The 264,833-nt window shown below is 42.5% G+C and overlaps 2 protein-coding genes and 1 long non-coding RNA gene across 8 annotated transcripts; all 3 read right to left on the reverse strand.

Moving 5' to 3' along the window:
- Window positions 1–86,334: 86,334 nt before the first annotated feature.
- tmem104 (transmembrane protein 104) lies at window positions 86,335–204,972 on the reverse strand. 4 transcript variants are annotated; one of them, XR_013791614.1, is made up of 12 exons: window positions 204,731–204,972; window positions 204,420–204,490; window positions 201,917–202,038; window positions 201,176–201,257; window positions 196,737–196,830; window positions 193,581–193,694; window positions 179,790–179,889; window positions 177,080–177,176; window positions 131,597–131,690; window positions 91,633–91,892; window positions 87,632–90,948; window positions 86,335–87,580 (listed from the first exon to the last, which is right to left on the reverse strand). XR_013791614.1 is itself a non-coding variant. In XM_079521289.1 (11 exons), exons 2-11 carry the CDS (start codon window positions 204,462–204,464, stop codon window positions 90,445–90,447), a joined length of 1,485 nt encoding a protein of 494 aa, XP_079377415.1. In that variant the 5' UTR covers window positions 204,465–204,490; window positions 204,731–204,972; the 3' UTR covers window positions 86,335–90,444. The 4 variants fall into 4 exon arrangements, 3 of the variants coding, with proteins under 3 accessions (XP_079377415.1, XP_079377414.1, XP_079377416.1); XM_079521289.1 differs by having other exon boundaries at window positions 86,335–90,948; window positions 193,581–193,667; XM_079521288.1 differs by having other exon boundaries at window positions 86,335–90,948.
- Window positions 204,973–218,704: 13,732 nt separating this feature from the next.
- On the reverse strand, window positions 218,705–232,192 carry LOC306936954. Its single transcript, XR_013791572.1, has 3 exons — window positions 231,825–232,192; window positions 226,190–226,345; window positions 218,705–220,728 (listed from the first exon to the last, which is right to left on the reverse strand). It is a non-coding gene; the product is annotated as an uncharacterized lncRNA (long non-coding RNA).
- Window positions 232,193–246,404: 14,212 nt separating this feature from the next.
- Window positions 246,405–262,536, reverse strand: LOC306936598 (5-hydroxytryptamine receptor 3C-like). 3 transcript variants are annotated; one of them, XM_079520163.1, is made up of 6 exons: window positions 262,410–262,536; window positions 250,628–250,800; window positions 249,899–250,059; window positions 248,815–249,025; window positions 248,149–248,307; window positions 246,405–246,798 (listed from the first exon to the last, which is right to left on the reverse strand). In XM_079520163.1, the coding sequence occupies exons 1-6, from the start codon at window positions 262,433–262,435 to the stop codon at window positions 246,560–246,562; spliced, it is 969 nt and encodes a 322-aa protein (XP_079376289.1). In that variant the 5' UTR covers window positions 262,436–262,536; the 3' UTR covers window positions 246,405–246,559. The 3 variants fall into 3 exon arrangements, with proteins under 3 accessions (XP_079376289.1, XP_079376288.1, XP_079376290.1); XM_079520162.1 differs by lacking the exon at window positions 262,410–262,536 and adding an exon at window positions 261,497–261,623; XM_079520164.1 differs by lacking the exon at window positions 262,410–262,536 and adding an exon at window positions 260,531–260,669.
- Between the last annotated feature and the right edge of the window lie 2,297 nt (window positions 262,537–264,833).

Here is a 264,833-nt window from a genome sequence, read left to right on the forward strand (position 1 = left end):
CCTACCCTGAAAGAAATAAGCCGGGAGAAATTTGACATTCTGCATGATGAGTACTTTTACTTTTGGTGAAAGTATGGTGAATGTATTACTGGCAGGGAAGTGTGCTGGTTATGAAGGCAGAATCGATGGTTTCCTTAATGCACCCTGCCCCACCCCCAAGTACAATTCCAATGTCAACATGCTTGTCCACCCTGTCACTGGTGCTTTGCCTATCTGTTGATCTGTCAGACACTATATCTAAGCAATCAATCAAAACCTTATCAAAACAAAAATATCTTTTGTTTAATTCAAAACATTTCACAGTAGGCTATGGCTTTAAGAGAATGATGAGCATAACCACGTGAAACCTATCATGCCTATTCTGGGGAGAACGCTTAGAATAGCTCAGAATCTGCTTTATTTATGACATCACAGGTTTACAGGCATAAAGCATTGGGCTTTTTTCATGCGTGCTCCATGTAGTATTCTGTGATAACAGAGGGGATAGAGGTAGAGTTATAGAGCAGACATAAAAAGAGGTTAAACAAAACAAAGATATACAGCCTACTATACAGATCTATACATGATGGGGCGGCGGTGGCTCAGGGGTAGAGCTGGCTGGATGGTAAACGCAAGGTTGCCAGTTTGAACCCGGGCTCCCCCATAGTTAGTGTCGATTTGTCCTTGAGCTATACACTGAACCCCTAATTGCTCCTGATGTGCTGGTTGGTGCCTTGCATGGTTTCCGCCGCCATCGATGTATGAATGTGTGTGTGAATGGGTGAATGTAATGCACAATCTATGTAAAGCGCCTTGGATATACATATAAATATAAATATAAACTATATAAATATATATAAATATAAATATAAACTATGTAAATGCACCATTTACCATTTATGAATTATGATGTAGGTGTGTAGTCTACATGTTCTTTTAGAAACATTAGCTTCATATGCAGGTATAGGTACGTCTTCTTGTAGTATCATAAGCAGTTGTGTACATGTTATTTTAGAAACATTAGCGTCATATGTGTGTGGCATAACCTGTTGCCATGAGGCTGGGTAGCAGCGGTGTTCTTAATAGTCCGGCAGCCGCGGGGTTGTGGGGTGGGAAATGTGGTATATATATTTTTGTATTGGCTTAAAAATGTATAAACAGGGGTTTATACAGTATGTGACCATACCATTGACATCATATATACGGCACAAATGTCAAAAATGCTTTAAGTAGCATGTGGAATGTCAAACTAGGGGGTTTCATGATTCTGACTCCATTCCAAGCATTAGTTTTGCACAAAAAACACTCCTTGGGCTAAAAACGGCCATTGCAATCATCACAAATGTGATGAGGTCAGCACATTTTGGGGAATTTGGGCACATTTGGGCAAGTGTGTGACACTGCTACATAAAATGTGTGAAATAATGTATTTCCTGTCCTGGTATGAGTATTGAAAGAAAATGAAACATACTGGGGAATAACAAGGGAATATGTTGGTTAAACTATGGTTGAATATTTAACACTAAAATGTAGTGTAGGCCTACGGAGAATATAATATAATGTGTTTTGTGTAGTTGAACCATGGTCAAAATGACAAGGTTTGATCACAGGGTGAGCTGTGGGGAAATGTATGTGAGCAATAGTTCCAGGAATAGTTCCTATTCCAGGAAGTGAACTGCCAGGAAGCTATAAAAGAGCAGGAAGTGAGGCGCCGAGCCGGGGGTTCCATTTTGGGCAGTTAGAATAGTGTTTGGTGGGGTTGTTACTCATTTGCCAAACACACTCTTTTCAAGCCAATACTAAGCCGAATCAGAACTGAACTCAAACAAATGCACAGTTTGACCGAAGAACTTTGTTTAGGGAAGGAGAGAAAGTTTGGTCGGACATTTTATGAGGCTTTGAGCTCTGAACAAACAATCAGAGCTTGTGAACAAAGGAACCAGCGGAGGACTCCTGACTTAAAGGTTGGGTGAGCAGGACATACTTATTTTTTTTCCAGTGAGCAATGCATTGCCTTTTTGTTTTATAACTTTTTGGACTGCTTTATTTAATAAATAAAGGATCAACAGCATTCGGAACACTCAAATTACTTGGATTACCTTTTTCGGGATTACTTTGGGGATACTTTACTTTAAACGGACATTGTGGGGGCAAACTGGAGTGAAGTGAACATTTAATTTACATTTTGAAGGGATTGATTGCTCAATTGTATTATTGTTTTGTTTGATCTACCTTAATTGAGATAAAGAACAGTGACATTAAAGTGTTGTGTTTTCTTTTGCTCTACAATACAGTTCGTTTCCAGTGTTTAGACTTACTGTCAAAACCGCTCTCAAAGGGCTGCAATTCGAAACTGGCCCCCGTAAAATCTGAATCCCCCCCACACCCCTTTTTCCCCTCACTGTATATGTCTCTTTTCCCTTTTTACCTCCTTTATGATAAATTCCTGTTCTGTTCTTTGACTATATAGAAGTGTCTATTTGTACGTCTCTAAATGTTTTGATGAATTGAACAAGGTGGACCCTCTTGTAAACAAGTGTAATGCTTAATTGGGTCGTCCACTCACAGTTAACAGTCTTTGTATTGAGTTTGTTCTTGAAATGTACTGTAATTCTGCAAACTGTTAATAAATATTTCAATCAATCAATCAATGTCGCAGGTACAGGACCATTATTTATTTATTTTATTTAATGTAACTCAGACATATAACTTCATGGTTCTGATTGTTATCAGTGGTTATGGCCGTTTTTAGCCCAAGGAGTGTTTCTTGTGCAAAACTAATGCTTGAAATGGATTCAGAATCATGAAAACCCCTAGCCCCTTTCGGAACCCTCGGTTAGCTTTTCTGAATTTTGGACGTCGCTACCCTAGGGTCCCTCGTAGCTAATTCCACCCTCTCTATAGGACGCATATTTTCATACTCTCTGTTCACGGAGACCTGGTCAGTCGCTTGAGTGTTGGTGAGATGTTTCAAAGATGCATACAACAGCTTTAGGAGACTGCCGCAACGTGTGCGAAGCGGCGTTAACCGCCGTTGCCGTTAAGTTAAGTGTATATATATTTTTTAAAGTTTTGCTTCGCTGAAATTCTCTCTTCCTCACTTCCCATGTCCCGCCTCCCACGACACAACAGCATTATAAACATCCTGCATGTACCTGATCGGCCAATCGGAGGCAGTAACTATGGACGTGCAGCTAGCCAGTCGCCGGCAACCACAGCAGTCCACAGCAACCACAGCAGTCGCATAATGTCTGCCGTTGTTAGTGATCAAATGGGTGTGTCACGGACGCTTACAAGATTTTTAAGTGGGCCCTGTCTGATCCAGAAAAGGTCAAGAACCCCATTGCCATATTAGTCTAGTAGCCAGAATGTGAACCGGGACATGTTGAGTACACCGTTTTATGTTATAAATGTTTAGTATGGGTCCACAATAGTTTGAATTTTGAATATTTTGCCTAGGTTGTTAATGGTATGGTCACAGATTATGCCAATTATGAAAATTGATCAACATATGCAAGTTAGCATCCAGCAGTTTCCACATGCTGGGGACCCATACTCAACATTTCTAACATAAAACGTTGGTGTACTCAACATGTCCGGGTTCACAAAGGGGCTCTATGGGCTGGCTACTAGACATTTCAAACCCAAGCATCTAGCATTGTCTGTGTTGTATATCAACATCAAGTACTTTTAATACCCCGGAACGTGTCCAAGGCCAGGGGAATGTAGTTACAGCGTTGCTGTCATAAAGCATTAGCCCCGCTTTCTTGTTTCCAGCCTGCCCCTCTTTCTCTCATTCCAAACAGTTCAGTTAGGACAACTCATGAATGGAATATATATATATATATATATATATATATATATATATATATATATATATATATATATAAAATGAGCAATATTTATTATGGTTTGGCGATGAATTGGATCTGCTTTTTAGGGTACTCTGATCAAGCGCATCAGTACCAATCATAGGGACTCCGAATCCCCCATACTCCCCCACACAGTACAGTTGCACCGCTCACTTCACAGAGGTGTGATTTGTTTATTATGTTTTAACTTAAGTAAAAGTAGCGATGCTACAAGCAAAAGCCCTGTATTCAGAATGTGACTGATGAGAGGAGATCGATACTCAGCAAAAAAAATTATATTAACCAACTGGAAAGCAACACAACCGCCCACACTCAAACAATGGTGGAGAGAATTGTTATCATACAGCACATCAGAAAAAATTATGTACAACGTTAAAGGAAACCAATGGAATTTGATAGAATATGGGGGAACATTATTAATAATATAAGAAATATTGAGGGGAGACTACCATAACAAACTGACTGATGAACTTGTAGATTGATGAACTGATAAACTCATTAATCAAATAATTAAATATGATCCTCTAGGTAGAGGGTGTCGATCTCCTCTGATGATCCTCTTGTGACCCAGGACTAAAACTGGTGTACAGGTGGGAAGGAAAAAGATGTATAAGAGTATACTCGAAGTCTATCCTGAAGCTGTCTTTCTCTTTATTCTTAATCTCCTTTTGCTGTTGTGTATATTTATATATGTACTCGTAATTTGTTGTTGTTGCAGTAATTATTGTTGTTAATATCCAATACCTTTCATGTGAGGAAACAGAGTATGCAGTGCACAGACGTGACAGAGAAAGAGGACAATGATGTACTTGTATTTATGCTGGGGGGGGAAGGTGTGGGGAAATGAAATGTTTTGTTCTTTAAAATGTTAAAAACCAAATAAAAATATATATAAAAAAAAGAAAAAAAAGAATGTGACTTGAGTAACAGTGCAAACGTATTGGCATGAAAATATTATTACAGTACCATAAAAGTACAAAAAAGGGGGGGATCTACAAGCTTACATGTTGCATCATGATGTGTTCATTGTGTTGTGAGCTGGCTGTATTATAAAATAGGGCTTAAATGTATATTTTGAAAAAATGATCTCAATATGAAAAGTACCTAAAGTAATTAAAGCTATCAAATATGTGTTTTATATTATATATATATCTTTTGAGTAAAAAGTACAATATTTGAGGTGTAGTGGAGTAGAAGATGTATTAAAGTGAAAACAATTGTAAAGTAAAGTAAAAGTACATCAACATTGCACTTAAGTACAGTACAATAGAGTACATTCCACTTTCCACCACAGTTCTTTCCAGACAAAACTATCCATCAGCTCCAGCTTTGGTACGTGAGCCTGTAGTCTGGCGTACGAGGCATCGACTGGTCCTCATACATGCTGCTATGGATTCCTCACCATCACAGACATTACAGATGGTTGACTCCTGATCATTTTTGTTATTGATTTTCCACACAAGGCCAAAACGCCAGCCCCTGGTGACAACGCCTGAGGAATGGCCACATAAATCGGCGGTGACATGTTACGGCACACGGGAGGTTCCACTCGACAAAACTTGAGTCGCTTCTGAGGGATTTTCGGACGTTATGGTCTGTCTCGACAGTTTGTTTCAAAGGGTGGAGTGGGTCGGGGTAAGTGTATTTATAAAGACCCAATATGGGAACCTATTGGCAAAAAAAGGAAAAACAGCGGCCTCTGTTTGTTAAATAGTGCGTGCGTGAGTGCGTGCGTGCGTGCGTGCGTGCGTGCGTGCGTGCGTGCGTGCGTGCGTGCGTGCGTGCATTAGACAGGCGGTGCATCACAGCATATTCACTTATTTTCTTTGACCCCTGCGGTGTCAGAAGCGGGACCGGTGTGGTATGCTGGGGAGCTTTCGTCACGCGTAGGCTAATGTAATTGTCGCTGCGGTGGAAGAGAGAGAGAGGTATAAAGCTGGTTGAAGGACGTGGACGGACGCCAGTGTGGCCTAACCTTTGTCAAAGACTCTGCAGTGCCTCTGCACAGTGCCCTGCCTCCAAGATGGACGCAGGAGTGCTGATAAGGCAAGATTCTTAAACCCTGCTGTGTGCCGACGCACAGAAAGTGGTTCGTTACAACAGTGGTTCCCAAAGTGGGGTCCGGGGACCCCTAGGGGTCCTTGAGGGAGTTCCAGGGGGTCCCCAGCTAAATGATAGTTTGAAACCAAATGGTTATGTAACTCAGAGTGTACACTCTCAGAGTTAAATTAATATTGATTTTACAAGATAAATTGGGGTCTCAGAGATATGCCATTAAATGGGGGTCCGTAGCCTAATGCATGTCAAACTGGCGGTCCTTGAAATTAAAATGGTCGAGAATCACTGCTAGAGCCGTATAGTAAAGAATCTTCTCTTATGGAGGTCCCTTACATATATTTTCTAATGGGGGTCCGCGGGCTAATTAGTGTCAATTTGGGGGTCCTTGACATGAAAACGTTTGGGAACACTGTGTTAAAAGGCTATATGGTTCCACAAAGAACCATGCATCACCAGAACCTTCAGTTGTCCAGAAAGTTCTCCAGGGCAATTTGAGGTACAAAGAACCATTTTTTGGATCCGATATTTTTGAAACATTGTGGGGATAATCTTGAAAGATAAAAGGGGAATAAAAAAAGTTCTCTTTTGGAGTTTTCTTTTCTTTTCTTTTCTTGAGAGGCCACTGTATTAAGAAGATTCCATTATTTGACTGTCGCTTTGTATCTGTTGGTGTTCAGTGTGATGACAGCATACAGGTGGCTCATTGTGGCATGTCCTCCCTTTTATGAAGCATAAAAAGGAGCCCAGGCAGAAAGCGGGACCAGACTCCTTTTTACAACGCGGCTAAATTGCGGTCACGGTCGAGGCAGCAGTGGCACCCGTCTCCCTGCAAGACGCGAGGAGGAGGGCCAGATCATTTCCTAGGAGGACTGATCCACTTCCTCGCTGATTTCCTCTGGGGAAACTTCCACGCGATTCTATAGGAGCGTCCAGGGCACTGTAAGTCTACAGCAACCCTGTAACCCCCCCATCTCTTGGCCATGACATAATGCTGCGAGGCTGGCTGTGAGAGACTCACAGACAGCCCAGTAGCCTACTCTCTCTCTCTTTCACACCCATGCCCAGGGGAGCAGGTGACTATCTTTGTGTGCAACATTGTGAAAATAGCCAATCAACATGCTAACTCCATGTAGATCGACTATTTTCACAGTAATCGAGTCAAAAAAATGTAATGCCTCAACTCCTACAATTCCACGTGCTTCAGGGTGGCGGTGCGGGGGGTCCCCAGTTCCAATATGATTATGTTGGGGGTCGTAGCCTGAAACGTTTGAGAACCACTGGTGTAAAGTAAACGTAGCTTCTTGAATATTTAATTTATTTTGATTCTTCTGCACTACACCTCGGAGACAAACATTGTAATTGTTACGCCGCTACAATTATTATTTCTTTTGAATTATTATTCATACTAAACAACCAATTAAACCCAATGGATGCAGCTATACTTTGGCTCTTTGAGAATAGCAGATATACACACTCACTCACAATGTTTTAAGCTTGTAGATCGGCTATTTTCGAAAAGGTTTGATACATTTTCCACTTTTACTTTGGGTACATTAAGTAACGGGCGTATCTAACTACAGTTAAGCACGCAAATAAAAATTCCACTGCTGTGCGGGGGGTCCAACTTTACCAAAAATAAACTAAACCACTTTGCAAATCACCGAAACAAACCCAGTTTTGTGTTGGGCATAAAATAAAACAAAAATATTGTATTTAGAGCGCCCTCTACAGATCTGGTCAATGGGTCATTTATGTTGACCAGATCTGTAGAGGGCACTCTAAATAAAATATTTTGTATTTTATGCCCAAAAAGTATATCATTCAGAGAAGCTGGGGTCCTGATTCCCAGCCTGGATAATAGACTTTCACCAACACAAAACAGGCTATATGTTTATAATGTTTCAGTGATTAGCGAAGTGGTTTCGTTTATTTTTGGTAAAGTTGGACCCCTCGCACAGCAGTGGAATTTTTACCCGTATGCAGGAGAGGTTTTCCTGGCAAGGCGTTAGCGAGAACTCGCTAACACACTGGACCAGGGCTACCCACTTTCGACCCATCGATTTTTCAGCCGGACTAGTTTGAGGCGTAGTAACCAATGCTAGTAACGTCTTTATTTATTAATTCAGCCTTCACATTTTCCCCCTCATTGTCCCTTCTTGCAATAGAAAAGGACCGTGGATGACATTAAACTGAGTTAGGTTTGTAAATCTTCACAAAAACGCATTTAGAAACATTGTGGGTGGTCTGATCGAGTCCTACGATAGGTGCGGAGAGCTCCGCTTCCCTTCCTTCATGTCAACACAGTTTTGTTTACAACTTGATGAGAAGAAATGTGGACATATTCTAATGGAACCAGAGAAAGAGGTAGAAACATCACTAGAGTGAATAGACAATGAACAGTCAAACGCAGAGGTGGTCAGAAACTGTAAATTTACTTGAGTACTGTACTTAAGTATATTCTGAGGATCTGTATACTTTACTTGAGTATTAGATGTCTTTGATACTCAAGTACATTTCCAAGACAAATATTTTACTTTTACTCGGGTAAATTTCTAGGAAGGCTGTATAGTACTAGTTACTTTTAGGTTGGCTGTTTTTCTTTCCCCCCCTAAAATGCAATTGGCCACACGCTGTTAGGAAACCTATAAGTACGCGTTCTCCATGGGACATATACGTACATTAAAAGCAGAAATACGTCATCCAGGCGTGCAAAGCTATATCCATAAGGATAACACAGATAACCACGCTCGCTTGTTTATCAACTCAAAACAAGACTAGCAATGGCAGCAGTAGAAGAACTCACTGACTACTGAGTCTGATTCTGATGATGATCAGCAGCTGAATGAGGCTGAGAAACACCCATGCCCTCATGGTTCGGCCTTCAAGTTTCAAGTTTCTGCAGGCTTTGTGTAGTTGTTCTACGAGCAAGCACATCAGTGCAGGTGGTTTCAGAGTTACTTTTCTGAAACAAGAGTTACAAGTAAAGGTCCTATGAATTAATTGTGGAACAATTACAGCAATTTGTTGATGTGGAAAAAATAAGAAATGTACTTGTACTATTTATTAAGTATTTTAAAGCATGTAGGCTACGCTACTCTTGAACACTTCTGTACATTTAAAAGAAATAGCCTACTTTTTTAGTCTTACTTGAGTAACATTTTGACTGAGCTATTTTTTACTTGTAGTGGAGTAGGCAACAAAGTCTTATGCACACCTGATATAGCCTGATTATCAGACTGTAGCTTAGACTCAGTCCACTCAGAGAGTGGGCGGGATCTTTGGGCTGGATCCAGGCTACACCTGATAGGCTCTGAGACGGGTGCGTAGGCAGGGCTCAATGTATTCAGAAAAAATGTAGTAAATTTGACCAGGAGTATCTTTAATCTTACTCAAGTACTGGGGTCGAGTAGTCCACCTCTGGGCAAACGTACGTGAGTTCCCGCCTCAGTAAATAAATTACAGTTATGTCGGAGTCGGAGATATCAAATATACGTTGTATGGCTTGGGGGTCAGCTGACAAAATAACATAACCTTCAACAACATTCACAAACATCAGTGGGCTCTCTACTTAAACAAGCTTGACACAGCACACAATCCAAATTATAGCCTCAGTCACAGAGCAGAGCCACAGCTAAGTGGCTAGTAGTGGTACTGGCTACTGACTAGCACTTTGCATGGGAAATTTGCGGTAGCCTGAGAAAAGTTGACACGGTGGCTGAGGGGACTCTTGTCTGTCTGTCTGACGGACCAGAGCGTTCTAGACTGACTCCAGGATTGATATTTTGAGAGATACATAAATGTCCCGCAATATGAATACGTTTTTATGTTTTATTTTGACGGTATAGTCGAGGGATGGTAGCATCATCGTATTGTTGAGGGGTGCTAGCACCTCCTATATACAAGTTTAATGTTTGTTTTTAGTTCAATGTTTGTTTTAAAAACGCCATTGACAATGAAGAGAAATTAATGTTTGTTTTTAGTTCAATGTTTGTTTAAAAAATGCCATTGAAAATGAAGGGAAAATTTATGTCATCTTGTCCCTATAAACACAAACATTAAATCCCATTAACAATAAAGAGAATTTAATGTTTGTTTTGACACCGTTTGTTTTACATCATCATTACATCAACTAATCATAGCAACATGAGTTAGACTTTTATATATTAGCGCCCCTCACTTCACACGGGTGTGATTTTTATATTATCGACACAGTGCTTCCTTATTGTCGTCACACATTGATGCTGGGAAATGGTGATGGCTGGGAACTACGTTGTCCTGTTCACTGGATGCCTGTTCTCGTCATCTCTCTCTCTCTCTCTCTCTCCTCCGCATCCCCTCTCATCCTCTCTCCTTCATAACGCATTTTACTGTCTCATTCTTGGCTTCTGATTGAACGGATTGGGGGGAGGGGGGAGTGGGTGCTGATCCTCCAACACAAATAATGAGATTTGCACTTCCGCCTACGTTCCGACCGGGGGAGAGGAGATTAATGTTTGTCCTTTAAAGGGACGTGTAGGGCTCCCTATGTGCCACTTTAAACCAGGGGTTAAAGCCAGGGACCCCCATAAGAGTAACACAACTACGAAGAAGAAGAAGACACAATTACAAAACATAAGCTGATGTACAAGCTCACAATGCGACAAACTGGCTCCATTTACATGCATTACATTCGGAATGAATAGATTCATTCCAGTCATCAGAATAAAAATGCTCATGTAAACACCTCAATTGGAATAGAATATCCCATTCCGAATGAATTTTCATTCCGGTCTGGAGGGGTGGTATATACCGTTTGAATCGGTATAGATCACCATATAAACACTTTATTAGTGTGGTAACGGTTGCAGACTATTGTAATTGTAACACTTTATTGTGGGCTCGCCCCAGCGAGCACACAATAGTTATTGCCAGTTTATATTTATTTATTATTCCAATTTCCGCCCTTTTTTTGGCACCCTACTACTTCTACATACTTTATGCTCCTAGACATTTTGTTCAAAGTTCAACATTTTCAGCTTTTAGCAGTGATGTGCGCTTGTATTTATGTATTTAAGTTTTATACTTTTTAACTTTTTTTTATTTACTTTACTTTAGCAAGCTCACACTACTTTGGACTTGTTCAAACCGGATTCGGATACGTTACACGTTTTTTCCGAAATCGCAGTTCAATCGCAGGCCGTTTGGCCTAATCAGTGCCCCCTTAGAGTACGGGGCCTTGTAGACTAGAGGGTGGAAACTGAAATTCTTTCTATGGAAATTTACCAAACAAATTGTCCTCCCGGCCAAAATATTCACTTTACACGCATGTTCTTTGGTCATTTTGTAGCCACACTTGTCCAAAAGCACAGAGACATACAGAATGTGAACTACGGCCCTTTAAGTGACATCAATACCGTCAATCATGCCTATTAACCTCCATTTAAAATGTCTTACAAGACAATATCACAGCTCTAACGTTTGGTACATGGACGTAGACCATCAAGATGCCCCGCACCTCTGTCTTCCTATTGGCTGGCCTTTACACAGCTATAACTTTTGTTTGCAGCATGCTACAGTCTTGAACTTTGCTCCATGGACTTAGACCACCAATATGAGCACGCTGTAATTGCTTAATTGCTTAAGCCACCTCTGTCTTCCTATTGGCTGGCCTTTACACAGTTATAACTCTTGTTTGCAGCATGCTACAAGTCCCGGAATCTCGATTATGGATTTAGACAACCTATAGGAACAAGCTGTACTTGCTTAATTGCTTAAGTCCCGCCCCTCTGTCTTCCTATTGGCTGGCCTTTACACAGCTATAACTTTTGTTTGCAGCATGATACAGTCCCGAAATTTTGTTTATGGACTTAGACCAGGTTTCAAACTTGGTGGGTGGTCCCACAGACACAGCTATAACTTTATACATTGCGTTTTTTGGCGAGCCCACGCAGTTTCTACAGGAACTGTAGAAACTGTTATTCTTCTTCTAGAGTAACCTTTTTTTTTATTCGCTACTCCTCCCACAGTTTTGACTGTACGCACTTGAGCCATACGTCAAATCGACCGAAAAATCGGGAATGTTGTGCTTGTATTTTGTTAAGAGAAATGTTGTATAATTTAATTGATATTAATTTATTTGTGCATTAAATTTCCACATTGACATGAATGGGAAAATGCGAAAACTCACATTCAAGTATTTTTTCCTCGAGACGGTAAGAGATATAGTTACAAAACTCATGGTGGCGCTATAACAGCCCACTTTAGTTTTGGCTTATAACTCTTGAACCGTAGGTCGTAAAATCAAAATAGTTTTTTCCCTGGATTCCTTGGGTCATATAGGCAACGCCCGTTTCCGCCATGATAGATATTCCGCCATTTAGAATTTTCTCCAAAACACACTTTTTGCTCCTCCTCCTACTGATTTTGTCCTAATCTCACAAAAATCGGTACACATGATCTCTGGACCTTTCCAATGAAATCACCACAGGCGGAATTTTGATAGTGCGTATCGTTCGGCCGTAATCGGCTTTCGAAGTTAGTGAGATGGGCCTATTTGACACAAAACGCCACAAATCACGAACCAAACGTCCAATCCACTCCAAATTTGAATCAAATGTAGCGGGTGGTTTAATCAACCAAAAGCCAAAAGCAATTCCATCTTCATCCATAGGGGGCGCCGCAAATGCAAAAAATATTTTACCCATTAAAAAAAGACAAATACACCAGTTTTTTTTCACCCATAATAAAATTATAATAATATACATAATATTTACAAACCCATCGGCGAATTACAGTGCCATTGCCAATTGCAGTGTGGGTGAAACATGGAACCGTGTCCCAGTGGTCACTGGTGACTGACGAGTGCCGTCCAACAGTAGGTCGGACTCGTAAGAGCCACACGCAAACTCAACTAGCCAGTTGCGCTTTTAGTGTTATGTTTTATGTTACAGGTCCTTTGATACATTTTTTTACATTCACCCCTCTAGCTAATGGAAAGTGAGTACTTTTACTATATTCTATCTATCTATTCTGATGAGGAGTTCAGGAGGTGTTAATCGTACACACAAATACAGAAATGTCCCCTCCCGCCTATACTGTACGTCTGGGAGAAGATAAATTAGCAAGCTCGAAACGCTGTGCGAACCGCATTTCGAGCTTGCGGATCTGCTACTTGCGATGCTGTAGTATGATCAAAACACAAAAAGTCTACATATGGAGATAAGAGGTTTCTGCCCGACAGCAACGTCATAATAATTAGACAGCCATTCAATCATTACCCAGTGGATTAACTGCTTGGGCTCCTCACCGGGAGGGACCCCACTGAGAGCGTCCCGCAGGTACAGTAATTCAACGCTCATACACTGAGCCAAAGCCTACCCACCGCATGGAACCCTGCAAACCTCAAGCTGCAGGAACACAGGACAGATATATAGGCTGCAGGGGTTTAGCAGTGGTGGAAAGCTGCCAAGTTGAGTGCCAACACCATTTACTGTGTGAGCTTGTAGATCCGCTATTTGCTAACAAATCTGACAAACTTATTGTTGGTACTTTCAGTATATTTTTGGTTCCAGTACTTTTGTACTTTTATTCAATCAATGTGTCAACATTGACAACATGCATGTTTCCTTGTGGTTCTCTTCTCTTGTGATTGAGAGAGAGTCAACATACAAGATCGCAGTCACAGTTTAATTTTGTCCATAGTGATTGCCTCATAGATATACAGAACATTGCAGGAAGCTCAATGAGCAATTTGCTCTGAGTTCAACACCCATTTCCCTCTACAGAAGAGAGAGAGAGAGAGAGATGTGATACGGTCGTTTTGTTAGGGAGCAGAGTAAGGGCATTTAATCTCCATCTTGTGAGTCGGACACCTTTGATAGATCTCTCATTTCAAATAGCGGGACAGAGAGGAGTGGGCAGAACAACTCTCGAAGGGGGTCCGCTCTGTGATAACAACATGAGGCGAGCGTGTTCCTTTCCCCTCTGACACGGTGACATCCCGTGCCACCCACCTTCCACTGCTCACAACTAAAGTCCATACAGTCCACACCCAGTGATTCACCATGCAACAAAACCATTGCGATATGTTGTGTTGCGGCCTTGTGGGGAGAAATTGCATCTGTCTGGATTTCCCCTTTGGGCAAGTCGGTGTAGTTTGGGGGATTCTGTTGCAATTTGCAACTCATTGTTGTGGACTGGCCTTAATAATATGGATGCACCATGGTGGTTTGCACTGAGGAATCACAGTGGAGAGAGAATGGGCCCTGAATGCACACAGAATAACTCTTCAGTTAGTGTTACCGATATTTTTTTAAGGCTCTGTTCCATTTAGTGTACAATGGTTGTTACTGCTGTCATGTTGTAATTATTATGCAATTTGTTAGTTTTATAAGTTAGATAGATAGATGGGTTAGAATAGAATAGATGGGTAAAAGTTAGATTTTGGAGTTTAGTTCCGTCATTTCCGGTGCTATGCCCATATATGGTAAGAGTTGACAATGGTTCACACGTAGTGTTTGCTTCAGTTGGTGCAGACGCCGGTCGGGAGACTTGTTTGTAGCGTGTGGGTGACAACAGGTTCGTGACTTAAGTAAACCTTTACATCAAGACTTATTGACATGTGTGTTTCGAATTGTCTTATTGATGGAATGAATTGTATTTCAGTGTCGCTGTGATTATGGGCACTTCAGAGGGCAAAGAACTTGTTCATTCCCTTCGGTTTATGCAGCAGCGCCAGTGAGGTGTTTGTTTTCCTTTCTGCATTTGTTATTGTTTCTTGTTATGATTCTGTATTTGTTTGGTTCTAATCTGAATGTTCGTTTTTTATGCTTTATTTTACAACAGTTTGACGTTGTGGACTAATTGTGTGAGACAATAAATCTACCAGTGAGAAGAACTACCTTGCCTCGTTCTGAGTCTGTTGGGAGTGACAATGGTTCTCAAACTTTTTAATGTCACGGACCCCCATAACTCTCAGAGTCATACAGGGCCATTTAGAACCCACTCAGGCCCCCTTTACACAAGAACGGTGTCCATAGGAAACGGCAAAATAAAGTATTGTTTGCTGGGGTCCCTTTAGATGACAACAGCGTTTCCGGGGGTTGAAAATGCAACAAAGTGAAAACACCTTCCAGAGTGGAAATCTTTGAGAATGCTGTCTCCTCCCGTCTCCATGTAAACGGGCAAAACGTCATCATGGCTCACATTGGCTCACAACGCTTATGTTTATTACATTGATGCAGAGCCGTAGGCGATATTTGGAGTTCCTAGGATGAGCAAGCACTCCCTCGCCCTGTTCATCCTACAAGTACAAATGTAGCGACTAGCGATGGTGAATGTAAACCATGATGACAAACAGCCTTGTGATAGGAAGCAGAACGGAAGTGGTTCTTGTACATGCCAGGCGGCATGGTGCCAGGTCTATCTGGCAGTCTGTCACCACCACCTAGCCACCTGACACGCACATTACAGCGTTTTCAGTCATTACAGTGTCTCTGTGTAAAGGCTGAATAAAAAACGAGAACGCAGCGGGTCTTTGCCGTTTTCTCTGGAGCCCGTTTCCGTCTAAAAGTGGCCTCAATTTGAGACCCACTGGTGTAGCAGAGTGTTTTCAGTGAGCCAACATGCACACCAGCAGCATCCTGACTCTGTTTGACCAGAATGGAACAGAGCCTTCATTGGTATCATCAGTAACACCTGTGAATGAAGTAGGGAAGGGGCCCAAGTTCTTTCCAAAATGGCATGTGTGCATAGAGCCCATTGCAGTGGTCTGTGTGGGCTGAATTGGCCAGCGTTGGAAAGTAACTAAGTACATGTACTCAAGTAGTCTACTGTACTTACTGTAAGTACAACATTGAGGTGTTTTTTACTTTACTGAGTATTTCCAATTTCCAATACTTTAACTTATACTCCACTACTACATCTCAGAGGAAAATATTGTACTTTTACTCCACTACAGTTATTCAAAAACGTTAGTTACTAGTTTGTAGATTTCAAATAACATTCATTAACAACTTCAGCTATTTGAAAATATCAGATATAGGCCTACGGTATAAGCTCACAACGTGTCGCAATGTGACACGTGAGCTTGTATAGAGCCTGCTATTTTCAAAACCTTTTTATACCTTTAAAAACTTGTGAAATGTCACATTTTGCATAATGAGTACTTTGAAATGTGCACTTCTGAATACTTGAGTATTTTCTAAATGTAGCTACTTTCACTTGTAGCGGAGCGGAGTAATATTTGACCAGGAGTATCGATCCTGAAGTACTGGGGCAAGTACTGGGGCATGAGTACTCTTCCCTACCCCGTCCCTCTTCTCGACTCTCTTCGTTCTACTCCCCCGTACAATGACTCAGCTTTTTCTTTTTTCCTGTACAGTGTATGGAATATTTTCATAAGTCATTGATTCGTCGGTTATGGCCTCCGCCTGACAGCATCACACCAATAACTGTCAGAAAGAATAGTGGGTTGTGTTTCAGTGACGCAGTAGCCGTAGTCCTGTTTTACTCTTACACATAATAATCTTGTTTGGATTTTCCTAATAAAGTTATTTTTCATTCCCCCATGTAAAACGACTTTGACTACTTTGAAAAGTGCTATATAAATCTGAGATGCATAAATGAAAATGCTAGACTAAAACTAAAAAATCACACCCGTGCACGTGTGAACTGAGTGGTGCAAGGTCTTATATAGCCTGATCAGCTGTGGTCTGACGTAATGTCAGTGACCATGGTAACCATGCTCACCTGTGCACGGACACGTATACAGGTACACAAACATAGATACAGACAAAGCTGGTTGTTGGAGTGGTTTGCACCACTCAAAAAATATCTGGCGATATTGGTCCACTAGTACTTTTTCTTTTCCAGAAGTAGCTGATCTACAAGCTCACAACTAAAGGACCACTTCACCCATTCAGCTACAAGATGGCACCAGTAGTGTACTAGCTCTGTGTCTCAGAAGAGGGCTTAGGACAGCTCACAAAAAAAAAAAAAAAAGTATAGAAAAGCAGATACATCTACAATCCAGAGTGGATACAGCTCGCCTGCAGGTTGCTATGCGGGAATGCAACGTACACGGAACAACGCCAACTTCCGTATATGACAACAGCAGGACTACCAGCTGGGCCACCAATCTGCCACCTCCAGCTTGCAGCCCCCCCGCCCCCCCCCCCACACACACAGTACACACCTCCCAAGTCCCTGACCCCGCCCCCTCGCTAAAACTCCGCCACCACCACCACCACACAACACAGACACTTAATTAGAATAGATGGACACGACTGGCGAGTGGCGTTCTGTCATCTGTCAAGCCTCCCCAGGTGTGTGACACACACACTGGAAATAATTGCTTTGTCTGTCAATGACGACACACCTAGGCCAGTGCTTCTCAAACGTTTTCATGTCAAGGACATCCTCCCCCGCGCAGATTGATATTCGGCCACGGACTCCCATCTGGAAAAAAATAAGTTTAATAACCTCGTCTAAACCAAATATCTTTACCTAAAGTAGCCGATGTGAGCTTGTAGATCCGCTATCTTTAGCTAATTTCCCCCCCCAGAATATGGACGCTGGGGTTCAAGTTATTAAGGGTCCCGGTTTGGGTTTGAAATAAATATGGTCACCCTGGATGTACAGACGGGCGTCCATCTGGGCTTTGATCGACTTCAAAGGTCTCGACTGCTGAACAAACCCCCAGACTTTTTGCTCGCTTGAAGTTTCTTCGCATTTGTTTCTGGGTGTGAAGTCACAGGTCTTGCCCAATTACTTGCTAATGGTTTAATCTCCATTCATCTGTGTCCATGTTTTGGGGAACTTTGCAGAGCGGCTGCCAACGGTGTGCCATCTGTCTCCACCTGTCCTCTGCTGGCTGTGGTGCGTGAGGTATCGATCTCACCATGTCCCACTGCCAAGGAGAGAGAGAGAGAGAGAGAGAGAGAGACGTCAGAACACCGAACAGTGGTGGAAGAAGTACTCATATGGTATTTTACTTAAAGGGACGACTTCACGCATTTTCAACCTATCTTTGTATAATCGGTCATCACTAATATTCATTATGGTACAATTTTTGTCTATTCACTCTGTGACGGTGCCTCAGAGGAGAATTCAGAAACCCGCCATCATAGTTTGGTTATCTGCAGGCGTTCTATTCCTGGAAAGTTGGCATGTTATGAACTCCTGTTTTAAATGACAACGCCTGCCTGTCGATCATGTCACTGGTAGGTGGGTTTCCACAACCCTCACTGAGAGAGTGAGAGAGTGAATATCAGCATTGGTGAGGACCATTTATATGAAGATAGGTTGAAAGTGGGTGAAGTTGTCCTTTAAGTAAAAGTAGCAATACAACAATGAAGAAATACATTAAAGTCCAGTATTCAAAATGTAACTCCTTTGAGCTTGTATATATACATATATGTCTAAAATAGTGGGCTCTAGTATTACATTTTTGTTGTTTTGTGTTATATTCTCTTATTTGGCGCTGCTCTGCAGCGACATGGGCATAAGGTCTACGCTTGCATGCGGGCCCTTTGTCTAAGACAAATTTCTTCCTTCTCTCTTTCTTTTGTTTTCAAATATTGTAATCTAATAAAAATGTACACCGAGATTTAGTTGAGAAGAAATATAATGTTATTGAAAAATGGACGTATAGTAAAGTAAAAGTACCTCAACATTGTACTTCAGTACAGCCATCCATTGTGGAACATAGTTCACCAGCTACAGAAGTGGCTTTTAAGGTAAGTAAGTTATCAGTCCAAGAGTGGAAAATAAGACAGAAAATGCCTTTATGTATTTGGGAACAGCTGTTCCAAGCCATGGAAGTTAGTACTCCTGTGAGCATCTGCCATTGCAAATTGATTACCCAGGGGTCGGCCAGACTGCGCCACCCCATCGCAGACTAATCACATCTGTTGCTTTGATTAAAAGCCGAATGCGGGCTGCCATCTTGCCCCTGAGTAAGGCCTTTCCAACACCTCTCGCAGTCTGTGGGTTTGACAGAACCAATTAAGGGCCAAATGTGCCCAAACAAGAGACAGTCCTCATGTGTTTATGAGGAAGGCTGACCAGGGAGATGTTCTTTCAAAGCAAATAAAAGCAGACTTCCTTTGTGATTTTCAGCTTCACAAAACATGTCCTCCGTGGATACTGTATGTTATAGCAAATTACCAACACCCGCCTGCAGGGATAGTACTGTTAACCCATTGTCTGCCAAATTTATTTTGCCCCCTGCCCCTAGCCACTCTCCATTTGCACTGTAGTTACGTAGCTGGTGAAACTGATATGGAACCTTTAATAATAACTTATTTTGTAATACCGGTATGTCATGCTTGTTGCGACGGTAGGTCACAGTTTACTATGAAAACTTGCATCAGCTGTCGGTCGGTCGGTCACACCTCCATATATGGTCACGCCACGTGACATCACGCCTTGTGACACATCATGCCACCATATATGGCCGTCTCCATATATGAAGATCATGATACTGACCTCATCAAACCCTGGATATGAGGAGACTGGCCAGCAAGCCGGCCAGCAACTCTACATCTGACCTCAAACCCTTAGATCTCCATATATGGAGCTGGCCTGTTCTGACATTCCATATGTTGATCTGACCTCATCAAACCCTGTACACTCAAGACACGCTCCATATATGGCCAGACCTCATCAAACCCTGTACACTCAAGACACTGCCCCCGCTGCCACCCTTAGATCTCCATATATGGAGCTGACCTGTTCTGACATTCCATATGTTGATCTGACCCCCCGCCCGACAGTCTGCCGTCACTCAGGCGGATGCATGCACGCCCTTTAGAGTGAGGTCGCTGGTCGTCTTACTGGTATATGTGTTACTCATAATGCCTTATAAATTCTAACTAAATGTTGCTGACTTCCTAAAACGACTGACTGACAAAAATCAAACATTTTACAATCATTTGGAAATTGCCCACTCGGCACCTATTGCAAATCTGTTTGCCTTGGCAGGAGGTGGGGGTCCACTATTTTCATATAACATGCATTGTGTCTTTAGAGCCTACATACTATAGATACTGTATATCCTTCAAGATAGCACCACAAACATACACATTCATATGTTGTCTGTACAAATGGATGCAAATGGCCCAGTATGCGAGTACGGGTCCATTTGCACAACACTCTCCAGTGTTAAATTAACACATGTGTATTTGACTGTGTGTGCAGTGTGCACATCCCATACATTACATTACACACTATGGGCCAGTGTTCACATGGCTTGGGATTTGTGATGTACGGCTCCAGTCACCAGGGCGTTACGAACAGACACAATATTGCCTCTGTATTAAATCTCTATCTCTGGTACAAGAAATTACCGGGAGGAAAAAGCCTGGGGATTTATTTCTCTCTCTCTCTCTAAAAAGCCATTCCCCTGCAAAGTGCACTTCTCACAATCCGTGCCCCTAAATCCAAGGGATTCTCTAGGAACATATATGCCGTTTCCCCAGGTGTATACTGAGGAAGCCGGCTCACACAGGGTATATGTATACAATATAACAGACTGTGCATGTCGCATGACCTCAGGGATGCTCTTCTGATACTGACCTAATTTATATATGAGAACAAATTGAAGGATGGTTCTGATTGACCAGGTCACATAATGTCACATTCACTATCACACTATCATCCTGATAGCTTTCACTATCACACATTCTCTCATAACTTTTTTGTTTGGTTTATTTTTTGGTTTATTCCCTGTTTGCTTGTTTGCACTATGGATTTGACACCCTGCAAAATCAGATATGTCACACAACCGGTTCGATCCCCGGGCCTACAGAAAACATCCTGTGTGGCCAAGTGAATGACCAACGCCCGACACTGCTGAAGTTCCCTGGAGTAAGGCACCCAAACGCCCATCTGCTCCTGCGTAGGCGTGCACACATGTGCGTGTGGATGGCGATGTCATTTTCCAGAGAGCTCATTAGTGTGTGAAGCCGTCCTCTTATGTTTGGATCTGTAAACCTGCAACAACACCTGCTCAGGAGCAGGTTAAGTCTGTGGCAACGTAGCCTAGTTTAAAGTGAGCCGCAGTTGTCGACTCGTCGGACTGAAGCCAGGGTTAAGCCCAAAGTTGGCTCGCTTACCCAATAATCCTGCTTCACAACGTGGTACTGATTAGACAGCTAGCGCCCCAGTACGAACAAGGACAGTCCTGTTCCCACGGTATATTGTGCAGAAGGAGATAGTGGTACAGCCTATCCTGCGGGAGGAGTTAGTGGCATGATATTCAGGAATTAGTACTAGCAATGCATATTACGCAGGAGTTAGTGGCATGGTGTTCAGAAGAAGTTAGTGGCATTATATAGGAGTCAGTGGAGACATGTTGTTTGGATGCCGTAAGGAATTGGTGACATATATTTTGCAAAAGGCGTTATTAGGCTTGTACTGTGCTGCATTGCCATTCACCAGAGCCTGCATAGCTATTTAGCTGACTGGATAATGTACTTGCAACTGTGCAACCCGGGTTCGCCCCCCGGGCAAATCAACGATGTAGTTATTTGCATGCAGTAGGGGGTTGTTGAACAGTATGAGCACAGTGTCGTGCAGTGGTTCCCAAACATGTTAGCCTGTGACCCAAAAGAGAAATTTGATGTCTCCCCAGGACCCAAACTAGTGAAAATATCAGATCTACAAGCTCACAAAGCGACGCTTTGCGCCTTTGTGAGGTTGTAGATCAGCTATTGTAACGACTTCTTAAACATTAGTTTTCTAATTCATGGAATTTCTTAGGATTTTTATTTTATTTCTTTTTAATTCAAGAAATGTTCAGCGTTTTTTGTTTAATGTTTTGATACAATAACAACTAAAAACAAAATGTAGGAAGCCAAAGAAATCAGGATATATGTGTGTGAGATCAAGATGGCCCCTACAAACACACAGACCAGACCGTCCTCCATTCAGATGAGTGCTAATCGACAGGAAATTGGTCTGTTGCTCATTCTACCGCCGCAAATTTTAATTTGTGCCCCAATGAGAATCTCAATGTTGTGTTTGATTTTTCCTCGTCACCTATTAGCAGTTAACAGGAATCGACGTGGTCCTTTCCTGTACACCAGGACGTTACATCAGTTCCAGTGATCAAAGCCACTCTCACTTGCTGTAGCGGGTCAACTAATCCATTTCGGGAAATCACTATAATTATAGAGGAAGGACTCTTCTTCTGTAAGTATAGTATATGGCTATATAAGAACTCTGGGTACTTCTTCCATCTACTGCTAATGGACGATGTGAGCAAGACACTCATGACAAACTTCCTAGAGGTACATTTGATCCCCACGCAATTTGCACAATTTGTCCCATTCCTGCATTTACTCAGTTTGGAATGTAATTGTAATTTCAGTAGATTACAAACTGAGAATGCGTGTGTTAAACAATTACTTTTGTTTTCTTCAAGCAATGTAAGCTCCTCATAGTATAATTGTGGTGATGAATACATATTGATGTATTCCTGCATGAATTGCATTGTCAATGCACCACACTAGTGATTCATTACAGACTGCTATTTAAATGGAACTTTAATAGTTCTTCAAATTGGGGAAGGTAAAGCATGACGTGATTGAGGAGGCTCTGGGTTCTTTGTTGTTGGTGTGCACTGGTGTGCAAAACTGTCTGGGTGAAACCAGAGGTACTGTACAAGTAAATAAGCATAGTTACTCAAGTACAGTACGCACTTGAACCCTTTTAGACTTCTAAATCCTAATCCGTTTTCTTTGGAAAAAATAGATCAGTGGTGCTCAAACCTTTTTACAGTATGTCAAGGACCCCACAAATGATATGTACTGTATTTGGCCGCCGACCCCCGACCTCAACATTTTGTTCAAGCTAGGGACCCCAAGAAGCAAAGATTTGAGTAAATAATATGTTAGCTTTAAAAGGATAATATTCAAAGATTTGCACACGTAATCTATATATACAAGTGAGAAGTTGTACCCAACCCAGGAAAAGTGACCCAAAGTCACACACTGCATACATCACTGACACGTCACTGACACACTGCAACACACTACACTCACACGGCAGTCACGTCACACACTTACCCTCCGCGTCGCTCGGCCGCTATCTCCTCATATCGCGCCGAACGCCGACCCTCAACATCACCCGCGGAACATCACTCATTGCACTGACACCAACGTTGCCTCCCTTCCACACCCACGCCGGCATTGTATCTCTTCACAACAAACAATATCTCCCCAAGCACCCACACCCCCGCACGCACACACTCACATGTTGCCAGGTCTATGAAAACAAGCCCAGAAAAAATGCCATTCAACACGCTACTTACAACTCGCTTACAATTCGCGGACCTGGCAACACTGCATCCCGTGATTCCCCTCTTTCCATTGGCTGCACCGCCAACATTGTTGCCACGTCTATGTAACTCACATGTTGCCACGTCTATGAAAACAAGCCCAGAAACAATGCCATTCAACACGCTACTTACAAGTCGCTTACAATTCGCGGACCTGGCAACACTGCATCCCGTCATTCCCCTCTTTTCATTGGCTGCACCGCCAACATTGTTGCCACGTCTATGTAAACAAGACCGCAAACCCTGATTTCCTACAGCCTACAGCCTATACTTACACACACTACCACTCGCTTACAATACGTGGACCTGGCAACACTACATCACCCCTTCCCAATGGCTCACAACCCCACCACGTGACCCAGTGGCGGCCGGTCCATAGGGGGCGCTGGTGCGCCGCACCACCATGCACAACCCCTGAATAAAACATGAATAAGAATGACGGAGAAACGACATCTGCAGCCTGTAATTTATTTACAATTAGCAATCCAGAAACGTAAATATTATATAATATAAGGAACCACTAACCAAAGGCAGTGATTAAAAGTTGTATTATGCTGCCACGTTGTATTATGCTGCCATGAAATGTCACATGTTGTTTACGTTGTGTGACGTTTCTGATTGGTTACTGAGTGTCGCATGTTGCTGCGCGTTCATGTAGCCCTTGACTCTCAGCACTGAAGAGTAATGCATTGCGGTCCACATGTCTTCAATACAAACGATAGGAAGCCACTGGGTCGCAAAATGTCTGCGATCAATGTTATTCACACCACAAACCACTTGGGGGCAGCATAAACATCACAACACAGTTTGACATATAGTTTAACACACAGTCAACACAGACGCTAGAAATACATGAATGATGAGCCACATGGAGCCAGGTAAAGATAATAATTCATTTTCATAATGGAACAACAAGACAATGACAAAAAAAAAACTGTAGCCTCAATCTACATGGAAAATGCAGTGACATTAGCCATGTTTGGCAATGCCATGTTTATTTTGTATTTTTAAAAGCCTTCCATTGAATGTGATGATACCTATAGTGCATGTTTTCTTGATATTTTCATAGCGCCCTCTCTAGGACAAAAGTCACCAGCCGTGATACCTTTCACACTTCCGGAAACACTACCGGAACTTACACAGTACACACACACACACACACACACACGCGTGCACACACACACAGTGTACAGCCTGCCGGAAACCAAACGTAGAAGAAGAAGAACAACAACACAGGTTCTACACTGATTCTAACTTGGACGGAGAGCACCGCGATTACATACACAGTTACAATAATGCAAACACGACCGCGTCGACACCTGGCGTCGTACAATCAGGACGAACCGAGGCGCATATATGGATAAGAACAACAACACTACACGCACGCGCGCGCGCGCACGCGCTGCAGCACAAAATAGCTACATACAACGCGTGTCACTGTGGACTTCTGTATCTGTGGACTTCTGTATCGCAACGCGGGGCAACGCAACTCTGGGATGAGCGGGCCGAAGGCCCGCGAAATTCTAGTAGATCTACAAGCTCGTAGCGCTATGACAGTTTAGGACATGTTTGCTAGAGGTTTGGGTAGTGTGCTTACCTTCTCATATAGGCAATTATAGTGACATATATCGCTCCGTTGCACAGTTGATAAGAAATAATCCAAAAATAGTGTCTCATTGACTTCCATTTTAATGATGAAAATGTTTTAAATTCCTTTTGATCTTATGAAGATCTGTATCCGGTTTGAGACTTCTTCCTTCCTTCTTAGCAGAGTTAACTGCCTAAACCAGGCCTTCTCAACATGGGGTCGCGAGGGGGTTTTGCCAAATATTTTGGGGGGTCCCCAGCCAAAAACGTTGAGAACCCCTGGCCTAAACCAACAGGGGGTTTACATCTTGTCTTAACTCTACGCACTAGGTTTTGCTTATGTAACATTGCACGGAAAGCGGGGATTGAACCCGGGCCAACGCACAACCTGTCGTGCCAATAGGGCTGAGCCCGATTGGCAGGGCTGTTGCGGGCTGGGTCTTGGCTGGGGGCTACAATCACATCAGCTATGTCTCTTGTACACTTGGGTAGCTCAGTCAGTAGGGCCCTCGCCTTTGGACCACAAGGTCTTGTCATAATGGGTCTGATCCTGGGCACCATCAACTTGGCATCTGAGTACCACGGCTTGGGTGCGGCATGGTGTGCGGGAAGTAACCTAATGAGTGCTGACTTACTTACTAATATGCAAACTTCTTGGCAAAGGAGCTCATAATTCACATAGATTTTGAGACTTGATGGTCAAGTAGAGCTCAATGGCAGTAGAATCAGCTTGTGCATGCCTCAGTCTGGGTAAAAGCTTGTAAGAGGTTGTGAAGATATAGCGTGTTGCAGACATGTCCCGCTGGATGGATGGTATGAGTTCAGCTTTCATTCCATCTAATTTAGGCCTCATTCACACATGCAAGACACACTTGTGTCCTGTGTCTTCTGTGTGTCATGGATTTCAATGCATTTCCAATGGGAGTCACATGGTTTGAAGACACAACCTTGTTGCATGGGGGAGGGCAGAAGACAGATGCAACAAGGTTGTGTCATGAAACCATGTGACTCCCATTGGAAATGCATTGAGGCGGCCATGACACACAGAAGACACAGGACACAAGTGTGTCTTACCTGCAGTGTTGTGGGATGAAGTCCAGAAATGGGGGAACTATTTTTACCCAGAACAGACACAAGTGTTAACGTATTTTGCACATCAAGGTTGACGTTATGATACAACACCAACTGAAAGCGGAATGTAGACTACCTGCCCAGTCTGACACAAATCTTACAAGCAGATAAAATATATGGCATATTAGCAGCAGCTACAATTACTGTACCTTCTGCTGTATCATTCACTTCAACCTACAGTCTTACTCACTGATGAAGGGCTTCAATTTACAGGGGGGGGGGGGGGAATTGAGATACAAGGATTTTGGCAAGTGACACCTTCAAGCATAAATTAAGCCTTTTTTTCTGCTGTATGCCATCAAATGAGACAATGGACACCTGGTTTTGAATACAACAGGTGATTACTATTTCAAGCAGTAAGCCTGCTTATTAGATTCATTAGAAGAGCTTAATTACGGAAACAACAATTTGCTTGGGGTTTAGTGTAATAGTCGTTTTAATTTAATTTTGTTTTCAAGTATTCATGAGCATGTTGGTATTCATGGAGCTTGTGGGAATCGTGACACCACTGCAGAAGAAAGTAACTCATATGGTTCTCACTGGATCCATTTTATTTGGCGAAAGGGGGGAAATGATGTATTTTATTTCACACCTTTTGGCCTGCATCACAGTGCATTATAATTGTCATAGTTGTATTACATAATGCACTGTTGTAATCCATAGCTGTAGATCAGTGGCTCCTGTTGAGAAGCACTGCTGTAGATCAGTGGTTCCTGTTGAGAACCGATCAGTGGCTCCTGTTGAGAACCACTGCTGTAGATCAGTGCTTCCTGTTGAGAACCACTGCTGTAGATCAGTGGATCCTGTTGAGAACCACTGCTGTAGATCAGTGGCTCCATGTTGAGAACCACTGCTGTAGATCAGTGGTTCCTGTTGAGAACCGATCAGTGGCTCCTGTTGAGAACCACTGCTGTAGATCAGTGGTTCCTGTTGAGAACCACTGCTGTAGATCAGTGCTTCCTGTTGAGAACCACTGCTGTAGATCAGTGGCTCCATGTTGAGAACCACTGCTGTAGATCAGTGGCTCCATGTTGAGAACCACTGCTGTAGATCAGTGGCTCCATGTTGAGAACCACTGCTGTAGATCAGTGGTTCCTGTTGAGAACCACTGCTGTAGATCAGTGGCTCCATGTTGAGAACCACTGCTGTAGATCAGTGCTTCCTGTTGAGAACCACTGCTGTAGATCAGTGCTTCCTGTTGAGAACCACTGCTGTAGATCAGTGGCTCCATGTTGAGAACCACTGCTGTAGATCAGTGGCTCCTGTTGAGAACCACTGCTGTAGATCAGTGGCTCCATGTTGAGAACCACTGCTGTAGATCAGTGGCTCCTGTTGAGAACCACTGCTGTAGATCAGTGGCTCCATGTTGAGAACCACTGCTGTAGATCAGTGCTTCCTGTTGAGAACCACTGCTGTAGATCAGTGGCTCCATGTTGAGAACCACTGCTGTAGATCAGTGGCTCCTGTTGAGAACCACTGCTGTAGATCAGTGGCTCCTGTTGAGAACCACTGCTGTAGATCAGTGGCTCCATGTTGAGAACCACTGCTGTAGATCAGTGGCTCCTGTTGAGAACCACTGCTGTAGATCAGTGGCTCCTGTTGAGAACCACTGCTGTAGATCAGTGGCTCCTGTTGAGAACCACTGCTGTAGATCAGTGCTTCCTGTTGAGAACCACTGCTGTAGATCAGTGCTTCCTGTTGAGAACCACTGCTGTAGATCAGTGGCTCCATGTTGAGAACCACTGCTGTAGATCAGTGGCTCCTTTTGAGAACCACTGCTGTAGATCAGTGGCTCCATGTTGAGAACCACTGCTGTAGATCAGTGCTTCCTGTTGAGAACCACTGCTGTAGATCAGTGGCTCCTGTTGAGAACCACTTCTGTAGATCAGTGGCTCCTGTTGAGAACCACTGCTGTAGATCAGTGGCTCCATGTTGAGAACCACTGCTGTAGATCAGTGGCTCCTGTTGAGAACCACTGCTGTAGATCAGTGGCTCCATGTTGAGAACCACTGCTGTAGATCAGTGCTTCCTGTTGAGAACCACTGCTGTAGATCAGTGGCTCCATGTTGAGAACCACTGCTGTAGATCAGTGGCTCCTGTTGAGAACCACTGCTGTAGATCAGTGGCTCCTGTTGAGAACCACTGCTGTAGATCAGTGGCTCCATGTTGAGAACCACTGCTGTAGATCAGTGGCTCCTGTTGAGAACCACTGCTGTAGATCAGTGGCTCCATGTTGAGAACCACTGCTGTAGATCAGTGGCTCCATGTTGAGAACCACTGCTGTAGATCAGTGGCTCCATGTTGAGAACCACTGCTGTAGATCAGTGGCTCCTGTTGAGAACCACTGCTGTAGATCAGTGGCTCCTGTTGAGAACCACTGCTGTAGATCAGTGGCTCCTGTTGAGAACCACTGCTGTAGATCAGTGCTTCCTGTTGAGAACCACTGCTGTAGATCAGTGCTTCCTGTTGAGAACCACTGCTGTAGATCAGTGCTTCCTGTTGAGAACCACTGCTGTAGATCAGTGGCTCCATGTTGAGAACCACTGCTGTAGATCAGTGGTTCCCAACATTTTTAGCTAGAGACCAAAGAGAATGAAATGTGATGTTCCCCCCCTGAAAACAGCTGATCTACAAGCTCACAACATGTTGTGCCATGATTTTTGTACTTTTTTCTGTTTTGTATGTGTACTCTAATAGACCCCCAGTTAAGTGGTTCTAATATTCAAATATGTCTCCCCTGTGTATTTTTGGTTTCTTCCTGAAAGCTTTTTTTTTTTAGTTTTTTGTTTGTTTGTTTGTTTGTTTGTTTGTTTGTTTGTTTTTTTTGGGGGGGGGGGGGGTCATTGACGTTTTTATGGAATTATTTTGAGAAAATGTTTGAATTTGTTTTTTAACTGATGGAAAGGTGTGAGCTTTTGGGGAATTTGGGGGGGAATCTTTTGAAATAATAATTCAAAACAAAATGTAGGAAAAAAAACAAATAAAGGGGTATTTACTCGTGACACAGGAAAATTGGTCTGTGACCCACTGTTTGGGAAACAGTGCTTTAGATAATAAGGATTGGATACCTACTCCCTATGCTGCCAGTGTTCAGTGTCACCTTCTCCCCTGGAGGCGTTCAGTTATTCTCATTAAGAGTGATTAATTAGATGGTCCTCCCCACAGACCGAACACAAGTGGGTGGAGGCACGTTTAAATAATGTACGATAATCAACGTGGCCTAATTGAAAAATGGAATAGAGTAACGGTTGTCTTTGTATAAACACAAAGAGTTTAAAGCCCAAACCACACCAATAATTCGAGTGGCAACAGAACCGTTTTAGCATTTGCCGCAGCGTTATGATGATATGTCCCGTTGCATGCCGGCGCATGTCGTTGCATTACGTCGCAAGTGATTCAATTCAAAGGAGCTTTATTGGCATGGGAAAACATTAACATTGCCAAAGTCGTTGTACAAAATATAATAAATAATATAATAAAAACAGCAATGTCACATTGGGTTGTTATATATAGCTTATTATACAGTGTACCAGTAAAGGCGAGAAGCGGTCTGCCTCGCTGATGGCAGACTGCTGGGCGAGTGCTGGCGCTTTGGCATGGGGGGCATCAGCTATAGCTATAGGTTGTCTCCATATATGGAGCTCGAGGTGAAAGCCTTCGTTATTTCACCTAGAGCTCCATATATGGAGACAACCTATAGCTCCATGTATGGAGACAACAGCGATATCCAATGCCGACATCAGACTAGTGTAGAAATCTCATATATGGATATACACGCCTGGCATCGTCATGGTGATACGTACTCAGTGGCTGGCATCGTCAAAGTCTAATGAGTCTAACAGAGTGCGATTCAAAGTCGTGATAATGTAACTGTAAGTCTGTAACCCCAATTGCTGTGTATAGTCTCATGCTCAGTGAAGCCACACAATGAGACAGACAATTAGGATGGCTTTATACGAGGCAAGGCTCCACTTCCCACCTTAAAAAAGCACGGACAGACTGATAACAAAATATCGACCGAGTGTGATTTCTTTGACGGGTCAGAGGAGGAGAGGCTATGAATCCATGGTAAGAGCAGGGCGAGGGTAAGTGTGAAAAAGGTGGGCAGAGGAATTACCTCTTCACCTGACTAGGGGAAAGGGAAATATATAACTGCAGGCTACTGTATAAATATTATAACCAGCAATACAAATGTCTTTCTCCCCCTTTCCAGAGCCCCGTTTTTAATTTCTTTGAGAGACAGTAAACAGGACAGTGACAGTCAAATGGAAGTAGGACGTTTTTTCCCCCGCTGGGAATCTCGCTCTCAGCCCCAAAGACTCATATTGGTCTTTTATTTCTGATATTGTTCACTTACGTACTGCAGACTTGTGGCACATACACTCTCCAATGTACACTTGTGTACACTTCTGCTCACAGAAAAGCCTGAAATGAGCAAGCCTGTAGATGTAGGCCAAACTTTTACTCAAGGTAAAACATTAGAGTAAGTGCTTTTTAAATATACTTGACTACTATTCAAAAGTACATGCAAAAGTACACAGCTGGGTGAGTTTGACGTACGTTATTTAATACAATCATAAGACTTTTATGTTTGGATGTATGGGCTGTCAATGGGAAATGGCACCTAGTTACCCTGCCATTTTACTTAATGGCAAGATGGGTGCATGTGCATATGGTCAATATTCACTACATTTTAAATAAGCGCTTAACTTTGAACTTAAAATTGAACTTAATTCAATGCACCTCTTCCCCTTCCTAGAAATGTAGCAAAGGTACAATAGTTGTATTTGAAATGTAGAGGAGTCACAAGTATCCAAACGTACAAATAAGAAAAGTAGCCTACAGATTAAAAAATAATATATATATACAAATACAAATACAAATACTCAAATAAAGTAGGCCTACATATACTAAAAACAATAATTTTAAGTACTGTAATCAGGTACTTTATTACTGTCCACCAGTCTGGTAGTGTCTGGTCCAACTGAGTGGGACGTTCGCATCCTCACGGTTAACTCTACTGTCTTAGCAGTGACATTTTTAGGTGCTCAAGTGGAACCGCCGGCTGCATTAATAGTGTGTGAGATTTATAGATTTTGGCACATAAATAATATATTAGACGCTTTTAATCCAGAATCAATCGTGTCTCTCTGTGCACGCCCATGTGTCTTAGATAGGTTGAAGGTTTCATGTGTGCAAGCAGTTTAAAAGCCTCATGTGTGCTCCCAATTCGCGCGACAGTGCCGCGCGTCGAAAAATAGCAGACGTGCAAGCTCACAACTCGTTTTGTCCGACGACACATTGTGAGCTTGCGCCTCTGCGATTTTTCGCTAGTTTAAAAGCTTTGTGGAGGGAGGTTTCCAAGCAGACGGTCCTCCGGGAGCCTCGCCACTAATTGCCTGGGAGGAGAGGATTGTTTTGGCTTTGATGAAGAGGGCCTGTTTGTTGACCCCCTTGACCGCGCCGGAGACTGCATGGGAAGCCATTGTGCAAGCCTGCAACCGATTGTTGTCTGAGCTACATGTAGACGGTATAGAAGTCATTTGAGGCTGGTGCAGATGTTTGCAGAGTGTTTGATATGAAGCAGAAAGAGTTGGAAGTGGAACACAGTTCTGGTAGCTTATTTGTGTCATTCAGGAAGTCATGACTTCTAGAAAGAACTAATGATGTTTATGGGCAATCAGCAGTGATGGATTATTATGTATTTATTTATTTTAATTAAAGGAGTGCTTCACCCTAGCTAGGCCCTTCTATAAACAGCTTTTGTCCCCACACTCAAGATTTGCCATTGGCCACGGTAAGAGAATTCCGTTCAAATGTCCGCTAAACTTTGTCCCCGTGCACCCGTCTCAAGTTTTGCCATTGACCGTGAATGGAGAAATTACGTCAGAATTCCGCTAAATATGACGTAAATTACAAACAATGAAACATTAAACGCCATTGACATTGAAGGGATAATTTACGTCATATGTAAACGAGCAAATCAGCTAACCAATCACAGGCAACAGGCATTCTGATTGGCCAGTATGAGATGATGCATCATGTATGATGATAAGAGCTCATAATTCCGCTAAATGTGACGTAAATTAAACATCAAAACATTAAACGCCATTGACATTGATTGGAAAACTTATGTCATATGTAAGCGAGCAAATCGGCTAACCAATCACATGTTGGTGGGAGCGCTTGGCCAATAAGGGACCACCGTACCTTATAGCAATGTCAAATGTCCGCTAACATAAATTGATGTACGATGACAAGAGCGCCCCTCATTTCACACGGGTGTGATATTTCTTTCCTATAAATTACTCACCCCAGGAAGCCTTGAATTTATTTGTTTGTTTGTGTGTGGAGTTCCTTGTCAGGCATGCCCAAATATCTGGATTACAGATGTACACGCGTACGTAAACACACAGAGACTTGGCACATTTATAGATAGATATTGTATTATTGGCTCAGGAGGAAGTCACTAATGTTGCTCTGGAGAGGAACACTCTGGTGGAGCTGTTGCCCCCACGAACCGACTACGGATAAGCGGTTGAAGAAGGATGGATGGATGGATGGATGGATGGATGGATGGATGGATTCAAGGATTCAAGGGGTGAGTAATTGATGTCCTAAATAAAGTATGCATCCAAGTATAGGAACCATTTTAATTGAAAACAACCCCCCATCCCCCCCCCCCCCCCCCCCCCCCCACACACAAACACACTCAGACACGCATGCTCGCTCGCTAACTCACTCACTTGCTCTCTCACAGCTCCAAAACTCTCATATGGTACAGCGCATGACATATGACAGGATGTTACGTTGCAATTTTCCACCTTTTAAGGTGGCAGTGCATTCTTGACAAGCTTTACCCCGCTAGCTGAAAACTGAGCAAAGCTGAGGAAAGATGTATATTTATTCCTGTCCCTTAGAAACTTTCAAATAGAGTAAACTCCCACTGAACTCTCGCCCCCACAACCCCACTCTCACATCCAATTCAATTGAAAGCGGCTTTAGCTGTTATATAGATTTTCAAGCCACTACTCCTTGGCCTTCAATTGTGCTGATCATGAGAGCAATGGTCCCCGAGTTATGGCCATTTGACCAGTGTTAAACACTGCTGTAGTGCCCCCTATGTGTGCATTTTAGGTTTGCCTGTGGCCCCTTTTGGGCCTGGTGTGGCGATTCTCATCATGGTAGACGACTAAACCGTGTCTGCGCCAAGTATGGTGTGGATCACAAGTCTGCACATGCAGACTTGTGATCCACGGGTGCGTAGCGTTAGTCAGACGTCCCAATAATCAGACATTACTAATCCTAACCACACGCGGAAGCCACGGGTGACTGGGTGAGGTTTACCGTCCACGTATCGGCATTCGGCATTGCATGTCCAGATGTTACATTTATTTTAATTGTGACGTCCACTATCCGTCCAGCCATGCACCCTGCCTACCCTCTAGGCAGTATATACGATGGGAGACATACATGTACATTGCCATAGCAAGTAACCATAAAAAAATAAGATAAAAGATAAGATATGCTGAAGAAATGAAAGACATTAGCCTTACAAGAATTTCTATATTTGGACTCAGACACGCATTCTCGCTCAGATTGAGTTCCAATGAGTTGCATTGGTGTGATCTACCTTAAAAAACGTTTTGTCCCTACCCGACCGTTTGGTGTGGTTTGGGCTTAAGGCTGAGGTTACGTTAATTCCTCTCGCTTGTCGTCACAGCTGGACTTCACAGAGGGGGGTGGGGGGTGGAGCCAGGTTTGAATGGCTGATGTCCAATGAAATAACGGGAGGGGAGTTTGACCTTCACCCAGCTGGCCGTGTAGATGAAGGAACAGGACGCCTGTAGTGAGAAGTACCTACACTAATCATTACTAATGTCTCTGCCGTTCCTTCTGGATGCAACCCCGCTAGTTCATGCACTTTGTATACCAGCCTGGTCATTTTCTAACTTTGACAGCGCTACCCAGAGTCAAGGAGCTCTGTTTCTCTGTTTGTAATCAGCACTAGTATCACTTCTACAAGCAACATTGAGGAAATCAATGACTGGATGCGGCAACATTTTCTTCAATTAAATAAAGATAAAACTGAAATCATTGTTTTTGGACCACAGAAGAGACAGAGTGAAATTTCTCACCTTGAATCGTGGTCTCTCTTTAGTTAAGTCAGGTGAGAGATCTTGGTGTTGTCCTAGACTCAGATAAAAATTTGAACAGTCATATCAAAACTGTAATTTCATCTGCCTATTATCACCTTAAAAATAGTATTTTAAGAGTCAGGGGAAATATGTCCAAGCAAGACCTAGAAACACTTATACATGCTTTTGTTTCCAGTAGACTGGATTACTGTAATGGTCTGCTCACAGGACTTTTTGTCAACTCCAACTGATTCAGAATGCTAGAAAAGTAGTAAATATGACCATATTACACCAGTCCTAAAAATCCTTACATTGGCCAGAGAATTTATTTAAAATTGTTGCTACAGTCTATACATTTGTTTGTGGCTCTGAGTCTGGGCCCAGCTACATCTCAGACATGCTGAAGCCATATGAACCCTCTAGAACCCTTAGGTCAGGGGTGCCCAAAAGGTATATCGCGATCTACCAGTAGATCACAAAGGCTGTGCAGGTAGATCACATGACATGCCCCTAAATAATAATTTAAATATAAAAAAACTATTTTTGACATCTGCCACTTGAATTAAGTTGACTTGATTGATTGACATAAAAAAGGGCCTGTCAGCTCAAACCCATAATGCAATACTTTGTTTTCAAGAGTGTTGCTGCTCACACATGTCAGTAGAATTACAAATTAAATCCAAAACCCTTACCTATTCCATTTTCTCCCTCTATTTACCATTCCATGTGCATTTGTCTTATAGCGCCGCTATTCCAAAGCCGCTCCAGGTACATTTTTAAACTACAGTATTTCAGCAATGGAATTGCTTGTTGTAGATCTTGTTGAACTGGTCATTTTCAAAGTAGCTCTCAAGTCAAAACTGTGTGGGCACCCCTGCCTTAGGTCATCTGGGGCTGGCCTACTAATAGTTGGAACAAAACTTGTGGAAGCAGAATTTCACTATTGTGCACCACAAACCTGGAATAATATTCCAGGTTACATTAGGAAATACCCAACAGTTTTTAAGTCCAATTTATAAACATATTTATTTAACATTGCCTATCCTAATGATGTGTAATAACAGCTAGGTCTTGCCTTGGGCTTTAAATGTGCTGTTTTTAGTTTTTTTAAGCAAAGGTGGGAGTATTTGTTCTAATTTATATGCTCCTTTATCGTACAGTTTTTAATTATATCTATTATAATCTTTATTAATTTTAAAGTGCACTGTTGCACTCTGTATTTGTTTTAATTCTGTAAAGCACTTTGAATTGCCTTGTGTATGAAAGGTGCTATATAAATTGCATTGCATTGCCTTGCCTTGCCAATAGCAGCTGTATCAGATTGAACACAAAGCTGCAGATACAGTAATTACAAATATTGCACTTTTACTCCTCGCTACATTTAACTAGTAACACAACTTGTGTTACGCTCTTAATCCAGAGCAATTTACAGTAAGCAAGAACAACACATTTTGTACATTTTGAATACCGGACTTTTACTTGTAACAGAGTATAGTTCTACATTGCAGTATTGATACTTTTACTTAAGTTAAACATGTGAGTACTTTTTTCACCACTGCCTGTATCTCTGTGCTCCAACCCAGCAGAAGGACTGTGGAAACAATAACATGCATGTCCCACCTCTCTGTGGTCATCACCAGCAATAAGTTACAAGCCAAGCTGTGGACACCGTGGTCTGTCCTCTGGAGTCGTACTGTGTAACCTTTTCAATGAAACTAAAGTATTTTTGGTTATAATCGTGAACTGGTCTGTCTGTCTGTCTGTCTGTCTGTCTGTCTGTCTGTCTGTCTGTCTGTCTGTCTGTTTTTCTTTCTTGCTGTTCTCTATCGTATCGAGACTATCTATCCACCCAACATATTTCATGAGGTGGGGACATTCCTCACTTGTGAGGTGGGGACATTCCCCATATGAAATATGTTGGGTGGAGAGATAGTCTCTTCACTCAGAGAACAAAGGTTACAAAGTAACCGAACATTCAGAGTGCCAAGAAAATGTAAATTAAAGAATGGTTGATTTTTTTATTTTATTTTCCCAATGAACTTTGGTCACTTGGCACGTAGGCTACTACATTACACTTTGCCCTAACAGCTCCCCCCTAAAGCCATTAGATGAACAAGCCACCAGATTTATGGCAGACGTTAATGTGTGAGCGTCCGAGGCTGTGTAAGAAAGATATGTCATGAATTAGCATTCTCCCCGGACAGCTGTAGCAAGGACAGGGTCAAACTCAGAAGGATTCTGACAAAGTGTGAAACGATCACGTTGAAACTGCTATCACTCGCAGCTCGGTGACGAATGTTTGGGTGTTTAATGACATCGGCCTCCGTCTCTCATCAGCTAAGCTCATCCATCTTCGGCTAAATTAGCCCAGCGACCCCTGGGAGGCAAAGGTTCGGAGTAGAACAGAATTGACATTATTCCTCTGCTACAAACACATTTTGTCTAACAGAGCAAAACTCTTCTGGCGGTACCACTGGGACTCTAAATGGCAGAACTCTGTGGACAAAGTGAGGTTCACCTAGGGTCCTAGGGTCTGAAAACGGTTGAAAAGAGTTTATAATTGTCAGTTTGTCTGTCTGTCCATTAGCAAAATGGGTAGGAATGATCCCTGTACTCCTACTGAAGACTCACTCCTCCATGTTCTGCCGTAGTCTGAAAAGCACAGCTACTAGGAGGGACCCCCCCCCCCAAAAAAAAGGTAAAGATTGTTAAAAAAAAAGTGTACAGAAAGTGCAAATTATGCTTTTATGTGGCCACATCCGCCACCAGTTCATTATACTGTTTATTCACCATATGCCCTCAGTACCCACACACCTAAACCCAGACGCATAGCCTACCTGACAACTAGGCCTACCTAAAAAAAATCACACCCGTGTGAACTGAGTGGTGTAAGGTATTATATAGCCTGATCAGCTGTGGTCTGACGTAATGAAATCAGCATCAACCAATCAGCATCAACCATGCTCATTTTTTGAGCACAGACAGACAGACTAACAAAGCCAGTTGTAGGAGTGGTTTACACCACTCAAAAAGTGAGTGACACGGCCTACAGCCACAATACTAAAAGGAGCTAAAACATGGCCAAAGTATCCCCAGGCAAAACATTGAGAACCCCTGCCCTAGACAATTGACTACCCCCACTTCTTTTTAACTCCCTTCCTGTTTTTCCCAACTTGTATGTCTTTTTTTTCATGTCATGATCATGAATTGAATACCCATGCAGGAGGCCAGGACCTGAATGGAAACAATTAACACTTTTTGCCTGGGAATTTTTCATAGTAAATGCGCTAGAGTGCCAGCAGATGAGACAGGTTTTACTCTGAAAAGCCCCGCCTTCCATTACCCCCCATAATCTTCCGTTCTTACCTCGTCACATCTAAAGTCTCTCTAGAAGCATTTATATTCCAAATGAAATGCTTGCTGAAGTCAGAAATGAAGTTCATGGTCAAAACCATGGAGAGCGCATATATATATATATATATATATATGGTTTGGTATCAATAGAAAGGCCTTAAAGACGCCTATACACATCCAAGGGACTTTTTTATTTTGGTTTTGATTCTAAAGACATGTACAGTAATACACGTCATTAGTACAATTAGTGTTAAGACCACAAGGACTAGGACTGTGCTAGGTTTGATGTTTACCTGGTATCCTTACTTTATTGCACTAAATTGTTTTCTTTACGATGGTTCATGCCATTTACCCTGATCTGACACTTTGAACATGAGTGGTTCTGGATGAGAGCATCTAATGCCTAAGGTGAAAAATGGAAATGATTAACTTTTGGCTTTAAAAGGTAAAGGTAACAAAGAAGGAAAGGTCAAAGTCAAGAACACATGGATGGATTTTCATAAAATGAGGTAAGGGTGATCAGTAGGCTGTCCCGAAGAGATGAGGAGGAGCTTTTGGATCAAAAAAGGTGTAAGGATAATGATTGCAATCGAGGGACAAGGTCAAAATGGTTCCCTCATGGTGCAAATGGCATATCTAATAATTTGCACTGCGATGACTTCAATCTTTCCAGTTTTGTATACAAAACTATTGGAGCTTAGTTAGCTTGAAATTAGGATGATTTGGCTTAAACAAAACATTCCTAGATACATTTGTGATGTTGGACTTGCAGTCTTTAATTCTGTTAATTTATAGAAATGGGTTTTCTGAACAGCCCTTGTTTTGTGATTAAAAGTATTGGCATCAAAATATACTTTGGTAAAGTACCTAAAGTAAATGGGTTCATTATGTCAATCTTTTTTTAATGTCCAAATCCAATAGTTTTCAAATCATCATTGTGGAGTAAAAAAAATAACATTTGCCTCTGAGATGTACTAGTGGAGTAGAATTGTGACAAAAAAAGTAAATACTCAAGTAAAGTAAAAGTACCTCAATATTGTAATTGTACTACTTGAGTAGATCTGGCGTCTCTACACATTCCTCCTTTCCCTTTTTAATTGGCCCACAATTAGGGCAGAGGTTGGCAGAATCACACAGTATTTAGGTGCTGCTGACGACCCAGAGTGGATTAAGGTAGCTCAGGTTGAGCGAGCAAGACAGCCAACCCTGTAGCCCTGCGTGAGCCGTTCCCGCGCCCACAGCTGGACACCTAACAGTACAAGCTAGGACACACACACACTCACACACACACACGCACCACGCAGAGAGAGAGCGAGAGAGAGCGAGAGAGAGTTGGGGAGCGTAAATCTCAGAATTATATGGGGAAAGTTGGAGCAACGTTTTCAGAGGGACAAACATTGTGTCGGGTTGCTATAAATACTGGATATAAAAACAGACATGTCAGGTTTCGGTCCTCCCAGAGCGCTTCAAAAAGCAGCTGAGATTACTGCGTCTGAACTGTGGTGGCTGCTGTTTGTCACTGGGACCTGTGGATCATATGGCTGTCCACAGCGGATAATAAAGTGCTATTTCACTTTGGTGGCACATTTGTACTTTTTTATTTTTATGAACGCGCATACTGTACTGTAGCACATGCAGCAGTTCTCAAACGTTTTAATTTGAAGGATCCCATTATGTCCAGAATTACAGACCTGTAAGCGTCCATTTGAAGCCCATGGAACCCTGGAGGATCTCTTATTGTACACCACTTTGAGAACCACTACTGGATGTAGCACATATTATACACTTCCGTGCAAGTCTAAGAGTAGTGAGCCCCACTGGCCTTCGAGCTGACAGGCTAACTTAGTTGAGAAATGTTAAGGCCTATTCATAGTCCAGTTTTTGGTGATGAGGTGACCACCGCTATCACCGAAAACTTCTCTCTGTTTTACTACTTTTTACTAGGCCACCTCTTCGCCTAAATCTGGACTAAGAATAGGGCTTCATCAATCGTTGGTAGGTACATTATGAAAAAGAAACCTTGTATTTCCTTTTTTTTTGTGTGAATTACCGCATACGTCGTGGGTTGGTATCCACCACGGTGCATCCGGCTTTGTCGAGCGTCTACTCAATACGGACACAATATTATTCTGGGGAAGAAGCTGGGCGGGAAGGGTGATATCACTGTATGTACTCCTACAGACGTCGGGCAAGAGGCGGCGCCTGTCAGCAGGGAGCATTGGATGGGAGGAGTAGGACGGAGGCTCTACGTCCTCCCAAGACTAAGATTTAGACTCTCGTAGATGTATTTTAGCGATTTTGACATTTTCAATCTACAAGAGTAAGGGCTCCATTTTCGTTTGATCTTTCTGAATACACTGTTTTGGGATTTAGCAGTGGGGAAGGGGTGTTCCCCCACTAAAGTTGGTATTTTGGTTACCTGTCTGAATCCCTAAAACACCTCTGTTACCCGTTATATTATGCATAGGTGTGGTTTGGGCGTTACAATAATTAAACCAATCACCGTGCCACATATGCCATTGCCTTTAAGAGATCCCATATATGTTGCCCGTTATGCCCAGTGCTATATTGGTTCATGGCCTTACGGTCTATAGCCCATGGAAGAGTGTTGCGTTGCTGCCTTGAAGTCTCATTTGTACTGCATCCACCCCACACAGAGCCAAGAACACTCTTTTCATTGAATCACAACTCTTGACCACACCTCTAGGCGCAAATGCCGGTGTCGGCAAAAAGTCCCCTTCCCCCCTGTGGATGCAACTCCGGACATGTACAAATGTAAAATATGAGGTGCTTACCCTGTTGCCCCAAATGTTAGAGAGGCTGCTGGGGTGCTAGTGCAATGTATTAATCCATAGTTTTCAATAAAGAAGTGATTTAATTAGGTAAGTGGTCGATTGTGTCGGAAGTCTTGAAATTCTGTCAAGAGGGCTGAGTTACAACACTGCGTGCATAATCGATACCATCGACGAGTAAAACTTCGGTGCTCATTAAATCCTACAAGATGACGCATGTATATTCTCACAGATGCGTTCGCTACTCCGCTCACCTTGGAGTCTACCGCTCACAAGCCGGCTGACTCGAGAACGAGGAAGGGTTGACGGTTTAGCCGATTCCTGGCTGAACGTGTCGTGACTAAAGCACCACTATTGACGAGTCATTTGGGTGGGAATAAATTGTACACCGGAGTTGACATTGATAAAGCAAAGTCACATAGCGACAGGATGGGTATGGGGTGGGCGAGCGAGAAGGACAGACAAGCCACCTGAAGACTAATTAGATATGACATGCAACGCCTGCTATCAATTTGTACCACACGCACGCACGCACGCACGCACACAAGCATGCGCGCGCACACACACACACACACACACACACACACACACACACACACACACACACACACACACACACTGGCAAGAGTGACCTACACAAGGCCAAAGTCCGCCACCAGTTCATTATACTGTTTATTCACCATATCTTTCAAAGTCTTCATTCACTACATTCTGCCGGACAGAAACGTATGTAACCATCAACTCAACTGGTTGGCGCAGATCTACATCGACGATGCAGTATTTACTTTTGAAAGCAAACATTTTGCCCTAAGAGAGCCTCACTGCTTCTGACGTAGATTTACGTCATCTCAAATGACTTTGAGAGAAGAATACAACTGAGAAGAAAACAAGCTTTATTCAACCACCCATAACAGAACAGAAGGTCGCGGTTTCAACTTTATTTTATCAGTATCTCAGTAGATAGAAGAGACCCTCGAGACTATATAGGGACGTGCTGCCCACTGGGAAAAGTGGGCCAATTCCCAAACGGCCGGTCAAATCCAGGCCTCAACAGAATGTGTGTGTGTGTGTGTGTGCGTGTGTGCGTGTGTGCGCGTGTGCGCGCGTGCGTGCGTTGCGTGCAATAACAAACACAAACAAAAATCTGTGAAATGTCGTCGCTACGCAGGGTGTTTTCAAGAAAACTCCCTCCAAGGTGCACTGAGCATTAGCAATTACAATTAGCCTTAACGGCACAGCTGCACAGCTGCAACACTGACCCCGCCCACAGCGGGGGGTGGGGGGGGGGAGTCAGCAAGGACAGATGGCTTCACAGGAGAGGAGGGCAGGGTGTGTACACTGTACAGTATGCCGCCAATTCATTTTCACCGCACACACCGCATCATCGCTGTCAAGTGGAAACCTATAACTTGTATGTACAAAATAACTATACTTCTCAGGAAACAAGGAGGGCCCAAAAGTCCCGATTATAGGGATGTCCCAATCACGTTATTTTGCTCCCAATCCGATTCCGATTGATTTTGAGCAACTGCCGATACCGAGTTTTCCAGATCCGATATTTATATTTTATAGAACACGTTTATGCCATATCACAATAGTACAATATCCCATCCCAAATCACAGACAATTTCCAGTCAAATATCATGATATGGATATAATGTTGATACTAGGGATGTCCCGATCAGGTTTTTTGGGTCCCGATCTGATTCTGATCATTTGAAAATGACGTGATCGGCCACGATTTCCGATCACCCGATCAGATCGGGACAACCCTAGTCCCGATAGTTCCAATGCAGTTATTATTTAGTCACAAGGTCTTGTTAATACTTTTCATTGGTTCAACATTTATAATAATACCCACAGATACACTTTAAATTCTATCCTGTGAACTGGTAAGTATAGTGCAATAATTAATGCACAGGGGGTGGAGATACAAGGTTTCCACCAGACGGTGCTACTGCCTCAATAAAACATGTTCAAAGACGTCGGAACAGAACAGATTGCAACACTGGAGTCTGCAGTGAACGAGAGTTTAATTGGGATCGAAGGAGTGCAGATCCGTTGCGTCATCAAAGTCCGCTACAAATGATTACAAACCGTGTCTGTTGAGAGTGCCCGTGGCACACTGCTAGATAGGTTGCTCCACTCTGAGTAGAGCAAGATATGAAAGGGAAACTAGCTATTGCAAATTTACAGTCAATTTAACATAAGTGCCAGTGGTTCACAAAGTGGGGTACAGGCCTTTCGTCTATAACGTGACACATGTACTGTAGATGGATTGGCATGGCTTAATGATTCTAAGATATAAATTCAGATTAATCTACTGTAATTATCTAAAGTGACCCATTAAAATGGTGTTCACAATAACTTACAATAATTACTCATAGTACAACCCGGATGTTCAAATTCATGGTTACATTATTTTCACCAAAAAGACAAAATGGCTTTTTGGTGAAATGTCTACAATATTAAAGCAATAAAGAAAATCATGCAAACAGCAACCGGAGCAATGTTAAAAGCAGATTTCCGGCTAAACCGTTCCATATTTGATATAAAGCTTTAGGTACGAAGTGAACATATACTGTACGTAGCAAAGCTGGCAGATGAAGTTCCTGGGGGGGTACGAATATATACGTAGTTGGCAATAAAATAGTTAATTTCACCAATAAATTCCTCAAATTAGAAGGGCATTTGTATACCACCTTTGAAGGATATTTGACTGTGGATCTGTATTTACTATATGGCAAAATGACTTTTTTATTATGTTCTCGAATTCTGTGCTGATGAATCATTGAGACACCGGTAGGTTGATCACACTCACACACGGTGTTTGTACCTTTTATTGTGTGCACGCTCTAAGCTTTGTAAACGTTTGTAAACATGATACTACTAACCATGATACTGACATTATACTAACCATGATACTGACTTGATACTGACCATACTTACCATGATACCCAACATGATACTGACATGATAGTGACCATGACACTGTATACTATTACTGACATGCTGTATGCTACTGACATGATAGTGACTTGATACTGACCATGATACTTATCATGATACTTACCATGATACATAACATGATACTGACCATGATACTTACCATGATACATAACATGATACTTACCATGATACATAACATGAAACATAACATGATACTTACCATGATACTGACCATGATACTGACCATGATACTTACCATGATACTGACCATGATACTGACCATGATACTTACCATGATACTGACCATGATACTTACCATGATACTTATCATGATACTTATCATGATACTTACCATGATACTTACCATGATACTTATCATGATACTGACCATGATACTTACCATGATACTGACCATGATACTTATCATGATACTGACCATGATACTTATCATGATACTTATCATGATACTGACCATGATACTTACCATGATACTTACCATGATACTTATCATGATACTGACCATGATACTATCATGATACTTACCATGATACTTATCATGATACTGACATTATATGGTACTGACGTGATACTGACCATGACTAACCATGTATTTTTAACCATGTGTTTTTAACATTAACCACTTGAACAACACCATTTTGGCAGGGACTCTTTTTATGTCCCCCCCCCCCACCAGAATAAGGTTGATGTGGTTTCAGTTGGTTAAAACTCTACTCAGGCCTCCTCTATACCTGCTATGGAAGTCCCATCAGACACCGGCTTACTTTAAGCGGATTGATCCGTGCGTGGCGTAAACAGCCAGGTAATTAAGCAGACATGCAGTATAAGGCCCCGGCCGTGTTCTGATGTCCTTGAGCTGTGCGCTGTGATTGAGATTGTCAATCGATAGCGGTAGGTATGCCCAGTCAGCACACGCAGACAGACAGGCATGACCCCCGGGGGCCGCTGCGTTCTGCATGCGCCCGCCGGCCGGGGGGAAGACACGTACATATCGGGCAGAGGACTCGCAGGAAAGTCAAACACTTGTTTGCAGTGGTGTGTAAACGTCTTTATCTGCCCTGGCAGGCAGGGCGGCAAAACAATCAGTGGTGCAGACAAAGTACTCATCTCTGGTGCCTGAGTTAAAGTATATAAGAATGATACTCCTGGTAAACTACAAGGTAAAGTCGCTCTGTCAAATTTTCTTAAATACTACTGGACTACTGCCGTACTGGATCTGCAGGCCCGGATTAGGATATTCAAAGGGAAAAAACAACAGGAGGTTTGTGTGTGTGTGCGTGTGTGCGTGTGTGCGTGCGTGCGTGCGTGCACTTGCTGCTGCACTACATCCAAAATAACTAATTGATACGCCTTTGTAAAAAAATTGTAAATAAATAAATGCGTGCACGCTGGCTTCCCGCATGCCTGGAGCACGGCTTCTTGTACTCGAAGGAGAACTTTGTTGACAAAGACCAGGCTCTCCAGAAGGTGCATGAGAGTTCTCTGCTTAGCTCCCAGGTGTGGGCAAGGTGAAGACGAGCAGACATCATTGGCGATCAGGCTGGTGAGGTAAACAGCGGAGCTGCTCCGGCAACGGATTCTGAACAGTATATATGATCCACAGCGCCGCCAGGTTGAGTGGCAGCCTGACCGCAGTATGATCCACAGCGCCGCCAGGTTGAGTGGCAGCCTGACCGCAGTATGATCCACAGCGCCGCCAGGTTGAGTGGCAGCCTGACCGCAGTATGATCCACAACGCTGCCAGGTTGAGTGGCAGCCTGACCGCAGTATGATCCACAGCGCCGCCAGGTTGAGTGGCAGCCTGACCACAAACGTTGGCACGGTGACAGTCCACTGGATGATATCACCACGGCAGCTTCACACATCTCACTGCTGCATGGGTGACATGCATAAAGAGAGTGAACATGCATAAGGATAAAGAACACCGAGAACATGCTTCCTGGAACGTTCAAAAACATACAATACAAATAAGAATCCCCCCAACAATTCACTTCTTCCATGGGGCGACCATAGCTGAATGGGAAAATTGTTTAATTCCTGGCCCCGGCAATGTGTCGAGGTGTCCCTGAGCAAAACTAAACAAAAAAAAATCCCTCACCTCAGATCTTTTATTTTGTTTATATTATTCCATTCCAACTCTGCCTTCCAAAGTTTGCGGGCCCTGGGTAGACAACCTGGCCTGGTGGATCTGATCTGCGCTCAGAGGAGTAGTGAGGCAGCTTAAGGCCATATTTTAGCAAAATGTGGACGCGGCGGACAAAAGCGCCAATTGTTTTCCACATGCTCTCCATAACCATACGTTTCATTTTGGAAGGGGGGCCACGTCATCAAGATGTCAGAAGGCGGCCATCTTGGCGTTCAAAGATGGCCACCATGTAATATCTATAAGTGCCACTATCTCGGCTTCTAAGCCACTTAGAAGGTCAATCTTGGTGTCAAAATATACATTATCTAGGTCAAGGAATGCAATAAGGTCATTGAGAATATCAGTAGACGTTTATTTGTGCCAATATTGAATAAATACGGTCATTCTAGCAACATATTTACATCATCTTCAACTCTGTTAGCAGTCAGACACATTGAAAAAAGTGTGTGTGTGCGTGCAGTGAAAAGGGGAGGGGTCGGTGAATGTGGAAATTGTAATTGTAAATTGTAATTTGCGTCACAGCGAAATGTTGCGCAATAACAGTATGTCATACAAAAGCAATATTTGTACAGTAAATATGGAGGTTGCATGGATGCAATGTAGTGCAGATGGATTTCTGTGGCATGCATCCTTTTTTGTGCATAGAGAGATGTGTGCTAACGGAGTGATTTGGTAGGAGAAGTCGGACGGATAAACGGGCATATTGCTTTCAAAACTATATTTTAAATACTTTTCATTAGCACATGCATGCCTTTTACATTCCATAGGGCTGGACCACACATGGACCCCATTTGGTTGTTTTCTGCATCTTCCTCTGTGACCTGCCACCTTCATGTCATCTCTCACAGCATCCTTAAACCTCGTCTTTGGCCATCCTCTTACCTGGCAGCTACATCTTCAGCATCCTTCTCCCAATGTACCCTCATCCCTCCTTTTCACATGTCTAAACCATCTCAACCTCGATCACCTCTCTTGCTTTATCCCCAAACCTTCTAACCTGGGCTGATCCTCTAATTTAGTCATATCTAATAATGTCCTTCCTTTTCACTCCTAATGAGAACCATAGCACCCTTAATTTTGCCACATCCAGCGGTGCCTCCTTTTCATCAGTGCCACCAGCATGGCTGGTCTCACTACCATGTTATACATCTTCCCTCTCACTGGTAGCCTTTTGTCACAAATAACTTCTGAAAACATATGTCCCATTTTCTCAATACACTGGCTTCGCTTGCTAGAACATTTCCATCTCTATACTCACCTTAACCTGTCTAGCCAATTGGTACAAATCAATTTCTCCCTCCCTCACCATCTCTCTTTGCCTTACCTCTATACTTACTGTACCCTCTGAAACTCATGGCATTGCCCATTGACATATATATTAATTAATAATCTCTTTTAGAAGGGAGACCTGGGCTACAACAAGATGGCAACATCCTACTATAATGCACACAGTCTGTGTGTGTGTCTGTACATCTGTAATCCACGTAACTCGAGAACCGTTTGCCCCACCGACTTCAAATTCGACACACACGTTCCACACACCCACAGGGAGTGCAGTGCCCGGTGTCGAGTCGGTCGGACCCACGGTTGTCCAGAACCGCCCTTTTTCATTTGGCGGCCATCTTTGAACGCCAAGATGGCCGCCTTCTGACATCTTGATGACGTGGCCCCCCTTCCAAAATGAAACATATGGTTATGGAGAGCATGTGGAAAATTTTTGGCGCTTTTGTCCGCCGCGTCCACATCATTTCGCTAAGCTACCGGACTAGAGCACACTTTTTTAGTTTCTTATTCACTCACTGTTCTGTAAAAGGCCTTCACTGTCTTATTATCATATGTAATGGCCTGTCTTGTGACAAACATTGGCCAGAGGATGTTGTTCACACTTGGCCTCATGCCAGGGTTCGATTTCTACTTCTTTCTTAGAAACCAAAGTGTCTCCAACTTAGGTTGCCTTAATATCCTGATTGACCTCAGAAGTCCATCGAAACCATCGAAAATGAGACTCTATACAACACACAAAAATGACACTGTAACGTTTATTTATTTATACCAAAACATTTGGCTTTTTGTCTCATCAGCTCAGTGTTAATGAAAATATTAAATACTATTGTGAAATGGGCAATTATAAACTATAATTCATTTGTGTGCGCTTCCATTGACAGAAAGCAATTATCATGTGGTGATAGAGCAACATAGTTTATAGCGACCGAAGGTCACAGTTAACTATGGAATCGTGCGTTTGTCTTCCCGTTTTGAAGCCTCCTCCCAGCAGAAAGGCAATTGTTGTAATTACATATCCATGGAGCTGGGCCTGGGCCACATGGATATGTGCGTGCGTGCGTGCGTGCGTGCGTGCGTGCGTGTAGTTTACCCAGTGTGCATGCAATCTGCTCCTGAAACTGCTCCATGCTAACATACTGAGTGTTAATTCAACTCTGAGAGTGTACACAATGTACACAATGGACCAGTAATTGTCCATGTTGGTTACAAAGGGTTTAACTAAAACGGAATGGACTGTTATCAGTTCCTCTTTTATGGAGTGAGGTCGGAAATTATTCTTTCCACAAACATAAGGTTTCAATGTACGCCATAATAAGAAACAAGGCTCACAAATGCATTTCTGATGCACACAACTATTTGTTGTTTTAAATATGTCTAATATAAATCAGCCAACAGTAGATAGCTAGACACACAGATCAATAGATATAGGTGGACGGACGGACGGACGGAATCATAGTCAGTATCATGACAGTATCATATCAGTATCATGTCAGTATCATGGTCAGTATCATATCAGTATCATGGTCAGTATCAACAAAATGTCCACGGGCCAAATACATATTAATTTGGGGTATCCTTAATTGAAGTGGAAAAAGTTTGAGAAACACACTGCCCTGCAGCATGCAGCACTGGCCAGTTCCGAAGTTCCAATCGATGTGCTGTGACAGCAGGGGAGGTCATAGCGTTCGCTCATTACGAGTGGCCGTCGGAATGCAAAGCGACGCGCCTGACAAGTGCAATGTGATGGTGATGTCACTCCGACGCAGCTGCCAACAGTTGTACACGAGGACCTCTGAGTTCACGTCTTCCTGTTAGTACCTGCACTACCTGACAGTGAATTCACACGCTGTCTTCACAGCGGCTGCCATTTGTCTTGACTGTTACACAGTGCACTAGCTGCTATGCACAATTACCAGTGGTGTAAAGTAACTAAAGTACTTTCACTTAAGTACTGTACTTAAGTATAATTTTGAGGTGTTTGTACTTTACTTGAGTATTTTCAATTTCCAATAGCCTACTTTTACTTCTACTCCACTGCATCTCAGAGGCAAATATTGTACTTTTACTTACTAAAAAAACATACATTAACCACTTCAGCCCTATATACATTTCAGCCATTTGAAAATAGCCAATCTATAAGCTCACAATGTGTCGCAATGAGAAAAAAAGTAGTATGTGAGTACTTTTCCCACCACTGACAATTACACAGGAAACCTCTGAGTGTAACTTACTCTGAGAGTAGCCTATATGTACCGAATGCACCATTTGCATCAAAAGTGTCACCCACAGCCACAACACCAGAGGGAGTAGTGCCTACGATCTGGTACACTGAGCTTATGTTTACGTTTTCTTGTATAAATTCATGGAAATTAATAGATTTTAAGACATATATGACACTTTAGATGAGTATCGTCGTCCAATTAAATAAATATGTGAGGTGCTCTTGACGAGTATACAGTAACGAGAACGAGAAGACGAGAACAGTCAACGGCAGCATCCTCACTTCCCACATTCACACACACCAATTTGGGTTTTATTGACCTTGAAAGGTCATGGTCAAGGTCATTTTGCCATTCCGATGCCCTTGGCCATAACCTGGCCATTGTTAGGCGTAAAGACAGGTGCAATAAGTCTAATGCAACTAATTGTGACATTTACAATTATTTTCTGATATTATTTTGACCATTAAAGATCATCTTATCATTGAGATATACTATGTTTTTATTCAATAACTCAATTCCAATTTTTGTCTTTACTGTCACTTTTATTGTATTTTTTCCACTATTATTTGTTTTATTTATAACAAGACATGAACCTAAAAATATAACAATTATAAATGTCCCCCATAAAATCATAACAATATCAAATAACAATTTCACACACAGTTCACCATTGTGTGCATGCAAGTTAGTGGCAAAATATGATGCACGGAATTCCAGCAGCACGGCAGCCACATCGCCGACTGTCACACTTGCCTGCACACTTGAATACTATGAGCAAACTGGGTGGAAAGGGCTTCAGACATTTTGATGGCAGGAGTGTACCAAAATGCTCCTCCCATCCATTGTAGGCTGGCCATCCATTGTAGGCTGGCTACAATGGATGGGGGATGGCTCTAGTCTTACCTTGGGTTCCTTTGCTGTCTCAAGCAGGTGGCAAGCCCTATGCACCAGAAAGCACCTCATTGGATGTGACCTCTGATCACACTACTTGTGGGAGGGAGAGCATCAATTCCAGCTCTGGCACTGGTATAGCTTTCCACCTTGGAGGTCATCAAATGTCTCAGCAGCTGTACTTGACCTGGCCCCTGCCCAGACACGCACCAAGTACTTCTCTGCCAACACTGCGTCTTGTACTGTGAAGGTGTTTCTCCAAAGTTTGTTAAATATTTTACAGAAGCCATAGCTGCATGTTTGGTCCCCACCTTGCTCTTGCAGTCTTCTCCAGTCAGGATATGTGCCATGATCACTGTCTTGGCTAGTGGTGCTCCAAGACGAGAAACTGCTTGATGCAGTGGAAGCATGCACCGCTTCTCGCCAGTGCCATACTGCTGTCAGATCTCCTTTAACCCCAGTGATTGGAAGTATGGGGTGTAGTGTAGCAGTAATGCGAAGGTGTCTGTATCATTGGAGACTATGATAACTCTCTTGCTCTGCTTCACACGAACAGCCCACTCCACATGCATCACCAATGTGGTGTCAGCCTCCTCTTGAAGTTCAAGAGGTCTGGGATCTCTTCACCACCAGCTGCCTTTGCTAGGAGCACCTCATCATCACAGACAACAGAGCTGACAATGATGATAGCATTGCCACAGACTTGATGGCAGATGAAGATAGCAGATGAAGATTCCGCTTGTTTTCCTCAGACGCCCAGCATTTGTCAAGTTGCTGAGGAATAGGTGTTTCTCTGTTCATGCCAACAATGTCGATTCCTGTTCTTGAATCTGTGCATCGCATGTGCTCCCTTTCCTTTAGAGACATCTCAATGTAAGAATCGAGTATGATATGGATGAACTCTGGCTCTTGGCAAAGGGATGATGTTGACCTGATGATGGTATTGAAGACAGCACCTAAAGTAGGGAATTGTGCTAGTGGCATCTGCTGCATTTTCGACATGATGTCTACCACAACATGGCAGTGGCAAGAATAGACTTTGGACTCCATTGGGTGAGGTCAAGTTCAGGCTCAATCTCACTGACAGGTTTTGACTTGTTGACATGAGCTGGAAGTTCACCATCAAACAGGGGAGGTGAGAGCACCGCTCTCCGCTCCTCAGCAATGTCCATACTCCTATGTTCCTCGGCCATGTCTTTGGACGAAACTAACTTCTACCCCTTTTGAATGGAGGAATGGTTGTTGATGTCTTCTGTGGTTGCTCGTTGAAATGAGGTAGCTTCTGCTTTGGTATGGTTGTGCTCATTGTCTTGGTCTTCTCAACTAACCATTCCTGTCTGTATGAGCAGTAGACACACTCCCCATTTTGTAGACAGTTGAGCAAGCGTGCAGCGACCCCTCGTCAACAGCCTGCTTTTGTGAGCAGATTGCAGATGCAGTGGCACAGGCACATTGACCAGCATCGAGTATGGATTCTGACGCTCTAGCACAAAGTCCAGCAGCTTCGCCAGATGTAAGGCGTAAGGCGGTGGTACTCAGTGCATGCTGGAGATGGCATTCTGTTTGTTTCATGGTGTGGTTGTTGGTGAGAAGGTTGAGGGCATTGGTGATTGACCCAATCTCGTGGAACAAGAGCTCAAATCCTACTGGTGGTCCAACTACATAGTGACCACCTGGACCCTTTCGACACTCGCTGAATGGTCTGCTCGACCTTCATGTCACCTCTTACAGCGCAGAACCATCCTGGGCGATCCTGAACAACCCACTGGCCTATAGAAAAGTGCCGGTAGAGCTCAGGATTGATGTGTGAACTCTAGAACCTTGATTTGTTCAAGATCCCATGAGCCATGACGCAGGTAGTTTATGCAGTCCCATTCTGCAAAGATTGACATAGTAATTGACAGTAGCCACATGTAGACTGATGTGGCTGCCATGCTGCTGGAGTTCCATACATCACACTAACTGGCATGCACACAATGGTGCACTTTGAGTAAAAGTGTTATTTGATTTTGTGTTGTGATTTTGTTTGTATATTACTTTTATTTCTACAAAGCACCCAATTAAAATAAAGGTTAAAGGGGGGCATTTTGAATTGTTATATTTGTATGTTCATGTCTTTTGTTATAATAAATAAAACAAAGTTATTAGGAGTTATTGAATAAAAAGATGTATATTGATATCTCAATGACAATATGATCCTTAATGGTCAAAGTAATATCAGAAATGAATTAGAAATGTCAGAATTAGTTGAAATAGACGTATTGCACTTATTTTTACTCCTAACAATGGCCAAGTTATGGCCAATGTCTTCGGAATAGTAAAATTACCTTGACCAAGGTCAAAATCACCTAAAATGATTAAAATAGTATCAGAAATGAATTCCACACACCTCAATTAGTCAGAATTGGAGGTATTACATCAAATACATGCAGAAACAAAAAAGTTGTATTTTCATCATAGCCGATGGCGGCCATATTTGATGTGGCCATTGCGCCATTCGTGCCACTATGGCGGACGAGCACCTCGTTGATTTTTCATGTCTAGGGACCCATTGACTCAGTTCAAGTGAGAAATTCCCCTAACACCAAATTGCGAGCAGGTCTACAGGTAAGGTACTGGATTAAATGGTGACAACCACTGGAGGCAATGTTGGGTTCAGTGTCTTGCCCAAGGACACTTCGACATGTAGACAGGAGGAGCCGGGATTTGAACCACTGACCCATGGATCATTGGACGATCTGCTCTACCTCCTGAGCCACAGCCGCCAATATACTGTATAATATATATGCCTCGATTGCTATTTTCCATTTCTAGAATCGCTCCGGTTGCTAGGCACGGTTGCTAGGGTCTCGCTTGCACTGTGTCTGCGTGACCAACTCCATTAGCTCCTGTATTACCCAGGCCTTTCCACGCTCTTTTTTCTGAAAATACTGTCCGTGGTGTTGATCAGATCGGCGATGTTCGGAGGTCATTTCTGATTTTCCGGTGATTGCGATTGGAATATTCGCATTTTCTGGAGCAAGGATGGACCTCGCCTCGCTAGCATTGGCGCTATTGCTAATAGCATCCAAGCCGGACGTGCGTCATACTAATGAGAATTGCTTCTCATCACGTGGCACCCAAGCACCACCACTTTTGTCCACCAGTTGGCACTCATTGTTTAATGTAGGAAACGACGAAAAGAGGATATTTACTCGCAACCCATACAAATTGTAACCTGACTCCGCCAGATGGGGCAGCAGAGAGTACACTGGGTTCCCCCCTCCTGCTCCCATCTGGGAACTCTCAGGCAGACTCGAGAACGGCCTGGCCAATCAGCAGCAGCTAGAGGCGGGATAGCTGCTGCTGATTGGCCATGACCCAAACATGGGTCATGACCCACTGCTTGGGAAACATCTTCGAGAAACCCTTTGACTGAGAGGCCTTCCACACGAGCGGCTCGGGCTGTTACCCGTTCAAGTTTGAAAACGGCATTAAAGTTTCGATCGTCCACATTGCGGTTATGTTACTTATGCATGTAGTCCACAGGAGAGCGGCGGGGCGCTCTAGACACCCAGAGAAAGCTGTGTGTAGTGTAGGCTATATTATGCACGCCATGTAAAATGCATGTGTGGCATTGTGGCATAATCATTCAGTATAGGCTACTGGGCATAATCAACTGTAGCTGATGTTTTTCTTTCTTTTCATTACAAATCATTACAATTTTTGTGATTTTACAGATAGGCCTACTAGTTGGGGGCCCCGGGGGAAAAAAAGGACCGTTTGGTTCAGATTCTCGCAAATTCGCCACATTTGGCACAGATGTTGTCCATACCGTACTTAATCATTTTAAGATGGGTGCCAAGATTGGCGCCCCATGGTACTGCCATATTGCGCAATCCAATATGGCTGCCACCCGAAAAAAACAAAAAGGCCTAGAATCATTAAAGATACCACTTTTTAGGGGTTTTCTGGGCCGTAAAATCTGATTCTGGTGTTATTTAAATGATTTGAGGTCAAGATTACCCCTCAAGGTCAAGTTTACTCATCAAAGTTAGTATATAAAGGTAATATCGGGGTAAAATTCAGTATTTCTGGTGCAACATGCCAGATTCTACCCCCATTTTCTTTTCTCATCTCATCTCCTCTGACACGTCGACTCCAAAGCTACCAGACTCTTACGTGATCCAGCACCCAGTCCAACTTACTCAAACAGATGTCTTTGCACCAAAATATGGCAACAGCAAAGTCAGACCACCGCTTGATGTGCAAGGTGCCACGGTCAAGGATGAGGTATGGATGGCACACGTTAACAGTGTGCTGAAGCAAGGCACGTCAGCAGAGGGTGACATCATCACTTGGTCGGGATACAACTCTATGCTAGCAAGCGAGCAATCAGTGAAGCCCCCAGCTGAGATCGGCATCTACCCCCTATTCCCAGACAAGGCCGCATCCGCATCTTCAATGAAGCACGCGATGGAGCTGACGATGCAAGGCACAGAGTTCCTCAACCCAGGCCAGACTAGCGTACTCGGTGCAGATCAGCCACTGTTTGCTATCATCAAACTGCTCCAATGGCAATACCCCAACACTTTGGGAGAAGACAAGTTGGTTGCCATGATGGGTGCGCTGCATATTGAAGACAAGATGCACCTAATGATTGGGAAGCTGCTGCTCGACTCCGGGTGGGCCACCATCCTCGCTAAGGCTGAGGTCCTGACATCCGGTCGCGCACAATCTGCGCTCAATGAGCATCACATCAAACGCACAAGGTATGCCCATCAAGTTTCTCTCATGTCACTTTATGAGCTCAAACAGACCGCCTACGCAGAGTATTGTGAGAGTATAATGGGCCCACCTGAGTCATTTGATATGTGGGATCAACGTTCACAAACTGTTCCCCAGTTCAAGTTCTGGTCAACCATAATGAAGCTGGAGCTTCTGATGTGTCGCTTTGTGCGGTCCCTGCGGGAAGGGGACTTTCCACTATATGTGCAAGCATGTGACGAACTCTGCGGCTGGTTTCACGCCCTGGACCACACAAACTACGCACGTTGGCTGCCAGTCCATGTCCGTGACATGGTTCAGATAGCTGATAAACACCCTCAAGTACATGCTGAATTCATGAAGGGCAACTTTGTTGTGCAGAAATCAGCTAGAAAGTTCAGCCTCATGGCCAAGGACCAAGCACATGAGCAGTCCAACAAAAGCCTCCAGGCGCATGGCGGAGCCGTTGGACTCTATGAGAATCCTGAAGCCCTTACATTGTTTATGCTGGCTGGACCTGATTGCACACGGATAGTTGAGGAGTTTGAGGCCATCAATGACCCACCAACGTCATCCACTGCTCATCATGAGGAAGGACATAACTTGCAAGTAAAGTTTCGCAAGGATGTACTCTCGTTCATCGATGTGGTACAGCAGCTAGGCAACCCCTTCCTTGCTACAAGCCAGGAGCTTATTGCACTCGATACACAGAATGTCATGGAGCCGGCAGTTGTTGCTTCTTTATCTCAAATCCATGAAGCCGGCCAGACCCTTCACGCAGCATATGTCAAGGAAAGATTGGAAATGGCTTCAGTACCAGTATCTGATACCGTCAAGCGGAAAAACATGCTAACATTCGCCAACCGAACTGGCCACAAGAAAAAAGGTACAAAGGACAGTGGCATACAGAAGCAAAACATGGTTTTAATCACACAACTGTTCCTTTCACTCCAGTCACGTCCCAATGCTGACATGACAGACTTCTTTCAATTCGAAAATCAGAGAGAGCCACCGAGCCTGGCGGACAGAGGGTCTCTGCGATCTGGGACAAAGTCTGACATTCTTCAATGCCTCAATGCTAGCACAGGTCATGCAGCTTCTGCCAAACAAGCTACCGTTGTGGTGTTGGATATGGCAGCAGTCATCCACATGGTGCGCCCCACAACAGCAAAGACATTCAGCGAGTATGTCTTGCTCAACATTACACCATTTCTGGAGGCCCAAATGACAACTAGTACCCAACGCATTGATGCTGTATGGGACAACTACCCAGAGGAAAATAACCTAAAATATCTTACACAGAAACGGCGTGGGAATGGTTCACGGACAAAAGTCGGTGATGGTAGCACTCCAATCCCTAAGCATGAATGGAGTGGCTTCCTAAAAAACGAGGACAACAAAAAGGAGCTCTTCTCATTCATCAGCACACAGATCTCAAAGAATGACATGCGTGGAAAGCTCCTTCTGACTACCCGCTTTGAGACTGTGCTCTCCAACATGCCTTGTGATGTCACAAAACTACAGAAGTGCAACCATTCTGAGGCAGACACCAGGATCCTCCTGCATCTGGCACATGCAGCAGAGCAGGGTCATACAACAGCCTTTGTTCGCACCGTAGACAGCGATGTTGTCATTTTGGCAATCCGGTTTTTCGAGACCCTTGGCCTAACCGAGCTCTGGGTGGGTTTCGGTACTGGTCGAAAATATCGTGACATACCAGTCCATACCATCTACTCTGATCTCGGTCCATCAAAGTCATTGGCACTACCCCTCTTCCACAGCTTAACAGGGTGTGACACAACTTCCCAGTTTCTTGGATGTGGCAAGAAGACAGCTTGGGCAGCCTGGAGAAGCATACCAGACCTCACCAACACACTAGTTGCTCTCACAAACACCCCTGACCTCTTCAGTCTTGAGTCTGTGCATATGCAGAACATTGAACGATTTGTCGTGCTCATGTACAGCAAGGGGTGTGGTGCAGCTGGTGTCAATGAGGCCAGACATTGCCTCTTCACCACTGGAAGTAGATCACTGGAAAACCTCCCACCTACCCAAGCTGCACTGTTCCAGCATGTCAAGCGAGCGCTACTGCAGGCAAGTTTCTACTGGAATCAGGCAACCTCGGTCCAGCAGGAAATTCCTGACTTCAGTGAGTGGGGCTGGCACAAAGATGGCACTGGCACATGGCAACCACTGTGGACCACTCTTAGTGATGCATCAGCAGCATGTGACCTTCTTGTGCTGTGGCTGTGGCTGCCTCAAGGGATGCATGGGAAGGTGCAAATGCCACCGTATCGGTGTCCGATGCACAATCCTCTGCAAATGCGAAGGTGGGTGCCTTAATAATGAAGATGACAGCCAGTAACTCCACACCTTGCAAGGGATGGAGACACAAAGAATGTGAAAGACAACATTGTGATCTAACTTTTTGATTTTAGCAAGTTTTACGGAGTAACTATTTTGATTACATTGTCCCCTACTGTTGTTTACTGTTGTTGAAGTTGGACTTGTATTAGTTTGTTGTTTATAATAAACAATCTACTGTTTTGAGTTGTGAAACATTGATACATATACAACTACAACTTATAATGGAAAAAAAATAACTTTTTGGGGGTAGCATCTGGCATGGCGCACCAGAAATATTGGATTTTACCCCAATATTACCTTTATATACTAACTTTGATGAGTAAACTTGACCTTGAGGGGTAATCTTGACCTCAAATCATTAAAACAACACCAGAATCAGATTCTACGACCCAGAAACCCCCTAAAAAGTGGTATCATTTATGATTCTATGACTTTCCGTTTTTTTCGGGTGGCAGCCATATTGGATTGCGCAATATGGCAGTACCATGGGGCGCCAATCTTGGCACCCATCTTAAAATGATTAAGTACGGTGTGGACAACATCTGTGCCAAATTTGGCGAATTTGCGAGAATCTGAACCAAAAAATCCCCGGGGCCCCTGACTATACAGTATATTCTCATAACTACCCTCTTCTGCCAGAAATAGGCTACAAAGTAATGTAGGCCTATACATAAGCATGAGATTCATAGTTTGCAGATCTTAAAGCTCACAACGAGGGGCGGCATGTGCATTGTGAATTTATGAGTTTGACTTTGGAGATTGAATATATTCGCCGGTGCGCAACACCGCTGAATGTCAGATAATTGCTCGTTAATAGATTGATTCCACCTGCTGCCTGCACAGCGCTAAACATTTTTCCTAATCAAATTGCACATAGGCTATACAAAAGTATAAAAAAAGAGGAATTAGAAACAGTGAAAACAGGCAGGTATAGAGCACCGAAGTCTGACACTTTCAGTAGAGGGCGTCAATACACAGGTTCATGTATTGTTTTATTTGCATTGTAATCTCCATAGGGGGATTTTAGGTCGCTTCATATAAGAACTGTGTTTGAAAAATAAACCGACCACCCCGGCCTTTCTGTCAGGGGAGTGGCTGTGCGTCGTTAATGATGTCCATTCATATTTGATACAGCCAGTTTCTGGAGAAAATGGAATTAATGTGGCCGCAAAAGCCTTGAAACTACATATGAAGGCAATGTCGCTGCTAATATACGTCACGTCCAGCTGTCAACACATTGCATTCCTGAGATTCCTCGTTGACGTAAGCTCAGCTGGTGGTGACTCGACTCGTACTAACCACGAAACATTAAGTATCAATAAAATAAAAATAAAAATAAACGTAATTAACATTCAGTTTCTGTTGTGCGACGGGCAGATGCAGCCACCCACCTACCCGGAAATGTAGTGGGTTGTTTGGCTCGTTTCTAACACTTATTTTGTTACTCTTTGGGTATATTTGTACCACCTTCAGTCGATGCTTCATATCCATATGAGTGAAAAGGCCAGGGTGATCGGTTTATTTTTCAAACACAGTTCTTATATGAGGCGATCTAAAATCCCCCTATGGAGATTACAATGCAAATAAAAAGTACACGAACCTGGGGACTGACGCCCTCTATACTGACAGTGACGTCAGGACTTCACTGACTTCAGGTGCTCTATAGAGGAATATTGCCTGAGAGGCACGGGCAGACGGTGGCTGTATGCTTCCTATCTTCATAGCCTACCGTATATACTAATCTACACTACACCATTAGTAGGCTAACAATAATGTATCATCCGTTTTTTTCTTGTCTTTCCAGATTGGTAATCACCATAATTTATATCTGTTCTCGGAAAATAGCTCATCTACAAGCTCGGCTGATCGGCTGATCGGCTATTTTCGCATAAGAGATTTATAGACATTATGTGCATAAAAGAAATAGCTGTGATAAGTCTGGTGACATGAGGTTAGTTTGGAGGGGACGAGGGGACTATTGCGTCACCGTTTCAGCAAATAGGTGGCATTCACTGTACACACGGAGACGTGTTTGCCACTCTGGGAGGTGGTCCCCAAAAACGCTGTCTCCATGTGGCAGAAAGGGCAGATCGGCTAAATACTTGCCCGGGTAACGCAGAATACGTCCTCATGTTATGTGCTTACAAATATAGACACACATGGCAAAGCATGGTGATATCTGTTTTCACATTCTACGTATACATTATTACTTTGTCTATAATCCGGTATGTGCTTGCATATAAACACACATGGCACACAAAGCATGGTGTCATATGCTTGCACACTGTACACACGTTATCATTTGTCAATAATGTGTTATCCGTCTAACATTTATCTGTTCACTAATGTATGTCTTTGTTCTGTCGTAGTACCTGTGACATCGCTGACCTCTGCTGGTGTAAGAGACACCTGTCAATCACCTGAGGGCTCTGGGTGCCACACCCTGTGGCAGCTGTGTCTTGTTGCATGATTAGGAGTAGGCTATAAAGAGGAGCATGTGGCCAGCAGCTCAGTCTTTCCCCAAACAGAACAGTCGTGCGTGGTCCCTCCCTGTTAATTTTTGTTATTTACTTTGGTTACAGATGGGCTGGTCGTAAGTATTCATTTGGCGTTTGGTTAGTTTAGTTTGATAGTTTATGAGGAGTCTGGGCACTCCGACACGCACATAGTGCCCAGGCTCCCCAACGTATTAGTTGTGACCAGCCCATACTTTTGTTTGTTAGTATATTTAATTAGGTCTTTAGTTTACATTTATTATTGATTTTGGCATTAATTAATTCACTGATTTAGTAGTTCATTCACTTCATTAATTTGGTTATTCAGTGTTCCTTTTTTAATTGTAAGTTCATTAATCGTTCCTTAACTCATTCATTGCTCGTTTGATGTTTAGTACATGATTTTTATGCCCGATTTCAATTTTAAATAAACCTTTTTGTAAACTTTTGATCTGCCTTGTTTTGAGTTATTTTGGCATGGCCCTGGTGTTCGAGCCAAGTAACAACACCACCTCAGAAATGTTTGCAATTTTCTATACTTTAACTTCTACTCCACTACATCTCAGACAACTATGGTACTTTTACCCCACTTCACTGATATATATAGGCTACTTTGTCAATTTGAAAATATATTTCAGAAATATTTGTTTTGTAATGTGATAACTTTAAATTGTCACTTTTAGTTGTAACAGTGTTTCTGCATGGCAGTATTGATATTTTTACTTAAGATTATACTCACGTTTTCCAACACTGATGTGTTCACATGCATGCTTCCGCCACTCTCTCCATTCCCTCTCAACAGAAGGCTGTTACTGTAATTACCTCTGTAAGGTCACCCTTGTAGCCCAAGCAGGAGGAAAAAAGCATATGTAAAATTGGCTCTCTGGCTCAGTGACCGTGAGGCCCTGTACTGTGAAGAAAGGTGGAAACTAAATGGAAAAGCTTTTAAACTAAATGTGTTTTTATTCTTGTGTGAAAGACCTTATGATGTAGTTAAGGATGCACAAGCAAGCAGTGTTTCACATAAAACTAATTTCTGCCCAAAACCCCAGCTGTTTAACACCATTGAAGATGTTGGCAACATTCATTCTAGCAGTTATATGGATCACAATGAAAATGTTATTCTTTAGGAAATCTTACATTTATTGTATTCTTTATTGAGGAAATCTTACTGTACATTGAACTATGCCCTTAGCTTAGGCCAATTCTATTCAGCCAGCCACTCAACTATCGAAACGGCATTGGGCACGCCTCAAGGTCTTAAGTTAAGTCGTAAGACCTGGATTCAGACTGGGTCTGATTGATCCGTTCTCAAAAACAATTTCCTGGTCCCTGCTGGCCAGCATTCACATTAGACAAGGTTCTTCCGTACAGAGTACAGTTCATTCAACTGTAATGGTACTTAATTGTGCCTCAGAGGGGTGCTGTGGACTTTGGGAGAGAGTCATGTCACAGTCTAAGAAGAGTCACTTGTCAAGAGTTTGGAGCGAATAATAAAGTTTGTCTGTGTTCCTGACATTGTCTTGAGTTATAATAACATGACGATACACAACCAACCATGCAGTGGCTCGCACTACTCCAACATTAGCAGGAGTATCATTTCTTGTCAACATTCAAGTGGAACTATCAGAAGGTATAACCCAGGTAAAATGTAAAAATATATGAATTATATACCGTAATTAGCAGTCCACTTCCTCCTTTTGGTATGGATGGCTTTCACATTGCAGCGCTCCGTATCCGAGTAAGCCCACACATCAATCAGACCCCAGACGGCCCTGGGTGCGGTATGGTGATCGGCTCCGGGGAACAGTACACAGCAGCATTCACACACTAATAACATCGTCTAAATCCACCCTGACATGCAAAAGAGGGCCCATAGTGTCTGTTGATGTATAAACACATGTGTGCACAGGCAATTTGATAGGTGACATAATAAAACCGGGACTATGCCTCCAAACCCCGGCTTGTTAGGAGAAAATTATTAACTGGATCCACCTGGTTAGGCTGGAAAACACAAGAATGAACAGCTTATCACAGTGCATTGTTTGCCTTGTTATAACTTGAACAAAACCTAGCTACCCTGATGTGCTGTGTGTGTGTGTACCTGTGTGCGTGCGTACAGTATGTGTGTGTATGCATATTTATGTGCATGGCCTCACGCCGGGCACTTGAGGAGGTTTTATTTTTTTTTCTTCATGAGCCCATCTGCCATGCAGCTCACATCACGATGTCTGCTCCGGAGCCCGGTGATGGATGACACAGAAAGAGCGAGAGAGAGCTATCAGCCAGATCAAAGGCTGCTTCTGCCTCCTGTTACAGTAGCTTTCATCACATCTATTATCATCTTCTTATTTCTGGGAGAATATGGGGGGACCACACCCTTCCCTGCTTTACCTCCAGTTGGTCACAGAGATTCTAACATACAACGAATACTGTAACCAATCTGGCTGGTGGAGCAGTGGTTCTCAAAGTGGGGTCCGGTTGGGGACCACCAGAGAAATGTTTGAATCATTTTGAACCTAAATGGCCTTAATTGGCACAATTAAAACCCTTTCAGATGGGGGCCCGCACAGCCAAACATATATCAATTGGCACAGCAAAATCTGTGAAAAATGTGGGTATTATTTTAAAAGTATTGTTGCTGGGAACTTCCTTTAGGTCCACCCATTCCTGGGACATGTGAGAATGGTCAAAACATTGTGGGAGTATGGTATAGTATTGCTTGTTCCAAGAGAAAGTGATATGGCCTGATTTCAGCTGAGTAAAAATGTGTTAATTTAAGTCTTGAGTGTGTTCAAATATAACCAAATGGACCCGTAAGGGTGAACACCCTGGTGTTAGGGTGTCATTTTAAACCAATTTTATATCATTATTTTTTTAGAAAAGATTGTGCCTAATCAATTGATTCTTGAATTTTTAATAGTGTTTCCAAAGAGTTTCAATCTGGTTTCCGCACTCTCCAGTCTCCACATTAACGAGACAACACTTTTAAAGGTCACTAATGATTTACTGCTTGGCTCGGACTCTGGTGACCGCCCAGTTCAATTTCTCCCGGATCTCTTTGGATACTGCCGAGTCGACCACTCCATTTTCATTGTTAGACACGGAAACTGGGTTGGCACTGCACTATAGTCTCACTCCCACCTCATGAACATATACTGTAAGTTTATCAGTGGTAATTGGACAGGCTTTGTCCTCCTTTCGGACCCCCTCTGCATGTTCTGCAGGGATCAGTTTTTGGCCCTTTATTTAACAATTATTGGTAACATAATTTGCACTTAGGGCATTCATTTCCATTGTTACACTGATTGCACTTAGCTCTAACCACTAAAAACGGTTTGCAGGCAATATTATGTGTCCCATTTATTGACATTGGATATCCCAGATTTCCTCTGATGATTATACAGACATGATATTTACAAAATCAATTACATGGTGTTTTTTTGTTATTGTACAGTATGTAGCCTACATATTGAAAGGCACAGACAATGCTCTATGGATTTAATGTCTAAAAAAAAAAGAAAAGAAAAGATACAAATATAGGCCTATTCAAATATTCATAGCAACTTAATAAATTCCGCCCACCTCCAAGTGTCCCACATTTCACACAGAACTGTCCCACATTACGAAAAGCAGCTTATTGGCAGTAAGAGCAGGCTACTGATATTTCTGTATGAGTGTGATGTCTGCATTTTCCTGCCCTGGCGATTCCCGAGTGGTACTGGATTTCATGTACTGGCTTCAATATCACAACATATTCATTCCAAAGTCTGAACCGCAGAAGAAGAAAAAAAAAATGGGCCCACGTAGGCCAGTTCAAGCATGGTAGCGTAGTACTAGCATCCGTCCCCACGTGTCAGCGTCAAGGAGGGACAGCAATGGAGTGTGACGGAGTGTGTCGTTTCATACTGTAACTCACCGCGGGACACCGGTGGACACACCGCGTTATCGGAGCGAGTCTGTCTAAACAGACAGATGTCACACTCACAGTGAAGCATCAAGCTGCCTCCACGGAGTCTGCTGCTCAGGAAGTTGTTGACTGAAACATAATGTAATGCATGGGCCGGTGCATGCCCCCACTGTCCCCGTCTAGGGTCCAACTTCATTATGGTATATAATGTGAGCTTGCAAATCGGAAATTGTTTAGCTAATATTGCCTGACACTCTTCAATGAAGTATGGTAGGGGTGTAACGATGCATTTTAACAGCGATACGATATGCAACCCGATACATGGTATGATACATGGACGATATTGGTTCATTCAGAGGGATACGATACAATTCAATGATTCAATAAAAAAGAGCTACAGTATGATTATGTGTATGTGCAACAGTGATCTACAGGGCCTTTCAATCCTCCCAAAATTGAGAATCTGTTAACGTTTCAGCCATTAGGTGTTTCAGAGAAATACTGTACAAAAACCCTCCAGTGTCCCGTTAAGCTGTCTCCTGACATCCCATTTACAGTGTTGTAGGCTTGCAGCCACACACTCTTGTCAAGATGAAACCATTACATTGCACTGATGCACTGCGTTGCATTTGAAAGTGGGGCTGGACTGCAGTGTTGATTATGACATTTTGATTTAGTTTTAGTCATATTCATTTGACTAAAATGTAATTTAGTTTTAGTCACATTTTAGTCACCTGAAATGGTTTAGTTTTAGTCGACTATCATGTGACTTTAGTGACAAAAATGTATTTTTTAAATTGTCAATATGATTAGTCTTAGTTTTAGTCATTGTAGATTCGTTTTTATTTAGTTTTCATCAGTGAAAAGGCAGTTGAGTCAGTCGATGGACATTTATTGTTCATACTGTAGTTTTAGTTGACAAAATCAACACTGCTGGACTGGTGCTCCAGAACAGTTCAGTGCCAGAATTAATCTGAGATCATGGACCGTGGTAGCCTGTGTGGTACATTGAATGGCATTGAATGACACTACACAACAAACACAATTAACTGTTTTTCTTTCATTCCAACAAGAGTAACTGAATTCACATTATGTTGTACTCAAAACAAATTAATGATTTACAAATGCATAAACAAGTCATGGATTAGAAGTGATGCCTAGTTGGAGTGAGTTACAACTCATGGATTTCAATTAGCGATTAACAAATCGTTAAATTGTTTCAAGGGTAAATAAATTAAAGGTGCTGTAAGTGATGCAACATCGTCTGTGAGTTAACATGATTTAATTACGTACAAATGCTCTAACAATGCATGAGCTAAACTGATCATTAGTTTGGCGCCAGTGTAAATGATCGTAAATTAACCAATGTTTAATTTACTCGGAAATTAACTGACAATAATCTGTTGCTCGCTAGCTACCATCTGCTCTGGGACCAAAACGGTCTCACTTCCCCCTGCTGGAAAACAAACAAAATGAACATAACTGATTTCGTTCTGTACAGTGTACACCACTGGAGTTATCACTGGTAATTTAACCATTTGTAACTCTGAGAGTGTGCAAAATGTAACCAAATGAAACCGTAGGCCTACGAGTTCATTTGGTTACATTTTGCAGGCTCTCAGAGTTACATTAACACTATATGACAGCATTAAGGACGGTGTGTGTGCACCTGAAACATATGCAAAGCAACAGCGGGCCTGAATACTATGCGACATGGCGGCTGAATAATAAGTGTTTTGGTGATGAATGTCTACGGAGCTGATCGGAGGAGCAAAGGCATTCTTTAAAAAAAAAAAACATGGATGTAAGCGCCCTTATAGCGGCTGCCCGCTTTGGGCCGAGACTCATGGGTAATAACGGTCATCAATCATCCATCGACACTCCGAGGGCGATGACACGCAACTCTGACAGAATATTCAACAACCTTCTGCTGTTTGTCAGCGGTGCCGCAGGACCAGGCTATGACACGAGAGATGAAGAGAGGATGTGAGGACATGAGCGGTTGGCATGTCCGGACTTTAGTTGCTGACATTGCGATACTGTCCTGTGTTCAACGTTTAATTTAAAAGATGAATGAACCTACCAATGGAAGCACGACAGACTGGAGCTACACAAATGTAATATTTGGGTGCATTCGTAAATATGCTGAGAATCTTCTCCGATTTCAGTCAATTTACGGACGTCATTGCCCATTTTCGTTATCTGAAATCCATCCATCCATCCATCTTCAACCACTTATCCGTAGTCGGGTCGCGGGGGCAACAGCTCCACCAGAGTGCTCCAGACTTGAAATGCATTCAAATTAACATTAATTCATGTGTAAACGCAATTAGATATGTGTTGAATGTTCTAGTCCTCAGAGAGAAGCCACAACCGTCACGTTTTTCAATGACTTCATCTGACCGTCACTGTAGGCACAAATGTTCAGTTGCCCAGAAAGCCACGGCTTGCCACCCGATTGTGCCCAATCGGGTGGCACCCCGCCACACCCGAGTCACCCTCTAGACACGTCACTGAAAAGGTAACCTCGGAGAAGAAAAAGAAACGCCTGGGCAAACAAGCCACATTTCCTGGTCTAGGAGTGAACTACAGTGCAGAGGGGCGTCGCTCCAAATTTGGTGACGTCAGTGTTCTCTGCAGTTTTCTACCAGGGAGGGGATGAGGGGGGCGGGGGTGGGCGCTCAGATCTGTGAACCAATAGGATCCACCACTGTGATCCCAGCGGCACCCGCCCTAGACCAGAAATCACGCTGGCTGGGCCAGGCTACTGAAAATTAGATGTTTTTTTTGAGCCAGTGTTGATTTGATTGAGCAAATTTTGATTTAGTTTTAGTCATTGTCTTTTTTATTTTTTAAAGATTTGGTATTTTTTTTGGCTTTTGTGCCTTTTTTATTGATAGTTACAGTGAAGACAGAGAGGAAAGAGGGAGCAAAGGAAGATGAACGGGACTCAAACACATGATGCGCTGTCAGGCCAGAGTCTATATGTGGCATGCGCCAGGACCATTAGGCCAGCGGGCGCCCCTAGTCAGTGGGCCTCATGCGCCAACCGTTCTTAAGAAGTTCTTAAGAGGAAATTTGTTCTTAGACCCACTTAGGAAGTTTTTAAGAAGGTTTTGGGATCCCTCAATCTTTTCTTAGCTGTGATTTGTTCGTAGGTAAGAACAGAATCTACGCACACTGTGGAGCACTCTTAGGGTGCCTTTTTCGTTCTTAAGTGCAATCTGAAAACATAAAGGAAAAACAGCGCCATCTGCATGATGCTCAAAGTTTGGTCTGAGGACCTCAAGGGGTCCTTGAGGAAGTTCCAGGCAGTCCACAGCAAAATATGGAACATTTACCACTTTAATCCCATTTTATACTTTGAAAATAGCCAATCTACAAGCTCACAAACGCGTCCCATTACTGCCCATTTTGAGCTTGTAGATCGGCTATTTTCGAAACATTTTGATAAATCTTCAAAACATTTCCCTAGCAGAAAATATTTTCATATGGGGGTCTGCAGAATGCATGTCAATTTGGGGGTCCTTGACATGAAGATTTTTGAGAACCACTGGTTTAGAGTTCACAACCCAACCCAAACAAACGCACCATACCCACCACATAACCCCCACCCCATGCACCCAACATCACCCCCCCCCCCCAAGTTGACTATTGTGAGATAAATAATGAAATACATTCATGATTATTGAAAATATTGAAATATTGACATTTTCTGTTAACTTCAGTATTATTGATTTTTAATGTTTGGAGTCTGGTGTTCCACCATATTTAGACTTTAGTTTAGGTATTCTTGACTTCACTCAACTTTATTTCTATGTGTGAGTTCCTGTGATTTCTGTGTGCTGCAATCACACACAGGTGTGACTGCAGGCAAGGCCATGGAGTCATGCAAAACTACACCCACCTGGGTGAACACAGGTAGGAAAGTGAATTCCCAATGCCTTATATAGGATTGGTGGGGCGGTTCCCTATGGTAATTAGGATGCTAATTAGGATATGTGGGGCGTCTACCTATGATAATTTGAATGAACTGGCACACCCCTTCAAGTTACGAGGATTTGGATTCATCATCATAAGAACATGCTTACGAACAATTCTGCCTACTTAAGAACGTTTCATGAATCTGACTGGACTTCTCTTAGGAATTCACTTAGGAAGAAATGTAAGAGGAAAAGTTAGGAACTTATTGGCGCATGAGGCCCAATTGTCTTTTGAATAAAATTTTGTTTTGGTCATATTTTAGTCATCTGAAAAGTTTTAGGTTTAGCTTTACTCGACTAAATATCATACGATTTTAGTCGACTAAATCTACAGTTGATTTTATCCACAATAATGTATTTTGGTGTCGTAATGGCTTATTTCACACACTTGCATGCTGGAAATAGCCGATCTAAAAACTCACAACGCAAGTGAGCTTGCAGATCTGCTGTTTCGTCTTACGGTGGACATGTTTGCCTGAAAAGGAATCTTTGAAATGTTTCATAGTTTTAGAAATATAGTGCTTTCAAATTTGAGACATTTACAATGGCATATATTGGCACGTCAAAAAAGCACTTTCACCTAGAAACTCCATTCACACTTTTTATTATTCAGCTTACTGTGGGCACACATGCTGGAACTTTTTACTTTGAAATGTTTTGTAGTTTCGGAGTTATTTAACTTAAACGCCCAATGCATTCTCAATGGCAATAACACAAACTTTGGCATGCTACTAGTCCTACATACTTACACCTAGAAACCCCATTCAAACCTATTTAGGTTAATCTTACGGTGGACATGTTTACCTGAAAAGGAATCTTTGTAATGTTTCATAGTTTTAGAAATATAGTTCTTTCAAATTTGAGAAATTTACAATGGGGCTCAATGGCAGATATTGGCACGTCAAAAAAGCACTTTCACCTAGAGACTCCATTCACACTTTTTATTTTTCAGCTTACTGTGGAGACACATGCTGGAACTTTTGACTTTGAAATGTTTTGTAGTTTCTGAGTTATTTAACTTAAAAGCCCAATGCATTCTCAATGGCAATAGCACAAACTTTGGCATGCTACTAGTCCTACATAATTACACCTAGAAACCCCATTAAAACCTATTTAGGTTCATCTTACGGTGGACATGTTTGCCTGAAAAGGAATCTTTGAAATGTTTCATAGTTTTAGAAATATAGTGCTTTCAAATTTGAGAAATTTACAATGGGGCTCAATGGCAGACATTGGCACGTCAAAAAAGCACTTTCACCTAGAAACTCCATTTACACATTTTATTATTCAGCTTACTCTGGGCACACATGCTGGAACTTTTTACTTTGAAATGTTTTGTAGTTTCTGAGTTATTTAACTTAAACCCCCAATGCATTCTCAATGGCAATAGCACAAACTTTGGCATGCTACTAGTCCTACATACTTTCACCTATAAACCCCATTCAAACCTAGTTAGGTTCATCTTACGGTGGACATGTTTGCCTGAAAAGGAATCTTCGTAATGTTCCATAGTTTTAGAAATATAGTGCTTTCAAATTTGAGAAATGTACAATTGGGCTCAATGGCAGATATTGGCACGTCAAAAAAGCACTTTCACCTAGAAACTCCATTCACACTTTTTATAATTCAGCTTACTGTGGAGACACATGCTGGAACTATTTACTTTGAAATGTTTTGTAGTTTCTGAGTTATTTAACTTAAACGCCCAAAGCATTCTCAATGACAATAGCACAAACTTTGGCATGCTACTAGTCCTACATACTTACACCTAGAAACCCCATTCAAACATATTTAGGTTCATCTTACGGTGGACATGTTTGCCTGAAAAGGAATCTTTGAAATGTTTCATAGTTTTAGAAATATAGTGCTTTTAAATTTGAGAAATTCAGAATGGGGGTCAATGGCATATTTTGGCAAGTAAAGATTTGAGTGGGGTTTGAACCCACAACCTCCAGATCATGCAGCCACTGTGCTAAGTCACTGATCTACTTGCTACCTGCCACAATGCAGTCTGCTGTTCCCTTTGAGTACAACATTGATACAAAAATAAAATAACAGGAGATTTGTCTATTGTTTCTTTTGCTGTTGTTTATCTCTAGACGTTTGAATGTTTATGAATCACAATGGAAACAAGTCTCTGGCTCTTCTGTCATTATCTATTCGGCCTTTTAAGAACAGCATGCACAGTAGCTCACTGGGTACAGATCCTGCCTGGGAATCAGGAGGCTGCAGGTTCAAGTCCTGGCTCTGACATAGTGTCCCAAAATCATGAAAATATTACATACTATAGTATGCCGTCCCAAACCATGGACTATAGTATGTTGATTTTTCATGATTTTCATCTTTATTTCAAATCCTCCAAAATCACGAAAAACGACATGCTATAGTATGCCGTCCGAAACCATGAACTATAGTATGTCGTTTTTCATGATTTTCATCTCTTTTTCAAATAGTCCAAAATCACGAAAAACGACGTGCTATAGTATGCCGTCCGAAAAAAATTATAACGTTGGCATGCTACTAGTCCTACATACTTACACCTAGAATCCCCATTCAAACCTATTTAGGTTCATCTTATGGTGGACATGTTTGCCTGAAAAGGAATCTTTGAAATGTTTCATAGTTTTAGAAATATAGTGCTTTTAATTTGAGAAATGTATAATGGCAGATAGTGGCACGTCACTTTCACTTTCACCTAGAAACTCCATTCACACTTTTTATAATTCAGCTTACTGTGGAGACACATGCTGGAACTATTTACTTTGAAATGTTTTGTAGTTTCTGAGTTATTTAACTTAAACGCCCAATGCATTCTCAATGGCAATAGCACAAACTTTGGCATGCTACTAGTCCTACTGTACATAATTACACCTAGAAACCCCATTCAAACCTATTTAGGTTCATCTTACGGTGGACATGTTTGCCTGAAAAGGAATCTTTGAAAGGTTTCATAGTTTTAGAAATATAGTACTTTCAAATTTGAGAAATTTACAATGGAGCTCAATGACAGATATTGGCACGTCAAAAAAGCACTTTCACCTAGAAACTCCATTTACACTTTTTATTATTCAGTTTACTCTGGGCACACATGCTGGAACTTTTTACTTTGAAAAGTTTTGTAGTTTCTGAGTTATTTAACTTAAAACCCCAATGCATTCTCAATGGCAATAGCACAAACTTTGGCATGCTACTAGTCCTACATACTTTCACCTAGAAACCCCATTCAAACCTATTTAGGTTCATCTTATGGTGGACATGTTTGCCTGAAAAGGAATCTTTAAAATGTTTCATAGTTTTAGAAATATAGTGCTTTTAATTTGAGAAATTTACAATGGGGCTCAATCGCAGATATTGGCACGTCAAAAAAGCACGTTCACCTAGAAACTCCATTCACACTTTTTATAATTCAGCTTACTGTGGAGACACATGCTGGAACTTTTTACTTTGAAATGTTTTGTAGTTTCTGAGTTATTTAACCTAATCCCCCAATGCATTCTCAATGGCAATAGCACAAACTTTGGCATGCTACTAGTCCTACATACTTACACCTAGAAACCTCATTCAAACCTATTTAGGTTCATCCTATGGTGGACATGTTTGCCTGAAAAGGAATCTTTGAAATGTTTCATAGTTTTAGAAATGTAGTGCTTTCAAATTTGAGAAATTTACAATGGGGCTCAATGGCAGAAATTGGCACGTCAAAAAAGCACTTTCACCTAGAGACTCCATTCACACTTTTTATTTTTCAGCTTACTGTGGAGATACATGCTGGAACTTTTGACTTTGAAATGTTTTGCAGTTTCTGAGTTATTTAACTTAAAAGCCCAATGCATTCTCAATGGCAATAGCACAAACTTTGGCATGCTACTAGTCCTACATAATTACACCTAGAAACCCCATTCAAACCTATTTAGGTTCATCTTACAGTGGACATGTTTGCCTGAGAAGGAATCTTTGAAATGTTTCATAGTTGTAGAAATATAGTGATTTCAAATTTAAGAAATTTACAATGGGGCTCAATGGCAGATATTGGCACGTCAAAAAAGCACTTTCACCTAGAAACTCCATTCACACTTTTTATAATTCAGCTTACTGTGGAGACACATGCTGGAACGTTTTACTTTGAAATGTTTTGTTGTTTCTGAGTTATTTAACTTAAACGCCCAATGCATTCTCAATGGCAATAGCACAAATGTTGGCATGCTACTAATCCTACATTCTTAAACCTATAAACCCTATTCAAACCTATTTAGGTTCATCTTACGGTGGACATGTTTGCCTGAAAGGAATCTTTGAAATGTTTCATAGTTTTAGAAATATAGTGCTTTTAAATTTGAGAAATTCAGAATGGGGGTCAATGGCAGATTTTGGCAAGTCAAGATTTGAGTGGGGTTTGAACCCACAACCTCCAGATCATGCAGCCACTGTGCTAAGTCACTGATCTTCTTGCTACCTGCCACAATGCAGTCTGCTGTTCCCTTTGAGTACAACATTGATACAAAAATAAAATAACAGGAGATTTGTCTATTGTTTCTTTTGCTGTTGTTTATCTCTAGACGTTCGAATGTTTATGAATCACAATGGAAACAAGTCTCTGGCTCTTCTGTCATTATCTATTCGGCCTTGTAGGAACAGCATGCACAGTAGCTCACTGGGTACAGATCCTGCCTGGGAATCAGGAGGCTGCAGGTTCAAGTCCTGCCTCTGACATAGTGTCCCAAAATCATGAAAATGTTACATACTATATGCCGTCCCAAACCATGGACTATAGTATGTCGTTTTTCCATGATTTTCATCTTTATTTCAAAGCCTCCAAAATCAAGAAAAACGACATGCTATAGTATGCCGTCCGAAACCATGAACTATTGTATGTCGTTTTTCATGATTTTCATCTCTTTTTCAAATAGTCCAAAATCACGAAAAACGACATGCTATAGTATGCCGTCCGAAAAAAAATATAACTTTGGCATGCTACTAGTCCTACATACTTACACCTAGAATCCCCATTCAAACCTATTTAGGTTCATCTTATGGTGGACATGTTTGCCTGAAAAGGAATCTTTGAAATGTTTCATAGTTTTAGAAATATAGTGCCTTTAATTTGAGAAATGTATAATGGCAGATAGTGGCACGTCACTTTCACTTTCACCTAGAAACTCCATTCACACTTTTTATAATTCAGCTTACTGTGGAGACACATGCTGGAACTATTTACTTTGAAATGTTTTGTAGTTTCTGAGTTATTTAACTTAAACGCCCAATGCATTCTCAATGGCAATAGCACAAACTTTGGCATGCTACTAGTCCTACATACTTACACCTAGAAACCCCATTCAAACCTATTTAGGTTCATCTTATGGTGGACATGTTTGCCTGAAAAGGAATCTTTGAAATGTTTCATAGTTTTAGAAATATAGTGCTTTTAATTTGAGACATTTTTAATGGCAGATAGTGGCACGTCACTTTCACTTTCACCTAGAAACTCCATTCACACTGTTTATAATTCAGCTTACTGTGGAGACACATGCTGGAACCTATTTAGGTTCATCTTACGGTGGACATGTTTGCCTGTAAAGGAATCTTTGAAAGGTATCATAGTTTTTAGAAATATAGTACTTTCAAATTTGAGAAATTTAAAATGGAGCTCAATGACAGATATTGGCACGTCAAAAAAGCACTTTCACCTAGAAACTCCATTTACACTTTTTATTATTCAGTTTACTCTGGGCACACATGCTGGAACTTTTTACTTTGAAAAGTTTTGTAGTTTCTGAGTTATTTAACTTAAACCCCCAATGCATTCTCAATGGCAATAGCACAAACTTTGGCATGCTACTAGTCCTACATACTTTCACCTAGAAACCCCATTCAAACCTATTTAGGTTAATCTTACGGTGGACATGTTTGCCTGAAAAGGAATCTTTGTAATGTTTCATAGTTTTAGAAATATAGTGCTTTCAAATTTGAGAAATTTACAATGGGGATCAATCGCAGATATTGGCACGTCAAAAAAGCACGTTCACCTAGAAACTCCATTCACACTTTTTATAATTCAGCTTACTGTGGAGACACATGCTGGAACTTTTTACTTTGAAATGTTTTGTAGTTTCTGAGTTATTTAACCTAATCCCCCAATGCATTCTCAATGGCAATAGCACAAACTTTGGCATGCTACTAGTCCTACATACTTACACCTAGAAACCTCATTCAAACCTATTTAGGTTCATCTTATGGTGGACATGTTTGCCTGAAAAGGAATCTTTGAAATGTTTCATAGTTTTAGAAATGTAGTGCTTTCAAATTTGAGAAATTTACAATGGGGCTCAATGGCAGAAATTGGCACGTCAAAAAAGCACTTTCACCTAGAGACTCCATTCACACTTTTTATTTTTCAGCTTACTGTGGAGATACATGCTGGAACTTTTGACTTTGAAATGTTTTGCAGTTTCTGAGTTATTTAACTTAAAAGCCCAATGCATTCGCAATGGCAATAGCACAAACTTTGGCATGCTACTAGTCCTACATAATTACACCTAGAAACCCCATTCAAACCTATTTAGGTTCATCTTACAGTGGACATGTTTGCCTGAGAAGGAATCTTTGAAATGTTTCATAGTTGTAGAAATATAGTGCTTTCAAATTTAAGAAATTTACAATGGGGCTCAATGGCAGATATTGGCACGTCAAAAAAGCACTTTCACCTAGAAACTCCATTCACACTTTTTATAATTCAGCTTACTGTGGAGACACATGCTGGAACGTTTTACTTTGAAATGTTTTGTTGTTTCTGAGTTATTTAACTTAAACGCCCAATGCATTCTCAATGGCAATAGCACAAATGTTGGCATGCTACTAATCCTACATACTTAAACCTATAAACCCGATTCAAACCAATTTAGGTTCATCTTACGGTGGACATGTTTGCCTGAAAGGAATCTTTGAAATGTTTCATAGTTTTAGAAATATAGTGCTTTTAAATTTGAGAAATTCAGAATGGGGGTCAATGGCAGATTTTGGCAAGTCAAGATTTGAGTGGGGTTTGAACCCACAACCTCCAGATCATGCAGCCACTGTGCTAAGTCACTGATCTACTTGCTACCTGCCACAATGCAGTCTGCTGTTCCCTTTGAGTACAACATTGATACAAAAATAAAATAACAGGAGATTTGTCTATTGTTTCTTTTGCTGTTGTTTATCTCTAGACGTTCGAATGTTTATGAATCACAATGGAAACAAGTCTCTGGCTCTTCTGTCATTATCTATTCGGCCTTGTAGGAACAGCATGCACAGTAGCTCACTGGGTACAGATCCTGCCTGGGAATCAGGAGGCTGCAGGTTCAAGTCCTGCCTCTGACATAGTGTCCCAAAATCATGAAAATGTTACATACTATATGCCGTCCCAAACCATGGACTATAGTATGTCGTTTTTCCATGATTTTCATCTTTTTTTCAAAGCCTCCAAAATCAAGAAAAACGACATGCTATAGTATGCCGTCCGAAACCATGAACTATTGTATGTCGTTTTTCATGATTTTCATCTCTTTTTCAAATAGTCCAAAATCACGAAAAACGACATGCTATAGTATGCCGTCCGGGAAAAAAATATAACTTTGGCATGCTACTAGTCCTACATACTTACACCTAGAATCCCCATTCAAACCTATTTAGGTTCATCTTATGGTGGACATGTTTGCCTGAAAAGGAATCTTTGAAATGTTTCATAGTTTTAGAAATATAGTGCTTTTAATTTGAGAAATGTATAATGGCAGATAGTGGCACGTCACTTTCACTTTCACCTAGAAACTCCATTCACACTTTTTATAATTCAGCTTACTGTGGAGACACATGCTGGAACTATTTACTTTGAAATGTTTTGTAGTTTCTGAGTTATTTAACTTAAACGCCCAATGCATTCTCAATGGCAATAGCACAAACTTTGGCATGCTACTAGTCCTACATACTTACACCTAGAAACCCCATTCAAACGTATTTAGGTTCATCTTACGGTGGACATGTTTGCCTGAAAAGGAATCTTTGAAATGTTTCATAGTTTTAGAAATATAGTGCTTTTCAATTTGAGAAATTCAGAATTGGGGTCAATGGCAGATTTTGGCAAGTCAAGATTTGAGTGGGGTTTGAACCCACAACCTCCAGATCATGCAGCCAGTGTGCTAAGTCAGTGATCTACTTGCTACCTGCCACAATGCAGTCTGCTGTTCCCTTTGAGTACAACATTGATACAAAAATAAAATAACAGGAGATTTGTCTATTGTTTCTTTTGCTGTTGTTTATCTCTAGACGTTCGAATGTTTATGAATCACAATGGAAACAAGTCTCTGGCTCTTCTGTCATTATCTATTCGGCCTTTTAAGAACAGCATGCACAGTAGCTCACTGGGTACAGATCCTGCCTGGGAATCAGGAGGCTGCAGGTTCAAGTCCTGGCTCTGACATAGTGTCCCAAAATCATGAAAATATTACATACTATAGTATGCCGTCCCAAACCATGGACTATAGTATGTCGGTTTTTCATGATTTTCATCTTTATTTCAAATCCTCCAAAATCCTCCGAAAAAATTTATAACTTTGGCATGCTACTAGTCCTACATACTTACACCTAGAATCCCCATTCAAACCTATTTAGGTTCATCTTATGGTGGACATGTTTGCCTGAAAAGGAATCTTTGAAATGTTTCATAGTTTTAGAAATATAGTGCTTTTAATTTGAGACATTTATAATGGCAGATAGTGGCACGTCACTTTCACTTTCACCTAGAAACTCCATTCACACTGTTTATAATTCAGCTTACTGTGGAGACACATGCTGGAACTTTTTACTTTGAAATGTTTTGTAGTTTCTGAGTTATTTAACTTAAACGCCCAATGCATTCTCAATGGCAATAGCACAAACTTTGGCATGCTACTAGTCCTACTGTACATAATTACACCTAGAAACCCCATTCAAACCTATTTAGGTTCATCTTACGGTGGACATGTTTGCCTGAAAAGGAATCTTTGAAAGGTTTCATAGTTTTTAGAAATATAGTACTTTCAAATTTGAGAAATTTACAATGGAGCTCAATGACAGATATTGGCACGTCAAAAAATAACTTTCACCTAGAAACTCAATTTACACTTTTTATTATTCAGTTTACTCTGGGCACACATGCTGGAACTTTTTACTTTGAAAAGTTTTGTAGTTTCTGAGTTATTTAACTTAAACCCCCAATGCATTCTCAATGGCAATAGCACAAACTTTGGCATGCTACTAGTCCTACATAATTACACCTAGAAACCCCATTCAAACGTATTTAGGTTCATCTTACGGTGGACATGTTTGCCTGAAAAGGAATCTTTGAAATGTTTCATAGTTTTAGAAATATAGTGCTTTTAAATTTGAGAAATTCAGAATGGGGGTCAATGGCAGATTTTGGAAAGTCAAGATTTGAGTGGGGTTTGAACCCACAACCTCCAGATCATGCAGCCAGTGTGCTAAGTCACTGATCTACTTGCTACCTGCCACAATGCAGTCTGCTGTTCCCTTTGAGTACAACATTGATACAAAAATAAAATAACAGGAGATTTGTCTATTGTTTCTTTTGCTGTTATTTATCTCTAGACGTTCGAATGTTTATGAATCACAATGGAAACAAGTCTCTGGCTCTTTTGTCATTATCTATTCGGCCTTGTAAGAACAGCATGCACAGTAGCTCAACGGGTTCAGATCCTGCCTTGGAATCAGGAGGCTGCAGGTTCAAGTCCTGGCTCTGACATAGTGTCCCAAAATCATGAAAATATTACATACTATAGTATGCCGTCCCAAGCCATGGACTATAGTATGTTGATTTTTCATGATTTTCATCTTTATTTCAAATCCTCCAAAATCACGAAAAACGACATGCTATAGTATGCCGTCCGAAACCATGAACTATAGTATGTCGTTTTTCATGATTTTCATCTCTTTTTCAAATAGTCCAAAATCACGAAAAACGACATGCTATAGTATGCCGTCCGAAAAAAAGTTATAAATTTGGCATGCTACTAGTCCTACATACTTACACCTAGAATCCCCATTCAAACCTATTTAGGTTCATCTTATGGTGGACATGTTTGCCTGAAAAGGAATCTTTGAAATGTTTCATAGTTTTAGAAATATAGTGCTTTTAATTTGAGACATTTTTAATGGCAGATAGTGGCACGTCACTTTCACTTTCACCTAGAAACTCCATTCACACTGTTTATAATTCAGCTTACTGTGGAGACACATGCTGGAACCTATTTAGGTTCATCTTACGGTGGACATGTTTGCCTGAAAAGGAATCTTTGAAAGGTATCATAGTTTTTAGAAATATAGTACTTTCAAATTTGAGAAATTTAAAATGGAGCTCAATGACAGATATTGGCACGTCAAAAAAGCACTTTCACCTAGAAACTCCATTTACACTTTTTATTATTCAGTTTACTCTGGGCACACATGCTGGAACTTTTTACTTTGAAAAGTTTTGTAGTTTCTGAGTTATTTAACTTAAACCCCCAATGCATTCTCAATGGCAATAGCACAAACTTTGGCATGCTACTAGTCCTACTTTTCACCTAGAAACCCCATTCAAACCTATTTAGGTTAATCTTACGGTGGACATGTTTGCCTGAAAAGGAATCTTTGTAATGTTTCATAGTTTTAGAAATATAGTGCTTTCAAATTTGAGAAATTTACAATGGGGATCAATCGCAGATATTGGCACGTCAAAAAAGCACGTTCACCTAGAAACTCCATTCACACTTTTTATAATTCAGCTTACTGTGGAGACACATGCTGGAACTTTTTACTTTGAAATGTTTTGTAGTTTCTGAGTTATTTAACCTAATCCCCCAATGCATTCTCAATGGCAATAGCACAAACTTTGGCATGCTACTAGTCCTACATACTTACACCTAGAAACCTCATTCAAACCTATTTAGGTTCATCTTATGGTGGACATGTTTGCCTGAAAAGGAATCTTTGAAATGTTTCATAGTTTTAGAAATGTAGTGCTTTCAAATTTGAGAAATTTACAATGGGGCTCAATGGCAGAAATTGGCACGTCAAAAAAGCACTTTCACCTAGAGACTCCATTCACACTTTTTATTTTTCAGCTTACTGTGGAGATACATGCTGGAACTTTTGATTTTGAAATGTTTTGCAGTTTCTGAGTTATTTAACTTAAAAGCCCAATGCATTCTCAATGGCAATAGCACAAACTTTGGCATGCTACTAGTCCTACATAATTACACCTAGAAACCCCATTCAAACCTATTTAGGTTCATCTTACAGTGGACATGTTTGCCTGAGAAGGAATCTTTGAAATGTTTCATAGTTGTAGAAATATAGTGCTTTCAAATTTAAGAAATTTACAATGGGGCTCAATGGCAGATATTGGCACGTCAAAAAAGCACTTTCACCTAGAAACTCCATTCACACTTTTTATAATTCAGCTTACTGTGGAGACACATGCTGGAACGTTTTACTTTGAAATGTTTTGTTGTTTCTGAGTTATTTAACTTAAACGCCCAATGCATTCTCAATGGCAATAGCACAAATGTTGGCATGCTACTAATCCTACATACTTAAACCTATAAACCCGATTCAAACCAATTTAGGTTCATCTTACGGTGGACATGTTTGCCTGAAAGGAATCTTTGAAATGTTTCATAGTTTTAGAAATATAGTGCTTTTAAATTTGAGAAATTCAGAATGGGGGTCAATGGCAGATTTTGGCAGGTCAAGATTTGAGTGGGGTTTGAACCCACAACCTCCAGATCATGCAGCCACTGTGCTAAGTCACTGATCTACTTGCTACCTGCCACAATGCAGTCTGCTGTTCCCTTTGAGTACAACATTGATACAAAAATAAAATAACAGGAGATTTGTCTATTGTTTCTTTTGCTGTTGTTTATCTCTAGACGTTCGAATGTTTATGAATCACAATGGAAACAAGTCTCTGGCTCTTCTGTCATTATCTATTCGGCCTTGTAGGAACAGCATGCACAGTAGCTCACTGGGTACAGATCCTGCCTGGGAATCAGGAGGCTGCAGGTTCAAGTCCTGCCTCTGACATAGTGTCCCAAAATCATGAAAATGTTACATACTATATGCCGTCCCAAACCATGGACTATAGTATGTCGTTTTTCCATGATTTTCATCTTTATTTCAAAGCCTCCAAAATCAAGAAAAACGACATGCTATAGTATGCCGTCCGAAACCATGAACTATTGTATGTCGTTTTTCATGATTTTCATCTCTTTTTCAAATAGTCCAAAATCACGAAAAACGACATGCTATAGTATGCCGTCCGGAAAAAAAATATAACTTTGGCATGCTACTAGTCCTACATACTTACACCTAGAATCCCCATTCAAACCTATTTAGGTTCATCTTATGGTGGACATGTTTGCCTGAAAAGGAATCTTTGAAATGTTTCATAGTTTTAGAAATATAGTGCTTTTAATTTGAGAAATGTATAATGGCAGATAGTGGCACGTCACTTTCACTTTCACCTAGAAACTCCATTCACACTTTTTATAATTCAGCTTACTGTGGAGACACATGCTGGAACTATTTACTTTGAAATGTTTTGTAGTTTCTGAGTTATTTAACTTAAACGCCCAATGCATTCTCAATGGCAATAGCACAAACTTTGGCATGCTACTAGTCCTACATACTTACACCTAGAAACCCCATTCAAACGTATTTAGGTTCATCTTACGGCGGACATGTTTGCCTGAAAAGGAATCTTTGAAATGTTTCATAGTTTTAGAAATATAGTGCTTTTCAATTTGAGAAATTCAGAATTGGGGTCAATGGCAGATTTTGGCAAGTCAAGATTTGAGTGGGGTTTGAACCCACAACCTCCAGATCATGCAGCCAGTGTGCTAAGTCAGTGATCTACTTGCTACCTGCCACAATGCAGTCTGCTGTTCCCTTTGAGTACAACATTGATACAAAAATAAAATAACAGGAGATTTGTCTATTGTTTCTTTTGCTGTTGTTTATCTCTAGACGTTCGAATGTTTATGAATCACAATGGAAACAAGTCTCTGGCTCTTCTGTCATTATCTATTCGGCCTTTTAAGAACAGCATGCACAGTAGCTCACTGGGTACAGATCCTGCCTGGGAATCAGGAGGCTGCAGGTTCAAGTCCTGGCTCTGACATAGTGTCCCAAAATCATGAAAATATTACATACTATAGTATGCCGTCCCAAACCATGGACTATAGTATGTCGGTTTTTCATGATTTTCATCTTTATTTCAAATCCTCCAAAATCCTCCGAAAAAAATTATAACTTTGGCATGCTACTAGTCCTACATACTTACACCTAGAATCCCCATTCAAACCTATTTAGGTTCATCTTATGGTGGACATGTTTGCCTGAAAAGGAATCTTTGAAATGTTTCATAGTTTTAAAAAATATTGTGCTTTTAATTTGAGACATTTATAATGGCAGATAGTGGCACGTCACTTTCACTTTCACCTAGAAACTCCATTCACACTGTTTATAATTCAGCTTACTGTGGAGACACATGCTGGAACTTTTTACTTTGAAATGTTTTGTAGTTTCTGAGTTATTTAACTTAAACGCCCAATGCATTCTCAATGGCAATAGCACAAACTTTGGCATGCTACTAGTCCTACTGTACATAATTACACCTAGAAACCCCATTCAAACCTATTTAGGTTCATCTTACGGTGGACATGTTTGCCTGAAAAGGAATCTTTGAAAGGTTTCATAGTTTTAGAAATATAGTACTTTCAAATTTGAGAAATTTACAATGGGGCTCAATGACAGATATTGGCACGTCAAAAAAGCACTTTCACCTAGAAACTCCATTTACACTTTTTATTATTCAGTTTACTCTGGGCACACATGCTGGAACTTTTTACTTTGAAAAGTTTTGTAGTTTCTGAGTTATTTAACTTAAACCCCCAATGCATTCTCAATGGCAATAGCACAAACTTTGGCATGCTACTAGTCCTACATACCTTCACCTAGAAACCCCATTCAAACCTATTTAGGTTCATCTTACGGTGGACATGTTTGCCTGAAAAGGAATCTTTGTAATGTTTCATAGTTTTAGAAATATAGTGCTTTCAAATTTGAGAAATTTACAATGGGGCTCAATCGCAGATATTGGCACGTCAAAAAAGCACGTTCACCTAGAAACTCCATTCACACTTTTTATAATTCAGCTTACTGTGGAGAACCATGCTGCAACGTTTTACTTTTAAATGTTTTGTAGTTTCTGAGTTATTTAACTTAAACCCCCAATGCAATCTCAATGGCAATAGCACAAACTTTGGCATGCTACTAGTCCTACATACTTTCACCATTCACACTTTTTATAATTCAGCTTACTGTGGAGCCACATGCTGGAACGTTTTACTTTGAAATGTTTTGTTGTTTCTGAGTTATTTAACTTAAACGCCCAATGCATTCTCAATGGCAATAGCATAAATGTTGGCATGCTACTAGTCCTACATACTTAAACCTATAAACCCGATTCAAACCTATTTAGGTTCATCTTACGGTGGACATGTTTGCCTGAAAATGAATCTTTGAAATGTTTCATAGTTTTAGAAATATAGTGCTTTCAAATTTGAGAAATTTACAATGGGGCTCAATGGCAGATATTGGCACGTCAAAAAAGCACTTTCACCTAGAAACTCCATTTACACTTTTTATTATTCAGCTTACTCTGGGCACACATGCTGGAACGTTTTACTTTGAAATGTTTTGTAGTTTCTGAGTTAATTAACTAAAACCCCCAATGCATTCTCAATGGCAATAGCACAAACTTTGGCATGCTACTAACTAGTCCTACATACTTACACCTAGAAACCACATTCAAACCTATTTAGGTTCATCTTACAGTGGTCATTTTTGCCTGAAAAGGAATCTTTGAAATGTTTCATAGTCTTAGAAATATAGTGCTTTCAAATTTGAGAAATTTACAATGGGGCTCAATGGCAGATATTGGCACGTCAAAAAAGCACTTTCACCTACAGTAGAAACTCCATTCACACTTTTTATTATTCAGCTTACTGTGGAGACACATGCTGGAACTTTATGCTTTGAAATATTTGAGTTATTTAACTTAAACGCCAGACATGAAAATGAATCTTTGAAATGTGTCATAGTTTTAGAAATATAGTAGGCCTACTTTCAAATGTATAATGGGGGTCAATGGCAGATCAAAAAATCACCCTATACTAATGATCACACATCGATGGTTTATTTACAAACCCAACATGTTGTTTGAACCATCAAGGTATCCTGTGGTGTCCTGTTTGACTGGTCCATTGCGCCACAGGTACCAGGCAATTGATGCTGCTTTTTGTTTTAGTTTTGAAGTTGTTCTTCTAGAAATCGGTCTTGAAAGTAAAGACTTGAGTGGGGTTTGAACCCACAACCTCCAGATCATGTAGCCAATATGTCCTAACTCATTGAGCTATGTGCTACCTGCAACAGCACAGTCTTCCTTTACCTTTGAGTAACAACTTTTACTTGTAACAACCATTGCAGAATTGATACTTTTACTTAAAGGACCACTTCACCACTTTTCAACCTGCCTTCATATAATTGGTCCTCACTAATGTTCATGATAAAACACCACGATCTTGTTTAAAAAAAGATCTGCCTAACGATGATGTCACTGGTGGACAGGTTTCTGAACTGCCCACAGCCCTCCTATGAGACACAGACTGAGTAGAAAAAAATTGTGGTATTTTATCATGAACATTAGTGAGGACCAATTATATGAAGATAAGTTGAAAAGTGGTGAAGTGGTCCTTTAACTGTAGTGTAAAATGTAGAATGTAGTGCTTTTTCCACCATGTGAATCAGGCATCACCAAGCAGGCTACAGTACAACAGTACAGTGCTCAAGCAAATGCACTTATAGTTACTTTCCACCACAGCAAGCTTTAGCTCGAAACTTTAGTGGATAGATTAGATCTAAAAGAGCTAAGAATGGCTATCAATTTTAAATATTACAATCAATTAGTATTATAGTGCTGACCAGGCAAACAGGATTATGGGGGAGAAAAAAAGGCTTTTTTTCATGCATCGACAGCAGGGAAAAAAAAATAAAAAGTGCTGTATAAACCACAGATAAATTAAACTCACTGTGAATAAATTAAGCCGCGCCACGTTTTAATTTCCTGTTGTAATTGTACCCCCAAACACACAGACACGCCCCCACATACATAAGAGGGCAAGAGGGGGAATTAGATTACATCGTAGCAGCCTCCTTGCCAAAATTGAAAGGCGAGGGGTTTATTATGATAATAAATAAAAAATATTACACCGAGCTGCTGTAACAGGGACAGGGAAGTCAGGTGGAGGGGGGATGGAAATTGGAAAGTAGGCCTACCTCACAAGTGTACACACGCAAGCACGCACACGCACGCGCACACACACACACACACACACACACACACACACACACACACACACACACACCCCCACACCATGACTGGAGAGGCCCTGTGAAAGTGTTAGATACAGTACTTCACCATAGGTGCGCGCATAAAATAGCTGTCAACACGTCGCGATGCGACATGTTGACAGCTTGTAGATCGGCTATTTTTAATAAAGGGATAGGCAGAACTTGCACGTGATTCGTGTCAGCTTCTCCGTCCACTTATATGGGAAACATGAGGCGGATTTCTGACACTGTGGAGTCTTGACGCGTGTGAAGCGGCAAGTTCAGAACACATGCTGTGCGTTGACCCTTGGCAGCCATTTCTTTTTTATTGTTCTTTCATGAACCATAGCAGCGTGATTATGAATCCCACCAACGCTATGGGATAGACCCGCCTTACCATGTGTCTGATTGGCTCCCGGGCAGGCATAGTTTTACTGAGGTTTAGGGTTAAGGTTAGGTTTAGGTATAGTTTTACTGAGGTTAGGTTTGCGGTTAGGTTTAGGAATAGGTGCAAAAACAAGAACTGTCAATCACAGCGACTACTGGCCAATCACAGCGGGGCTTTCCTAGAACTGCGGTGGGATCCATAATAACGCGATTACATTAACTTAATGGCAAGATGGCCACCGTGTGAATATGGTGAATTAAGGAAACTACCCACAAACATACGTCAAACAAACGGCCTACAACCGGACAACCAGGCAATACAAATAGGAAGTCATTATCAGCATGCATTAATGGCCCAGCAGATGCCGCTATTTCCCCTCCTGTTGGCTGCATAAGCCTTTTACTCCATTCAAGTGAATTAGTTTTTGACCAGACTTTATACGTTATTATATTACGCTAGTGTAATATACACTTTAAGCAACTGAAGTTGAAAAGTTTCAGGTGAACAACAAAAAACTTTATTTCTTTGTGAAACAAAATAAAAACACAAACAGATATTAAATATTGATGCAAATTGTGGAATCACCGGTAGACCAAATCAATGTAAACCAGACATACTGTAGACTGTAGATTCAAACATTTCAAAAAGAACAAAAATATAAAATAAATCAGTTTTTAGCATACACCGATTGTCAGTTAAATGAAAGGCTTGCATGCAGACATTTTTACAAAAGAAACAAAACTAATTAAACAAAACAACAAGGGCTGACAAGGTCAAGGGGAAACATACTCCAATAAAAAAGGCACATTTCGGAAAGTCCATAAGGGCAAATTTATGCTCGTATACAATATGGTGTCACATACCAAAAATAGCAGATCCACAGATAGATCTGCTATTTCCAGCACACGTCACCATTGCATGACTAAGATCAAATCAGGCTTATGAGTCATTGAAGCACACAACACGTTTCAAAGTTAGACAAACACACACTCGTATTTTCAGTCATAAGATGCATCCATTTCCACTTACATATACATCAATCTTGCTTTCATATATTTGTACATTTAATTCAAGATGGAAAACCGGCTCGTCCATCACATTCTGGGGAGAATAATAAAAAAAGAAAAACTATCGCACAAGAAGACAGGGGAAATAAACGTGAAGGATAATGCCATTAAAATGTTTTTTTTTTAACTAGAGCTTGTATGCAAGTACCTTGAATCCCCATGGCCACACAGCCAGCTCCAGAGTGAATCCCCATGGCCACACAGCCAGCTCCAGAGTGAATCCCCATGGCCACACAGCCAGCTCCAGAGTGAATCCCCATGGCCACACAGCCAGCTCCAGAGTGAATCCCCATGGCCACACAGCCAGCTCCAGAGTGAATCCCCATGGCCACACAGCCAGCTCCAGAGTGAATCCCCATCGCCACACAGCCAGCTCCAGAGTGAATCCCCATCGCCACACAGCCAGCTCCAGAGTGAATCCCCATGGCCACACAGCCAGCTCCAGAGTGAATCCCCATGGCCACACAGCCAGCTCCAGAGTGAATCCCCATGGCCACACAGCCAGCTCCAGAGTGAATCCCCATGGCCACACAGCCAGCTCCAGAGTGAATCCCCATCGCCACACAGCCAGCTCCAGAGTGAATCGCCATGGTCACACAGCCAGCTCCAGAGTGAATCCCCATGGCCACACAGCCAGCTCCAGAGTGAATCCCCATGGCCACACAGCCAGCTCCAGAGTGAATCCCCATCGCCACACAGCCAGCTCCAGAGTGCTTATTCAAAAATTGTGAAAAAATAAACGTTTTACTCTTTGCAGACGAGGCTTGCAGTCCACTTGGTTGGAGGTGGTCTCTCTACTTGTCCATTGAGCACTGTTGCCAGGTCTGCTTGTTAAAACGACCTTTGGGCTTGTTTTCCAGTGAAGTTGATTGTGAATATTGGTAGTTGTGTTTGTTTCTAAAGTGTAGACTGTAGTAGCTTAATTTGAGCTTGCTTCAGTTTAACCACATTAACCCTATATAGCTTACAGTACATTGACTATGTGAAAATAGCAGACCTACGTACAAGCTCACATGTTGCAAAGCGTTTTAAGCTTGTATTTTCAAATAATCTAAGTACAAAATCTGAAACATTACAACACAAATCTTTTATGGGAGTCACTGGCACAGATGAGGTGGTCAAAAACGTATATCAAGTTGATATGTCTACAAGCTTACTACAAAACACTTACAGGCGACATTTTATTCATTAACTTATTTTGAAGTAATTTATGAAAATGTTTGTAGTTTGTCTTTTGAATTTAGGTAGAAAAAAGAAAAATATATTGTCTCACATTTATTAAGTAAATATAGTTTCAACTATTTTCACTTCACATATGACCGCATCTTAGATCGATTGAATAGTTAATCATACATTTTATAATTTTTGAAGCGAAGCAACAGCACGCTACATTTGTTTAACCGTTTTCCATTGCATGTTCGACTACATTGTGTGCATTTTTACTTGCTACATCTGTAAATGCCATTTGAATCATACGACTAAGGCTAAGACTGTAGCCTAGGAATTCATGGCATCCCAAGCATCACTAAACAGGCAATTAACATTTGACCGATTTTCCAAGTAAGCCATCATTCCTGTTTCTCCCAAAAATAAATGCTGCAAAAACATATTGAGACACGGTTTCAGAGGCAGATGTGGCATTGCAAATTATGTGCAATGTTGAGTGGTTTGTGCAAAAAAAGACTGGTTTCCTCTATTTCTTCCCATAACAAGGCTACAGCATTCATCACCGTGCTAGCCGAATAGCTAGCACCATCAAAACAAAACGCAACCGTGACAACAAAATACCGCAGATAACACAAAGGTTTGACCAGTCAACATTAACAACTATTGTGGAGAGACGGAAGAAGACTTAGTGCTCCCCAATGTATAGACTTAGACTACAGAGGAATATAAACCAGAAGCTATATAACTGTGAGACGTGTGATGTGATGAGGGGGGGAAGAAGGCTGGACAGGGATAAGTGAGGGCATCGATTCATTAGCAATAGGAGACTCCACGCTTAAGCAGAGAATGAAGCCGCCATGTTTAATCTACAGTATCTCTGTTACTCTCAACCCGTTTAATTTCAAGGAGTTTCATATGCCTTCAGCCACGGATCATTCAATACCCTCAATCTACACTATAAAATCCACTTCGACCCTATGGTGGTCCCCGGAACACCATGTTGATCTAGTATAAAATCTCATTTTAACAGGCCTAAAACAAAACAGCTAAACTCCAATGTAAAGACCTGACATCGATGTGGGATGTGTGAGTCAATCCGGCCAACCCGGGTGACGGCGACTAACGAGATTGTTGGCGGCATTAATACATAGTATCAGTGCTGTGCTGTTTTGGCTGGCTGGTGACCTCCTGACTGCCCTTCACCTGCGTCCTCCTTGACTGCCCTTCACCTGCGTCCTCCTTGACTGCCCTTCACCTGCGTCCTCCTTGACTGCCCTTCACCTGCGTCCTCCTGACTGCCCTTCACCTGCGTCCTCCTTGACTGCCCTTCACCTGCGTCCTCCTTGACTGCCCTTCACCTGCGTCCTCCTTGACTGCCCTTCACCTGCGTCCTCCTTGACTGCCCTTCACCTGCGTCCTCCTTGACTGCCCTTCACCTGCGTCCTCCTTGACTGCCCTTCACCCTGCGTCGGCCTCAGAACTTCTCAGACAAAGCTCCATGTTTGTTCACCTCAGAGCCTCGTTCACCTGCTCTTAGGTGAACACACATTCGTTCACCTCGCCTGGCGAGTTTTAATGGCTTCGATCAGACGGCGGGAGAATCCGAAAAATGATATCTATCTTTAGGACTGACTGTTATTTGCAAGCAATCGGAATTGTGTATTTTGACGTCATCAACCTGTCCAACAGTTAGCGACAGTTAACGCTTTAACAAACACATTATTCTGTCACTCGAACGGAAATAGCCGATCGACAAGACCACAACGAGTCGCGTCGGGTCCTGGCTTGGATCAATGGAACCAACATAGTATACTTTTCAGTTCCTACGCATTTGGTATCACAAAGAAAACTATATATGTATATAATTGAAGCTATCAAATTACCCACTTGCGGTAGTATCCACACAGCCTGGCCCATAGGTTGAGAACCTTATTGAAAGGAAGGGGAAAAAAAGCAACGGCAGCAGAGCGAGACAGACAGGGTGAGAGCTGAACGTTGGGTGTTAAATGGCTTGTTGAGCATTAAAAAGGATGGCAGACATGCCCTGTGGCTGAACTACTGCGGAGTGTGTGTGTGTGTGTCCGCTGATAAACCGAGATGGAGTCTCTCCTCCTCGAGGCTAATCTGTCAGTGCAGATCTGTCAGGGGAGAGAAGTTCATTGTTCACCGGGATGGGGTGGGGTGGGGTGGGGTGGGGTCGGGTGCAACAGGAGTCTGGAGGCAGCCACCGGTGAACTACTGGTATTATCATTGTTGTCGGGCAGAAACCTCTTATCGCCATATGAACTTTTTGTGTTATTTTTGTGTGTGTGTATAAATGAACGCCCTACTTTATCATACTACAGTGTCACACAAAAGCTCTTGTTAATACTTTTCATAGGGTCAATATTTTATTACACGCACAAAACTCAATTAACCACTTTTACTTTCAATAACTTTTTCAAATACTTATTTTTGTTGCTTTTGTGTGGCGCTGTTGAATGACAAAGTAGGGCATGGTTTACAAAATAAGGGGGAATATGGAGATACAAGGTTTCTGCCCGACAGTGACAATATAGAGCCATGAAGAGTCTGATTATCCCCGATTCATCTGCACATTCGATCAATCTTTTCTTTCTCCCATCCAGAGTCTCCTCTATGCTACATTGTAGGACACAGAGGATGCCGTTGGAAAATGCGGTAAGACTGTACAGTGTAAGGTTGGGTCTATAATGCATTATATTGCGCTTACAAGGTTTTAAAACACTTGTTATAAATGTTTATAATCATGTAGAGTGGGAGAACTTCTAACGAGGTTCATGAAGTATTATAGTGCAGGTCATAATGCATTATAATCTGAAAGGAAGAGCACATTATGACTAGTCAGTTATAAGTCGTTACGAGTGTTATGAAGCCTTGTAAGTGCATTATAATGCATTATGAATGCGATTGTAGTGCATTATAGATCCAACATTTATACAGTCTCACCAAAAACAAAACGCGTTATTTTCTAGTATTGCTGCTTGCCCATCTTGTCAGTTTGCTTGAGAACATTTTGAGGAAACCTTTTGCTGGGACATTTTGTAGGAAAAGGACGATCGACTGTTTGTTTAGAAATTAAATGAGACGTTACAGACATGACGGCGTAGTGCAAAAAACCTTGCATAAAAAAAGAAAAGATAATAATAATTGATTGTCCAGTGAAAACAAAACACTGCCAAAAGGACTCTCTCGTCCCAAAACAAGCCAGGATTCCGTTCCCATTCACCCCCTGTTCTTCTTCTTGTTGTTGTTGTCGTCAGATACGGTACCAGAGGTTTTCACCACTGGAATAATAGTCACTAAGATTACTTGGTCCCTTTTTCAACAAATACGATAAATTACTCTTAATTACATTTTAATTTACAGTCCCGTAAAAAAGGCACACTATCCCGACCTGTAACGTGTTCTGTCAGACCTGAGGTACAGGAATAAGGATAGAGAAAGATAACCCTCCCAAAAAAAAAGTAACAGAAAAGGAAAACCAAAAAAAGCTAATCCATAAATCAGATCTTATATGAACACTAAAGGCTGACTCAGGTCAGCCTTTAGGTCAGATATTTTTGTCACAAAAAAAGAAAAAGAAAGGTGCATTAAGTGATACTTGTTTTTGTTAAAAAATGATTAGCTCTATATTCTGATAGTACTCATTGCGATAGAGTGTTTGTTCAGCAACAGGGGTCTCCCCGTCTCCCAAGCTCTTTAGTAAACAAAAAAATACATTTTACGGTTTGGGATACCAATCAGTTATCCAATTAGGACAGAGAACTGAGAAGTGTTAACCCAAAGAACTGGAACTCTTCACACACATTTGTTTAAGAGTTGGAGAGATGAGGAGACCCCTGTTACTGAACCAAACACTCAATAGCAATGATTATTATCACAATATTGAGCTTTAACCCTATTAACAAAAAGCAAAAGGATTCATGTGGTTAAAAACAAATATCACTTACAAAAGCCTTGCGTATACTTGAGTATTCTTTTTTCTCTTTGGATTTGGAAAACAGCTGATCTACTGTACAAGCTCATAACGTGTCCCGGCTGAGCTCGCAGATCCGCGTTTTTCGGTACGCAAACCCAAGTTCTGAAACCTGAAGCCCTTCACTTCTTGGTGTCCGTGAGGATGATGTTGGCCGTGACGAACATGAGGCAGAAGGTGGCCCACAGCACCACAAAGCCCACCCAGAAGTTGTGGCGGAAGGGCGAGCAGTGTTTGTTGACGGCGTCACGGCCCAACACGGGCCCCAGGTGCCGGCGGCCGTAGTACACCAGCAGCGCCGGGACGATGTACTGGATGCCCGTGCCGGCGTAGGCGCCCGTGATGCCCACCAGCGACTCCAGGTTGTGCGTGCAGAAGGCCACGGTGATGGGCGGCGCCAGGGTGATGAGCGGGAAGACCACGCGGTCCACCACCCACGGGTAGGTGCCGCCGTCGCGGTGGAACAGCGTCTTCCAGTTGTTGCGCAGCGTCACGGCGATGATGGGGAAGTTGGTGCTGATGGTGAACACGGGGAACAGGCCCAGGAAGTAGCGCAGCACGGGCACGTCCAGCACGTCGCAGTCGTCCGTGAAGTTGAGCGTGTACATGTCGTGCAGCAGCGAGCCCTGCAGACAATTGGAGGGGTCAGTTTTTAACCCGTTAAGAAGACCTGAGGACTTAAAGGGGAATACCACAAATTTTCTACATTTTACTATGTCATTAATATACATTAGAGTTGTTGTGTGGAAATAATAAAAAGGTTCCCCCATTCTGTGTTGCCTAGAACTGGAGGTCTGAAACGTGATCAGTAACATTACGAAGTACATCTTTGTGATGTCACTGAGATGTACTACATAATGTTACTGATCATGTAAAAATCAGAGTAAAAATCTAATCGTATAGCCAACACTAAAATCTGAAATGAAGATGCTTTCCCGGTTTTAATGTGTTAAATTGTTACGATCATTAATCCAAAGTTGTTAACAATTAATTCATTGCCAATTGATTGGAAAATGTACTATTTCTCTGTTGTTGGGCAGAAACCAGCCTACTCCAAAATGTAACATTTTCAGGAAATCACACCAGGGAATTATGTTGTGTTTCTGCACATTCCCAAAAGTAATTTCTTATAATGAAGATTTATTTGTTTCCCTGGCACAAAAAGGGGAAATAATAACTAAAAACTAAAATAAATAAACAAATATCGGTATCAGTATCGGCTAAATTCTTATTTTAAACATCAGTATGGGCCAAGCATTTCCATATCGGTGCATCCCTACGGAATAGGTTTGTTAGCGTTCAATCCCTACCTGGAAACAGAAGATGGCAGTGAAGCCGAGAAGCACGTAGAAGACCAGGATGAGCGTGTAGTCCACCAGCACCAGGGTGCCCACGCGCTTCTTGTCTGAGATGGGCGTCACCAGGCTGGGAAGAGAGTGCTGGCACATGAAGGAGTACACGCACACCCCAAACAGGTTGGGCACTCCGGACAGGTTGGCCACGGGCGGGTGGCCCTGGCCCGTCCCTTTGCTGATGCGGATCAGAGCCAGGATGATCATCATGGTGAAGGCTGAAAACACACAGCAGAGAAAGGAGAGTTGTTCAACATGTGTCAAATTCAATTTGGGGCCTGAGAGGACAGGTGGGCCTGCTTCAGGAGTCCACAGTGAGTGAGGGTCCTGAGAGGACAGGTGGGCCTGCTTCAGGAGTCCACAGTGAGTGAGGGTCCTGAGAGGACAGGTGGGCCTGTTTCAGGAGTCCACAGGCCTGAGAGGACAGGTGGGCCTGCTTCAGGAGTCCACAGTGAGTGAGGGTCCTGAGAGGACAGGTGGGCCTGTTTCAGGAGTCCACAGGCCTGAGAGGACAGGTGGGCCTGCTTCAGGAGTCCACAGTGAGTGGACAGGTGAGAGGACAGGTGGGCCTGCTTCAGGAGTCCACAGTGAGTGGACAGGTGAGAGGACAGGTGGGCCTCCTTCAGGAGTCCACAGTGAGGGAGGGTTTATTTTCGCTCAGCACCTGCCCAACATTGAAGTAATAGCTGATATAAGCAGTGAAAAGAAGTAAGGACATGCACAAATGCGAGGCCTTGTGCGAACATTTTTGTTTTAATGAATGAATGAATGAATGAATGAATCAATTAATATCCAAAACGATACAAAAATGACCACATTTCTATCTATAAGGCCAAACCTTATTAGAAAAAATATGAATAGTATATGAAAGCCTTTTCAAATGTTTATAGGTTACTATTGAAATTGCAGGTGCTGCAAAATTACTAATTACCTCATGCCAGTCAGTTATATCAATTAGCAGAGCGGATCAGCTTCTCACTCTCACTTTAAAAACCCAACGTCAGGTTACGTTTTATATATATATATATATATATATATATATATATATATATATAGAAACGCTGGCACCTGTATTGTAATGTATTGGCATGGATTGTGTTAACAATTAACCTGCCAATTCATCTTGCACAGGGAGAGGACACTTTGCCAAATGAGACCAGTGGTTACGGCCAAGCGTTTTGATAGGTCAAAATGAGCTCTCCAGCCGTGCTCAAACAACAATAAATCACGTCTAACTGTGCTCAAAAAGATATGACTCTGGCATTGATTAGAAATACAGCCAATGTTCTCAATCGGTGAAACGCCACTGGTGCTATCATTTAACATTCACAGACATATCTAAATCTGTCAATTACTTGTTTTTTGAAGTTATTACTTTTAAGATATCCTAGTTATAACACGATGGAGCTAACAGAGGCAACGTGTGTCAGGCCCGGCGTCAGGATGAAATGACAGAGGGAGCCAAAGCCATTTTATATTATAACAATGTCATAATTTTGTTATTCCAATTTGTGGATTTACTGTAACAATGCAATAGCACCTGAAAGGCTAATGTTTAATAGAGGGTATGCGCATGCATAAAGTGAATGGCAAAGTGAGTGGCAGGCAAAGTGAGTGGCAAAGGGAATTTAATGTTGTTTAACGCAATCAGATAGGACTTTTCTTGTCAAGGCCAGAAAGTCGTTTTTTGCCACGTTTCATCATAACTTCCGGCTATGATGATGACGACCACCACTTAATATAGCCTACCTGTCTCAGACATGTCAAATAAAACCAGCTAAAGTTGTGGCTAAATTCCACACTGTACATAAATTGGGGAGAAAATGGGGTAAAACAAAAAAGGGATGTATCCGCTTGGGGTACCTAGGCTACTCCTTTTATTGAGCTCTCAGTTTAATGACGTTTCATATCCTTTATTTTATAAAAAAATATATCTACCAAAGACTTTGTGTAAGAATTAACACAAACTCTTTGGTAGATGTTTGTTATTTGTTTGCTTAATTTAGCACAACAAATATTGGTCAAAACATCAGTAATCGGCGGGGTCTAGGACTCTCCCGAAATCAGGATCGGCATCAGACCACAGAAACCTGACGTCCCTGAGATACACGATGACCCATTTGGTTTGAAATGTTTGCCTCCATCCTACAGACCACAAAGTATTAGCCCTCCATGAGGACGATGTTGAAGCCCTTTAACCCATAAAAACCTCCTGACGACCATTCTACAAATGTCTCCTAAATCCTAACAGTTTTCTGAGAAACGCATGTTGCTTAACCAGTTATTCTCAAACTTTTTCATGAAATGCATTTGGCCGTCGACCCTGCATCTCAAAAATATTTTTCCAAGCTCACAACACATTGCGATGGGACACGTTATGAACTGGTAGATTTGCTGATTTCCCTACTTTTGTGTGACGCTTGTATGATTAAGTAGGGGCATGCATTTACGGAAGTATATAGAAACAAGGTTTCGGCCCACCAGAAGCAAATATTTTAGTTAAAAATGTTTGCTTTGAAAAAAAGACATGATATATAAGATAATAAGATTTGCAAACATTTTAACGATTTTTCTAAAATGGCAGCAAGCGGCATGAAGTGATGCACTATGACTATGGGCTCGTATATCTGCTATTTTTGAATAGCCAAAGCATAAAATAAAATATGGTTAAAGTGGTTAAAATTATTGTGACACGGATGCTTTCCCGGTTTTAACGGGTTAATGTGATAGAGGCTTGGAGCTGGCTGACCCAGAAACCTGCCCGCCCCGCATGCAGCGGAAAGACACACCGCGTGGGCAATGTTCTGCTCCATGGCATCGCTGTGGAGTGGAAACCACACACACACACACACACATATACATATATATATATATATATATATATATATATACATACACACACACACACACATATATATATTATGTATAATGAAAATAGCCAAGCTTACAACACGTTGCAATGCGACACGTTGAATGAACTGGTAGATTTGCTCATTTCCGTACATTTGTGTGACACTTGTATGATGAAGTAGGGGAATGCATTTATGGAAATATATAGAAACATGTTGGAACATGGAGATACAAGGATTGGGCCCGACAGACAGCAGCGATGTGGGCATCGCCTGCTCTACGGAGGAGTTATGTATCTCCACCTCCTGCTCCTGGCAGCGTGTCTGCCTCCAATCGATTGCTGTGCGTATGTACGTGCGTTTGTGTGTACTATACTTGCGAGGGCCCCATAAGTATTGTACAATATTAGAAATAGTCATTGGGAGGGCAATCTTCCTGGTTTTCAAAAGAGAAATGGTTGTTTTTTTTATGATTAAAAAAAAAGAAAAAGTCAAGGCGCTTGAATACGGAGTCTGTATATCTTTCGTCTGAGATTCTTGCACATGAAAAAAGAAAGGAAACATCACGTCGCGTCAAATCACTGCCTCTGAAAAGTGGTTAAAATGTATTATGAAAAGGAAATAGAAAATAAATATATATAAAATATATATATATAAATAGAAAAAATGCGTCATCGTGTTAAAGTCCTGATGAAGATCTAAACTGATCGAAATGTTTGACAGCTAAAAATAAATTAAACTGAGCATTACTTCTATTTTCCTTTTGCGATCGCAGTTTGTCCTGCTACATCCGGGCATCACGTGGATCCTTTGTGTGCGTTAAAGAAGTGTATATGTCGTCACAAGTATAGTAATACAAACGTGTGTGCGCATGCGTGTGGCTGTCGCCCAGTATCTGCGCTACTGAAGCGGATGCTGGGGCCAGTGTTGTTTTAGTGCTAGTCTTTTGAATAACATTCAATTTAGTTTTAGCCATAAAGTCATCTGAAATGTTTTTATTTAGTATTAGTCTAGTTTTAGTTGAGCGCAAAGTACCAACGAACTGGCCAGATGTATGGAGAACCGGGATGACTGGAAACGACGATGGAGGGCTCGTCTGAGGACGACCTAGAGAGAGATATGAAGATTTTAGTCGACTTAATCTACAGTTGATTTTGCCTACAATATATATGTATGTATGTATGTATGTATGTATATATATGTGTATATATATATATATATATATATATATATATATATATATATATATAGAGGCGGGCCTTGAGGGTGTCGTTTTTTTGTGGCTTTCGCCTTTATTTTATATTTTATATGGAGGGACAGACAGCAGGCCGACAGGAAATGGGGAGAGAGATGGGGGGGTGACATGCAGCAAAGGCCGCCGGGATCGGGAGTTGAACCCGCGGCACACCGCCAGACTGGACCACCAGCCAAGGCGCCTGGACCGCTGAGCCACGGCCCAGGCCCCTCCCTGACATTTTAGTCCAGTTTTGTATTTGCTGCTGAAATTGTCAATATACTGTAGCTTACGTTTCATTTAGTCTTTGTCAGTGAAAAAAGGTAATCAACGAACATTTTTTATCGTAGTTTTAGTGGACAAAATTAACCCTGGCTGGGGGGCGTGACATGCAGTGTTGCTACGGTCGTGGGGTATGAGATGGTGATGTGTGCACCATGTCACCTTGCTGCCTGCGGTGGTCGTGGGGTATGAGATGGTGATGTGTGCACCATGTCACCTTGCTGCCTGGTCGTGGGGTATGAGATGGTGATGTGTGCACCATGTCACCTTGCTGCCTGGTCGTGGGGTATGAGATGGTGATGTGTGCACCATGTCACCTTGCTGCCTGGTCGTGGGGTATGAGATGGTGATGTGTGCACCATGTCACCTTGCTGCCTGGTCGTGGGGTATGAGATGGTGATGTGTGCACCATGTCACCTTGCTGCCTGGTCGTGGGGTATGAGATGGTGATGTGTGCACCATGTCACCTTGCTGCCTGGTCGTGGGGTATGAGATGGTGATGTGTGCACCATGTCACCTTGCTGCCTGGTCGTGGGGTATGAGATGGTGATGTGTGCACCATGTCACCTTGCTGCCTGGTCGTGGGGTATGAGATGGTGATGTGTGCACCATGTCACCTTGCTGCCTGGTCGTGGGGTATGAGATGGTGATGTGTGCACCATGTCACCTTGCTGCCTGGTCGTGGGGTATGAGATGGTGATGTGTGCACCATGTCACCTTGCTGCCTGGTCGTGGGGTATGAGATGGTGATGTGTGCACCATGTCACCTTGCTGCCTGGTCGTGGGGTATGAGATGGTGATGTGTGCACCATGTCACCTTGCTGCCTGGTCGTGGGGTATGAGATGGTGATGTGTGCACCATGTCACCTTGCTGCCTGGTCGTGGGGTATGAGATGGTGATGTGTGCACCATGTCACCTTGCTGCCTGGTCGTGGGGTATGAGATGGTGATGTGTGCACCATGTCACCTTGCTGCCTGGTCGTGGGGTATGAGATGGTGATGTGTGCACCATGTCACCTTGCTGCCTGGTCGTGGGGTATGAGATGGTGATGTGTGCACCATGTCACCTTGCTGCCTGGTCGTGGGGTATGAGATGGTGATGTGTGCACCATGTCACTTTGCTGCCTGGTCGTGGGGTATGAGATGGTGATGTGTGCACCATGTCACCTTGCTGCCTGGTCGTGGGGTATGAGATGGTGATGTGTGCACCATGTCACTTTGCTGCCTGCGGTGCCACTCAGCTCTGTGACACTACAGTTAGTCACAGCTGCATAGCCTCTGCTTTCATCATCCAGCTGGCCTCTCAACACGGACAGACATTTGGGAAAGGAGATGGAGAGAGAGAGAGATGGAGAGAAAGAGCGACTCCTGCATGCACGCATGTTCTCACAGTGCCGTGGTACATATGTGTTCTGTACATGTGACTGAAAGTCTCCATGTGTGCCTGTGCCTAAAGATAATATATATCCTAGAGCACTGCACCCAATTGTTACGGCTTGCAAGTAAATATCCTCCCCCTTGTTAATGTTTCCTACAGTGTAAAAATAAATACAAATAAAAGTCTGTAGAATTTCAAAAGGCAACAAAAAAGGAAAAGAAGAAAAAAAAAACTGCATTAAATAGTGAAAATAGCCAATTTACAAGCTCACAACTCAAGTGTGTGCGCCTGTAAATACTAAGCTATTTTCAATACTAACAAGGGCTTAAGTGGTGATTTCATGTTTTTTGTAAATTTGGGTCAAAAACTAGGTAAACGTCCGTTTATATAAAAATGTACTTGAGTAAAAGTACTGGCATCAACATATACCAGTACTAAAAAGTAAAAATACTCATTATGCAGAATGTCCCGTTTCACAAGGTATTATGTGGATAACTATTTATGTATTCAAATATTTTGAAAATAGAAGATCTATAAGCTCAACGTGTTCACACAGTACAAATAAGGTCCGGATTGCAGCTATTAAGGTGGCATGTCTCGGGCAGGTCTCTCTTGGACTTTATCAGAGTACATATGTACTCACTAGATGCGAGGGGTGGGAGTGGGGATGTTGGATAATATAAAGTTTTAATCAGCGTCTATTAATCAGCTACTGGGTGCTTTTTGTGGAGGCACTTTAATGTATGTCACGGGGATGCAATAGATTTCATTCCGATTAGCAGGAACAGAATGTACTGGAAGGGAGGAGAGATGCCGCGACAGAGGAGGAAGGCATTCGGCTAGGAGAGAAGCCGCCATATAGCTGCTGTATAGGCCAGAAACCTACACACTTAAACATGTTATGCATTTGCTAATAAATGAATGCCCTACTTCGTCATACAAGAGTGTCACAAAAGTAGCGACAATAGCCGATCTGTAAGCTCACAACGTGTCGCGATGTCACATGAGGTTGTAGATCGGCCATTTTAGCTTTCTTTTTAGAGAGAATTTTGGAGAGTCGAAGTGAAAGTGGTCCAAAGTGTATCTTGGGGTTTATAAATGTTAAACCAATGAGAATTATTAACACGAGTTTAACAACCCCCCACCCAGTTTCCTGAAAAGTAAAGGTTTGAGACATACGAGGTTTCCGTTTCCATTCAACAGCGGTCAGTGCGGTGGGTTTAATGGTCCAGTGCGAGCTTATGCATTCAATCATCATTAATCAGGGTGTCCGCGGGTATCACAGTATTCAATTTAATATATATATATATATATATATATATATATATATATATATATATATATATATATTAGATCAAATATAAAGACATTTAAGACAAGAGGTTTTGGAGACAAATCATGCGAGACGGTTTCAGTCGACTTGGGTGGAAAATGTAGAGGGGGTTTCTAGGTCATCTCATCTACTCAGGCTTATGTGAACATCCCAAAATGTTTTTGTTTTTTTTGTTATAATTTTTATCCCACGATTTTGTAACCCATTTTTCACCCCTGTGTCAATTATGTAATGTGATCCTGGGCTCTACACACCCTCCGCCAACCTAGTCCCCATATATGGGGGACATGGGGAGAGCAGCGGACTTGAACTCATGCTTCCTTCATGGCTGAGTGTCCAAGTTGCTCCTTTACACCTGACAGGGGGGAGTTTCCCTGGTTGGACGTAGCGCGTGGAAGGAACACCAACCAGTTCCTTTCCCCTCCATCAGGCGCCCCGGCTGGCCAGGGAGAGGCAGTTTAGAGACCAGCACTGCATGTGTTGTGTGAGGGTACCTACCCTAGGTACCCTCCACACAGAAAGGCCCTTTCGCCAACCCCGCCTCGGGTATGGGCACTGATGACGCGGAGGAGGAAACACGCCGCCAGCACCCACAGCGTCCCAAGCGGGAATCGAACCCAGGACCTTCTAGCTGTGAGGCGACAGCACTACCAACTGTGCCACCGTGCCCCCAGTTTTTAAGTTTTGATCCAGTATTTAGATATTTGATATTCATCTTAGCTGCTCTGTCCCCTTCTCCTATCCTATACAAAGCCATTGAACTTCAACCTCCATTTTAACCATGTTAGATTCATCAACCCCCCCCCCCTTTTTTCTTTTTCCTGGTGACTCATACTGCCCTCCATGTTTTTTAATTACATTTTTAATTTATTTTTAATATTTATTGTATTATTATTATCATTATTATGATTATTCTATCCCTGATGCTTTTCATTTAAAAAAAAATCACACCCGTGTGAAGTGACGCTCTTACATCACCATGACGTAAATTCTCCATTCAGTGTCAGGACAAAAATACAGATTTGCTCGTCTACGGTTATGTTTGTGTACATACGTTTGTGTAAGACAAAAAAATCTACACAAATAGCTGAATATAGGAGGGGCTAGCACCCCGAAAAAACTAAACAAAACATAGTCACCTCATGTATTAGGAGGGCAGTGTCAGTCACTAGAAAATAAGGACGGCTGTTTTCGGAGTCTGTGAACCTATGTGGACAATGCCTCTTAAAGATGTACGTAGTGTCCTAGTGCAAATACACACAAATGTTAAATTACTGACACCATTTGTTTTGCGCACCTGATGCGCCAAAAAATGGACATCGTTATGTCAGAATCTTAATTTCAACAGATTAAACCAATATATAATAAAACGTCGACCTGAGGAAGGTCATTTCTCTTTCATGTCTAGGCTGGAATTACAGACCATTACATCACACTCATGAGAGAGAGAGAGAGAGAGAGAGAGAGAGAGAGAGAGAGAGAGAGAGAGAGAGAGAGAGAGAGAGAGAGAGAGAGAGAGAGAGAGAGAGAGAGATCCAACACCAGTAGCCAGCGAGGACAGCTCACAGAATGCCATAGGTCACCAAATACAGTGTAACACTGCATTGTTCAGACCATGAAACTACTGCTAATGTCAAAGTGCATTTCATTGCAATGTCAACAGATTCTGTGCATGACTGTAGTTCCCTTTTCCACAAAGACGGTTAGCTGGGGTCGCACTTGTAAAGATGTGGCTTTTGTTGACTAGTTTTTGAATTTTGGCGTGGTGTTATGTATGGGTATAATGATTTCAAAAAGCTGTGCAAACGTATTGGGAGCGCCCCCTAGGGGTCTGTTTACACAGACTCAAATATTAGACACTTATAGGTATGGTTGAAAACCAAAATAATTGATACAAGAGATTTTACAATGGATTCTCTTACTATTGGATGCTAAATAACATACTAAAATCTTAGGAAAAACGAACAACCAGAAAGGCATTGTTTTCAAGATGGCGTCCACGGTGGCTAAAATGCCTATAAACTGGGGTTAAATATGTACAAAAATCATAACAATTATGCACTTGGTAACTACTTTTTGAATGTTGGCATGGTGTTAGGTATGGGCATAAGGTTTTCAAAAACCACTATTAGATATGTCAGTATATGGTTGAAACCCCAAATAATTAATAATTTTTCAATGGATTATGTTACTAGTGGGTGTGCTAAATAACATACTAAATTCTTACAAAAAACAAACATCTAGAAAGGCATCGTTTTCAAGATGGCGTCCACGATGGAGCTGCCGGGAGCTTAAAATGCCTATGGTTTCATTGCAAACCGACCACTAGGGGGCGAGCAAAATTAGTTTACAATGGTTTTTGAAAACCTTATGACCATACCTAACAGCATGCCAACATTCAAAAAGCAGTTACCAAGTGCATAATTGTTGCCTATAAACTATATAAACTGTGATTCATGTAAACAATTTTAACAATTATTTTGGTTTACAACCATAGCTATACGTATCTAATAATTGAGTCTGTGCAAACAGCCCACTAGCGGGTGCTCCCAACGCGTTTGCACAGCTTTTTGAAAACATTATACCCATACCTAATAGAGCGTCGCAGTCCCGCCTCCTACCATGGACCAGGAAATGAAACCCAATGCATTTTTCCCATAGACATTTCTTAAAGTATTTATTTAAAGACGGTTACGCCGCGGACAAAGCCAACTGGAGTCGTGACAACTCATGACAACACAAACAATATTTTGGACCAAACAAATAATTACAAAGAAAAAAAACAACAAAAAAAGTGTTGTAACCTGCCGTTTTTTTCTTCTTTCTAATTATTTGTTTGGTCCAAAATATTGTTTGTGTTGTCATGAGTTGTCACGACTCGAGTTGGCTTTGTCCGCGGCGTAACCGTCTTTAAATAAATACTTTAAGAAATGTCTATGAGGAAAAATGCATTGGGTTTCATTTCCTGGTCCATGGTGCTTGCAGCACGTGCGTTGCACGTTTGCAACAACAAGCGGTGCTTCTGCTTGCAGACAGTGCGTTGTCACGCTGCGCCACCTTAATATTTAGGCTACTCTAAAGTGCACCATGCGTCCTGGTTAACCGGGAAACACACAGAGACTCGGATCGTTTTTATTCATATTTACACTTTATTTTCTATATATCAACAGCATGGCCGGCCCGAACCGAAGCCCGACCAGCAATTATGGTAATGAGCCCGACCCTAGCCCGACCCGTCTTCAACGTTTTTCAGGGCAAGGCTGAAAGAGATAGATGAAGCAGGGACCTCTACTACAGGGGTTCTCAACGTTTTTGGCTGGGGACCCCGGAAATGCTTTGGCAATGTCTCGGGACCCCCGCCCCGCCCCCTCCCAATATAAATTGACTGCTACAATAACCTTAATAAAAGAGACAATACACCATAAATAAATACTGAAACTAGATATAATCATTAGGGAAGGTGTATGCATGTACTATGTGTACTATATGTAAACTCTTAATTTCAATTTTCCAGCCATTCAGTTGCAAAAAAAAAGAAAAAATATATTTTTTAAATAATTTGGGGACCCCCCAAAATAATTTGGCGACCCCCCGAGGGGTCGCGACCCACGGGTTGAGAACCCCTGCTCTACTACATGATATTGTATAATACAATTCAGTCAGGACAACTCATGAATGGAAGGAATATATTTGAATATAAAATTAGCAATATATTTATTATGGTTTGGCGATGAATTGGATCTGCTTTTTAAGTACTTTGATCAAGCACATCAGTCCCAACCATAGGGACTCCGAACAGCAGATAGCCGGTAGGAAGATGGAATGCGTGTGTAATTGGATGAGTGAATGATGTGAATGAGAACGCTATGCTGAGGCGGCCCAATGAACGGCCGCCTGCAACTGCAGTGAGTTTCCTGACTGAACTTGCTCTGCGCATGTCTGTGGCACTCATTTGTTTTACAGAACCAACTTTTTCATAGAGGTCACATACTTGTTTGACAGCACTATCATCATCATTGTTTACACAACAACAAAAATATACAGATTATCTTTTCTTTTCTTTCTTTTTCTTGTCCTTTAACCAACCCATACTACTTAGTCAGCAAAGCTCTTCGCCATAAATAGCCCAATTGTTGAAATAAGACCATGTATACAGTACATCCAACTTACAGACAATGTAATGCCTTTTTTTAAGGCCCAACACATTTTATGGCCAACGGCCCCTCAACCTTTCGAAGTCTTGGGAGACAGGCGAGCCATAATAAAATGGAGCTCTGGTGTGATCTGTGGCTTGTGGATGATGGGGAAAGTATGGCAGTGGAACGGCCACTTCAATGGAGAGAGCAGGGAGGCATGCCTTCAAGGACAACACAACACTGTTGTTATGAGACCTGGGGGAAAATACTGACACACCAGATTGATGCGATAGGGCAGTGGTTTTCAACCCTTTTCATATCAAGCTTTTTATTATTTATTCCGCATTTGAGATGCAGAACACCATTTGATGAGATTTAGCCTCTCAGATCCAAAACAATTCTATGCTGTATTGATGTGGTACCATTAGGACAGATAACAGGCAAACAAATCAAAATAACAATTATTCTACATTCTCAAATTGTGTGTAGACTTCTTGTAAATTAAGTAATGCAGATGTTTAACGATAATTTTACTCTTGACATTTTAAAATGAAACCCGTAAGGGTCCACATGGTTTCATTTTACACTCCAAGAGTTAAAGATCTAATGAGCGTCCATTTGGTTACCAACTCTCCATAATTTAACTAGGGACCACCTGGAACACCCTCAAGGACCACTGGTTGAGAATCACTGCAATAGGGTCTTCAACAGGGGGTCTGGGACCCCTAGTGGGTCCTCAGAGTTACAGAGTACCAACTATTAGCAGGATAGGATTAAGACCTTATTATTCCTTGGTTCTATATCGTTGGTAATGCAAAAATAGTAGTGCGATTAGCACAAATAATTGCTGCCATAGATTTATGCAATACTTTTGACAAACCTAAGTCTGGGTGCATATTTCTTATTTTATTAATAAGGGGCCAAGCTCCAAGCGACTCTTTGTCCCTTTTGTTTGTCTGTTTTTGTTTTGATCGAACCCTACAAACCCTCCCGCACACTCAGATCAGCCAATGCGGGGAAGCTGGAAGTACCTTCACTAAAAACGCCGGGACAACGCTCCACACGTCCCAAACTCTTCTCCCTTCTGGCTCCAAAACTATGGAATGCACTTCCCATTACAATCAGAACTGCAGCCTCACTCCCAATCTCTCATCACTCCCCATCATGGCCCGTAGCACTTACCCTAGCCCCTTAGATAGAACTTTATGTAGACTTAGATAGCATTTTATACAGACTTATAGCATGTTATGTAGACAGCACTAGAATTGCATGTTATGTAGTCATAGCACTTTATAGTATATATGTATAGTATAGTATGTATAGTTTATTCATACTCCTATTTTAGAGCCGAATAAAAGTCGGTTCGGCTCTGTAGAGCCTACAATGTGACGTCATTTGAGGTTCGGGGGGGCGGGTACCGTCCTAAAGTCGGCTCTTCAGTGCTACTGAAAATTTCTGACGAGCCGAAATCATTTCGGCACTACAGCGCCGAAACAGCGGTAAAATAGGAGTATGAATCGGCCCCAACGCATGCTCGTCTGTCTGTCTGTCTGTCTGTCTGTCTGTCTGTCTTTATGTATGTATGTACAGTATGTTTGGGTTACGGACATCTGCAATACCGCTGGGTGACCTAAAGTGGCACAGTTGAGCAGCCTAAAAGGGCTTATTGCTTAGTCCCGCCTTTCGCTGCTTGTAGCTATATTTATATATCATTTTACATTCTGTTTTAATGGACTACAATTTACTGTCTATACAGGTAGAGCTGTCACGATCGTGACATTTGTAGTACTGTAACTGCGATTAACACATTAATTGCGATTTTGGCAATGAACATACACATATAAATTCTGTTTGGCCTTTAGGCTTCGTAAATCAAAGTGGCATAGGGCAGATATGAGAAACAACTGAACTATACAAATAATCAACAGTACATATTTAATCATTTTACACTTTCACAATAGTGTAAAACTGGTGGAAATATCTTATCTACAAGCTGCAACACGTAACTATCCATTTTAAATATGTGAAAATGTACGAACATGGTTTCAACACGAAAAAAGCTAAACATAATTGTGATTCACACAAATAAAGGCAATTATGTAATGATTGTGACAGGCCTATAATAGAGGTTGGCCTACTGTGCTCCCCCGTCCCCCAAGATATACAGTACACACAAGAGGCAAATAATCACAATCTGTTGGTGTCAGATATAAAGACAGGCACCGTAAACAGACTATGGAGCCGGTGCTAAAGACATCCATTGTCACCAGCAGATGTGTACGTTGGACGTGTGAACGAGCCGTCAGGTCGGCCATCTGTCCGCCAACAGGTGCTACGTATGGCTGTCCTTGCTGTCCTTCCAAGACTTCTGACCTCTCACCCACTTTCGCGAGAACAGGAGGCACAGGACGGAACACGGGCGGGGAGCTTTTAATTAAGACCGCCTCAGGGTGGCTGGTCATTCACTACTGCTGCAGTCCTGGATGCTGTTTTTAAAGCCATGTTTTTTCAGCCTTACAGTCGGATGTTGAAAATATGTGGCCATTTCGACGGCTTGTGAAAGAAAGGGCCATATGGTATTATTATATTACGTTATATTACGGGGCTGGGGGGGGGGGTAGGTGGGGAAGGACAGAGAGGTTGCGCTGATGATTGGACACGTGCCGTGTCCTCACTAAGGACAATATGGCAGCTGAACAACCATTTGATTGATTGAAATGATGTTTTTTGCAAGTTTGGGAAACAGTACAGCAGTAGAGTTATGAAAGCTATGCTAAAAATGTGTCAGTACTCAATTCATCAAGCAGAAGCTGAAAACTGCATTTTCCCTAGGGATAATCCAACACCTGACCAACCAGCAACCAAAGTGCCACACTACCGTGCAATTTAACTTGATTAATTGAGTCAGTCATGTTCTAATCTTAAAGGACAACTTTGTTTTTCAACTAAGATTCATATTTTAGGTTGTTATTAGAGAAAGCTTTTTATTTTATTTTATTTGCTGCTTTCTTGTGGCTAAAAATTTATTAAAATTTTACCCCCAGGAAATTACATCAGGTCACAAAAGATCACGGATGATGAAAGATGACAGAATGTGAAAAATAAAACAAAACCAAGTTGTCCTTTAATGTTGTAGTCATCTACACATCCTAAAGTTCAGCTGTTAGGTACACCAATGATTCGCCATGCAACTCCTTGCGAGCGGTTGCGAGTAGTTGCATGCAACCACTATCCCCAATGGCAGTTCAAAGGAGTTGCATTGGTGTGACATGTCTCTCCAATTGATCCAGAGAGCCACAACTTGCTTGGTCTTCAACCAGCCTAAATTCTCACGTCTCCCCCTTCTCCGCTCCCTCCATTGGCTCCCATGCAGTCGCTGCACGCACAGAGTACAAATCTATGATGCTGGCCTTCAAAGCAACCAAAGGTATGGCAACCCCATATCTTGCAAGTCTGATTGGACCCTACAGACCCTCCCGCATGCTCAGATCAGCCAACGCCGGGAAGCTGGAAGTACATTAACTAAAAACGCCTGGACCATGCTCCACGCGTCCCAAACTCTTCTCCCTTCTGGCTCCAAAACTATGGAATGCACTTCCCATTGCAATCAGAACTGCAGATTCACTCCCAATCTTCCACCGTAGTCTGAAAACCCACCTCTTCAGACTCCATCTTAGCCCTTGCTGTAGCACTTGCCCTAGCCTCGACAACCTTACAGGCATATGCAAAGGCTCAACTTATGTAACTTAGATAGCATTTTATGTAGACATAGCACTCTAGTGTATACACATACAGTAGTTTCATTATATAGACTAGAATTTTACGGGCCTTCGGCCCGATCATTCTGTACTGTACTGTACTGTAGTCCTCTGTACTGTACTGTAGTCCTCTGTACTGTAATGTACTGTAGTCTGATGTAGTGCATATGGATTCGGGTGGCGTGCAGGATTGTTTGTGCATGCATGGAGAGATGTGTGCTAACGGAGTGGTTTGGTCGGAGAAGGAGAACGGATAAACTGCCATGTGCTTGTGTACCCCCTTTCCATTAGGGTAGAAGGATAAACTGCCATGTGCTTGTGTACCACCTTTCCATTAGGGTAGAAGGATAAACTGCCATGTGCTTGTGTACCACCTTTCCATTAGGGTAGAAGGATAAACTGCCATGTGCTTGTGTACCACCTTTCCATTAGGGTAGAAGGATAAACGGCCATGTGCTTGTGTACCACCTTTCCATTAGGGTAGAAGGATAAACTGCCATGTGCTTGTGTACCACCTTTCCATTAGGGTAGAAGGATAAACTGCCATGTGCTTGTGTACCACCTTTCTATTAGGGTAGAAGGATAAACTGCCATGTGCTTGTGTACCACCTTTCCATTAGGGTAGAAGGATAAACTGCCATGTGCTTGTGTACCACCTTTCCATTAGGGTAGAAGGATAAACTGCCATGTGCTTGTGTACCCCCTTTCCATTAGGGTAGAAGGATAAACTGCCATGTGCTTGTGTACCACCTTTCCATTAGGGTAGAAGGATAAACTGCCATGTGCTTGTGTACCACCTTTCCATTAGGGTAGAAGGATAAACTGCCATGTGCTTGTGTACCACCTTTCCATTAGGGTAGAAGGATAAACTGCCATGTGCTTGTGTACCACCTTTCCATTAGGGTAGAAGGATAAACTGCCATGTGCTTGTGTACCACCTTTCTATTAGGGTAGAAGGATAAACTGCCATGTGCTTGTGTACCACCTTTCCATTAGGGTAGAAGGATAAACTGCCATGTGCTTGTGTACCACCTTTCCATTAGGGTAGAAGGATAAACTGCCATGTGCTTGTGTACCCCCTTTCTATTAGGGTAGAAGGATAAACTGCCATGTGCTTGTGTACCCCCTTTCTATTAGGGTAGAAGGATAAACTGCCATGTGCTTGTGTACCTCCTTTCCATTAGGGTAGAAGGATATTCCACTGTTAGGTTCTTAGCTTACGTATGATTCTTGATGACATTTTTTTAATGTATTTCCATTTCCGGTTTTGTTCTTACTTACTGTAAATCACTCTGGATTAAGAGCGTCTGCTAAATGCCTAAATTGGAAATGATAATGTCCTTAAAATGTTATATCTTTCAAATATGCTTTAAAGGAACACTTGTTACAGCTGACCACATGACCAGAATGTTATTCTTATGTTGCATTTAATTTTATAGAATAAATTGTAATTATGTATTTTCATGTATTTAATCTTGTTGAATGTATTTGTAATTATGTATTTATGTACTTTTTGTATGTATTTTATATGGACCCCAGGAAGATTAGCTGTCGCCCCGGTGTCAGCTAATGGGGATCCATTCAATAAATAATAAACAATTTAATCCCCAACCAAGCATACCATAAGACCGAGCAGCTATAGTCAGATGGCACATTGGCAGGTCATCCATGGCCGCAGCGACAAGCTGGTGCCAGTTTTGGAACTCGCTGTCACCATGACAATGTTTGAGAACTGAAATGGGGCATTCATTTATGAAAAAGATGACACATAGCGATACAAGGTTTCTGCCTGACAGCAATGCTATATTACACCATGGTTATGGGTGTTGAAGGCACTCTGCTTCGTGGCTATAGGCTGAGTCAGTCTGGCAGCCACCAACACGTTCTTAACAGTGTGCTTACACCCAGGGAGATGACCCTGGTGGAATTTCTCTGCGGATGAAGAAAGAAATATGTCATTGGTATTTACAGGATTACTCATCTGGCTGTCGGGCTACTAGACTGGGGCTTTGGGTGAATGTTAAATGGTGAAAACCTCCGGTGACACAGACGTATAGCTCCTATCGCTAGGAAGGCCAAACAAGTGAAGCTGGGCTCCGTGGCACAAGGTTTTTGGAGGCCTTGCACAGATTTACTGTAATGGTAAAGTTATGCTCGCTCCGTGAGCATAAACAGAACCGTATTATACACTATAGTGGTGGTTTTCAAACTTGGGTCAGGGACCCCAAAATGGAGGAATTAATTGGCATAACGACAAAATTGGACAACAAAACGTCACATCACGACACGTTGTAGATTGGCTATTGTCATCCAATGCATTATTTTTGTATACTGTATTAACCCATTGATGAGCTCATTCACTGCCAGATTCAATACCAAAATTATGATCCAGGGCCAGCTTTTTTTACAGAATTTGCTTAACTTACTTAACTTTAAGTAGTCGCAGAATAATCATCTCCACTACAATCACAACCCCGACCTTTGATAATCAGAGAGCCGTTTGCTGTGTGATTTACTGGGACTCGAACGGTGAATCATAGGTTAGCAAAGCGCGCCATCTATTGCAAAAACTAAAAACACACAATTTACATAAATCTACATCCTTGGCGCTGTGGGATTTCAAAAACCTTGCGTCAAATTACGTCCTTTGCACTGAATAAGTTAAGACCTGAGGCTCATTCAAACAATGTCTTCTTAAATCCTTCTTAAATCAAACAATTTTCGCCTGGGCCATGGCTCAGTGGTCCAGGCACCTTGGCTGGTAATCCAGCCTGGCAGTGTGCCGATCCGATCAGTGTGCCGATTCTGACGGCCTTTACTGCATGTCTTCCCCCCATCTCTCTCCCCATTTCCTGTCAGCCTACTGTCTGTCCCTCCATATAAAATAAAGGCGAAAGCCACAAAAAAAATAAAAAAATGTTCTGTGGTGCTCAAAATGTTTCATGTCAAGGAGACCCAAAATTATATTGTGGACATGCATCTCAGAATATTTTGTTCCTGGTAACCCCAGAAGCAAAGATTTGAGTTAAAATGTTCACTTCACAAAAAATATATAGATTTACAAGCTCATAGCGCAGCACAAAGTGAGTGAAACCACCACTGTAACCAGCGACTACATACTATACATACTACTCCCAATAATAAACAGTATGTGACTAGAGACATTAAAAATGAGATTAACGATAGGAAAGCTGCGTTTAAGAACAAGGACTTGGCCAAACTTAAGAGTTTGGACAAGAACCTAAAGAAGAAAATTAGGGAGGCAAAACAGGCAGCGTCTAGATGAGTCATTCCAAGCAAATAACCCTAAAAGACACTATGGGGACACTATGAAAAGTATGACCGGTATGTCTCCTTCCAATAAGCCAATTGTGAAGGGCAACAAACTGGTGTTTGCAAATGATTTAAACAGCTTTTTCTCTCGCTTTGAGTCTGTAAACGATGGTCTAGTTAAGGTGTAGATTTAATTGATGCGTTGGTGCCCTCTAGTGGGGATATAATCACATCAGTGAGGAGGAAACCAGGCGCATATTTCAGCGATTAAACGCGAAAAAAGACCCTGGTCCCGACCTAATAAGCCCCCTTATTCTGAAGGATTCTTATTCTGAAGGATTTTACCACAGAATGAACCCACCTCACCCCTGCCCACTTTAACAGGCTGGAATGGCTTAGGGTCGACGACACAGCATCTTGCAATGGGTCTGGTCCACAGGATTCGATACACCACCAAGATACCCATGTACCTGTCTAGATACTTCCTTAATGTTAACGAAGTCCACACCCACAACACCAGAGGGAGTGCAACAAACCATGTACAACCAAGATTCGGCACAAACAAGGGACTACATTATTTTCGCTCCTGTGCCATCAAAATGTGGAACGCCCTACCAACAGTCATTAAGACATGCAAATCCCTTGACTTCTTCAAAACCGCTCTCAAAGGGCACCTACGGACGGCTGCAATTCGAAACTGGCCCCCGTAAAATCTGAATCCCCCCCCACCGATCACCCCTTTTCCCCCTCGCTGTATATTTCTTTTCCCTTTTTGCCTCCTTTATGATTAATTCCTGTTCTGTTCTTTGACTATATAGAAGTGTCTATTTGTACGTCTCTAAATGTTTTGATGAATTGAACAAGGTGGACCCTCTTGTAAACAACTGTAATGCTTAATTGGGTCTTCCACTCACAGTTAAGTCTTTGTATTGAGTTTGTGCTTGAAATGTACTGCAATTCTGCAAAATATTTCAATCAATCAATCATCTCAACAATGCCATATTTAATTTACAGGATCCATTTCAATTTGCTTACAAGCAGGGTCGAAGTACAGAGGATGCAGTTGTCACACCGGTTCACCTCATCTCCAAACATCTCAACAAACCAAAATCCTATGCTAGAGGACTTTTCCTAGATTTTTCTTCTGCATTAAATACAATACAGCCGGACTTGCTCCTCACTAAAATGGTTCAATTACACATTAATCCTTTTGTTATTCAGTTTTATCTTAAGTTCCTCACTGACAGAATTCAGTATGTAAAGGAAAATAAGACACTCTCCTCTCCCATCAGGACCAGAGTTGGTGCACCCCAAGGATGCATTAGCTCACCTGTACTGTTTTTACTCTTTACACGGCAGACTGTAACACCTGCACCTGCGAGTCAAATCAGTTTCTTCTGAAATATTCAGATGATTCTACGCTAATAGCTCTGATGACTGACAGTGATGACCCGAAACAGTACCAGTGTTGACCGGCTTGTAGAATGGTGTGACAAAAATAATCTGATTATCAACACTAAGAAAACTGAAAAAATTATATTTGGTCCTGCTCCCGGTGATAAGACACCACCGGTGACAATCCATGGTTCAGCTATTGAACAAGTTCCATCTTACAGATATCTGGGGGTGATGATAGACGCCACCTTATCATGGTCATCTCATATTGACTATATTTGTAAGAGGATACAGCAGCGTATGTACTCCCTACGCAGACTTAGATCGTTTGGTGCTAGCAGTCAGATCTTGTCTCTTTTCTATACGTCTGTTGTTCAAACTGTGATGTTGTACTGTAGCACGGCCTGGTTTAACAGCCTATCAATGGTATATAAGAACAAACTGTATAGCCAAATTAAGATCTGCGCTAAACTTGTTGGTAGACCAGTTGAGGTCGTGTTACGTTCCTTTAAAGAGGCCCAGACCAAGAGCATGCTTAGACTTGCGAAGAGTATCTCTTCTGACCCCTTACATGTTTTAAATGATGAATATCAACTGTTGCCCTCCATGAGGCTGTTTAGAGTCCCTACAAAACAGACTAAAGAACTCGTTTGTACATCAGTCTGTCTTGCTTCTAAACCAAAATCGTTAAACCAGTGGATATATTCTCGTTCCTGATTGTTTGTGATTTTTGTCCTGTAATGTCTTCCATTTTGTATTGTATGTCTATGTCTTGTCTGTTTCTTGAACGGTGACGTCATGGACGCAAAACAAATTTCAATGCAAGCTGACAATAATGTTGTATCGTATCGCATCGTATCGTATCGTATCGTATCGAAACAAGTGTAATGCTTAATTGGGTCGTCCACTCACAGTTAACAGCCTTTGTATTGAGTTTGTGCTTGAAATGTACTGTAATTCTGCAAACTGTACATTTTTCAATCAATCAATCAATCAATCAATCAATGCTGCAAGCTTGTAGATCTGCGATTTATGAATAGCCAAGGAATAAAATAATGGTAAAAGTGGTTACACACACTGGGTTAACTTTGCTGGAGCCCCCCTCAAGGACCCCTGGGGGTCCCCAGATCCCCCACCACTGCACTATAGTCCATGTGTGGTAGTAGTTTGTGCTGCTGGGGAGGTAATTCAGGGCCACGTACATTTTTAACGTAAAAAAGCATGAAAGGACACTGGCGACCATGTGTGACCCTGTTCCACTTAGACTGAGTGGACCGCCGTTCCCAGAGGGTCGATGCTCCATGCGGGAAGAGACGGCCTGGTTATGGATAGCATCAGCTCTCCTCCAGCACGGAGATACTGACCTACAAATATGTGGTGACAGAATGTGATGGGATGAAAAGCACCAGTGGTGTAAAGTAACTAAGTAGATTTACTACTCTACTCAACACATAAAGCACCATTCACGTAAATCACATAGATTTGGATGAATCTGGCCGACCGCCATTAACGTAAATCACGTAAATTGATGTTTTATACAGGTTTTGATCCTATCGAGTCGAAAGGCTACTCACATTAGCATTGGGTTGTATCTGTTGTTGTCAATAACACAGGGGCGCGGCATCTTGGATTGCGCTCGCACCCACGCCCGTTCAGTCTGTTGCCTTCAATCGCTTATATCTCCAATTCCTTGTCAAAACAAGGTTTATTCCACGGGCCATAGCGGACGGTGTAATGGTCGCGATGAGGCTTTCTCATTGTCCAGCGGTAGATCAACATCCCATCCGAACAAGCACACCATTATGTCATAATAACATCTGGTCTCGGATATTTGTCCCTTCAAAATAAGGGCTGAACGGGGAAAATCCTAGCAATATAATAACAATTATTTAATTAATCGTGGCGGGTTAAGGGCTAAGTATAATTTTGAGGCACTTGTACTTTAACTTGACACAAACCTTGTAGACAAGAAATTGGGTACCAGCACGTTGTTTGGGAAGCGTTGCTGCAACGTGAGGTCTGATAGGCCTTTTTGGTTAATATCAATGCTGAAGCACTGTGCAGTGATGAAATAACAGTATATTATCTCTGATGGCCTGCTGCTTCAGGGGAGAGCGCATGGGAAGGAGATGCAAAGAGGACGGTAAATCCAGCGCAGAGAGCTAGATTACCTACTACATGATCAGTACTTCGTAACGACGCAGAGGCGATTCAAATGCATTAGTGCATTTGGAGGAAATGGCCACCCTTCCCACGTCCTTTTTATTACATGTTGAGTGCGAGCAAATGAGCCTCTCCTGTTTAGTGCTCCACTGAAAGTCACTGTGACCTTGACTGACTGATTATGACGCAGCCTCCGTCCCCGACACAGAAGTCCACCAGCACACGCATAAGAAATACAATCTTCAGATTTCAGACTGAACCGTCAGGCGCCGACTAACATTATGAAATTAAAGTTAAATATCTCACACACACACACACACACACACACACACACACACACACACACACACACACACACACACACACACACACACACACACACACACACACACACACACACACACACACACACACACACACACACACACACACACACACACAGTAATTCAACTGGCAGTGTGCACAATGAAGTCGGCGGTGATCGGTTCAGCGGTTTGTAAGATTAACCTCAGACAAACACACTCGGGAGTTGTTTAAAGTGGCTAACGGGATAAGACAACATGTCTAGTGGAGTGTGCGTGTGTGAGAACACAAAACAAACACAAATAAAAGATTATTTTCTTGACTATAGAAAATATCGGGGCCAGGGCCGGAGTACCTCTTCAAATGCCGATTTCCCCACATGTATAAAACAAAATGTACCTTTTACGAGAATGCAATTTTACACCAGAGACACCTTTCTTTGACATTATTTGACTTCCGAAGTGTTTTAAATCATCCGTTTATCGCCCCCATCTTTTTAAGACTTTCAGATCAACGTGCTGAGCACGCGTGTGTCGCCGCCGCCGCCACCCCCCCCCCCCCCCCCAATGTCGACAGCCCCACTGAGTGAATTGCGCGGGTGTCAAACAAGCCACATATCAATTCAACGTCCAACATAAATGCTGCCACTCGTGTCCGTCTCAGCGCCTGAGATTTATGTGGCCCCGGGATGTGGACACAAATGACCTTGTGGGGCAGAGGGGGGGGAGGGACACTTCAACTTAACAATGGTCCCATGCGGCTGTTACAGCTGTATTCTTTGTGGTGATGCTGCACAGCGGTGGAAAGTAACTAAGTCCATTTACTCAAGTACTGTGCCCATTGCAACCGAAAGCATCCATACACACGTGTGGGGATAAATATCATGTTCGGGGGTCTACTACTGATTTAAAGGAAGGCCTCTGGTCTTACATTACGGGTGTAAGTCTTGAGCATGTCAAGGACATTGTGATACTTTATACTTAAATATCATTCCTTCTTCCACATCCACTGTTAAGCCATGGCTGGTATAGATGGCCTCAAATCCTCAGAGGAGCCATTGACTATGCCTATGGACAATGCAGCAGTCATCTCTAAGATGACATTCCTGAATATAGTCAATTAATGCACAGAACATGGCTGGAGGTTGAGTTGAGTGACGATGCCACAGCACAAGTGAGCTGGCAAGGGCAGTTAAGTGGGAAGGTCAAGGACGTCTGGGGTGAGCCTTTATCCTCCTCATAGAAGTGTCACTACGGTGACAGCGGGTTTAGACGCTGAGGGAAATACACTGGACTCTAACCCTTGATTTATACTCGGTTATGTGCCGTTGCCACACACCGAAGATAGCAGATTTGACAAGCCCACACAACGTGCTGTGAGCTTGTCGCAACTCCACATATTGGCAACGCGACATGACACGCTGCGAGTTTGCAGATCAGCTATTTTCATTACTTTTGTATGACACTATGAAGTAGTAGTAGTAATTTCACTATGATATAAAACAGCTGTTTTTGTATTATTTTTCACACACACGCGCACACACGGGTCATTCTCACGAAACCAATGAAATAGCATGGCAGTGAACATTTCAATATCAAAGTCACAATTTCATAATAAAATAAAATTATAATTTTAAAGATAATAGTTTTCTCTTTCTTGTACAGAGGTTTATTTAGATCTGAAAATGCATTATTATTGTTTTTTTATGCATTTTTATCAAAATCATTACTGCAATGCGGCGACATTCATTTTAGTGGCGCTTAGACTGTATTTTAGATTGAATAAGATATATGGATTTTACTCAAACTGAATTCACATTATTAATTATGTTTAGTAAAAATATAAAATGTATTCATTAGAAAAAAAACACATTTCATTTAAATATTTATTGGGTAAAAAGGTGTCGGCCATGGTCAAAGTTCTCATCCTCCGCTACATTTTTGAAGGACTGTTTAAATACACACAGATAATTGTAAATAAAGTTAGATTTTGAATGACTCATCACGTCTGACAGTACATTCAAGATGGCTACCAGTTTAGCAGATCTCTTTACATGCATCCAGTGAGAAGTTAAAATCTCTGTTAAAAAAGTCTGTTAGAACTTTGTTGGTTATCATTACCGATACAGGCAGTTTTCCACATTTAGAAAATAGTTAGAAAGATGTTTTTGGGTGACAATATACTTCATTAATGTCTAGTTCTGTACATTGAGTAAAAATTGCCTCAGCCATCATGGCTTCTCTGTTGTTAGCAAAACATGCTAATGTTTCTCATCCTCCGCAACACCCATTCTCATACACCGCTACACTTTTAAGTAGTTGCGGTAGAGAGAACGTCTGTTTCGGTAATGAGATTTTAATAATGTCAGGCTATATTTTTAAATAAATCATGTTTATATTTAAATCAACTATTAATTTAAATATTATTCATTAACTAGACATTTTCTTTATTTCCTGTTTCATGAAAAGAACGCTTTAGAGCAAAGACTAGGCTGTCAAAATTCAGAGAGAAATCTGCTAACGCTTTCTATGAAGCCCATGCCTATAATAGGCCTACATTATAAACATAACTATAATGCACTATAATAATTATAATATGACATAATTTTATGACATGTCAAGTAACATGACTTTTTCAAGGATCATAGTGTATTTGTATCTAACTAGAAATACACCAAGTCTGTGTGTACGTCTGAAATCCATGTAACTCGAGAACCGTTCGCCCCACCGACTTCAAATTTGACACACGCATTCCACACCACCACAGGGGGTGCAGTGCCCGGTGTCGAGTCAGTTGGACCCACAGTTGTCCAGAACCGACCTAAAAAGGCCTCTGCCTGGGCTCCAGTATCCATATATGGAGCTTGCCTGTTTTGACATCATTCTGACGTCTGCATAGACTCCATATATGGGCATAAAAGGGGCACGGACATAATATCTGGGCGGGGCATACATGTCCAACTCGCATCGTTCCAAGTAGGTGTCGAAGTGTCTTTGGGCAAGACACTGAACCCTATGTACATTGCCTCCAATGAGTTGGTCGGTGTAAGCTTGCCACCATTGGTGTGTGAATGAGGGAAGTGAGGACGCTGGCGTCGACTGTTCGCCACTTCACCTCCCAATGTATGAATGAATGAACCAAAGCGCTTTGAGCATTTGGAAAAGCGCTATAAAAATGTAATTCATTATTATAATGCCCAACGGGCACCGCTCTAGTATTTATAAATGCACAAAGTATCTGCGTACGTACGTCTGTAATCCACGTTAATCGAGAACCGTTCGCCCCACTGATAAAAGGGACACAGACAGAATATCTGGGTGGGGCATGCATTTCCAACTTGCATCGTTCCAAGTAGGTATAATTCTCTAGTTCGTATAATACAGTATAATAATATTAGTTATTATAATTACTGTTAAAACTCATTCTCTGCCAATCACAGGTTTTGACATGTTTTTTTTTTCCCAAAAGCCCACACCGCCAATCCGTGTTTTTTGCATTAGGAGCTCTCTCTCTGTCTCTTTTGATGAGTGAGCTCTTGTCTGACATCAGATACAAGATCCCCATTTCCCTGTCTCCCTAAGACCCTGAGATCTTAAACTCCTTCACCTGGGGCAAATTCTCGATCCCTACCCGAAGTGCTCAATACATCAGTTTCCTGCTGAGAACCATGGCCTCAGATTTGGAGATGCTGATCCTCTCCCCAGTGACCGCACACTCGACCGCAAACCGGTCCAGTGAGAGCTGAAGGTCTAGGACCGATGGTGCCATCAGGACCACATCATCTGCAAAAAGCAGTGAAGCAACCCTTAGCTCCCCGAACCGTATAACCTCTCCTCCACAACTGTGTCTCGATCCATGAATATCACAAACAGGATAGGTGAAAAGCTATAGTGGAGGCCAACCCCCACAGGAAACAATTCAATCCAAATCCGACATACTGCCCAACACTCGGACACAGCTCTCGCTTTGGGCATACAGAGATCGGATGCCCTACGCATAATATCTTTGTGGTGTAAACTTTCCCAGGAAGAGTGAGCAGTGTGATGCTTAGAATTGGCACACACCCTCTTTAAGAGTGGCACTACTATTCCAGTCTGCCACTCCTTCGGTACTGTCCCAGACTTCCACGCAATGTTGAAAAGAAGTCTACTCTCAACCAAGACAGCCCTCAACAACGAGAGCCTTCAGCATTTCTGGGACGATCTAATCAACCCCTGGGTCTTTGCCACTGTGGAGTTGCTTAACTACCTCAGTCACGTCCTCCATGGAGCTTGACGCCGGTACCCCATACTTCCCAATACTCAGGCCCTGCTCCTGTCTGGGAAGGTGGGTCTGATCTCACTGGGTTCAGGAATTCCTCAAAGTGTTCCTTCCACCGCTCGACGACTTCCTTATTCGAAAGTCGGCCAATCCTTGCTGTACACAGCTTAGATGTTTCACCGCTTTCCCCTCCTGAGGTGTCAGATGGGGGCGGTATTGATTCACAAGTTCACAACACAGCTTCCATCTGGAATAGCTGACGCAGTAGCGATGAACCTAACTGGCCACGGTTCTGACCAATCAGCAGCAGCTACGGGCGGGATCTGATCAATGACCTTCCAAGTAGCTTGAAAAAAAGAGCCCGCCTTCTTCAGGGAATGGGCTACAGCGATTCCAGGTGGAAGTAGTTTGTGTAACCAGTGTGAAGCAAGCTTTTCTTCAATCTGGCGGAGTCAGGTTAGCCCGAAAGTCCTTCTCCATCGATTCTCCAAACTGCCCCACACCCGCTGCTTTGCCTCTGTCATGGCCGTGGCTGCTGCCCTTTGCAAGCGAGTGCTGCACCTTCTATTTTCAATCCCAATATAATTATAATCTTTCAATAATAATCTAATAATAATAATAACAGAGCGCCACTTAATATTTTTTAATTAATATTCCCAAATACTTAAGACCTTGTTAATAATGCTTAAAAAAGAAATTCCTTAATAAAATCTTGAAAACCAATTTTTCATGCGGTTTCCTAGCATAGCTCACTATAGCGACTTCCACCATTTCAACAAATAAGCACATACTGTACAAACCACTTCACATGAACGATATTGATGTAACCGGGAGATTTGGTGGGGATTCTGTCGGATCCCCCAAGTTCTCCCCTACATATTTTAGGGGAAATGTATATTATACATTGCATCACATTTTCTCGTTACCAACAGTAATATATATTATTTTAAATGGTATCTTTTGTTGAGTTTTTATTACACAGTAGACCAACTTCATACCAGCTCAGTGGCCTTGTGGTTAGATTGTCCGTCCTAAGACTGGGAGGTGGGGTTCGATACCCGGCCGGGTCATACTAAAGACTCCATGCTTGGCACTCAGCATCAAGGGTTGGATTGGGGGTAAGTACAGTACTTGCGTCATGTCCAGGGGGTGTACTTGTACATCAAGCTAGCTCACAATACAGAAACAGATAAGCTCCTGCCCTATGGGCCTCATGGCTCGGCAATGCTTACTTAATTTTCTTACTTAGACCTACTTACTCTGACCTTTTTGAATCCTGTACCTGACAAATGCAGGGTTCATAGCTGCTGTTTTAGCACCCCAAACTGCAACTCAACTGGGGGTTCACAGGAGGCGGTCAAACACTCCGTGACATTATCGATTGAGCTTCATGAAAACACCAATTAGTCCGGTCACTCGACCGTGCCTCTGCAAATTGCCCATTAGCCTCCAATAAGAAATAAAAGGCATCGGCCGCGGTTGTTATGACCCACACGGGGCAGCATCACCAGAGAACTCAGATCTTTGAAAAGAAACATCAGCTTAAGACCGTGCGCCCGTGGTGGGGTGGGAGGGCTGTGTTTTTCTACTAATGGGAACCATACTCGTATATTTAACCAATTTAGGCATTTAGCAGACACTCTATCATCCAAAGCGAGGAAGGAAATCATCAAATGCATAGTATTAGTAATCTAGGATCATATGTAAACCAGGAATCTATCATCAGTCTAAACAGAATTATTGAGGGGCGATAGCTCCTCCTATGTGCAGCTGTTGGTGTGTGTAACCCAAATATTGCGTAACACAAACATTGATGACGAAGGTGAGGACGCAAATTGTGATTGGCCTGAATGAGATAATGATGTACGATGATAAGAGCGTCCCTCACTTCACACGGGTGTGATTATATGTGTATGTGTATATATATATATATATATATATATATATATATATATATATATATATACACAGTATATATTCCGTCCAATCACAATTTCACATCTCCCATCACCTCATTCCGGCTAATCAGAATTGGGCTGAATTAGGCGTAATCACAGGATCAAACATGTAGAACTTGGACAATAGCTTTGCTAGTAATTATAGCCTAAAATCAGCAGTAATGACTGTACTTACTAAGGGAGAAGGCTGGCCTTCATGAATAGTTGGGGGGGGGGGGCGTATGTTAAGAAACAGTGCTGTAGAGAAGCCACGTCTAGATTTGAAGGTCACTGGTTGTATAAATACTGTACATTGGTCTTGCCCACATATCGGCCAATATTGGACTTTTATTACGACATTGGTAAAGCTAACCATGCAGTCATTGTGTCACTTTTTTGTAACACTTTCAAACTGCCGATCCCTAATGTCAGTGTGTCGTCATTAGGTGAAAAGATTTACCATGCCATAAATTGTTTTTATTCCTAATGCATGTATTAAAAAATGAATAAGCACTGGGGACACAAGGGCTATCCATTAATTCAGTCTGCAGTGACTGAATTAATGGATAGCCCTTCCATTGTCATTGTGCCAGGGTACACGTGCTACCAGGGGACACGTGCTACCAGGGGACACGTGCTACCAGCGTACACATGCTACCAGGGGACACGTGCTACCAGGGGACACGTGCTACCAGCGTACACGTGCTACCAGGGGACACGTGCTACCAGGGGACACGTGCTACCAGGGGACACGTGCTACCAGCGTACACGTGCTACCAGGGGACATGTGCTACCAGGGAACATGTGCTACCAGGGGACACGTGCTACCAGGGTACACGTGCTACCAGGGGATACGTGCTACCAGGGTACACGTGCTACCAGGGGACACGTGCTACCAGCGTACACGTGCTACCAGGGGACACGTGCTACCAGGGGACACGTGCTACCAGCGTACACGTGCTACCAGGGGACACGTGCTACCAGGGGACACGTGCTACCAGTGTACACGTGCTACCAGGGGACACGTGCTACCAGCGTACACGTGCTACCAGGGGACACGTGCTACCAGGGGACACGTGCTACCAGGGGGCACGTGCTACCAGTGTACACGTGCTACCAGGGGACACGTGCTACCAGGGGACACGTGCTACCAGGGGACACGTGGTACCAGCGTACACGTGCTACCAGGGTGGGGATACGTGCTACCAGGGTACACGTGCTACCAGGGTGGGGATACGTGCTACCAGGGGACACTACCAGGGGACACGTGCTACCAGGGGACACTACCAGGGGACACGTGCTACCAGGGGACACGTGGTACCAGGGGGCACGTGATGCCAGGGGGCACGTGCTACCAGGGGACACTACCAGGGGACACGTGCTACCAGGGGACACGTGCTACCAGGGGACACGTGCTACCAGGGGACACGTGCTATACCAGGGGACACGTGTGCAACACACAAGGTAAACAGGGACCGCCAGGTCAATGGCTGTGATGAACAGCTTAATTAGCGGGTAAAGAGATCCCATTGATTATGGGGACTGACCCTTTAATCAGCCTGAGATGTATCTCATTAGGATGTTACGCTACTTATTAGACTACGGCATAGCAAGCATCGATACTGACCTCGGTACTGGTGACTTTGAAAGAACCAAATGGGGTCTTAAGCACTTAAACCCCTGTAGTCTTAGACTTAGAGAACTGGACGTGAGTTAAAGATGGGGTGCTGTGATCCACCCCCCCCCCCAACAAAAAAATAATGATGTGGCCACACCCACCAGTTCATTAAGTATTCCTGGTTTTCACCACCCACCTGAACTGAAGCCGCGCCCACAGCTGTTGATGTGTGATAATGGGGGAGGGGTTAGGGTTATGATGTCACGAAAGTGGTGTATTTCGATTGGGCCTTTTGACTCAAAGGCTTTCAGCTTTTAGAAAGAAACAAAAAATGCACAGGAAAGACATATTTAAATATTATAAACAAACCAGGGGGTCTATAAGAATGATCATGGCACTCCATCTTAAAAAATCACACCCGTAATAAAGTCTAACTCATGTTGATTAGATGATGTAATGGTGTTGTAACACAAACATTAAACCCCATTAACAATAAAGAGACAATATGACATAATGAGTTACATTATGACGTAAATTTTCCCTTCATTGTCAATGGCGTTTACAAAACAAACATTGAACTAAAGCTAAACTAAACCTGTGTATAGGAGGGGCACACCCCTCAAAAATGTTCTTTGACCACTCTTCCCCATCTACATCTGGTGCTTCTCAAACTCTTCCTTGTCACTTCCTTGGGCGATGCTTCTGTCAAATTCCAGCACTACAGTTTACACACGACATGCTACAGTGCTCGACTCACCTGTTTACTCCTATTCACATTTTCAAAAATATCACATCTCAGAGAGTGGCACAAAGTGGCTAGCTAATAGTTAAAGTATTTAAAATCTAAAACAACAGATGCTTTCCCGGATTTAAAAGGTTAATATTTCCTCCTGGCCTGGGTAAAATCTTTTTTGAAAAGGACATGAAATGAAGACTGATTCGTTTTTTGCCCACTTCACTTCCAGGGCAGTGCAGGCTGACCTGAATAAGAACGATGATGGATGCATTATTTATTTCCTAAACGTTAAACTCCCCAGGACCTCTGAACTGTGATTCTAGCTGTAAGGTTCATTACGGCTCGGCCATATTTCACAATATGGCCCCCTCCCCCGACACACACACATTCTTATCGCTATACTTGTGAGGACATTGACATTTTAGGACGGTGATTTTACGAATGCTTATTTTTTTGTTGCCATTTTAACCCTAAAGCCAGAAAAAGGATGCACTATTTTCAACGCACGGCACCGCTACGCGACTTAAGTATAAATCAACTACAACCCTAACTCCTACGCCTATAACTTCTAAATGCCTAATCATAACCCCAACCTGAATCTTTTGCTAATTGTACGTGAAATAATTCCTAATTATAAAGTCATGTTTTAACTAAAAACAACCATTTCTCTATGTCTATTTTTCTACCAGGGAAACTTTCTTGACAATGACTATATCTCAAATTTATACTATACGTGTTGGAACATTTGGCCATCACAAGTACAATAATTAGGGCTGTCAAACGATTACAATTTTTAATCAGATTAATCACAGCTTAAAATGTAATTAATCATGATTATTCACCACCCGAACAAAGGCCAAAATATGCCATGTTTTGTTGTGGGACCCAAACGATAAGTGACTCTCTAGCTCTCGCTCTCTCCATGTCTCCGTCTCTCACCCTGTTGTCGTGCTATGTGATTTGAGCCAGTGCCTAGCTAAATTGTGCAACCTTTTATGGCAATAACCATCTTGAGTTTTTCCCCATCCAGATAGGGCTTCTCTTTCTATTTCGCTTGGATCTGTCAGCCATCAGATACCAGAGCGATGACTAGTGCAGTGGGTGGGATTATGGGATGTATGGGGCGGTTCATCTAATCATGCATTAATTGTGTTACATGTTTTAATCTAATTAATTTCATAAATTAACTTTTGACAGCCCTAATAATAATAATGCACAATAAAGTGCACACATGCACGCACGCACGCACGTCCAGCAGATTCCCCTTGACCTTCAAAGACAAAACCCAACTTTTTCATGGCCGTAGTTGAGATGGCACAGTGTTGGTCGTGCACTACTGTACGTAGCTCCAAACCTCCCTGGAGGGCCCTTCCAAGTGATTTTTTTACCTCCACATTGTCTTTTACTTAAGTAAAAGTATCCATACTGCAATAGAGAAATACTACAGTACAAGTAAAGGTCCGGAATTCAAAATATAAAAGTACAAAAGTATTGGTATGTAGCAAAAGTAAAGATACTCAACGTTTCAAGTTTGAATATAAACATATTTTGAAAATAGCAAATCTACAAGCTCACAATGCGTCACATCGCAACACATTGTGAACTTGTAGATCGGCTATTTTAAAATGGACGAAATTAAGTGGTTAATGTACGTCTTGTAATAATAATCAAAATCTACAAAGTAAACTAATAACTAAAGTTTTCAGATAAATGTAGTGGAGTAAGAAGTGGAGTAGAAGTAAAAGTATTGGAAATTGGAAACACAATTGGAAAGTACCTCAAAATGTACAGTACTTGAGTAAATGCACTTAGTTACTTTCCACCACCGCCAGTGAGTTATTGTAGTAAAACCTCCAGACCATGAGATATGGATGCCAGTCGCATGGCTCACTGAACCTGTCGCTCTGCAAACTACAGTTAGCATACGTTAGTAAGTCGATTCTTATTATAGTGTACTGAGCGGAAAATGTCTTGGATTTTTATTTTTGCCTCATCGCACCTCCCATTACCACTCATTGTATGTGTTCAGAAGACTTGGTTAACCCATTGGAAACGAGAAAGCATCAGAAGGAAAAAAAAGAAGAAGAATAAAAATCTTCTTCTGGAGTGCACTCAATGTTGTTAGAGGGGGGTTTGTGGCCAAATGCATATCATTTTGGGGATTGGTTAATGAAGCCTTGTGTTCTTAATCCCGGCTTGTCAAAATAAGCGAACATTCACAGAAAATAGCAGATCTACATACATGTACAAGCTCACAATGTCACAAAGAGATTTGGTGTTGAAGAAAATATTTGTCAAATAATATAGCTGTACAAGCTTGTAGATCGGCTTATTTTTCACAATATTTATCTGTGTGGAACTGAGTCAAACAAGTGCTCGTCACAGTTCAAATATGATTATTTTTGGGGGTTCGCGGCCTGAAAAGGTTGAGAACCATTGAATTAGGAGGACAATATCAGTCGCGAGAACCACAAGATGTGTGTTTTCAATGAGAGTCATGGAGTTTGAGGTTGACCGGGCTAGGCGCCGTTAGCTTGTATCCTTTTTTTTTTGGCAAGCGACACCGCTGTACTACGTCGCATAAATCATCAGGTTTTTGGGGGGCAATTCATAACAATTCTCTTGACAGCATGCGACAGGCAGCAGTACAGCAGCGGATGAACACGCCATCACTCACGCAGGGGAGAGAGGGCTCACTGGAAAACAAGGAAAAGTGAGTGGCTACAGTTGAGTAATGATGGCAGTAGGCCCGGGCCAGGGGGCCAGGGCTCCAGGTTCAGGGGGGTGATGCCCCCCCGACAAGCTAACCCTGACATCTACTCTACTTAGCACTCCTCCATCCAGTGGCCCCTGGCTCTGGCTTGTCCCGCCGGGCGGTATGGGTGAGTGCAGATGTCCCCGGGCCTGGTCCCTTCTGTCTGTCTACTGTGAGTAATGAGTGCAACAGACGCCAGGGTTGCATGTGTCCCAACATGTTTTGGGAAAAGTGATGAGAAGCACCAGCCCTACCACCAGGGGGGCCGAAAAACCATACTGTAAAAATAAAGAAAGGAAAAAAATGGACGGAAGGAGCCCGTGGTTTCTACATACCCGTTTTGAAGCCACTTTTTCAGACGAATTCCAATCCGCCATCTTTGACATTCCGGCACTTGAAAATAAACTAGAAACGAATGCTAATGGCTGCAACCGCAGCGATGGGGGCGAGTCTTCACCCGGTAGAACCAATAGAAACCCGAGAAGCATACCCTTCTTCATGATTATGTTTAAAATGGAAAAAATATGTTTTTCACACTTTCAGAGCATATCCGTGGTCATCTGGGTATACCTAACAATAGAAGCCAACACAATGGGGACATTTCCATTTGTATTTTACATCAAAAGTCCCTAAAAAGCAAAATTAAAGCAGTTCCTTTGAATGAAAATGTGCTGCTGTAGCTTTCATGAATATAAATTAATCTTGATTCTGTTCACCCGTGTGATTCCCATACTGTAGCTGCACGTTCATTCAAACACCTGCTTTTAATTACAGAGCTACTCCGTTTTTATCTCATTCAAGATGACATCCAGACAGTGTATTACTCATTTAAACTTAAATATGGGGTGCAATGGCAATTTGGGCATTTCATTTTGAAATTTCAGTCTAAAACAGAAGGCTGTGTGCTTCTGAACCAATCAGAGCATCACATCCCTTCAGGCTATGGGACGTAGCTCTGCGACACATGGAGTTTGTTTACAAAACCGTACAAGTCAGATACAGACGGGATGCAGTTACGTGGCTTATTTCTAACCTAGAATGTTTTCAGATATACATATTTAAGCATGCTGATTAAAGGCGTAGTGAAATGAAAAATATGTTTTTCACACTTTTAATCATATGTCATATGAGCATACCTAACAATGTATGCCAAAAAAATGGGTACATTTTAATTTTTGTGTATTTTTATATCAAAGTCCATAAAAATTGAATTTTAATTACTTCCTGAAAACGAAAACGTACTGCGTGATGACGTGTCGAGGCCCACATCGATAAAAGCCAATACAAATGAAGCTCAACCATTTAATTCCCCATATCTGCGATCCGTCCAACACAGCTGCTACTGATTACAGAAATCAACCGTTTTTATTCCCATTCAAGATGACATCCAGACAGTGTGTTACTCGGTTTCAACTTAATCATCACGCTAAAAGATGTATCTGAAAACATTATAGGGTAGAAATAAGCCACATAACAGTAAACTGGTGCAGCTGGCCGACTATCTGACTTGTAAACAAACACATTCCATGCGTCCTGCTATAGCATAGCTACCGTCCCATCGCCTGAAGGGATGCGACGCTCTGATTGGTTCAGAAACTTCACAGCGGTGTTTCAACTTGAAACCGTCTGAAACTTCAAAATAAAATGTCCACCATTTCCGTTTCACTACGCCTTTAAGTTTAAAATGAGTAATACACTGTCTGGATGTCATTGTGAATGAAATTAAAAACGGAGTAGTTCTGTAATCAACATCAGCTGTGTTTGGAGGAACTGCAGCTATGGGAATCAAACAGGTGAAAGAAATCAAGATATTTTTAATTCATGCTGGCCTCAACAGGTCATCACACATCACGTTTTCGTTCAAAGGAAGTAATTCAAATTGGATTTTTATGGAGTTTGATATAAAAATACAGACATTTAAATGTTCCCATTGTTTTCGCATCCATTGTTAGGTATGTCCATGTGATGACCACGGATATGGTCTAAAAGTGTGAAAAACTTATTTTGCATTTCACTATGTCTTTAAAATTACTTTACAAAAAAGAAAAATCAGGAACTCCATACCATTTCTATAATAGAGCGCATTAAAAGCCACTTGGTTTAATAATGGCGTGGGGCACTGATCTAGTGTTGCCTCGGGCCTAGCATTATTTATTCATGATGGGAAAGACAATTCCTGGCCAACGGTATCCATCATCTCATCCTGGAACAACACCTCCGACAAATGAGAACATACATAACACAAATTGCCTTCAGACAATGGACAATGTTCTTGGATAGATCTACTCGGTCCCCAGCACTGCATACAGACAACTAATGCTGCAGGGAATAAGGAATAGAGGCTATAGTTTGCTGTTAGATTACCCTATAAAAACCTAATGGAGAAAGAAGGGCAGACCAGGAGCCATGGAAGAGCAATGGGTAGTCGGGGAAGCCTCATACCTTCTTTGCCAAATCTATTTTCATTGCAACATCATTCTGTGGCTAAATGTATGGTGCAAAGACACGATGGAATATGCATAATATTATGAAGTATTGGGATTTACCCCTAAAAAGACCTGCTCGCCCTCAAAATCATGTTAAGATTCTACAAATGCCTTCTAAATCAGTAGTTCTCAAACATTGTTGTGCCAAGGTCCATCACATTGATATGCATTTGGCCGTGGACCACCATCTGAAAATGTTTTGTGCCAGGGACCCCCAGAAGATCTGTGTATAACAAATACACTTTCAAGAATATTTTGTTTAAGCGTAGTAATAGCACTGTGAGCATGTATATCTGCTATTTTTTTAACAGCCAACATATAACATAATTATGGATGAAGCGCTTGAGCCCTTAAGGACCCCGGACCCCACTTTGAGAACCACTGCCTTACGGGTTACATTTGTGGTTACATTTGTATTCTCTCAGAGTTAAATTATAGATATAAATCATGCATGCAAGGCTCAACCCTGGACTCAAACAGCTGGTTGAACCATCTGAATGCAGAGCAGGGAGGTAGACATTTCTGAACCCTCGACTGTGTCGTGCAAACGGAGTATATATCCAGGCTGTGTGTGTGTGTGTGTGTGTGTGTGTGTGTGTGTGTATGGGGGGGGGGGGGGGGGCTTTCGGAGTTTCCACTGCAACACAATATAAAACAGGTCTCCCAAGTGCCAACGTTCTGCTTCTCACATCCCTTCAAAGATTAGCTCAAAGCCTGCGTGAAAAATGACCCGTCAACAACAAACACCCGTATTGACTCTTAAGATGTGCCGTGGCAGACGAGGATTGAAAAGTAGCAAAAAAGAAAAAAAGACACCCAGTACCATAATGTACTATCAATTTCACCCTGGCTGTCCTGCAAAGCATCAACTTGTAATGTTTTTATTTATTTTTCTTAAGGGATTTAAATGACATTCAAAAGTCTTTAACCCATTCAATCCGGGAATGCATCTCTATAATTTGTTTTATTTACTATACCTTATACTGTATATACAGTAGTACATTGGTTCTCAAAGTGGGGTCGGGGGATTTTAAGTGGTAAAAACAATGATTTTATATTGTATACTTTGGATATTCAAAAATAGCAAATATACAAGCAAACATCATGAAAATAAGCGCAAATCTTTGCTCCTGGGGGTCGCTGGAACTAAAACAATTTAGAAGGCATTTTCAGAATCGGCCTCACGTCTTACTGCGTTAAACAGCCGGAGCATACAGTATATATTGTGAAAAGGCTGGCCTCCCTCTTGTTTTTGCATCGGGGCTGGCTGGCACCGGAGCAGTGAGGGAACAGAGGAGCTTCCGACACTGCAGCCATTTTGAATCATTAGATGGCTGTTTCTAAAGAGCCCGGCAGAGGTGACACCGCCAATCAATCACAGATGGAAGGGAAGTGAGGCAGTGGCGGGGATAAACAGGGCAGGGCGAAGGATGCGGACAAAACAACCCTTCTGTGTTTAATGACTCGCCGTACGACACTGTCACAAGACGAAAAAAATGAATAAAAGAGAAAAATACAGCCAATCAGAAGTTTGTAAAAGTGACAAACTTACGTGTCACGGACGGGTCATGAGCTTGTAGATCAGATGAGTTTGGTGCATCGTGACACAGTCCGTTGTATGACGAAGCTTAATTTAGGGATTCATCAGCTGGATAGTGAACTGTGTGTGTGTGTGTGTGTGTGTGTGTGTGTGTGTGTGTGTGTGTGTGTGTGTGTGTGTGTGTGTGTGTGTGTGTGTGTTGCGTGCTCACGTGCATGTGTTTTCTCTATGGGTTGTTTATGTGAACCGGTCTGGCCAATACAGAGGCGGAGGGGGGCGGGCGGACGGCAGGCAGCCCGTGCTTCAGTGGTGGTGTTGATTTTTGCGTGTACACCGGAACGATCCCCCCCACCCCACGCTATATTTCCGTCCCGTCTGCCTGGTGAGTGACGGTCCAATCAAGCCTGAGACGGGCTGTCAGCCCCGTCAGGCTGAGGGATGAGAGGAGACGGGAATCACAGACAACCGGAGAGAGAGAGAGGGATTTCTGTGGTGCCCGTATCGACGGACACGGGCGTTGCCACGGCCGTGGTCGCCACAGTGCGGGGGAGGGAGGGAGCGAGGTTAGAGAACGCATGACTGAAAGATGAAAATAAATTGATACGGCTGAGAGGGAATGGTCTTGGAGGGGGCCAGGGAGACGTATTTGCGATACGGAAGGAGAGTGTTTGTTTAGCGCATTAAGACCTGAGGCCGTTTCTACAAATGTCTTCTAAATCAGTAGTACTTTCAAGATTTGGCACGGCACTAAGTGACGCGCTTGTGAGCTTGTATATCTGCTATTTTTGAATAGCCATGCCTCTAGCTCCAGTGAGCTCAACAGAAAGGCAAGGAGTAGGGCTGGGACTTGAACGGATTCATTTTGATTAATTAATTCCAGGATAAAAACAACAACATTAACATTTTTATCACGCTTAGTTTTTGCAACACAGAGCCTCTCTCACTGGACGAGTTTCAGGCGTGCCGATCATACCGGAGCACCAACCAACAGACAACAAACCCCTCCCCAGTGCATGGGAGAAGAAGCCGATCAGACCGCTATGCTTAGCCCAGTGGATGGGAAATTTAGATTAAAAAAAGAAAACGCACTCATTGATTCATTCGTATACCAAAATCTGTTTTAATTGAAAACATAAAAACATTCTAAATCTCAGGTCAAATAGTGATGTGCGGTTCATTTTGAGTAATTAATTACAAAGCCTCTAATTAATTAGATTTTATTTTTTATTTTTATTTTTTTAATCAAGTCTCAGCCCTAGAAAGAAGTTTAGGAGGCAAGGGAGAGAAGGAAATAGAGAGGGAGTCTGAAGATTCAGAGAGGGTAAATTCTGCTCTTGCCCAAGATGGATTCCCTCTCAGCCAGAAGACAACAAGTGTCTCTTGTCAAGCTAGTGACTGGCAGATCAATCTCAAGCAGAGGTGTGAGCCTTAGCTGGCTGCAGGATAATGGAGTTTGCCATGTCGTACATGCGGGGGTAATGCGCAGCCAACATCATTTGGGGAGAATCTGGGTCAGGATGATCGATAATGTGTACAACATTAAATAACACTTTCAATCTGACGTTTTGGGCGTGTCATTAACCCAATAAAACCTGAGGCGGATTCTGCAAATGCCTTCTAAATCAGTAGTTCTCAATCTTTTTTTGTGCCAAGGACCCCTAAAATGATATGTATTTTGTCATGGACACCCATCTGAAAATGTTTTGTGCCAGGGTTCCCTGGAAGAGAAGCTTTGTGTTAAACAAGATTTTTCAAAAATGTACAAAAATTGTAGATACATATGCTCGCAGTGCTGCATGAAATGATGCACTGTGAGCTTGTAGATCTGATATTTTTGAGAACCACTGTACTAAACCACTGTTTATGTTACAGCACCCAGAAGACTGCCAGAAGTACCATTATAACTCAATGGCTCGAGCGAGCGAAAGTTGAGAGCGAACCTCAAATTTGAGGTCAGGGTTGACGCACGTTAAGCACATGACGTCACTGAACGTCCGTCCACCTCCATGAACGTGCTGCAGTTCCACTTGGCCAGTAGGTAGTGGCAGCTTCAACCTTGGCCAGCCCTTCTGGAGGCTTGATGTGGACAGAATTTTTCATCAGTACTTAGCGGTCATGCTATCGATATTGTTTTTGATTCATGAAGCGTGGTTCATGAAGCGTGGTTCATTGTTTTTGATTTATACAGATCGACAAAATATGATTTTCTTTTACAGTGTGGTACAACAGTTTTCGCACAATAGTGTTGCAACACCCGGGAATCTTACCCGGGTCTCCCACGTGAAAAGACAACATCTTAACCGCTAAGCCAAAGTCATATCCCTGTGACTCTGGGGAGATATTAGCCCATAAGGGTGAGATTGTGAGTCACTCTACTACACAATTGTTAGTATAACAAATCAATGATTTATTTGTATAATCGATCGCGTGTTGCACCCGTCTTATGTGATTAAGCATTGATGACAGAACAGTTATTTTTGGCTTACCAATCCAACGCATCAGCGAGGTGAGGATCTGCAGATACTTGGTCTTCTGGGCGCTGAAGAAGGTGAACGGGCCAAGCATCAGAGTGAAGATGGTCTGCAGGGCAGATGGACACACAAAGACGTCACGCATTCAGTCATGTATGATAGCCTAACGCATCACAATTCCGTCATGAAAACGTGGTTTTATCTGGGTCACATGAGGGAGCAGGGGCCCACAAGGACGACCTTCCCTTTTCTGTCCAACCACAGAAACAAATATTATTTACCGTGGGGTTGAAGAAAAGAAAAAAGCATTTCTACACAACTCTAAGGTATATTAATGACATAGTTCAATGTTGAAAATGAGTGGTATTCCCCTTGTACTCTGGATAAGGTTAGAAGAAAATAAACACCATGGCACCTTCTAGATTGTTAACAGTGGGCCTAGTGGAGGGGAGGGTGTCTTTAACAGTAGTCCTAGTGGAGGGGAGGGTGTCTTTAACAGTGGGCCTAGTGGAGGGGCGGGTGTCTTTAACAGTGGGCCTAGTGGAGGGGAGGGTGTCTTTAACAGTGGGCCTAGTGGAGGGGAGGGTGTCTTTAACAGTGGGCCTAGTGGAGGGGCGGGTGTCTTTAACAGTGGGCCTAGTGGAGGGGAGGGTGTCTTTAACAGTGGGCCTAGTGGAGGGGCGGGTGTCTTTAACAGTGGGCCTAGTGGAGGGGCGGGTGTCTTTAACAGTGGGCCTAGTGGAGGGGAGGGTGTCTTTAACAGTGGGCCTAGTGGAGGGGAGGGTGTCTTTAACAGTGGGCCTAGTGGAGGGGAGGGTGTCTTTAACAGTGGGCCTAGTGGAGGGGAGGGTGTCTTTAACAGTGGGCCTAGTGGAGGGGAGGGTGTCTTTAACAGTGGGCCTAGTGGAGGGGAGGGTGTCTTTAACAGTGGGCCTAGTGGAGGGGCGGGTGTCTTTAACAGTGGGCCTAGTGGAGGGGAGGGTGTCTTTAACAGTGGGCCTAGTGGAGGGGAGGGTGTCTTTAACAGTGGGCCTAGTGGAGGGGAGGGTGTCTTTAACAGTAGTCCTAGTGGAGGGGAGGGTGTCTTTAACAGTGGGCCTAGTGGAGGGGCGGGTGTCTTTAACAGTGGGCCTAGTGGAGGGGAGGGTGTCTTTAACAGTGGGCCTAGTGGAGGGGAGGGTGTCTTTAACAGTAGTCCTAGTGGAGGGGAGGGTGTCTTTAACAGTGGGCCTAGTGGAGGGGGGGTGTCTTTAACAGTGGGCCTAGTGGAGGGGCGGGTGTCTTTAACAGTGGGCCTAGTGGAGGGGGGGGTGTCTTTAACAGTGGGCCTAGTGGAGGGGCGGGTGTCTTTAACAGTGGGCCTAGTGGAGGGGAGGGTGTCTTTAACAGTGGGCCTAGTGGAGGGGAGGGTGTCTTTAACAGTGGGCCTAGTGGAGGGGAGGGTGTCTTTAACAGTGGGCCTAGTGGAGGGGAGGGTGTCTTTAACAGTGGTCCTAGTGGAGGGGAGGGTGTCTTTAACAGTGGGCCTAGTAGAGGGGCGGGTGTCTTTAACAGTGGGCCTAGTGGAGGGGAGGGTGTCTTTAACAGTGGGCCTAGTGGAGGGGAGGGTGTCTTTAACAGTGGTCCTAGTGGAGGGGAGGGTGTCTTTAACAGTGGTCCTAGTGGAGGGGCGGGTGTCTTTAACAGTGGGCCTAGTGGAGGGGAGGGTGTCTATAACAGTGGGCCTAGTGGAGGGCAGGGTGTCTTTAACAGTGGGCCTAGTGGAGGGCAGGGTGTCTTTAACAGTGGGCCTAGTGGAGGGGAGGGTGTCTTTAACAGTGGTCCTAGTGGAGGGGAGGGTGTCTTTAACAGTGGGCCTAGTGGAGGGGCGGGTGTCTTTAACAGTGGGCCTAGTAGAGGGGCGGGTGTCTTTAACAGTGGGCCTAGTGGAGGGGCGGGTGTCTTTAACAGTGGGCCTAGTGGAGGGGCGGGTGTCTTTAACAGTGGGCCTAGTGGAGGGGCGGGTGTCTTTGAAATTGAAAGTTTTCAGAACCACTGTGAGATGTTGCATTTATCGTGAGTTGCAATCAGAGGCACGACACCCCACTTGAATTCCATCAGCTCTGCACCCCCCCCCATTTTTGTGTGTGATACTGCCATGCGATGAAGTATGGAAAAAAATATACACACACACACACACACACACACACACACACACACACACACACACACACACACACACACACACACACACACACACACACACACACACACACACACACACACACACACACACACACACACACACACACACACACACACACACACACACACGTGGAAAAGGAGAGCGATAAATAGGTCTAGTGTGCAGCTCTGCAAATACAATCTACAACAAGATGTGGGCTCTTTTTGCACATGAATGTATAGAATGTACAGAAACCATTAATCTATATATTTAAACAATGGCAATCTGTGGGGCTGTAAATCTCGTGACTCGATTCAATTAGGATTCTTTCGGAAATGATTCAATGCATCACAGAGTCTCTAAATTCAACACACATTGATTCAATTAGATTATTGTGACATGACATGATTCATCAATTTCTATCCATTAATCGACTGCTTGTCCTCAGGGCTCAGTAAAAAAAAAGCAATCTCCTGTCTCCAAGTGGTGCACAATTCAGCTGCTAGACTGTTAATCAATTCAAAGAAACGCATCCATATTAGACCCCGTTCTTGCTTCTCTTCGCCGTCGGGCGGCCTGCACGTTTCAGAATTGATTTTAAGATTCTGCTGATGACTTCTAAAAGCGTCACAAGGCCAGACTCTTAGTTACATTTTAGATTATGCTGGTCCTCCGTGAGCCTGAGCGGCAGCCTTAGATCCTCAGATTTGGAGGGGGGGGGCTTTTGAGGCTAACGCTTTTGGAGGAACTTATTTACTAAGAAATGGAAAATATATTCATGCGTAGATTTGGGATCCTTAATGATTCACTCTTAACGGTCTGATTCCTTTAAGGATTCCTATAGGGGGTTCCAAATGGACTCTGTAACTCTGAGAATGTACAAATGGCAGGTTTATTTGGTTCCATTTGTACAATCTCAGAGTTATGACCAGCGGCGCATATAACTGGTGTGCTAGTGCGCATGCGTTGTCAAAACGTTTGCTGCGCGGCAGAGCAAGGGGCATGCAAGGTGCGTTTGCGTACCAACAGCTGAGACAGGAATTTAGAGAATCCTGACACAACATTATGGTGCGTACAGTCAGGCACTCAAAAGAGACTTAGAAATAAAACTAGTGTTGCCTAATCATTACAAGTGGCTCTTATTTTGATGAAGAAGTCAGAGCACAGGAAGTCCGTTTCAGTTGTAAACAAGCTACGATGTTTTTGAAACTGAATGGGAAAGTTATGGTGAGCTGTCAAAGGGCTAGTCGCCACGTTAGCGACCATATTTACAATATGAAAACCATGCATCTGTCACTTAAACAATGTAGGCTACACACATTGGAATTACTTATGGAACCTGTAGCATTAGGTGAGTAATTCATTGAATACGTGTTGGACGTTTGTAGTGGTTGTGTTAAAAAACGAGCACCTGCTGCTTAATGCTACAAATACACTGCGTAGCTTTGCATCTTTGTATTTGTATCTGCCCGTGTGAACGCAGCATAACGTTGTGGCAGGATAGAAACCAAACGCTTGTAGTTTCACCATACATAGGGCATTCACAGAATAGTTGAATATTCTAATATCAAAACACTATTCCAAGGAGAACGGAAATAAGCACACATCTGAAACAAAGCCATCATGAATTTAATGTAATCAATTTGTCAGGCTGTGTGCTGCTTGGCTGGCGAGTTGACAGTGACTTGCCATTACCACCTGTCCCCTGGCAAAGTTCAGCGCGAGCTCCAGCCAAAGCATACATTTAGCATTTCCATTAATATAGAAGTAATGAGTGACAAATTAAGAGAGGATAGGATTTGTAGGGGAAAGACTGCTCAATCATGGGGTTTGCTGGCTGACCCACCAGACAGAATTAATTTCAACCTGTTCGAAGACGCATCTGGAAGTAGAACGTGCACATAACGTTCATGTCATCATGTTGTCGAGCTTGACCTACTGAGATCATGATAGAATGACTAACGGCATGTGGCTGCTAACCAGGACGTTTATGAGATCGATTTGAAAGCTACAGTATAAATTGTGTAGAGGTTATGCATTTCCAGCCATTTAGCTTGTTTGTCTGTGTGCCCAATGGTTTTCAACAATAACTGGATAACCACCTGCCTGATGAAACTCGGTGGGAATCGATCAGTATAGCCTGTCACAATTATTACATAATTGGGTAATCAATCACAATCATGTGAGAGAAGTTGAACCACAATTATTTGTGCATAATCGTCACAATCGTTTAAACGTTGCACATTTTTCATATATTATAAAACCATTTTCTTATATTAAAGTAGCTGTAAGTAATAATATCATAATTTGAATGACATTGGTCCAAACCTTTTATGCCTAACCAATCAGGAACTGGACAGTCAAATGAATGCATTGTTCCTCATGTTTGAAGGCAGACTGCAGCCCCTAGAGGTGTCACAGACTTTATGGGGGGAGCATTTAACCCAGTGCTGGCTGTCTCAATACTAAAATAAATATGCCATTCAAATGTTGATATATTATTACTTATAGGTACTTTAAGTAGTGGAAATAGCAGATCCAGAAGATCACAACATATTAGCTATTTCCACTATTAATGTTTAATGTTATTAAATATATCAGTAATTCTTTATGTCAGGGTCACGGTGGCACAGTCGGTAGTGCTGTCGCCTCACAGCTAGAAGGTCCTGAGTTCGATTCCCACTGGGGACGCTGTGGGCGTGTTCTCTCCTCCGCGTCATCAGTGCACATACCCGAGGCGGGGTTGGCGAAAGGGCCTTTCTGTGTGGAGTTTGCATGTTCTCCCCGTGTCCCATAGGGTAGGTACCCTCACAAAAAACATGCAGTAATTCTGGTCTCTAAACTACCTCCCCCTGGCCAGCCGGGGCGCCTGATGGTGGGGAAATGGTCGGAATAACGTGTTCCTTCCACGTAATTGGTTATGTCATATCTTCCCTGTGCAACTTAAAAGCCTAACACTGGGATAACAATTAAAGAATCGGTTATCACAATTATTGTGTGACAATTAATTGTCATGTAAAATGTCATAATAATAGACAGCCTACTGCCCCAGAGAGATTATACACTTTTGGGTGGAATGGTCAAAGTCTGCTATTAAGCATAATAGCTTGAGAAGGATTTTCATGAAGTTTGGTGTGAATGATCGGCATGCTGCTCCAAATTTACGTTATACTGTCCTGTTATTTGCCTATTCGGACATCGTCAACCTACAGTATATGCATTGGTTGCTGTGGTAATGGCATGGGTTGCGAGTAATGCTCATGCTATAGACATTTTGTTGTACAACGTGTTCCTTGAGGCAAAATAGCACATCACATAACATTGTTACCATAGTCTAAGCCTGGCCTAGCCAGCATGCTTTCTGGTCTAGAGGGGCGGGCACGCTTGGAGCAAGCGCTGGAGAATATAATACTAAAACTATACGTACTAATACTAATACAAATAATAATTATTATTATTATATTTTTTAAAGTGGAGTAAAAAGTTAAATTATAAAAATAATACCTACAAATTGTACTTTAAGAACAGTACTTGCGTAAATGTACTTTACTTTCTACCACTGTCTGTTTCCAACACTGCAGCTGCCTATTACATCCTTACAGCGCTTGCATTGCTTTCTTGACTTGCATGCTTACATCATTTGAATAAAACCTGATCATAAGGCATCTAGTGTACAGTACATCACACGCTTCTCTCTTAAAATGTAAAATCACACATAATCGCATATTACCATGATCATTGAGTTTAAATTTCCATTTTGAGCCACATTTTGCACACGTAGAAGTGGAAAATGTAAATTTAAACACATGGAAGTCATTTTATATACCGGTACATTTCAAATTGATTAATGCATGCACTACGCCTTGATAGTTTTTATCTGTCTGTTTTATGAAAGTCTGCCACAAATATTATTTTCTTCCCTGCCCTCCCCCTTTTTCTCCAAGCTTCAGATATGCTGGACATTTTCCCAGTGAGTAGTCTAACATTTTAAATTAATTAGCCAATAAAAACTGATCAAGGCTGTTTAGGCTGGCAGCCTACTGCATATTATAGGATACCATATTAAACACTCTGCTGCCAGAAGTAGCTAGAATAAATCTGTACCACAAACACATTTGTTTAGATAAATAAAACAATATAAAATATCGTAAAAACACAATATAATATCATGTGACCTTTTAAATCCTACTGTATGAATGACACTGACCAGAGTCCCCAGGCCACTGTACGTGTGCCAATTCCCGCATCAACACCAAATCTTTGTCAAAAGCAAGCGTTGCAAGCTTGTATGTAAATGCATTTACTCTTATGCAGAATGTTCACCTATGACTATTATAACATGTTCAGAATACGGAGGCTAGTGTTCATGTTGTTGATGACTCCAAGTTGTAACAAAGCGATTTAAATGAATGAATGAATGAATGAATGAATGAATGAATGACATAAGTCCTTCACAAGTCATATATTAAGTCTGGTCCTCAGCCAAATACATACAATTTGGGGGGTCCTTGACAATAAAACAAAAAAAAGTTTTAAGCACCACTGACATAGCAACATACATTAGAAAACGGTTTAGAAGACATTAGTGGAATGGGCCTCAGGTCTAAATAGTTAAAGCAGTTATCCAGTGCTGGCCCTGAGGGCCAGAGTCAGTGATCCGGCATACATGCATGTGGGATGTGACCACGGCTGATGAATGTGTCCTTTTACATGGATTCTGGGTCTCTTGGGCAGAGCACATGAATCAACAGCAGCTCCTCCAACATTGTTACAATCTCACATTAAAAAACACATACCATACTAGCATACTACAATAGCCTGAGGACAGTGAGCGATGGCCAAACAGCACAAAGAAGCCTCCCTTCTTTTGAAATGCATCTACTGTATCACAGTATATACCAACTTAAAAAGAAGCATGTGCTGTTGTGTCTCTCCTCTATATGAAAGTGATCCACCCTTAAGGAATAATTTACCCCAAAATGAGTTCCCGATTGCAGCCTTTTTAAACTGTGAACAAGGAACAATTTTGGGTGATGACAAAATTGCAGAAGAGAATATGTTCCATCCCAGCACGCTGTCAAACTATTTAAAAGGTTTGCTCGTTGACTGGTTCAAATACTACTTGGGCTAAATACTAGTCTGGGAGATGAACTGGCTGGAGGCGGCATAATATAGTAACACCAGGCTACAAAGACAAACTAGTTAGTTATTTATAAGCAGCAAGGGTTTTCATAACGGTAGTAATGAGTCATTGAGCTGGATGGCATCACAGTGGCATCACAGGCCAAGCAACGAAGGGATGGCATGGCACAAAGGCCAACAGGGCCTCCCGCAGGGACAGAGCAAGGTTTTATGGAGAGAAAAAAACAAAAGGATGGATGCCATGTGCTGGAGGGGTGAGTCAAACCCAGAGAGTTGGCACAGGGAGCACCAGCACACATGGGGCTGTGGCCGGAAACAATCCACCATTATAGACCTTAGCTGTGTTCATGTCAAATGAATGGAACTTGATTTGGATCTGATTTGATTTGAAGTGTGCCAGTGATTCCGTCCTCAGCGGAGCAGATTGCAAAATTGTATGTACCGGCAGATAATCGCTTCGTCGACTGCATCAGTGTATTGGCAAATTAAGATGGCATAATTTTGTCATTCCTGTTTCTTATGGCCCTACAGTATGTTTATCTATTATTTCATACACATTTATGGATTTGTGCTCATTAAAATGCAGCCGAAATAATTTCAAACGGTTCTTTTTTATCTCATCATAAACATGTATTTGGTTCCCTGTCACAAAAGGGGAATGAAGAACAACGAAAACAAAATATACATTGGTATCCTTACTTAAAACACCACTTCATCTATGAGGACCAATTATATTATAATTGGTCCTCACTAATGTTCATGATAAAATACCACCATTTGTTTCTACTCTGGGTCTGTGTCTCATAGGAGGGCTGTGGGTAGTTCAGTTCAGAAACCCAATTATATGAAAATAGTTTGAAAAGTGGTGAAGTGGTCCTTTAATTAATAATTTGGCATACAACTTGGCATACAACTTGAAAAACATCTACAAGCTCACAACATTGCAGAGCAACACGTTGTGAGCTTGTATTTTCGGCAAGCAACAAATATCATATGTATTCATTATGTGAAGTTAACATAAGTAGAGAAGGCACAGCCAGTACATGTTTTAATGACTTTCTTGTGCACTCATTACTTGTTTTAACGACTTGCTAATATTTCACTAACGACCGTGCAGCGTGTGCCCATGGAAATGGACCACAATGCACTACTGGCATCACAGACCCATTTCTTTCATCCTGCAGTAATGCAATGTTTCAATTATTTTTTTAATTTATCTTGTAACGTAGATGTTTGAATAAGACTTGCCCACTTTAATTGGACGCTCCATGTTAATCAGAAATAAAGTCAAGTGCTTAAAGTCCTATTTTTCAGACTAATGTTCGATATTTCCGACCTTCGACCGTGATACATTTATATTTTTGGTGGGCTTGTGTCTTTGGGACAGTAAAGACGCATCGGCTTGTTTATGTGACTGCTAGATGCTAGAGAAATAGTGACTCAGACAATTGCAGCAATTAGTGTCTGCAGTATAAAAGCACCAACATTCGGATTAAAATACTCAAACTTCAGTTCAGACGTGGCCGACTACTGGAAAGCAAGACATACATACTGTATAATGTGACTATGCAAACTCTCTAGCTGCATTATCAGCATGAATGTTAAAAACATAAATGCATGAAGTGAAAGTGGTTTAGTCTGGCTCTGGGTTTTATGCTTATTTCTACAATAGTATTAACAAAGCTAAAAGCTTTTCACAAAATAATAACTATACTGGAATCATTGGAATGCATTTTCTTTGCATTTCCTGAAAAGCAACATGTTTGGACAAACAAGGCTTCCACCCGACAGCGACGATGTAAAAACGTTGAGCCAATTCCATTGGAATTCCGGCAAGGCATTTCGTTCCTTACAAGCAAACGTGGCCATATTGACTGACACTCGGCTCCAATGCATTTATTCATTTAATACTTTGTTCAGCCTGCACCAGCAATTTCATTTCACTCGTGGCCACGAGTGAAATGTTGTCGCGGTCGGGTGGAAATCTTGTATGTCCAAAACCGTTACTTTCCAGGAAACGACGTTTCAATGGATCCAATGTAGTTATTCAGTCACAAGCTTTTGCTAATACGTTTCGTTGGTTCAATATGTATTTACCCCAAACACATTTTCCAAATAAGCAAAAATAGCAGATCTACAAGCTCACCATGTGTAGCACAGGTGCTGATCTATTTGCTACTTTCACATGACACTGTTGTATTAGGAAGCAGGGCATCACTTTATGAAACATAACTTTAAAGGATCAGATATGGAGATACAGGATTCCTGCACGACTGTGAAGATAGGCTGTTCATTATTGTCTCCCCCCCCCCCCCCCCCGACACACACACACACACACACACACACACACACACACACACACACACACACACACACACACACACACACACACACACACACACACACACACACACACACACACACACACACACACACACATCGATGAATGTATTAAAGTGAAAAAAAGACACGTGAAAAGAGGCATCAATCACACGCGTATGGCGAGTTAGCTGATGATTTCATTTAGTCATGGAGTTTCAAACTCAGCCTCTGTATATCAGCTGCTTTGCACTGCAGTCTGACAACAATAAGTACGTAAGCCTTGCCGAGCCATGAGGCCCATAGGACAGGAGCCTCTCTCATGTTTCTGTAGCGTGAGGCAGCTTGATGTACAAGTACACCCCCTGGACATGACGCTAGTATGTCGCAGGGACTTTACCCCCAATCCAACCCTTGACGCTGAGTGCCAAGTAGGTCTAGGTCCCAATTGTTTTAGTCTTTGGTATATGACCTGACCGGGGATCGAACCCCAACCCCCCAGTCCCCCATTAGCACGTTGGCAAAACCGTTCACACCTATGTAGGCCGGAGATGCCTAATTTGCTGCTAATTTGCCCAGTCAATCATTTAATCCACGCTACGCGCCTGGTCTCAGGGCGGACAGGCTAACCACAAGGCCACTGAGTTGGTGTGACAACAATGGACGTCCTTAAACATCAGCCATTTCCGCACACCAGATCAATTCAGTACGATTATATAGCCAACCTGGCTGCAATCACACGCTTGAGCAAAAGAGGCAATAAACAATAAGTCAGCGATGAGAAACAGCGAAGGTGACCAATGCACTGATGGACACAAATGCGGGCAGATTTATTCCATTAGCTCCCTGGTACAAAGTACACATTGTGTAATTGTGTATTGTCACATCAGTAAACAGTGAGAGATGTACTCCCATATGCAGTGGTGGCAAGTAACTAATTACATTTACTCAAGTAAACATATTTTAGATATTAGGATTGTTCAATTCTTTATACTTCTACTCCACTCCTTCTCAGGGGAAAATATTGTATTTTTGATTCCACTGCAATTATTTGAAAACCACTTTACTAGTTACTTTGTAGAATATATTTGTATTATCACAAAAAATACATTAACCAGTTAAGCCCCATTTCATACTTCAGCTATTCAAATAAAATGTGTGATCTACAAATGCACAGTGACAACACAGCCATAAAGTCATGTGCAGCTTGCAGATCTGTTATTTCCGAAACAGTTTGACACATGTTGAAACCTTTGAACAACAATATTCTGCATGAGTAATTTTCCTTTTGGTACTTTAAAGTATAATTCGATGCCAGTGCTTTTGCACTTTTACATGAGTATAATTTTGAATACAGTAACTCGTAACAGTGTATTTCTACATTGTGGTATTGCTCCTTCAACCTAACTCATTGCCCACCGATGACAAGATTTTTCGTCAAATTCTGCCATGGCTCACATTGCCAATGACGTGATTCTCGGCATGATGTGTTTTCAGTGGTTTTACACAAGATGGCACTCTTGGCTAACCGATGATTCACTGTTTGAGTCTCATTGAAACCAGGAACCAGGGAATCACGTGGTCGCAAAAACCTTAGAGTATATATATATACAGCACCCGGTGGAAACCCTGCGGCGAAATGGACATAGTGGCCGAATTTGGTATTGCAGCTTGGGGCCAGCGCTGGTCCATTGACTATCATTGCACACGTTCATGATGACACGTGAACGCTGTTTCATACGTGAACGCGTGCAATGATAGTCAACGGCCAGCGCGTTCACGATTTCAATCAATCAATCCATCCCAGAATGCACTCAGTTCCTACCCGGAAGGAGGAGTGAAATCGCCTCATGCGCTTTTGAGCAACTTAATGCAAGTGGATGGGAGGATAAATCCGGTGCAGTCTCTATTAATATATACTCTAAGGCAAAAACACAGCACTCGTCCACTCCCACGTAAGAGAAAACGCCTCTATCTCATTTTCCTGCATCGTTCCACTTCCACATCCACCATGCATTGCATTTTCGATGGACCATAACACAGGAACGCTTGGAGCATTTTTTTTCCCGAACATACAGCAAACGGCTCTTGGATTATCAGCGGTCAGGGGTGCGATCGTAGTGGAGATAAATAGTATGTGACTACTTAAAAGGTAAGGAAAAAAATAAATAATAAATAAAAAGCTGGCAGTGGGTAGTAAGTCCACCCATTTTCAACATTTTTTTCAGTCATTAATATACCTTAGAGCTGTTAACTGTAATTATGAAAAAAATCATTAACATGGACCTCTAGTTCTAGGAAACACAGAATGGGGGAACTTTTTTATTATTTCCACACAACAGCTCTAAGGTATATTAATGACATAGTAAAATGTTGAAAATGAGTGGAATGCCCGGGTAATTCCTCCACGCCTTCCTCCCTTATACAGAGTGTGTACACATTGTGTAGTCCTATCATCAGTCAACAGTGAGAAATGCACTCCCATCAGCTCCCCAGGGACAGTGTAGAGATCACATTAAACAAGCCATCTTTAATGTTACATCCATAGATATTCAATCACTCCACCTGAAGACGGATGACATTATTGTTTACTCCATTCAGGATAAGTGATCCTAGCGGGTGAAGTTCCACAGCATGCCCACAGAGACTTACAAAACACTTCAAGACGTCCTTTACTTTTCACATTAGTTTTTCTTTTTAAAATAGAATATCTACAAGCTTAGCTAATTTGTGCAACAATAAAAATGATAATGCACTCTGGCAGTTAATGACAAGACTAGAGAGGTTTGACCGGGTTGACAACACTGACAACAAAAAGGGTGAAATCCTACACGCGCAGGAGAAACACGGGCAAATAAAAGAGTCTCCTGCAAAATGCAGGAGGGTTGGCATGTATGATAATATATATAATTATATTTAGGCCATATTATAGGAATGGGGCATCCGCATAATATGAAATATCTAAATACTGAATCAAGCAACTTAAAAACTGTCTGGGGTGCTCAGAAAAGCCAGAGTACTGTAACTGTACATTAACTGTATTAACTGTACATTGTTAAAATGACCCCAGACAAGTTTGAAAGTGAAATAAACCTTGCAACTTTATTGCACGTCAAAAGGAAAATAAATAGCTATACTACTAGCTCTACACTGGTGTCCTATTAGTAAGGCATGCACGGAACAGCAGGTTCACACGGTTAAATGTAAACATTGTGCAGTGCACACGCTACCTCCCGCAGATGGTTATGTTCCTAACGAGCTCCCTGGTGGGAGAACCAGCGGTAGGCCATGGACCCCCACTGAGCACAGCCAGGCTGCATCTTCCCTGGACACAGCCAGAGGCTCATCCCCTCCATGCTGCCACTATGTAAACATTGTTTTTCCAAGGGTGGAAAGTAACTAACTACATTTATTCAGTACTGTACTTAAGTTGAGAAGTTCATCCGTGTGTATATATATATATATATATATATATATATATATATATATATATATATATATACACACGTGTATATGTGCGTGCACGCGCGTGTGCGTGTGCGTGTGTGCATTCCAACTCAGTGCGACAAGCGAGACTAAACTAATTGATTCACATTATGTCGGGAACAAAAACAATGCGACGCCAACCGGGATCCATCACCACCGGCAATTCTTTTTTTTTTTTTACCGGATCACACAGCCCAGTTTTAGTGACTAATTAATATCATGCTTTCCTCCTTGGTGGAAAGCCTGGTGACGCAAGGTTAGTTTCCACTGTACAGTAGGTATGTACAGTAGTATCCCAATTCAATGTAAATGGCTGATGAAATCGCTGCTTCCATTTGTACACTCTCAGAGTTACAGAACAGTTAGGATCCATTTAGCACCTAACTATCAATCATTGAGCTGGGGACCCCCAGGGGTCTTTAAGGGGGTTCTAAGGGGACACCACTTTCAGAACTACCATGCTATTTGACCTCTACAGTTCAACAGCAACTGTTGAACGCAGTTGATCAATTTAGATAAATGTCACATTTACAACAGCTGGTTTGTTTCGAGAGTTTCAGTATGGATGAGTCTGTCAGATGCTAGTGACAATACTCTCTGGCCGTGCAGCATTCTGCAGTGTTTTCACAGCATCTTTTAGTATCGCGTCAGCTCGCTTGGAACCTCAACGGAGGTGATAACCAAAAAAGGGCAAAGTAGTAGGTACTACCCCAATGGAAACCCAAAAAGGCAGAGATCAGTGGTTCCCACTATTGTTCAGCTGAGACCCAAAGGCATTATGAATGAACCACTTAAGCACTGCCTAATAGTGAAAATAGCCAATCTACTAGCTCAAAATACATTTGTTTAGTTTGTGTATGCAAATTTCTTAAAAGATTGGTGTAAACAAGTAATTTTTGAAATAATAAATTATGGGAAAAAAAATTAATAGAAAAAAGAAAACTACTTGCGACCCAAAAAAAGTAGAGCCGAGTTGAGCAGGTTACCATGCATTGGGGGGAAATTCAAGGCCTCTATAGTGAACTCAGAACACTCTGCAGGGGCTCCAGGTGAGGCTTAGGTATGGTGTGTGATCCCTCTAATTGTTTTCATGATCAGCCCTCACCGTGGCGGACTGCCACACTGCCCCGTCAGCTGCCAATCACGTTACGCCACTCAAAGCCGCTGTTTTTGGACTTGAACAGGGCAAGAAACCTTGTATCTCCATATCGCAACCACCAAAATCTCATCTTTCTCTTATTTGGCACTCTGAGGCCACTTTTACACGGCCTCTACAGAAAACGGCAAAGTCCTGTTGTGTTCTCACTTTTTATTTATAAGCCGTTGTCGTCTACTAAACGGACTCGTGCGAACGATACTTGTTGCCGTTTTCTATGGAAACCGTTCTCGTTTAAAAGGGGCCTGAGCCTTGGAAGAAAATAGCAGAACATCTCGAATTTGGCACCCAAAGAGTTCATTGTAAAAACATCTACAAGCTCACAACATGTCGTGATGGAATGCATTGCCAGCATGCAGATGTGCCATTTTCTAAAGATTGCATTTGTAATACATTTTAGAAATATAAAAACATGTGATGCATAATGAGTACTTTAGCTTGTGATACTTTAAGTATATTTTGATGCCAAACCTTTGTACTTTTACTCAAGTTCATTTTGAATTCCACCACTCCTCCATGACTACTTTGGATGTACGAGGTTTCCGACAGGAGCGATATACAAGCACAATTAACCCATTCAGGACGGGAACCCCTTTTGGTGTTTTAAGCATTATGTTATACTTTAGCTATTGAAAAATAGCAGATCTACAAGCTCATAGCGCGGCACCGAGTGCCGCACTACGAGCTTGTAGATTATTATGCTTTCACAGCGAACGTTTTGAACTCATATCTTTGCTTCTGGGAGGTCCCTGGAACAACATATTGTCATGTGGGGGTCCGTGGCCAAATACAGATAATTCTGGGGGTCCGTGACATGAAAAAGGTTGATCACCACTGTTGACACCACTGACACAGGAACATAGGGTTTTTCATGATTTATAAGACATTTGTAGAATCGACTTCAGGTCTAAATGGGTTAATATGCGTTAGCTGGCTTCAGGTGCCGATTGGCCCCCGGTGTTTGCAAAGCGTTTGTTTCTTTCCTCCTCCCTCCAGAGCCACGTGTTGCGCGGGACGCTCCATCCATCACGTCTGTGCTACATAAGTCAGCGGCGAGCCTCCATTTTCCCGTTAAGTCATTAATCAACTTTCTAGAGAGGGTCGGCCGGGGACTGTGCATGCGATGTCGCAGATCGTCTGCACCGACTGACTGCGGCCCTCTTGGATTACGAGACAAAAAGCCATTCGACCTGTCCACTGTGTCCAGGACACGGCACGGGCTTAAACGGGTGAAGGACCCCAGAGGGGACGTCACAGGGGCTCTGTGTGGTGGTGGTCCGGTATTGGAACAGCCATAATCCACCATAAATCCCAACCTCCCCGGCCATTTATTTCTCACATTAAGCTCTGTTCAACAGATTTCACACTGAGCACATAGCCAGGGTGGGTTTAACGCAGGCCTGAGGCCGAATCTACAAATGCCTTCTAAATCCTAACAGTTTTCTGAAAAACATGTTGCTATATCGTTGTTGTTAAGCAGAAACCTCTCATATCCATATCAATAGGCCTATCTCACAGCATTTCCCCGCCCCCTTTTTACGCCCCCCTTTTAGAGCTAGTGGTGTTATTTTTTTTTCGGTCCATAGGCTTCTATGTTAAAAGAGGTATTTTCACAAGCCACAAACTACCGTTTTGTAAAGGTAAGGTTTATTCTACTTATTTGAGTTGTTATACCATTGTGTTTTCTTCATTGTGTTTTCTATTATCGGTATTTGACATTTTAACATTAGGAAATGTACTTAGATTCTCCAGAGAAAAAAAGTGTAAATGCCTAATGTTAAATGACACCACTATCTACCGGAAGTGGGCGTGGAAAGCGGGCTGTGAGATAGGCCTATTGCAGCAGGACAATAAGCTTGTTTTGGTTACTTTTGAATTTTAATCCTGAAAAGTAACATTACTGGTACCGAGGCTAGCAGGATGCAAAAATGGTATGTGGAGAGAGAGAGATACTATATATATATATATATATATATAGAGAGAGAGAGAGAGAGAGAGAGAGAGAGAGAGAGAGAGTTCATCACACCTATACTACTCTCTGTCTACTGTCTCTCTGTCCACTGGTGGCATGTAGCAGAGCGCTGCTGTCGCACACGATGACAAGCAGCAGACTGACATTACGGTGCAGCACGGACACACACGCGCGATACAGTACTGTACTGATCACATGGGGGCACTTATCACCCTGGTGACCAGGCCTGCCGCCCATCGACTGTCCATGGCAGTGTTGTCACACTCAGTCACACACAGCAAGTAACACTGATGAGTGTGTGTGCGTGCGTGCGTGCGTGCGTGCGTGCGTGCGTGCGTGCGTGCGTGCGTGCGTGCGTGCGTGCGTGCACCTCGAGTGTTGACATTTTATTTTCTCATAAAGAGTACTAATACAATGGATGGGCTACATTAAGCATACAAATAATGGACAGCCAGACAACACTGACAAGTCTTCGTCGAGTATTGGACATGCCTTAAACAAATCCCCAAAAATGTCCCAGAGTACCGAAACAAGTATTGAAAACACAGTGAGAGGGCAATGTGTTTCTGCACTGAGTGGTGCGTTTCTCTGCATCACACTCACACCCAGAGGAGCACATCATTGTGGGGCCAATTCATTGCCTTGCTTATCAGAAGTATCACCAAAACACTGCAAATGCGTACAGCGGTGAAAATGTGTTTACGGATGAATTCCCAGGGCTTCGTCCAACATCTGCCCGCTCCCACTGGCTCAGATTAACGAAAACAACTAAATAGTGTTACTATAATTAAGCAGTTGACACAGTAATTTATACATCATATCACAGGCAAAGAACAAAAGTGAAGTAATTGTTTTTCGAGCCAAGGAAGAACGATTAAAAGTCAAGCGCTCTGCATCATTGGGTAATGCAAAAAAACACAACCTCAAGGCAGATGTCTCAGTGTATACAGTTGTGGACTGGAATTTCAATACACTTTAAGACAATTACAAAGTCAGTCCTTGAGAATAATACTGTGTGTGTGTGTGTGTGTATATATATATATATATACCTGAGGCCGATCAAGATGTTTTCAAAAATAGCAGATGGCATCCACGATTCTTTCTAAATACTACTACAAAATACTACTGTTGGTTTATAAAGTACTGATTGGTTTGAGCCTCACGTTCAGAACCAGTGTCCTTGACTTGTCACTAGTTCAAAGCAGTTCCAGCCCCCGGCAGAGGAATGCATTCCACTGTTGGCAAATAGAAGTGGAGAACAAGTTGTCTGGACGCATTTCAAACACAATTAGGCTTTCAAAAATATCCATCCAAGAATGACTCTGAAGGATGCAAAGCCAGGATTATATCCATTACTCTCTCTCTCTCCCAGTGTGTGTGTGTGTGTGTGTGTGTGTGTGTGTGTGTGTGTGTGTGTGTGTGTGTGTGTGTGAGAGAGAGAGAGAGAGAGAGAGAGAGAGAGAGAGAGACAGAGAGAGAGAGAGAGAGGGAAGGGACTGACATGAGGACCGACAGTGACAGAGTAGGAATGAGGGTCTTATCTACTGCTAACAGAAGCCGCTCCATCTCTTATGTGACCAACAGCCTTTCCAATCACCGCCGTCAGATCTCCACTCTGTCACATCTGGATGACAAGTCCATGGCCGGCCAAGTCCGGGAGGGTCTGGTCTGCACCGGGAGGGTCTGGTCTGCACCGGGAGGGTCTGGTCTGCACCGGGAGGGTCTGGGCTGCACTGGGAGGGTCTGGCCTGCACTGTGAGGGTCTGGCCTGCACTGGGAGGGTCTGGTCTGCACTGTGAGGGTCTGGTCTGCACCGGGAGACTATAATATCACTGCGTAGACATCAGTCTGGAACTTGGAAGGTTTATTTCCAAGGGGCAGTTACAATCAGATTCCAACGTCACAGCAAACAAGTCTCGCTTTGAATAGTGGGCTCTGATTGGTCACCTACAACTCTGGGGTGAACAAAATGTAATTCAAACTGACGAGTGCCAGACTGATCTCCCCAGGGATTTTTAGGCTAGGCAGGCAAAGCTTTCCGTAAACACAAACTTCCTCAAAAAAGTAAAAATAATAATAATAATAATAAGGGTAATAATAATAATAATAATAATAATCTACGCGCACACATACAGTGAAGTATAAGTAAAAGTATCATGTTCAAAATGCACCTGACTAAAAGTACAAAAGTATTGGCTTCAAAACGTACAGTTCTACAAATGCCTTCTAAATCAGTAGTTCTCAACATTTTTTTGTTCATTGAAAATTATTCAACATTTTAAAGACGAATTTTCTAAAATAGATGCACAAGCTCACAGCGTGGTCACTTTGTGCCACAAATCTGCTATTTTTGAACAGCCGACGCAAAAATTCTAAAATGACACAGATTCTTTCCCGGTTTTAATGGGTTAAAGTAAAAATAAAAGTAAAAGTACTAAGGTTCAATGTTGTGCTTTATTGTTACATCTTGTGTACAGGTACAGGTACATAAGAGTACAACTTATTTTTGTTTGGCTTCCTTCAGACAATGCAGCAGCAAATATATAATATAACATCAAAAACACAGCAAACCGAGGGATAGAATACAGTGCAAAAAAGAGCAAACAGAGTAGAGTCCCATTTCACAAGATTTCAAAATGTATAAAAAGCTTTTGAGAAATAGCAGATCTACAAGCTCACAATTTATAGCATCGCAACACATTGTGAGCTTGTAGATCGGCTATGTTCATGTAGCTGATGGCCTATTTTCATGACAGTATACACTAGTATAGGGATGAAGTGGTGAATGCATGTATTCTAATAACAATCCAAATGCACTAAGTAACTACTAACTCAAGATTTCAAATAATTGTAGTGGAGTAAATAGTATAATATTTGCCTCTGAGATGTAGTGGAATAGAAGTAAAAGTATTGAAAATGGAAACTACTCAAGTAAAAATATCTCAAAGTTGTACTACAATACAGAACTTGAATACATGCACTTAGTTACTTTGGATCTCTCTCTCTCTCTCTCTCTCTCTCTCTCTCTCTCTCTCTCTCTCTCTCTCTCTCTCTCTCTCTCTCTCTCTCTCTCACACACACGGATATGAATAAATAATGCCGTCGCCTCTCTTTCTCCAAGACCGTGACTCGCATGCGGAAAAATAGGCGACAGAGGGGAACGGCTTTTGGGGAAGCCAATGATGCGGCTCTGAGCTATGGACAGGTTGGTGTTCCCGTGAGCTCGTCCCGCTGACAAGGAGGTCCAACGCTGTGTGGGACAACAAAACACCTGACTTTTTCTCTTTTTTCATCCCAGGGTACTTGACCTATACGCAAACGGTTGGTTTATTGTTTTTAGACCTAGAGCCGGGTTCAGGCGTGAGCAGTTTCTCCAGTGCAGTGGTTCCAAGACCGGGGATCGGGACAAAATGTGCAACATTGTTTTGTCACTCAACGGTAAACCAACATACAGTATACAGTATGTGTATACAGGGCATCTGCACAAGTGACAATGTAACGACTATTTAATACCAAATTGGCCAAATAATTACACAAGAAAGAGGCAAACATTGTGAAAATAGCCAATCTGCAAGCTCACAACGACCCACAGTGTGAGCTTACAGTACAGCTATTTTCACAATATTTAGCTATGGAACCCTTGATCTAGTGGGATCTTGAGTCGTAAATATGGACTGTTGTTCAAGGGACTTTGAATGCCGTCTGACCTGATTTGACCATTTGTAACTCTGAAAGTGTTTGAATACAACCACCTTGACCTTTAAGGGTCAGAAAGTGTTTGAATACAACCACCTTGACCTTTAGGGGTCAGAAAGTGTTTGAATACAACCACCTTGACCTTTAGGGATCAGAAAGTGTTTGAATACAACCACATTGACCTGTAGGGGTCAGAAAGTGTTTGAATACAACCACATCGACCTTTAGGGGTCAGAAAGTGTTTGAATACAACCACCTTGACCTTTAGGGATCAGAAAGTGTTTGAATACAACCACATTGACCTTTAGGGGTCAGAAAAGTGTTTGAATACAACCACATTGACCTTTAGGGGTCAGAAAGTGTTTGAATACAACCACATTGACCTTTAGGGGTCAGAAAGTGTTTGAATACAACCACATTGACCTTTAGGGGTCAGAAAGTGTTTGAATACAACCACATTGACCTTTAGGGGTCAGAAAGTGTTTGAATACAACCACATTGACCTTTAGGGGTCAGAAAGTGTTTGAATACAACCACATTGACCTTTAGGGGTCAGAAAGTGTTTGAATACAACCACATTGACCTTTAGGGGTCAGAAAGTGTTTGAATACAACCACATTGACCTTTAGGGGTCAGAAAGTGTTTGAATACAACCACATTGACCTTTAGGGGTCAGAAAGTGTTTGAATACAACCACATTGACCTTTAGGGGTCAGCAAGTGTTTGAATACAACCACATTGACCTTCAGGGGTCAGAAAGTGTTTGAATACAACCACATTGACCTTTAGGGGTCAGAAAGTGTTTGAATACAACCACCTTGACCTTTAGGGGTCAGAAAGTGTTTGAATACAACCACATTGACCTTTAGGGGTCAGAAAGTGTTTGAATACAACCACATTGACCTTCAGGGGTCAGAAAGTGTTTGAATACAACCACATTGACCTTTAGGGGTCAGAAAGTGTTTGAATACAACCACCTTGACCTTTAGGGGTCAGAAAGTGTTTGAATACAACCACATTGACCTTTAAGGGTCAGAAAGTGTTTGAATACAACCACATTGACCTTTAGGGGTCAGAAAGTGTTTGAATACAACCACCTTGACCTTTAGGGGTCAGAAAGTGTTTGAATACAACCACATTGACCTTTAAGGGTCAGAAAGTGTTTGAATACAACCACATTGACCTTCAGGGGTCAGAAAGTGTTTGAATACAACCACATTGACCTTTAGGGGTCAGAAAGTGTTTGAATACAACCACCTTGACCTTTAGGGGTCAGAAAGTGTTTGAATACAACCACATTGACCTTTAAGGGTCAGAAAGTGTTTGAATACAACCACATTGACCTTTAGGGGTCAGAAAGTGACCACACATTAACAGCCATGTATTAATGAATTAAATTATTCCGCCACCGCCAGTGTTTTTATCTCATTTTGAAGACCCACGAGACGTGAACCGGATGTAAACAGATACTGTTTGGAGTGGCGGACGATCATCTTTTCTTTCACCCAGAAAATAAATGTTGTAACCGCGATCGGTTCTTTAGTTATGGGCCGTTGTATACAGTTTGTTTTGACCAAAACTGCAATCTGGGAATATAATTGGATTTTAAAAGCCATAAATAGACATTATTGGCAGTCAATATGTTCTTAGAGTTGAATGAACACTTTTTACTGTGTGCTTTTCGTTTGACAAGTCTTAAAATGTGGAGGAAGTTTCAAGATGTCAATTTCAAAATGCTGTACTGTGTTTAATGAGGTGAATCCCTACGCAAAGGTCAGATATAAGCCTGGGTCATCACTCATCATGGTTGATACATCACATAATTAGCTGCACTTCCCTCACGGCCTCAACAACAACTCTTATCATCCAATTACACCGGGGATAAAATTAATATTCCGCTCACAAGCCAATCACAACTTACAAACCAGATACAGAAGCCGACAGAGCTAACTGTGTAATTAACCCATTAAAACCCAAAAAGCATCCGTTTGTCATTTTAAAATTTAGAATATATTATACAAGCTCACAGTGTGTCACATCTGCTATTTTTAGACATTTTTGAAAAATCTCGAAAGTGTGAGAAATACTGATTTAGAAGGCATGTGTAGAATTGGCATCAGGATTCAATGGGTTATGAGTTCAACATATATATATATTAGGGACGCACAGAACTCTTAATTTCCCATGGCAGATTGATCCACGTGTGTTAAGAACGAATAATAGAGCTCCGAAGTCTGACGTCACTTTCAGTAGAGGGTGTCAATCTCCAGGTTCATGTATTTGTTTATTTGCATTGAGATCCCCAAACGGCGATTTGAGGTCGCTTCATATAAGAACTGTGTTTGAAAAATAAACCGACCACCTCGGCGTTACTGTCAGGGGAGTGGCTGTGCGTCGTTAATGATGTCCATTCATATTTGATACAGCCAGTTTCTAGAGAAAATGGAATTAATGTGACCGCAAAAGCCTTGAAACTACATATGAATGCAATGTCGCTGAGCATATACGTCACGCCCAGCTGTCAACATATTGCGTTCCTGAGATTCCTCGTTGACGTAAGCTCAGCTGGTGGTGACTCGACTCGTACTAACCACGATACATTATATATCAATAAAATAAAAATAAAAATAAATGTAATTAACGTTCAGTTTCTGTTGTGCGACGGGCTGCGGGCAGAAGCAGCCTACCCGGAAATGTAGTCTCTGGGTTGTTTGGCTCGTTTCTAACGCTTATTTTGTTACTCTTTGGGTATATTTGTACATTTCCACCTTCAGTCGATGCTTCATATGCATATGAGTGGAAAGGCCCGGGTGATCGGTTTATTTTTCAAACACAGTTCTTATATGATGCGATCTAAAATCCCCCTATGGAGAGTACAATGCTTATAAAAACATACATGAACCATGGCGCTCACTGCCCTCTACTGGTAGTAGAGGGCAGTGACGTCAGGACTTCGGTGCTCTATTGATTATTTGATAGGTGGCAACATTCAACAAAGGCAGCTATAATGGATCTTTGCTAATAAAACGAGCCAATTCATTCTGGTTTTCATTTGCGTGGATTTCGTCTTGTAAATACTTCAATTAGCAACAATAATGCAGAACAGAAAATAAATACACACATATTATATTAGGCGTACTGCAAACATCGACACACATCGGCCAATTCAAATTAAACGGTGTCTCTCAAAAGAAGGCATGCCGCGTGACCAGGTCGTTGAATGCCACAGACGAATAACAGTCTAAGTCCACACTATTGATCCATAATGTATAAATGATAGATAAGGGGTCAGGACAACGAGGCCTTTTCGTGGAGGGGTCAGTCTGAAATTTGGACTTAGACTGTTTTTCGTCTGTGGTACTTTAATGCAAGAAATGTCGTGTTTGTGTTGTATGCATAATACATGTATGCTTGTTTATTGTATATACCATTGTTCTGTTCTTAATTCAAATCTCACATTGGTTCTATGATACCGTCATGTTAATATTTTCCTATTTGATTCCACCCAATTTTAACTCCTACATTTAATTCAAATGTCATCGTTATTGGTTGGTGGTGATCTCTTTATTGTCTGCAACCCCGACCCATCCCTATACTATCAGGTTACATAACAAGTTCACTTAAATGTGATGCAAGTTTTGGTGATTTATCTTTAGTTTTATAAAATGTTTTAACTTTTCTTTTTACTTTTTTAGAAAGAATAGAATAATGAATAACCAGTCACCAAAAACCAGTATGATGCGACAAAGAATAATACTAGAATAATGTGTGTTAACGAGCAGCTAATCCTGATTGGTTAGTTGCTCCTGGGCACAATTATTTCTGGAACAATGACAGAGCTTCTCACAGATAACGGAATAGTTTGGAGGCAGACTGCGTCCCCCTAGAGGTGTCACAGACACTAGATTGTTTTGGGAGCATATAGCCCATTGTTAGCTGTCTGAATATAATGAAACAAAATGCAAAAAGAAAAAGAAATCGACAAGAAAATTGCCAAAGATTTTACATTTAAGGATTTAGAACAGTGGTCCTCAAAAATAGCATATACGTATACAAGCTCACAGCTGCGTGCTACTTTGTGCCGTGCTGCGACCTCGTACAATCCTCTTGAAGTGTTTGGGGGAAAAAAATCTAAAAAAAATAATTATATATAGATGGGGGAGGTATGCTGGGAGTCCTTGTAGCACGATAAAGTCTGAGAACTATTGATTTTGAAGGCATGTGTAAGGTCTCAAAGGGATAACGAGCATTGAGAGGAAGAGTGGGGCAAACAATGTGGGCACCTTAATGAATGCATTCACTGGTGAGGTTGTAATGACCTAATTAGCCAGCCACACACACACACACACACACACACACACACACACACACACACACACACACACACACACACACACACACACACACACACACACACACACACACACACACACACACACACACACACACACACACACACACACACACACACACACACACACACACACACACACACACACACACACACACACACACACACACACACGGTTCAGTGGTGTTGGGAGAGTAGTTGCCATTCTGCCGGTCCAACCAGAAACCTTTCAGTCTCAAACACGCTCTTCTAATCTCTAACCCCAAAATGACTGTTATGACTATGGGGTCCTTAGCGAGCACAACACTGATCCGCATAGTAGTATTATACAAGATTTGCTGCGGAGAGTCAAATATTGCAACCTGCCGTCCGGTGATGTCGCTGGTAGGCAGGTTTATGAACTGCTCACAGCCCCTCTGTCACATATAGAAATGCTGCCATCGTATAAAGAGTATTAGTGAGGACCAATTATGAAGATAGTTTAACAATGGTTGAAGTGGTCCTTTAAGACATTACAGGTCTGTAAACTCGGACACTGTACACTACAGTCTCCGAGTTAAAATAACAGTTTAGATTTGAGTCTCAAAGACGAAAAAGATAGATAGATAGATAGATAGATAGATAGATAGATAGATAGATAGATAGATAGATAAATAGATAGATAGTCAAATCTTGCAATTATATATATATATATATATATATATATATATATAACTGGTAAAGCTGTGTCATTGTAGATTGTTTTTTTTGCATTGGCTATTCAAAAATAGCAGATATACAGGCTCACGGTGCAAGCTTGTAAATGTGCCATTTTTGAAAAGGCCATTTTTTACCTTCAAAAAGTGCAGAATCACTGCTTTGCATCATGTGCGCAGCATGTGTGGAATGTCAAAGCTACCCACATGGACAGCTCAACGCCATGTAGAGTAATGGACATGACTTGACGTGCCAGTGAGGCTAGGTGAGGTCATCTGAGTCCAGCAGAAGCATTTTACTCACTAGCCCCATTGAACACTGCTACTGCTAGTGTGACCTACTTCTCTCTCACACATGAAAGCCGACTGTCTCTGTCTCACGTCTCAGCTGTCAAACATGTCACACGGCGCAGCTTATAACCACTTGAACCCCATACCGCCGCTGTCGAGTGGAAACCTCATATGTCGCCCCTGAAAATGTTACTTTTCAGGATTCAAGTAATTCAACGTTGCAAAATAGCTGAAAGAAAATAACAGATCCTCCAAGCTCACAACGCGAGCTTGGAGATCTGCTGTTTTGGCTACAATCGTGTGACACTGTAGAAGGGCATTAATCCCCCCAAAAAAATAAAGAAAAAGAAAAGAGAAAAAATAAAAACAAAGGAGAAATAAGGTTTCTACGCAGCAGCAACGATATGCTTTGTCGACCACAGTGCCCCAGGGGATTGTACTTGCCCCTCCTTGATTTCACCCTCCACACCACATACTGTATATGCCAAAAACGGCTGATCACATTGTGTTGTGAGCTTGTTGTAAACGTGCTTTTGGGGCTGAATGTTTGCCTAATTTCCGCCATCGGCTGTTTGACACAGAAACTCGCTCAGATAGCGGCTTGCTCTGACGCACATCACGGGCCTCAAGTCCTTGCTGAGTCGCTGTCAGAATTTTTACTCCTTTTTCTCCCAATTTTTCTTTCGTTATGCCAATTGATTCCTCCCCCAGTGTCCCCATGTACACATTTCTGTGTTGTCACTGCTGTTGAGGAGCCCCTACCGGGAGGACGTAGAGCCTTTGTCCTACTCCTCCCGCCAGAACCTAAAGATGGAGTGCCATGATTTGAGGGGTTAGGGGAGGGGCTGATAGTGTGATGTCACTGTGATGTCACTATATTACTTTTTTTCATTGGCACATTTGACTGTTAAGGTTTCAGCCTCCAGGAAGAAAAAGAAACCCTAAAGGGAAGACATCATTGCACATAACAACCACACCAAGGGGTCTACTGAAGTACTGTCACCTCTTAAACACATGGACAATTGGAAAAAGTACAAAAATCACACCACTCCATCTTTGAATATACAATCAGGGGCTCCACCCAAAAATAGATTAAAGTTTGGCCACCATTTCTATCTTACTTTGAGGCAGTATTTTCTAGGTAGTTATAGTTGATTTGCATGATCAGCTATTATACTGTTTTGGGGTTTTGACATTTCCCTTTATGTATGTTGAGTACTGGTGTGTCTATTGTTTTGTTTTGTTTTGTTTTGTAGCTGTTGTCTGTCTGTTTACAGAGTGTTGGATTTTAACCAACAATCTCTGCATGGAGGGCCTACGTCTGTCATGTTTTGAGTCAACAAAAACAAGAGCTCCTTGAAAATAAATACAAATTATAAAAATATAACCTACCAGCTACCACCAGCCTATGTGTTTTTGGAAAAGTGCTCACCTTGGTTCAACAAATGCAACATCATGTTTACCGTGGACCTTGCTAACACACAGAAAACCCAAGGACACAGAAAGATGTATCCTATGCCCAGATATATACAGTAGCAATGACACAACTCCTGTAAAAGCAAAATATATCTAAACTAGAAAAAGTGCCCTTCTGGGCACAGGTCTCCACCAGGAGGATAGGAGTGTGTGTGATGTTTGGCAAAATGTTTAATGTAATATTTTTTTGTTTGTTTGTTTCTTGCAACAATTTTCTTCATTTTGTTGAGGAAATGCAGAGCCAGATCACTCATAGCATCTCTGAGGATAGAATTCTGGATGAGCAGGACATGTGCAGCATTTTGTACAAAACGGGCTACTCCTGAAAACTTTGGAAGGCAATCTTAGCTAATCAGTGTAGAATCTGATCTCTGACAGGCTCGTCTTGATCACATGACTACAGAGATCATGTGTACCGATTTGCGTGAGATTTGGATGAAATCTGTGCGACTAACATAAACAATGCGTTTTGCAGAAATTGGCCTCATGGTGGCGCTATAACCGGCAGATGTGGAGGGATGCAGGGAAAATGTTTTTCCATGGCCTCTAGGGAGTGCACATATATAAGTTGTCGATGCGAATGGAATTGGCCTGTTATAGCGCCACCGTGAGGCTGATTTGGGGAAGAATAGTGGCATGTCGTCCTCGGCCTAGTGGAAATGTGCGTGTATAATTTCATGGAAATTGGACACTGTGTTTGTGATTTGTGGCACTTTGTTCGAAACGGACCAATCATGTGAGCTTTGGAAGCCAATCTTAGCCAATCAGGATGGAAGATGGGAAATTGTGCAGATCTGTGTTGATCACATGACTATGGAGATAGTGTATACCGAATTGTGTGATGTATGGATAAAATGTGTACGAGTTATCTACAGAAATTTGTTTTGCCTAAATCGGCCTCATGGTGGCGCTATAACAGGCCGCTGAGGAATATTTGGGGCAGAGGTTCGTCGTTGGCATCCAGGGAGTGTGTGTGCAAAGTTTGGCATGGATCGGGCCAACGGTGCCGGAGATTAGCTGGTAACGGACGGACGGAAGGACGGACGGACGGACGGAAGGAAGGACACACACACACACGGACGGAGTGAAAAACATACTCTCTCCCCATGCCTTCGGCCTGGTGGAGACAAAAACGTTAATTAAGAACAGAGCGAGCTGCACGGGGGAGAGATTAATGACTAGTAACTCTGTGTCTTTCACATTTCCAAAGTCGCATAGAAGAGATCTATGCACATTTTAGATCTATGCAATGTTTCCAATTTACTCAGAGCCTTCGTATGATCTGATGGAGGGCTGATAAGACCTAGAGCTCCAAATAAAGTGAAACACTCCATAGTTCTAAGGGTTAGAACTATGGAGTGATATATTATATCCCATATCAGTTTGCGTTCACTGGGCTTCCAGAGCATTAGCAGACAGTGATGGAAGTACTCACATGTTTTACTTGCGTAAAAGCACCAATACTGCTATATAGATTTACTCTGTTACAAGTAAAAGTCCTGTATAAAAAGTATTGGCCTGACATTTTACTTTAAGTACCAAAAGTGGTCAATGTATGTTTTGAAATAATAAAAATCACACCCGTGGGAACCATAGTGGTGCAACTCCGTGTGGGAGTCCCCGGAACTTCCAGACCCAAAGGAAGGCGCCCAGGGTGCCGCCCTGCGTCCGAAATTATCGAGAAATGACAGAGTTAACGTGTGTGGTCCCTCTACTGTACTGTACTGTCACTTTACTGTACCGCCACTGTACTGTACTGTCACACCCAAAATCACGTAATGGCTGCTAAAAACTGAGCTTCCCATCATGCACCTGTGCACTTTTTCACCTGTTGGTATTGAAGTTCCAATGTTTGGAACTTCCTCATTGAGTGGCGAGATCAAATCGTGAAGCAATTCTCTCTGGATACAACGCTGCAGGGAACATTAGCCAAAATGGCAGATCTACAAGCTCACAACACAGCCTCACCGTTTCCGGGGAAAATATTTGGTGAAAACAGTCGAAGACAATTCCAGAGCTAACTCAGTATAGTATATTTGGCCGCGGACCACCGTCTGAAAATGATTTCAGTCAGGGATGACAAGAGAAGATTTGTGTTACAAAATTCAACATTTTTCAAACCTTTTACTAGATTTTACAAATAATGTTCAAAAATAGCAGATGTACTATACAAGCTTGCAGTGCGGCACAAAATGACGCGTGCGTTATGAGCTTAAGCGTATGTAAAATGATTGTGAAATTGTGATATATTAATTCTTTCTCTGCCATCTACGATTATAATCGTACCCCCTAGGCTAGGGTACGGCAGGTGCCAGCTACGTACATGTTCATAGACAACCGTATACACCATATATGAAAGGAGCGACCGTCAATGTACCTTTTAGCATTGCTCTGGTTGCTATGGAGCGCCTCTGTCCCAACCAACTATGGGATTTTTACATCCAGGCTCCATTTAAATCAATTAAAAGCAACATTTTCAAAGCCCTGTATCCCTAAAGCTTTGAGCGCTGTCCATGGTGAGCTGTCGCACATCCCGATGTTCGTAAATCCTTTGCGACTTTGTCTCGCATCGCTCCAGACATGTAACCGTTTCTGATGAAAGCTAAGGGGTATGAGCTAATGCTAACGATCACTGCTCACAACACTGTCCCCCACCTCTCTGATAACCCGGAAATGAAACGGGAGGGTCAATGGCTGGCAAAGCGTAGCTGTGCTTATGCTACCACCTAGCGGGCAGCAAAATAATCTGGGCCACCCGGCATGTACAGCCTTCAATGGGGAACAGGGGGTGGCGTTTTATTATTCATTAAAATCTCTAATATGCACTTATAGTTGCTCCAAAAAGTGAACTGATTCAGAACTGGGTGAAAATAACGAGCAACAACACAAAGCGGAGATTTATGACAGGGACTGCCAGGGGACAAATCTGGGACAAAACATTTGGAAGAACAATTTGCCTTTGGTTTAACACAACCACAGCAATTTCACTCTGCCCATCCTTCCAACCATAGGGGGGGGGGGGGGGGGGGGGGGGCTTGAGAGAGAGAGAGAGAGGGGGGGGGGGGGGGGGGTAGTGGAGGAGGTTAGGAGTGGTTAGAGTGGATCTGTAGGCTGATGATAAAGAAATAAATCAGGTGTATGCCAGTGTTGCACACGGGTGTCGCGCACAGGCTTATTTGCAATCTCACGACTAAGCTTGCAGATAAGCTATTTTTGCTGCTTGATGCCATTGTACGAAGAAGTATCCTATTGCTGTTGCATTCAAGCAAATACCTTGTATCTCCATATTTTCCATGTGTTACTTTAGTTATATACTTTAGTTATTATATTATATATTATTTTCACAAATGCCATAATTTGACACTTTGTCATATGACAGGGTTGTCAAGCAAACAACTAGATTGGAACACAGGCTACAGTATCATGGGCTGTTTGATTTCCTGAAAAGTTCGGACATACAAGGTTTCCACGCGACAGGCAGCGATGATATATCATACAACCATGCAGTATAATATAAATTTAAATCGGGCTACATGGTGGCGAAGACATAACCGACAAAGATACCACCTCTTCATTTTCTAAGAAACACATTGGGCTGATTAGGTGGTTCTAGTAGGGGGGGACACCACTTAAACCCTGAGCCCGCAGGTGGAGGTGGGGGGGTTGGGGAGTTGGAGAGTTAAACAATGAAAATGTTTTGTTTGCAATGACTGACATTCTGTCTAAAACCTGAAAAAGTAATAAAACAAAGTCAAAGCTAAAATGACGTTGATGCTTTCCCGGTTTTACTGGGTTGAAAACAGCAGCCCTGTCCCCCAGGTGGCACAGATCATCAATTCAGGAAGGGAACCCACTCGATGGGGACACTCTGCCCTGCACAACCAGGCTCCTTGCACAAAGACGTCAGCTTCAAGGTCAACGGCCGGTCTGAATGGAGACATCTAGTATTGTCGGCCGAGATGGCTAAAGCCACTATTTGGGGATTTAGCTTTGGGCAAGGAGGGCCCTATTTTCATCACCCTTATCCCCAAACTTCTTTGCTTTGTTTTACTTTTTAGAAAAATAATTTAAAATTGTTCAACTAGATCTATGACGACATATTGTGAGCTTGTAGGTCCGCTATTTGAACTATTCAAAAATGTATTTCAAAATAGTAAAAAAAAAAAAAAAAGCAAACGTTGCTAACTTTAACCAGCCTTTATCCCTAAAACACTACATGTTACATTATGCATAGGTAGGTGTGGTTTGGCCGTTACAATATTAAAACCAATCACTGTGCCAGATGCCAGAAGGTTACATTCACACCAACGAGCCGTTGTGAGCTTGCAGATTGGCAATTTTTGCAACTTTTGTATAACACTGTAGTGTGGCATAGTAGGGCATTAATTTGCGGGGAAAAACTAACAAGCATTATAAAAGCTGGAACATGGAGATACAAGGTTTATGCGTGACAAAAACAATATGGTATATCAATGAGAGATCTGTAGGGCTGCTTCTTTTCATGGGGATCACGTGTGCTTTGCCTTCAGCGGCTCCGCCGTGCCAGAGATACTGCCGCTATATCACCCTGCAATGTCCTTGCAGCAGCAAAATACACCAGCTCTACTCTCAGCATGGAGAATCCTATTTTTTGTCAGGTGGGCACCAAAACCATCTGGGTTAAATATCACTTACAAACAACAAAGTAGCAAGCTATGTGAAGTCGGAGAAAGAAAAAAAAAACACTTGTGGTGGACACAAATCATAACTCAGCTATACCTACTGCCCACATGTCCCTAGTGCCCAGTTGTCCAGGTGCCCACATGTCCCTAGTGCCCAGTTGTCCAGGTGCCCACATGTCCCTAGTGCCCAGTTGTCCAGGTGCCCACATGTCCCTAGTGCCCAGTTGTCCAGGTGCCCACATGTCCCTAGTGCCCAGTTGTCCAGGTGCCCACATGTCCCTAGTGCCCAGTTGTCCAGGTGCCCACATGTCCCTAGTGCCCAGTTGTCCAGGTGCCCACATGTCCCTAGTGGCCAGTTGTCCAGGTGCCCACATGTCCCTAGTGCCCAGTTGTCTAGGTGCCCACATGTCCCTAGTGCCCAGTTGTCCAGGTGCCCACATGTCCCTAGTGCCCAGTTGTCCAGGTGCCCACATGTCCCTAGTGCCCAGTTGTCCAGGTGCCCACATCTAATGGTCTAATGTCATGCTGGGGAGGGAGTAGACACAGTGACACACCCACTCAAAATGCAGTTGTCCCACAATATGTGTGGGTGTGCGTGTGCACGTGCGCGTGCGTGTGTGTCAGACAGGCTAAAATATGGGGAAAATGGGCAAACATTTTGTGATAATGACAAGTGGAGACAAGTGGAAAGTAAATAAATGGTTGGACAAATGCTTTGCGCTGAGTTTGTAGGCCACATACATACAGTACAGGCTGGCGGGGTATGAACTTCTGCACAATGAGTACTTTTACGTTTGGCACTTTTAAGCATATTTTGATGGCATGAACACGTTCGTACTTTACTCAAGTCAGTCTTGAATACCGGACTTTCAATTGTGTTTCTACATTGTGGTATTGCTACTTTCACTTAAGTATAAAATGTAAGTACTTCTTCCCCCGCTGCCAATCTCCACTGGGCTGCCCACAGTGCGAGGGTGTGAAGTCTGCTGCTACGTGCATCATTCTGCAATGTCCTTGCAGCTCACAAACATGCAGCATTAACGCTCAGCATGGACAATCCTCTTTACCCACGTAGACCAAGCAGGGACCTTGTAAGAGCAGCACGCTCCACTGGTCGGCTTAACATCATTCCCCCCAGAGCAAATTAAAAAAAAGACACCTGGAGTTGAGTTAAGGAACAGGAACCAAATAATTTTACAGTCATGTGCATACGAGATGTGAAGACAATTGTTCTTGCTGCACGATTACATACAATGTCGAAAATAATCTTGAATATTCAAAAAGTAGTCAATCAAAATGATGTGTTATGAGAGAAAACTGGTACATAAATTACAATTGAAAGAAAGAGAGATACAGGCATGATAGTAGAATCATCTGCTTTCTCTGTAAATATATCTCATGAATGTACTGTGCTTTATTGCTTTGTTTGTGTGCAATGGACCACAAGCCCCTATAGGGTTGTTTGTGTTATCCTTTTAGCGTAACTTTTGACTGTACTCCCTGCACCGTTAATCAAGTATTCTATTCAATCAATCAAAAACAGACAGACGGACATATAGATGTGCTTATTGCATGTTTTTGTTGTAAGCATCAAAGCATCATCAAACAGTTGCATGAAGTGAATGCAATCCTATTTGTTTACCAGGAAATACGAGCAAAACTTCAAGGGGAGTAAAAAAAAAAGGTTGTGTTCTCATTACCGCACAAGCACGTTGAGGCTGCATGCACAATGTGTTGTAGATATCAAAGACGGCTTCCACTTCACTTGATATGCCTTGAACTACTTTGAACCTGGTGTCACAATGTTGTCACATTATGGGCAAACATCTAATCTAAAATAGTGAAAATAGCCATTTCAGCTGCGGATCAACAATAAAATAGGGCTTAACCCATTAAGACATGGAATGCATCTGTGTCACCTTAGCTTTTATTCACTTTAATCATTATTTTAAACTTGAACTATTGAAAAATAGCAGATTTCAAAATTTCAAAAATATATTTTTGAAAAGGTGTGCAAATCTTTAACACAAAAACTGCTCATGGCGGAACGTTCCGCCAATTAAAATCCAACCGCCAACTGCTTCCCCGCTATTTAAGCTTCATTATTGATATCAAACGGGATGCTATTTCTTCTTCTTTTTCTTTTTTAGCTTTCCTTCTTCAGCGATCATAGACTGGTTTCGCACATGCGCACTGCCGTTCACTTAAGCTGACTGAAAAGCTGAATAACTCTAAATCTACAGAGCTCTCCATGGTTTTGACAAAACGCCCGATGTTCGGAGTTTTTTGGATCTGATTATCCGGTGATCCCGATTGGAACATTTGGCGTTTTCTAGAGCAATGATGGCCTCATTTTAGCTCGCTAGAATTGACGCTAATATTTTAGCATCTAAATGGACGCCCAAAACGGACGTGCATCACAAGGATGAGAATCACTGAATCATGCCCTCAAAGTGCCCTTGACGATGGCTCCCTCCACTGGTAGCCCCTCATCCGTTCAGTGCGCCTGCATGTCCCCTCAGATCTCCCACTCTGACAAAGCGTCCTGCAGTAGTGTGGAAGTGTCACACGTCCCCGCCCCCCCCCAGTGCGGGCACTCAGCTCAAACCCCCCTCCCTGCTGGGATAATCTCTATTAAGCCATCTGCACTGTCATCTCCCTCTGGAGTGTCACTGGGAGTGACACCACTAGACTGCGGCAAGCTTTTTCATCCTCTTTCACCGGCAGAGGCCACAGAGACACAAGACGTTTGAAGAAAAAGACGCAATTGTGCTTTCTCAAAATGTACGTAAAAGCACATTATGCAATTTGTTTGCGTGAATAAAATGTTATTTTGTCCAATCAGTATGGTATTTTATTGACATGATCCTGTTTTGACCTGAAGGTCAACATTATATTTCTCCCAAGAGCAAACACGATATACTGTAGAATGGTAAAAAAGAAAAAAGGCTGCACTTGTGCAGGAGACCGACATTTAAATATGGTGTAGTACAGGATAGTTACAAAGTGGTATTAAATATGGTGTAGTACAGGATAGTTACAAAGTGGTCATTTGTGTGTCTTGTTTTCCTGACTCTTCACTTCAAGCCTAAATGAATAACAAATGCATTAAGATGGGAACAATATGAAAACCATTCAACAAAGTCACTGGAACCTTTCAACTTGGAATGACCTTCCATACTTTGGTTCATATTTCAAATGGCAACTCTTATTCCAGGTCTGACCACTCAAGAAGAAAGCCAGTACCTGTTATGTCTGGCAGTAGACTCTATAGACTGTCCTCCAAGTGTTTCAATATTGATTGAATTCCTTTTCGAAGGAAAGCCGTGCATGTGACTGCTTTTATGTCTGTGTTTAACAGGCAAGCCTGGGGGTAGTGATGGAGAAAGCACAGAGACAAATCTGGGAAATTGTGATGTCAACTGAAGTTCAATGTCACGGTCACATCACAGGTTAACAGGTGTAAAAATAAAAAAAATAAAGTGGGTGAAATCTGTCGTACAAGCAGTTTAAAAAAGGGGGGAAAGAATAGGAATAAGACACAGGAAAACATTGCGATGTGACGCATTGTGAGCTTGCATGTTCATCACTTTTGTGTGACACTCTTGTATGATGAAGTAGCATTAATTTACGAAAACAATATCAAAATTGAAATATGGAGAAACTAGGTTCCTGTCCGACTACACCTAAATACCCCTAGCCTGGCTAATAAGCCAGACCGAATCAGCCGATTTGAGTCTGGCTTATTAGCCAGGCTAAAATACCCCTGGGGTACCTCAAGTCAATTAAGTCTTTGGGTATAAGTAGTTAAAAATGGTGATGGAATGAGGAATGATGTTATTATAATATGGCCTTACTAAATATAAATCTTGAGTTTGACTAGGCGCTGCTATAACGTACGTAACCAAGGTCAATGGCATTCCTTTCTGGACGGGTCATTGATTTATGGCTTAATTACTACATCAGCGATGAACGTAGGAAGCGACGGCTTGCTCTCCGAATTGGTTCTGTTGGTACAGGGTTTGCATGAGGGCGGAGGTTCTGTTGGTACAGGGTTTGCATGAGGGCGGAGGTTCTGTTGGTACAGGGTTTGCATGAGGGTGGGCAGCAAAATTAAAAGAAAGGAAAAGCAAATTAATCAAGCAGGACTTTGCGTCAGATTAGAGAGGTTCCGGTGTATTTCCGTTCACTCACTACTTTGTGTGTAGTCTGATGCAGAGCCTGTGTGTAGTCTGATGCAGAGCCTGTGTGTAGTCTGATGCAGAGCCTGTGTGTAGTCTGATGCAGAGCCTGTGTGTAGTCTGATGCAGAGCCTGTGTGTAGTCTGATGCAGAGCCTGTGTAGTCTGATGCAGAGTCTGTGTAGTCTGATGCAGAGCCTGACTGTGTGTAGTCTGATGCAGAGCCTGTGTAGTCTGATGCAGAGCCTGTGTGTAGTCTGATGCAGAGCCTGACCGTGTGTAGTCTGATGCAGAGCCTGACCGTGTGTCGTCTGATGCAGAGCCTGTGTGTAGTCTGATGCAGAGCCTGTGTGTAGTCTGATGAGGAGCCTGTGTGTTGTCTGATGCAGAGCCTGTGTGTCGTCTGATGAGGAGCCTGTGTGTCGTCTGATGCAGAGCCTGTGTAGTCTGATGCAGAGCCTGTGTGTAGTCTGATGCAGAGCCTGACCGTGTGTAGTCTGATGCAGAGCCTGTGTGTAGTCTGATGCAGAGCCTGACCGTGTGTAGTCTGATGCAGAGCCTGTGTGTAGTCTGATGCAGAGCCTGTGTGTAGTCTGATGCAGAGCCTGTGTGTAGTCTGATGCAGAGTCTGTGTGTAGTCTGATGCAGAGCCTGACCGTGTGTAGTCTGATGCAGAGCCTGTGTGTAGTCTGATGCAGAGCCTGACTGTGTGTAGTCTGATGCAGAGCCTGACCGTGTGTAGTCTGATGCAGAGCCTGACCGTGTGTAGTCTGATGCAGAGCGTGATATGTGTGTAGTCTGATGCAGAGCCTGTGTGTAGTCTGATGCAGAGCCTGTGTGTAGTCTGATGACCGTGTGTAGTCTGATGCAGAGCCTGTGTGTAGTCTGATGCAGAGCCTGTGTGTAGTCTGATGCAGAGCCTGTGTAGTCTGATGCAGAGCCTGACCGTGTGTAGTCTGATGCAGAGCCTGTGTGTAGTCTGATGCAGAGTTTGTGTGTAGTCTGATGCAGAGCCTGACCGTGTGTAGTCTGATGCAGAGCCTGATATGTGTGTAGTCTGATGCAGAGCCTGTGTGTAGTCTGATGCAGAGCCTGTGTGTAGTCTGATGCAGAGCCTGACCGTGTGTAGTCTGATGCAGAGCCTGTGTGTAGTCTGATGCAGAGCCTGTGTGTAGTCTGATGCAGAGCCTGTGTGTAGTCTGATGCAGAGCCTGTGTGTAGTCTGATGCAGAGCCTGTGTGTAGTCTGATGCAGAGCCTGTGTGTAGTCTGATGCAGAGCCTGACCGTGTGTAGTCTGATGCAGAGCCTGACCCAAATATCACTTAGGCCATTATCGGTACTAATGATCGGTAATGATCGGTATTGGCAGTAATGCAGTCGATGTGATGCCATTTTTATCTTCTAATATTTATATATATATATATATATATATATATATATATATATATATATATATATATATATATATATAATATAACTGTTTTATTATTATTATGTTTTAATTATTTTATTAATTAGAAGATGTTGGTCTTTTTGATGAAACTAGAGGTTCGGGAAAATATTGGTCAAAACAGTGGTAATCGGTGGTCTAAACCCGGTACCAGTAGGGGCTACTGGGGCACCGCACATCTGCACATGGATAAACGGTAAACAATGCAAACGTAAGCAAAAAATAAATAAAAGAAAGCTGCTTCAGAGTCGATATAGTGCATCGATTTTCCATCAACCCCCCACCCCCACCCCCCCCCCCCCCCCCGTTGGGCCACCGGCTGCTTGACAATGCATTGCAATTAAGTCCCTGTGGTGTTTAACAAGTGGCATTCTATGTAATAACTCACCGGGGGACCATCAAGGACACGAGCTGTTTAATTGAGGTCTGAGGGACACTGGGGAGTGTTCCTGCAGGGGACCAGAATGGAGTGTCCACACAGAATGTCCCCACTGTTGAACCTAAACCGGGATGCTTTAAAAAGGCCCTTGGTTGTGATATTAAAACATCACTTTAAGCCAGGGACTCGCAAACTTTATTTAAACTAAAGGACACCTAGTCTGGTAAGAATACGGCCACAAAGCTGTACACTCTCGGAGTTACAGCCCTTATTTGGTTCCTAACTAATTAATCAACTATTGATAATAGTTGAGCTGGATGCAATCCTATCTTGAGGGGAGAGAACAGATGGTGGAGGTGAACAGAATACAACGGAAAAAGTGGTCCAGTTGATTATTTTGTGAAAAAACGTATTATTGGCCATTTCTATCGCAAGACTTCGCGAGCTCCATCCACTTGCATGGAGCTTGCGAAGTCTCGCGATAGACGAGACTTCATGCTTTACGTCTGAAACACAAAAACGGTGTGTGTCATGCTACACATACTGTTGACATTGAGGATCTATAAAAAAAACGTCAGGGCTTATGGTGGGGTATAGGGGAAATAGCCAATAATGCGTTTTTGCACAAACTGACACCTGGACCACTTTGGTGCGGACCTAACGACGACAACCAAGAAGAAAGTCTTCTAGCACTGATTGATAATTAGAATAGCATGCCATCAGATGGGTGGGCCCTGATACAGTAAAGATTGATAATTAGAATAGCATGCCATCAGATGGGTGGGACCTGATACAGTAAAGATTGATAATTAGAATAGCATGCCATCAGATGGGTGGGCCCTGATACAGTAAAGATTGATAATTAGAATAGCATGCCATCAGATGGGTGGGCCCTGATACAGTAAAGATTGATAATTAGAATAGCATGCCATCAGATGGGTGGGCCCTGATACAGTAAAGATTGATAATTAGAATAGCATGCCATCAGATGGGTGGGCCCTGATACAGTAAAGATTGATAATTAGAATAGCATGCCATCAGATGGGTGGGCCATGATACAATAAAGATTGATAATTAGAATAGCATGCCATCAGATGGGTGGGCCCTGATACAGTAAAGATTGATAATTAGAATAGCATGCCATCAGATGGGTGGGCCCTGATACAGTAAAGATTGATCATTAGAATAGCATGCCATCAGATGGGTGGGCCCTGATACAGTAAAGATTGAGAACCACTGTTGCAAAAACACATTAAGACTGCATATCACCTCTATCACCTCATTTCTTGTGCACACTGGCAGCAGGCCAAGGACCTAAAATAATTTTTCAAATACATCAATGACAACTATGTGACATTTTGCATAATCACAAGGCAATCGTCCCTTCTTCGTCGGTTCCAAGCGTTGGAACCGGAACTAGACAGTCACAGCAGGTTATAGGAGAAGCGTCCCACCAGCTATGGGACCAGAGCCAGTCGAATGCATGCATGCACGCACAGCGGGCAGTGCCGCTGTGCGAATACGAGCAAAGTCCTGGCATGTGTTGTCGTCGACCGTTTCACAAGTTGGCCCATGTGAAACGGATGTAACAGAAGGCACAGAGTGCCTAGTGACGCACATACTGTACATACAGAGAGAGAGAGAGAGAGATGCAGTTTGCCATCACGGTCAGACAGTATTAGGTCAGACCTTTAAAGGATTTCTACATGAGGAAGAAGCTGTGAGGAGACGTTATTCGGACGTTGCTCTGTCCGTGGGGAGGTAAACTACGTGAAAAGGACATTTACTGTGTGCTGGCTGTTTTTCTCAGTTCAATGATATCGTTGGGCCGTGCACCTTGAGACTTCTGTTTAATCTGGAGTGTTGTGTGCGTTCTGCTTTACAGTGCTTTCTCTCAGGAGCCACCAAGCCACAACTTCTACTGCCTCATTTACCACTTTTAAAACCCATTTTTCTTTCATCAGACTCCAAAAGTGCCTCTTGGGATATGCCCTCATGCCGTGTGACACGTTGCAGCGACTGCGTAAGTCTTTGTGACAGCGAGCCGGTAAATGAAGAACAATATGTAAGGCCTCCCGTAGACAGTGGTGCTCAATCCACAAAATCAACCATGACAGCGGCGCGATATGCGCATATGCAAATAATGGCCCATTAAGTTATTGATGGAAGATCTTACAAGTGTCTTCTGTAAGAATAAACTAGGCTAAGATTTGGGGCTCTTGGTTTTGTCACCTCTCCCTGCTCGTTGCCTGAGTGGACTGCTGCCGGGGCAGGTCTAGTCATCTGCAAAAGGGACAGCTGTTGTGGGACCTAAAAATAACCCACAATCTGTCGGCCGCTCTGAACAAAAGCACTGTGATCGCTGCGCAGCGCCCCGTATTGGGATATGCCGACGCTGAAGAGATTCACACTAAATCTAACGCACGTCCAGTCGTGACAATGGGAGCGAGACGCTTGGGGCGTTTAGGCACAGAGTCCGGTCAATGACTAGGAGCGCTGTATCAAGGCTGGAGGCCACCAGTGGTGTGGAGTATTTCCACCAGTTTTCACTGCTTTTACTTCTACTCCAAGAGACAAATATTATACTTTTACTCCACTATAATAATTTGATAACTTTAGTTACTAGTTAGTTACTTTGTAGATGTTGATTATTATTACGAAACGTACGTACATTACCAACTTCAGACCTACAGTATATAGATGTCAGCCATTTGAAAAATAGCAGATCTACAAGCTCACCATATGACATATTGTAAGCTTGTAGATCTGCTATTTTCAAAAGATTTGTACACATTTGAAAACTTGAAATGGGACCTTCTGCATAATGAGTACTTTTACGTTTGATATAACTGCCAGACTTTCTCTAGAACAGTCTGCAGCTACTGCCATCGTTTTTGAGCATTATTTCTAATCATTCAAGACTCAAAGAATATTCTGAGAATATCTCAAAAGAAAGATGACTCTACTTTCATCAGGTGTGTTTCTGCAATGTTCCGTTCATTAGTTAAAACATCACACTCGTGTGAAGTGAGGGGCGCAGCGAGAGCACAATATCTGTAAGCCAGATGACGTCTAATGTTCTCATTTACTGCACTAAACAAAGAAAGTACATAGACGTGGCTGACACGTGACATAATTTCGCAAAGCCATGCATTGGAGGGGCTAGCGGCCCTAAAAGAAAATGTAGTACATTTTTCCACCCCTGGAATGCCCACTATGCCCATGGGCGACCGCGACACGAGCAGGCCTACTCGCAATCCGTGGCCCAGACTGCTGTGACGTGCAGGTCGAGTTAAGGTCACGGATAAGGAGGAGGAGGAGGGAAAAGGAGGATGGAGGAGGAGGAGGAGTAAAGCTTTTAAGCTGGTGTGGACGTTGTTTCATCCTGCAGGCCACGCGACAGTGTCCCCCCAGGAGGGAGTCATCCATCAACGCAACATCACAGACATGAGCCCCTAGGTGCTTTGCTTCTTACTAGGACAGTGATTTTTACTTTTAGCATTCAACTTTGAATACCTAAACATAGTCGAATAGTCGACTAATCGCAAGAAAGTTCTTATTTTTTCATCCAATGAAAACTAGCAATTTTCAGCCTCTAGTCTTTACTGGAAGCGGGACAAACCTGAGGTTTTGTGAAATAAAATTGGCTCTGCCCCTCGATGGTGAAAAACATCGAGTTGTGGCTTTGATATTTGAGTATTCGACTATTCTGTGAATCCCCTACGTCTTACCAGTGTTCACTATGACAGCAAATCTTTATTTAGTTTTAGTCAGTCTTTTGAAGAAAAGTTAGTTTTAGTCATATTTTAGTCACAGAAAAGTTTTACTCTAGTTTTAGCTGAATAAATATCACAAGATTTTAGCCAACTAAATCTACAATTGATTTTGTCGACAAAAATATATTTTGGGAGGCCTTGATGGTGTTGTAATGGCAGATTTTACACTTGGTTGCATGCTGAAAATAGCTGATCTACATAAGCTCACAACATGTCGCACTGTGATGCGTTGTGAGCTTGTAGATCTGCTATATTGAGAGTGCAGCACCCAAGTGCAACCAAACATAAAATGACTTGTCTTTTAGTTGAGTTCTACTGGCTCTCCACTAACATTAACATTTTAGTCCGAGTTACTCCAGGGAGGCTGCTATCAGAGCTATCATCTTTGTGTGATAGCTTTTTTGTTTACATAACCTCTTGAACCCAAGCATCCCTATTCTGAGTGGAACATTTGCCGAAAATAGCAGATCTACAAGCTCACAGCAGGGCGTTGGTTCCGCATGACACACACCACACCTATTAGTGCATAAGCATAAACATTTGAGTGCAGAGATGTGGTGTATTTGATTTGATTGCTTGGCCATCCACATACACTGAAAACAACAGCATCTGCTGCAATGGGTAGACACCATACCAACGGTTGACTGTGAACACACACACACACACACACACACACACACACACACACACACACACACACACACACACACACACACACACACACACACACACACACACACACACACACACACACACACACACACACACACACACACACACACACACACACACACACACACACACACACACACACACACACACACACACACACACACACACACACACACACAGTGGTGAGTCTGGTTTAGGTCACACGCTCACCAGGCCTGACAGTTCAATACAGTTCAAACGTGGACAAAAAAATGGTCAGACCCAAGTAAAACAGAAAGAACAAAATTAAAGATTAATGTTTCATCATGAGTATATATATAGAAATATTGTCAGTACAACCCCTATCTCACAACCTGACACATTATTCAGCAGAGGCCACATCATGTCACAACGTGCGTACGTGTGTGTGTGTGCGTGCGTGCGTGAGCAGTGGATCTTAGGTGGGGGAGATTTTGATAACTCTTTCCACCCTGGTTGGTACTAGGAACCTTGATGGAATGGTGCATTATCTAGACGCATCATTCAGTGTGTGGCCAAGTATTTAAAGAGCAATTCAGACCGTGAATGTTATAATGCTTCAACCGATGCTCCGTAATACAATTGTGCAAAATTGATTATGTCTCATTGCAAATGTACCATTCTGGAGTGAATAAACGGCAGGGCACTGGACAAGGACCACTGCTGTGTGCACATGAACACTTGTGATGAATGTTTTATCAAAACTCAAATGCCTCTAAGCTGCTAATATCAAAAGACAATATCTTTAATAAACAGTGGAGGAAGTTCAGTCTAGTATTTCGACTGGCCCACAAGGTTCTTTTTAGTTTACAGTGAATACCGGAGGACTCGTTGCAATGTTCGCAGACAAGGTCAACATTGACCCTGTGCAAAGAAATACATAAAAAAGAATGAGCAAGCAATTATTATGGAAATACGCTTGTCATTTTCATAATGATAAGAAATGTATGACATCTTGCACAAACTACAGAAACGGCCTTGAACATAAGTCTGACCTCAGTGAAGAATTGTGTGCGAGAAAGCCTTAAAATGAATGTGCCTGCTGTACACAGAAACATCCTCACTGTTCCATGGTGTTACTTGTATGTCTTTTACCAAAATCAAAGCATATGCATCCATTGCTAACTCTGAGTGTGTGCATTTATCAATTTGAAACAATGTAACCAAACCAAATGGATCCCCACGGGTCCATCCATGGCATGTATACACATGTGACTATGTGTTCTGCAGTGGTTCCCAAAATATTTGAGCTCGAGACCCAAAAGATAAATTAGACGTTTGGCCCAGGACCCAAACTAGTGAAAATAGCATCTACAAGCTCACAATGTGTCGCTTTGCACTGTGAGCTTTTAGATATGCTATTGTCACTACTTCTCAAACTCGTATTTATGGGAATTATTTGCTTTATTTTATTAGATTCATTAACCACTTTTGAAAATAGTTTGAACTTTTTTTTTTACTTGAAGGAAACCGGTCCGCGACCCACACACCGTTTGGGAAACGCTGTGCCCTGCGATGATGAGACTCATTCTGATTAATCAGTACAACACATTGTATTTGAACCTAGCGCTAAAGTACTTGTACATGTGAGTCCCTGGTTAGTTTACAGCTCACCGTTGTACACTCCCTTCAGAAAACATTGCCGGTCCAACCACAGAAATCACCAGTTGTCGGCACCGGACAATATGTGACCAGATTTGACTGAGAGACTGCCATCGCGCACATTCCAGCTTTTCACCAGAGGAGAAAAAGTTTTTTTTTTATTTTTTTCCCAAAAATGAGTTAATAGCACAGGCAGACTCTTCACATACTAGAGCATGTCTGAAATAAGTGTCAGAGCTGATATCGACATGTAAATATGAAATAAATGCTTAAACATGTAGCTAGGTGTAATGTTAGAGACCACAGAAGTGAACCTTTCAAGCCTGTTTTCTCAACTCGCTGTTTCTCTGCAAGATATTACTCTATAAGCCATATACGTCTGCTCATAAAAAAATCTATATACTGTAGGTGTTAAAGCCATGCATTCTACCAGGAGCAGTTTTAATACAAAGACCGCAGCGGCAGCACAGTGTAAACAAACCAAGAACGGTGTGTTCCAATAAATCAGGCTGATTCAGTTGCTTACACACCGGGCAGGAGGATTACCCTATTTGAGATAGGGAAACAAATCCTTTATTAGCCAATTGTTTTGGGCTCGTCTATGGCTGTTTTTTTGTTTAGTTTTTTTAAATGAGTGAGGGTAAAAAGGAAGGGAGGAAAGAAAACAAGGGGGGTGGTGGGTGGGTTGGGCAGGGGAATAATACAGGAGGAGATCAGCCCATCTATCACCGTCAAGAAGGCAGTGTTAAAGCAAGGAGCGAGATGCGGCAAGAGTTTTGGTTCTCTTAATGCTTCAAGGTCACATGCATACTCTGTCTGCGGCGCGTTGGGGTGTCAGGGGAAGAGGTGCAGTGGTCTAAAATAACCAAGTAGATTTACTTCAAGTACAATTTTACTCGAGTATTGCCATTACTCTACGACATGTCAGAGGCAGATATTGAACTTTTTAAACCACTACAATTACTTGACAGCTTTAGTCACTTTGCAGGTTGAGATGAATTATCAATAATTAGTCAATAATAAAATATTCAAGTAATTCATCATACTGAAAAGTTGCGATGCAACCTGTTGTGAGCTTCTAGAATAGATCATGCTGAATAAGTAGTTAATGATCATTGAGTACCACAGACGAATAACAGTCTAAGTCCACACTATTGATCCATAATATATAAATGATAGATAAGGGTTCAGGACAACGAGGCCTTTTCGTGGAGGGGTCAGTCTGAAATTTGGACTTAGACTGTTTTTCGTCTGTGGTACTTTATTATAGTCCAATAATGTGAAATGGTCATTCATGTTTGCTACAGTACTTCAACTATATGTTTCATGCTGATACTAATAAAGTGAAACTTGACCTTCAATGCAGCACCTTATTTTTATTCATTATTATGAAATGTGCCAGTGATTTCTTTGGATATTTAAGTTATTTTTATTTCTCATATCTGTCCTGTGCAATTTGTGATTATGAAGCCTAAAAGGCGAACAGAAATACAAATTTTAACGTTCCAATGTTCAACGCAAAAAAACTATTATTATTTTTGTAACGTGTATGTTTCTGTGTCACAACCTTGCGGCCGTTGTTTGCATTAGTTTCCGACGTTCTGTTTGTGTTTTGTAGTGGCTTTGCTGCTGTCCGCTGATGGTAACTTCAGCGGATTCCTTCCTTCTTCCGGGTCCTTGGAAACGCCCCCAGCCACTAGATTTATAGTTTTCCTATTTACTCATCGGTTTTACTCAAATCCAGAGTCGCTACTACGCGAATGGCTGGCGGCGTTTAGGCGGCTCCCATTGGCTTAGTCAGCATTTAGGTGGCTTCCATTGGCTTAGGCAGCATGGGGGCGACTCCCATTGATGACTAGGTCGCTTACATTTCATGAGCTTTCATTAGTCAGGTTTCACCTGACAAAAATAATAATAAACCCTGACAATTACCAACTTGTAATCATGACGGTCCTAGCCAACAGGGGGTCGAGAGAGAGAGGGAACGGACGGTCGAGGTGGTGGTACTTACCAAAAACACCCTGTAGGCGTCCTTCCGGGTGACGGCTCCCCAGCACGCGTCAGTGTCGTTGTATTTTGTGCCTTTGGCGCTGCATGAGTGGTTCCCACTGCACAGGAAGGACACAAATAACCGCGCGCACGCACACACGCACACACACACACACGCACACACACACAGAAATAGGAATCATGATTTAATTCTGAAACCTCTACGGCGTGTACTCTAAATCACATGCCTGCTCAACAATATTAACTCTAAATCACGTGGCTGCGCAACAATATCCTGAGTGCTTGGGGATAAACTAGACTTAAATGTTCTTTATTCATATGCTCTCCAATGTTCAACAGAATTCAAACGTTGATCGCAATTCTCTGTGACTGTGCTACAATTGATCGTCAACTAAAATGTGTAATCGTGACAGGCCTACTCAGAGTTAACACTGAGGAGTGTGGTTACATACAGTATACTTGGTTCATTGCTACAACAGCAATGTTTCAAATGACATGAGTGACTACAATCATCCGTCTCTGCAGCCGTCAGGAGAATTTCAGAATCAACTTTATTGTCACATCACATATTTACAGGTGTAAAGAAGAGGAGCGGAATTATTTTTCTTTTCCTTTCCTTTCTATCCAACCACGGTGATGTGAAGACGGCAGTCAGTTAAAAAAGTTTCCCCTGATGTAGATCGGACGGGATGAAAAGGAGGGGTAGGACGACGTGGTGCGTCTGGCATCTCTCCGGATGGTGGAGAATTAATGAGCGTCACTCAAAAGCGATCACAAGACAGCGCTACGCCGCTGGTGGCAAAGAGCGACAGGGCTAGAGCGTCAATAGAATCATTAGGCACCTGCCTGGGCCACCTGCAGTCTGACTCTTAAGGGAAGAGAGCGTTGCTTTCAAGCGTCGATTCATCTTGGAGCGCTGGCGTGCGGCGGAGGCGTTTGATCGTAATGAGGCTTTTTGGGGCGGACAAGGTTCAACGGCTGCTCGTCGCTGTGTCGGGAGGAAACCTTGTGTGTTCAAAAGCAGAAATAAAAAAGAACCTGTGCTCCAGTGGATTCAATGTATTAGTTTGTCACCTCCTGAGAGCTTGTAGATCAGCTATTTCTGTCATTAGACAAAGTAGCCCTAATTTACAAAAAAATAAAATACGGAGGCACAAGGTCTCCGCCTGACAGCATTGGTATCAGAGGTTGAAATGTAGTTTTAATGTTCTATTATGGCGTGCTCATTCTTTAAAACTTATTTTTTTTGAATGCCCATGAAATAAGCCTACACAAGCCCTCGTGGCTCATTGAACACCCATTGGTGATGTTAGACAAGATCATGGAGCAAAAATGGGGGAAGAAATGTTAAATTGTATTGAGGGGTGTACTCTACTACAATCATTTAGTTACTACTTACGTACAGATTTACATTATTATTACAGAACATAATATTAATATTAAGTAAGCCTTATCTGAAAGCGTTCCCCCAAAATCTTACTCAAACATGGTGGAATCCTATGCTGCCAACAAAATGTGGAATGCAGTTAAAAATGTCGACTTCCTACCTAAACTCAAAACTAATCTAAAAGAATGAATGAGATTAAAATACACTCAAGTAGTAGAACAACTTGGAATACCTTGGTAGTAGCATCCTCTGCACCCACCCTTCCTTTATCTGTAAATATACCTTTTGATGCTACTGAGTTTTCTACCAATATATAGTATGCATTGCATTGCATTGCATTGCATTGCATCGCATTGCATGTCTTACTTATGAATTGAGACAAATGGACTCAATTCATCATTCATCATTTGGACCACATGGAAACAAGCCCTGGGTTTTTGTATTCTCTTTTAGCATAATGTAACCTAATTTGTACTCTTAGCCTAATAATCCTGCTAATAAAGTATGAATGAATTAATCAGTGAATCAATACATACTGCAAGTATATTTTGACGCTGATACTTTTATACTTCTACTAAAGTAAGATCTTGAACACAGGACTATTACCAGTGGTACTGCTACTTTTACTCAAGTGAAACAAATCAGAGTACCGTACCTCTTCTCCCACCACTGTCTCCAACTAAAATGAACTAGCTCATTCACACCCCGTCTGCCCAACTAAGGTGCAATAAAGAAGCTGTCGGCCAGCCAAGTCAACAGGGACGCTACGCCAGCAGTGGTGCCGGCATGAGGTCAGGAAACGCTTTATTGTCCCTCTCTCTCTCTATGGACGCGCTCAGGAGCACACGAGGAAGACAGCCAAGCGTACGAGGACAAGTCTGGAGACACTGGGGAGGAGTGGAGAGAGGTCCTGCTGTGTCCTGCCAAAAACCCCGCTTAGAGAAGGGAGGAGGGCTGGCGAAGGAACCAAGGTCAAAGGGAACTTGAAGCCCAATTCAATACTCTGTGGGTAGAGAATAGCCGAACCTACAAGCTCACAGTCCGCCATTGCACGGCTGGGGCACAAATTATGCGGTAGGAAAATTAAAAAAAGTCATGGATTGGTGAAGTTGCACTTACCAGTAGGGGTGCAACGATTATATGTGTGTGTGTGTGTGTGTGTGTGTGTGTGTGTGTGTGTGTGTGTGTGTGTGTGTGTGTGTGTGTGTGTGTGTGTGTATATGTATATATATATATATATATATATATATATATACACACACACACTGTATATATATATATATAGCAGCTATACTTGATAGGTCGGATTGGTGGTTTCTCTTACCAGACCACTTCAGTGAGTGATATGGGCACGGCGGCAGCGTAGATGGCCAGGTCTCCATACAGGTACACGATGATGCAGATGTAGAACATGTTCACACCAACTGCAAGACACAAACCAGTCCGTGGAGTTATGCCTTTTCACCAGTGTTTTGGCGACACCACTAGTAGCTATGTGGTTATTACATCACCTGTTCATAGCATTTATTTTATTTTTTTGCGCTGCTGGCTTACATAGTAATACATTACCAGAAATAGGCCTGTCACAATTATTAGTAGTATATAGTCGTCTAATGGCAATTATTTGATCTGCAAGCTTATAAAAATGTTGTGACGTGTTATAAGCTTGTAGATACAAATAATGTATTCATTTATTTGTATATTTCAGTTATTTCTCATATCTTCCCTGTGCATTTCCTGATTACCAGGCAAACAGAAATGTGTTCCGTATGCATATGTTCCAATGTTAAATTGGGATTGTAGGGGACAGGCAGAGGCTCAGGAGGTAGAGTGCCCAGCTTGGAATGGGAAAGCTCCTGGTTGGATCACTGGGCGGCCCCTGTGTTACTGTGGAAGTGTCCTTGAGCAAGACACTGAACCCCCAACTGCTCCTAATGAGCACGTTTATGTGGAAAGTTTGTGGAAAAAAGGTTCAAAGTTGTTAAGGCCAAGGAAGGACCCTGATTAGCTGATGGAGGGACCCCCCACTAAAAACATACATGCAATTATTAACTTTTTTTTTTAGAAAGGCTTTCATGCAACTTGATAAGAGGCTTTCAGAGCTGCTGAGAGATTTCCAGATTCCATTGGTCCAAATGGGTTGCCTTCCCTTCACGTAAGGCTGCAGCATTGATTGCTTCATAGATTTGTTTGAAAGCACCGTCTGAATCTGAACTGATTAACAATTGTTGTAATTTGCTGTACATGTCCAACCACTACTAACCTCCTCCACTTTGAAACTAAGTCTGTCATTGTGCCTGCCTGCCTGCCTGCCTGCCTGCCTGCAAGCCAGTGTGTGTGCGTGTGCCGTGCGTGCGTGCATGTGTGCGTACCGTATGTAATTTGGAATCTATAGTCAATGCAGGACTATTGTTCTTATGCAATATAGGTCAGAGCAGCAATGCCTGTTCAAAGTTTGCATTTTCTCAATTGATTGCTGTAGTGCCAGCCTTTGGCAAAAGGTTGTGTTTTGTGTCTTCGCCGTTTGGCATAGCCCTCAACGATACTGCCAGTCTTGTAATAAAATAAAAAATAAAATGTCGGAAGAAGAATAAAAGTAACAAAAACAAAAGGGTATAGTCTATGAACTGCGTGCGTGGCTCCCTTAACCTCTTAAACCCCAGGGGGGTCCAGGATGGAAAATCAAAAAAATCGGAGTTGGAACCTAAGACCTTGACCAGCCCCATTTACCTGCTGAGAGCTGTTCATGAGGTGGGCAGCCTCTGCCCCCGCCGGCGGGGGATTGGGGCTCAAGAGAGACGGAGTACTGTGATTTTGTTATTATGGTAATACTAGGAATATTTTTCAAAAAAAGTGTATACAGTGTAAAGTGTATACCTGTTGAGTATAATTAAACAAGAATTGCATGAATTGCAGACGTAATAATGCAATTTATGAAGTACTAAAAAAAACAACCTGTCACAGGGGGTTGTTTGTGAAAGAGAGAGCGAGAGAGAAAGACTGTTGTGAAGCCTAATATATAATAAATATATATATATATATATATATATATACTGTATACACATATACACACACACACACACACACACACACACTATAGGCAGGGACCGCTAGGCTTCAAATGTTTAAAGGCCCGGTCTCTGTTGGAGGCATATCTCCTCCACAGCTCTGTTTCATCCGGTTGCTCCATCACTCCTATCTGGGTCAACGGCACTACGTCACGCCCGGCTGGAAATATCAATCACACTAATTAAAAGTATTCACTTGGTGATGGTGATGCTGGTCGTTGCCCTGTACCTTCCACGCCCACAAGCTCTTACAGGGCTCTTACAGCCAGCCTTATGGGTAATTTGTCATTCAGGTTTAGAATCTTCAAAGTTTGTGGTGTGTGTGTATGTACGTATATATGTATGTATGTATGTATGTATGTACGTATGTACACACATATATATATATATATATATATATATATATATATATATATATATATATATATATATGAGAAAGAAATTACAAAATTGAAGTGAGAACATCATCAAGTGTGGTTAAGTTTGACTTTTGTGTGATTCCAAGGTGTTTTGAGATGCACCAGACCTTGACCTGTACCCCACCTGTAGTCATTAGCGTAGTGGTTCTCAGGGGTCCTCGAAGAGGTCCCATGTAGTCCCCCGCTAAATGATAAATGATGGTTAGGAACCTTAATGGATCCTTATGGTTAAGTGACTCTGAGACATTGAACAAAATGTACCAGTAAGGGTTCATTTGGTTTCCATGTGTATACTCTGAGCTATAGGGCTCCTTGAAATAAAAGTCTGAGAATCACTGCATTACAGGAATGAAATCAGGACCCACATGTCAGAAAAGGTGGCATTGGTCCTTTAACCGTTTTCGGCCCGTCCCTCTCTCGCCCCACACGGCACTCGGAGCACAGGCCCCTCCCTCCCAGGCTGCGGCGGCGAGCCAGCGCAGCCCAGGGATTGAGAGCTTTCAGTGGGATGACAGATCGCTGCGTTGCCCTGGCCATCCATCACGGGCCTCGGGGTCTCCGAAGGCGGTTCGACTGGCGGTCTGTCGGTCCGACGGTCTGTGTCCCCCCCCCCCCCCCCCCTCCTCCTCTGCCCATTCATTACTGCCAGGGAAATGAGAGCGGCGAGTCCATTAAAAAGAAATAAAAAGGTGATGGGTTTATGGTTTTCATAGGGAAGATGGGTTTATCTTATATGAATAAATGGCTGAGGGGTGGACGACACCAGCTGCGGTTGAATTTGCGTCAGACCAGGGGGGTGGACATAATGATCCACAATGTGATAAATATGTGTTCACGGCAGGAAGGAGTAGCCACGCTGTTTACCACGGCACGGGCACTTTTCCATCATGTAAATCTAAAGGTGGAGAAATCTAAAATAATAGTTGGACCATTGACTAGAAATGGATTATTTAAAATGTTCTCCTCATTGACTTACATTGTGAGTTGAAACAGCTCTCAAAGTCATTCTTTAAGCCTGTACACAAACGCAAACAAACTGATTCTGACAATATATAGGTCGAGCGCCTGGTTAAATATAAGAGAAAGAATCAGTAAGAGAGCGAGAACACATACAGGATAGTGAAGATACAGATTAAAACAAGTGCAATTGGAATAAGTGATGACGCAAAGAAATGCTGAAGCATCTTGTTTATCTTAAATCGCTTTGGATTAAGAGTGATTTGGGAGCTGCTAAATCCCTAAATTGTAAATTGTACTACTGAACAAACACTGTGGCGTATATCAGTGATTAGTAATATCATAATACAGTGGTTTTGTTTTTGTTTTAACCAAAATATATATAAATATATCAAAATATATCACAGATTTAAGAAAATAGATTGTTTCAGCCCTAGTTGTATCTCTCTCTCATATATAATGTGTGCACCTGGCCCTGGTGTAGGGCGTGCACATTAGCGGGGCTCTGCAGCCACGCAGGGCTGTCAGTGAGCGATAGCGGGGTGAGGATGCCGTGTGACCGAGATGATGCCAGGCCTGCCAGGCACTGTAACTAATACCTCCCCATTACACCCGTGTCCACGGGCTCAAACTGCTGCAAAACGCCTCTTCACCTAGGAGCTGCAGTTCTCCCCCCCCGTGTGGCTGGCTACCACGTCACTATCCATCATCCTATCCCTGCCTCTGAATGACATCAGGCCTGATGGCCTCTTCACGGCACAGACTGGAGGGGAAAGGACTTAAGTTAGGCCTCTGCTCTGAGAAATAATGACCACTTCACCACGGTCCTGGTGTGAAACAGGGCTGGAGAGACCAGTTACTGTATGTCGTCACATCAACGGTTTTAAGGAAATGGCCAATAGAAGACAGACTTAACCACTTTGGTTAAATCTAAAACCCTATTTTGAGCTGGTCATTTAAAAAATATATGTATTTTTCTTTTAATAGCAAAAATAGTACACTGCGCTGCAATGTGACCCGTTGTGAGCAAGAATAAAGAAAGAAAGAAAGAAAGAAAGAAAGAAAGAAAGAAAGAAAGAAAGAAAGAAACCTTGAAAAGAGAAGTGTTGCAGGTCAGCTTGCAGACAGACATAGAGTCGGAGCCCTGTGTGAGAGTCAGTCAAAGGCATGCAGTGATAGCACCGCAGTAGAGGTGCAACGCTACGGTCACTGTCACAAGGTGCAGTGTGCAGCCTGTGGCGCACACTGAAGGTTTGAATCCACCGTGGTGCATCTGGTATAGTCGATCGTTTAGTACACGAACACAATTGCCCTGTGTTTGGGGAAGGGAAGCCGTGCGGGGAGGGGTGATATTTGTCACTGGACTATACTTTATCTCTGCGGGCTGTGGTGGTATCCGTCAGCAGGGAGTGTTGGGCCGGAGGAGTAGGACGGAGGCTCTACGTCCTCCCGGTGGGGGCTCCTCACTGGCAGGTGAGCCAGTAGGATACAACAGCAGTGACAACACAGGGAAACGTGTGTGGGGGGAATCAATTGGCATAACGTCTAAATTGGGGAGATTGGGTTTAAAACAAGCAACAACAAAATTATTCCCTGGGGGTGCCCGGAAGCCCTAGTAGAGAACAAGTGCTCTAAAACTGTACCAAAAATGTACCAACACCGGCCTACAAAAAGGGCCTTTGATTCCAAGGGGTTTCATTATCGAAACACAAATTAAGCTTTCATGGAGCGAGCTCCAACTCTGACACTTCAAATTAGGATATCGATTTGGAGAGGAGGGGGTAATCACAGTTAAGCCGTAATGGCACAGCCTCCTGAAATTAAAGTGCATCCTTTACAAATCTGACATGGAAAACTAGTCTAGCCGTGGCTCATGGTAATTGTATGGATGATTGACGCCAACATGCCCATTCGTCTTCCATTAGGGGAAACAAATTAAGTACTTTACTTAACTACAATTTTGAGTTACTTTTATTTTATGTTCATTCTTAATACTATATAATTCTACTGCACTGCGTGTCAGAGGCAAATATTGTACTATTTACTCCACTACAAGTTATGTATATTGATGACAAAACGTGCAATATACAATTGTCTGATGTACAAGTTCACAATGAGTCACGAATCACGATGCAACGCGATGTGAGGTTGTAGATCTGGCATTTTCAAAAGATTTGGACAAATTTTGAAAACAAATTGAGAAAACTTGTGAAATGTGAAAACTTGTGACATTCTGCGCGCGGTCACCGGGAGTTGCTATTGATCCGCTAAACATGGTCGCTTTGTTGCGCGATCTTAGCTGGAATTCTCATTAAAAAGGACTAGAAATACTGCAGCCTCCACCTTTCTGTTTTTCAATGCATTGAGGCTGAAGGGAAAGCCAATCAAGAGCTTTGATATGCGGTAAGCCAACATGATATGTAAAATAAATAGAAAGGTAATTTAAAAAATAAATCACACTCTTGTGAAGTGAGGGGCACCTCACTCCTTTAAACAAACCTTGTACTACAAACATTAAGTCCATAGACGTGGCTGCCACCGGACGTCACGTTTAGTACTCTAAACAAACGTTAAAAAGTCCATAGACTTGGCTGTCATATGGCGTAATTTCCGAAAGCCAGATGTTGGAAGGGATAGCCCTCCCCCCACAAAACACCGCTGGTCGGGGCTCACGGTAATTGTATGGACACAAAGGCCGACACAAACATGCCCATTCGTCTTGTGCGTGGTGCATGCCGTGCTCTCCATTCGTCTTGTGCGTGGTGCATGCCGTGCTCTCCATTCGTCTTGTGCGTGGTGCATGCCGTGCTCTCCCCGTTTGCCATTTTCCGAGCCTGTGCTGCTCTTACCAGCGCAAGTATGACATTTAAGAAAAAGTCATTAGGGTATTAAAAATGAATGTGCACCGCGTCGGGCTCTCATTAACGCAAGCGGCGTGGGCTGATTAAGTATTCTCAACCACAGCCTCTGTGGATGTCAAGGGTAGGATGGCACACAGAAAAGGCAATCCCCCTCCTCTGTTTGCACAGCCGGCCCAGCGGAGTGCAACACATAATCGCCCCATGCCGGTGAGCGTGGGTTAGTGGTGGAAGATGTACTCTGATTTATTTTATTTTTGAGGGCCGTTGTGACACGTTGCAAGCTTGTAGATCAGTTAGTTTTGAATTTAGGGCTTAAGTGATTAATGTATATTTTGTAATAAGCTAAATATGCAGTAACTAGTGACTAAAGTGTTCTAATAACAAGTTTTAAAAAAAAAGTACATTTGCCTCTGAGATGTATAACAGTATAAAGCATAAAGTCTTAGACTAGAAATACTCAAGCAAAGTAAAAGTACCTCCAAGCTACACTTGAGCAACAGTACTTGAGTAAATGTACTCGGTTAACGTTCAACTGCTGGCGAGGGTTGAGAGATGATGTCGATGCAAGGGCAGGCCTCTGTCATCCGTTCGTCCGACCGCCTGTCCGTCCATCCATCCTAGCCCTTTGTGACTTTAGCCAAAGTCGTCTCGTAATCAACTTTCAAATCATCAATGAATAGGCTATAGTAACAGCTCTCACCTCCGGGACGCTGCAGATAAAACTGCATTACCCCCCCCCCCCCCCCCCCCCCAACACCACCATCAACATTCCTGTCAGTCGCCACCAACGACTATGCTGATACCACCATGTTCTGATACCAGCCCTGTTCTCTTCTTTTTACTGCTGCTATGTCAACTACAGCCCAGGAGGAAATATAAACACTTTCTCAAGAGTGCCTCTTAAACAAGTAGTCCGTTTTAATTACTAGGAATAGTAGGAAAGGTTTAGCACAGAGGGAGAAGAAGAAGAAGAAAATTAATTAACACATCAGAATAGCTATATTATGTTTATGGTATAATGTAAAATGAGTTAAACCAGTGTTTCTCTCAACGTGGGGTCAATTTGTAGCCTTGCTCCAGTCCAGACCATAGACTCCGGCCACTTACAGGGCTGTCACGATCAGTGTTGGAAAGTAATAAGGTAAATAAAGTAATATTACCAGTAAGACGCCTGAGGGCGAGAAGCGACCTCACCCTAGAGGGCACCTAACCTGATTTAAGTGTGACTAATTGTCACACTATTAATTGAGATTAATGATTTACTTGTGTTTTTGGCACTGAATGTTGGAATATAAGAATAAAAAAAAAATGTCTGCCTCATAATCAAAAATGCACAGGCCAGATATGACAAAGAAAAAACACGTCACATTGTGAGCTTATAGGACTGGCTGATTTTCAAGCATTCCGTGTGTCTTTTTATATCTCTTGTGAACATGATTGAAGAGAAGACTTCCGCACACTCAACTTACTTAACAGCTGGTGCGTAGATGGCGGCAGCAGAGAGTTCCTCCTCCTGCTCCCATCTGGTCTATCTCAGGCAGAGACGATGCACTCTGATCAAATGCTGATCGGAGTGATATGCGGTCGTATGCGGCCGCTAGAGGCTGGATCAACGCGAGACTGGTGACGTATTGCAGCTGTGCCACAGCGCAAATGTAAACACAACTTAACAGGACTACAACTCAAAATGATTAAAGGACCACTTCACCACTTTTCATATAATTGGTCCTCACTAATAATCATGATAAAATGGCACCATTTTTTTCCTACTCAGTCTGTCTCATATAAGGGCTGTGGGCAGTTGAGACACCCGTCCACCAGTGACATCATCGATGGGGAATCCAAGCTAATAGAAACTGCAGGCTTTCTAGTCCTGAAAAGTTGCAATACGAAAATGGAAGCCATAGTACTCACGATAATACAAATTGAAACATTTTTGTAAAAAAATATTGTTTTAAAAAAGATCTGCCTAACGATGATGTCACTGGTGGACGGATTTCTGAACTGCCCACAGCCCTCCTATGAGACAGACACAGACCGAGTACAAAAAATTGTGCCATTTTATCATGATTATTAGTGAGGACCTATTATATGAAGATAGGTTGAAAAGTGGTGAAGTGGTCCTTTAAGGAGATATCCGATTTTTGACCCGCTGCTTCGGGTTCATCGTTTCTGCTTGTATTGAGAGAGACCAGATGCAGGCAGGAGGAGGGAACTTGTGAACTCAATACTGCCGCAATCTGGCGGAGTCAGGTTAGGTGCGTAGGCGACAAAGCAGCAAACGTGAGAGAAGGAGGGAGACCCCTTGTGCACAAAAAACCTTTTCAGAATGAAAACGTTATCAATGTGGGTATCCTTGACATAAAGATGTTTGATAACCACTTCGCTACATATATCCCAGTGCAGCTTGGCTTCCGAACAAGCCAAGCGGCCCACGCCTAGCAATGGCCGACCAGTCACCAGCGCGCCTCCAAAAGTCACACGGTTAACAGGAACAGTCAGAAGTCACGGAGGGGGCCAAGTGGTCAGCTGTGTGTCTCTGTCACCTCCGCCCCACATTAAGAGGTCTCACCTGACACTCCAGCCTTCGACCGCTTAAGGTTAACTCTGACGACACATTCAACAACGATGAGCTCATAACACTAAAAAGTAGAGGTGGAAAGACCTGAAGCTGATTCTGCTAATGCTATCTAAATCACTAGTTCTCACACCAGATTGTTTTTCTTTTGTTTTTTATCCCCCAGAAATAACAGATCTATACTAGCTCGCAGCGCTGTTAGCTTGTAGATCTGTTATTCTTGAATAGCCAACACAAAAAATGTAAAAGAGACAGATGCTCGGTTTTAACGGGTTAATTACTGTACTTGAGCCCAATTTTGAGGTGCCTTGACTTTACGTAAAGATGGCCATTTTTCAATGATTTAAAAAAATGTTACTCCTCTACAATTATTAGAACACTTTAGTTACTAGTTAGACTACAGATTTGCATTAGTAATACAAAACCCCTAGTCTATACTAAGCTATTCAAAAGGTTTGACCAACTTTAAAATATCTTCGAAAACAAACGTGCATTTTCATAGTGTGGCATTACTTTTACTCGAGTAAAAAATAATAACTGCCCATTAGATCCGACAGCGCCATTAATCGACGATGGACTACCTACCTCTCCGACACACAAATATGACGGCGTGGCATTAAAAGCCTATGATTACTTCTAACTGTTTCAGTTAACCTGTTCACCTCAGCGTGCGGCCCAGCAGCTAGGTCCATCACGTCTCATTATGTGCAGCCGTTAATTAGACTAAATAAGACTAATGTGCGGCGGCCATCAGCCTCGCGTCACCGACGTTGGGGCGTCAAAAACAGCCACCGTCTCTCCCAGTCCTTCAGCCAGGATTTAAGTACCGAAGGGGCGAGAAAAATAGGTGATCTACAAGCTCTAAAAGCACTTCGCTGGAAAGAAGGAAAATAGCCGATGTACATAGCTAAAGAACACAACACAGGGTGACGCGTTGTGAGCTTGTGGTTTGATTCATTTCAATCCGAGGGGCACGACGTCGTAAATATCCCCCCCCCCCTTGATTTATATTTACATTTACATTGCATTAACATTACAATTACCCTTATAGCTTGTAGATCTGCCGTTTCCGGTGCGAGACGCTTATGTATAAATCAGGTGCCTCGCGCCTCCCCTTGCCGTGCCGTGTGCTGGGCCGCGTGCCCATCTAATTCATTTCTGATTAGCAGTCACTGGGCAGCTCTCCACAGCAGTGACACGCAGGGAGGGGTGGGGGGAGGAGCACGTGAGTGGTTGAGTGGGAGGTGATGGGGGTGTGTGTGTGTGGGTGTTGCATGCTTCCCTGCCCGTCAATCGATGCCTCCTCACCTGCGAGGCGAGGAGGAGAGAGAGAGAGACAGAGAGGACGAGCAGGCCCGGTCGTGCCGTCTGTTCCGCGGCAGGGAAAGGTTGTCGTCAAAGACTCCTTTTTAGCGCTGCGCATGGCACGAAATTCTCCAGACCGATTTCAGTCATTTCTTATTTCAGTCTTTTTCTTCATGACATACGGTACATTAACTGGCAGGTATTCATTAATTAATTCTTCCGCCACTGCCAGTGTTTTTCAGTGAAGACCCTTCTTTTGAAGGTTGTGTACTGGATGTAAACAAATGTGTGACGGACAATCATCTTTTCTTTCACCCGTAAATAAACATTTGTTAAGTTCTTTAGTTATGGGCCATTGAATAAAGCTCGTTTTGACCAAAAACGCAATCTGGTAAAAGAAACCGAGATCAAGGACTATTAAAAGACGGTGGACTCCATGTTGCTCCCTGGAAGGAAAGAAACATGCGCAATGGGCTATATGCAGTCAACACTTCCACGTTCAGCTTCCTTGGTCACAATTGCGCATATTTCTTTCCTTCCTCTTCCTCTTTTAATAGTCCTTGACCGAGATACATTTTAATAAATCTGTTTACATTGAGGTGGATGGAGAGGATTTTCACTTCCGATTGTATCTGTCTCCTACCGACCTAGGACCATTCATACGTTGGCGAAGAGTGATCTTTAGCGTAATCACTGAAAACACGGTACTACTGACGTCTGGGGACGTCAATGGTAGTTAACTAACTATTACTGCCGCTAGGTGGCAGCATAAGCACACCTAAGGAATCCCACCCGTCCGCTCTAACTCTACTATCCTTGTTTCCTTTCCGGCTATTCAGTGAGGTGGGGGGGTTTTGTTGTGATCAGTCACATTAGCTCAGACCCCTTAGCTATGATTACAAACAGTTACATGTGCTCAGCGATGCTATACAAATTACAAACTCACAAATGATTTACGATCGTTGGGATGCGCAACGGCTCATCATGGACAGCGCTCGAACCTTTTGAGATACAGCGCTTTGAAAATCCTGTTATAATGGAGGCTCAATGGAGCTGAATTTAAAAATCCCATAGCTGGTGGGGACGGAGGCTCTCCATAGTAACTGGAGCAATGCTAAAAGGTAAATTGACGGTCGCCGCTTTCATATAGTATACGTGGTCTACGAACATGTACGTAGTTAGCACCTTTAGGTACCGATAGCCTAGCTACGTTTATAAACGTAGATAGCAGCGAAAAAGTTAAAGACTTCATTGAATGGGTCAAACTAAACTAGCAATATAATGCATGTTATATTGCTGAAAATGGTAAACTGGCGATCAGAAGCATCTTCCATGAATCAGGTCTTGGATTATTAAAAAAAAAAAAAACTGGTTGGGCTGTACAGTATGTACTGTAGAACAGAAAGAACATGGGTTTAGAATGATAATACCTGAACGGCATCGTTTTACATTGTTTTAGGAATAACTATGATGGAGGAGAGGACTCCTTCCACGCCGTTTCACAGAGCACAGATTGGGAAATGTTTGTTGTGATTTTAGTTTTTAGCTTCATTCCCTGTGACTTCGGCCCTTCGTGAAGATGATGGTGGAAAGGAGGACAGGGCGGGTGTGGAGAGAGAGGAAGTCGTCATGGCGTGTGGAGTTGTGGACTGTGTTTCGGACCGGGGCGGAACGGTGTGTGGAGAGGAGCGGGCTCCGGCAGCGCAAGCCCGCCCTGTACGCATCACTGAGAACATATAGCTCTCTCTCTCTGTGTGTGTGTGTGTGTGTGTGTGTGTGTGTGTGTGTGTGTGTGTGTGTGTGTGTGTACAAGCATCTCTCTCTTTGCCATCCTCTGTATCCCTTTCCCTCTCCACACCGCTCTCTCCCTCTGTGTATGTGTGTCAAGGTCTCCTCCTAGTGTTCAGTATCAGAACAGGGAGGTTTGACCTTTCTTGTTCTGCCGTTTTATAATTATCATTATTTTTCTTACTTTTTGTTTTATCATGAACATTAGTGAGGACCAATTATAGTAAGATAAAATGGGTTAAGTACCATTTTGAGGACTTTAAGTGGAGTATTTCAATAAGTTATACTGCTACTTCAGAGGCACATACTGAACTTTGTACTCCGCTAACAGTGTTGTCAGATTTTGAAAGAGACATACCGGTAAGCATCCGGGTCTATGAAAACAAGCCGAAGAGAAGCAACTAACACATGAGTATTTTAAACCTACAGTATAAGCTCATAATGTGTTGAGAGCTTGTAGATCTGCTATTTTTTTTTTTAATCTTGGGAAAAGAAGTGAAATATTTTTGAAACATTTTAACAGGTCGAATCTGGTACAGGGAACAGATCTCAGATAGGGATATGTGGACAATTACATGTTAATGTGCACAAGCCCCAAAAAATGCAACTCGCAACAACCAATATTTAGTTGCGACTTTACAGAAAAACAAGCCCAAAGTCACTTATAATAAGCGGATATGGCAACACTATCCACAACAATGATTTTTTTTTACTTTATTATTTTTATCCCACGATTTTGTAACCCATTTTTCACCACTGTGTCAATTATCTAATGTGATCCTGGGCTCTACACACCCTCCGCCAACCTAGTCCCCATATATGGGGGACATGGGGAGAGCACGGACTTGAACTCATGCTTCCTTCATGCCTGAGTGTCCAAGTTGCTCCTTTACACCTGACAGGGGGGAGTTTCCCTGGTTGGACGTAGTGCGTGCAGGAACACGTTATTCCAACCAGTTCCTTTCCCCTCCATCAGGCACCCCGGCTGGCCAGGGGGAGGCAGTTTAGAGACCAGGATTACTGCATGTTTTTTGTGAGGGTACCTACCCTAGGGGACACGGGGAGAACATGCAAACTCCACACAGAAAGGCCCTTTCGCCAACCCCGCCTCGGGTATGGGCACTGATGACGCGGATGAGGAAACACGCCGGCAGCACCCACAGTGCCCTGAGCGGGAATCGAACCCAGGACCTTCTAGCTGTGAGGCGACAGCACTACCAACTGTGCCACCGTGCCCCTATCCACTACAATGATTTTAAATTTGAATTTACTACCCTAGTAAATTTGCAGATGTGCATTTTTATTTCAAAACCTACAATATATAAACTACTTATACCTTAAATTATACTTTCAAATTCAAAAATAGCCGATCTACAAGTTCATACCGCATCGCGGTGTCACATGTTGTGAGCGTGTAGATCTGACGTTTTCTAAAGAGACCGATGCGACTTGGCCGCTGAACATGAAAGAAAGCGTGACAAGGTCGCGGCGGCCCACCGGTTCAAGGTGGAACGCGGTTCTACTTTCAATTTTGCCATTGCGGAGCTAGCAGCGCTTTCATTAGCTCCCCCATCACTCACAAACACGCACTTTTAACGTCTTCACCTGCCGAGGCCGACTTCACACACGCACGCACGCACACACAAACACACGCAAACATACACTCACACACACACAAGGGAGATTAAAACAGCAGCCTTGATGGGGGTCTCAAACAGGTAATTACAACCAAAGGCACAATTTATCCATGTATATAATTACATTTCATTAGACAGCCTCACATTATGAATGTGAAAATCACACACACACACACACACACACACACACACACACACACACACACACACACACACACACACACACACACACACACACACACACACACACACACACACACACACACACACACACACACACACACACACACACACACACACACACACACACACACACACACACACACACACACACACACACACACACACAGAAAAAAAAGTGATGGAATATCCTCCAAATGGTCCCGCACGACCTTCAGTTGGTCCCTGGCCGTTTCCACATGAGAAACGACGGTGGTGGCGGCCAATTACGGGAATAACGGTGGCGTTATGTATGATGGGGTGGGGGGGTATGGGAAATTACCTTTGTTGAAGAACATGGAGGCCATCTGACCCATCTCCACACGTTCCACTATGTCGAAATGATCCGCGTAACCTCCTCCCGACCTCTCTGTGGAGACACGGGACAGCGTCAGGCCTGTCACCATACACATTTAAGTTGACGATTAATCGTCACACAAATAATTGCGATTAAAGATTTAATTTAGACAATTAAGTCTAAAATAATTGTGATTAGGCGGTTATGTAATAATTTGGACAGGCCTATAGTCAACTGCAAGTCTTTGTCATATGGCGGTGCCATGTGATGAAAATAGCTGATCAAAAAAGCTTGCGACGCATTCATGAGCTTGTACGTCTGTTGTTCGTGGTGCTTATACTAGTATTAGCATATGTATTGGTTTTTACCAGTCACTTAAAGTGTAGTCTGATGATAAGTGATATCTTAGTAATAAGATAGGAAAATATTTGGAACATTTTTAGATTTTTAATGTGGCATTATCCATTTCTGTAGGATCTTTCTGATACTGCTCAAACATGCAGACTGTCCAAATGCAAAGAGAAAACAAAAGAGTTGAACACAACTCAAACTTATGTCTGTCAGACGGACAGACAAGTTTGAGAAAAAAAAAGGTCTAAACATCTCCATTTGTTTCAATGTTAACCGTGTGCAATGAGAGTGAGAGAAATAAGTTAGGCTTCAGGGTTTGTGAATGCTCTAGAAAGAAGAGGGCTTTATTTGTCACTCACTCATACAGGTACAAACAAGGACATGTTAAAGGGCAAGACCACTTTGGTAGTTGTGTACTACAGTATGTGTAGTTACCTTGCCATGATGTAACTCCAAATGTGGACAAGAAATCAAAAATAATTGCTCCAGTGATTAGAAATTGATAATTCCAAATAAGATCCTCAATGACTTACATTGTATGCTGAAACAGCTCTCCAAGTCACTCTTTTAGTACGTAAACAAACACAGACAATATAGAGCATAGTGTAATGACCCTGTGGAAGACCCGGCCGTAACTTGCTCCTCCAAGGGAGCTAGCTCTCTTGGCGCGGCTTGTTGCTTGCCTTGTCTACCGAGTTGGAGATCGGGGTTCGACTCCAGCTCAGGGTGCGAAACGTTACATACATACATACATACATACATACATACATACATGCATGCATGCATGCATGTAGACAAGGCAAGCAACAAGCCGCGCCAAGAGAGCTAGCTCCCTTGGAGGAGCAAGTTACGGCTGGGTCTTCCACAGGGTCATTACACTATGCTCTATATTGTCTGTGTTTGTTTACGTACTAAAAGAGTGACTTGGAGAGCTGTTTCAGCATACAATGTAAGTCAGATCTTCAAATAGTAAAATAAATAAGTTAACATGTTTATATATAAAAAAAAAGCAGTACAAAGTTCGGTGATGCTCTATATTGTTGTCTGAATCAACGTTGTGTTTGTTTGTATATTAAAAGAGTGACTTTGAGAGCTGTTTCAGCATTCTATGGAGCATATTTTGAATTATGGAGCATATTTTGAATTGTCAATTTGCGATCACTGGCAAGGTAACTACTACAGTACACAACCCAAACCTCTACCAAAGTGGTCTTACACTTTAAAGCCAATTCATGTTTTAAGTGTTGACTGAGGTGTCTTGCGAAAGAAGTGACGTCAAAACTACAAAAAACGAAAAGGGCGCTCGGGTGGCACAGTGGTACAAGAAGCTGCCACAATCATCGCAGTTTGGGGGTTCGAATCCACCGCGGTGCATCCAGCTTTGTCGAACACAATTGGTCCGTGTTCGGGGAAAGGAAACCGGGTGGGGAGGGTGATAATTGTTAGTGCATATAAATCCTACAGACTGAGGGCGGTACATGTCAGCAGGGAGTGTTGGGGTGGGAGGAGAAAGACGGAGGTTCATGTCCTTACGGACTAGGAGAAAAAAGGGGGTAAAAAGCCACGTATTCTGATGACTGATTACTTGATTAGCCAAATACCCAAGACTACTTCCTTGCAGTGGTGGAAAAAGTACTCACATTGTTTACTGATGTAAAAGTATCAATACTGCAATGTAGAAATACTCCATTACAAGTAAATGGACGCTCACAAACTCACAATGCGTCCCATCGTATTTGTGACGCATTGTGAGTTTGTAGATCGTCTATTTTCAAACGACCAGAGTATATAGAGCTTAAGTGGAATGTTTTGTAATAATAATAATCAAAATCTACAAAGTAACTAGCAACTAAAGATTTCAAATAAATGTAGTGGGGTAAAATTACAATATTTGGATCTGAGATGTAGTGGAGTAGGAGCAAAAGTATTGTATATATTGGAATTACTCAAGTAAAGTAAAAAATACCTCAAAAGTGTACTTAAGTACAGTACTTAAGTAAATGTACTTTACACCACTGCTTTCTTGTTTATGGTTTCTGGCAACCCTTTCATGTTGGAGAGTCAGACCATGTATAAATTGGCCTTTAGTGTGGTATGTTACGCAAAACTGTGCTAACAAGATCGTAATAGACTGGATTGTAATGAATTATGAAAGAAAAAACTAGAAGGAACAAGAAAAATCAGATTAAAAAGTAGGCAAAACACACTCTAACCTTCTATGAAGAAAACCTTATCAGCAATGTAGGCTATGTGCGGAAAGGTGGGGGGGGGGGGATTATTATCAGATTTATAGAAGGTACAACAGAACATCTATAGATCAAGTACACTTATCTCTGTACATTAGTAACAGTGAGGAAAATAAGCATGTTTGTTTTATTTACTGCTTATTCAAGTTTTTGTTTTCTGTCCATATCCTTGTTCAGACCCGAAGGGTGTGGTATATAGGCCTGCGTAGAAAATACATTTTCAGGTGGGTTTCCAGCTTCAGGATACCCATTCATCAGCTTAAATTGTGTTCCAGTTCCAGTTTTGACTGCTCACATCTTTGTGTCATCACTTCTAATTTCACTTGCTTATCGTTTATGCTAAAGCGCTATTAAAGAGTAACAGGGAGACCCCTGTACATTTCTATCACTGAAACTACAAAGAAACAAACATAGATGAAATTGAATTACAACAATGTAAGTGAAGATAATGTCCTTATCTATTACCTCTGAATAACAAAGGGGAACCAGCAGAGATGCGTGTGCAAATGGCACCACCTAGTGGCTATAAAATGGATGTACTCACGGACAGACAGGATGGGTCTGGTTTCGGGCTCCGATCGTCCCCGGACGACGACATCGTCATCAGAATAGTCCGAGGTGGAGTCACTCTCATGGACCTGATGATGACAGAGGTAAAGGGGATCGTCATGAGAAAACGTAACATCTTCAAATACCTCTCCACTCCCAAACTTAAAGCACTGAAGCATTGATTGCGCCGCTGTCACTTTACAACAGTGGTGGTTCCAAAAAAAAAATCGATCAAGGGGGAATCTTAAAGGTGTACATGGCTGCTGTGTCTAGTGTTCAGGTGGGTGGGCCATGTGCATTTAAGCACTGACTGCAATATCCTTTTGTACTTTACACTAATTATTTCATTTGTTTTACTTGTTGTGATTGATTTCACGTTTTAACGTAATGTAGCACTCTGAGATTCCTTGTGAATGCAAAGTTAGCCGAAAGCTATGTTTTACACCCTATCCGTGCAAGTGGTCTGTGGTGGGAATTGACTCAACTACAATTACTTGACAGCTTTTAGTTATAAGTTGTATATATCTTAATGAATACTAGAAAACTGATATTATGAACTGTATCTTTAAAGAGTAAGCTATCCAGCAGCACATAAAGATTAAAAAGAATCAGACCTGTCTGAACTGAGTGGTGCTGTACTGTACAAGCCCTCCAGCCTGTGTGTGTGTGTGTGTGTGTGTGTGTGTGTGTGTGTGTGTGTGTGTGTGTGTGTGTGTGTGTGTGTGTGTGTGTGTGTGTGTGTGTGTGTGTGTGTGTGTGGCAGTGACACTTGGTCAACAAACGCTATTTCCGTACTCGGACGGACAGTCCCAGCCAGCAAGCCAGCCAGGGATACACTCAAAAAGATACCAGTTGAGAATAAAAAAAGCATTCAACCAGACAACATTTCCAAATTGGTCTGATGTGGCATGAATCATGATGCAAGCCATAATGTAGTGGCGAAAACCCAATTGTCACAATTATTTTGTGCTGCATGCTTAATAGTTAATAAGGAATACAGTTACATTAAATAAGCAATATGTGTTTAAAAAAAAGAGAAACTACATGTTTTTGTAACTATTTTGATATGCCACTTTACATGAGGACTTCCTGTCTGTCTACATGTGTGTTCTAGTGTGGTTACTGAATATGTCATTCCCACTACTCTACGTTAGAATATATACACTGTGTTCATGTTGAATGTCCACAGTGCAAATTCATGCAGAGAACAATGACATGAAGCAGATGACAGGAAACTGCCAGCATGGCAATGCACAAAATATGAGTTATGTGCGATGAAAAATGTGTCAGCATTTTTGTGGTGGTGACCTGATCCGCCTACACACTGCATTGTTCATACGGTATGCCTGCATGCTCGCTGGCTGAATAGTTTTACTTTCATACAGTGGTCTATGTCAGTGGTTCTCAATCTTATCAGGCCATAACCGCCCAAAATAATCATATTTGAACTATTTGATCTACAACTTAAGCCGTTGTGTGCTTGTAGATTGGTCATTTCCACATTGTTTGTGCCTGTGTCTTAGGAAATATTTGACAATTCGGCCAATGTTTGACAATTGTTTATGGTATACTTTGTTTTACTCATGAGTTATGATGTAGTAATGTTATTTTTCATTTGTGATTAAATTGTAACTTTAGAAATGTGCAGATACCCTGTTACTTGCTTACTGCATGTTGGTTTGTTTACTGTTTTGTTTTTTCAAGCAAGCTATATGGCAACCATATTTAGATCACCTTGCACAAATATCACATTGAACCTACTCAGTATTTAGGTGTATGCCTTCCACTCTTCATTATTATACTCTAGCAGTGTAATTTATTGTAATGTAATGTAGTCGTTCTGAACGAATTCATGCCCCGTTTCTTTTTTTTCCTTTTTTTTTTTTTGTCTACATTTTTAATCCATTTTTGTATTGTCTATTTGAAAAACGTAATCAAAATATGAAATATTGTTTTGTTTTTGCATATAAGCAATTCATCTGGGGATCCCCCAAAATCATTCAGGGACTCCTCCCTAGGGGTTCCGAACCACAGGTTGAGAACCGCTCTACTGCAGGGGTTTTCAACAGACCTTTAACCACTTAAACCCTCAATACTAAGGGGGTGCGCACGCTTATCCGGCACTCCATCGGACATGCGGAAACAACGGTCGGACATGCGGTCGAACATGCACTGCTTGCGGTTAGGGTTAGGTTAGGGTCTGAGGTAGGTTGTCGTTCTAATGACAGTCGGACCAATAGCATGTCTAAAACTAAATCCTGTACCCAATACTACTCTTGTTGGCTCTGTAGTCTGTACTTGGTCTGCTCTTTCCCCCCTGCCTACACCAAACCACTTTTGCGAAAATAGCCGATCTACAAGCAAACAACGACTTGCAGCGTGAGTGATGTGGTTGAATTAAACTATGATATTAAGTAATGTTAGTAGTAGTAGTAGTTGTAGTAGTAGTAGTATAGATCATGACAATCATAGTAATCATAATGATAAACGTATAACCAGAGGCTCCCAAATTCCCCAAATCGATAATGTATTTGGCCGAAATGGCCGCAACACCCATTTGAAAATACTGTGCCAAAGAACCTCATAATTGAAGATCGTTGTAAAATGATTCCAATGAGATCTGCCATTTTTCCTTTTTTTATGGCCAAATTACAAATTGGGTTAAAGTGCTAAAACTGACATTGACGCTATAATATATTATTAAGTAATTTAGCTTCGAGGACACCTGGGGGTCCAGTGACCCCACTTTGATAACTACTAGCTGAAACAATGTTTAAGTGAAGTTCAGACTGAGCAGAAGTAGGATAGACTGTTTTCTACTGCTCAGCATCCTTGAAAGACTAATAATCCAAACTATTTTCAAAACTTCGTTTTGTCAGTTGTCCTCCTTTCTGTTCCTCATTTCCCTCCACTTAAAAATGACATTTTTCTGTGTCAGCCAAAAGTCTCCACAAACACCTTGTCTATCATCAGGGCAGACTGTTTCACGTTGCACTCATCCACAAGTTCTGCAGCTGTGCTGATCATGAACATCCATGTCTTTAGTACCCTGCAGCCATTCTGAAGTGCCAGGCACTGACAAAACTTAACTCAACTCGAGGTCACCATATGGACACATAACTCAAAATCAATATAGCTACACTCAGTGACAGTTTCATATCTCCATTGTCGATACGTAAACTTGTTTTTGTTACCACCGTGCTCTGACTCATCTGATGCGTTGTCCTTCATCAGTGGGACTGAAGAAGGATATATGCCTTCTGTTGCATATTGTTTTGGCTTCGTCAGTGGAACTAACAAACTTATTTTGTGATATCTCCATTGTCTCCATCCGACGAGATTGTTTGCAAGACCAGCACCAGTTGAGGCGTTTTGTATACTATACATATGTAAAAGTCTGACTGCACAAAATACAGACATGTAATGAAAATACTTTAATTATAAAGCCTTTTCATACGGTTTTGGACATAAAAGGTTTCCACACGATAATATAGATTTAAGAGGATAGACAATATAGTTTAAGAGGTTAATCATTGCACAGCCGTTGTCACACACTGAACTGACGAATTGTTATCTGCTTTCAATATGTTCCCATGTTGACCTGGCCGTTTCAATATGTTCCCATGTTGACCTGGCCGCTCGTGGGTGTTTTGGCCACTATTGACTGTCGGTGTAACATAAAAGGAGCATTCAGTGATTTGGGTGATTTGGAAAAAAAAGATGTGCACATGCACACGCTCTACAGTGGGGGGTACACGCGACAGGCCAACAGCACGCACACCAAGCCCCGCCCCCGCTCGATCATGATTGGCGGAAGGACCCTCTCTATCCTGATTGGATGAAGGCTGGGCCACCTAGCTAAGGTTTTTTGACCCCAGGGGTTAACTGGGGACAGGGAGGAACTCCTTATATGGTCAGCACACTATAGTAGGGAGGATTATCACAACAAAACAAAATAAAGTGATATTTGAATTAAGTGAAATCACTGAATATACCTTTAAGATATTTACTGAAAAATAGCCTTGCTTGCATGTATTATCACCTACATTGTTGAAGCAAAAATTATATTTAATGACTGAAAATGTTATTTTGTTTAGGCAATTATCATTCTAAACCTGTGTTGCTGTTGCTAGCTAAGAATGTTCTACTTAGTTTGCCACCCTATGTGGATCAGCCATTTATAAGCCATTTATAACCACCAAAACCCTTCTATTTAGCCTGAAAACCTGGCGTTAAAAGGATATGTCCGGTTCTAAATTAGTCGAACATGGTTAAAATGTAGTTTGACGTTCAATGGAGGCGGTAGTGTCTGACGAAAATAAATATCAATCAAGCAACTAAAAAGTAAAACCTGTCTGTGGTGCACGAGTAGACGTTAAAATGACCCCCAGAAGTGTTTGAAAGTGAAATACTATTATGTGGAGAGAAACGTACCTCCTCCTGTTCTCTCCTCTTCCAACGTAGCTGAGCGTTCGCTGCTGCCATCGCCTCGATCACAAACGTGGTGGTCATGTAGCTGCACAGAGAAATTAACAAGAAACACTGATTTAATTTCATTACACTCAAACTCGTGATGTCCACTGGCTTTTGTGTAGAGCGGGGCCTGCCCATTGTTCTGACAGCCTGTTATTCCGAAGCACCATTGGTCCGACTGTCCGTTGTTCCAAAAACAAATTCTCATTGTTCTAATGATTCACTGATCAGAAAATGAGCACTCTCCATGGTGCTGAAATTATGAAAAATATGTTTTCCGGTCAGTAGGCTATTATCTAGTGTTATCTCAGTGGCGTGCAAAAAATAGTAATACCTGTCAATTTGTCATTTCTATCCTACTTAACCAGAAATATCTAATTAATTTGATCTCACTGTGCGGTCCACTCTGGAGGCCTAATGCAGGGATGTCAAAAAATGTCAAAAAATCTGTGCATGCATGCTCCAAACTCACAATCCATGAGTATAATTGGCTACTGATTTTATTGGATTGGACTTGATGGCGATCTCTGTCAACGGCAGGAAAAGGTGATATGAGTTCTGCTTTACAAAATCTAAATGTTTTGAGACCTGGTCTAGGACTTTTCTAATCGGACCCAAAACTCTGACACGGGTCAGGTTCTGGTACGAGTTGTACAAGGCAGTCAGCATCTCTAGGTCAGCGTGTGGTAGAACAGAACTCACCTCATGAAGGATAGGAAGCAGATGAGAGCCAGGCTGACCACCCAGCCGGCTTCAGCGAAGGCCTTGGGCATGGTCAGAGCTCCTGTCCCTACGATCAGGTTGAACATGTACACCAATCCCACCTGGAAAAGCACAAAGGATACATGTGTTTAGGGCTGAAAATAGGTATGTTTACCGATTAGTCCATCAATTTGTTTTTCCGTCTAACATGTTACCAGAAACTATCAGAATCTATCAAACTATGCAGCGTCAAGGAACAACACGCCTGTTGTGGCTTTTCGTCTGGGTCGATTTTAGGCGTTGGCGCCTGTGAGCGCCACAGAGCGAAAGGACGCGTTTTGGTGAGAGTGCGGGGTAAGCTTTCGGACTACATGTAAAAACACAGATGAAATGAGCGCAAGAGTAGGGATGGAGATGCTCTGCCCCATTTATACATAAGAGTATGTCAGTATAGGATGATGATGTCTGTATATGATTGATGTCAGTACTAGTTGAGTTTGATATGCATTAGACCAGTGGTTCCCAAACCTTTTAGCCTTTGACCCAAAACGGAAGTTAGACATTCTCTCGGGACCCAAACTAGTGAAAATAGCTCACAACGTGTCGCTTTGCGCCGCGGCTGTCCGCAACCCACGAATGGGTCCCAGTGTTTGAGAACTAGTGCATTAGACAACTTTTTTTCCCCCTACCTTCTGAGACCTCACCGTAAAATCCTGTGTTTATTTGGTTCCATTTGTACACTCTCAGAGTTACAATAATACAATCAATTAATTGATGCATGGAAAACTAGAACAATCTCCTGTTTTGCACCCGATTGATTAACCCAGAAAGTAATCAAGATAATATTTGATTGTTGGTGTGACATTTGTGGACACCACAGCTACGGGTGGTACGGTTGTGGATTTTGAAAAATCAAATGAGCATTTGTAAATTTGAGGTTCAATTACACTTTCCCTACAAAATGTCTTTGAAGGCTTTTCTTTTCTTTTTTTTTACAGTTGCTGCCTTTAAAAACACAAATGATACTGTAGACAAATAAACATGCAGAATAAAAGGTATATCTCTATGAAAGTAAAAGCTGTTTAAACACCCACGTAGGCTGCACAACCTGTGTCTGCAAGGCTCTTCAGCTGTATTATAAACAGTACTTTTAAAAGTTCATATATAGCCGCATCCCTAACCACAGTAGAGAACAAATGTCCTTCACCACACTACTACTGCTGCTGCTCTGCTACTGTACAACAACAGGACACTATACAGGCCAATGTAAGGAAAGCCTGAACAGGAAGCCCTTATTATCCCTATCAGATAGCAGAGTTCTTTAAATGATTCAACGTGTCAGTGTCAGCACAGCTGCAGCAACACTCGATCAGCAGACATTGATGCATTTGTTTGCGGTTGAGTCACGTGCATAATATCAGCATAACACCTTTTGGAAGACACAAAGTCAGTCGTAAGAAAACCACAAAGAGCTGGACACAGACAGGATGATGGCCCAACAGATGTGAAGTGTAAGCACTTTGAGTTCCTCTTTCGAACGAGAAGAACAAATTGATTCTCGGAATCATCTTCCGTTGCATAATGTGGAATCAGTGAGTCGTAATTAGAGAGCCGCATTATGTGGAATCAGTGAGTCGTAACTAGAGAGCCGCACAGCAAAATGTTAAAACGGCAATCATCAACCAGTCCAGAAGTTATTTGTATATTTAAAAGGATTTAAATCTCAGGACTAGAGATGTCCCGATACTGGATCGGTATCAGGAAAAGTATCGGATCGGCCCTTATTTGTCATATCGGGTCATATCGGTAAATATGCCAGTCTAACCACAGATCCAACACAGGGGTAAAGGGTTGACACTATGGAAGGTAAATAAAATGTTGGGACATGTGGAGTTTGCTTTGGAGTTGCCCAAACTGCAAGTGAGTGAGGAGTCTGCTATAAACACAACACGAGATATATAGCTAGATAGCTATAAACAACATGAGATCACGACACTGGTATCGGTATTCGGTATCGGCTAACACAGAAATGGAGGTATCGGGACATCCCTACTCAGGACTATGAACTTTGGATCCAGGACAGCTGATCACTTGAACACTATAATGTAACTAAGAAGAGCGTACACATGGAACCAAGCGGGGACGCATAAAGGGTCCATCTGGTTCCATATATTCACTCTAACCGTCTGTACACTCTTCAGAGTTATATTACACTGGGAATGCATTCTGATCATCTGTGGGACTTAAAAGTTATTATTAGGATTGCACCTTTACACTTCCTATACATATGAACTTTGCATCCAGGACACATGACCACTTTAATCTCTTACAGTAATTATCCAGACAATACGTCAGTGATGATGACCCATATGTGTATGTGTCAGTCACACACTCTTCACAATAATTCGAATCACTCCAGTTTAATGTCATGGCTGGCTTAAAGAAGAACCCACACAAATCAATGAAATGCACTATTAATGCTGTTATCTAATCGAATACTTACAAATGGGGAGTAGGGGTCACCCGTTTCTGTGATACCACCTGCCATGGTGTTGGTGGTACTGCCACTGGTCCCTAACCAGAATAAAAGGGTAAAAAAAAACTCATTCACATAATATTATTGCTTGATTAAGTTATTTTTAGCATGGCTTAACAGTTCAATGCCACAAGACGTGATTTAGGTTATCTTGTTGAAACGAGCTGACAGCAGAACGACTGCGAAAATAGCAGATCTGCAAGCTCACAGCGCGCTGCGAGCTTGTAGATCTGCTATTTGCATTAAAGGCCAGCACCAATAAAGTAAACAACCCTCACCTGACTTCCTTCAAGAAGTGCTGGAAGTTAGCCTTAGCTTCGTGCTATAGCTCCCAGTACAAAATGCCACCGCAGCAGCAATATAAGCTGGGAACCAGAAGCACTGTGCTAACTAGCTATGGAGCCCCGCATGTGTTCTAAGCATCCGAAGCGAAGTCAACGTGAAGCGAACGCCTTATAGCAGCCATAAAACGCTCGTTTTGTTTCACTGTAGCCAGCTAACTATAATGCCACAAGCCAGAGGGTCTGTGTCGCGTTATTCATTGGCTATGTTGTTGTGCACTGGAAGTAAACTCAGTCAGTGCCTGCTTTCTGTTTACCGTTCTGTGTTCACAATGTTGTCTAGAGCCCGCCTACTGGATCCGGTCATTTACACGCACACATGCATGAGAAACACAGCCGTTTCCGTATCTGCTCCAAAACGGGAATGCAAACTGAAAAGTGAGTTGACCCCTCCAGTCTACACCATAGAGGAGGATCATATGATCCAAATACAAGCTTCTTCTTCTTTTTATGTTTATACGAGGATGGAATCTACGTGGCAATATACTACCATCTTCAGGAATAAAATGTTGGGACTTTAATCATTATTTTGCATAACGTTTTAAAGCTGCAATCAGGGACTGGTTTTAATAAATAGAATGTTATCTGTATGACATTATTAAAACAAATCAGGTGGTCTTCATAGCTTTGATTGATTGATTGATTGATTGATTGATTGATTGATGATTGGTTGATTGGTTGATTGAAATATTTATTAACAGTTTGCAGAATTACAGTACATTTCAAGCACAACTCAATACAAAAACTGTTAACTGTGAGTGGACGACCCAATAAAGCATTACACTTGTTTACAAGAGGGTCCACCTTGTTCAATTCATCAAAACATTTAGAGACGTACAAATAGACACTTCTATATAGCCAAAGAACAGAACTGGAATTCATCATAAAGGAGGTAAAAACTAAAAAGGGAAAATAAACATATACAGTGAGGGGGAAAAGGGGTGGGGGGGGTGATTCCGAATTTACGGGGGCCAGTTTCGAATTGCAGCCGTCCGTAGGTGCCCTTTGAGAGCGGTTTTGATATAGACGGTAGGCTATGATACAACATGTACAGTACATGTAGACAAGGAATAATTTAAATCATAATTACTACCATAAAATGAATATTTCCAAAATGTAGAACGCCTGTGCTATTTCCTATACTTTTCCACTGATGTTGATATGTGCCTATAGGGTGAACCAAAATCTGAAGCATCCCTTAAATTCCAGACATGTCAATTCTTTCGGTATTCAAACTGAGGAGGAAGCTGAGGCATTTTGTCAATAAAAGAAAAGGCATGGCAATTGCAATCATGAAAAACACAGCATTGATATCAAAGGCTCATTTTATTCAGGGCTGCATAGGCGTCTTGATGTGGAAACAAGCTTGGGTGCCCAGTCAAAATGTTTCAAACACTCAATTCCCTGGGTGTCTGCCAGTCCAAAATCACATCCAGGCATCTCATCGATCAGATGGACTTGACCAAACATTAAAAGTTTGGAAGGACAAAATAGAGGTGAGAGGCTTACTCTAAAGTTGAAAATGGCATGTCAACATGCAAAGCCACTGATAATGGGGTAGTATTAATGGTAAACTGTAGTTCTGTAGTCCATAGTGCTTCTATATTATAAAGATCAATAGCAGCACTAAACTGGGGCAAGAGAGATGATTCAGGTTTGAATTTCCACATTCAGATCACACACACGAGAACCATCTCCTGGAAAGTAGATGACATTTTCTTTGACTTGGGACAATGTTCAGGGTAATTATACAGATCATTGTTCAGTTTGAACATTTCCTTTGTCAGTCATAATGAGGTTGTAAATTTAATTAAAGTATGAGTAAATGAGTTGGTTAGTGTAAAACGTCATGCCCCAATATGCAGAGTTACACTATTATGACTGCAACTGTTTAATCCTGTTCTCATGAGAATCAGATGAACCAGTAAGCGACCTCGCACTTTTGCTTGCACTGGCCATGCACTGGCCAATATATGGAGCATGTCTTGAGTGTACAGGGTTTGATTAGGTCAGATCAACATATGGAATGTCAGACAGGTCAGCTCCATATATGTAGATCTAAGGGTAGCAGTGGGGGAAGTGTCTTGAGTGTACAGGGTTTGATGAGGGCCCAGGTAGGGGCTTGCTGGTTTCGGTCCTGCTGAGAACTCTAGTTTTCACCGGCTGCCGGGCGCGGCAGCTGCACAAATAACTTTGGGGCATCAGTCAAAAGGGAGACATCGAAGAGGAAGGATAGATGGGGAATGATAAACATATGGAATGCATATATATCAGGGATCTCCATATATGGGCTTAATTGCGACAGCAGGTCGCATTTACTATGACATCAGGGATACATCCCTGATGATGTCACGTGATGTCACGAGACCTGGGAACCATAGGGGGCGTTCGCCATATATGGGGATTTTGAGTGATACACTGACTGACTGACGGGAAATGCACAATTCCATAGTTAACTGTGTTATTCTTCATTAGACACTAGACGGGTACCTTAACTAAGTGCTGCATCATAAGAAAATATAAATATCCACCAAGAAATTACTATAATAATATCATTCAAAATCATTGCAGATATTATGTGCAAGAAAAACACCATGCAAGGAACAGGAAGCCCAGGCAATAAAGTTGTGCTTTTTTTTTTGTCAGGTGAAACCTGACTAGTGAAAGCTCATGAAATGTAGACAACAAGATCACCACCTAGTAATGATTGGCTGCTTCTAGCCAATGGGACAGCAAGCAACGGCAAAGCTGCCTTTGGCCAATGGGAAGGGGAGAGGCAAATATCCCTGGCAGGCTGCAGACAGTGCAGAGCAACGCAGCAGAGAAGCATGATCACACACACTCATGGGGTGATGGGGAAGGAAGAGCTCACCCCAACACGATACATACTACAGTTATTTGACACGTTTGCAATCAATGCAATGTATCTTTTCGAACGTCACTCGATATAACTTCAAACCAAACGTGGCTGAAACAGCGCAGCGCAGCCAATGCAAAACGTCAAAACACAGTCATTGAACCACGCACAGAACGTCGGAAACAAACGCAAAGCGGCCGCGAGGCGCTAGACACACACACACGGACACACGGACGAACGGACGGAGTGCAAAACATACTCTCTCCCCATGCCTTCGGCCTGGTGGAGACAATTAGAGGAAATCTTGCTAAGAATTTGGAAATCTGGCACCCCAGTTTAACTAAAAGCACAGTTTAAAATCTAACAGGAATAGAATCTAGGAAGAGTCTTTTTGTTTTCCCCTAGGCAAGGCATTTGGCCTGCAAAAACCTAAAAAGAAAAAAAGAAATATTAGATAAAGACAATTAATTTAAATAAGGGTTTTGGCGCTCGGCCCATGCATAATGCCTAGTGTTTTTGTTTCCTTTTTATGTGTATATTGCTAGGTATGTTATGCTATTAGGTTTCTGCTATGTCCTTTTTTTTTTTTTTTTTATCGTATCTATTTTTGTCTCCACCAGGCCGAAGGCATGGGAGAGAGTATGTTTTGCACTCCGTCCGTCCGTGTGTGTGTGTGTGTGTGTGTGTGTCCTTCCTTCCGTCCGTCCGTCTGTCCTTCCGTCCGTCCGTTATCAGCTAATCTCCGGCACCGTTGGCCCGATCCATGCCAAACTTTGCACACACACTCCCTGGATGCCAACGACGAACCTCTGCCCCAAATATTCCTCAACGGCCTGTTATAGCGCCACCATGAGGCCGATTTAGGCAAAACACATTTATGTAGATTACTCGTACACATTTTATCCATACATCACACAATTCAATATACACTATCTCCATAGTCATGTGATCAACACGGAGCGGCACCATTTCCCATCTTCCATCCTAATTGGCTAAGATTGGCTTCCAAAGCTCACACGATTGGTCCGTTTCGAACAAAATGCCACAAATCACAAACACAGTGTGCAATTTCCGTGAAATTATACACGCACATTTCCACTAGGCCGAGGACGACATGCCACAATTTTTTCCCCAAAATCAGCCTCACGGTGGCACTATAACAGGCCAATTCCTGTTTTTAGCTATAACTGCATCGATCTGTATACAACTTATGTATGCGCACTCCCTAGAGGCCATGGAAAAACATTGTCCCTGCATCCCTCCACATCTGCCGGTTATAGCGCCACCATGAGGCCGATTTCTGCAAAACACATTGCTTATAGTCGCACAGATTTCATCCAAATCTCACGCAAATCGGTCCACATAATCTCTGTAGTCATGTGATCAAGACGAGTCTGTTGGATTTCTCAGATTCTACACAGATTAAGATTGCCTTACAAAGTTTTCAGGAGTGGCCCGTTTCGTTCAAAATGCTGCATATGTCCTGCTCATCCAGAATTCTATCCTCAGAGATGCTATGAGTGGCTCTGCATTTCCTCAACAAAATGAAGAAAATTGTTGCAAAAAACTAAAACAAAAAAACATGTTTATATTACAATATTATAATGCTGGGGACCCATAATCAATATTTCTATTGTAAAACTTTAGGGTACTCAAAATGTTCGGGTTCACAATGGGGCTCTATAGTAGCCAATATGCTTCTGTCTTCTACAGGATGACTTTGATCTGCTTTGCAACAACAAAAGCATGGCAGCACGTGGCACTCTTGGTCAGATGAAAATTGCATTTGACTGCAGAATTGATGGTGGTAAGATGACCACTCTTTATTAAAAGAATAAACTTTATACTGTGTTATCAGCTGGTTTTAATACGTCAACTCTTTAATTTTCAGTTCAGTTGCTCAGCATACATCACTGCATGTGCAGCCAACTTCCTGGGCTTTGTACTGGCAGATGATGTCCCAGATTTCATCTGGCTGCTGACCAACTGCAGTGGCACCATGACCTTGCAGATAAAGTTGTGGAATTCTGTTGGTTGGCTCCTAAACAGGAAGAGATTGACATGGTGGCCACAATTGTCAAACGACAATGACAGCCAACAGACATATCCTTTCTGTCATTGCAAAGAAGGTAAAGAAAATGTTAACACAAAAAGTGCAATTGTGGCTGGCCAAATCATCGTTCAATACATTGGAGTGTCCCATTTGGATGCTTTCACGTTGTTGTAGATGCACTTTGTTGTACATGGTCATATAGCTCACAAATGGTGACCAAAGGTCGCAGTTAACTATAGAATCGTGCATTTACTGCACATGCCATCAAAAAAGGAGGCAAAATGGTGCAGTGTCATCTTAGCTTGATGCCTCCACAACGAGTGGTACTATACATCCAATATTTGAGGCCTGAGGAGCGTAAAAGAAACTTGAGGTATTATAGTGTATTATTACATGGCTTGGTTGAATGCTTGATTCTGATTGGTCAATCGCTTAATTAATTGACCAATCAGAATTCCAACATGACAGCCATGTAAACACACACACACTAGTGACACACAATGTCATTTACAGCTAAACATTGCTCTTAAAAATGTTTTTGAAAACATTTGAGCGAGACATAGACGAAGCAGGACCCGAAAATGGATTCTATTTGATCAACTCACTTCCTTGTTTTCCGACAGTGCTGCAGCCCTGCAGCTGGCCAGACGCAACCAGCGCGAACTTATGGAATACTTTTTTTGTTGTGTTTTGGGTCAATGTATTAATTTATGTTAATTTATGTGTTAGTTCAGGTGAATTAGAGATAATTCGGTGAATTAGAGATAATTCGGTGAATTAGAGATAATTCGGTGAATTATCTCCCGACAATGACCACCTAGCCAGATATTATCCCTTACTTGACTGCGTGTCTTTTGCTCTATAGAAGTTAATAATCAATTAAACCATTTAATGACAGTATATCGTATCAAAAACATTGATACTGATATACACTGATATTGGTACTCTTAATCTAAGGCGAATTGTACTGCTCGCCAGAGTGCCAGAGAGTCAGGATAAAAGTCAGGTAAGGATCTGGAGGGGCCTTTGTCACATGGAGGACTGTGTCAAAGAGGATACAATTCTGGAAACATGGCCTTGTGTCCTTTTGGCAAGGCAACCACAACAAGTAGGCCTACTTTATACTTGGTTACAAAATGCTAACTGTTTGGTATAATTATCATATTGGTAACAATTTACAGTATGATGCAATCTATAGTGGTTGGAATAACATGTTCCTTCCACGCGCTACGTCGAGCCGGGGAAACTGCCCCCAAGTCAGGTGAAAAGAAGTGGCTTGGACTCATAGAAGCATGAGGTTAGTCCGTTGCTCTCCCGAGGTTAGCAGAGAGAATGTAGCGCCCAGGATTGCGTTAGATAATTGAAAATGGGTTACAAAAATCGTGGGATATTTTTGTGTGGAATATAGTGGTTTATGTATCTTTTAAATTTGTTAATCCTTGGTTTTATTTGTCCATTAGGAATTGAGGATTATTTTCCCAAATGGCTCTGCATGGAGATGGTATATGGGTGGCCAACATGAGTGGTGGGCCTGGGAAAAATATTCCTTTAGATCTGGCTAATGAATTTATGAACAATGAACGTATGCCTTCAATCTATTAACAGAGTACAGGCTTTTTTTCTATCTCTTAGAAACACTAGTGGACTTGGGCGCTAGGCTAGGTGTGCCGAAATGTCTGGGCCGTTTGGGAAACACTTTCAAAAGTTGTTCCTATGTCCTAGGGGATAGGCCATTTATCAGGCTCCCAAACAAGCCACACTGGCCCCATTTACATGCAGAAATTCATTCGGAATGAATGGATCATCCAGTCATCAGAATAAAAATGTAAAAACCTCAATTGGAATAGAATATCCCATTCCGAATGAATTTTCATTCCTGTCTGGAGGGGTGGTATATACCGTTTGAATCGGTATAGATCACCATATAAACACTTTATTCCGAATGCTACTGGGAGTTTGGAATACATGTATTATTTTACACATGTCTGCCCTTAGTAGACTATAGTGCTCATGCCCATGTCCAAGCAGGGATGGCCATTTGGAGACATTTTATGTGTGCAGAAATGCGCCCATTAGAAAAATACAAATAGGCCTACACCAGTTTTTTTCCCCCCATAATAAAATGCGCTATTTACAAACCCATCAGTGAATTACAGAGCCATTGCCAATTGCAGTGTATGGGCCATGGATGCTGTGTTTTTTAGTTCTGGGTTGTTTTTGGTGGAGGTCACTTGTGGTTGCAGGGACTGTGCTTCAAAATATATTTTTATTTTATTTTATCAGATAATAGCTGTTAGTGTCTGTCGGTTATTCATTTCTTACGGAATAACGGTTATGGGTTGGCCATCTCTATAGTCCAAAGGTATATTCCGAATGAATGCTTTGGTCATGTAAACAATTGAGGAATAGGAATACTTGTATTCGTGTTCCATGTAAACAGTTGGGTTTGTATATTCATTCTGAATACATTTTGTGCATGTAACTGAGGCCACTGTGTGTGGATCAGACATTGCTGCCTTCGTAGAAGAATACCAAATGGATGCCCCGTTCTAGCTCCTACCATGCAACCAGGACGACAACACCACAAGTTTGAGAACTTCACATATACATACACAGTCAATCTCAAAACCATAAAAGATGGGGAAAACCATAAAACGTCTGGCCTTTGAGATTGATCTGTGGGGCCGGAAGAATGTCATGTAACGTGAACTTGTGAAAGTATACTCACGTTACATGAAATTATTGCTAGACCCATTATCCCTAAACCCATTTTACTATTTTGAAAAACATTTTTGAATAGTTAAAATAGCCAATCTACAATCTCACGTGTCGATGTGGCTAGTTGAACAATTTGAATATGTTTTTCAACATAGTAAAACAAGGGCAAAGAAGTTAAGGGGTTTAATAGCACTGACAGAAATAGGGCCCCAACCAATTCACAATATAAAACGTGAGCCTAAACTAATACTTATGTTTATTTGTTTAGTATTGTTGTATTAGTATTCGTTTATTCACTGAGATAAGCTTTGTTTCACAACCAATAGATGATGGAGTTTTCTGCATCTGTGCCTTTATCTTTTAGATCCTGCACGAGCCATCCAACTTCAGCAGCAATGTTTGTACCGGTGGTTTTCTGGACCATTATGGATGTTTGGCCTGAAAATACGGCCATTATGTTGTATTATACTAGAATGTCGCCGCCCTTCGGGCGGCGAATCCTAGTTCCGTTGGCAGCGCAATGGGAAGAAGGAAATAGCGGGATTTGACAGACTCCACTCCAGTATTGTGCCCTTGACATGTAGTAACGGATGGGTATTATTATGATTTGTTGTATTTTCACATCAAAGGAAATTAATGTAAATGAAAATAAGCAGACATGAAACTGCTGTTTACTGTTTTTGTTTGCTTACAATAAATTACTGTTTTTGGAAACCAAAAGCTGTTGAGAATGGAGCAGAACATACTGTAGTATATTTTTTGGGGGACCTTGACTGCATTATAGTAGGGCTACAATATTTTGGATTGCGGATTGCAGTGACCCCACATTGTTTGTTCGGGAACAATATTTGTAGTTACAATGAGGGCTACATGAGCCGAAGGGAGAGAAACACTTCGCCTCTCTCCAGTCCGTGCATATGGTGCTGGTACGGATCGCATCGCTGACTGACATAAACACACCGTTACAATTCAGAGGCACTTCAATAAGAAAACTCAACTAATAACGCTTGTGTGTGTTAATGTGCCCGGTGCTGACGTTAGTATATAATGTTTAGATTGTTTTCCTGGCTGAATAACAACGGATCGCATCGCTGACTGACATAAACACTCCAATTCAGAGGCACCCCGCACGCACACACACACAGAATCCATGCGACTCGGTGCGTCGCAGTTGTCATGTTTCCATGAATAAAACGGGTCGCGCAATTGTCGTGTTTACATTAATGAAACTGGTGGTGCAATTGTCGTGTTTGCATGAATTAAACGGTGTATTTATGTAATGGCGCCGCTGTCCATCCAAGTCCGAATCAGTGTGTGTGTGTCTGTGTGGGACTGTGTGTGTTGTGGAAGACGGGGAACAATGTTGCCAGGGTCGTGAATTGTAAGCGAGTTGTAGTGTGTGTAAGTAGCGTGGTGAAAGGCTTTGTTTCTGGGTCTGTTTGCTTTTTTCTGGGCCTGTTTTCATAGACCTGGCAACAGTGGCCCGTGTGTGTGTGTGTGTGTAGTGTTGTGTTCGTGTTGTTCTTCTAATGTGTGTGTGTGTAGCGTGTAACTTCCGGTGTTGCAGAAACATAAAAGCTCTCGTGGGTCACGTGGTTGGCTTTGAGCGAATGGGAGAGGGGATGTAGTGTTGCCAGGTCCGCGTATTGTAAGCGAGTGGTAGTGTGTGTAAGTAGCGTGTTGAATGGCATTGTTTCTGTGCTTGTTTTCATAGACGTGGCAACAAATTAGGCGGGGGTGTCGGTGCTTGTGGCGTGTTTGTGTTTATTATTGATATTGATATTGTTTGTGAGTCTGGACGGGAGCCGGCTGTAGTGGCAGTGTGATGACAATTTTTACGCGTGTGGTGTTGAGTGTGGGCGTGCTGCGCGACATGAGGAGATAGCCGTGGATCGACGCGGAGGGTAAGTCTGTGACGTGTTAGTGTGTTTAGTGGGTTATTGCAGTGTGTGTTGCAGTGTGTCAGACACTCTTGGAGTGACGTAGTAACTGGTGCCTTTTTTTCCTGGGTTGGGAACAGCGTTTTGGGCACACCTTTTCAATTGTATAATAGATTGTACTAGTCCTTACCCGTTCGGTTCGAATATATGAACACCAATGTACAGTGTGGGTAATGCGATTTAATAGATCATAGTATTGATATATGTATTTTGAGCTGTACTCGGTCTAGGGATGGGGGAGGGAGTTGGGATGAGCTTCGGAAGTTAGGATGGGTACAAAATGTATATTATTATTATTATTATTATTAGGCCCCCAAGTGGTCCGAAGCATGCCGTGGGCTGGTCTGTGTATTCCACATAAGTCTCTCAGAAGTGTAATAAATATTATCCACATTACGTACAGTACGTTAATGTACTCGCGTACATTATTCATTAACACGACATATTTCACCTTATGTAAAATTGTGTTTTGTGATCATGTTGTACTCAGGGGGTAATCACATCACTGAGGATACGTCCCAGGTGCATTCATTAGTTCCCTGAAGAAGACCTAAGTAGAAACGTTGGATTCTTGTCAATAAATATACAGCATCGTGGCTACGTGTGTGCAGCCTTTTTCTCATTTTTACTTATTTACTGCCTTAGGCCAGCACCTCACCAACACTGGTGTGCGCCCTTTCCTGTTTTGTCTACCAGGTGCATTCATGCAATGTTTTTTAGTTCTTAGTTGTTCTATTGATAGTGACACATAGGAATAGACTACTACACGTATGTGACAACCGGGAATAGTCTGGTGACCACCTGAGAGATGGTTGACAGCCGGAATGTAGACGGCACCCGGGTGAGCAGTGTGGGTTAGGAAGAGGAAGCCCAAAAAAAAGTAGGCCTTTAGGAGGCCATTCAAGCCGCAAGTGGAGCCTGCAGCGACACCACCGTTTCCCTGCCGGTGGAGCCTGCAGAATCCACCACTCCCGAATGAAGTGTCTGGTGCTGGGAATCTGGTGCAAAGCACATGTCCTGGCTGCACCTGGTGAGAGCAGGAGGGAACCTGGTGAGGCGTAGGAGGTGCCTGGCCAGGAGTCAACCCACAGTGCCTAGTCCCTCCACACGCCAGATGGCCCGCTCAGTACCGGATGGCCCGCCCAGTACCGGCAGAGTAGTTCTGGAGCAGCGGATTGTGTGTCCCTGGTTTTTCCCTAATGGGACTGATCGAGGGTAGCTACTGGGATGTAAGTCGGGACTTGATCACCCCGGCTGGGTCACCCGAGTGAGGGGTATAATGTTGTGATACCCGAAAACCCTGAGGACCTTGGGATATATCACTGAGGATATGTCCCAGGTGCATGCAATGTTTTTTAGTTCTTAGGGGGGCGTCCTTGCTAAAGCGAGCATGCTCTCAATGGTCTTCCTGAGAGCATGGTCTCAATGGTCTTCCCTGATTAAATAAAGATCAATAAAAAAAACATATATATCAACTATACATCATAATAATACATTCATTACTTGTGCAAGCAGAGCGCGCAAGTAAAGTTGTTTGTCCGGTGCTCCGATGCGTATGCCGTGGCTGCATGATTTGCTTTACAGAGCAATGGGAGAAAACTCCGATTTGAGAGTGACGTAATGAAGATATGTACCAATGCCAGGGTATAACTGGCTTTCGATGGTGACGTAATAAAGATATGTTTCAGTGTCGGGTGGATTAAAGTAATGCCTCTATGTATACGTAATCTGAAACCTACCTTTATTACGTCACCATCGAGAGCCAGTTATACCCTGGCATTGGTACATATCTTCCTTACGTCACTCTCAAATGACATTACGTCACTCTCAAATCGTTTTCTCCATTGCTCTGTAAAGCAAATCATGCAGCTACGGTAGCATAAAACAACCCAAGTAACCACAGTATACTACTGCAATTTACAAATTACAAATACACTAGTCCTTACCCGTTGTGAGATATTGCCCCCCCATAAATATCTTTAATTGCCGTTCATTTTAACTTGTATAATATATTTTTGATATGTTTTTTTAATGAATAAAAACAGCACTATAACATGAAAGTATGCGTACAAATGCATGGTAGGGAAACATTTTCATGGCAAGTAACCAAAGTATACTACTCATCAACTTACATTGTTGTACTGAGTCTGTTTATATGAAGATATTTACCTTTATGTTTCAGTGTCGGGTGGATTAAAGGTAATGCCTCTATGCATACATGTATGTAATCTGAAACCTACCTTTATTACGTCACCATCGAGAGCCAGTTATACCCTGGCATTGGTACATATATGTTTTACAGAGAGGCTGAGATTTGAGAGTTCGTAGCAGTCGACAGCAGTCGACAGACCCAAATGGGCGTATAGGCAAGGCCCATTTGCGTCAGGATAGATTTTCAAGTTATATATTTTTAAACTGGTTCACCTTGCTTGAGAAGTTGAGCACAACATTCATACTGTTCCATAGTTTAACTCAACAGATTGATAAACACAATGATTTAAATGTCCGAGCAGATGTTTAGTTTTTTTCTAAATGTCCTCTTAAATTATAGCCCCCCTCTCTATCAGAGAACACCTGTATATTATTCCTTGCTTTATACATTATCTGGGCAAATTTTATATTTAATGATATCCATTAATTTGAAAAGATTTGAATATAAAAATAGTTAAATTAGTATGATATCGATATCCAGCATTATGTATTATCCTTATAGCTCTTTTTTGAAGTATAGTATTAAGTGAAGATTTATGTATTTCCCCAAATCTCTGAACAGTAGTTTTTGTATGGTAAAACCAGGGAACAGTAGAGCATACGGAGTGATATGTAGTGCAAAAGGTGCTTTGCTTTGTTCAAGACTGTACCACTTCTTCTAGATAACATACATATAGGCCTATTGTATATGAGATTTCCAGTTAATTATCGATTATCACGCCAAAATATGGCATTTATCATTTACGCAAAACCTTGAACTTGAACGTGAGCCAGGACAAAAATCACGTCAGGTCGGGAGCTGTCGTAGGCTTTGTCCTCAGCTGTTTTTCTGTGGTAGAAAGGCGGAGCAGCATTGTTTGACCAGCTGAGAGGCTGCCACAGGCATCGAAACATATGTATTCACTCCTAAAATGTTAATATAAAGGCCTACATCAACGATGTGTCTTTGTGTCATATGAAATTTGTAGGAGATTACCAACTTTACAAGCAATTAAAATCGCGCAATTAAAACAATGTTGCAAGTTTAGATGCTTAAGCCATTTAAACAGTGTTTTGCATGAGGTGTAGCACATCCCCGGCCGATAGGTGTGAAGTGTGAACGGTTTGGGGGACCATTTTAAAACAAAGGCGGCTTGCATGCTGTGGTTTACTAACCCGTGGCCCAATGGACCCAACACCGGTGACACACAGTGACAATTGCTTGCAATTAAGTTGCGATATGTGCGTGCGTGCGTGCGTGTGGGTGAGGCGGGCAGCAAGGCAAGCGAGGCCAGAGGAGAAACAGACAGGGTAGGCCTACAGATTTATTTAATTCATGCAGGTGTTTGTTCTTTATTTATTTAAGATACAACACACCAGTTGGGCTTGCAAGTTGCGTGTGCGTGCGTGCGTCTGTATGTGTGATTGTGTGTGTGTATGAGAGGGGGGGGGGGGGGGGGGTGGGGGGTGGGGGGGGGGTTGGGCTACGGGCAGCAAGGCAAGCGGGGGAAACTTTTTTATTAGCTTTTTCCATTGTGTAACCATGGTATCCATGAGTTGTTTGGTCGTATTGCAGTTGTGCATGTCGCAAAAACGAGGACGAGGCTTGATTTCATAGGGCGTGCCAGATTGATTTCAGCCGTCACATTTGTCACTGCTAGGAATGAAATTAGGGAAGGATCAGCTGTTTGCGATCACTTTATAAATGCCGTGGCGACGTGGGTGTACTACAAAACTGACGCTCGAATTTGGGGTAGATTTTACACTCAATTGATAAATGAGGGCCTATATCTCCAAACTGGCCTTGGAATAACCCAGGATGAAGTTACTAATGTTGCTCTGGAGAGGGAAGTCTGGAGCTCTCTGGTGGAGCTGTTGCCCCGGCAACCCAACTACGGATAAGCGGTTGAAGATTGATGGATCAGTAAAATATTGAGTTTATATGCCCCAAATCATTTAAAATACTATTGAATATCTTCCATATTCCTATTTGTAGTACTGTTATCTAATAGTTTACTATAATAATCCTTCCTGCATCTCCATTATGATATTAGTTACTGTAGTTTACTTTTATATATTTTTTACATTTCTTTTCTGCCACTTTAGCTCTCCGGTTAATACATTATTTATATAAAGTATTGACAATGAGGTAGTGGTGGAAGAAGTAAAACGTTTTAATTTCTTCAGATTTTTAGTACAGTAGGCTATAACAATACAATTAAAACATAAGTTACCCAGATAAAATTAATCTAATTCTTTCACATAATAAATTTCACTTTTTTTTGGCAAAAGTTCCTGTGTGTGTGTGTGTGTGTGTGTGTGTGTGTGTGTGTGTGTGTGTGTGTGTGTGTGTGTGTGTGTGTGTGTGTGTGTCAACTCAAATGGCTTCTTGGGGGAAAAAAACAAAAACGAAATGAAATGGGGAAAAAAAGAAACATTAACATTTACCACAAACTGTAGTAGAAGTAAAGAACGTGTCAGTGTCACTACCCTTGACCACACATTTTACACGTATTTTACCCTGTATGATTCCTCATGTGAATTTTTAGCTGACCATTATGAACAAAACCTTTACCACAAAATGTACAAATAAAGGGCTTTTCCCCTGAATGAGTCATCATGTGTGTTTTTAGATTACCCTTTTGACCGCAGCCTTTACCACAGATTGCACAAGTAAAGGGCTTTTCCCCTGTATGAGTCCTCATGTGTACATTAAGCTGACCTCTATGAACACAACTTTTACCACAAACTGTACAAGTAAAAGGCTTTTCCCCAGTATGACTCCTCATGTGAATTTTTAGCTGACCCCTTTGACTACAGCCTTTACCACAAAAGTTACAAGTAAATGGTTTTTCGCCTGTATGGGTCCTCATGTGTTCTTTAAGCTGACCTCTATGAACACAACCTTTACCACAAACTGGACAAATAAAGGGCTTTTCCCCTGTATGAGTCATCATGTGTGTTTTTAGACCACCTGTATGATACAATCCTTTACCACAAATTGTACACAAAAGGGTCTTTTTCCTTGTATGAGTCCTCATGTGTTTTTTAAGCTGACCACTATTAACACAGCCTTTATCACATACTGTACAAGTAAAAGGCTTCTCCCCTGTATGGGCCCGCATGTGGTCATTAAGCTGAGCTCTATGAACACAACCTTTACCACAAATTGTACACAAAAGGGGCTTGTTCCCTGTATGAGTCCTCATGTGTATATTAAGCTGACCTCTATGAACACAACCCATACCACAAACTGTACAAATAAAGGGCTTTTCCCCTGTATGAGTCATCATGTGTGTTTTTAGACCACCCGTTTGATAAAAGCCTTTACCACAAATTGTACACAAAAGGGTCTTTTTCCCTGTATGAGTCAACATATGAGTTTTTAGCTGACCACCATGAACGAAGCCTTTACCACAAACTGTACAAATAAAGGGTTTTTCCCCAGTATGACTCCTCATGTGAATTTTTAGCTGACCCCTTTGACTACAGCCTTTACCACAAAAGTTACAAGTAAATGGTTTTTCTCCTGTATGGGTCCTCGTGTGTTCTTTAAGCTGACCACTGTGAACACAACCTTTACCACACACTGTACAAGTAAAAGGCCTTTCTCCAGTGTGAATCATTGCGTGCGTCTTCAGATTAGCCATTTGATTAAACATTTTGCCACACTTTGTACAAGTAAACTTTTGCTTCACTGTTTGACACCTCTTGGAGTGAGTTTGTTTTGATGATGTCCGGTCCTGGGACAGCTTGTTGCTCAAAGACAATCTTTGTCGTTCCACATGTTGTGTCTTGTGGGATTTCAGTGTGTTTAAAGCTGACTGACCTTCCCTGGTCTCTTCCCAGTCATCACTGTCAGTTTCAGATTCAGAACAGGGTGAAGATAGGAGCTGGTCTTCGCTAGTTTGTTGTGATGCGACACAGTCCTCTACATCAGATTGTGTTTTCATGTGCTGAGTTGAAGTGCTGGCTACGGGCTCTGTCTCTCCGTTTTCATCTTCACGTTTCAATGCAAGTAATGTCAATGTTGACCAATCCGCCTCCTCTGGTCTTTGAAGTAGCTCATCTTGTTCATCTTTAATCTGTGGAGGTTGTGGTTCCTCCAGGACCAGACTGGGGCTCCTGTCCTGTTGTTCTGGGGAAAACTGTCTACACACAGAGAGGTGCAGGAAGTCTAGGAAAAAGATACAAAGAAAGAAAAATGTGTAATGTTTTATTATTATGCACTGTCATTGTACAGTTACTATTGTTACTGTACTGTTAAAGGTATATTCAGTGATTTGACTTTTTTTCTGGATAATCCTCCCTACTATAGAGTGTGCTGACCATATAAGGAGTTCGTCCCTGTCCCCAGTGAGCCCCTGGGGTCAAAAAACCCTAGTTTCAGTTTTGGTGGCGGGTGGCAAAACCTTCATCCAATCAGGATGAGAGGGGCCTTCCTCCAATCATGATCGAGTGGGGTGGGCATTGGTGCACGTGCTGTTGGTCAGTTGTACTTCCCCCACTGTAGAGCGTGTGCATGTGCACATTAAGGCTGAACGATTAATCGTTTTCAAACCGAAATTGCGATTTGAAACCACGCGATTAGCAAATCGCAAAGGCTGCGATTAAAAAAAAAATCATAATCAACCCGGAGCGCGTCTGATCCAGTATTTACAACACGGCTATACTGTGCTCTCTATTCTAACCAATCAGAAGTGTCCCTGCAGTGCATGTGACTGCAGTGCATGTGTACACGCTCGCGCAGTGCCCAAAACAAAGTCATCATTTACGTCTACTCTGCTCTGTGTTCAGTGCGTTGATGCTAATGCTAATGCTAGAAGTCAGCAGCAGCTGAGGAGCAGATAGCGTCTGCGGAGCCCGATTGCCCGAATAAACTTTCTTAAATCCGCACAATTTAATCCCAAAGAGATCAGGCACTTCGGGGATATGGCATTATTTTGGTTTTGACGTTACAGACGTCCAACAAGAGAGTTTTGTGCAAGACCTGTCATGGTACAGCAACAGTCAAAACATCCCGCAGCAACACCACAAACCTTCGCATGGCACGGGCGCTGTCCTGCTGTCCTGTCCCCTGTTTATTTTATTAATGCTACATTGTCGTCGTCGTCCCCGATTCTAGTGAACCGGTCCCCATTGTGGTGCATGTACATTTGTAATGATTTGTCTGAGCGAGGTCCGCGAAATTGTACCGAGATCCGAGAGCCATCATTAAAAAAAAGCTTACACCAGGACCCGTGGTGGGGAAAATAGCCGGCCAACAAGCTCATAAACATTAAAGTTAAAGTTAGGAGCTTGTCTTAAACCTCAGACAAAATGATCTCTAATAATTGATAGCCTAATTCTGTCATCACATCTGTCAAAATGCAGCCTACACTTATGCAATGCATATGCTTTTATTTGGTTAAAAAAATCCCACCCGTGTGAAGTGAGGGGCGCTCTTATCATCGTACATCATCATGACATAAAATAGACACTAGGCCTATTTCTTTGCTCAGACAATGACATAAAATTGTCAATGGGAATGTAATGTTTGTGTAGGACGTTTGTGAACATACGTGCACTGGATTTAGGAGGGGCTACTGCCCCTCAAAAACAAATAAATCAATTGAACATAATATCTAAATGTGAATATTAAATGAGAATCACAATATTGTGCTCTGATGATTAGATAACTGTAGCCTAATAGCACTTAATTGCACTTAAATAGAAAGTCTGGAAATTACATTGCATTTATGGTCTGTATCCAGAGAGCTATTTACAATTATTTCTAACATTACAATTTTAACACACATTCTTATTGTAGTTAATTAAACACAGGTCAATTTGGTTAGCCTACATTATTTTGAGCTGTCTCACATCCTGTGAATCCTGATTCACAGGATGCCTGGTAATCACTGCCTGGTAAAGTAAATGAATGGTATGCCATTTGGTAATGTTTCATTACTTTTTAAATGGACACAGTGAATACTAAATTGAAGCTTTACTTTTTAAGTGGTGCAACCACTTCATTATGGAGCTTTGTGTGTCTGTGGGTGGGTGGCTGGCTGGCTGGGTCTGTCCGAGCACGAAAATAGCATTTGTTTGGTTTTCACAACCAAGTGTCACTGTTGCGCAGCCTAACTGTATAGGCCCTATATGATGATTTTAGGTGTGACATTACAGTACAGTGACAGTACAGTACAGTACAGTACAGTACAGTACAGTACAGTACAGTACAGTATAGGGACCGCCTGGGGACCCACACACGGTAACTCTTTCTCGACCGTTTCGGACGCGGGGCGGCTCGCCTAAACCGGGCCGGCACCCTGGGCACGTTCCTGTGGGTCTGGAAGTTTCGGGGACCCCCCCGGGGGCGCCCACACGGAGTTGAACCACTTACTTCACACGGGTGTGATTTTAAAAAAAAATATCGCGAGTCAAAACGCAATCGCAATATTGGTCAGAAAAATCGCAATTAGATTTTTTCTCAAAATCGTTCAGCCTTAGTGCACATCTTGTTACCGGGTGGACCGGGTTTTTTCCCAAATCACCCAAATCACTGAATGCTCCTTTAAAGGACCATTTCACCACTTAACAACCTATCTTCATATAATTGGTCCTTACTAATGTTCATGATAAAATACCGCAGCGACGCACAATGAATTAAGCAGCCTATAATAAAAAAGTGAAACATCCGACAGTAACAAATCAGCAATTCTTAAACAACGCCTGACACAGGCATTACCTCTCCTTCAAATAAAAAAATCACACCCGTGTGAACTGAGTGGTGCAGTGACGTCACACACTAACCATAGCAACCGTGCTCATCTGTACAGGCACAAACACACACGGGTACTAACAAAGCTGGTTGTTGGAGTGGTTTGCACCACTCAAAAAATATAATCCAAAGCAGCACAGCACACAACGAACGGCATTTTACATTTATAACTGAAATAAACTCAGAGGCTTCGTGGAAACAGAACGCAAGTGTAAAGGACGCAAGTGTAAAGGAACGGCATTTTGCTTCTCTTGCCGTAAAATGAGCTGAAATAAAGCGTCATTTAATCAAGGCTTTATGACAGCAGCGAGACGAGTGCTTGCTGCGAGGCGCACGCATGGCTCGCGGACCAAAAGCGGACGCTTTTGGAGGAATGAAACGCAATAGACTATCAGCGCAATCAGAGCTGCCTGGGAGAAATGCGAGGCCCTGTGCTTTAATAATTAATATCCAAAACTATACAAAAATGATCACATTTCTATCTATAAGGACAAACCTTATTAGAAAAAAATATGAATAGCATATGAAAGCCTTTTGTATATAATGTGTATAGATTACTATTGGAATTGCAGGTGCTGCCAAATAAGTAATTACTAGGCTACCTCATGCCAGTCAGTGCGCAAATATATAGGTCAGATCAATTAGCAGAGCGGAGCAGCTTCTCACTCTCGGAGCAGCTTCTCACCGGTACCAAAAAGTATGACCACATCACACCCGTCTTAATCTCACTCCATTGGCTCCCCATTAAACAGAGAATCGATTTTAAGATTATTTTATTTGCCTTTAAATCTCTCAACGGCCTGGCCCCCCCCCCATATATGGCCGAACTAATACAGCGCCACAACCCCACCAGAGCTCTGAGGTCTGCGGACCAGTCACTGCTGACCGTGCCAACAACCCGAACCCTCAGAACAAGAGGTGACCGTGCTTTTGCGGTGGCAGCCCCTGAGCTTTGGAACAATCCCCCCCCCGATATTAGAGCTGCTCAAACCATTGACATTTCCAAATCCCTTCTTAAAACGCAATTTTTTTCCCTGGCTTTCAATGTGAACTGATTTTAACCTAATTAGGCACTCAGGGCTCGACGCTTAGCATTTTTCCAAGTAGCACGTGTGCGACTAAGTTGAAAAATCTAGTAGCACACAAATTATTTTAGGAGCACGATGAAAAGTTATCAAATAATGTGTTTTTGAGGGGCGCTAGCCCCTCCTATATACAGCTGTAGTCCCCACACTTCTCAATATCTTGACAATGAAAGGAGAAATTAGGTCAAAATTCCGCTAAATATGACGTAAATTAAACATCAAAACATTAAACGCCATTGACATTGAAAGGACAATGTATGTCATATGTAAACGAGCAAATCAGCTAACCAATCACAGGCAACAGGCATTCTGATTGGCCAATATGAGATGATTCATGATGATGTATGATGATAAGAGCGCCCCTCACTTCACACAGGTGTGATTTTTCTTTAATACAGTGATATGAGGTAGGGGGCGGGCAATATGAAAAATCTTTCAGAAATGATCACAATATTGATATTCATCTGGATTTGTTTGTTTTTATATAATCTATATAATCAATTTGTTTTTATGCTGATAGTCTATTAGTTTTTTATGCAAATAGATAGAGGGATAGATGGATAGATAGATGGATAATCAATTCATTTTATGTTGCTCATGTATGGACAGACAGACTTTCTATCCGTTTTTATCCTGCTGTTCTATCGTGTGAGATTCGGTGCAGGGCGCAGGCTACTCGATGGTACTATTAGTATTGTAACATTCTCCTTGGCTTTGACTGCTTCAGTTCAGACCATCGTACATAGGCTATACACCTCGGCGTGGTGGAAGGAGGTAGTGGGGGGATCTTTGCCTTTTTTCCGTCGCTCGTTATGCAGGCTACTGACTTAATATGTACCCAGCCAAGTCGGTCATTCGTATTATCATTTGCGCTGCGCACACGATTTTGTAAGCGAGGTGCTGAGCGATGGTTGTTTTGGTAGAATCCGTGCACACGTGCACTCTTTGCGTGCACGGCCGCACGCTGTTTCACCCACGTTTGGTTAAAAGTTATAGAGTGATGTTTGAACATTAAACTTTCCAAATAACTTTAGTATTCAACGTGTCGGGGTCCTAGCAACTCCTTCTGTGCTATCATGCTATCATGCTGCGTTCGCTGCTGACAGGGAAGAGAAGTACTGAACAGCAAAACATGGAGGGGCGGGGCGGTGGGAGCAAAAGGGACAGATCTTCAAATGAACGCCGCATTGAGTCTCGACACGTTGTTAGCTTGTAGATCTGCTCTTTTTGGCGAACGACACCGCCGTACTATATAAATATAAATGTAAGTATAGAACCGCGACTATAGACTGTGCACTTGCTGTAGAGCCTTGTCTTTATCACGATTGAACCGTCAAATTCTGTAGTCGCACGGGTGCTACAAAGTGAATTTGACAACTCGCACGGTGATATTTTAACTCGCAAATGCGAGTACCTAGTCGCACTGTCGAGCCCTACTGGTTTCTATATGCTATGTTTTTATGCTTGATGTATTCCGTTTTATCTTTTGTTGTGAAGCACTTTGGTCAACACTGGTTGTGTTATAACGTGCTATAGGTTGATTTGATACAAGGTTGATTTGATACATTATCAACACATGAATATAACCATGATTATTGAAAACCTAGTTACATCACTGCAATCAGGTCCGGGGGCAGAGCCACAGCAGTGGGACCCAAAACGCTATGTTTTACTAATAATTACCGAGTCGATTTGGTGGCGACATAGCAGAAGTCCAACTTAAGTACTTTAACAGTGACCGGAAAAATGAAATCAAAAAAGAAAGAATGTTTGTTATTATTTTGTTTTACCTGATACTGTATTGGACCTCATCTTCTCTCCTCTTCTCTCCTCACGCTGTGGAGGTTGTGGTTCCTCCTGGACCAGACAGTGTCTCCTCTCTGGAGGTTGTGGTTCCTCCTGAACCAGACTGGGGCTCCTCTTCTCCTCATGTTCAGGGGAAACCTCTTTACACACAGACAGAAGGAGCAGAGAATAGGTAGCATCAGCACAACAACAACACCTCAAATGTGATGTTCTTTGAATGAGAAGATGGGGTAAAAATAAATTGTTGGCCAAATTGTCAAATATGATAGGAAAGAGCGGCAAACATTGTGAAAAATAATGTGAGCTTGTAGTAGGGATGCCACAAACTGACTATCAGCAAAATCGAATATTTGACAGCTCTTTTAATTATTCGACAGCCCCCCGCACATGCACGCCTCGGTCCATAAGTACAAATACACGAGAGTTGTCCTTGGTGGATCTTCAGCCATCCCAAGGTCGGATGTCATTTGTGACTTTTTACCGCATCGCTCCAGACATGTAAATGTTTCTGGCGAAAGGTAAACAGTCCTGTTAAAGTGGACGCAGGCATTACATGTACAGTAGATTGTGCATTACAATTCACCCACATCACACACACCAATGGTGGAGAAAACAATGCAAGGCACCAACCTGCACATCGAGAGAAATTAGGGGTTCAACGTCTTGCTCAAGGACACAGAACTTGCGGTTCCCATCCGGCAGCTCTACTGGCCACTATTTTATTATTTGATTTATTTTACCCTGAACCACTGACGCCCGATGAGAACAAATCATGTGCTCTGTTATTGTATGATAACAATAATAGAGCCCCTGAAAACACAGTGATGAAGCTTTTGTCAATCTAACAGTTACACAAATAACCAAAAATCATTGTGAAAGTGGTGGTGAAGCTGCTACACCCACAAAGCTGCTGGGAAATGTAGTTCAGCTAGTAGCTTAGCTACTCGTAGCTACTGAGTGTCAAAATACTTTTTGCCCTTGACAGCCCATACATCCAAACAGAAAAGGCCTAAAATGATGATGCCCTTGATCATGGGGAATTTTGGGTAATAGGCGTACCGATTCCGGTTTGGGGGTTCCTGCCTGATGACTACAAACCACTGAAACCAGTGACTACTGTAAGTTATCATCCGCTCCCGACCGGATCAGAAACCCGAAATGGTATGCCTCCGGCCCCGTCAAGCCAGCAAATATAACACTTCCTGTTTACTTCCTGGTTGCGAGCTAGCAAAAATAAGGTCTTCAGAAAACCCATTAACTCAACTTTGAGACAAAAGGGGCAGAGAGGCAGCTAATGTTTAGTAGTGATGGGCGTCTGACACTGAAGCGCCGACACAAGCTTCAAAACGGAACTTAATTTGCATATGAACCACTGCTTCGGAGCTTGCTTCACTGGGGGAAAAAAATCACATGACCATATGACGTCGAACCAGTAACTGCTTCATTCTCCCAACGAATCAGCAGGTTCACGGGTTCACACCCACCTCTCATTGTTTCGTTCCGTGAATGAATCTCTGGGTGGCACGGGTCCCGTGCCACCCAGTGCCACCCAGCTGTGCCACCTGAGCCCACCTCTCGATTCTGAATAGGTCGACCCAGCAGAAGCCATGGCTCGCAGCACCTCCCCAGCAGCAGCCATGGCTCGCAGCACCTCCCCAGCAGAAGCCATGGCTCGCAGCACCTCCCCAGCAGCAATCATAGCTCGCAGCACCTCCCCAGCAGCAGCCATGGCTCGCAGCACCTCCCCAGCAGCAGCCATGGCTCGCAGCACCTCCCCAGCAGCAATCATAGCTCGCAGCACCTCCCCAGCAGCAGCCATGGCTCGCAGCACCTCCCCAGCAGCAATCATAGCTCACAGCACCTCCCCAGCAGCAGCCATGGCTCGCAGCACCTCCCCAGCAGCAATCATAGCTCGCAGCACCTCCCCAGCAGCAGCCATGGCTCGCAGCACCTCCCCAGCAGCAATCATAGCTCGCAGCACCTCCCCAGCAGCAATCATAGCTCGCAGCACCTCCCCAGCAGCAGCCATGGCTCGCAGCACCTCCCCAGCAGCAGCCATGGCTCAGGAGCTGAAGTATCATGGGAATACTTCCTCCATGAAGTGGCACTTCATGCCAATCATAGAGCTCCTCCCAGGAGGGCACCAATCGAGGTAGGCTAAAATATTATAATAATGGATTTATCACACTGCACGTTATACAATGACTATATTCCATGACACAAGGCCTGCTTCATTTAAATATTGTAATATTTATTTCTGTCTGTCTTAGTAACTGACCAGAAGCAAGACTCTGGAGTGGAGGACTCTGGCTTCAAGGAGTTTGTGGGATTGCTTGATACCACATACATTCTTCCATCCAGAAAGGCTCTGAAATAGATTGTGGTTGCCATCAGCTGTGATGGAGAGTGTAGCGGCTGTGAGCCTGACCAGTGACATGTGGAGTGGACATGGCATATCTGGCAGTGACAGCCCATTATGTGGATGACTCTGCTAAGCTGGCCACAGTGATTTTGGGAGTGCTGCCATTCCCAGAAGCTCATACACATGAGAATAATTCTCATGATGGAATGGGGCATCTTTGACAAGGTGACATCCATTGTGACAGATGCAGGGTCTAATATGACTACAGCTCAGAGCTGTCGGACTGTTAAGGAAACTGAATAGTATTTGCTTTGCACATGCACTGAATTTAGTTGTGAAGAAGGCACTGGTGACAACTCCTGGCCTGGAAGACCTGCGCACAAGGTCACGGACAGTTGTACATCAAGACCACCAGCACTAGAGCTAAAGAGATGCTGGAAGTAGTGCAGAAGTCCAATAACCGACCAGTCATGAAGCTGATTCAGGAAGTGGACACTCGCTGGAACAGCACCTTCCTCATGTTCCAGCGTCTGTATGACGAGAGGCAGCCAGTGGGGGAAACGCTTTACATAACCATGGCTGCATGGATAAAAATCATTGCCCCATTTTATAAGGCAACAGTAGAATTGTCTGCGGAAAAGAGTCTCGGGAGCAATGGTAATCCCAATGACAACAATGTTGATTCACAATCTATATGAAATGATTGGGAATACAGACCACAACATGGCAAAACAACTGGGACAAAACCTGATGTGTGTGACTAGAACCAAGTTTGACGGCCTGGAGACCCAAACACAAATGAGCCTTGCTACACTGCTGGACCCTAGGTTCAAAATGTTATGGTTCTGCAGTCAGATTCAGGCCCAGCAAGCAGTCAGACGACTGACAGAATGACCAATGTGCAAGCGTAATGAGAGCAGCACCAGCACCACCACCTGACTCAGCTACAGAAGAACGGCGATCTACATCAACACAACCAGCACCAGCAGGTATTATAATAAATAGGTATTGATCAAATGTAGACAAAAGTACAAGTAAAACAATTATAGAAATTGTATACTTTCAGTACTAATTACTGTTATGTTTTGTCTTTCAGATGTGAACCTGTGGGCACTTTTGAACCGTGATGCTTCTGAAGCAAGGAAGTCGAGGAGGTGCAGAGATATATGAACGATCCACCACTGGAAAGAAGAACAGATCCTATGGTTTACTGGACCGACCATAAAAATATGTACCCAAACCTATATGTACTGGCAATGAGATTTCTGTGCACGCCAGCCACATATGAGCCCAGTGAGCGTGTTTTCAAAATGTGGAGAAGTTGTCAACAAAAAAAGAAACGGTCATCTAAAATGTATTTATCTAAAATCTAAATAAAAATATTTTAGTTACACAAGCATACCCTATGCCATTTTCCATGCCATAACACAATACACATCAATCTTGATTTGTATAAAGAACAAGATATTGAGGCTGTGTGTATAGCCTACGTATACACAAACACTATATATTGTACTAAAAGCCTCCAAGGCCAACCTAATATTTGACTGCAGTCTAACATTTTGCCAGCAGATGTCATTATCACTGGGCTGCGTTCACACATTCAAGACACCTGCCTTGTGTCTGTGTTTAATGGCCGCTCCAATGCATTTCCAATGGAAGCCCATATGGTTTGACCAAACATTTTGTTTGATGGGGGGAGGGGGGCAGAACACATCCATCAAAGCTGTGTTCAGACACAAGGCAAGTGTCTTGAATGCAGCTCAGTAAGGGCATATGTCGACCCTGCCCGCTCACCTCCACCCCACCACCTCCTGGTGCTGCGGCCATCTTGGAAACTAAACACAATATAAACAGTGGGAGAGGGGTGGGGCCGAGAAAGGCCCTTACTGGTTCGAGTGGTTCATAAATTTGCCCATCACTAATGTTTAGGTGTCAACCTTGGAACAAAGGAGGGTGATCACCTCCATATATTTGGCATAAGTTTGAGAGAGGGGATTTTTGGTTATATAAACTATTTAAAAAAAAAAAAGTCTCTCACATCACATCTACAATTTACAATTTACAATTTACAATTTAGGCATTTAGCAGACGCTCTTAATCCAGAGCGACTTACATTAGGCAGGAACAAAAGTATGGGAATACATCACATATATAAAATGCATTTATCAAGAAACATGCGTAAGCTAAGAACGTAACTAGAACATATCTATATAATGACACTATACATATTAACTATACATATATACTATACTATGCTATACATATGTAGGCTACTATGATGTGCTATGACTATATACAATGCAATTATTGTGCTGTCTACATGACATGCTATAAGTCTGTTTCAAATGCTATCTAAGTCTAAAAAGTGCTATCTAAGGGGGTAGGATAAGTGCTATGGGCCATGATGGAGTCTGAAAAGGTGGGTCTTCAGACTACGGCAGAAGATTGGGAGTGATGCCGCAGTTCTGACTGCAACGGGGAGTGCATTCCACAGTTTTGGGGCCAGAAGGGAGAAGAGTTTGGGACGTGTGGAGCGTTGGCCCGGCGTTTTTAGTGAGGGTACTTCCAGCTTTCCTGTATGTAAATTAAATCCTCCACATTCTACATTCATTCATTTTCCTCCATTGTAAATGTGCAACAGCGCCCCTAGCAGTCAGGGTTCTGTTGCGCATTTACAATAGAGGAAAATCCAAGATGGATGCCAGATTCCATTTTTTTTGTCCAGTGTCTAATTTGTAAATGCCATGCACTCCAGTGAACAGCATTTAGGGTGTTTGTATTAGTTTTACTGTTATTATATATTGTAGAGGACGTCAACCCGAACGTGTGCATATGTCACACCAGTTGATACGAAGAGCCGTCTTTTGTCCAGCGTCCAATTTGTAAAGGCCATGCTATGCACTCCAGTGAACAGCATTTATCCATTAGATATGTTTAATGTTATTATTCTTTTTTTTACAGAGAAGCATAATGTGTGTTGTAGAGCATCATTTAAATGCTTAATTTGTAGTTTTAATGTGCAAATTAATCGTTTTTCAATGGATTCAGTTTACTCTAGAGGGTACTCTTATTTTGAAGAGATCGTCCACCGGAAGTCTTATATATGATAGCTTAGATTTGCCAAAAATACACTGGCCTAATATTTGCTGGCTAGACACTGCCCAGGCTAAGGCTAACTCGTAGCTTGCATAGCTGCCTAAATGTAGCCCGCATGTAACTCGTATGCATTTTGAAATGACGGCAGCTGAACCAACCTGCTCGGCGTAGTTTGACGTTTGGCTGTAAAATGACGTCCAGCAGTTTGTTTTGTCTCTCCAGCAGAGTTTCTAGTGTATCTGTCTCTCTCTGGAAGAGGCTGCATATGTACTCTCTGAACGCACTTAGGCGCTCCAATACAAACACTCTGACATGAAGCTTCACACTATAAACATCAGCACCGCCGCCTCCACCAACACGCTGCTGCTGTTCGTCCAAAACACACAATATCTCCTCTCCCACCGTCGTCATGTGCTCATTTATCTTCAGCTCCATTTGACGCTTTTTACCAGACATTTTTCACCACGAGCTTCTCAGTCTCACCACTCACACCACCATGAGATCCTTCGAGCCCATGTTCCGTCAGCAGCATAACATTTCCGGTAGCCGATCTCTTCAGAATAAAAGTACTTTTATTCTCTACAGTCTACAATATTTGTAACGATCGTAAACGATTTTGAAATCTGGTAGTGTCACACACACTACAGGAGAATCTTTAATACAAGATAATCTTAGCAGATATGAGAAATCTATTAAAATCTGGGAACTAAATCGTTACCAAGAAATGTCTTCACCAATGTGTTTCTAAAGGTGTCTAATAACATGTACTAAAAGTTTGAAATTCAACCCCTGGGGGAAATTGAGTTATTAGCATAATATGTGACCATACCATTAACATCCTATATAAGGCAAAAAAGTCCAAATATCATCATTCTTTAAGTAGCATGTGACATATGAACGACTTCAAATTTGACACACACGTTCCACACCCCCACAGGGAGTGCAGTGCCCGGTGTCGAGTCGGTCGAGTTGTCCAGAACCGCCACAAAACGCCTTTTTCATTTGGTGGCCATCTTGAAAAATGACCGCCATATTGGATTTTTCGTTGGCTCGGTTTAAAAAGTTAAAGAGATGACCCAGAGTCATGTTCATGCCAAATTTCACGCTTGTATCACCAAGTGAAAGATCGTTCCTACTATCTGCTGTACTAATAGAATGAAAGGTAATGTTGCAGGTCTGGGTGTCAAAGGGGAACTTGTAGAGGTTCATTCTACAGGATGTTTTCAGCGGAAAAAGTCGATGATTTGATTTAAGCCCCAGTTGTACACCACAGCGTGTGCGGCGCCCTCGAGAACTTCATTATCTGCAATTCTATACAGGAGAAAAACAGCCACCATATGACACCTGAGTAAATGTTTTCCACTAGAGATGTTCCGAGACCGTTATTGTCCTTCCTTTTCCGATACGGTATCAAAACAACTCTGTTTTCCATGTTGTGCAGAGTGTGACGCACACCAGAAATAGCAAATACAAGCTCACACCTGATGGATGCCTTGTGAGCTTGGAGATCAGTTCCGTTGTGCGACACCCGCTAGTTATAACTCAGGCGTCAAGGTCTCCACCATGCAGGGTCTCCACACACCGGGCACGAATCGGATGCGAATTCGGATTTTTAGCGGCGTTTCTCCATCGGTTTTCCGAAAAACGAGGCCGGTGTGCAACCACTTTTACTGTCTGTAGGATTTACTTAAAGGGGAATACCACTCATTTTCAACATTGAACTATGTCATTAACATACCTTAGAGTTGTGTGGAAATAATTAAAATATACTTTTGTTTAGCCTAGAACTGGAGTTCTAGAAGGTAGGGTCATGTGATCAGTGACATCACGTTGGTGTAGCCTACTCATTGGCCTGCAGAGTACACCGACGTGATGTCACTGATCACATGACCCCAAGCTCTAATCGTCCAGTTCTAGGCCAGTCTGGGAACCTATCGGCAAAAAAGAAAGAAAAACAGCACCCTTTGCTGTTGCGCAGCTCAGAATCTGTTCTTGGACATATTGGAAGTAGCTACTCAATTACCTCAAAATCTTACTTGAGTGCATCCACCAATGCTGTAGACCTACTTTCAACCTCTACTCACATTTGCACTACAGAGCACATATTATATACCGTTATCACACACATATTCAGTTCAGACATATGACATGCACGCACACACGCACGCAGCGCGCACACGCACATGCACGCGAACACTCACTCACTCCCTCACTCACACACACACACACACACACACACACACACACACACAGAGTAAATACAGTACTGTATACTCACTCCTCCATTACGGCTATATCTGGTTTCCACAGATTTCCTCTTGGAACTGAAAGATAATCAATGCCACAGAAGTCCTCTGGCTTCCACTTAAAAAAATCTGTGTTCCATGTCTGGATAGTAAACACAGGGTTGGGGGGTGGGGACATAATTGATTAGGCCTATTTGTTTATTTATATGGATCCCCATTAGCAGTCAGTCACCTAGTGGGGTCCAAGACATTCAAATAAATGTTTGTCATGTTTGTCATGTTTGTACTCAGAACGTGACTTTCCAAGTTCACTTTCTTCACCATCATTGCACAGTGGTTGTCGTTATTATTGTTGCATCTTACATAAATCACATAAGAAAAAATATTTTAAAAAATAGACAAAACAACAGGAATACCATCAAGTAGCACAGTCAATTTGGTATTAAATTAACACGAAGCCCGCCAGAACCGTAGAAACCGTAAATAAGCTTTAGTCTGGCCGCCAGCCAAAACCGTATAGCCTACGTGAAAAATGTCTTTATATTCTTTAATCAATGTTTTGATCTGATCGAGTCGATAGTGGTTAGCATCCCAGTGTAAAGTGTGACACTGGACGGCGCCATTTTAAGATGCGTGCGCATCCACTTGCACTCCATGTGCTGCTTTCAATGGCCTTCAAATCTCCAAATCGGTACAGTGAATGTCGTTTCTGGTCAAAACAATGTTTTTCAATGGCCGACAGCCGGTGCTGTGATACTCAAGGTCGGGTTTTTTCTGCACCCAGCGAGAGAACAACAACCAGTAAAGCACCAAACACACCATTACGTCATCGTAACATCCGGTTACTGATATTTGGCTCTTCAAAATAAGGGTTGAACCATGGCAATGTGCGATAAATGAATGAATTAATCCCGGCGGGGATTGTGTTTTAAGATACAATCGTAGGCTATATGTTGAGTGTGCAGTAAAAGTTTCCTTAAAACAAGCCTATATACCTCCTATACAGCCTATACAGCCTATGTTTTGCCCTCCGTCCGTGTGTGTGTGTCGTCCGTGTGTGTGTGTGTGTGTGTCCGTCCGTGTGTGAGTGTGTGTGTCCGTCCGTCTGTGTACAGCTAATCTCCGGCACCATTAAAACCCGGTCGGTGCCAAATTTTGCACACACACTCCCTGGATGCCAACGATGAACCTCTGCCCCAAACTTTCCAGAACGGCCTGTTATAGCGTCACCAGGAGGCCGACTTTTGTAAAACATATTTTTTTATATTACTACTCCAGATTCTGTCCAAAACTCCCGCAAATCGTTACACAGTATCTCTATAGTCATGTGTTCAAGACTGATCTGTCCAATATTTCATATTCCATCCAAATTGGCTAACATTGGCTTTCAAAGTTTGCAGGATTGGCCTGTTTTGAACAAAAAGCCGCAAATCATGAACGCAGCATGCAATTTACGTGAAGTCTTTCACAGACTTTCCTACTAGGCTGAGGAATATATCCTACCCTTTTCACATTGGCCTGTTATAGCGCCACCAACAGGTGGATTTTTGCAAAACACATTTTTGGAACAAAATGCCTGAAATCATCCAATCCAAGGTGTAAGAAGAAATGGCACCCTTTTCACATTGGCCTATTATAGCGCCACCAGGAGGCCACAACCTGACCTGCCCTGCATAGTGGAGACGTATTATTTTGACATTTTCATGTACCGACTCTCCTTTCACAGTAAAAACTTTTCATTGTTAAGTTATCCATTTGTAACTGTACAAATCAAAAATAAATGGACCTGTCCATTTGATTATATTTGTACCAGAAAGACAGTTAACTTACCCAGCAGCAGTGTCACAGAGAACAGATGAGCCAAGTGGTCACAAGGCTGTCCATACAATGTGATTTTGCACAGGGGAGGCTTTTGCACATTTTCGTTTACAGAATACTGTCATAGATTGATGTCAATGTGTTAGTTCAGCTGCTGAATAAAATAATTGATTTGTTTTAATTTAATTAACCTATATTTATTCAGGCAGGATCATTGAGAGCAAACTCCCGTTGATGACCTGATAGCCATCAGGTCATCCTGATAGGCAATCAACTTTTACACAATACAAATCATCAGTTATGATTTAATGTAAAAGTGACAGACTGATCAGCCAAAGAATATATAGCAATCTATGGGCACGCAACTGTTAGTCTGGGCAAATACGAAAACCCAATTATTTATTTATTTTACTTTTTTATATGCATAGCAATTTTCAGAATGATTGACTAATACTATGGGTAACTAAACTTCTAACTTTTTTTTGAGTGGTGCCTCCGCTCCAATACGCAGCTACTGTATGTGTGTCGCTATGTATGTTGGTATGTTTGTGTCTGTCTCTGTGTCTGAGCACGGACAGCTGAAACACCTCTGCAATACCACTCGATGGCACTGTTGAGCAGCATCACACACACACACACACACACACACACACACACACACACACACACACACACACACACACACACACACACACACACGCACACAGTTGCACCGCTCAGTTTCAGCGTGGCTCCTAGTAGTCAGCCGACAGGCTTCTTTTGTTTAAAGTGGGAAATTTGGTATATAGTCTTTTGTATTGGCCTAAAATATTGTCTATAGACTATACATTGCGTGCGTGTGTTTTCTATTCAACGATTGAGTAATGAAACATGCCCTGAATGAGCAACAAATCAACTAGGACTGTCAACTATGAACAGAATAAATACATTTTCAGGTTGGGATACAAACTGTATCGAGTCAGGAGAGCGAATCCCACACAATCATTTATCAGCTTCAACTTTATTGTATTGCAGTTCCCCAGTTTCCACTTCCAATTGCACTTGTGTATATTCTGTATCCCGTTTAAGAACAATGCCCTCTCCTGATTGGATAAGACCGGTGTCCCAATTAACCTGAAAATGTATTCTCTCTCTCTCTCTGTGAAATGCTATAAGAAAGGTCAACAACGCCTCTTTTGCTTGAGGCAGCTTGCCAAATTTCAGGTTGATAAATCCCTAATGAAACTATTCTACAGTGCTTTTATTGAGTCAGTTATTGAATGCCACAGACGAAAAACAGTCTAAGTCCACACTATTTATCCATAATGTATAAATGATGGATAAGGGGTCAGGACAACGAGGCCTTTCCGTGGAGGGGTCAGAATGACATTTGGACTTAGACTGTTTTTCGTCTGTGGTACTGTTGGTATGGAAATCTAAACATAAAGGACAAAAAACACATTGGTAGGATTGTGAGAGCGACCTCAAAGATTGCCAGAGTTAATTTCAGTAGGCTAGATCAAGGCTATTTAAAAAAAACAGGTGCTTAAGAAAGCCACGTCCATTTGTACGGACAACTCTCATACCCTCAGCCCTCAGTTCAGGTTGCTTCCTTCTGGCCTTCGCCTAAAGGTTCCAGGGGCCACAAGCAATAGGTATAAGTTCTCCTTCATGCCTGTGTCTATCCAGGCTTTAAATGCCGATAGGAGGAGGAGGTAACTTGTCACTTGTAGGAATTATTGTTTTTGAAAATGTTATGAATTTCAAATGCTACACTGATACTGTACCTTGAACTGCCATCCTGTTTTATTGTTTCTATGTGTACCAATGCCGCTTTTATACTGTGTTTTATGTGATTCTGATTCATGTTATCTGCCTGTGTTATGCTTTGCTGTACACCAAATCTAACCTGACTCCGCCAGCTGGTGGCAGCAGTGAGTAACTTGTGAACTCAATACTGCCGCAATCTGGCGGAATCAGGTTACACCAAATCGCCCCTCTGGGACAATACAAACAAATAAATGAACCTGAACCTGAACCTAAACCTGAACTCTCTGTCTGTCTGTCTCTCTCTCTCTCTCTCTCTCTCTCTCTCTCTCTCTCTCTCTCTCTCTCTCTCTCTCTATTCAATTTCAATTTCAATTTCAATTTCAATTCAAATAGCTTTATTGGCATGAATGTAATAACTACAGTAGGCCTATTGCCAAAGCATACAATGCAGCAAAAAATAAAATAAAATAAAAATATAACAGAAAACAATATCAAACATACAAATAGAACATTAACTTGCACAATACAATATGCAAATGATCAAAATGTACAGTATTAAAGTGTCCGTGGTGTGTGTGTGTGTGTGTGTGTGTGTGTGTGTGTGTGTGTGTGTGTGTGTGTGTGTGTGTGTGTGTGTGTGTGTGTGTGTGTGTGTGTGTGTGTGTGTGTGTGTGTGTGTGTGTGTGTGTGTGTGTGTCAAGATAATGGTCACATTTAGTGTTGTTTTTTATTTGTCCCTCATTTTGTGACATGCAGTCACATACTGTGCAGCCAGGTGTGCTGCAGGTCCCTCTCCTAACAGAATGAGTTGTTTGTCATTGTCATCTAGTTCCCTAAAATTTGGGATCAACAACTCAAATTTCCTAAAATATTTTGCTCTTACATTATCATATTTATTACATTTTAATAGGACGTGTGTCTCAGTCTCCACCTCAGCTGTGCTACAGTGACCACAGACTCTCTGTTCTGGAGATAGATAGGACTTCTTTTGTCGTCCTTTCTCTATGGCCAGGCTGTGGTCACTCACTCTGTATTTGGTCAAGATGTCTTTGCTTTTTATCTTTGACCGAAAACAGATACTCAGCCAGTTTCTATTCATATTTTAGGGCTCAGATAGCAATTAAGTTTGTTTTGAGTTTTGGTTTGATTAGTCCAATGTTCCAGATATGTGTCTTTTATTAGTTTATTATTTGGTTGACTCTAATTAGTGGTTGTAAAGCAGTGCTGGTCTGAGGTTGAGGCTGGACACTGTTGTTGGGTTGTGAGTGATCAATAAGTCCAAGGACCAGTTGGCAGAAGGGACTCTTTTGGGGTTTCATCTCCTGGGATTGCAGGGCCTGGAATCCCAGGCTGTCTTGGGGGCTTGATTTAAGGTGTAACCAAAATTGTAGTGTTCTTTTCCTGATGCTAATAATTAATGGGTAACGGCCTGCCCCCCCCCCCCCCCCCCCCCCTCTCTCTCTCTCTCTCTCTCTCTCTCTCTCTCTCTTTCTCTCACACACACACACACACACACACACACACACACACACACACACACACACACACACACACTCACACTCCACTCTTTTTCTAACTGATCTTGTCAAAGCTACAGTGAAAGTGAGTATCTTGAAACGGCCAAAATCTAATCTTTGGTCATTTCAATAATGATGTATGCCAGGAACCCAACAGCTGTGATTAAATAGAAAACGGCAAAAATGGTGTCCAGGCGTCTAGCCACTGTTCCATAGTATCCAGACGTTCTCTTCTCTTGTTTCACATGGACAGAAAGCCATTGCTGATGAGCAGTGTTGATGGCATCCAGGAAGTGGTTGATATGGTTAGGGTCACTCAGACAGTCCACATCCAGACATTTATCTTTGCTCTTCTCACTTGTTTCTTCTTCAGTCTCCTGAAGACTGCTCTCAGCATCTGAGAATTACAAGTATTGTTGAGTCCAACACAAAGGAGTAATTTATGAAATTATGAGATAAATTAATACACTGGCAAAAATAAATGAGCTAAGACAAATTGCTGATCTACAAGCTCACAATGTGTCGCAGTGTGACACGTTGTGAGCTTGTTGTGAGGTTGAGTATTTTCTAGGCCTTTATAAATAAATAAATGCTCGAACGTGCAATGATAAAACAGGGATGTTGAAAGTGGTTAATGAATGAATGGTTGCAGACAATAAAATAAGTCTGACTCTGTAACACGTGTGTCACATGTAGCCTACAGTACAGTAGATGCACGGACTTGGATTGAGATGCACACAGCACTGATCTAAAATCAGATTGAGGTTAAGGTTTTAGTGTGTGCACTTACCAATGGTGGTAGGCTTGTATTATGCTGCAGGGTACAAATGTGTAGCAAAAAATATTATTTTGAAGTGTTAAACACTGTTGTAACACTGCTGTATAGCACCCAATATTTTGTGCAATTGTAGTGGAGTACTGAATATTGGAAAAACTCCAGTAGAGTAAAATTACCTCAAAAACCTCAATACTTGACTACATGTACTTGTTAATTTCCAGCAATTCTGTAGGCCTAATTTAATTTCAAACATGCTCACATTTACAGTAGAGCATATATAAACACACACAAGTTCAATACAGATATGACATACACATTAAAAAGTAGGAATAAAAAAAATCCAAAAAGGTAGCACATCCAAAAATTATAAATAAATGGTGGACAAAGTACTCACATTTCCACCTTTGTATTGGCACACACCAAAAAAGGAACACTTAGGCATTTCGGCTATATATTAGCCAAAGCATATGCTCTGCTGTCAACAATAATATACCCATGCAGTGCATGGGTATATTATTGTCTAGAGACAAACCACATGTGAGATTCATTCATTGGATGTGCTACCTTTTTGGATTTTTTTAAATTCCTACTTTTTGATGTATACTTGGGTCTGGCACTCCACTGAAAACCATTGCTGATGAGCAACCTCTTTTTCTCATATATATGACATGCACTCTCGTGTTTTTGTGCAAAAAATCTCATGCCACCCTGAACTGTGTGCCTCAACAACGTGTGGCCCCTGGGGGACTCTCACACAGTAAGCTGGGTTGTACAATGTTGCCCCTGCTGTGGCTATTCTCACGGCAGATGCCTGAACAGCGTTCAGGAGGAGTCCGTGGGGGCCCGGGGATATGGACTCTGGGTCTACAGTAGGTTTGTATTTTGTATCGTACACTACCTTCAGCATCAGCAGCAGCTTCAGAGATTGCCATGGTGCTGTTATTGTTGACGTGGTTGTCGATATCGAGCAGGAAGCACACCAGCATGGTCTCCAGCAGGCTCAGTCCCGTCAACAAAAAGATACCGATGGAATGCAGTGCTGTAGACAAACCACATGTATGTGATATTCATTCATTCGTTAAAACAAATGGGTCAATGACCTGCAGTGTCCCCCTACCTATCAGTGGCAGACGGTAGGCTGTGGCGGGCAGCATGTCTTTAAGAATCAGCAGTAAGACAGAGATGGAGAGCAGGAGAGTGACTTTGAAGCCCAGTTTTTCTCCTCTCGCATCGTTGATGAAGAAAGATGCCAGGTCCAGGATGAGGAAAAGCGTGACGGGTACCAGCAGATTTATGACGTACAGCATAGGCATGCGCTGGAGTGTGATCTGAACATTAATACAATTACAAAATGCTTAACAAAGAATTGAAAGAAGCTAAACATTATGAAAAGCACCAAACCTTTCTGTCCGTCTAGTCTGTGGTTTATTCCTAAAATGTGTTACTCATTAAGCAAGAGTATTTAAATAATGAGTGCTCGTAACTATAATTATTCAGTGTTATAAACAGATTATAATATATATATAATCTTTATTTCAGACAGGAGTCCATATCACATAATGAATTGCAAGGATGTACTGTATAATGCAATCTAGACACGTATAATGCAATCTAGACACGTTGCCAAGTTATACACTTTGCAGTTGACAATGACAATGACATTATCTAACGAAAGGAATTGATAACTACACCATTAGCCTACCGTGTACGTGAGAAAGTCGAAGGTGGAATTCAGTGATGTCATTGCTGTATTGTTGTCCCTCTTAATGCTGACAAATTTCCATTCCACTTGTGAAGACTCCACTGCTTTTTTTACGCTCTCGCGTATGTGGTCGGGTGGCAGAAAGTAACGAAGTATAATTTGTTCAACTGAGGTAAACAACAAAAAAGATTGTGATTACTATGCAATTGAAGGACCATTTCACTCACTGTGCATGTGTGCGTGCACATGCGTGTGTGTGCGCACGTGTGTGTGCGTGTGTTTGCATGTGTGTGTGTGCGTGTGCGCGCGTGCTCTGTGCGTGTGTGTGTGTGTGTGTGTGTGCGTGTGCGTGTGCGTGTGCGTGTGCGTGTGTGTGTGTGTGTGTGTGTGTGTGTGTGTGTGTGTGTGTACCTCTATGCACCATAGAATGAAAGGTAATGTTGCAGGTCTGGGTGTCAAAGGGGAACTTGTAGAGGTTCATTCTACAGGATGTTTTCAGTGTAAACTTGTCGATGATTTGATTTAAGCCCCAGTTGTACACCACAGCGTGTGCACCCTCTAGAACTTGCAATTCTGCAATTGAGTACCACAGACGAATAACAGTCTAAGTCCACACTATTGATCCATAATATATAAATGATAGATAAGGGTTCAGGACACCGAGGCCTTTTCGTGGAGGGGTCAGTCTGAAATTTGGACTTAGACTGTTTTTCGTCTGTGGTACTCAATTCTACAGGAGAAAAACAGCCACCTTATGTTATGACACCTGAGTAATACATAAATGTTCCACTAGAGATCCCAAACCGTTTTTTTGTACTGATCCAAGGAGTAATTAAAACATGTAGGCATAAATAACAATACCATACATTTTTGGAACGTGCAGCCAGTTAGTTAGTAAAAGGATAATTTAAACATACAGTAAGAGTATAAACCAGTAGTGCAACATCACATGAAGCATTCAAAATGCAAAATAATTGTTCAGTGTAAATGAAATATCATCACATGATAAATGATGTGGTATTGTAATGGCATAGACTGGCATACTCGCCGATATATGGTATCGAAATAATTTTCCACAAATAGCAGATGACGTACAAAAAAAGTTCACATTAAATGTGAACTTTTTTTGTTATATCTTCAAATAGGCGTAGAGTTAAACAGATGTTGATCCTATATAAACTAACTCATTTGTTGTTGGTGATCCTAGGGATCCCCTGTGACCCCCTCAAGAACCCCTGGGGGTCCACAAACCCCACACTGCCCTACTAGTTGAGTATTGTTCAAAGTTAAAGCAAAGAAAAAATGTAGTTTTAATAAATTACAAATGAAAAGAAATTAAGGAAAGTTTTAGTGAAAAATACTCTACAATACTCACTCCTCCACTATGGCTATATCTGGTTTCCACAGCTTTTCTCTTGGAACTGAAAGATAAGCAATGCCACAGAAGTCCTCGGGCTCCCACTTAAGGAAAGCAGTGTCCCATGTCTGCATAATAAACACAAGGTTGGGGGATATTACAATGTCAGTGTATCACACACAATAAACTACAAAAAAGCCTCTTACTAAAATCAATCATCACATAAGAAAAATAGACAAATCAACAGGAATATCAGCAATTATACTGTAGGTATTAGCGGTATGTCAAAAGTAGCACAGTACATTTACTACAGTACGTTAAGATACTATTGTATATGCTGAGTGTACAGTATATAGAGCGTCGCAGTCCCGCCCCCTTCCATGACGACGCCAGGCCCAGGAAATGATTCCCAATGCATTTTTCCCATAGACATTTCAAAAAGTATTTATTTAAAGACGGTTACGCCGCGGACAAATCCAACTCGAGTTGTGACAAATCATGACAACAAACACAATATTTTGGACCAAACAAATAATTATTAATTAATTAATTAAAGAAGAAAACCTGCCGTTTTTTTCTTCTTTCTAATTATTTGTTCGGCCCAAAAAATTGTGTTTGTTGTCATGATTTGTCACGACAAGAGTTTGTCATGACAAGAGTTGGCTTTGTACGACGCTTAAAAGGTCTTTAAATAAATACTTTTTGAAATGTCTATGAGGAAAATGAACGGAGAATAATTTCCTGGGCCCTGGTAGGGGGGCGGGACTGCGACGCTCTATAACGTTTAATTTGAATACAAGCCTTTGATGTTACTAATTAATATCAGCTGGAAGACTATTCCATAGTGAAATTGATCTGTAAAATACAGGCCTCTTTGTTGAATTGGAGTCGTAGGTATAGTAGGTATTATTGACAGGATGAATAACATTTATCTAAATCCACAATCTTATCTCTATATAACTAAACATAGCATGAGCAGCATCCAAGAATTCTTACAGAAAATATAATCGCGTTTAAAATGAAATGATGAAAACTGGTGAGTTGTTTAACCAGAGAACCAAATGTCAATACTTACCATTATAACCATGACAAAGGTCGTAAAACGTTGGGACTTTGCATCCTGCAAAGAAATGCAAATCAATTGTTAATTTGTATTTATGTGGGTGTTAACACATACAGCAATAAGAGCTTATTTGACTAGTCTGCAATTGTCCACTATTTGCTTAGAAATTATGCTATTGATGAGTGATGACTTCTGCAATTAATCAAGACCTTATATTTTTAAAACAAAGCAATATTGCCTCTTCAAAGTTAGTATTGTGACATATATTGTCAGATACTTACATGTGTCATTATATTATCACCACTGTCAAAACAAGCTTCTATCATCTACGGCTTCTACGCCTACTCGCCAAAGTCAAACCTTACCTCCCCCGCAAACAGTTTGAAACAGTTATTTTATTTGAAACAATAATTGTATCTCCTCAAGGCTGTACTATTGTAATGCCCTATACTATGGCATTGACTAATCTTCACTCAGACGTCTGCAATTAGTCCAAAATGCAGCTGCTCGTCTTCTCACCGGTACCAAAGCGTCAAAACACCAGTCCTTACCTCACTCCATTGGCTCCCAATCAAACAAATAATTGATTTTAAGCTCTCGTTATTAACTTTAGGGTTGTGGGTTCATAATGCCACAAAAATGGTTTTCGATTGGGCCTTTTGACTGAAAGGGGTCTACTAGAGTAATGTTAACTCCAAAGACATACAGTAGTACAAAACAGAAAATCACAGCACTCCATCTGTAATGATTTTAATGTTGACGTATTATTGACGTAATGCTGTCCATGTCTCCTGTTTATATATATATTATGTTCATTGTTCTGCTTGATGTAATTTGGCTTGTTTATTTTATTTTTATTTTTTCCTCTGAAGCACTTTTGTCAATTTCGGTTGTGTTAAAAGTGTTATATAAATGAAGGTTGATTTGATTTGGTGTTGGCTAGAGTAGACCACACTCTCACAGTAACTAACTGATTTGATTTGATTTGACTTTACCCAAATGGAGTTAGGAGGTTTTGTCGATAATTGATAAGAACAGCTAATGGAAGGCAAAACCAACTCCACCCCCTCTGGTAGAGTTAGGTGCTTTAGACAGTTTGAGGATCCAATAGCTGGTTTTTGTCAGAAGCACATTTTAATACTTTACATTGGTTTAATGTGTTTTTGAACCAACACACAGACGTAAAGGGTGTTCAATTACGTTGATTTATGAAGAAAAAAAGAAAGAAAAAATAAGAATGGAGTTAGCTGGTTTCTGCCAGACAGCGAGGGTCGTTATATAGGCTACCGGTATATAAGCGGCCACTCTACCTCCTGATCCATCTGTAAACTACTGTAGTCATTCATTACACGGGGTGCATGTAAATCCGACGGAGCATTAGTCCGACATGCGGACGCATCTCGGACTAGCGCCTGCTCCCGTGCTTGAAGTTATGGTTAGGTTAGGGTTTGAGGTGGGTTGTACTGCACCCGCCTGGGCCGGCTGAAATGCCAGCCTGACAGCGTGTCGCAGGTTTGAATCCCGATCCCGACAACCTTTGCTCTGTGTCACTCCCCATCTCTCTCCACATTTCCTGTCAGTGCTGTCCTATCAATAAATAAAAAAAGTAAATAAATAAAAAAGAGGGGTCCAACGTTGGCACTTACCACATCCAAAACAGCATTTATGTATAAGTCCACATACACCATTGTAGGTGTTTTCCAGGACTTTACAGGACGCATCTCTGCCAGTTCTTCATTTTTCTTGTCCAGTTTGAGGAATTTGAGCAGATTTCTATAGGAGCAGTCCTCCTCCTCCACAGCGCCACCTGCTGCTGAACAGACACCTCGCCATGACATTGTTGAGAGGGTATTTTTGTTTAGTGTTCATGTTCTGACATGGGCCGTGTGAATTTATCCATTGAGAGTGGACACCTTATATATCCAAAATGAATGGACCTGTCCATTTTATTACATTCGTACCAGAAAGTAAGACAGTTAACTTACCCAGCAGCAGCAGCAGTGTCACAGAGAACAGAAGCAAGCAGGTGTTCATGGCTGTGCAGGGTGCGCTGAGGTCCAAATGAGCCAAGTGGTTGCAGGGCTGTCCTTCTTATAGCCATTTCAGATCAGGCACAATGACAATGACAGTACAATGTGCTTTTGCACAGTGGAGGCTTTTGTACGTTTTCGTTTTCTCCAGAAAACTGTCATAGATTGATGTCAATGTGTTAGTTCAGCTGCTGAACGAACTAATTGATTTGTTTTCATTGTATTAACCCCTTATTTATCCAGGCAGGACCATTGAGCGCAAACTCCCATTTTCAAAGATGCCTTAATAACAGCTGATTACAGCACAAACAAACTGGTGACATAGTGACAAAGCGGGCAGGCAATCAAGTTACTGTATATACAGTAAAAAGCATGTGTTATAATTTAATGCTGACATACAAGAGATCAGTCAAAGAATAGCCATATACTATATGGGCACGCAATGCTATGGGTAAATCCAAAAAGCCATGGAGATACAGGTGCCTCTTAACCTTTTATTTATCACATTTTAAAAACTGACTCAGTGTCAGACACCCTCCTATAGGCATTTCTTTTGTTTTGCCTATGCGTAGGGCCAGTTTAACTTAGGTTATTCATCATACAATTAAGTATACAGTAGGCCTACTGTAGTTTTCAAAACCACTCTTCAAACATGTAGACCATGAATGCAACGACAGCAGTGAAATAGAGACAAAAGTAAGACCAGTCAACTTTTTGGGCTACTCTCCCATAAAACCCTGCTTTCTTGCTTGATTTCAGGTGAGTGTAGCACCATTTCTTCAACACCATCAACCAAAGAACACAATGCTGCTCCTTTTCCTTTGGCTGGCACTCCATCTCCTCCAAGGTACACTCAGCATCTCGCACAGGCTCTGAGAAGGACATGTTATGTTATCGTAATTATTTGCCTAAACCTACTTTCTGGCCTTGACAGCCCATACATCCAAACAGAAAAGCCCTATCTGATTGCATTAAACAACGTTAAACTTTCTTTCCCCCTCGACTTGTGTGACTCGACTTGTGTGACTCAACTTGTGTGACTTGCAAATAATCGATTGTATCGATTCTAAGAACTTGTGCATCGTATTTAGCAATGGACAAGAAAGAGGGGTTAAATTACTTTTCCATTTCATAGCTACACTTGGTCTAGCGATAAAATGTGTGTAATCTCTGTATTCATAAGGTGTGAGTTTGTGCATATCACTGTGTTTACTTATTCATATCCATAATACTAATCATTTGTCTATTAAATGTATATTTAATTTAATTACACATTTCTGGAGTAACCATAAGGGGAGCTACTGTATTACAAATTCACTGTGATGTGACCTATATGTAGGCTACTGGCCACTTTTCAGTACTGTTGATGAATATTTTCGATGCTGGCACACGGACAGTATTCTTGCAGTATTAGTTGCTTGCTAAATCTATTAGCTGCAGCTGTGTTGCTTACATCAGGGTGTACTATAAGCCTGCCATGTTTTTGCCTTCTGTAGTTTTTAACCGGATCAAAATGAGCCATGCCCGTTCACGCCTCACATTCAGAACCATGAACAGAGACAGTGCATTTAACCCCACATACAGAACCATGGACAGAGACAGTGCATTTAACCTCACATTCAGAACCATGGACAGGACAGGACAAGAGCTTGACAATGAGCTAAGCTAAGCTTTAAAATAGTAGAAGGCCTAATTAGTAGTAATTTAAAAACAATCATGTCAAGGACCCCAAATGTATCTGGCCGTAGACTCTGTCTCAAATACAATAGAAGATTTGTGTTGACTCGAAATTATAAAAAAAAAAATTTCTAGACTGTTTTCAAAGTTCGCAAAAGCATTGTGGCACATGGAAATCACAGTGTTCCTCTGGGGTTCCAAGGTGACCTCAGGAAAATTAACCCTTTAGTTTCACTATTGTTTCACCAACTATAGCAATTTATCCCAATGAAAGAATGTATGAGTATTCAGATCATATTAGCTTTCACTCTCGCCACTGCAGGAGAGACATGCAGCCTGACCTCTTTACACTTGCCTGATCTTCCCCTGTAAAGTATGTTTCCCCCTGTTGTCATGCCTGATTTGCCTCTTCTCTCTCCACCATTGAATTTCCACCCGGGTCAGGTGTATGCCAGACTTTCTCCCTGAAGTGCTAATGGCAGGCCCTAATAATGTTAGGCCATTATTGTCAGCTGTCTTATCTGTATCGCATTGCATCATTTCACCTTTCATCTTAGCATCATCTTGTCCCTCCTGGCAGGTGGTTTTGGTACACAGGTGAACATCCTCGTCATCCTCACTGTCCATATGGACCAAGAAGCTGACCAGTATGGTCTCCAGCAGGCTCACACCCGTCAGGATGAAGACTGCAATGCAATGAAGAGCTAGAGACAAACACATAACAGGCATTCACCATATACACAAGGCACACATCTCACTTTGGTTTTTACTTTTTATAATATGATTTTTATGTACTTTAATTTGCACTTGAATTGATCAAACATTATGACAATGGTTAACGTGTGCAACTTGGATAACTGGTTCATTGAGAAGTTGGAACAATGCACAAAACAATTTCACCCACTCTCTTCACACACGCACACTCGCACGCACACAAAATAATGATATTTGAGCAGTTGAGACGAATAACAATCTATAAGTCCATAATTTATTCTGACCACTCCCCGAGTCTGGACCACGTATCTATGATTTATACATTAAGGATAATTAGTGTGGACTTAGACTGTTATTCGTCTCAACTGCATTTTGAACTGGAGTACCCCACACCCTGATAAGCACTTGGAAAAATGTATAGGAGTTGTGTCATTACATTTATTTTCACTCAGTTCCACAGATGAATAGTGTGAAAATAAAAATAGTGTCCTCCTCACCTATTAGTGGCAGGCGGTAGGCTGTGGAGGGCAGCAGGTCTTTCAGAATCAGCAAAAAGACAGAGATGGACAGCAGGATGGTGACTTTGAAGCCCAGTTTTTCTCCTCTGGCATCGTCGATGAAGAAGGTGGCCAGGTCCAGGAACAGCAGAAAGGTGACGGGTATCACCAGGTTTATGATGTACAGCAATGGCCTCCGCTTAAGCGTGATCTAAAGGAAACAAATGCAGAGCAGGTGAATCGTGACCAGTGTTCATTTTGTCAACTAAAACTATGACGAAAAATGTTCGTCGACTACCTTTTATCACTGATGAATACTAAATAAAAACTAAGCTATGATGACTAAAACTGTGACTAAATATATTGACAGCTTTGTCAACAAATAAAAAACTAGACAAAAATGTTATGGCGTGACTAGTGGAGAAGAGATCCAGTAGAACTGAGATAAGTCATTACGTGCTTGGTTGAGATAAGTCACACACGTGCTTGGTTGTGTGCAGGTGTAACTCTCCAAAAATAGTAGACTGATAGTAGAGAGATAGTAGACACATTTTCACTATATTTGGGTCCCAGGCAAACGTCTAATTTCTCTTTCGTGTCTCGTGCTAAAAGGTTTGGGAACCACTGGCCTAAAGCAGGGGTTCTCAACCCGTGGGTCGCGACCCCTCGGGGGGTCGCCAAATTATTTTAGGGGGTCCCCAAATTATTTAAAAAAAAAAAAAAAAAAAAAAAAGATTTTTCAAAAAAGATTTTTCAAAAATAGCAGACCTACAAGCTCGTAGCGCGCCACTCGGTGGCGCGCTATGAGCTTGTAGATCTGCTATTTTTCAATAGCTAAATTATAACAATGCTTAAAACACCAAAAGGGGTTCCCGCCCCAAAATGGTTTAAGGTTATTGTAGCAGTCAATTTATATTGGGGGTCGGGAGGGGGCGGGGCGGGGGTCCCGAGACATTGCCAAAGCATTTCCGGGGGTCCCCGGCCAAAAACGTTGAGAACCCCTGGCCTAAAGCATATGCAATTGGGGGTAGGGCCCATTTAGAAAAAGAAAAAGAAAAAAAGAAAAAGAGAAACACTGGCTTACGGTATACTTCAGCTGGTCCCAGACTAATGACCCTATGTTGTACTTCCCCACAGTCCCGTTAATGTCCACCATCTCCCATTCTTCTAGTGACGTGAATATGTTTTCAGTGTGCTTCTTCATTGTGTCCTGGTCAAAGGAGGTCCCCAGAGTTATTTCTAGATCTGAAATGAAAAAAGACCAGCTTTCTAGTTGATATAAGACTGAATTAAATGTGTGCATTTATCGTGGGGATTGTTGTGTTTGATGATATCACAATTTAACTTTGTAGTCAACCGCTTAAGAATATATTGAATTGACCGGATTCAAAAGGGCTCTCTACTACTCTACTACGACCTACAACTCACAACGTGTTGTTGTTGCTGTTGCTCTATGACATGCTGTGAGCTTGTAGGTCTGCTATAGTTTAATCCATTATAACGGGAAAGCTGTGTCATTAGTTGTTGTGCTGCTGCCTGCTGGTGTAGTGATACTGGACACAACAAAATGTTTCATGTGACAGATTCTATATTATAAATATAGGTCAACAATACAAATGATGCTAGTTTTTTGATTAATTTCATTTTAATGAGCAGACCAGAACTCCCAACACAGGACTCAGCCAATCAATTATTACATTTGCAACCACTATATTAATGGCAAGTATGCTATTTCCTACAGCTTAAAGTCCGCACATCTGAACTAAACCTTTAATGGGAGTTTCACATAAACATTCTGAGGGACCAAAGCTACCTCTGTTTAAGATGGACTGGAAGGTGATAGTGCACGTCTGGGTGTCAAAGGGGAACACGTAAAGCTCCATCTTGCACCTGGCGGTCAGTGGGAATCGATCCACCACTTGAGTCAGTCCGGTCTGGGTCAGAAGAGCATACTGGTTGTATCTGGAGAGGTCGGTGTCGGCAATGCTATGGATGGAGGCGGAGGACACAGCCATGAGAAACTGACTACATGCAGGCAGGGGTTCCCAACCTGCCGATCGGGGCCCACTGGTGTGGCCGTGATTGTGTGGGCCTCTGATATAATTAGCAAAAAGCACTACGATTTTAATGATAATATAACATTATTATGAAAAAAACATTATAATGTAAAGATCTGCTCTGAAGAAGGCTGTTGCCAAAACGCGTCAGTAAAATATGAGAAATTGCATCTGAGCCAGTCTTGCAGCATACTTTATTGGATTATGAATTGAAAGAATTATGCCATTTTTCTTTTAAACCCTGAAAACTGTGTTTTCATTGGGCATGCTATAGTCCAGGGGTGGGCAACTTTGATGATGGAGAGGGCCACTATAGTTCCACACTCGCACTCTGGAGGGCTATCAAAAATGGCTGATCTTCTTTTACCATATTTGAATTGAAATCCTGTTTTCTTTTTTCTTCTTTTTCTTTTTTGCTATTTGGAATCCTTAAAGGTAACATGTTTATTTAATTTGAAATGCATTTATGCAAATAGGATGTTAACTTTATGAACTTAAATGCAAATACATTGGACATAAAAAAAGACACACTAGCCATTCAGCAACAAACATAGACTGAAGTAATTAAAGCGGGTCATGTTTGCATGTTTGGAATTATAACAGCTGAAAGAAAATAATATATAAATATTCAGATATTAACCTGTGGGCCACATGAAGTGAAGGTGGGGGCCACATGTGGCCCCCATGCTGCCAGTTGCCCATGTATGCTATAGTCTAATGGAAGCCATTGTTCTCGTGTTAATAAAAATTAAATTTAAAATAAATTTTAAATTGTGTGGTTTTCTGAAGTGTCCATAGCCCTCCTATGAGACACGGTCCACGGACAGAGTGATTATTATTATTATTATTATTACATTTATCAAGTTTTGTGTGCATGAAACATAGTGACTATGGCCAGTGCACCAGGCCAAATTTCCGGTCCCCACCGTGCGGCCCATGGGGGCGTGAAAATTCAGGGGGGGGACTCTACATGTCCTCTGGGCCCGACTCTTCGCGTGGACACCACTTGTTCGCCCATCAGTCCAACGGATGACCCACACTGATTTGTTTCTCTTTGTTTATTATTAATACATTTTTAGGGCCCTATCTTGCAGTTCAAGCATAATTCCACAGGGTGGCAAAAACTATTAGAACAGTGCTCTGTGTACACCTCCCACAGTATGCTATGGGAAACAGTGTTTCTGATATAGTGACCTCCCGTGGACCCTGGATCTGGCTGGGAAAGGCTAGAATAGGGTCTACTAGGCTCTTGTCAGCCCTGTAGGTCCTCACGCTTGAGATGAACCACTGTAGTGTGTACACAGGCCATAGTTTTTACATGAGTTTGGGTGCACGGCCAATAGTTTTACATAGACTATAGTACAGTAATGTCCTGTAGGGCCACAGTATGCTATGGGAAACAGTGTTTCTGATATAGTGACCTCCCGTGGACCCTCACGCACGCACGCACGCACGCACGCACGCACGCACGCATGCACGCACGCACGCACGCACGCACGCACAGTTAGATGGCTATACTAGGCTGGATCTGGCTGGGAAAGGCTAGAATAGGGTCTACTAGGCTCTTGTCAGCCCTGTAGGTCCTCACGCTTCAGATGAACCACTGTAGTGTGTACAAAGGCCATAGTTTTTACATGAGTTTGGGTGCACGGCCAATAGTTTTACATAGACTATAGTACAGTAATGTCCTGTAGGTCCACAGTATGCTATGGGAAACAGTGTTTCTGGTATAGTGACCTCCCGTGGACCCTCACGCACGCACGCACGCACGCACGCACGCACGCACGCACGCACGCACGCACGCACGCACGCACGCACGCACGCACGCACGCACGCACGCACGCACGCACGCATGCACGCACGCACGCACGCACAGTTAGATGGCTATACTAGGCTGGATCTGGCTGGGAAAGGCTAGAATAGGGTCTACTAGGCTGTACTAGGCTCTTGTCAACCCTGTAGGTCCTCACGCTTGAGATGAACCACTGTGTACCCAGGCCATAGTTTTTACATGAGTTTGGGTGCACGGCCAATAGTTTTACATAGGCTATAGTACAGTAATGTCTCGTACAGCCTAGTCCAGCCTAGTACAGCCTAGTCCAGCCTAGTACAGCCTAGTACAGCCTAGTACAGCCTAGTGCAGCCTAGTACAGCCTAGTCCATCTTAGTACAGCCTAGTCCACCCTAGTACAGCCTAGTGCAGCCTAGTGCAGTCTAGGCCAGCCTAGTCCAGCCTAGTACAGCCTAGTCCACCCTAGTCCAGCCTAGTGCAGCCTAGTCCAGCCTAGACCAGCCTAGTCCAGCCTAGTCCAGACTTGAGAAGCCTAGTCCAGCCTAGAGCAGCCTAGTCCAGCCTGGGAAAGGCTAGAATAGGGTCTACTAGGCTCTTGTCAGCCCTGTAGGTCCTCACGCTTGAGATGAACCACTGTAGTGTGTACACAGGCCATAGTTTTTACATGAGTTTGGGTGCACGGCCAATAGTTTTACATAGACTATAGTACAGTAATGTCCTGTAGGGCCACAGTATGCTATGGGAAACAGTGTTTCTGATATAGTGACCTCCCGCCTAGTACAGCCTAGTACAGCCTAGTGCAGCCTAGTACAGCCTAGTCCATCTTAGTACAGCCTAGTCCACCCTAGTACAGCCTAGTGCAGCCTAGTGCAGCCTAGGCCAGCCTAGTCCAGCCTAGTACAGCCTAGTCCACCCTAGTACAGCCTAGTCCAGCCTAGTGCAGCCTAGTCCAGCCTAGACCAGCCTAGTCCAGCCTAGTCCAGACTTGAGAAGCCTAGTCCAGCCTAGAGCAGCCTAGTCCAGCCTGGGAAAGGCTAGAATAGGGTCTACTAGGCTCTTGTCAGCCCTGTAGGTCCTCACGCTTGAGATGAACCACTGTAGTGTGTACACAGGCCATAGTACAGCCTAGTCCACCCTAGTACAGCCTAGTCCAGCCTAGTGCAGCCTAGTCCAGCCTAGACCAGCCTAGTCCAGCCTAGTCCAGACTTGAGAAGCCTAGTCCAGCCTAGAGCAGCCTAGTCCAGCCTGGGAAAGGCTAGAATAGGGTCTACTAGGCTCTTGTCAGCCCTGTAGGTCCTCACGCTTGAGATGAACCACTGTAGTGTACAGCCTAGTGCAGCCTAGGCCAGCCTAGTCCAGCCTAGTACAGCCTAGTCCACCCTAGTACAGCCTAGTCCAGCCTAGTGCAGCCTAGTCCAGCCTAGACCAGCCTAGTCCAGCCTAGTCCAGATTTGAGAAGCCTAGTCCAGCCTAGAGCAGCCTAGTCCAGCCTGGGAAAGGCTAGAATAGGGTCTACTAGGCTCTTGTCAGCCCTGTAGGTCCTCACGCTTGAGATGAACCACTGTAGTGTGTACACAGGCCATAGTTTTTACATGAGTTTGGGTGCACGGCCAATAGTTTTACATAGACTATAGTACAGTAATGTCCTGTAGGGCCACAGTATGCTATGGGAAACAGTGTTTCTGATATAGTGACCTCCCGTGGACCCGCACGCACGCACGCACGCACGCACGCACGCACGCACGCACGCAGGCAGAGCAGCCTAGTCCAGCCTAGTTCAGCCTAGTCCAGCATATTTTGTTGGTCTATTGGTAAACTATTGGTCGTGCACACACATGTAAAAACTATTGCCTGTGTACACAGTGGTTATTCCCAAGTGCGAAAAGGTTCAGGACTCACAAGAGCCTATAGTACAGCTTAATAGAGTCTATTAGAGTCCAGTACAGGCTAGAACACCCTATTCTAGCCTATTCCAGCCTGATCCAGCCTAGTATAGCTTAGTATAGCCATCTAAATACCCCCCCTCCTAGTCTATTCTCCCACTAGGCTGGACTAGGCTAGACGTGGGTGTACATGGCTGTACCAGACCCTACTGGCCTCTAATAGGCTGTTTTCGGCTCTAGTAGACTGTGCTAGGCTGTACTAGGGTCTATTAGGCTGTACGAGGCAGTAAAGTACTATAGCCTAGAAATGTTCATGTAAAACTATTGGCCGTGCACACAAACTCCTGTAAAAACTATTGCCCGTGTACACAGTGGTTATTTCAAGTGCGAGGAACTACAGGGCTGACAAGAGTCTAGTACAGCCTAGTACACCCTATTCTAGCCCTTTCCAGCCCGATCCAACCTAGTATAGCCTAGTACAGCCATCTAAATACCCCTCTCTCCAAGTCTATTCTCCCACTAGGCTGGACTAAGCTAAACTTGTGTGTACAAGGCTGTACTAGACTCTACTGGGCTCCAATAGGCTGTTTTCGGCTCTAGCAGACTGTACTAGGCTCTATTAGGCTGTACGAGGCAGTAAAGTACTATATCCTAGAAATGTTCATGTAAAACTATTGGCCGTGCACACAAACTCCTGTAAAAACTATTGCCCGTGTACACAGTGGTTATTTCAAGTGCGAGGAACTGCAGGGCTGACAAGAGTCTAGTACAACCTATTCTAGCCTATTCCAGCCTGATGTAGCCTAGTATAGCCTAGTACAGCCATCTAAATACCCCCCCTCCTAGTCTATTCTCCCACTAGGCTGGATTAAGCTAAACGTGGGTGTACAAGGCTGTACTAGACTCTACTGGGCTCCAATAGGCTGTTTCCGGCTCTAGCAGACTGTACTAGGCTCTATTAGGCTGTACGAGGCAGTAAAGTACTATAGCGTAGAAATGTTCATGTAAAACTATTGGCCGTGCACACAAACTCCTGTAAAAACTATTGCCCGTGTACACAGTGGTTATTCCCAAGTGCGAGGAACTACAGGGCTGACAAGAGCCTAGTACAGCCTAATAGAGGCTATTAGAGTCTAGCACAGCCTAGTACACCCCATTCTAGCCTTTTCCAGCCTGATCCAACCTAGTATAATCTAGTACAGCCACCAAAATACCCCCCTCTCCTAGTATATTCTCCCACTAGGCTGGACTAGGCTAGACGTGGGTGTACATGGCTGTACCAGACCCTACTGGCCTCTAATAGGCTGTTTTCGGCTCTAGTAGACTGTGCTAGGCTGTACTAGGGTCTATTAGGCTGTACGAGGCAGTAAAGTACTATAGCCTAGAAATGTTCATGTAAAACTATTGGCCGTGCACACAAACTCCTGTAAAAACTATTGCCCGTGTACACAGTGGTTATTTCAAGTGCGAGGAACTACAGGGCTGACAAGAGTCTAGTACAGCCTAGTACACCCTATTCTAGCCCTTTCCAGCCCGATCCAACCTAGTATAGCCTAGTATAGCCATCTCAATACCCCTCTCTCCAAGTCTATTCTCCCACTAGGCTGGACTAAGCTAAACTTGGGTGTACAAGGCTGTACTAGACTCTACTGGGCTCCAATAGGCTGTTTTCGGCTCTAGCAGACTGTACTAGGCTCTATTAGGCTGTACGAGGCAGTAAAGTACTATAGCCTAGAAATGTTCATGTAAAACTATTGGCCGTGCACACAAACTCCTGTAAAAACTATTGCCCGTGTACACAGTGGTTATTTCAAGTGCGAGGAACTGCAGGGCTGACAAGAGTCTAGTACACCCTATTCTAGCCTATTCCAGCCTGATGTAGCCTAGTATAGCCTAGTACAGCCATCTAAATACCCCCCCCCCCCCCCCTCCTAGTCTATTCTCCCACTAGGCTGGATTAAGCTAAACGTGGGTGTACAAGGCTGTACTAGACTCTACTGGGCTCCAATAGGCTGTTTCCGGCTCTGGCAGACTGTACTAGGCTCTATTAGGCTGTACGAGGCAGTAAAGTACTATAGCCTAGAAATGTTCATGTAAAACTATTGGCCGTGCACACAAACTCCTGTAAAAACTATTGCCCGTGTACACAGTGGTTATTTCAAGTGCGAGGAACTACAGGGCTGACAAGAGTCTAGTACAGCCTAGTACACCCTATTCTAGCCCTTTCCAGCCCGATCCAACCTAGTATAGCCTAGTATAGCCATCTCAATACCCCTCTCTCCAAGTCTATTCTCCCACTAGGCTGGACTAAGCTAAACTTGGGTGTACAAGGCTGTACTAGACTCTACTGGGCTCCAATAGGCTGTTTTCGGCTCTAGCAGACTGTACTAGGCTCTATTAGGCTGTACGAGGCAGTAAAGTACTATAGCCTAGAAATGTTCATGTAAAACTATTGGCCGTGCACACAAACTCCTGTAAAAACTATTGCCCGTGTACACAGTGGTTATTTCAAGTGCGAGGAACTGCAGGGCTGACAAGAGTCTAGTACACCCTATTCTAGCCTATTCCAGCCTGATGTAGCCTAGTATAGCCTAGTACAGCCATCTAAATACCCCCCCCCCCCCCCCCTCCTAGTCTATTCTCCCACTAGGCTGGATTAAGCTAAACGTGGGTGTACAAGGCTGTACTAGACTCTACTGGGCTCCAATAGGCTGTTTCCGGCTCTGGCAGACTGTACTAGGCTCTATTAGGCTGTACGAGGCAGTAAAGTACTATAGCCTAGAAATGTTCATGTAAAACTATTGGCCGTGCACACAAACTCCTGTAAAAACTATTGCCCGTGTACACAGTGGTTATTCCCAAGTGCGAGGAACTACAGGGCTGACAAGAGCCTAGTACAGCCTAATAGAGGCTATTAGAGTCTAGCACAGCCTAGTACACCCCATTCTAGCCTTTTCCAGCCTGATCCAACCTAGTATAGCCTAGTACAGCCACCAAAATACCCCCCCCCTCCAAGTCTATTCTCCCACTAGGCTGGACTAGGCTAGACGTGGGTGTACATGGCTGTACTAGACTCTACTGGCCTCTAATAGGCTGTTTTCCGGCTCTAGTAGACTGTGCTAGGCTGTACTAGGGTCTATTAGGGTGTACGAGGCAGTAAAGTACTATAGCCTAGAAATGTTCATGTAAAACTATTGGCCGTGCACACAAACTCCTGTAAAAACTATTGCCCGTGTACACAGTGGTTATTCCCAAGTGCGAGGAACTACAGGGCTGACAAGAGCCTAGTACAGCCTAATAGAGGCTATTAGAGTCTAGCACAGCCTACTACACCCCATTCTAGCCTTTTCCAGCCTGATCCAACCTAGTATAGCCTATTACAGCCACCAAAATACCCCCCTCTCCAAGTCTATTCTCCCACTAGGCTGGACTAGGCAGGACGTGTGTGTACAAGGCTGTACTAGACTCTACTGGCCTCTAATAGGCTGTTTTCGGCTCTAGTAGACTGTGCTAGGCTGTACTAGGGTCTATTATGCTGTACAAGCCACAGTACTATAGCGTAGAAATGTTCATGTCAAACTATTGGCCGTGCACACAAACTCCTGTAAAAACTATTGCCCGTGTACACAGTGGTTATTTCAAGTGCGAGGAACTGCAGGGCTGACAAGAGTCTAGTACACCCTATTCTAGCCTATTCCAGCCTGATGTAGCCTAGTATAGCCTAGTACAGCCATCTAAATACCCCCCCTCCTAGTCTATTCTCCCACTAGGCTGGATTAAGCTAAACGTGGGTGTACAAGGCTGTACTAGACTCTACTGGGCTCCAATAGGCTGTTTCCATCTCTAGCAGACTGTACTAGGCTCTATTAGGCTGTACGAGGCAGTAAAGTACTATAGCCTAGAAATGTTCATGTAAAACTATTGGCCGTGCACACAAACTCCTGTAAAAACTATTGCCTGTGTACACAGTGGTTATTCCCAAGTGCGAGGAACTACAGGGCTGACAAAAGCCTAGTACAGCCTAATAGAGGCTATTAGAGTCTAGCACAGCCTAGTACACCCCATTCTAGCCTTTTCCAGCCTGATCCAACCTAGTATAGCCTAGTACAGCCACCAAAATACCCCCCTCTCCAAGTCTATTCTCCCACTAGGCTGGACGTGTGTGTACAAGGCTGTACTAGACTCTACTGGCCTCTAATAGGCTGTTTTCGGCTCTAGTAGACTGTGCTAGGCTGTACTAGGGTCTATTCAGCTGTACGAGGCACAGTACTATAGCGTAGAAATGTTCATGTAAAACTATTGGCCGTGCACACAAAGTCATGTAAAAACTATTGCCCGTGTACACAGTGGTTATTTCAAGTGCGAGGAACTACAGGGCTGACAAGAGCCTAGTACAGCCTAATAGAGGCTATTAGAGTCTAGCACAGCCTAGTACACCCCATTCTAGCCTGATCCAACCTAGTATAGCCTATAGTACAGACACAAATACCCCACTCTCCAAGTCTATTCTCCCACTAGGCTGGACTAGGCTAGACGTGGGTGTACATGGCTGTACTAGACTACTAGGCTCTAATAGGCTGTTTTCGGTTCTAGTAGACTGTGCTAGGCTGTACTAGGGTCTATTAGGCTGTACGAGGCAGTAAAGTACCCTAGTAGACCCTTGACGATCCTTCATTAACTGTGTGTGTGTTTGTTTGTTTGTTTGTTTGTTTGTTTGTTTGTTTGTTTGTTTGTTTGTTTGTTTGTTTGTTTGTTTGTGTGTGTGTGTGTGTGTGTGTGTGTGTGCCATGCACACAAACTCCTGTAAAAACTATTGTCCGTGTACACAGTGGTTATTTCAAGTGCGAGGAACTACAGGGCTGACAAGAGCCTAGTACAGCCTAGTACACCCTATTCTAGCCCTTTCCAGCCCGATCCAACCTAGTATATCTTAGTATAGCCATCTAAATACCCCTCTCCCCTAGTCTATTCTCCCACTAGGTTGGACTAGGCTAGACGTGGGTGTACATGGCTGTACTAGACTCTACTACAGCCTCTACTGGCCTCTAATAGGCTGTTTTCGGCTCAAGTAGACTGTGCTAGGCTGTACTAGGGTATATTAGGCTGTACAACGCAGTACAGTACTATAGCGTAGAAATGTTCATGTAAAACTATTGGCCATGCACACAAACTCCTGTAAAAACTATTGTCCGTGTACACAGTGGTTATTTCAAGTGCGAGGAACTACAGGGCTGACAAGAGCCTAGTACAGCCTAGTACACCCTATTCTAGTATATACTCCTAGTTTATCCTAGTATACCCATCTAAATACCCCTCTCTCCTAGTCTATTCTCCCACTAGGTTGGACTAGGCTAGACGTGGGTGTACATGGCTGTACTAGACTCTACTGGGCTTTAATAGGCTGTTTTCGGCTCTAGTAGACTGTGCTAGGCTGTACTAGGGTCTATTAAGCTGTATGAGGCAGTAAAGTACTATACCTAGAAATGTTCATGTAAAACTTTTGGCCGTGCACACTAACTCCTTTAAAAACGATTGCCCGTGTACATAGTGGTTATTCCCAAGTGCGAGGAAATACAGGGCTGACAAGAGCCTAGTACAGCCTAATAGAGGCTATTAGAGTCTAGCACAGCCTAGTACACCCCATTCTAGCCTGATCCAACCTAGTATAGCCTAGTACAGACACAAATACCCCACTCTCCAAGTCTATTCTCCCACTAGGCTGGACTAGGCTAGACGTGGGTGTACATGGCTGTACTAGACTACTAGGCTCTAATAGGCTGTTTTCGGTTCTAGTAGACTGTGCTAGGCTGTACTAGGGTCTATTAGGCTGTACGAGGCAGTAAAGTACCCTAGTAGACTCTTGACGATCCTTCATTAACTGTGTGTGTGTGTGTGTGTGTGTGTGTGTGTGTGTGTGTGTGTGTGTGTGTGTGTGTGTGTGTGTGTGCCAAATGGACCCTTACGAGAACCAAATGGACCCTTACACCTGTAAGCGTCCATTTGGTTACATTCGTACCCTCTCAGAGTTAAGGGGGTGCTTACAAATAAAACATTTGAGAACCACTTGTACTTATTGGACTCATAATGTATATGGAGATCTCTGTATCTGCCTGTCTGCCTGTGTCTAGTGAAAACTGACTGTGAAAAGTGTACTGGTTAAGTAATCAACCAGGCAGGGTGGGGTTGCCATGGCAATCAATTGGCTGAGGCAGAGGCTGGGAATTCTACAGGTGAGGGGACTTAAGCTAATTAGGTCCACTGGCAGAGCCTGACCAAAGCCTTTTGTGGTGTTTCTCCAGCTGGAATAGGCTAGACTACTAGACTAGGGTGTACGGCTGTACTAGACTATATTTTACACGCACGCACGCACGCACGCACGCACACACGCACAGTTACATGGCTATACTAGGCTGGATCTGGTTGGGAAAGGCTAGAATAGGGTCTACTAGGCTGTACTGGACTATAATAGGCTCCATTAGGCTGTACTAGGCTCTTGTCAGCCCTGTAGGTCCTCACGCTTGAGATGAACCACTGTGTACACAGGCCATAGTTTTTACATGAGTTTGGGTGCACGGCCAATAGTTTTACATAGGCTATAGTACAGTAATGTCTCCTACAGCCTAATAGAGCCTAGTACAGGCTGTATTAGGCTATACTATGCTTGATCCTGCTGGAATAGGCTAGACTAGGGTGTACTACGCTGTACTGGACTCTAATAGGCTGTACTAGGCTCTTGTCAGCCCTGTAGCTCCTCACACTTGAAATTAACCACTGTGTACACAGGCAATAGATTTTACATGAGTTTGTGTGCACGGCCAATAGTTTTGAACGTGTGCGTGTGTGTGTGTGTGTGTGGGTGCGTGCGTGCGTGCGTGCGTGCGTGCGTGCGTGCGTGCGTGCGTGCGTGCGTGCGTGCGTGCGTGCGAGGAGTAGAGTAGCTTTGCCCTTACACCTGTAAGCGTCCATTTGGTTCCATTCGTACCCTCTCAGAGTTAAGGGGGTGCTTACAAATAAAACATTTGAGAACCACTTGTACTTATTGGACTCATAATGTATATGGAGATCTCTGTATCTGCCTGTCTGCCTGTGTCTAGTGAAAACTGACTGTGAAAAGTGTACTGGTTAAGTAATCAACCAGGCAGGGTGGGGTTGCCATGGCAATCAATTGGCTGAGGCAGAGGCTGGGAATTCTACAGGTGAGGGGACTTAAGCTAATTAGGTCCACTGGCAGAGCCTGACCAAAGCCTTTTGTGGTGTTTCTCCAGCTGGAATAGGCTAGACTACTAGACTAGGGTGTACGGCTGTACTAGACTATATTTTACACGCACGCACGCACGCACGCACGCACGCACGCACGCACAGTTAGATGGCTATACTAGGCTGGATCTGGTTGGGAAAGGCTAGAATAGGGTCTACTAGGCTGTACTGGACTATAATAGGCTCCATTAGGCCCTCACGCTTGAGATGAACCACTGTGTACACAGGCCATAGTTTTTACATGAGTTTGGGTGCACGGCCAATAGTTTTACATAGGCTATAGTACAGTAATGTCTCCTACAGCCTAATAGAGCCTAGTACAGGCTGTATTAGGCTATACTATGCTTGATCCTGCTGGAATAGGCTAGACTAGGGTGTACTACGCTGTACTGGACTCTAATAGGCTGTACTAGGCTCTTGTCAGCCCTGTAGCTCCTCACACTTGAAATTAACCACTGTGTACACAGGCAATAGATTTTACATGAGTTTGTGTGCACGGCCAATAGTTTTGAACGTGTGCGTGTGTGTGTGTGTGCGTGCGTGCGTGCGTGCGTGCGTGCGTGCGTGCGTGCGTGCGTGCGAGGAGTAGAGTAGCTTTGCCCTTACACCTGTAAGCGTCCATTTGGTTCCATTCGTACCCTCTCAGAGTTAAGGGGGTGCTTACAAATAAAACATTTGAGAACTACTTGTACTTATTGGACTCATAATGTATATGGAGATCTCTGTATCTGCCTGTCTGCCTGTGTCTAGTGAAAACTGACTGTGAAAAGTGTACTGGTTAAGTAATCAATCAGGCAGGTGTGGGGTTGCCATGGCAATCAATTGGCTGAGGCAGAGGCTGGGAATTCTACAGGTGAGGGGACTTAGGCTAATTAGGTCCACTGGCAGAGCCTGACCAAAGCCTTTTGTGGTGTTTCTCCAGCTGGAATAGGCTAGACTACTAGACTAGGGTGTACGGCTGTACTAGACTATATTTTACACGCACGCACGCACGCACGCACGCACACACGCACACACGCACGCATGCACGCACAGTTAGATGGCTATACTAGGCTGGATCTGGTTGGGAAAGGCTAGAATAGGGTCTACTAGGCTGTACTGGACTATAATAGGCTCCATTAGGCTGTAGTAGGCTCTTGTCAGCCCTGTAGGTCCTCACGCTTGAGATGAACCACTGTGTACACAGGCCATAGTTTTTACATGAGTTTGGGTGCACGGCCAATAGTTTTACATAGGCTATAGTACAGTAATGTCTCCTACAGCCTAATAGAGCCTAGTACAGGCTGTATTAGGCTATACTATGCTTGATCCTGCTGGAATAGGCTAGACTAGGGTGTACTACGCTGTACTGGACTCTAATAGGCTGTACTAGGCTCTTGTCAGCCCTGTAGCTCCTCACACTTGAAATGAACCACTGTGTACACGGGAAATAGTTTTTACATATGTTTGTGTCCACGGCCAATAGGCTATAGTACAGTAATGTCTCGTACAGCCTAATAGAGCCTAGTCCAGCCTACTAGAGCTGAATACAGCCTATTAGAGCCCAGTAGTCTAGTACAGCCTAGTATACCCACGTCTAGCCTAGTGTGGAGAATAGACTAGGAGAGGGGGGGAAGTTATATGGCTGTACTAGGCTATACTACGCTTGATCCGGCTAGACTAGGGTGTACTACGCTGTACTAGACTCTAATAGGCTCCATTAGGCTGTACTAGGCTCTTGTCAGCCCTGTAGTTCCTCACACTTGGGAATAACCACTGTGTACACGGGCAATAGTTTTTACAGGAGTGTGTGTGCATGGCCAATAGTTTTACATGAACATTTCTAGGATATAGTACTCTACTGCCTCGTACAGCCTAATAGACCCTAGTACAGCCTAGCACAGTCTACTAGAGCCAAAAACAGCATATTAGAGCCCAGTAGAGTCTAGGACAGTCATGTACACCCACATCTAGCCTAGTCCAGCCTAGTGAGAGAATAGACTTGGAGAGGGGGGATTTTGGTGGCTGTACTAGGCTATACTAGGCTGGATCAGGCTGGAATAGGCTAGAATGCAGTGTACTAGACTGCACTGGACTCTAATTTGCCCTATTAGGCTGTATCAGGCTCTTGTAAGCCCTGTAGTTCCACGCACTTGAGGTTAACAACTGCGTACACAGGCAATAGTTTTTACATGAGTTTGTGTGCTCGGACAATAGTTGTACATGGAACATTTCTAGGCTTTTGTACTTTACTGCCTTGTAAAGCCTAATATACCCTAGTACAGCCTAGCACAGTCTACTAGAGTCAAAAACAGCCTATTAGAGCCTTGTAGAGTCTAGTACAGCCATGTACACCCACGTCTAGCCTAGTCCAACCTAGTGGGAGAATAGACTTGGAGAGAGGGGTATTTAGATGGCTGTACTAGGCTATACTAGGCTGGATCAGGCCGGAATAGGCTAGAATAGGGTGTACTAGGCTGTACTAGGCTCTTGTCAGCCCTGTATTTCCTTGCACTTGGGAATAACCACTGTGTACACGGGCAATAGTTTTTACAGGAGTTAGTGTGCACGGCCAATAGTTTTACATGAACATTTCTAGGTATAGTACTTTACTGCCTCGTACAGCCTAATAGACCCTTATAACAATCAGGCCTATTGGCGTATAAGTCTGAGTTATATAAAATAAAATAAATAAATAAAGGTCCTGTACCTGCGACAGTAAATCTAGATACTGGAAATGAACAGTAGTATAGAGCACAAGGAAAACGCAAAACTATTTCCCTTTAGGTGAAATGGCTGGTCTTTATAATATTTACAGATCGAATCAAACCAAAATCATACAAACTGGGCAATCAATCCCTTCAAAATGTAAATTAAATGTTCCAGTCCCTTCAAATTATCCCCTGCAATGTCCCTTTAAAGGTGCCCCCAAAGTCAGTGTTCCAAAAGTAATCCCGAAAAAAGTAATCAGAGTATCCAGATTAATCCAACTGCTGTAGATCCTCTTCTGTTCAATTTAGACAGTCCAAAAAACGTACAAAACAAAAAGGC

This window comes from Electrona antarctica (assembly GCF_951216825.1).
Source record: "Electrona antarctica genome assembly, chromosome: 14".
Classification (NCBI taxonomy): domain Eukaryota; kingdom Metazoa; phylum Chordata; class Actinopteri; order Myctophiformes; family Myctophidae; genus Electrona; species Electrona antarctica.

Excerpts from the sequence above, each read along its gene's own strand:
- tmem104 (XM_079521288.1), bottom strand. The coding sequence starts at position 204,464 with ATGGCAGGTGGTATCACAGAAACGGGTGACCCCTACTCCCCATTT. Across the intron at positions 193,695-196,736 it reads CAGACCCATCCTGTCTGTCC|GCCTGACGCTGTCCCGTGTC; the intron begins GTGAGTACATCC and ends GTATGGTGACAG. Across the intron at positions 90,949-91,632 it reads CTGCCATCTTCTGTTTCCAG|GGCTCGCTGCTGCACGACAT; the intron begins GTAGGGATTGAA and ends AATTGTCTGCAG.
- LOC306936598 (XM_079520163.1), bottom strand. The coding sequence starts at position 262,435 with ATGGAACCAAATGGACGCTTACAGGT. Across the intron at positions 248,308-248,814 it reads CTACCGCCTGCCACTAATAG|CTCTTCATTGCATTGCAGTC; the intron begins GTGAGGAGGACA and ends GTTTGTCTCTAG. Across the intron at positions 246,799-248,148 it reads AGATGATGCTAAGATGAAAG|AGCCTGTGCGAGATGCTGAG; the intron begins GTGAAATGATGC and ends TGTCCTTCTCAG.